The 248,842-nt window shown below is 35.2% G+C and overlaps 6 protein-coding genes across 16 annotated transcripts; 2 read left to right on the top strand and 4 right to left on the bottom strand.

Annotated features, from left to right (window-relative positions):
- Positions 1-17,773: 17,773 nt before the first annotated feature.
- Positions 17,774-41,763, bottom strand: Socs36E (Suppressor of cytokine signaling at 36E). Of its 5 annotated transcripts, XR_012467113.1 has the most exons (6): positions 41,574-41,763; positions 30,261-30,592; positions 24,931-25,269; positions 21,354-21,691; positions 19,255-21,012; positions 17,774-19,129 (listed from the first exon to the last, which is right to left on the bottom strand). XR_012467113.1 is itself a non-coding variant. In XM_023169075.2 (5 exons), the coding sequence occupies exons 2-5, from the start codon at positions 30,587-30,589 to the stop codon at positions 20,534-20,536; spliced, it is 1,485 nt and encodes a 494-aa protein (XP_023024843.2). In that variant the 5' UTR covers positions 30,590-30,592; positions 41,574-41,763; the 3' UTR covers positions 17,774-20,533. The 5 variants fall into 5 exon arrangements, 4 of the variants coding, with proteins under 4 accessions (XP_023024843.2, XP_023024846.2, XP_023024845.2 ...); XM_023169075.2 differs by having other exon boundaries at positions 17,774-21,012; XM_023169078.2 differs by lacking the exon at positions 41,574-41,763 and adding an exon at positions 41,176-41,321 and having other exon boundaries at positions 17,774-21,012.
- Positions 41,764-44,850: 3,087 nt separating this feature from the next.
- LOC111512916 (calcineurin-binding protein cabin-1) lies at positions 44,851-116,206 on the top strand. Its single transcript, XM_074181560.1, is given in 25 exon segments — positions 44,851-45,073; positions 45,134-45,239; positions 45,242-45,366; positions 47,321-47,421; positions 48,311-48,520; positions 51,437-51,659; positions 51,711-51,983; positions 53,788-54,644; positions 62,354-62,905; positions 62,957-63,099; positions 66,934-67,103; positions 71,133-71,764; positions 78,978-79,170; positions 79,224-80,124; positions 86,040-86,326; positions 88,304-88,496; positions 94,655-94,848; positions 94,914-95,077; positions 101,572-101,806; positions 101,861-101,992; positions 103,833-104,349; positions 104,776-105,011; positions 108,132-108,297; positions 108,606-109,033; positions 115,558-116,206. Coding segments are annotated over 25 exon segments (7,629 nt in total). The 5' UTR covers positions 44,851-44,998; the 3' UTR covers positions 116,074-116,206.
- An 8,649-nt stretch (positions 116,207-124,855) lies between these two features.
- On the bottom strand, positions 124,856-149,316 carry Cap-G (Chromosome associated protein G). The gene is made up of 14 exons (XM_023167309.2): positions 149,118-149,316; positions 148,852-149,061; positions 147,794-147,931; positions 147,604-147,729; positions 146,260-146,397; positions 145,970-146,181; positions 144,936-145,130; positions 137,885-138,206; positions 134,638-135,045; positions 134,073-134,294; positions 131,551-131,668; positions 131,165-131,370; positions 125,549-125,716; positions 124,856-125,494 (listed from the first exon to the last, which is right to left on the bottom strand). The coding sequence occupies exons 1-14, from the start codon at positions 149,247-149,249 to the stop codon at positions 125,297-125,299; spliced, it is 2,793 nt and encodes a 930-aa protein (XP_023023077.2). The 5' UTR covers positions 149,250-149,316; the 3' UTR covers positions 124,856-125,296.
- Positions 149,317-151,625: 2,309 nt separating this feature from the next.
- Positions 151,626-166,646, top strand: LOC111511297 (uncharacterized). 4 transcript variants are annotated; one of them, XM_074181535.1, is made up of 3 exons: positions 151,626-151,804; positions 156,058-156,518; positions 159,965-166,646. In XM_074181535.1, the coding sequence occupies exon 3, from the start codon at positions 160,028-160,030 to the stop codon at positions 162,335-162,337; it is 2,310 nt and encodes a 769-aa protein (XP_074037636.1). In that variant the 5' UTR covers positions 151,626-151,804; positions 156,058-156,518; positions 159,965-160,027; the 3' UTR covers positions 162,338-166,646. The 4 variants fall into 4 exon arrangements, with proteins under 4 accessions (XP_074037636.1, XP_023023079.2, XP_074037637.1 ...); XM_023167311.2 differs by lacking the exon at positions 156,058-156,518 and adding an exon at positions 152,262-152,877; XM_074181536.1 differs by lacking the exon at positions 156,058-156,518 and having other exon boundaries at positions 159,969-166,646.
- A 5,366-nt stretch (positions 166,647-172,012) lies between these two features.
- Positions 172,013-247,335, bottom strand: LOC111511298 (cGMP-dependent protein kinase, isozyme 1). 4 transcript variants are annotated; one of them, XM_074181492.1, is made up of 13 exons: positions 247,149-247,335; positions 215,888-216,334; positions 206,834-207,172; positions 199,848-199,991; positions 193,295-193,500; positions 190,146-190,426; positions 188,425-188,594; positions 185,541-185,643; positions 182,700-182,939; positions 180,042-180,258; positions 177,081-177,476; positions 175,512-175,700; positions 172,013-172,312 (listed from the first exon to the last, which is right to left on the bottom strand). In XM_074181492.1, exons 2-13 carry the CDS (start codon positions 216,251-216,253, stop codon positions 172,150-172,152), a joined length of 2,814 nt encoding a protein of 937 aa, XP_074037593.1. In that variant the 5' UTR covers positions 216,254-216,334; positions 247,149-247,335; the 3' UTR covers positions 172,013-172,149. The 4 variants fall into 4 exon arrangements, with proteins under 4 accessions (XP_074037593.1, XP_074037606.1, XP_023023080.2 ...); XM_074181505.1 differs by having other exon boundaries at positions 247,206-247,335; XM_023167312.2 differs by lacking the exon at positions 247,149-247,335 and adding an exon at positions 228,735-228,909.
- LOC141487467 (uncharacterized) lies at positions 203,161-204,694 on the bottom strand. The gene is made up of 2 exons (XM_074186553.1): positions 204,643-204,694; positions 203,161-204,325 (listed from the first exon to the last, which is right to left on the bottom strand). Exons 1-2 carry the CDS (start codon positions 204,692-204,694, stop codon positions 203,646-203,648), a joined length of 732 nt encoding a protein of 243 aa, XP_074042654.1. The 3' UTR covers positions 203,161-203,645.
- Positions 247,336-248,842: the final 1,507 nt, after the last annotated feature.

Here is a 248,842-nt window from a genome sequence, read left to right as displayed (position 1 = left end):
AGATATAAGCAATTTTAGTTTTAAAAAAGTAGTGAAATTGATTTGTCCAAAGTCTTAACTTTCAAATTCTTCTTCTTGTTCTTGATCGTCTTGTTCTTGTTCGTCTTGTTCTTCTTCTTCTTGTTCTTCATTCATCTTCATGAGTTCATGTAAATTGCGTTAATAGCGATGTATCACATGTCGCCTCGTTGGAATCAAACGGATCCTCCACTGTTGGTATTTCAATATTAAAGCATTGGTAATATACCAATATATATATGGAGGAAGACAAGGTAATTATATTTGTTTTTTACTTTTGGTATTTTTAACGAAACATGCAAATCTATACTTATCTAAACAGGTAGTTTTTTTAGGGACTCCGTACATAGAAAGAAGAAAGCGAATGCCGTTAGTGATAATTTATTGTCAAGTTGAATTGCTATTTCAAAAAACTTCAGCATATTGAACTAAATTTGGTTTTTTAAACATTTTTAAAACTGTTATTCAACTGATTCTTATAGTTATAACTTATGTATATTTTATATTATGAGTGTAAGTTACAATAACCGATAGAAAAATATTTTAACATATATTACGACTACAGAGATGTATATACGTGGCGTACTGATGCATATTATGACGATTACAACTTTTACAACTTTTTGAATCATTATATCTCAAAAACAGTGGCTTGTAGGAAAAAATGTTGATACATTTTTTTTGTAGATAATTTTATGATCTACAAAAAGTATTTTTATTATAAAACTTACCGTTTTGCCGAAAATCGCGAAAAATTGGATTTTCTGACCAGTGACCTGAATAAAATGTTTTCCATTCAGGGGAAAGATGGGGAACTTTCAAATTTTATTTTCGATCATATTTTGAACTATCTTACTGATTTTTAACTTGGTGGGAATTCAGGTAGCATTGCTCTTATTTTTTGGTCTAATTTGACCGGACTATACTAACATCTAGACAGTACATATAGACATCGATGACACTACAACGTTTCATGGATTATTCTCACTGTTTTGGTTGGTTTCCGGGTTTTACCGTGATCTTTCTTTATAATTCCCAACGTTTCAACTGCAACTGCGGCAGTCATCTTCAGTGGCGAGGTTGAAATACTTTTTTTGACTATCAACAGTTTCAGTTGATATTATATAATTAGGTATTTCAAAAAAATAAATGGAAAAAATTAATTTATTTATAACAAATCGTTTTTTTTAAATAAACAAATAAAAAACGAAAAAAATTATTTTCTTTTATCTCAAAGAACAACACAATTTGTGATTTTTAGAAACAAAATGGTTCCTTAATTTTATTATTCAGTCGCAAAAAAACGATTGTTAATAATTAAACGCATTTTTAGCAACAAATACATTTTTTGAGGATTCGTTTTATCTCTAACAATCATAATTTCCATCAATAAATATATTACGAAAAAAATATTTTTTAGTAGCTTTCAACCGTCAGACATCGAAACAATCAAAATTCAAAAAAAAAATTATTTATTTTTTTAATTTTCAATCGTTAATAAAAAAGTGAAAAATCGAAATTTTCTAATTTTTGCAACAGCAATCTATTCATTAGCATATTGAGAATAACTTCACGAAGTGAAGAAAATTCTAGGGTTTTCGTTTGTTAATTATCAGGATTTTTATGTTAACTTTCAGTTTATTAAAAATTATTAATTAACAAATGCAGAATTTATGGAATAATTAGGATAAAAATTGTTTTAACCGCGGATTGTTGTTCATTGATGTATTCCAAAACTACATGAATTTTTTCATTCTTTCATTTTCGTATAGTCTGGGGAAAGCCAGACTACCCTTTTTCGGCTCTAGTTTCAGGGCTCTGTAAAAATTATAAATAATAGGGGTACAACTCCGAGAGTTGTACCCCTATTATTTATAATAGGGGTACAACAATAATAATATTATTTATAATATTTTTCGAGAAATTGAAAAAAAAATAAACCTCCATTTTTTTTACTGATTTTTGTAACTTTCTGTAATAAATTCATATTGAATGAACAGTTTATAGTGTAACTATTTTTCGGGATTGAAAGCCGTCGATTTTCGGAATTTCTTCCTGACGTTTTGCTGCCGTGAGTGGCTAAGTTCATATCTCTGAAGAAGCTAGACACTCGCATCAGCGAAACGTCAGGAAGAAACTTCAAAAATCCATTGCTTTCTCTATATATACAGAAATATAACATCTGAAATATGATTATTAATTAATGATTGAACCCTGATGATCATTGCAGAAGTGTCAAATAATAAATAAATGAAGCAAATCATCTAAAGGGTTGATGGACTGACACCTATCAGAAAATAACTACTCCACTGGCTCATACCAGGAAGAGCGTTGGATTATATCCGACAGGTGTCAGTGCAGGATTCTTCACTGAAGTTATTTCTGCGTATGCTGTTGGCGATACAACTGCGGTAATAAATTTTCAATTATTGGAACACACTTTCAGACCGGTTTCGGGCTGTTTGGCCACTCGTCAGTGCAAGATAATGTCTATCATCAACATAAAGTCGATGATTTCCGATAATTGAAAATCGAATTCCTTCAGAGTATCATTCCCCGAACTAGGCTGAAGCGAACAACAATAATCGTGTTTGTCATCGCTCCATCTGCCTGTGAACGAGGTAACCAACTGCATATCCGAAATTTGCCCAATTCCTCGTATAAGGAAAAACAATTTTTCACGTATAGTCTGTCCACTGACTGAAAAAGTAAATTAATGAATGTTCGTCGGGTTGTGAAAAAACTGATTTTTGTTAAATATCTGCAGAATTTTCTCAAGAGATGGATATTTCACTTAACTTGAACTGAAAATTCATAATTTTTCTATTGAATAATAACAATATTGGTAATGAAAAAACTGTTGATTTCTCAGCCAGTTTTTTTTTTCAAAGTACTTGTTAACCACAAATGAAGTATGTACATTTTACATAAGATGAATTTTAATTCAGTATATCTGCTGTTTCTTAAAAACTGTATCATATATTCAAATAAGTAGGAAATTTTGTACATTGAAACATATCATATAATCGAATTATATTCTGAAATTGTTGAAGCGATAGTTTTTTTCAGTTCATGTCCTTACCCTCAATGAATGCTATTATAAAACTGGTGATGCAAAAGTTCCCTAAACTTTTAATCTGAAAATCGCATCTCAAAAATTTGCAAGTCATTCCTCTGTTATTAATCAAATACAAAACAGTCATTACTGGGTGCTCCAACTACAAAAGTTCATGAATTTTCGACGATTTTCAACAAAAGGAGTACATTTGGTTGTGAATGGATGTAGAATGGAGATTGAATTCGTGGGAGCTTTGCAAATACAATGTTACATCGGAACTAATAAGCATATGAAGGCGAAAACACTAAAAGTATATGGGATCAATAGAAGACTCCACCAATATCGGAATAACTCTGACCGAAAGAAGTCAAATTGTTACATGGCCAAGTCATGGCAAGGTCATTGAAGTCGAAAAGAATACGCGACGTGCACCCGCTCCAAGTAAGTCGAGTGACTCTCGTGCTAGCTCTACGGTAGCGCGGTCTCATGTCAATGCATGATATATTTCAACAATGACATCCTCTAACGATAGAACTGATCGATACCTGATTAAAATCAATTGAAACGTATTAAAAAAAATTACTTCAACGTGAGATGTCCACTTGAAAGTTTACAAAACCGCGACACGTGTTTCGCTATACAATAGCCAAATGAGGATATGTTTGTTTGTGTTGAATGAAATGCTTTATTCAAATAGAATACAACCTAATATATACAACAATGATAGTAATGTTCACATTAATATACATATAAATACAATAATACAAAAAAGATCTACTTATATTTGTTAATAAGTAGTCTCACCTACGATAATTGAAAATACAAAAAAAATAATAAAAGATGAAAAATATCACACAATACCTTAATGATCCCTTAAATGGTCTAATAAATTTCTTTTGAACAGAATAAGACTGTTAGAAGACTTTACATTTACAGGTAGACTGTTATACTCAATAAATCCTTTGAACATTAATGTTTTAGTGTTGAATGTTTTTGTTTGATTATTTACATGCAAGTTATTTTTTATTCTAGTATTATACTGGTGGATTTGATTATCAAAAATTACAAATTTGTTAAAATATGAGGGTAGAAGGTTATGTAACATTTTGTAAATATAAATCATCGTTAAATATGTAAGCCTACTTTCTATAGATAACCATTCTAGAGAATTTAACATTAAAGATATATGAGTACTCCTGTCACATCTCAAAATAATCCTCATTGCGCGATTCTGTAATTTTTGTAGTGTTCTCATTTTATTCAAATCATTTGTGTATAGAAGAGTGGGACAATATTCAAAATGTGGTTGTATAATTGTCTTATATACAGTTATCCGTGACTGCATAGTTAAGTGTTGGGATACTCTTGTGAAAAAATATAATTTCTTCAAAATTTTTTTCTGTATGTAGGTGAAATGGTTATTCATTAATAGATGATTGTCTAACATGAATCCTAGATATTTGAATTCAGTGATGAGCTCAATTTTATCATTTTCTATTTTTATTTCAATTTGTTTCAAATCTAATTCTCCGTATTTAAACGGTGTAGTAAGTATTATAGCCTTTTTTTGTTTACATTTAGCTTCAATTTATTAGTTTTTAAAATATAAAGCAATATCATGCAATGCTTCATTCATTTTTCAATATCTTTATCACTGACCGATACTAGGGCATCATCAGCGAAATAATGTTTATATTCACATTCATTACATTTGCTGATATCATTCATGTAAATTAAGAATAGTAATGGCCCAAAAATACTTCCCTGCGGAACCTCGTGGTCTATGCTTATTGCTGTTGATACAAATTCATTGATTTTAGTTACCTGCTTCCTTTCTGTGAGGTAATCACTGATCCAATCAAGTACTTTTCCTTTAATACTATATTTTTTTAATAATTATTTCACGATTAACCGTTTCAAGCGCACGTTTAAGATCTAAAAATACTGCTACAGTATACATACCTTTACTAATTTTATCTTTCCATTCAGTAACTGTAAGCTGAAGTGCTGATTCGTATGAATGTCTGCCTCTAAAACCAGATTGGTTTGTGAATAGTACGTTTTTTCTATTGAAATAGTCCAACAGTTGTTGATATACTACTAATTCTAACAGTTTTTCAGCGCAAGGTAAAGTGTTAATTGGCCGATATTAATCACATTTTTTTGTGTTTGGAACTTTTTCGATAGGCGTAACTGTACTTGTTTTTAGATCATCTGGAAAACTACCATTTTGTAACGAGGTGTTGACAAAATGACACCACACATGTCCAATTACTTCAAAACTACTCTTTATAATTTTGCTCGATGATGCATCTACTTGTGATCCTTTGTTTGCTAAATTGAATACAATAACTTTCACATCTTGAAGAGTTAGTATTTTAAAATCACTGAAACCCTCTTCATCGATGTGACAGGTAAATCCAATATCTTCAATATCAGAAATAATGTCTGTAATACTATTTACAAAAAATGAATTGAAACAATTAGCCAATTCTTGTTTTTCTCTAATGATAACTTTCTGATTATTTTTTTCAAATTGAGCAAAATAGTTTCTTAACTGTTTTGGATTGATTAATTTTTCCACATTAAACGTGGGTTATGTTTGTTGCTGTCAATCTGATTAACATAATATTGACTTTTCATCACCTTTATAATATTTACGACAGCATTACGTTTATTTTTATAATTATGCCAGTTAATATCATTAGCACTTCTTTTAAATAACTTGTAAGCAAAATCTCTTTCTTTACTCAACCTTCTGATTTGACCATCATACCAAGGCAGATCTCTTTCATAGAAAGTAATTGTTTTTAAAGGTGCAATTTCATTTAAGATGTTTTCAAAAAATTTTCTTTAACTTTATCATAAATCTAATTCATATTTGTATTGTTAAGTGAAAAGTTACAATCTATTAAATTAAGATTAATGTTGAACAAATTTCTTTCTGTCAAGTTCCTGTTCCTGTTTGTTTCTGTAATTTATTTTTCCACTATGAAAATATTCAACATATATTAAAAGTTTAGGTTCATCCAAAACAGTTGCTACAGTGTTGTCTCAATTAGTTAACACATAATCAATTAAGGTCTTACTGTTATTAGTAAATCTTGTAAAGGTTGTTACCTTCTGGGATAAACCATATGTATTAAAAAGTTCTTTGGTTTTTTTGACATAAAATTCGTTAGATACAAAATTCACATTGAAATCACCGACTAATACCGTGCGAAGGTTTTTACAAAACATTTCTTCACAAATACTTTCCAGATGTTCCAAGAATGTAGCATGACTTGCACTTGGCGAGTGGAAAAAACTGCCTATCACCCACTTTATTCCACAATATGTAATTTTGATAAACTTACACAAATAATTGTTTCTGTGAATAAATGTTTTATGATGTACGAATTGGATTCCCTTTCGTATGTAAATAACAACGCCTCCAGTATGTCTAGAGACTGAATCACATCTAACAAATGTATAATTAATAATTTCCAGCTCAAAATCGTGGATATCAGTTGATGTTCTAGATTCACTAAGCAGAATTACTGCAGGATTGCAACAACAAACATCTGCTATTAATTGAGTTTTATTTGCTAATAAACTTTCAATATTTAAATATACTATGTCTGAATTATACTCTAGTTTAGTGCAGATCAGTTTTTTGATTTATTTTGTTCATTCAGTTGTTGACAATTTTGGGAATCCCATGTATATATTTTATACATTTCGAGTCGTCACCTGCATTAATAAGGGAGTTCAGTTTTACTTTCAATTGTTTGTAGTAATTCCTCTGCTTTATTGTTTGATCAGAGTATACTCTAACTGAGGGAACTTTATCAGTAATTTTATTACGGTATTTCAATACCTGTTTCTCAGTTTCGTTTGAATCTAGTTCATGAATTGTTCTTTGATAATTTGATTTATAGCCAGTCTTCAAGTATGCCCACTGACTATATTTGGAATGTTTCTATGTAGGTATATGTGTACAAATCTGTTGAATAGTAATTTTTTCATCTTGTTGACTGTTAATGTGTCTACCACATCATGGTTTTTATTTGTGACGTATCCTATATCATGCTGAAAGGATTGAATAAAAATTATTATTTTTATCAAGAGAAACTTTATCGACTTTGATATATTGCTCCGTTCAAGAGTTTAAAGGAGGGGGGTCTATTTATGTATGCACTATTCCACCATATTTTCAGAAATGATCACTGGACCATTACCTACAACCCTTTTTTTATCTGAACCTCAAATATTTCACTTGTATCTTTACACGGTAGCAAAAAGTATCTCGCATAATATATTCCTATTGAATATTTCAAGCACGAAAAAGCTATAACGGAAACCCGAGCCATAAATTTCCAAACAATACAATCCAAAAAGCATAAAGGCCTATGTAATTATTGTAATGAAATGAACGAGCTTGATCGTGTGATCGCCGTTATCCTTTATCATGAAATTCATATTTCATGTTCTTATGTCACCCTAAATTCGGGTATTCTTCTACATTATGGAGTATTGTACAGGGGTTTCCGTGAACCACACCACTCCAAAGCCTCGTCCAACATAATCCCATTTCCTGCCAGTATGTAAAGGGGACTAGGTGCTGGAGTGAGCCAGAGCACCAAATGCTTATAATCCAGTCAAAATAGGCATTTCAATTCGTAATAACTCACACAAGCTGAAAATTGGTGCAAATCTTGAAAACACTGTTATAAAAGAAATATCAAAAGCCTCCACTGATACTAGAAAGAAATGGGAAAGTCAGTCGGTCATAAAGTGGCAACGGAAAAGCTCACTTTCATCTTGATGTATTATCTTCAGCTAAACCCCCACTCTTTTTAATTATTCAAGTAACATTTCATTGTGAGATTTATACTGGTTTATAGAACCACAACACGTATTTTACTATACAATAGCTTTTTCAAGCGTAAAACAACTTGTTTCACTACTCAATAGCTTCCTTAGGCGTGAAACATCGTGTTTCACAATACGATAGCTTAATCGGGCGTGAAACAACGTGTTTCACTATACAATAGTTTTCTTGGGCGAGTTCATATGAACAACGTGTTTTAGTATAAAATAACACAGTATGAACAACGTGTGTCACTATACAATAAATTCCTCAACCGTATGCATACAGTATCAACAATGTGTTTCACTATACAACCGCTTCCTCGGGTATAAAAAACGTGTTTCTTTATACACTAGTTTCCTTAGTCGAGTTTATATAGTATAAACAACGTATTTCACCATACAATAACTTCCTCAGTCCAGTATGAATAACGTGTTTCACTATACAGTATCTTCCTCGTGCGTAAAAAATGTATTTCAATATACAGTAGTTTCATTAGGTGAGTTCATACAGTATGGACAAAGTGTTTCACTATACAATAACTTCCTCAGGTGTATTCAAACAGTATGGACAGCGTGTTTCACTATACAATAGCGTGTTCATACAGCAGTAATAACGTGTTTCACTTTACAATAACTTTCTCATGTGTTTTCTTATTAGTCAGTAGGCTATGCTTGAAGACTGGCAGTAAACAAATCTAAAGAAATGAACTTTGAACGTTCAAGCGAAGAGCGTTGGATTATATCCGATAGGCGTTAGTGCAGGAATCTTTACAGAAAATTTCTTGCATGTGCAATTGGCAATACAACTGAAGGTCGACGAAATTTTCTGTGAAGATTCCTGCACAGACGCCTGTCGGATATAACCCAACGCCCTTCGTGGTATTAGCCAGGGAAGTAGTTGTTTTCTTATAGGCGTCAGTCCATTCAACCTACTCTGTAGGTTGAATGGACTGACTGATTGGCTTGAACGTTCAAAGTTAATTCCTTTAGATTTCTCAGGTGTATTCAAACATTATGAACAGCGTGTTTCACTATACAATAGTGTGTTCATACAGCAGGAATAACGTGTTTCACTTCACAATAACTTTCTCAGGCGTATTCATACAGTGTAAACAGCGTATGTCACTAAACAATAGCTTCCTCAGGCGTGTTCATACAGTATGAACAACGTGTTTCACTATGCAATAACGTTCTCAGGTGTATTCAAATAGTAAGAACAGTTTGTTTCACTATACAATAGTGAGTTTATACAGCAGGGACGACGTGTTTCACTATATAATAACTTTCTCATTCAGTATGAATAGCATGTTTCACTAAACAATAGCTTCCTCAGGCGTGTTCATACAGTGTGAACAACGTGTTTCACTATACAATACTATACATACAGTATGAATAACGTGTTTCACTATACAATAATTTCATCAGGTGTATTCAAACAGTATGAACAGCGTGTTTCACTATGCAATAGTGAGTTTATACAGCAGGGACAACGTGTTTCACTATATAATAACTTTCTCAGGCGTATTCATACAGTATAAACAGTTTGTTTCACTAAACAATAGTTTCCTCAGGCGTGTTCATACAGTATGAACAAAGTGTTTCACTATACAATGACTTTCTCAGGAGAGTTCATACCTTATGAATAACGTGTTTCACTATACAATAACTTTCTAAGGCACATTCAAAGAGTATGAACAGCTTTCTCAGGCGTGGTCATACAGTTTGATCGTGTTTCACTATAAAGTAGCAGACCTGTTTATACAGTATGAACAACGTTTTCCACTATACAACAGCTTCCTTAAGCGTGTTCTTACATTATGAACGCATTTCGTTATATTAAAGCTTCTTTTGTTGTTTCACTATACATTAGCTGCCTTCGTCATGTTCATATAGTATGAATAACGTGTTTCTCTATGTAATAGCTTCCTCATGCGTATTTATACAGTGTTTACGGTTCACCTTATCATATTATTTTTGAAATCATTATTATTTTTTGTTTTATTACCTTTCCAAAATGCAAAGGTTGAGTGAGGAAGTTTTCACTTTTATTTTTTAGGTATCATTTTTTTTCCTGTAACTAAACGGGATTCTTTCACCGCGCAAATGCAGTTGGGGAAAACTCAGACATGCGCGGGAGAAGAATACGGCCATTTTTCGCTCAGCAATAAAAATCCGGACTCCGCTTTTCAAAGTATTTTTTCCGCATTTTTGTGATCAGTCTATTCGCTATATGTGTAAAAATCGAAACTCTAGAGTGTTGTGTAATTGGGAGTGATCTTCCTGGTCCTTTGATCATCTATTCTTATTATTCTTATATTTGAATAAACCAGCGCCTAACGAATAAAGATTTCACATACAGTAGAATAATTGCAATAGCTTCAATAGCTGAAATAGCGTATTGATACAATATGAATACGCCTGAGGAAGCTATTATACGGTAAAACACGTGTTGCGGTTTTATAAACTGTTTAGAGAAAACCTCGCAATAAAATATTATTTAAATACGTTATGGATTTTCATGCAGTATCGGTCACTTACATGAAATACCTCTGATATATTTCTGGTTACTGCTTTGATTTCTCGTAGGTACCCTATCTTAACGTTATCCCTTTTCCGTTTTTTCTTTTAGAGTTATCGATTCTTACATTCCTTTGCAAGAGGTACCTACTTGTATTTTACACAGCATAAAAGAAGATTGTCAAATATTTCATTAAATTTTCGTCCGAACCGGACATTTCCTAAATTCCTCTCCAAACTTCTGAGACACCTTTCATTAAGCGATACAAAACGCAATTTTCAATATCAGCATTTCCGTCGCTCTCCAAAATTCCTCTCGCAATAATTATTCTTCACCGCTAAAATATCTAATTAGGCACTACAAAGGATCCGTGATTAAATCTCTTCAGCTTGTAAGACCCGACCGAGTTGAATAGAGTCGAATTAGTTGGATTTTACCAACTGTAGGGTCAGGAAAACGAAGGAAACTTTATTACCTATTTTGTAGCGGCTTTGGAATTATTCAATTTGAATTTCAAATTCTGCGGTCGTGTGTCCAAATATTCAATTTCATCGAAATGTTGATTATTTGGTGGATGCGTGCTCTGTCGGTTGTGAAGAAAATCTACGATTTTTGCCTGGACTGGTTCGGGTCTGTTTTGTGTATTCATGAGACGAATTTACCGTACGAGGGATGTAGGAAAAATACTGTATAGTCACTGGATCTTCACACATTCTTCAGTTGGTGTATCCATGTTAACACCCTGCGTTAACATATCTATTTTGAATTTATTAGTATTTCAGATAGATATTACTTGTGATACATTGTTTGGAACCTTGGGTGAAGAAAACTTTTAGGGAGTGTACAGAGTGGGCCAAATTGGACACTTAAAGAGAAACTACTATTTTCAAACTGGATAGATGAAAACTGATGGCTATAGAATCTGGTGTACCACAGGGTTCTGAGTTAGGCCCTATTATATTTCTGCTATAGATGAATGACACCTCTATGATTAATATATCTGGTAGTTTCACTCTATTCGCGGATGATACTACAATATTGTGAAAATAAAAAAAACTCAGTGGAGCTAAATTAAATAATATCATCCAACTTGAAGAAGGTGAAGAGCTGGTGCGATGCAAATTTACTGTCTCTCAATGCACTCAAAACGAATATGATATCATTCAAATGTTCGCTTGATGAAATTTCAATAGACGCTGCCATATTACAAAATAAATTAAACACAAAATTTCTCGGTGTATTCATTGATACTAGGCTTAAACAACTCAAGAGTAAGATCTCCTCCGGATGATATGCAGTTAGAGTGGTTTCAAATGAGTTGGGTTTCCATATCGCAAAGACCGTTTACCATGCACTTATTGAATCTCGACTATGTTATGGAATACCTTTTTGGGGAGCATGCAAATCATCCCTTCTCTCTTCTGTATTGATATTACAGAAGAGGGCACTAAGATGTCTCTGTAAAATCAAACGCAAGGAATCGTTCAAGAACTTGTTCACTGCCAATAAAATTGCAACAGTCATCGCACTTTTTATCTTAGAGACGGTTTGCCTTATTTATAAACATAAATTGAAGTTTTACTTTACTTCTACTCCTTATGCTACTCGTAATAGCATCCCATCCCAACTTCGAATTTAATCAAGGATTCCATATAGGTACTATAATGGTGGTAAGTTGTTCAACCATTTACCATTAGAAATGAGATATGCAAATCTAAGCAACATTCATTTCAAAAAGGCGGTGAAGAACCTACTTGTTGATAGACCCTATTATAGTTTGAGAGAGTATTTTAGCGAATCTTTTTAACAATATATTAGCAATTTATTCTTTGTACTATCACCTTATACACGGTGGTATTTCATCTATACTTTTTTAAAACTTCTTCTATATTCACATTTATACATTTTTGGAACTTTTTTATATCTACATTTATACTTTATCAGTACTTTTTCTATATTAACATTGTATTTCTTTGACTTTGTCAATAAGATGCAATTCTTCGGACAATAAAGTGAATTTTGATTTGATTTGATTTCTGAGTGTCAAACTTTATGACAAATTTGATGGTGGAAATCGCATATCGATATCTATCATCGTTTTCGAAAATCTTTTTCGGAGAAAGTTTCTGTAATTTCTTTCCAGTCAAAATTTTCTTGTTTATTGAAAATATTTCCAAAGATCCCAAATTTTCTTCCCAAATCCGACACATTCAAGCTCCTTTTCCAATTTCCTTTCAAGCTTTTCATCGACTGCTTTTTCAAATGCATTCTTTATTTCCTAAAATACTTTTTCAAATTCTTCCTGCCTTTCACACAATTGAGAAGATTTCAATTCTTCAAACGATTGAAGTTACATTGACCTGTCTCTTTGTAACTTTTCCATTTTCATTCTTCCTCTCGTGTCTTGTTATTGTATAACTTCTTGAACTGCTAGAATTACGATTTCCTCATATACATGTCATTTTTTAGCTAATCCTGCCAATACTGTCCCGGAAACGGTAAGACCAACAGACCAAAAGTTTCCTATTTTGGGAAACTAGAATAATCTCTTTTCAGACCGAGAATATCAGTAGTTGTTTTTCAAATCGTCGTCGACAACTGAAATTTTTTAATTTCTTTTCCTGCCTCCATTTTGAATGATATAAGAAAGGCACAGGAACTTTCATTACTGTTCTACATTTGTTATAACCTGATACAAAGCATAGACACGTGTTTCGAGAATTTTGACCCTCATCGATATGGTGCAGCCAAGTCCAAGGATAGACAACACTTGGTAGCCAAAAAAAGTACAAATGCATGGAGCCATCAGCAGTAGCCAGCCGCACATTTGTGCTTTCGGTTAGTAGATCTTGTATTTACAAGGATACTACTAAAACAACCACGGAGGCAGCTATAGCTACCGGGTCCAGAAAATCATACAAATATGAAGAATATCGAGTTTCTTGATTTAAATCCAACAGATGATTTTTGAGGACATAGCACTCAAAAAAGGCAAACTATAACATTAGACCCATCATCAGTATGATGCAGCAAAGTTCAAGGATAGGCAACATCCAGTTCGTATCTTTGCTTTAAACGTCTTTAAATTAACTTCTCTAAACGACATATCTATTATCAATAAAAAAGTGCAAAAGGGCTTCATTGTTGCTTTCAATCCATCAAGATATCGGGCAAAGTACCGCAAGATTCAAAAGGTAGTGAATCATAAAGGAGGACATTCACTTATGTTTAAGCCATTTACGAGTATTAACTCATTTCCATTTTAGGCCACAATTTGTTTTTTACAATATATTTTTGAGTTTCACACTAATCGTTGATTTATATTTTTTACTGTTTTTAACGAAATGAATGTTATTTATACTACTTATAATTGTTAAATTGTTTTAAACCATCAAAGCAACATCAGAAAATTCTATAGATGTATATTATAACACCTGTGCCATCTTACGGCCAATAGAAACACTTTTCTAGATTGCAGGTGATGGAATGAATTTCTATTAATATTGTATTTGCGAAAAGAATATAAAGTGCATGGAAGTAAATCCTTAGACAATGATAGAAGCTCATAAGTATCTTTTTATATAATATACAAAGAAAGTAAGTGAGATTTTAATGTATCCTGAAATTTCTAGTACCTACCCTGACCACAAGAGAGGGATGGCAGATCGATCTGTACGATGTACGGTATTTAATGTGGTTCTTCTGGTACATTAGTACTACTATTGAAAGTTCGATGCAGTTCTAGTACTGAATATTGAACCAATTTCAAGTTTATTTGAAAATGGTTTAATAAACCGAAACCGGTCGTAACAAATAAAAAAACTTTGTAGTAATTATTTTTTTCATCTTATATTCAATATGAATTTCTACAAATTAAATAGGTCATCAATGAAACAATTCTATTACTATTTTCAATTTTATGCCTCTGCAAGATGACGTTTCTATTCATCGGTCCTTACATATATACTGAAGAATACCGAAAACAGCAAATTATCACTCCACCGAGCTGCAGACCCTGAGACTGGTCAAAAATTCCATCTCAGAGCTGAACAACAGGAAGACAGTCCATCTCGTCCTCCTGGATATTTCGAAAGCCTTCGACCGAGTCTGGCACTAAGGCCTGCTACACAAAACGCTCGATTTCAATCTGCCTCGGGGTCTGGTCCGGTGGATTAGGTGGATTAGTCAACGGATGTGTCAGATACTGCTCAGGTGTTGATTTTTATTCGCGGAGTAGATAAAAGCTATGAAGTGTATGAAGAACTTCTTGATATTGATAGTATTTACGGCACGACAACTGGGGCAGATATTTTTAAGGGAGTTGAAAATGCCATTAATAAAAAGAACCTTCGATGGAGAAATTTGAAATCTATAACAACTGATGGAGGCAAAAATATGTATGGTAAAAATAAAGGAGTAGTTGCACTTATGTCAAAGGCTGTAGAAGATGATGGTGGTTCAAAACCATTAGTCTTACATTGTATCATTCATCAACAGTCCCTGTGCGAAAAATGTTTGGATATGTCTGAAGTTCTAAAACCAGTCATATCAGTTGTTAACTTCATCAGATCCACTGCGCTGAATCACCGACAATTCCGCGAGTTTATTCAACAGATTGGAGAAAATTATTTACCATATCATATTGCCTATGCTGGCTTAGTTGCGGAAAAGTCCTTAAGCGCTTTTTTGAACTTCGAGCAGAGATCGAAATTTTTTTAAATAAGAAGCAGCGCCCTTTTGCCGATTTAGAAAATAGTGAATGGATGTGGAAGTTACCCTTCTATGTCGATTTGACAAATCATATGAACGAACTGAATTTGAGATTGCAAGGAGAAAATCAGCTTCTCACTGATTTATACACCAATATCAAATCCTTCAGGCAGAAAATAATACTATTTCAATCGCAATTACGTAAAAAATGTTTCACACATTTTGAATCATGTGAAATATTCAGCCACACTACAGAGACTGAATTTCCCGTCAATTTTGCAATCGAAACTTTGAGTGCTTTGAAGATAAATTTTGATACTCGTTTTTCTGATTTTGATGTCATTGCGAATGAAATTAAGCTTTTTCAAAATCCTTTTGATTCTGACATTGAAACCTTGGCTCCGGAAGTCCAAATGGAAATTATTGATTTACGGTGCAGTGATATGCTTAAGAACAAATATCAAAATTCATCTTTGTTGGAATTTTATAAGGATCTTCCACTGGAACAATTTGATAATTTGCATAAATTTGCTCGTGGGTTGTGTTCTGTTTTTAGTACTACTTACTTGTATGAGAAAACGTTTTCCAAGATGAAGTACACAAAGAATGTTTACAGATCTCAATTAACCGATGAGCATCTTGAATCTCTTTTGATAATTGGTACAAGTAAAATTGATCCACAACTACAAAGTATTGTCGGTGGAAAATCACAATTACATAAATCTCATTAGTGTTTTTGTTTTACTGTGATTCATTTCAATTATTTGTTAGTTATCAATATGCTTAAACTTAGATACTTAAGTTAAGTTTTTTTTGTAATCATTTCTGTCGTTAAGTTTCACCTTGCAAGTAAATAAAACCGAGTAATTATCATTGTGTTTTCTTCTTCAACTTATCACAGCAATAGTAACAACAATTAGGTAATCATTGGCTGTCGCGGGCAAGATTGATGACACTGGCGGGCCGGATTTGGCCCGCGGGCCGTAGTTTGGAGATCCCCGCTCTAGAACAACAAGACGAATGGAGGGAACGTACGGAAATTCAGTACCACTTGGAACCAAACGCTAAAAAGTGACCATGACGCAAGATGAGACGTCATTCAAGAATAGATGGGCATGAACAGTTAAAAAGAACAGGTTTTCGAGAAGAACTGGAAAAGTTCTTCAAATTTGACTCTTCAGTGCCATCTCTAACCAATAGTGATCGGCATTATCAAATTATTTTGATAATCGAATTGTTTGCATAATCGAATTGATATTCGAATTATAAATCCCTCGCAATGCGCAGTAGAATCACTCAATTGACATCGATAATAGAGTAGTTGTTCACTGCGAATGTACCTTAATAATAATAATAATAATATTTATTCGTTCTTAACGATCATAACATGATGACATAGAACAAGTCAATAATAAAAATAAAAAATAAATATGATAGATAAAATAAAATAAAATCTAAATACATAGATAGAAAACCCCGTTGATTGAAACAGTCGATTATATGATTGAAACCGTAGGTACATCAAAATTAAATATAATTATGAACTGAGCCACATTTGATAATTGTGTTGGCATTCTAATCAACCCATGAAGGCATTAACCAATTATACATTACATAGGATCTTTCAAATACTCATCAACAGAGTAATAGACTTTGTCAATTAAAAGTTGTTTCACATACTGTTTGAATTCTCTCTGCGACATTTCTCTAACATGAGGTGACAATTTATTAAATAATTTGATACCCATATAAAAAGGACTTGATTCGGTCCTGGCCAGTCTGTGAATTGGTATTTCCAATAAAGTTGAATTTCTTGTACTGTATTTGTTTCTATTCAATGGAGCAAACAATTGTCTGTCTGATTTTACAAACATCAGTATCTGGTAAATATAAATGCAAGGTAAAGTTAAAATTTTTAGGATTTTGAATAGTTCTTTACAGCTTGTGCGTCTACTTACTCTTTGAATATTTCTGACAGCTCTCTTTTGTAAATAAACACCCTTTGCGCTTCACTAGATAAACCCCAAGCTGATATGCTATATGAGATTAAAGAGTGAACATGTGCATGATAAAACATAAGTAATACAGATTTGTCCACAATTTTATTAAGTTGATACAGGCAATAGCACATTGGTGATATTTTTTTGCACATTTCATGAATGTGATGATTCCACTTACAATCTTCTGAGAGGTTAAGTCCCAAGAATTTAACTGATGTTACTTGTTTTAACGAACCATTTGATGCTTTTAAAAGTAAGCTGTGATCATACCCTTTTGGTGCATAACTAAATCTTACAAAAGAGGATTTTTTATCATTGCATTGCATATTAGATTAAACTGTGATTTTTACTGTAAACTAAGAACAATGTTTTATTTCATTTTTATATATTGAGAATTCATTGTTTATTTTGTTCATTGAGTTCTCTTTGAATTTTGGAATAATGTGTCATTCCATCAGTTTTTCAGATAAATCAGGGCCGATAGTCCTCTCTCACGAACAACCCTCAGAAATCGATCGAGCTAAGGCAAAAAATTACTTCCTTTTAAAAATATAAAGTACTTCAAACCCACTTGACATTGAACTTGATCCTCTCTCAACTCATAAAAACACCAACTACACATAAAATCAAGTCTATATTTTGGTAATTCCAAATATGTACAACACTAAATGAAATTACAATCCTTCGAAAAATATCAAAGTACACTGATGGATAACATAAAACAACTGAAAACCTCTATAAATATCATAATCTATTCATTATATAAGTAATACTTAAAGCTTCAATATTAACAGTAATTCTGAATATGTACATTTGAATATATACACTTTTATTCATCGCCCAATAATTTAAACCAACTACAAAAATTACAATAGCCAACAAATTTTAAATTTTCGCTACAACAAATCTGGATAATTTGGCACCCAACGATCCAAGCCAAAAAGTACAGCAGCAACAGAGGATCACTGAAACCATTTCGCAAGTCAACCGTTCAACAAAAACAGCGAAAAGCGCCAGTCACGCACAAAACGTGTACGGAAGCTTCAGCTTAGGCCTCGCGTCGGACAAGGCAACATTTCCATCCCTTTGAAAAGAACCAGGCACATTGACTAAACACATAATACTGATTAAAGCTAAACGCTTTCATTCTCCATAACAAAACTACTTCAACGATTAAAATGCTCCTAATCCTTAAAGGAATTCAACACAAAAAAAGTGTTGACAAGGCACAGAAATAATCATTTCATTTCGAGTTTACTTTAGTCGTTTGATTTATATTCTAATTCTAGAAAGATGTAACAAATTCAAGAGTTGCTTCTTAGATTCGAATTCGAATTTTCGAAAATGCAGAAAAAGGTAATGACAAAATTTTTCAATTGCTTTTGGATGTAAAATTAAAGAAATACGTGCATTTCGGAAGTTTTTCTCAATACTTGCATAAGAATTCAATTCAGTCAATAAAAACGATTATTATTATTATTTCCCTTCGTATATGGCTGCCTACCCAAAAATCCAATCTTTCACGAAAATCTTGTTCATAATTTTTTTTAAACCAAGGGATAAATGAATATTCATTCTATTCTTTAACAATAAACATATTATCAATCAATCTAATCAAAAGTTTATATTGTCAATTATTCAACCAAAACAGTTGACAGTTTGAACTGTTAGTTCTCTATAATCATTAATTAACTATCATACTTCAAACTCTTGATTTTCTGTCAATTTAGTTTATAGTGTCAATCATTATCAGTAACAGCCACAATTGACACTTTTAACCGTAGTAGTTATAATTGAACGTTAGTGTTCTATAATTGACAGTTCAAACTTTGATTATCTACCATAGTTCAAACTCTTGATTACCAACTAATTATCTACTATCTCGTACTTCAAACTCTTGATTACCTATCGATTAACCACAATCAATATTACTGGAGTTTTTTCCCAACACCAAATCGTTATTTTAAACACCTCGACACGTGTTTCGATCACCAAGTGATCTTCATTAAAACGGCCGTTTTAATCTTCCTCTTTGAAGATGATCACTTGGTGATCGAAACACGTGTCGAGGTGTTAAAAATAACTCATTTCTACACCAAAGGTTCCAAACAGTGCATCATAAACCACAATCAAGTTTATATGGTCGATTATTCGACCAAAACTGACAGTAACAGCCACAATCGACAGTTTTAATCAACACATAAACTGTCGATTATTTAGTGTTAATACTGGGAACTTATAGTTATAGAAAACTTTTAAACTGTTTCATATAATCGACAGATCAAGCTTCAATTATGGCTGAATAATTGACAGTTCATATTGTTAAAAATGGGTAATCGACACATTCAACTGTCAATTATAATCAAGTGTTTGAACTACAACAGGTAGTACATAGATATTCAGCAGTTGAAAAATACATAGATATTCAGAAGTTTGAACTTTCAATTATGTTTGAATAATTGATAATTTGAACTGTTGTTCATTAATACGGGATCTGACTGTAAAACAGGCGATAGTATGATAATACAGAATTGTATCATATTTCGTAATTCATATTGTGTTGCAAAAACTATCGATTCATCATCATTTCTTTTGATTCTCAATATTGAATTTGTTACAGTTGTATTATTAACCTTGAGAAAACTGAAAAGTGAATTGTTAAAATAGTAACTAACACTCTGATTGATTGAAATATCCGAATAAAAAATGCACTAGGGCCCTAAGAATTTTTTAAACTGAATCAATGAAAAACCACTCTTCACAAATCAATGGGAAAAATGTTCAAGACATTTCCGAGACCCTGATTTGCCGTTTAAAGCTAAGAGAATCTTAGCAACTGTGACGTATACAGAGAAATTATACTGCCATCTTGAACAAACTAAAAATAAAGTCCATAACCTTTAAGTTTGAGTACTGTAGCTCACTAATGCCAATAAAATGTACCAAAACGTACATTGTGATATGTAATGAAAGAAAACAAATGTAAACAATTCCTGATAATTCCTAGAAAAATCATAACAAATGCTTACACAGCTCCGCAAGTATCTTGCCGAAAAAATCGCAACAAACTTAACTGAAAAAAGAGATGACACCCTCAGACCTCAACAAATCCCCGAGGATTTGACATGTTTATGATTCTTGAGCGAAATTCAATGACAGATTTCCAACACGAAGTTTGGATGATGACAAAACTAGCGCCAGATGTGTGCTTGAACTATTGAACCGATGTGTTGGTCACGAAGAGGGTCTCACTTGAATAGTCTACTTTCGAAAAACAAATCAATAACCACAGTGTAGAACTCTAATCGGTAACAAAACCCATCCAAGCTAACTCAAATAAACCAAATCGAACGTCCTCCGACGATAACTGATAAATCAAGTAGACATATTTCTGAGTTCCAACCACTGGACATCATCGTCGAAGCGCTCCACCCTCACCTTTTGCCTATAGTGGTATTCTTTGAGGTAGGTCTTCAACGTTTTCGGCAGCTGCAAGTGATTTATATTGTCATACGTCAGTCTGCTGACGATGGAGGCACGTGCCAAGTGCTGAAGCGAAAAGGTGAATTTTCTATGCAATGGCCACGTCAATAAAGGTTCAAAAAACATGCAGCTGCTCGGATCCTTGTAATGTTCGATGAGACCGTAGACCGTGTCGGAAGTGTAGACACCCGGGTCGTGCGAATCGAAGCTGAATTTGTGGTTCCACTGTTCTATCCTGGCATGCAACGATCTGCCATATTTTCGGAACGAGACGCTGAACAGAAATTCCTCTTGGGCGGAATCACGCAAAAGGAACGTTCCCTCGGGTTTTCCGTCCAGCAGCCTCTCTGCTTCGTAGCGATCCATTTTACCTGCAAAAGAAATAAATGATATATGCGAACTGAGGATTATGGCAAATGGTAGATATGGAGGAGCACTGGTGACGTTAACCTTAAATAAGGCACTATTTCGAGTCTTATTCAAGTTAACTAGTGTCAGGTGTGGGATTCAACAAATCATTATGCTGGAGTCAGGTGGAGTATTGAGATCAGATTATCAAACTGGTGTCAAGTGTGGGGTCAAATTACTGAATCGTTGTCAAGTGTCGGACCAACTAATCAAAATGGTGTCAGGTGTGGGGTCACATTAACAATCGTAACGAATACAGTTGTGAGCAATGACATGGAGAAACGTCAAATGCAGTTCTACTCACCCCAGTAAAAACTACAATTCGTGATAGTCAACAGATCGGGTACCAAACAGTGAATGAAGTCGACCTGAGTGTGACATCCGGCGACGGTATCCAAAGGGCACGACTTGAGCGTCACGTGATTCTGAAAGAGGGCTCGCAGAGACTCGACGCTGAGGTCGGGAGGACAGACGAGCTGTAGTCGCCGTGGCGCTTGAGAATCGGCTTCGTCCGACGAGGAGCACAGCAGCTGGACTCTACGAATCGATCGAAAGTTGGCGGGCGCTTCTACGCCCTGCTCAATCTCTCGGGCGCGGGCTAGCCTAGCCGCCTCCTCGCAGTCTTCGTGAGGGGGCCGCATCCTGAAAAAAAAGATCGTTGAAACTATCGATAGATATTATAGAAAGAAGTGTCATTGAAAACAATGATGCTCCGAAGATGGGCTGAAAAGTTAGTAGGCTAACACACAGATGGCGGTACTGTACTGAATCCATATGATGTTTAGTTAACGCTAGCTTTCAAAAGACACGTGTACAAATTTCACAGCTGTCGGACTATTTGTTTGTCGGATAGAACATTTTGAGTGAAGCAACTTTTGTTAGTTTGAAGAAAATGGATGAAAAGGAATTTCGTGGGTTAATAAAGCATTGCTTTTTGGCGAAATACAATCTATTGAAGCCAAGGCTTGACTTGATAAACATTATTCGGACTCGAATCAACCGTTGAGAAGTGATTTGCGGAGTTTAAACAAGGTGAAATGAGCACCGAGAATGATGCACACAGTGGACGCCCCAAAGAGGCTGTTACCAACGAAAACATAAAAAAAACTCCACGAAATAATTTTGGATGAGCGCAAAGTGGGGTTGATCGAGATAGCTGAGGCTCTAAAGATATGAAAGGAACGTATTTGGACATATCGTACATGAATATTTGGGTATGAGAAAGCCCTGTTCAAAGTGGGTGCCGCGCGTGCTCACAATCGACCAAAAAAAATTTGATGATTCTGAGCAGTGTTTGAAGCTGTTGCCCAAAAAAACTAAAATTGATACGTCGATATGTAACATCTGAGTGGACTGTACGTGATGAACTGACTCCAAAGCGTGCAAAGACGCAATGAAAAGGGAAAAAACCATCAACAGCAACGACTAAGCTTGAATAACGAAATCGCGAAAACAAAATCGCGAAAAAAACGGACCCATTTGAAATCATCAATATGATGCACTGTATTACAAATCAATGAAAACGATGGCAAAATTGCTTGAATTAGGCTTTGAATTGCTTCCACATCCATCGTATTCTCCAGATCTAGCCCCCAGCGACTTTTTCCTGCTTTCTGAATTCAAGAGAATGCTGTCTGGAAAGAAATTTAGCGCCGATTTGAAAAATTATTTGAACCACAGAAAGCTATATTTTTGAAAAATTGGAGATGCCTATGAAAACTGCAACAAAGTAATCCAATGAAAGTCAACTGTTTGGTGAATGCGTCAATATGTGTAAGTTTCCAATAAATGCATTCGATTACTTATGGTCATCCCTAAAAGAAACAATCTCAGGTGTACCGCAGGGAAGTATTTTAGGACCCTTGATGTTTTCAGTGTTTATTTTTGATTACCCCACTTTCTTATCACATTGTCAAGTACATCTATACGCAGATGATATACAGTTATATTTGTCTTTTCATAACACTGATACAGAAAGTTGCGTGGCCAATATAAACACAGATTTGCACAAAACATTCCTTATCTCGGAGAATCATAGACTGAAAAATCAATCCAAATAAAACTTTGGCCTTATGCATAGGGTCTCAAAGACAAATAGTAGAAACTCAATGGGTAGATGGTGCTAAAAATCTTGGTGTAACCATACATAGCTCTTTTTCTTAGAAATAGAAAGATTTACTTGAAATACATATCCTAATATACATAAATATTATACAAATATCAGTTATTAAACATAATTGCAAAAAAACTGAAATATATAAGACCCTATATAATAGAATATATTGGGTAAAACATAGCAGTAGTAGATGATGAAGAGATTAATAGAAAGAAGAATGATGAACAACTCAATTGGAATAGTATTGTGCCCGTAGATATTGAGATAAGGAGCGTTTGAAGAGTTGAAGGGTGTTACTTTGTTCAATTTCATTAGGAAGCTTGTTATAGTCCAAGAGTCCTCTGTGAAAAATTGAATTCATTGTTTTTGCAAGGTTAGTTCGTGGGACAACCAAGTCATCTCTTCCTCTTGTATCGTATTTGTGTATCTGATGGTTATATGTAATAAACTCATTGAAGTAATGTGGTGCTTTTCCAGTGAGTATTTTGAATATGAATATCATAGAAAAATATTGTAATCTATATTTTACTGTCATCCAATTCAGAATATTAATCATTGATAATATAGGAGTATATTTATGGCATTTTAATAACAAGCGCATTCCTCTGTTTTGTAATTTTTGTAGAGTAGAGATAGAATTACCGTCTAGTAATGATATCAAAGTAACACAGTAATCAAAGTGTGGTAGGAATATTGTTTTATAAACAGTCAAATTAGATTGGAATGTTCTAGTGAAGAAAAACAATTTTTTAGAAATTTTATAACACATATACTGGAAGTGTTTTTTTAAGTTCAAAGTGTTATCAACGATGAAGCCTAGGTATTTGAATTCTTTCACATTTTCTATAGTTTCGCAGTAGATCTCAATATTAATGGAGTTGGTATCGATTAAGTTATATTTATATTGTGTTGTCAATATCATAGCTTTCGTTTTAGTGGTATTCAGTTTGAGTTTGTTTATGTTCAACAACTTCGCCACGTTTTCAAGAGTCAAATTAATTTTGCGTACAGCATTATGAACATGTGACAAACATTTTCAAAGTATCATTCTTTAAACTCAAATCGCTATATAAATTTAAGTATCAGTTATCAGAAGAAATAAAACTCAGGTTAGTTAAAACACTTATTTATCCCCATATCGAGTATTGTTGTTCGGTGTATTACAATTTTTGCCGCAATATAACAAGCAGAAGTTACAACGTATACAAAATGCTTGCATCCGATTCGTATGCTGTATACCATATGGTGAACATGTCACACTAAAAATTAAGGAGCTGAATGTGAGGTACAGAGAACAATATTTGATACAAATTTTTTGTTCAAGTTGCTTCAAACTAAAACACCTAATTATTTATATATTTCATTAAGCAGGCATTCTGACATACATATGGTCAATTTGAGAATTAACTCATCCAACATACCTAGGCACCGTACTTCCAAATATCAAGGATGCTTTTCTTATATAGCCCCTTCTTATCTGAATGAAATTTTGCCCCTTTTAAATCATAATATTCATCAATTTAAGAAAGAAATAAAATCACAGATGCTTACTGCTCAGTGCCAATTAAAAAAAATTAAAATTCAATATGGTAGTGCAATGAAATTGTTAAGTTTACCAAAATAATGTTGAGAATATCAAGAGTTTTTGCGAGGGGTGGAAGATTAGCCTTTGGCTAACCCTTTTCCTTCTATGTATAAATGCATTATAAACGATATTATTTTTATTATTATTATTATTATGGAAATACTACACTCTCATACTCACCACTGCATATCGAGAAAGGGGGCGCTAACGATGATGTTCGGGATAGAACTGGTAGCAGGCGCCGTACCATAAATACCTCTGACACCATTCACTTCGCTTACGACCCTAGCCGAATCTTCCCTCCTGCTTTCTCTCGAGTCCTCGCCACTTCCCTCGGCCAGATTCGATTCGGAGCCGACTTTGCTCAGAGGAGACGCGGCCGCCCCGTCTTCTTGAGAAGCTCCATCTGTCATTAATTGAGACGAACTGCTTTCTGCGGTGCGTTTATAACAGGTACATCGGCAACAACTTTGGTTTTCCTGTGGGTAGGATTGTTTCGGCTCCTTTCTGCAGCTGAGCCTGATTGATAATAAAAAAAGTCAAAAGGGGAATTCCGATATGGTAAATAAAGATATATCATTGCAATTGAACTACTAGGTTAGAAGTTATGAAGCTTTGAATATTAGTAGAAATTTAAAAAAGGAAATATTGCAATGTATTTTGTGTAAGAAATAAAGTCATTATTCAAATAATAATAATAATAAACGTCTTTATTGTATTAAATGACTTATGATATACAAATGAAATGAAAGTGTTGGCGAAGTCTAGCTCAGAGCTATTCTACTCAACCAACAGGAGTTTGAACCCCGATTTGAAAAAGAAAGTTCACAAGTTAGGTAAACGATAATTTTAGTAAATGGCTGTACTTAGTGGATTACAAAAATAATTGAGTGGCGCAGTAAACATAAATAAGTTATACAGGTTAATCACCATCACATATACATTAATGAAAACTTACTAGCCTGAATAATTGCAGTCAATTAAAAGGTAAAATGTAAATTATCAGAATTTGCTATATTACATCATTGTGTGAGTAATAAATAGTTCTTCAATTTATATTTGAATTTATTTATGTTATATAACTTGAATTGGTCAGGAAGAAGATTGTACATTCGAATGGAGTTAAAAATAAAAGATCGTTGAAATATCGCAGTTTTGTGCTGGGGCATGGTCAGGGCAGATCTGTTTCTGACATTTTTTGAATGTATTCTATAACGTGGAATGAATTTATGCAATAGAGCTGGTGGGTTGGACTTGTTTAGGAGTCCATGTGTGAATGAACCCAAGTGGAGTTGCCGTCTATTCTCCATGTTCAGCCAGTTGCACTCTTTGAGTTTATGGGAGATGGAGTCATATTTTCGTATTCCATAAATTAGTCTGCAACAACTATTCTGCACTTTTTGTATCCGATTACTATCATCTTTAGTTAAACAGGGACCATAAATGAAATCGCAATAGTTGAAATGACTCAAAACTAGACACTCACACAAGGTTCTTTTCATTTTAATACTTAAAACGTGTCGATTACTATATAGATCAGTTTGAGGGATAAAAACGCTTTACTGACGAGATTACTTATATGTTGAGAGAAACGTAAGTCTGTATCCATAACTAAACCAAGATTCCTAGCGGAATCACTAGCTTTGAGTATATTATTATCAATTTTCAGTGTCATATTATTTTTTAACAGAATTTTATTATATCTGTTTCCAAAATATAGTACTTTAGATTTGTCAGGATTGATCTTTAAGTTGTGCTCATTGGATATTTCTTTTATTTTATTCAATTCATTGTTTATAATATCTTCAGTGATATCTAGATTTTCGGTACGAAAACTGATATCTACCTGTGTATCATCAGCAAAAGCCTGCACTTTACAATTATGAATATTCTTTAGAATATCAGCTGTGTAAATAATGAAAAGAAGAGGTCCCAATATAGACCCTTGGGGGACTCCCGAAAGTATGTCAAGCGTAGATGAATATGATCCATTATTCGATATTTTTTGAGAACGCCTTAAAAAGTAATTCCATATAAGAAATACTGAAGATTCATCAAAGCCATAAAATCTTAATTTAGCACAAAGCAGCTCATGATTAATAGTATCGAATGCTTTGGAAAAATCAAGCAGTATCAAAGTGCTAGATAAGCCTTGATCACATGCAGTTAATATATCAGTAGTTACGGTCGCTAGAGATATTTCATTATTTCTACCCGGTCTGAAGCCACATGAATAAATAGAAAACACGCGTGTATTTTTCATTCTTTCGAATAATTGATAAAGTAAAGGTGATCGGGTGAAAATTTTTCGGTCTTTCATTAGTCAATTGGGGTGACTTTGTCCTCTGGGGTAGCTTTACCCAGTTTTGAAAAAACTGAAAGGTCGTTTGAGGCGCTGAAGTCAATGAAACATACCTCATCAATGACAACGAGATATTCTATACTTTATAGGTCGTTTCAAATAAGTGCTATCACCAATTAACTGTTTTATTTGTAACGTGTGAAATACATGAAAATTTGAGCTCTTCAAAATTACATATACACAGCTTCTACGAAAACAAGGTGACTTTCATCACTTATTATTATTATTAGTAAATGTAATGAAGAATTTAATCCACTTGCAATTTCGTTCCTGCACCCAACCTGTTGATTGTTATTTCACACGAAAATTGAGGTCACTTTGACCACCTTTTAATTCAAGTGTTACATTGTAATTTTAGTTTTTTCACTTTCTCATCCTTCAGGTAGAGAAAGCATTGAAATCACCAAAAAATACGACTTATTTTGTCCACAATACTCATAATTAATTATCACTAAGAATTCAATTACCTTCAGTAATAATGAATAATCAATAATAATAGGAAAATTACTTAAAATTATTAGCTCCCGATCAACAATCCTTAGAAAACAGTGATACTTAAATTTTGACAACTGAAAGGCCCCCTGTGTGAAAAATTGGACCACCAGATGGCGCTAATGGCACGTTTTTCATTGGGATTATTGTAATTGTTGAAATAATAATATTTCAATACTGAGACTTGAGAAGTTTGTTCAAAAAATGAAATGTTGATTTTTTGCAAAAAAAAAATATTTATTTATTCTTCAATTTCTATTTTGTCCCATTCAAAGTACTCCCTCTCAGATATAATACACTTGTGCCAGGGCTTTTTCCAATTCTCGAAGTAGTCCTGAAGTGCACTTTTTGGTATATCCTTCAGCTCTCTCAGCGATTCGATTTTTAGAAAAATTGTCACAACTCGACTAAAGAATATAGTACAAACAAACGAATATCCAATTTATCTTTTCCAGAATAAAAATAAAAGTGTACTAAACATATTGTAAATATCGATCCATTCACCAGAAAATTTACAGAGTATGATGACAATTTCCAAATCAACGTTTAAAGAAGACGGATTTGATAAACTTGCTGAATCTATTGATTGAATTGATTCTGCACAGATAATTCACAAATGGAGCACATTTTTTGTATATATTCTACATACAGAGTGGTCCAACGAAAAGTATGCACCTTGCTTTTCTCCTTTTTTTGTAACTTAACGCTCGGACAGGTCAATTTTGCTTTTGAGAGGGACACATTTTAGATGTATTTTTCTACCTGTGCCTTCAACCCCCTAGCGAGGGTGAGTAACAACCCTAAAATTTCAAATGGAAAGTGGGGTCGAGTGATATAGCATTTGAAAGGGCACAAAATTATCTTTCCAATGATACCTAATTTGTTGTATTTCACTCAAACATGTAGATATTATGAAGAAAAACAACTACAACCCAGTACTTTGAAATGTGTAATAGACTTATTAGAATCCTACTTCAGCAAGTGCTGAAAATGTGACCCATTTGCTTCCATACAATAATACAGATGTTGTATGGAAGCAAATCTATTCCTAACACTGCACTCTGCTGTAATTCGTTAGCGAAGATCTTCTATGGACTCGGGCTGCGTAGCAAAACATTTATTTTTCAAGTGTCCCCAAAGGAAAACGTCTAAAGGCGATAAATCAGGTGACCTGGCAGGCCATTCGATGGGGCCTCTCCTTCCAATCCACCGTCCAGGAAACCGGTCATCTAAAAACTCTCTTACCGGAGCAACATCATAATCATCATCATTATGATTTTGGTCATTTTCAATCATTTCTGTTATGAGAGGATCAATTGTATCTTCAAGCATGTTCAGGTAGACCTCACCAGTTAAATTCCCAAGAATAAAAAGTGGCCCTACGATATGACTACCTAATATGCCACACCAGACATTGATTTCTTGAGGGTACTGGGTATGGACCTCTCGGAATAAGTGTGGGTTACTGTCATCCCAGTAACGGCAATTATGCCTATTCACAGCTCCATTCAAAAAAAATGTACTCTTATCGGAAAAGTACGTGTTGAATGATAGGTGCGGATCATCAATTAGTAGCTGGCTCAGTTGTATACAAAATTGCAGCCTTCTATCAGGATCATCTTCATTGAGTTCCTATACTAATTTAATTCTGTACGGATGAAATTTAAAGGCTTTTAATATCCGTATTATGGACGAACGGGAGACACCTGAGGCTGCAGCAAGCCGACGGGTACTTTGAGTATGATCCAATTCAACATGTCCCAAAACAGCGACTTCCACTGCTTCATTTTTGATCGGTTTCCGTAGCTGGTGTTTCACATTACAGACAGATCCGGTATCGACAAACTTTTGGACTAACTTGGCAACGTACGAATCATTCACATTTTTCCCGGGATGACTGTTATTAAAGAGGCGAGCAGTAAGTCTAGCGCAACTATTATGTTGATAATAAAGTTTAATAATTTCAACTCGTTCAGAAATGGAATAAACCATTTTTACAGTGAAGTTGAAATAATTTTAAAAGCAACCGAACTGAATCAATGAACGTTTGCCTAAATTCTTTTTGTACACTTATCTGCTGTTGTTATTTGAACCAAAAAACGCAAGAGAGAAATGTAGTAGTGATAAAAATGCCGTTTTCCCCGCATTTTCATTAACACCAAAAATATCGAGTGAATGTTCTTGCTTTTTTTATAACTATTCAAGTAAATACAACAAATTAGGTATCATTGGAAAGAGAATTTTGTGCCCTTTCAAATGATATATCACTCGACCCCACTTTCCATTTAAAATTTCAGGGTTGTTACTCACCCTCGCTAGGGGGTTGAAGGCACAGGTAGAAAAATACATCTAAAATGTGTCCCTCTCAAAAGCAAAATTGACCTGTCCGAGCATTTTTGCGTTAAGTTACAAAAAAAGGAGAAAAGCAAGGTACATACTTTTCGTTGGACCACTCGATATAGAAAAATTATATAATTGAAGAAAACTTGTAGAGTGAGTGGTACAGTACCTGATAATAAAAAAGTACCACAGGGTTCAGTTGTGAGACCGCTTGTATTTCTAATGTATTCTTTAATATACCCTACACACACAGTTTTTGATTATCACCGAGGTCAGTATTTTTCGAAACTGCGTCCAGGAGTTTGACGGTACTTACCTAATTGCCCATTTTGGAGACTTTTTCATCTGCTCGCCATTAGACGAGGAACAAGGTTGTGACTGGACAGCCTTTTTGGTGCGTTTCGTCGAAAACGACAAAGGCTTATCGCGGCATAAGCTGAACAAGCTCAACCTGCTCTTTTTCTCTTTCGAAGGAGCAGGCGCTTGAGGCGACTGAGAGGAACTGGAACAGGCTTCCGAGGGCTCTACGTTCTGGGTATCTTCGCAGATGCATGCGTTCGGAGAATCGGGGTTTGCCATATTTTGGAACAGACCATTGGTTATGAAGCGAATGAATTCATGTAGTTTACATTTCATGTCATGCATAAGCTGTAAAACAAGAAAAAAATTGGTCATTCAGAATAGAGGATGAAGGTGAAGACATTTTTTTTACAAAGAGTTAGAACTAGAAAGTTAAGTGTGTGTCAAGAATTTTATTGAAACATCAGAATTACATTAATGAGTCGGTATACAGCACCACGGCAATTAATAATATGCCATTCAAGCGTTGCCTTGAAGAGATGAGAAGTTTTCTCAAACACTTAAATGAAAAATATAATGTTCTCAAACCATTACGGGGTTATCAAAACACTGCCCCTTATTTGATGAAAATTTTCACATCATAAATTTTATTTAGCGCGTTTCGCTACATGGCAACTCCATCAGTCGACTGGTATATCAAACTATTCTACAGTCTTTTATATGACTGTAGGTAATAACAAAACTTCATTATACGATTTATTATTAATATTCATTTTTATTCTGCTTTACTTGTGATGCACTGTTTGGAACCTTTGGTGTAGTAATGAATATTACTGGAGTCGTCTATGGAGTGGTTTTGTTGCAAAACATGATGGGCGACTGTTGATTCGTCTAATCTTCCATATTTTAGGTGTGATGAGTGTTCGCCAAAGTGGTATCAGTTGTTCAATGCATCTCACTATTTTGTCGGGTACCGCAAGGCATCTGAGCAAATGCAAGATGAGCTCATGCGAAATTGTATCAAATGCCTTACGGTAATCGATCCAGGCCATAGAGAGGTTACGCTTATATTGTATCGAGTCCTGCGTTACACATCTATTGATGAGCAGGTTCTCTTTACATCCAGCGACTCCTCTCTTCGACCCTCTCTGCTCATATATCCGTTCGAACACTCGGTCAACTGCGGTGAGTATTCGTGTGTATAAGATGCTTGTAAACAACTTATAACACGAATTCAATATGTTATCGGTCTGTAATTCTTGGGAATCGACAAATCTCCGCTTTTGGGGATAAGAACGGTCCGCCCCTCGACAAACCAATCCGGAATCGGCTGCTCTCCATCGAGCCATGAGTTGAAAACTCTGGCCAGATGGTGGTGGGTACTTGGTAGTTTTTTCCACCAATAAGTGTTCAGCCCATCTGGGCCTGGAGCAGCAAAGTTCTTGGAACCCATAAAGGCTCTTCGAACGGGGTTATCGGGTTGCGCAGTTCATTGAGCTCAGGATGTCGAAGCTCTGTGTTGAAAGCTTCGAACTGCACTAGGGCTGGAGTGTATAAGTCGAGTGGCTGCTGGTGTTCATAGATATCCTTCCAGAAGGATTCCACCTGATCAGCGGTCGGCGGATTATCCACAACACGTGGAGGCTCTTGGAATAAGCGAGAAGGTTTCTCGCGGAACCTAAGGTTTTCCACGATACTTCTCGCTCACCTCACTAGTGACTTCTTAGCAGCCACTAGCATTTGTATCCTATCAAGGCAATGCTGTTTGGTGGTCAGCAGCACGCCTTGACTTAAAGTGTGATGGATACGTCGCAGATTGGCGGCTATTCGCCGCCACATTGGATACATTGGATACGCGACGCGTGTTGTCTCGCTGACCTGATCTTAGCCTCCATCTTGTTTACACGCCGTTCAATCTTCCGAACCGCAAGGCCGGGATTTCGTCCTTCCGATTGGGGAAGCGGTTAGGCGACGCTATACATGGCGGTGTTGATGTCAGTAGTTCCCTAGTGCGACTCTGTACAAGCAGCCTTGTCTGGGAGATCATATGCACTATGCATGATATTTTGGAGCAATTCATTGCTTGGCTGGACAGAGTATAAGGATTGAAATGAAACGGGTGACAAATATGAGGTAAACTGTATTCTCTAGTCACTTCCTTCTTATATATTAATCGTAATTGGATCACTAATTGTGTTAACACTAAAAAACAAATATTGAATGAACGGTGAACGAATTCGTGTTTGCCAGATTATTGAAATGACGTCAATTTCCACCAACGTCAGTGTAAATATTTTCTATCAGAAATCAAATAAGTCTAATGACTGTTTCAGGGAGAGAAACATATGTATTAAGAGAATGAATATTTCGAAACATTCACTTCTCCTACATTCCTACACAAAGAAGCTCGTAAGTATTTTCATGCCGTTATTAATTTTTTCATCTGCACTGGCCTACATCACCTTTCATTAGATCTGTTTTTGTTTTTAGATAAACACATCATAGTCGCTATAGCGACGCATTAACCGGCAATTGACCCAAAACAAGCAATACATCGCATAAGGAAACTATTCGACAGAATAATTTGCATACATTAACTAGGCACAACACTTCAAATAATCTACAGGAAAAAAATATTGCTACTGACCGATCCGGCATTATATATTCACAACACGAATTCAATCAAATCGAATAAACCAAAACAAAAAGTGTCTTCTATTAATAAAATGAAATACGTACCCAGCCAAAAAGCGAATCAACTCCAATCTTCAATCTTCCTGAAGAAGAATTGAAAGATGGAACACATCATTATTAGATTATTATTCATAACAAACTCTCAACAAGAATGGACAAGTGTCTAACAGCGTTGCCTACGCTAGCGGGAAAACAGAAGTTCTACGGATTTGATTGCAACCCGATCCGTCTCGATTTTTCATTTTCTATTAATATATCCTGATAAAAACTTGAGTCAACAATGTTTGTTTTAGTATTGAGAGAACCTACACTTGTTTTATGCAATGATTCAAAGATAACTTCTGACCAGAATGAGAAATGAATTACGTTAGTTATGCACTCGAAATAAATATGCCTTCATCACCGAAAAGGATTTTTATAGTAGAGCAAATTCAACGATAAAACACGATAATTAGAAAATTAAAAAGTTCACGTTCGAAGGTGTTAATTTAGCTTTCAACCGGAGAGAGTCGGGTTATTGAAAGAGAAGACATTTGCAAGAAAATATTGAATAGGCAGGCTAACCTCTATCAGAAACCATGTTATGAACATTGATTAGTATCTAATTATTTCATGAGTTTTAATTCAAATAGCAATTTGTGTATCAACCGAAAAGTGGTGGTCAGAGGAACGTAATGGTGAGGGTTTTAAGGCGGAGAATGAAAAAATACCTATTTATGATATGAGTGTTAAAAGAAAGGTTTTATTTCGTGAGTGAAACAGTTTCTTGAACAAAATAAAACTTAATAACACAAACATCATACAAAGTTTTTTGTACAACTGTCCTGTTTTCATAATAAAATAGATTAATTAATAGAACACATTTTGACATCTCTTGTCAGTTAACTATACACATCGGAAAAGTCTAGGGATATTTTTAAAAACGGCAATCATTTTTTTTAGATCACTTTAGGGAAAAAAAGTTGACGGGTGATCATTAAACGAATGTAACTTACAACAAAATTTATTAAATGGTCAAAAATACTGAGTGTGCGAATAAGCAAAACTAAAAAAATATGGCTCTTCTTTGGAACCCCGAAAAAAAATCATAATACAAAAAAATGGGGAATCAGTAGAAAGTATGGCCTCCACTCTGGTTTATTACGGCCCTACATCTATCGTGCATCGACAAAATGAGATTGGCAATGTCTTGTTGAGGTACATTAGCCCATTCAGCGATTAAAAGCTCTCTCAACTGAAACGTTGTGTGAATGTTCCCCATATCCGGAGTAATTCTTCGTTGAAGCATGTCCCACACATGCTCGATGGGATTCAGGTCCGGTGATTGTGCTGGCCATGGCAATACATCAACTTCTTCGTTGGTGAGCCAGTCAGTCACTAGACGCGCGACATGTGGACGAGCATTATCGTGCATTAGGTGGAAGTTTTCACCAACAGCACCAGCAAACGGACAGACGATAGGTAGAAAAATGGTGTCGAGGTACGGTCGAGCTGTGAGGGAGCGATTTGGAAAAACGAGATCGGTTCTGCCCCCGATCATGATTCCGCCCCATAGCATTACTGTACCACCTCTGTGTGTGTGGACTTCCTGGACGTGTCTCAAACGTTCATTATTTCCAGGTCGTCTCCACAGTCTTACTCGACGAGAATCTGGATGAAATCCAAATCTGGATTCGTCTGTAAACAAAACTGTGGCCCAATCATTTGCATCCCAATTTTGATGTTCTTGACACAACTCTAATCTTCTACCGCGATTGCCTCTCGACAAAGGTGGACATCTAAGTGGCCTTTTGTTGTGGAGATCTGCTTCATGCAGTCGATTTCTGACAGTATCACGACCAATGGTTACCTGGTGCGTCTGCTGCAACACGTTAACCAACTCAGGTGCTGTGATTGTCGGTTGTCTTCTTGCGGTTAAGACCAAAAATCGGTCATGAACTTCAGTTGTAGCGCGTTCTCGCCCTGGATGTTGTTCGGCTGGACTGCCAGTTTCACGGAAACGCCGCCACAATCGACTGATAACACTTTGGGAGACCCCCAAACGAAGAGCTACATCATTTTGTCGCATGCCACCTTGAAGAAGCCCTACAGCTCTATTCATCTCAGCCAATAAGTAAGTGATGGCGTTCCATGTTAAAGCACAATATTTCCAGTTTAATTGCTAAGCAAGAACTGCATAGAATATACAAACTCGAAACTTTCAGATTATTCATTTTAGCCGAAAACCTACAGTTTGTAAAAAACTTGATAAAAGATTAGTTACCGTTTTTGCAGGCTTCGTTCAACCCATAGAAATCTACAGGGTGGTCGAGTGTACCAATTTAATCGAAATTAAACGACCTCATACATTTATTTTTATGATATTTAGTATGTTATAAAAATATCCCTAGACTTTTCCGATGTGTGTATTTTCATGTTATCGCATTTGCTGTAAAGTGGCCGTGTCAGGTGACGCCGAATCACCTGTTATAAACTCAAAAATATCGAAGGAAGTTTCAGCGAAACAGTCTTCTTAGCCTATCTAAAAGAGAAATCAAAAATATGGAACTCGTCAACTTTGTGGAGCAATGATAAAGTCGTGTCCGTTCGTAAAAAATGGTGTTAGTGCAAGCAAATATTTCAAGGTGATAGCATTCTTGAAGCAGAAAAATGAAAGTTATAGGTCCAAAAAATCAAGAACTCTTACAAGTCAAGAGGTTTATAAATGAGGCGCCAGATGAAAAATATCTGATGATAAAAGTTGCTACTATTTTCGGAATATATGGAGCCCTCCGGCGTGAAAAGCGGTGCCATTTATTAATAGAAGACATTAAATTAATGGATGAATCATTGATTGCTCAAATTCCAAATACAAAAACGAAAATAGGTTGTTCTTTTTACATTGTTGGAAAAACATTCGACTATTTTAATCAATACGTTGCAGTACGTCCTTCTGTTATCAATCATCAACGTTTTTTTTCTGAAATACTCAAATTATAAGTGCAGTGCCAAACTAGTTGGTATAAACACGTTTGGAAAAATTACCTCCACCATTGCTGACTTTCTGAACTTCCAGGAACCAAAGGAATATATAGGTCACTGTTTCAGAAGGTTTTCTGCTTCTTTGCTAGCCGAATCAGGAGCAAATATAACGGATATTAAGAAGCACGGAGAAAGGAAGTCTACAACAGTAGCTGAGGGTTACATCGATCAATCTATGTCTTATAAAAAGGCTATTGCTGAAATAATAATCCCAACAGCTAGCTCCAGCATTACAGCAATAAATGTTAATGCCCATGAAATTGTCAACTCAGATAGTTCAATTATATTACAAGGCTCTTCAACATCGCAAGGTTTTAATAACAGCAGTTGTTCTGATTGTAGTTTTCATATTAATGTTCTTAAATGAATAGTTCAGACAAGCCTATGAAATTTACATCAAAAAACGGAATGTACACAGATGAAAGTGACAGCCAAATTAGAGTTTGGCGATATCAACATCAAAAATGTTTATAAAAACTAGAAACAGGTGAATCCCTAAAACAAGTACACTCAACTAAATTTTTAGTTATAAATTCATCGGGAACCTTCCATAAATGTATATCTCCGTTATTTAGAATGTAGGAGTACAAATTTTTGAATATGACAAGTTTATGAGGTTGATCATATTAAACCGATCAAGATATTTCCAGACATTTTTTTTAATATGGCGCAGTGAGTAGGAAACAAAAGTAAAATCAGATCCATAAGCAACTTACTTCCTTACAAATCGATTATTAGGTCTGTTATAAATTGTAATAAATATAGTTTAAAAAAACTAAAGAAGACGTTTTTAAAAAACATCGAACTAAAATGTAAAAAATATTTTTTTTAAATAAGCCTAAAATAATAACGATCAAATAAAGCGTGGGCGCTTTTTTCGCAATAATACTAGTATTTTCGATCGTTATTGTATTAGACTTATTTAAAAAAAATATTTTTACTTTTTAGGTTGATGTTCTTTAAAAGCGTGTTTTTTAATTTCTTTAAACTATATTTATTTTTTACTTTTTAGTTTCATATGCTATAAAAGCGTGTTTTTTAGTGTTTCAAACTATATTTATTTTTCAAATCAATTTTTTGATTTGATATGTAATGTCAAGTACCTTAATATATTTCGATTTTTTTAAATATTTGAGTAACTGAATTTTTTAGGTGTACATTTTACGATAACATTTTCACTGTTGAAATCCATATTCTGGTTTGCTTTCAAATAATCGAATTAGATTTTAAAATGTATCTTTCGTTTCGTTCAAAACTTTTTTCTGTACTAAATCACGGGTAAATGAAAATATTTAAATATCTTAATATTTCATCTATAGTACAAAATTTTGCTAACACTTATAATTCTTAAAATTCATTTTTTATTTTGATTTTCTTTTGAACAACCTATCAAGGAGTTTACGTATAGCGCCATCTGCCCGCGAATAGATCAAGAAATATTAAGGAGGTTACGTACAGCGCCATCTGCCCGCGAATTGATCAAGAAATATCAAGAAGGTTACAGACAGCGCCATCTGTCCGCGAATAGATCAAGAACTATCAAGGTTGTTACGTTCAGCGCCATCTGCCCGCGAATAGATCAAGCAATAATAATATCGATAATTCTGTCAATATAGATCCCAATATCACAATTTGAAACAAAAGTTTAAACTCATATCAACTGATTAAGAAATGCAATATTCAGACTTATTGGATACGATCTGAAGATGCAGTCAATGAAATAATCTGACCGAATGAAATGTACATGACCCAAATAATGTAAATAGATAACAGATGCAAGAATCAGACGAAACTTACAAATAAATCCACGAAGAAAAAATAGTTTCATGCAGCAAACATGCGAGACCTTGAGGCCATTACAGTATCGTGATTAATAATTAATCAAATTGAACACATCATCAACACAGATATTGAGCAACACCACTTCTCATAGTATTCCTATCCGTGACGATAAGATACTTGTTTTTCATGAATGGCCTGACGTCAGCCTTTAGCCAGACCGACAGGTACCACTCAATGAATGGATGTGGCAACAGTGTAGATAAGATAACACTAGGGGAGATGGGAGTATTTAATTATGTGAAAGTTTAATCTCACTAGAATATTTGTGGAGAAAAAGAAATTTTGATGCGCGTTTTTCAGATCCCCAGTTCATGTTTCCATTCAAAACATCTTCATTATTACCTTTAATTTACAACCAAAATTCAATTATAGAGCTGTTGAAGTTTTTTATCGTACATAACAGAATCTCAATAAATTCTCATAAATAATAATCATAAATTGAAATGGGTAAGAGTGAAAATAGCAGTGAAAAAACCATACCAATAGAAATATCCATTAATTACCTCATAAATTTGCTAAAAAAATAGTAATACTGAAAATTCTCGAAGCACGTCAACTGTCAATTCCAAAATGACATTTTTTCACTCACATTTCGAATAAAATGTTCAAACTGAGCTACTTTTGCTTTACGACAACAGTGGAGATAACCATCCTTATAATTAATATCAAAACTGATTCGGTCTTGCAGAAAAAACCATTCGGTGGCTTTCATATACGATCAAATACGATTATTAATTTGATCAGTATTTTTTAATTATTCCTCATCAAATATACCAACCTCATCCAATTATCATTAAATTGATATTAGCTGAAATATTTATTTCATTATAAACATCCCCAATATTACGTGGTTTTACGTAAGTCCAAACAAAAATTCATCTATGCTCATTTACGTATATTTTATTTAAATAACCTTTTTTTTAACACACTTTTATAGCTTCACCTATATGTATGTATGTATTTGTTTGTTTGTTTGCTTGCTTGTAATTCTCAAGCTCGGGATCTGTAATTGACAGAGTTACCGACAGTATTGCTTGATCTATTCGCGGGCAGATGGCGTAACCTCCTTGAAATAATTCGAAGTCACTTTACATGTATTTCTTCATTTGAAAAAACTTTTTTTTATTAACATGTGCGCCTGCTGCCTTATTTGTAACCCTTCTTTGCGCACCTGCTGCCTTGGACTTGGTAGCTGATTTTCAGGCTCCCTCTCCGGAATCGGAAAATATCAATGGTCATTTTTCTAAACAATATACGGCTGATTGATCCCAAAGTTTAGATAAAATAAATATAGGTTAAAAAGACTAAAAACGCGCTTTCATAGCATACGAAACTAAAAAATGGAAAATAAATATAGTTTAAAAAACTAAAAAAAAACGCTTTAAAAGAACATCGAACTAAAGTTAAAAATATTTTTTTTAATAAGTTCAAAACAATAACGAACGAAAAATACTTGTATTATTGTGAAAAAAGCGTGGGCGCTTTGTGCCATATTTTTTGCATATCAAGCGCCCTTGGCTTTTTTCACAATAACAGTATTTTTCGTTAGTTTTAAGCTTATTTAAAAAAAATATTTTTAACTTTTTAGTTCGAGGTTCTTTAAAAGCGTGTTTTTTAGTTTTTTGAACTATATTCATTTTTATGAACGTACCCCAATCACTGTTAAATATCTTCATAATAATATCAACCTAGCCACTGTTGCAAGTTACAAACTATAACAGCTCCAAGTCTGAACCTTGAGGTATACCAAAACCTACTTTGACTTTCAATTCAAATAAAAGATAATTGTCAAATGAAACTTATGCAACTTGATAGGTAAGAATTTTGCATACACTATGTCAAATATAATGGTTACACAGTTAATCTATCGTAAGTACTGAAGATACAACGTTTTAGTAAGATAAACCCCGAAGTGGTCGACCTACAGTAATCCAAGACGAGGATTTGAGGACCCTGGTGGAGACCGAACCATCACAAACGGTAAGTGGGATGGTGAAAGAACTGGGAGTAAGCTCCCATGCGGTTTTTAATGGTTTTAAAAGTTTTGGAAAGTTCAAAAAGCCCGAAAACTGGGTGACCCACGATCTGAACGATCGACAGCAATTGTCACGTTTTGAGGTCTGTTTTTCTTTGCTTTTGCGCTAGCAAAATAGTCCTTTTGATGATCGGATCGTTACGCTCTACGACATCAGAAGACGTTCAGGACAGTGGGTGGACACCAATGAACCACGCAGGCACTTCCCAAAGGTGGAAACCCACCAAATAAAAGACCATGGTTACTGTATGGTGACCAACGGCTAATGTGATCTACTATAATGATCTGCAACCGGGTCAAACCATCACAGAAGAGTCCTTTGATGGGGAATTAGACGAAATGTACAAAAAATCGCACTGGTTAACAAAAAGAGGTCCGATCCCGTTCCTGTTCCAATGGCCTTCGTCGACTCTATCGAATCCTGAGTACCAATGTTTCGCTGTTTCAAATGGACGAAACAAGGTCCTCAGCATCCGATTGTGAAATAAAATATCATTTCACGAGTTTATATTAAAAGAAGTGAGTTCCTGAAGCTACTGATCTTGAGAAAGTTTTGACTCTAGACCAAAAAATGTAGATATGTCTATTCATAAGTCTATTCATAACCAATTTTCAAGGAGAAGCCCTAATCCAGAAAAACGAGCATTTAACTAAACTTTGGGAGGTCAGTAAATAGTGGATTAACCCACATCGGAACATTTTTTTACGTAAATAGATGAGCCGAACACGATTGAAAAGATGCGATATCTTTTCGTTCAGAAATGATGGCCCATCAAAGTTTTTTTCACAAAAAAACGATAAGAATACACATGATTTCATTCTCGACGTCCCTTTCAAAGTTTTTCACCTTGATTCATATTGTTTCCCGCATAAATTCACCTTTTTCCATAATAGAATAATAATATGAGTTTATTCATGACATTTTATAATATTTACATAGAGAGATAATAAACAAACTTCTAAATAAATTAACCTTGAAAAGTGAAACATGTGCCAAGGAAAGTCTAAAAAATCTTTATAAATACAATTTTACAACGTATTTACTAAGGGTGAATCAAAAAGCAAATAATGATAGTGAAGAAAAATAAAATGAATACATAATATGTGCTTGAATAACGATATATATATATATATATATATATATATATATATATATATATATATATATATATATATATTATATATATATATATTTATATATATATATATATATATATATATATATTTTCTGGTTTAAGACATATTTGAGATTAATTTACTGGAAAACTGCTCCGGCATAAAATGTATATTTAATAAAAAAAGTTGAATTTCTGAAAAAACCAATATTTTCTCTACTCACCCCTACTGTTATGACTAATGAAATGTTTGTCTTCACAGTGCTCTGTGGTCACTTAGGATATTTCAAAGTGCAATTTCTCTCGACACGTCAATATCGAATGCAAATCATCAATACCTTATTAAATTATACAGTTAATACAGTTAGCTCTGTCGGAATGTCAAGTGAAATGCGCTCATCAAAATCAGACCCCGAGACGATCAGCCATCTTGTGAAAACCGCGATATCCATTCTTTCCGCAAATTATGAGAACTTTATCCAAAGAGTACCGAGCCGACTTCAGAAAATACTTCAATAAAGTTTTGATTAAAAGATACATGCGGGGAAAATAAAAATCAAAGCATTCCGTTTGGATGGGTTGGGCTCGGATGAAAGATTCATACATATGTTCGACGACTTACCTGAAGAAAACTCAACTATTTGATGTTGAATCTATCGCAGATGTAGCAACAGATGAAACTATTCAATATGCCAATCGGGTTCTGTAGTTTATAAACAAATTAATTTATTTATGATTGGAATGACAGCTTTATTTTGACACACGACCACACATTTTTCTGCTCTTTGCGCACGCACTAGGTGACACTACTGACAGTTGCATGTTGACACTGACAGTCATCCTTTCACCGTTCACAGTGTGTTCCAAAGATCGGCATGTAAATAGGTCGGAAGTTGTCAGAAATATAGGGAAGAATTTCTACGGATGATTTGAAATCACTTGATAAAGCTACTGTGCTAGGGAAACATGTGATATATTTTTCAAATAATTTTTATTGTTGTTTTTATTTTTATCGTTGTTTTTTCTCATATAAAAATTGACAAGTTTGTGGAGATCAAATCATGAGGTGTAGTTTTTGAAATCCCAAAGATGTGTTAGAAATCTATTTTTCCTTGTTTTCTATTTCCCACATCCTGCCAATGGCGCGGTGATCTATCTTAGAGAAACTGTCACTTTCAAAATTCAATTTCCTAAAAAAGTGAAAATATCTCCACTAATTATCAAAATATTCTTTCAGGAAACTTTATACAGTATTATTCCATGCCCAGGTTGACAAAGTATTGAATTTGTAGGGGTAAGGAGTGGACTATTTTCTAAACCTATCGAAAGCTGGTCACTTATCTCTATAAGATGTTCATTTTGTCGCTTATTCAAAGTTGGGACTCCATTTAGACTTTCACAATATCCGCATTCCTCATGGAAGAAAAGATTCTTCAGAAAAAAGTTTCCCAACTCAAATTATCGCCATGAGGAATTGTAGTCACGAACATTCAAATATACGTTGTTACATATGTATTTTGTAATATACTTGTGCAGAAATGCAAGTTATTGAGAACTAGCAGAAAAAAAAAATGATACTCAAAATTCTTGAATGAACCTTCAAATTCATTTATGTAATGAAAACTTCACCGATCATGATATATTTTACTCAGAGTTCATGATATACTGTGAATGTTTGTGTGTATGATGTATTCGTATTAGCAGTTACCTTATATTCCACTTACCAGAGGAAAGTAGTTGAAAATGCTTGAAAAAATATTATTGAACGAGCGAGAAAAGTGGCCATTTTTCTGAAAATTGAGTTGTTCAAAAAAAGATATAACCCTTGTTATTTGAACCTATGACGCTGGCGTGTCAGTCTCGAGACTATGCTTCTACTCCACGGTGACCACCCCACAAATTCTAATGATATAAAGCTATTTGAGTACTTTTGTTTTATTATCTGGAGAGGAATTTCCTAAAAATACAAAATGTTCACATTTGTCGCAAGTTACTCCGTTTATAAATTTATAAATGATAATATGTCATCTCGTGTGAATGTTTTCGCCTTTCGGATTCGCGTTTCAAAAGGGGGAAAACACGCCAATGGTCGCTTGGCAGTGTTCGGAAAATTTAGCGGTTGGATCTAGCAGCCAACTTCACATTGGTATCACAGTATTGTGCAACGATTAACAACGATTATGGGCATACAGGATTGCTTTCTCACATATATCGCCATGTTAAACAAGCGCCGAACAGATGTGACGTAACACTGGTGACACTTTTAGTAGTTGCTATAAGACTGTGTGTTATTTTAACATTTTTTGACTATTATTTTCGGACAGTATTACATTGTTTTTGTTTATTTTGATTAAATTTTTATTCAACTATACCAATTAGGTTTCTGAAACATTGAGTTTGTTATTGTGAAAGTCGATTTTTTATTTGTGCTTTTGGACATTTTTTAAACTGGTGTAACGAGTAGAGGCCATATAAGACTATGTTATTTTCTTCCGTCTTGAGGTTTGTTTTTTGCCATTGCGGAACTTTTTTTTATTTTTGAACATTTTTGAATGAAATTAAGGTAAAAATTGGAAATATTCACATTTTTGTAAATAATAGCAATAATTGTCTAACTATTAAATAACCTTGTAATTTTTAGCTAAAATGCCTGGTCGTATTTGTGCAGTGTCAACTTGCAAAAGCAATCAGTTGTCCTTAAAGAAAAGTGGTGTTACTGATGTAATATTGCTTTTCCTATTGCTAAGGATATGGTTTCCAGAACTTTGCAAAAAGAATGGATTCGTCGCTGCAAAAGAGGGGATGAATTCACTCTCAAAAATGGATTTTCACAAATTAAATTAACGCAGACACGATTTTAGAGCAGACAATAGGATCAAATTGCAGTAGCTCATTTTCATCTAGTAGTTCTGATATTTCTACTAACATTCCTTCAACGTCGAATACAAATATTCCAGAAATAACAGAGGACTCTTTAAAATATATTGCTGGATATTTTGCTAAAAAGCATAAAAAATGATCTAACTGATTTGGGTGATTATACTTATAAAATAAAAGCAGAAGATCATAATTATAATATACCTTCTTGGGTCCAGCAACTTTCATTGGGAGGTCTTATTAAACCCACAGATAATTAGAAAAAATTGAAAAGTGGAACAAGCTTTTCGAAAAACATCATTTAAATGGATTTGGAAAAGGGCCAGGAGTTGTAAAAACTCTTTCAAAAAGAGTTGCGAATATTATTTTTGAATTTTGCAATCAGAATGAAATATAATAACTTGAAGGCCGACGAAAATTAAAGTAATACATTAGTCCTTTAAATTTATTTTTCTACATTCATGCAAAAAAAAATATATGAAATATATTTAGTGGATAAAGTAGTTCCTTTTTGCTCTAATGTAGTATTATAATATATTTGATTGTAGATTTATCAATTTCATCATTTATGGAACAAAGTTTGAGTCAAATTATTCTATCTGAATTTCTCATTTTCTTGATAAAAAATAAAAACCGTATCATGTATTTTCTGTCAGTTGAATAAAAAAAGTTGTTACACCTATAAACAATTTATTACTTATATATTTTTGATTATCAAGCATTTATTATCAAAGATGGAACAAAAAGTTATGAACTGATGAAACTTCTTACTTTTAAAAAGGGCAAAAAAGCTCGCCCTATCATCAACAAAAGAAAACTTTTTACTTAGTAATAATCCATTTATATTATGTATTCAATCCTATATGAAAATAATATTCTAATAAGGAATTTACATGAAATTTGTTTATTTTAATTTAAAGTGCAGTACCGAATCAATCCAGTCACTACTGTTACGTCACGAGATCACGTGACGTATCTAACAAAATCGCAAAAGTAAGCAATCCTGTATGTCCATAATCGTTGAGTATTGTGTTGGTATCTTTGCCGAGGTTTTTGAGGTTAAAATCAAAATAAAAATAAACAAATATGTAGAATGTACAGTACAATATCGAATGTTTCTAGTAATATGCATAGCTGTATTTTGAAATAGACCCAATAAATAGTACTAACATGTTGAAAATTCGTGCGCTGAACCGAGAGGCTTCCTCAGATGAGGATATTCCAGCAATAAGAAGAGAAGCTCAGGTATTTTATGAACTCCTTTCCTGTTTTTTGAACATTGAAAAATATATTGCTCATTTTCAGGAAGAAATAGCTCTCGAACTCTACAACAAAGCTCTACGGATTCAAAGGGAAAACAATTTTTCTGAATCAGAATCCATTCTGGTCAAACTCATTGAGGAAAATATACCCCTCTTGAAAATAATGGAGGATTACCCAAATCGATGTCGAATTTTAAATATTCTTGTTACGTTAACCTAGGAAATATCTGTTTGAAACTGGATAAAGCGAGTGAGGCTTTAGAGAGATTTTTGACAGTAGGTTTACCTTTTTTATAAGCCTGTCTAACGTTTTATACTTTTGGTAGAAAAAAAAACAGTTCTTGGCTTTGTACTACTCATCTTTATACAAAAAAAAGTGTGTTGTAATCTTCAACAGTTTCAATAGACGCTGGAGGTATTGGAAACAATTGTTTTCAGTATAAAATTTTAAGAAGTACACCTTAAGTGTGCCAGATTTTCATGTGAGGGAAATTTTATATCAATGCTCTTTCACTTATCATGTTGTAAAGTTTTCCTGAGAATGATATCTGTTTCAATTCCAGAAAGAAATAATGGTTGAACAATCTGCATGAAAAACGTGATTTTCGTATAATTCAATGCGAGATTCGATATTCATTTTGAAGTAGATGTTTCAAAAGGGTTTTTTTTCTGTTTATTCCAATGTTTGTGTGAAAGTAGTTGTTTCTAGAGGGTTTATTCTTTCAGTTTATATTTGAAAAATACTTTTTTGCATGATCTACATATCTATATTGGAAGTTTTGCTTTGAAGTCAAGCGGTTCATTCTATTCATTTGATCGACTGCTATAATAATATTAATAATGATAATAATAAAAGATACTTTAAAAACCAATTGACATTTTCAAACCATCATTCTATATTTGTCCAGATATATCTTTACTTTGTATTCAAGCTATTTCATCGTGATTTGTACTTTATATTTATGTATATATTATATATATAATTATATATATTATATATATATATATATATATATATATATATATATATATATATATATATATATATTAATGCAGTCAAGCTGCTGGAAAATAATTCCATGAAAATCAAAAGATGAATAGATTAGTACTTTTTGATCATTCCCATATTGATTTCAATTTAAGAGCCACCGGTATACAGCTGTTTCAGCCTATTGGGCATCGTCAGTACCGGGCAGGCGGTCCTCGATTGAAGACAAAATGAGAAAAAACCACCATTGGTCAAACCACCAACACTGACATAAAAATTTGGCAAGTTGACTTGGGTGTCACACCAATAGGTGGTTCCACTTATGTTTCGCTTGCGTTTACGCAGCTATTTTTATCAAGTACTTTCTTGGTTTTTTCTCATTTTGTCTTCAATCGAGGACCGCCTGCCGGTACTGACGATGCCCAATAGGCTGAAACAGCTGTATACCGGTGGCTCTTAAATTGAAATCAATATGGGAATGATCAAAAAGTACTAATCTATTCATCTTTCGATTTTCATGGAATTATTTTCCAGCAGCTTGACTGCATTAACCTTTCTCGATATCATATCATTTCTAGAAACATGTGGATTCGTTTTCCGATGACATTTCAGGTTAGCTTCCCAAATTTCTGCCACCGCAGTTGTCGGTTGATTGGTCAAACCACCAACACTGACATAAAAACTTGGCAAGTTGACTTGGGTGTCACACCAATAGGTGGTTCCACTTATGTTTCGCTTGCGTTTACGCAGCTATTTTTATCAAGTACTTTCTTGGTTTTTTCTCATTTTGTCTTCAATCGAGGACCGCCTGCCCGGTACTGACGATGCCCAATAGGCTGAAACAGCTGTATACCGGTGGCTCTTAAATTGAAATCAATATGGGAATGATCAAAAAGTACTAATCTATTTATATATATATATATATATATATATATATATATATATATATATATATATATATATATATATATATATATATATATATATTATATATATATATATATATTATAAGGCATATTATTATTATTACTATTATATGTACATCCTGTAATCTGAGGAATAGTGTTTCTGACTTTAAGGTACATTTGTATCAAGTCAGTAACAATCATTTTTGAGCATTTGAAATTTTTTCTATATATTTTTTTAACAGTTTAAAAATGTCAGTCACTAGATTTTACAATGTTTAGCTTTGACACAGTTATCCTATCTTTATAGTTTATAGCATGTTTAATGATATTTCAGGCTTCCGAGTTGGATTCCACCGATGTTACCTTATGGTATAAAATTGGAAATTTATCTCTGAAAGTAAATGAATTTCGGCAATCGGCTTATGCTTTCTCAAAGGTAAATTTTTTTTCTGCTGACGTTTTATAATAATGACTTCGCATAACGACATTCGTTCATCAATGATATCGGAGCTGAGATTGATGTCAATTTCCTTTTTTATGCAGATGACTTGAAACTCTTTCACAATATAACATGTTCTAATGATTGCGAACGTCTCGCCCTGAATTTAAATAGTGTTGCTACATGGTGTCAGAAGAATAATCTATCTCTCAACATATCCAAATGTAATGTCTTACTCGAATCTGATGTTACACAACTACGTCATAAACAATCAAGTTCTGGAGCGTCCTGACACACTCACTGATCTAGGTGTTACTTTTGAATCATTCCTCTCTTTCAATAAACATATTGACACTATTCTGACAGCTGCTTATCACATGTATGGATTCAAAGTTGGAAATACATTCCAGAAGTGAAACTATTGAAATAGGAAACATAGTTGTGGTAATAGAAGAAAATGCATTAATAAATGACTGGTTACTGGGTCGCGTAACTGAAATGTTACCTGGCAGAGACCAGTCACTAAACTGTGTAATTTGCCTACTGGGTGAAGACTTGACTTCTTCATGGGGTGGAGGATGTTGAAGACACTGTATATAAGTTTGATATTTTGTTTTGACAGATTAGTCACTTGTTTTAGGACAATTCAATATTGAGAATTTACTGTAAGTCAAGTTGAATAAAAGTTGCATTTAAAACAGTATTAACCAGGTTTATTAAACCAAAAAGTTTTAACAGAATAATTAATTGAAACTCATATAGTACTGAGGGGCAAGGAAAGTTGGTCATATTCAAAGTCATATTTATCAATCACCACCAAAATATTTATCAAGTTGTAGTCATTTGACATGTATTATTTTTAATATTGAACCCTTTCATATTTTCAGGGCTAGAATGTAGCGAATCCCATTGGCCATGCATGGACAAACTGATTTCTATACTGTTCGCCATCAAAGACACTATTGCGTGTCTAGTGTACATCGGAAAAGCATTGATGCTTGACCCAGATTACACGAAGGGTTTGGTGTTGAGGAGACAGATTTATCGTGATAATCCTGCAGCAAAAGAATATTACCAATTGTACAATCCAGATTAGTAAGATTTGTGATTATTCAAAATTAGATTTTATACAGTGTGGTGCATTAAGTTTGCAGCAAATGAGAAATGTTTTTATTGATTGCACAATCGTAATTTGAATTTAATCAAAAGTTAGGATGCTATGAAAATTGAAACTTTCTATGTTTTTACACCACTTGTATTTGTAACTAGCGTTACTGCAGTTTCGTCCTATAAGGACATTTTCAAACTTACACATTAAGTTTAATGTATAAGGACATTTTCAAACGTATACATTGAGTTTAATGTATAAGTTTGAAACTTATGCATTGAGTTTAATGTATAAGTTTGAAAATGTCCTGAAGTTTAATGTATAAGTTTGAAAATGTCCTTATGCATGTATAAGTTTAATGTATAAGTTTGAACATGTCGTATGATTTTTATCACTTTTATTTGTAACTAACTTTACTGTAGTTTCGTCCTATAAGGACATTTTCAAACTTATACATTATATTTAATGTATACGGACATTTTCCAACGTATACATTAAGTATATATATATATATATATATATATATATATATATATATATACTTATATATAAGTATATATATATATATATATATATATATATATATATATATACTTATATATAAGTATATATATATATATATATATATATATATATATATATATATATATATATATATATATATATATATATATATATATATATATATAAAATCTAGAAAGGTTAATGCAGTCAAGCTACTGGAAAATAATTCCATAAAAATCAAAAAATGAATAGATAAGTACTCCTTGATCATTCCCATATTGATTTCAACGTAAGAGCCACGGTATACAGCTGTTTCAGCCTATTGGGCATCGTCAGTACCGGGTATATCATTTCTAGAAACATGTGGATTCGTTTTCCGATGGCATTTCAGGTTAGCTTCCCAAATTTCTGCTACCGCAGTTGTCGGTTGATTGGTCAAACCACCAACACTGACATAAAAACTTGGCAAGTTGACAACCAGACATCACCAGAAGATGGCAAATGAGACTTTGCCGAAACGTTGTGAAAATAATCCTTATGGGGAGAAAATACACAGAACACGGAGCGAAACCCGAGAAAACAGCTCATCATACTTTATCCGTGAGAATCTTCGAGTTAACATATATATATATATATATATATATATATATATATATATATATATATATATATATATTGTGTTTTTAATTAATATTGTTAATTTATTTGGTACCTACTATAATTACTACGATTATTATTCCGTTTTCATAAGGCCCACCTAATGACTTCAACGATTAGGTAAATTACGATATTGCAAAGTTTCAATGAAATAAATAAAAAATGTGTATGAATATTTTAACTAATTGTACTAAGAATTTTTCTTTCATTCTTAACCCTCTCAAAAATTAATAAGCACGCCCCCGATTTGCTGTCAACTGGGCTTACTTCTACTCTCAATCATTATTGGTTTTAGTATAGTAGAAATTCTAATAATTATTATTCATAAAAATCGAATGAGGCGATAGTAAAAGAAGAACTGACCTAAGAATTAATAAAAAAAAACTGTTAGTGTATAGTGACAACCTTCTAACAAATATGCTTTCAGTGTTTATTTAAAATTATACAGTTGCTTCTAAGCCTTTACATATTCAGGAAGATTATTATAAATTTTTGTATTCTTTATTCTGGCCCAGAATAAGTCACTTTTTTAATTTCGCAATTGGCATATGGAACTGGTTAATGATTCTCGTATCTAGTGTTGAATACTTGTATTTAATGTAAAATTTGACTATATTTTCAAACACAAATACACACATTTCAAACATTTAGACTGTTGCTAGAGTTGAAATGGTAAATTTTATAAAATACTGTCTACAAGAATTTTTCAGGAGATATTTGACGTGCATCGTACAATGTACTTTTGCAACGAATACCTTCTGTGCTTAAGTTAACCCTCCCCAGAAACAAACATCGTACCTAATTCTAGAGTCTACATGAGCATAATAGATACTAAATAGAGCTCAAGTCAATACCTATCTTAAATTAATAGAGGTGATTTCGAATTAGGGTGAAATGCCACAAAAACCTAGGCATCGGTTTTCTCCAAGAAGATAAATGTCTCTGAACCGGATATAATAACGTCAGGACAGACAACTTCGTTTTCTGCTTCGATAATTTTGTTGGGGGGGTTAAAATAGACACCCATATGTTTTGTTGGAGTTTATTCATCCCAAGCATTTCCATAGAAAATTAGAATACAAATTTCACACTTTGATTCATAGTGTTTCCATATGCACATCGTCATAAATAATGAACATGCCTTTATGGGAGCAATTTGCAAAATTTATCAATGCTGTTGAATATTATTGCAAAAAGATGAAATTAAAGAGAACACCGCAGCTGATTAACTGTAATCGAGAGATATCTGAAGCACCAAACTTCTTCATCATGGTATGTGCATTGACTGCTTGAGACGAGGGTTACAGCTACCGGGCTGAGTCATGGTCGGTGGGAGAAATCGTATATGCGTAAAGTTTGGGTTGTAAAATTGCATATCTTTATGCAATTCACTTTTAAACTCCATTACTAACTAATACGGTCCTGAATTTGGATGTTTACGGCTCGAATAATCTAACAGACTGACATCAGATTTCTACACATCTACTGCACATCTTGAGAGAGGGACTTCTCAGCAGTTATATTTCTCAAAATAAATGTACTTCATTATTAAACAAATCTGTTTTTTTTTTATCTGTTTGACCTGAATCCATTCTAAGTGCCGATCGGCAGTTGTAGAACATGCATTTATTTTTGGCGGCATTCAAATTTCGATTGTGCATATAATACAAATATTTCCCGTGTATTACATACTTCCGTATAAGGTAGCTATTTGGTTTTCATATTTTTTTTCAATTTTATAGCACATGGGAACCACCACTTGATGTTACCATTGATGAGGAGGATGAAAAAGCCCATTTACAAGAAGCTCAAGTTCTGTGCGACCGTGTCACAGAAATTGAAAAATCTCTGGGTCCTAAACCTCTACAAACCATTCCCCTTCCCAAACCATTGACTGACTATACCTGGCTGTCTTTAGCAAATACAGTTATAGACCTTCATCAGTACATAACGAACAACGACATGGTGAGCTATTCATTATTGTAGTAGTTCAGAGAGTTCAATTTTTGTTTCCAGAGTCACTTCACTTTCATTGATATGAATCGCTGCATGAGTCAGACGGTTGAAGAACATTCTTGTTTCAAAATACCTCAGCACGATGCAGAACTTGAACCTGCAACTGTAGATGAGAAGTTGTCTGAAGAAATACCTTCAGAAAGTGCTGAAGTTGTGAATGGAGAGGAAAAGATGGACACTGCAGAACCTCAGCTTGGAAGGAGATTTTCTCAAACTAGTGAGACCAACATTGAGGGCCAAGAAAATACTCCTGTTCAGACTGATAATGATGAGGTAAGGACAGTCAATAAAAGTTGTCAATAATTGCATTCGCTGCAGTTGAGGTCTTCGTTATACACCCCTATTTTGTTCAGTTGTGCTTTCAATGGACAGTATCCAGTGTTATTTTTCAGATTTCCACACGGACGTTCTCCTTATAAAGGTTTTTCCATTGTGTTTCCTGATAGGTTTTCCCAGTACTCTCCATGTTTCTTACAAACCCGCTTTCTGATCTAGTTCGGTTTACATATCTTTCTGTACGTGTTGGTTTCTTGTATATTCTGTGTACAAGTAGGCGAATATCTCTTGGGTTTATTTGGATTGTTTAGTTCAGTCGCTCGGGGGCGGCATCCGGCTCCTGGGCCGTATCAATGTGTCTCAGAAAGAAGTGCATGCCTAGACAAGCCAGAGACTGTTAGTCAGGTACCTATTTAGCTCTAGTGAAAAACTTAATCATAGGCAGTAACGCCATCTCTTAGCAATAAGCGGAAATACCTTTTTATTTTTGTTGAGAACAATAGAATCTTCCACGCGCTTCAAGTCTAGACTAGAATAGATAGATAGATATCCTTTATTAGTTCTTTGTAATAAACACCTTTTCAGGTGTAGAACATGTCAATTACAGTAAACATTACAGAAGTAGCAGAAAATCATGAGGCCATATTATTAATATTGATTAAGAATATAAATGGCCACAGATGTATCAATAACAAGGTTCTCACAGTCAATACACTTAATGTAATATTATTATACAGGGCTTTTCATGATGCGCGTTAATTAGCCGTTTCTGACAAACTATTTAACGGTATATATATCATTGGAATCTTCCTTATCGATATAAAAGGAGTGCGTCGGCGCGATGTGAGTCTGTTGAGTCGAGTAATCGAAGCGATAAACACTTGACTGATTTGAATATAAAGTTACAGGGTAAAAGACTGATTGTCACTCAAATGTATTCAAGCCTTCGAAACGAAGTTGAGGCTGTGGGAAAATCAGGTAAATAATCAAACTTTGGATCATTTTATTCATTCAAAATCATTTGGCACACACAAAAAAAAATTAGATCAATATTCTCAACTTCTGCAAAATCTGATCACGAAATTCAACTATCATTTTGAAGACTTCCACAAAATGAATGAAATGGAATTCCCAATTATCAATAATCCATTCAATTTTGAAGCTTCACAAGCACCAGTTGATTTGCAAATGTAGTTGATAGATCTCCAATCGGACAATAGTTTGAAAAAAAATTTAAAGAGGTTAACGCTCTCACATTTTATACAAAATATTTCAGGAGTTTGAGTTACTACCCAAAATTGAAAAAGCACGCATTCTGTGCATATTCGATACTTCCTATTTACGTGAGCAAATGTTTTCTGAAGAAATAAGAACAAATATCGCACAATATTTAAGAATGAACATCTGCAATCAATTCTCAAAGTAATTACAACGAATGTGATACCTGACATCAATGAGCTTGCCAAAAACCAAAGAAGTCGGGTATCTGGATCCTCGAGCCCAAAATAATCAACCTCTTTTATAAATTTGATATGATTTTTAACAACTGTATATCATATATACTGTATTATTGAATAAATAAAATGTTATAATAATTCAGTAATTTTTTTTATTTGAATCTGGCCTTTTGCAAAATTGAATTTGACACCTCTAGTTTAGTTGCTCCCCATAAATCTTTCTTATCACCAAGTAATTTTTAAATTTGTATTTATACAAATTCTACAGTTTATAAAACTAATTTCAGCAACAGCAACAGCAGTATTGAGCATTTTCATCAAGTATTCACAATTTATTTTTCTAGGAACAGAATATGGACCAAGACAACGAAGACCCAGATGATAATAATGAATCGAAAGAAAAAGGCAAGCAAAGAGGTTCGAAACGCAAACGCGATCCTCTCTCCGATCTGCAAACCTGGAGTTGGTACACCAAACGAAAACTCTCCAAGAAGGCGAAAGACAAGGATTTCACAGTGGAAGGCGCGCTCGAGAGGATCATCCCCAAGAACTTGCTCCCCTACCGAATAGATCCAGAAAAATTCAACAACGCGGAAGACTCCATGGACACGATGGATTTATATAACATGTACATGGAGAACCACGACGTCAACTACCTTTCACCGATACATTCACCTAAATCTGTTAATTACGAAGCCTACTTTGGCACGGATAGAGAAAGAGACGACGTGCAGGAGTTCTGGACGAAGAAACGCGAGTATTGCGATGCCATCGTCCTCATAAAGGACCTCGTGTTCAGATTGTCCAAACTCTGGAATTACAAATGGCCCAAAGAGCTCATTCCTCTTTACATAAAAGCCTTCGGTATGTTTCGCGAGCACTGCGATCAACCCCAAGTCTTCTGTACGGATCTGCCGTTCGAGGATTTGCGAAACGACGCCTTGGCGACCATTTTGTTCGGAGAACTGTCCAATTTCAGCTCGGACGACAATGGGGGCATTCACCCCACGGCGGTCGGTTACTTGCAGTTGATCAGCGGTTGGGAGGAAGACTGGAAAGAAGAGTATCCGATGTTCTTCAATCGCGTATTCTGGCTGCGATCGCATTTGTTTCGGAAGGAAAATAGCGTCGATTTGGCGATCAGGTCTCTTGAGGTTATACAAGAGATGGTGGCTGAGGAGGAGGCGAAATACGGCGAAAGGTAAGATGGGGGAAAGTTTTGGGTCCCGTGTTGGGCGCCTTTGACATCAAAAAATATTTCAAACTTAACTCTTAAACATTGAAATTTAGTTATTTTCCTCTTGAAACCACATGTCGTTGGTATGCAGATAATCCAATTTAGGCCAAAAGAAGTTGGTAATTATCGACCTATAGTGCTCGTCGTTGACAGTGATGGCCTGGCCAACGTCGTTCTCAAAGAAATATGGACTGATGGCATAAAAACACTTTTGTCTATATACCACTGGTAAATTTTATTTATACAACCGTTTTCGGGTTTGACCCCATTATCAAGTATAAAACTGAAATCTGAATTTAGAAATATCGATTTTATTAGAATTTTCAGGTATGCTGCAAGGACAGGTATTTGAGAGACAAGATGCCAACTTAAATACCACCCTGAAAATTCTAGAGGTTGTTCAACTCATAAATTCAAGAGAGGAGACCTACATAAATCAAGTTGCTCGTTTAGGGGTATATGTTTCTGGTTTTTAATTGATTTGTTAATTTCCATGGCCTCCAACAGATTCATTTTTCTCCCTTTATTACATATATGTAGGATTTTGAGGTTACAGAGAGTTATATAGAGAGAGTTGATTTTTTTAGTAGCAAAGAACTTTGGACAATTGATGTTTACATTTGAAGGTTCATTATTTAGGAATGTCATTACTATTTTCACTATTCACGTTTTATGAGTACTTAACAAACAGTTCAGAAATTTCTAGGCCACCTTCTACCGAGTTATCACGCAGAAACACCTACTTTGGTAAACTGCAACTCGCACTTTTTCCATTAATGAATTTCCAAAAATACCCTGAGTTAATTCGCAAGTTATTTTCGAAAGAACATCCATAGAAATGTAAACTTGAAAGAGCCAAGGATAAACGAGGTTTTACTTTTTACCGTGTGATTTCTAGCACGGGACGATAAGCACGATAATCAATTTTCTGGCAGTAGGGTTCGAACCACCTTTCCACATAGCTGTCGATTGATTCAAATCAACGTTTGTTTGAAGGTGATTGACAATGTTTCGTGATAAACTTCACTAGTCCGGACAATAAACCTGAAATGAAATGATAGTGAAATAACCTACAAGTGAAAATATAATAATTGAATAAATAAAAATTAAAGGAATGAAAAAAGACAATAATAAAAAAAAATAAAAGGTGTAGAGATTCCAAGTCACGTTAGTTCACGACGTTTCGATTGTTGGTATCTACAATCGTCTTCGGGTGATGACTGGACTGATTCCTCCGAGAGATGACTATTTTATAGTTCGTTGAAATACTTTCACTTTCTCTACTTTCCATTTTTCGCTTCACTGATTCCGTGAGAGATGACCGTTTTGGCGGGAGTTGGTCATTTTTCGTTTGATAATGGGTTTCCATATGTTTCGTATATCTACGCTGGCCTGGCTGAATACGTTGTTGGACAATATGTATGCGGCTTCCTTAAATTTTCTCCTGAACCAATGTTCCTCTCTGTGCAAGATCTCAGCTTGGGACCACTCGATGTTGTGTTGATGGGTCCAAACATGGTCTGCTATTCCTGATTTGCTGGTTTCTCCTCGCTGTGTGTGCTTCTTGTGCTCGGCAATGCGAACATTCAATGGCCTCTTAGTTACACCAATATAGGATTTCCCGCACTCACAGGGTATCCGGTAAATGCAATTCTTGGAATCGCAGTCCGCGTTTGGGGGCCTGGTTTTCGTGAGGCTGCTACGGATAGTGTTACCGGATCTGAAACAGGTTCTAATGTTGTACTTGGAACCAATTCATCTTATCCTCTCCGATAATCCTCTGATGTAGGGAAGTGCAAGCACTGGTTGTGACGGCTTCTCTTCCTTGCGAGGCTCCTGCTGTCTTTTAGCCAAAGTCTTTTCTACCATCGCTTTGGAGTATCCATTCTGCTGAAGATCATTTTTGATGATGTCTAGTTCCTTCTCGAGACCTTCCTTTGTATTACAGAGCCCAAAAGCACGGTCTAATAGAGTCTTGATGATTCCTCTTTTTGTCGATTGATGGTGGTTGGATTCGTGGTTCAGATACTGTCCCGTATGAGTGGGTTTTCGGTATACAAATGTTTCCCACTTAGTGTCGGCCCTCTTCACCAAAACGTCTAAGAATGGCAATTTATTGTGGATTTCCTTCTCCATTGTGTTGTTTCAGGGATTTCAAATCATTTTATATAGTAGATAATGGAAGTCCGGACTAGTGAAATTGATTCAAATCAATTCAAAATATACTTCATTGTGTGAAGAATGAATTCTTATTGACAAAGCCTTATGCGAAATATACATAACATATTAATGAAATCACAAAAGTAAAATCACTAAAAGTAAATAATAACATTAACTGAAGAGGGACATGTAAATAACAATAACCTAATACAAACGTTCAGGATATAAGAACATGGTCAATAAAAAATAAATCAATTTAAACTGAATTCAATAAAATACCGTAGATATTACTGTTAGTCATAATCAATTAAAATTATCGTCGTAGAATTCTGCTAAGCTATAATAAGGTCTCGCAGAAAGCAAGTCTTTCACCTCTTTCTCAAGAGCTCTAAGGTCATTTATGGTTCATATAGCTTGGGGAAGGTGATTGAACATTAAGTATCTTACATGTTTGTTGAATTTTAAATTATTGTCAACAATTCAAATGCACGGCTGGAATCTGGCAACGATAGGGCACTACTTTTGTTTTTGACAAGGTCAAGCTCAAGAGATTTGACTCAAACCAGTCTTTTACTATCGTGATGTCATTCTCAATAACTTTATACAACGTATGGTTGCTAGGAGTTTGCCATAAATTTGTGGTATCATCAGCAAATAAAGTAAATTTTTCTTGGATGTCAATAGACGATAGATCATTGATGTAAATTGAGAATAAAAGTGGGCCCAGTACCGAACCATGTGGGACGCCGGAAGTAATTTCGCCTTCATTTGAGGATGAAGTGGTTTTGACCGATCTGCTAAGTATGACTCAAACCACTCAAGACTTATTCCAGTTATACTGTATCTAATAAGTTTCCGTAAAAGATTTTTATGATTCACGCAATCAAATGATTTGAGTATATCACAGAAGACCGCAGTCATTTATGTTGGAATAAACATTGTAAAGAAATGAAAATATGGTATCTGAAGTGTTTTTTTGCTTTTGGAAACCAAACTGGCAATCACTTATTATTTTGTTTTCATTCAGGAAGCAAAGGAGTCATGTTTTAACTAATTTTTCTATCAATTTAGCCATTGCAGAGATTAGAGTAATTGGACGAAGCTAGTCATTTTAGGGGGTTTGCCTAGGAAAGTGGGCATACCCAGCTGTAAATTTGTATACATTTTGTATTTTGGCATCATGAAAGTATTCTCAAAATTCACATATGATTCGACGGCCGCAACTTAAAACATTGGGGGTCAAAAGTAAAAAAAACCGACTTTTTGCACTTTTTTTGCTAATATCTCGTTTCCAATGGGTTTTATGCTAATTGTAATTTTATCAATATTGTAGAGAATTAAATTCTCTACAACTTTTGTTTCAAACATTTTTTCATACGTTGAATCGTTTTTGGGATAGAGGGCAGCGCGAGCGCAGATTAAATATTATTTGGAATCAACTGGTTGTCCCGATCGAAATCAGCTCATTGCCCGTGTAGTTATAAATTTGTATATTGCATTATAATTTAAATCTAATCTATAGTAATTATTCTTCAATAAATAAAAATTAATAGAAAAGAAATAAAATTTGAAATAATATTTTTATTAAAAAGTCTCATTTGATACATTTGTGAATGTCAAAACTAAAAAAAAAAACAGATAAAATAATTGAAAGAATAATGAGTTTTAATTTCAATTTTCTTCTTTTTCATTGTCATCTTCACCCAGATTCGTTTCCAATTCTTCCATGATTTCTGGATCAAAGGACCTATGTTCGTTAACATCGGTCTAATATGGTACAGCATTGACACAAGATTGCCCATTACACTGGCCACAAGCTAAAGAGCATTGCAACCCCGCTTTCCTGCATCCACATCTTGAACGACAACCACTTTTGCAGTTACAGAATATCGAATGTTCTCAAAAACGTTTTTTTCCTTTTTTAAAGAGCGCAGAAGTCGTATCACAGCCACTTAAAGCGTGAAGGTACAAAATGTTTATTTTTGGAACTTGAATATTTGTCAAAACATCTTGAACCACAACCACTTTTGCAGTTACAGAATATCGTATTGAGTAACTCATCTGGAGCAAGTGGTAAAATGGTCATGATAGGTTCTAGCAATCCGTTACGCATTGTCCAACCATTCCTGGGATTACAAATCATGTCCTAACCAAGTTTCAACTTGGTAATAAACACGATTAAAATGTTGGTGAGCTGCTCCACTTGTTGGTGGGATATTGGATAACTGCACAGGTTTATTGAGATTTGTTAGCTTGACATATTGTGCATAACGAAGATGATCGATAGTATCTACAGACTTTGGAGCATTATAAACAGCTAATAAAGTTTGCAATCCACTATCAAATAATCTTTGAACCGGGCAGTTTTCTTCTCCAAATGCTGCGGCGAGTTCATCCAATTTAGATAGTTTCTCGAATGTTCTTGAAAACGTTTTTTTTTCTTTTTTTAAAGAGCGCAGAAGTCGTATCACAGCCGCTTAAAGCGTGAAGGAACAAAATTTTAAACAAGATTTACTAAATTATTTTCTACTTGAAATTCAATTACCGTAAAAGAGAATACAATTAAAATGTAATTAAAGTATATCCCTTAATGACTTTTTGAAATACAGGAATAAATTGCATTATTGAATTCATAGATCGGTTCATCAATGAAAAAAATATCTAAATATAATGTATTTGTAAATAAAAAATGGAAATTATTTATTAAGTAATAATCTATAAACCTTAAATGAGCTGATTTCGATCGGGACAACCAGTTGATTTCAAATAATATTTAATCTGCGCTCGCGCTGCCCTCTATCTCAAAAACGATTCAACGTATGAAAAAATGTTTGAAACAAAAGTTGTTGAGAATTTAATTCTCTACAATATTGATATGATTACAATTAGCATAAATTCCATTGGAAACGAGATATTGGCAAAAAACGTGGAAAAAGTCGGTTTTTTTGACTTTTGACCCCCAATTTTTGAAGTTGCAGCCGTCGAATCATAATAATATGTGAATTTTGAGATTGCTTTTATGATGCTAAAATACAAAGTTCATTCAAATTTACAGCTGGGTATGTCAGCTTTCCGAAATACTGGCCTAAATCGACCTAAAATAACTGGACAATTCTTCAAAAAAACTGGAAAGATTCCTTCTCTAAATTAATCATTTATTAGACCAACTAATACTACATGGATCAATAAGTCCCGAGACTAACCCAGAGATTGCGCTCTTAGTAAACCAGTAACCACGTCTTTCTAGAGTACTAACCTTTGCTTGAAACGTGTCGAAATTTTAAGTCGATCGGACCAGAAACAGCTGAGTTATCGAGGTTAGAGTAAAGTCGTTTTGTAGTTTGTTTAAAAAATGGAAAAAACCGAGTTTCGTGTTCTGATAAAACATTGTTTTTTAATGGGTAAAAACACCGTGCAAGCGAAAGAATGGATTGAAAAATGTTACCCGGACTCTTGTCCATCAAAAGCAACGATTTGTCGGTGGTTTGCCGAGTTTAAACGTGGTCGTACCGACACAAATGACGCAGAACGCTCGGGTAGACCTGTGGAAGCTGTTACACCGGAAAATGTGAGTGAAGTGACAAAAATTGTAATGAAAGATCGTAAAGTGAAGCTCCGTGAGATTGCTGAGATGACACAGATATCATATGGAAGTGTATTTACTATCCTTCATGAAAAATTGAGCATGAAAAAGGTTTTTTCTAAGTGGGTGCCGCGATTGCTTTCGATGGAACAAAAACAGCAACGAGTCGATGATTCAGAAAGCTGTTTATCGCTATTTACTCACAACAAAAAAGATTTCTTGCGTCGTTACGTGACCATGGACGAAACATGGATACATCACTACACTCCAGAGTCAAAGCGGCAGTCATCTGAGTGGCGCACAGCTGGCGAAAGCCGTCCGAAACGTCCGAAAACGCAGTAGTCAGCTGGCAAAGTGATGGCGTCAGTTTTTTGGGATGCGCATGGCGTGATTTTCATTGACTACCTCGAAAAAGGTAAATCGATCAACAGTGATTATTATATTGACTTACTGGTACGTTTGAAGGAGGAAATCGCAAAAAAACGACCGCACATGCAGAGAAAAAAAATCCTTTTTCACCAAGACAATGCACCTTGCCACAGGTCGATGAAAACAATGGCAAAATTAAACGAATTGGGCTTTGATCTGCTTCCCCACCCCCCATACTCACCAGATTTAGCCCCCAGTGACTACTGGCTCTTTGCTGATCTTAAAAAAATGCTCCAGGAATAAAGATTTGGCTCAAATGAGGAGGTCATCGCTGAAACTGAAACTTATTTTGAAGCGAAAGATACATTTTTTTATAAACATGGTATTGAAAAATTGGAAAAGCGTTGGAACCATTGTATCACCCTAAAAGGAGATTATGTTGATGAATAAAAAAAATTTTGTAAAAAAAATGTTGTTTTCATTGTTAGTCTCGGGACTTATTGATCCATGTGTTATATAGAATATGTGTATTTCAGAACATGTTCAAACACATCTCCACTGACGATTAAATTAACTCATTAATTTATGGGTTTATTATTTTCAGTTCGTGTTTCAGCGTTAATAAAACTATTGTTTGAAGAGAAGTTTCATTCGATGGTTGAGGAGTATTTTAATAATTATCTTCTCATTATCTGTGACTAATTGAGAAACATCAAACGAAATCTGTTTTACAAAAATGAGTGATGAACAAGGAAACCATGTCAATTTCCGTTTGAAACAGTTTATCTCGAAAACGGTTCAAAATAGAAATAGTACTATCTGAACAAAGTTAATCTAAAATTGGATGCAGAGCTCAAAAATGTTGAAATATACAGGGTGTTCCATTTGAAAAAATTGAGTTCCACTCATTTTTTCATGAGATCAAAGTATCTGCATTTTTTGAAGTCCCTGTATGAGGCTAATGAAAATATGACTCTGAGTGAAGATCCTCATAGTATCACTCCACTCCATTTCAAATTTGATCGTTTTAGTGCAAGAGAGTTCAAGATTATCAGCATTTATAAAAGTTCATGTTTGGTAAAAAAAATATCGAAATTAATTTATATCTTCTAAACGGTAATAGATAGGTATAGGGAAATAGTATATGAATTTGTTGACAAAGTGATAATGAATCATAATATGATATTATATACGGGGTGTTCCATTTGAAAAATCAAAGAAGCCGCTACTTTATAGTAGAAGCGACAACGCCGCTTCGTCTAAAATATTTTAGCCGTGTAGGTCATATTGATTTATGCATACTGTGAAATTTTCAGGTTGATCCGGCTAATTAACGGCTAATTAACGTTCAGGATGAAACACCCTGTGTAAATCTAAAATGAATATATGATTTATAAAATAAATAATTCTGCAATGATTTTTTGAAGTCACAGAATCTATCCAGTGACATTAAAACGATTCTCAATTTTAGTTTCATAATGAAATTTTAGATTTGTTTCCAACACATACATAAAATGGTGTGTATGCTTTCACGGCCGATGTTTCCGGTGTATTATTTCAGGTACATGCTGAGCCTTCCGAATTGCCTGAAGTACGGCCTGATAACCAACGAGATCACCCAGAAAATCCTCAAACACCTCGACACGATCAAATCCCTGGCCACCGTTGAAGGCCTCTTCAGCGCTGAAAAGTACACCCAAGTCGCCGACATACTCAAGGTCACCTTCAACGACTCTGGCGTCCATCCGCAGGTGGGAAGGATGGGGCGTCCAGCTCAACTGGGGTTGTTGATGCACTCCCTGTGGTTCACCGACATGTCGCAGTGCTTCGTGTGGACGGAGGAGTGCCTGAACGAGGCCTTTGACCAGTACGTAAAGGTCAGCAAGGACCACGACAAGTGGGAGAAGATCATCGAGAAGTGTCTGGCTATCCTTCACGAAATCATCAAACAAGAAACCGTCGGCGTTATAGATTTGTTGGAGGAGAAGAAACGTGGCAGGCTGGTGGAAACTTTGGCGAAGATCGTTTCGAAGCAGTTGAATACCGAAGGCGTGGCTAAGATCCCGCTGGATTGTGTCACTCCGTGGATTTTGCTGCATTACATACTGCAGAGGTAAACGTCAGAATATTCCTCTTATCTCTGTTTTATTTTGGTTTTCATCAGGGAGGAGCATAGGCAGTATGCCAGTAGAAGAATGACCCTGGTCAAACGTGATAAAGCTGAGGCTCTCTGTGAAAATCTACAGGTAGCGGATAAAGATCTACCACCGTCGATAGATATATTGTTTTCAGCTCATGAATTCTTAGGTAAGTTTCTAATATTTTATCGTCAAGTCTATGTGAGCAATGCTGCATTCATTTTTGTAGCGATGACTTTCAGTAGTTCTAGCTAAGTACATGTAAGATCAGTGTAATAATAATAATAATAATAATAATATTTATTCACCATTTTTGATACACTTGGGTATATATGGTAAGTCAGTTGTACTACAGGCTAGTAAAGATAAAAAGAGTTGGAGATTGAACACAGAATCACCTCTAAATATACACATATATACACATACATATATACACACATATACAAGTAAGCATAGATGCCCTCAAATTAACTAAACATTTTACATCATTCACATAATTTAATCTAAATAAAATTTCGTCCACTGTGAATTTGATTGTTTGTGAGATTGTCAATTAAAAAATCTTGGTAACTGTAATAGCTTCTTTCTAAAAGCATAGTTTTAACATAATCATGGAATACCTTGTCACTTGTGATTTTTTTAACTTCATTTGGCAGCTTATTGAAGCACGTAATGGCATTATACTGAGGGGATTTTTTATAGCTTGTCATGAGATGCTGAGGGATTTTTAGAAGATCACCGTTTCTTGTATTATGACTGTGATCTGAAGCAGTCTTATCATATAATTTATTGTTTTGCCTAACAAATGAAATACATTTAAAAATGAAGATGGAAGGGGCTGTCAATATTTTTTTGTCTATAAAGACTGGCCGGCAGCTATCCCGAAAATCCATATTGAAGATTAGCCTTATGATGCTCTTTTGTGCTATGAAGACTCTGGAAAAATCCCTTGCTCTGCCCCAAGCCATAATATTAAGACTTATATGAGGGTAGGCCATGGCATAATATATGCTGAGTAAGGCAGTTTCATCCAAACAGGATTTCAGCTGTTTTATGGCATAATATGCTCTATTTAACTTAGCACATATATAGTCCACCTGCCTTTCCCAATTTAGATTGGCGTCTAGGAACGTCCCTAAAAATTTCATTTCTTCAGAAGTTTTAATGTCATAACTAGAGTGTCGACCAATTGGAATATTTCTTCTGAAGTGAAAGTTAACACTGATCGATTTAGAAGTATTTAGAATGAGCTTATTTCTTTGGCACCAGGTACTGAACTGATCAATAATATGTTCAGATTTGCTGATGAGTTGCTCAGCATTATTGCCTGCTATGGTTATCGTTGTATCATCAGCAAACATTGTGACGTAGCCTCCCTTTATATGTTGAGGAAGATCATTAACATAGAGAAGAAACAGTAGAGGTCCTAGAACAGAGCCCTGTGGCACCCCGAGTTTTACCGTCTTTGACTCAGATGTAACTCCATTGCAGATCTCAACCATTTCTCTGTTTGTCATATAGGATTGTATCCAATTTATTATATTTCGTGGAAACCCGAACAATGACAGTTTTTTTATGAGAAATTCCGCGCATACTGTATCAAACGCTTTTGATAGATCGAAAAATAGTGAGATCACATAATTTTTTTTATCAATCTCTGTGTAAATATAATTCAGAAGATGATAGGAAGCTGTTTCTGTAGATTTATTTTTCCTGAAACCATGCTGAGACATACATAACAGCCTATTTGATTCCAAATGATCCATAACCCTACGTGCTACAACTTTTTCAAATAATTTAGATATCGAGCATAACAAAGATATTTGCCTATAGTTGTCCCTTTCTGCGGGGTTTCCTTTTTTATATACAGGTATAACGAGTGATTTTTTCAGAACTTCTGGAAAGTATCCTTGTATAAGTGATTGATTCATTAAGTATGTTAAAGGAACGACAATAGATGGTAATATTTTCTTAATTGTTATAATTGATAGTTCATCAAAGCCTGCCGTTTTTTTGTTTTTCATTTCTGATAGGATATTCGATATCTCATATTCCGTAACCGGATAAGATTGGAACGGTTCAATAATGGTAATATTTTCAGTAACAGTACAGGGTAGAGATAAGTTTTGCCCGAAGTGATTTGATATGGAATTTTCAGCTGCATTTGAGAAATATTCAGCAAATATTTCAGTTACTTCCTCTGAGTCAATGAAAATAATTTGTTCAATTCAGGCAAAGTAGTGTTGTTGGATTCTATAGACAAAATTTAGGTATTTCATTCAGGATCTATAAGAATTTGCGAAATAATCACCCTTAAAATATGCAACTTTATCTAATGTAACCATATTTGAATCTCTTATGGTTTCCGAGATCCCCAGACACCCTTATTTATTTATTTACGGCAATGCCTATTTTTTACAAAATAATTAACAAGTTCACACATATGTATTTAACAGTAATCTAAGCTGGGTTTAAGGAAAAAATATATAAAATAAAATGAAATAAAAATCTCAAAAATAAGTTGATGAATTACAATCTTCTCACAGTCTTTTTAAATGTTTCCAAAGAAAAAATTAAAAAATTCTAATTCTACATTGTATGTATTTGCAAGTCTCAAAATGCTATCTACAGATTCATTCCGGCCATAGTTGGTACGAGAATTTGCTATATTTTTTGATTTTCATAACTGTATATTATTAAATAATGCATAAATTCATAGTTTCGGTAAATATTTTGTGATCTTTCGACTTTGTATACTTATTTTAGATATAGAACTTATTTCCAAACATGATTTTTCGTGAACATTTTACTTCATGTGCAGAATTTTTCATTAATTAAAACGTTAATGGGTTCATATACACTTTCATAATTAAATTGATTATCATAGGCTTCGTAAATTTTATAATTTGCCAATGTTGATTATTTCTATTGTTCCAATTGGTCAATCAAAATAAAGCGGGAATAGGCCCGTGACGTCACCGGCCTACCACATTCGATTTTTAATAATTAATTACGGGAAAACTACGGTACTCAGAGAGCTGAAACAAGGTGCACTGTTTTTCAATTTGAAATTTCTATCAAGTGAGCTATAAACCAAAAATCATGAAACAAGCCCATTCATTTGCAGATCTAAGAATGAAACCTAACATGTTTAGTGCTTTAGAAGTAATATTTGCAATATGGGGTTTAAATCACAATTTTGGGTCGAGAGTGATTCCTAAATCTCTGATTGTGTTTGTTGTTTTCAGTTCTGATTGATTGATTTTATATGGCCAGTTAATGGGATTTTTGTTTCAGAAAAAAGTAAATTTTTGACATTTATCTATATTTAATTGCAGTAGATTTATATCACACCAGTGAACAAAGTTAGATGAATCGTACTGTAATAATTCTGTATCAGTTGAATCAGGAATAACTTTAAACATCTTCAGGTCATCAGCAAACAAAAGAAATTCACTATAAAGAATAACATCTCTCAAGTCATTTACAAATAGGTTGAAAAGAAGTGGCTCTAAATGAGAGCCCCGTAGTACACCCGATGAAACTGTGATTGAAGAAGATACTGAGTTACCATATTTTACAAATTGTACTCTGCAGGCTAGATACTTTTCAGTCCATTTCAGAATGTTTTCTTGAATACCCAAAGCATTTAGTTTATGCAACAACAAATTGTGGCTTATTCGGCCAAATGCCTTTGAAAAATCTGTGTAAATAGAATCCACCTGGTGTCTATTTTCGAAGGCATTTATTATACAGTGTTGATAAATGAACAGATTTGTGCTGGTAGATCTACCACGACTGAATCCATGTTGTTAATAATTATATGTCTACAATCCCATGTTAGCTTTTTTGTAATTAGGCTGTCTAACAATTTGAGTAATTCTGATTGATTACAGACCGCTCGATAATTTCTTATGTCATTATGTGATCCACTTTTATAAATAGGTTTCAAAAAACTGTTTTTCTTGGGCACACATTTTCTTTCTATAATTGACTTTTTCAGGATCGAAAGGATGGTGTCTCACCAATCAAGGAGAACTACTCCACTTCATTCTAGATACCGTTCTCGACAGAATTGATACTCCTATATTCGAACGTCTCAGAAACAAAATTGATATTCACATAGAGCAAGCAATGTTCTGTTTGTATCAACACCCAAGCAAAAAGAATAAAGTAAGTATATATCATTATAAATTATCTCTGTGCAATTCACCTCAAAATAAATGTCTATCCTTCACATTCTTGAGCTATATTCTTTGACCACGTATAAATATATGACTTACGGATGACGTCGAAGTTTAGAGAGATTCGACGATAGCTGACAAACGTACCAGACACGAGAAAGGAATAGCTCAAGTTCCACTAAGTTACAGGCTCTGGGGCTGGTAGAAAACACCATCGCGGAACTGAACCAAAGCAAAAAGTCCATGTCGTTTTATTAGACATCTCGAAGGCCTTCGACCGTGTATGGCACGAAGTCCTTCTGCATAAACTAATTGCGTTCGACCTGCCTCGGGGCCTGATCCGGTGGATTGGGTCTTTCCTGAAAGACAGAACATTTCAGGTTAGTGTAGAGGACTCTCTGTCTGACAACAGAGAGATCCTCGCTGGAGTGCCACAGGGAGCCGTGCTCTCCCCTGCGCTGTACTCACTTTACACCAGTGTCCTTCCGAGGTCTGAGCGTGTAAAGATATCTCTGTACGCCGATGAGACGGCTCTCGTCTCATCTTCCATGGGTCGGGAGCTCGGTGTCGTCTACATGCAACGTGCATTGGACGACCTCGAGCGCTGGTATCTCGAATGGAAGATCCGAGTGAACCCGGACAAAACTCAGGCGAAAACCATGGGAAGACTGAAATCGTCTCCGGCCAGAAAAGTGAGGATCTCTGGAAGGGAGATCAACTGGCAAGAGCGGGTAAAGTACATCGGCCTTATAATAGACCGCAGGCTCACCTGGAACCCGTACATCACAACCTTGAAGGCAAAGATCGAGGGTAGGACCAAAAGTCTGTACCCTCTGATCAACAGACGTTCTAAATTAACCCTAAAGAACAAGATTATGATCTATTAAACGATGTTCGAGCATGTCATTGAGCCAATTGCAGAGATTTGCAGGTGCCTTCCATTAAGCAGTCCATTCAGTCGAGGAATCGGCAAGTCTTTGATTGCGCAGAAACCCACGATAATCCGTTAGTTAGGGAAGCTATGGATTATGCTCTAGACGACCCCTCCCGATATAGAAGGCCCAGATACTCTGTCGAGTGAGGTCCTCATGTCCCCCATTAAAAGATGAACAATATCTTCATCCAAACACCCCAGCCAGGTAGGACTCCACGTGAAGGGGTACTGAGGTCTGAGGACATTAATGTCGCCATCCCATAAATCAATCTTGGCTCGTTTGTCTCTCTGACCAACATCAGTCGAAAGGGTAAGAGAGCCAGGCTTCAACCTGTTTAAGCCAAGATGGCACGAACAATAGCCCAAGTGGTAAATACCACAAAGGGTCGGAAACGTGGAAAGTAGCTTCGGATAGATGGTCCAAGTGGTGAATACAACAAAGGATCGGAAAACATGAGAGCCGCGGAGAGAAATTTCGGGCAGATGATCCAAGTGGTGAATGTCACAAAGGATCGGAAACGTAAGAACCGCTCGGTCGGTCGGCACAGACTGCAGTTGGTTTGGTTACCTTCTCTTCCTATGAATCCAGTCCTGGAGATGCCCTACCACATACGTCCCTTACCTTCAGCTCTGTCGAGGTGGTGTATGCTATCGCTATATCATCGCGGGTGGTATGGATAACGTCCGGGATTGTCAGAAATTATCCAGGAGGTCCACGTGAGTGTCCACGTGAATACTCGCTTATGATTGGTCCGCACTTTTACTGAATCGTTGTGATTGGTCCTCACTATTACCTTGTTGACAGGTATGCTGCAGCCAATCTCAGATGTATTCTAGTACATTTCTTGCCTTCTTGAACACTGGATACCATGTTATGTTGTCCCGTATACCGGGTCAACATATTTTATCACGAGGTATGTTTCTACTAGGACATTTTCTGCAATTGCGGATTTCTTCAGTTGCATGAGGCGGCATTTACGCTTGTGTTCTTGTATCCTAATGTTGATGCGTTTGGACCAATCATAACGACCCAGCTAAAGCTCGAACAAATCAGGATTGAGTATTTGCGCAGACACCCTACTATCGCTCCCACCGCCGTCCCCACTACTGGCCTCGCTGCTCGAGCTCCACCATCACCCCACTACCCTCTTAAAGTATAAATACGAGCTATCACGTAGCTCGCCAGTCGTTCGTTGATGAAACTTCGAGATACAACGACAGCTATGTTATCATTTGAGCGACCTGCATATCGTATACATGTAATGGTGTGCATAAACCTTGGCGGCAGGAGGCACACGATCCGGTCGGTCTAACAAAGTCACGTTTCTAGGTGAGCGTCAACCCGCTAACATTGCGGGGGCGTTCCCCACCGCCTCCTTTCAGCGGGGGCGTGAGCGCGCGCTTGTCAAAAGTAGAAGTTAATATGCTACTCTGGCCTTCAGCTAGAGCAGATGTTCTCAAACTTATTTTGCCTACCGCACACTTCGAGAATTAATTATTTTCTAGCGCCCCACATAATTTTTTGTCTATATCTTGAGAATCACAATTGCAGTCATTATTTTAATAATTAAAATATGTGTGTCATGTGAAAGTAAGACTTTCTGATGAGGGTAATGTAAAACATCATTTTGTAATATTAGGAAAACTTTTATTCATGTTATTAAAACAAACATTTCAATTTGAATTTTAAGTCATTTAATGTGAAGGATAAATTTAATGATTTATCAGGCTTGAATTTACTCGAAAACAGCCGTAAGTCACCGCGTTCGGTAATCTGCAACCGATATCTCTTTTTAGTTAGCAACGCTGCCACAGCACTAAATTCACACAAATACGATGACGGGAATGCTATCAAAAATCGTTGAACGATGGACCACAATCCAGGGTACAATTGCGGGATTGGCTTTTGTAGCCAAAATTCTTGGTATCCACTTTTGAATTTTATTTTTATTTCCTCGTTCGTTATCAGTTCTATGAGTTCTTCTTCCAGCTGGGGCGATCCTGTTGTGTTGACTTTTGAAATAGGATACAACACCCAGTCCGGTATTTCCAATTTTAAAATGTCCTGGAATCGTTCTGCAAAATCACTGTTGTTGGCAGTAAACAAGCAAGTCGTCGTTGTTGAAGGATACTGCTGTCAAATTAGGGAAATTGCGAAACTCACGTCTGCCGATAATATTCTTGTATAAGAGCAATTTGGTTACGAAAGTAGCAAGTACTTTTTTGTTTCAACCAAATTCAAGTCGTCACCTTGAAGTTGAAGATTGACTTCATTAAATAATTTATACAGGTCTGTCAAGTACGCAATATCATTCTTTGAATTGATGAGGTTGTCGTGCAATTCTTTGTTTTCCAAGAACTCTATTACAGAGTCAAATAAATTGTAAAATCTAGTCAGACAGTTACCCCTTGATAACCAACGCACCTCTATGTGAAATAGCAATCGGTTGAAATCTTCATTATTAGCAACACAAAGCTGATTAAATAATCTGTCATTTAAAGAGCTGTTTCGGATTTTATTGACTGCTTTGATGATATATTGCAGTGATTGAGAGAGGCGCTCACTCAAATTTTTCGCAACCAAATGTTGCCTATGAATGACGCAATTTACAGTGAGCACATCTGGAATTTTTATTTTTTAAGTACGCTATGAAGCCTTTGTGACGTCCTGTCATAGCCGGAGCGCCATCCGTAGCAGCTGATATAATGTTCTTTAGTGGAATTTCTCATCACATCACAAATATATGGTTTCTTTTTTTGTGTCCGTCTCTAAATTTCTGGCAAATAAATGTTGATTTTAATAACTGTCATCCTGGCAGTAAACGCACATTCCACTGATGATGTCTGCCGCAGTAGTAGACAAAATGTTTGGTACTGCATATTCCATTCGACCACGGCTTACTAGTCCGAATTTTGTTCTTTTCAATCTTCAACCGTTTTGTCTTTCTGTTTTACTTTTAAAAGAAGAGGATGCAATATAAAAGTATGTGTTTTATCATGTATTTTATTGAGAAGCATATGTAGTCTTTCATTGCCTCAACACTTGTTATATACAACACAGCTTTACTAATTGAACTCTTGAAGATTTCCAGGCATTTAGCAGACCACAACGTGGATCCTCTTCCGCTTTCCTGGGAACGATCTTTCCAACTATTCGAGTTCTATGGGCCCGACTGCTTGCCAGAGTTCAATTCCTACAAAAGCGCGTCAATTTCTGCGGACTTGGAACAGCTATTCAAGCGAATCATCGCCCTAGTTCCGCCCCATTGCGCTCCGGCACAGCACTTGCCCAAAATAATGGACTTCGTCCACGGAAAAACCGACAAATTTCCTGAAGCTATAGATTTTCCGAATAAAGTTCGCTCTATCTATTACCTCATCGGCGACTTCTACTTCAAGCAAAGGGAGTTCATCAAGTGCATCAAATACTTTCAACTAGATCTGTGCATCAACCCTTTGCGTCTCGATTCTTGGGGGTGTCTCGGACTGAGCTATGCTTCGCAGCTGGATACAAAATTGAATCATTGCGAGAAGTTCAAGAGCGAGACAGAATTCTTAGACAAGGCGAAGTATGCATCGATTTGCTTCCAGAAGGCTTTGGAAATCAGCCCGGATCAAATTATGCTGTGGATCGAATGCGGAACATTCCAGTACACGGTTCATTCTTATTGTTCCAGGGTGCTGAAGTTCGAATCGGAGAATTTGAGCATGGAGAAGTAAGTTTTACTTTTGATGTGTAACCAACATATTTTCTGGTGGCAAGGGAAATAGGTAACTCAAGATAATATTCTGTAGTTGCCTCGAAATGTTCTACTTTGTGTAGAGATAGAGTTAGCTGCTTATAACCAAAAATGCACATATATCGAAGACAACAACCTTTTGATGGAGTATCAATCAGGTTTTAGATCGCAACACTCATGTGAAACTGCTCTTCAACTCACCCTGTCTAAATGGAGACTGTCAATTGATGACAATAAATATGTAGTAGCAGTATTTTTGGCTTTCAAAAGAGCGTTAGAAACTATAGATATATCGCACCTTGAAAACAAAAGTGGCATTATACTAAAATGAGCAATATTGAGTTACAACATTTAGATTCCTTGAAAGAAAGCGCTTTTATTGCATAAACGACATTTTATCTTAGTTTGAATTCTTTTCCCTAGAGGCCACCAGTGTCAGTTTGAACTTTTGCGTAAATGACGAAGAAGTCATTCGTAAGGTGACACTATCCAGTTGAAGACAAGCATTCGGAGTGGATACACGCTACCGCGAGTAAAAAAGTGGCATTTTATGTATAGTGTTGTTTTAAGTGCAATTCAAACTGATATTTTTGCTGAAATAATAACTACAAAAAATGGCATTTTAAGTATAGTGTCGCTTATTTAGTTAAAGTAATATTGAAAGAAATTTTCTGATGAACAAAAATAGCTATTTGTATAACAAGGGAGGAAAGTGTTACTTTTCCTCCCGAGAATGAAGTTTACTGCCCGACGCGTAGCGGAGGGCAGTAATCATTCAAGGGAGGAAAATTCACTTTACCCCAATGTTATACATATGATTTTTCCGCCTCCCTCAAATTTTTAAATGATATATGAAACTACCAAAAAATAATTTATTTATGAAACTTACAAACAAAATTTATTAAAGAACTAACACTGAGAAGTGGGTACAGTATAACTCATAGGGACGGTATTTACATACTTGCATCCCACATATTTTTAATTTCTGCTAGAGTAATTATTTATAATAATAATAATCTTTATTTGAAATAGGTAATCCTAATCTACATTCACAAAGTATAATCTTATATATAGTAATTAGCAGCTCCTTCGATAGTATTAATATATTTGTTTTGTTTTAAATTTAAACGTACACACTAGGTATTTACATTTCGAGTTATATTTTCCATTGTTTTGCTAAAAGAAAACCATTCAAGTATAGCCAAATACCATAATAATCATATACAATCCTACATATGAACCAATAAGAATGCTATCCCAATATACACTTATAGCCCGAAAGAAAATACATATATTGATACCATTCACGTACAGCCAGATACCACAATAATCATATACAAACATACATATGAAACCAATAAGTTATGCTATCCCACTACCCACTATACACTCATATCCCGTAAGAAGATACATATATTAATACTCATATTGATACTAAAAATTATTAATCCTGATAGATATACAATACAACGATTTTACTTTTGCTGTAAATGGTTTATCATTTTTATTTCAAACTGTTGCAGAGTTTCTGATTTCTTTATATCATCTGGCAAACTGTTGTAAGCAATGAATCCCTTGAACACCAAAGTTTTAATATTGTAAGCATTTGTTTGCCTAGTCACATGTAAGTTATGTTTACTTCTCGTATCATGCTGGTGAACTTGCGTATTTATAGTTATATATTTGTGAAAATATGATGGAAGAAGATTATGCAACATTTTGAAGATATAACTCATAGTTAAATAAATAAGTCTATTTTCTATTGACAGCCATTGTAATGTTCCCAACATCAATGATATTGGTGTATATCTGTTTCATTCTCATTGCACGATTTTGAAGTTTTTGTAGTGATCTCATTTTATTGAGGTCAAAACCATACAATAAGGTCGGGCAATATTCGAAGTGAGGTTTGATAATTGTATTATATACGGTAATTCTTGAGCTCATACTCAAATGCTGAGATACCCTCGAAAAAAATATAGTTTTTTGAGTATTTTTTTCTGAATATAATTGAAATGACCATTCAACTTTAAGTGGTTGTCAAGCATAAACCCTAAATATTTAAACTCTTGAACTAATTCAATTGTATTATTTTCTATTTTGATGTGAATTTCATTTATATCAAATTGTCTGTATTTAAATGGTGTGGCAATTATCATCCCTTTGTTTTGTCTACATTCAGTTTCAATTTATTCATTTTCAGGTATTCTGTTATTCTATTTAAAGAATTATTCATCTTTTGTACGGCATTATTCAAATCTTTATCAGTTACTGATATTAACGTGTCATCTGCGAACAAGTGTATATAGTCACATTCATTGTAATGCTTTATGTCATTTATGTATAGAAGAAACAATAGCGGACCCAAAATGCTTCCTTGTGAAACTCCATGTTGCACTTCCAATGGAGCTGACAATGAATTACCAACTTTTGTTTGTTGTTGTCTACCTGTTAAATAGTTGTTAATCCATTCAAGTACTTTTCCCCTTATGCCGTAGAGTTTCAGTTTTTTTAGGAGTATATTATGGTTAATGGTTTCAAATGCTCGCCTCAAATCCACTTGCATAAACGTGCAGTTATTTGAATACCACTAGAACTGAGAGCTGGATCCAACGCAGTTTTTGTGATATTTTCACTAACTATATTATTATACAGCTGGTATCCCTCGGAAATACTCGTACTTGGCTGATTACAATCAGTTTCATTAACTTTAGTGACTTCCATAATTAGGTTCGAAATTTTTTGCTTTTTTGCAAGAGATTGCTGCACATATCCTTCAGCGATATTTGTAGACTTCCAACCTCCGTGTTGCTTTAAAGTAAGAATGTCTCCTCCAGAATTTGCAAGTAAACTTGCCGAGGTTCTTCTGAAACTATGCCCGGTATAATTTATGGCATTAGGCAGTTTTAAAAATTCTGCAATTTTTTTAGGAATTTTAGCTATAGTATTTTTCCCAACCATTTGGTTGATACATTTTCCTGCTCTATAGCAGACAAACAAACGTGTCTGATCTATTTTAGGGCGTAACAATATATATTTTCTATAAATATCAATATAATTAGGGCCATTCCCCAGTGAAGCATTGATTACAAACGTTCTCTGAATATTTGTTTTAGAATTTGGTATATTTACTATTAATATTGAACCTTTATCTTCAATATCTGTAGTGGCCATTTTAAGGAGCTCGTCACACCTGCATGCTCCTGAAATTCCGAAAATGAGGAGAACCTACAAAACAAAGAAAAATAATTAAAAAAAAAGAAAAAAAACTGTCGACGCTGGAATTCGAACCAAAAACTACAAGGCCGTCATGAATAATGAGCGTGCACCAACTCACTGCGCTACTGAGCTTAATAAACTACTTTTGCGGAATCATAAACATAGCATAAAGCTTTAGCTCTATTATAATATATTTAACTTTTATTTTTTAAATATATTTACTTCTCGAAAATATCTTACATTCATTAATAAATAATTATTATCGAGGGCTTCTAATAAAAATTTATTTAGTTCCTCTCTTGAGAAGGTTTTTGCTTTATTAGGTTTATATCCTTGGTTTTGCCTTTTCAAGAAAGCAATTAGTTTTGGGTATTTAATATCCATATTTTCTTTTATTTGAAGCATGGTACGTAGCATCGAATACTTGGACCACAATGTAAAGGCTTTTAGTGTATTTGCTAATATCGAAAAATATCCCAACATAACATTTTCTGAGTAAATACCAATATGCTTTTCTTCGGCCCATCGCTTGAAATGTAAATATTGTTTTTCGTATTTATCTTTAGATTTTTGGGGCAATAAAGATTGTACCGTTACATTAACTTGTTCCAAAATATTCGATGGTGTATTATTTATATCTTAAAAATCGCTTGAATCACTCATTTTTATAATATTCTTGATATTTTACAGATATACCTATTATGTATGGTGAATCACACTTTGAAACTGTCAAACGACCATATCATGCTATAAAATTTGTCATAAATTCGAAAACCGGATGGATATATGAATCTAACAAATTATCGATGAAAAAATCGTTAAATTAAAATACCTACTGATTTATACCATATTGCAAAATACAGGTTGTTCTATAAATAAACGGTAAACTTTATATTTATATAATAGAATATAGTTTAGGTTGTCAATGCCGTATAAATTATTTCATTGTTATATTATCAATGATTAATATTCTGAATTGGATGACAGTAAAAGATAGATTACAATATTTTTCTATGATATTCATATTCAAAATACTCACTGGAAAAGCACCACATTACTTCAATGAGTTTATTACATATAACCATCAGATACTCAAATACTATACAAGAGGAAGAGATGACTTGGTTGTCCCACGAACTAACCAAGCAAAAACAATGAATTCTATTTTTCACAGAAGATTCTTGGACTATAACAAGCTTCCTAATGAAATTAAACAAAGTAACACCCTTCAAATCTTCAAAAGCTCCTTATCTGAATATCTACGGGCACAATACTATTCCAATTGAGTTGTTCATCATTCTTCTCTCTATTAATCTCTTCATCATCTACTACTGCTATGTTTTACCCAATTTATTCCATTATATATGGTCTTATATATTTCAGTTTTTTTTGTAATTCTGTTTGATAACTGATATATTTGTTTAATATTTATGTACAGGGTGATTCAAAAGTACTTTGACAAACTTCAGGAGGTGATTCCTCACAATATTCTAATATGAATTGTCCAAATAAATAAATGTCTGGAAACGCTTCGTTTCCAAGATACAGGATGTTGAAGTTTTATTTTTATTTTCGTTTTTTTCAAATATCTTTTGAAATACTGAGCTTAATTAAACGAAACTTGGTAATAGGAGGTTTTTGATGTGTCGAATTCGAACCTGATGTTTTTATTGCTCTTACTAGTAGGGGGCACCACCTACACGTCTTTTTCTTTTTTAAAGATTCATCAGTTTTTTGGGCGTACTTCTAGCACATTTTTCAGTAAAAAAATCGATTCCTCTATCATATCTACGTAAATAAGCTACCCTTGTTACTAGTCGCTGTAAGCAACCGTTTTCTAAATATTTGGACTTGAAAACTTCAAGTCGATTATTTGATAATCGATGCATGTTGAAGTTATTCCGAATATTTTGCTTTTTTCACAAGAATGCTTTGGAAATAAATTTGACTTTTGTGAGTAGTTTTGGTAATTACATATTTTGTGACAGTTAGACATTTTGTTGAAGTTTCCATAAGTAGAAGTAGAAAACACTTATTTTGAAAAAATGGATTATTTAAACAATAATGCTCATTTAGCCGATATTCATTTTGTTTATGGCCTTACGGATGGCAATGCGCGCGAAGCAAGACGTATTTACCAGGAGCGATTTCCTAATCGAGTACTGCCTTCAGCTCCAACATTTGGCAGAAACAGATAGCTTCAAGAGGGCAGCTGATATTATTGGAAAACCACGAGCAGTCTGAACCCCAGAATTGGAAGAAGCAGTTTTGAACGCTCTCGAGGAGAATCCAGAAACAAGCACAAGAGTAATTGCTGGAGCTGTCAATTCTACTCATTCCACAGTTTGGAGAATTATCCACGATCAACAGTTTTATCCATACCATATTTAAAGGGTACAAGCTCTTTTGCCACAAGACTTTCCTCAACGCATTACTATGTGTCAATGGTTTTGAGAAAATTGGCTGGAAATCCTCAATATTTAAGATATGTACTTTTCACGGACGAGGCAAACTTCTCCCGAAATGCTATCACAAACTTTCATAACAACCATGTTTGGGCTCTCGAAAATCCGCACACAGTTAGTGAAAGGCATTATCAGTATCAATTTTCTGTAAATGTATGGGCGGCAATAATTGATAACTACTTGATAGGTCCTTTCTTCCGCTCCGACTGAATGGCGCAACTTACAGACACTTTTTAGAAAATGAATTTCCGGGACTACTTCAGAATGTACCATTAGAAATTCGTATCCGCATGTGGTTTATGCATGATGGGGCTCTGGCCCATTTTAGCGTTGTAGCCAGGAAATTCCTTAACACAGTCTATCCAAATTGATGGATCGGTAGGGGTGTAGAAGAACCTAACCAGGCGTGGGCACCAAGGTCCCCAGATCTAAACCCGATAGATTTTTATTTTTGGGGACATTTGAAGTCACTAGTTTATAAGACTCCAGAAGTGAACGAGGAAGATCTAAGAAACTGAATAGTAGACGCCTGTGAAACAATAAGAAACACACCAATAATCTTTGAGCAGGTACGAGATTCAATGACTAGACGACTGACTGCCTGTATCTTCGCTGAAGGTGGACACTTCCAACAATTTATTTGAATACAATTTAGTTTCGTTTATTTTAGTTTATTCTACATATTCAAAATTTCCTGAAATAAAATGTTGACACTTCTTGCAAATTGTATTAAAACAAATACTGATTATGCACCCTTGATACAAAAATAACTATTTCGCTCAAGGATGTCATAAAGGAACGTACCCAACAGTAATGACCTCTTTAAACGAGTAAAACGTCAAATTCATTTCCAAAGCATTCTTGTGAAAAAAGCAAAATATTTGGAATAACTTCAACATGCATCGATTATCAAATAATCGACTTGAAGTTTTCAAGTCCAAATATTTAGAAAACGGTTGCTTACAGCGACTAGTAACAAGGGTAGCTTATTTACGTAGATATGATAGAGGAATCGATTTTTTTACTGAAAAATGTGCTAGAAGTACGCCCAAAAAACTGATGAATCTTTAAAAAAGAAAAAGACGTGTAGGTGGCGCCCCCTACGAGTAAGAGCAATAAGAACATCAGGTTCGAATTCGACACCTCAAAAACCTCCTATTACCAAGTTTCGTTTAATTAAGTTCAGTATTTCAAAAGATATTTGAAAAAAAACGAAAATAAAAATAAAACTTCAACATCCTGTATCTTGGAAACGAAGCGTTTCCGGACATTTATTTATTTGAACAATTCATATTAGAATATTGTGAGGAATCACCTCCTGAAGTTTGTCAAAGTACTTTTGAATCACCCTGTATATTAGGATATCTATAAAAAAAAATAAAAATGAAAAAATAAATAAAATGAAAATAAATCTATTTCTATAGAGATTAGGTTTTTGTGGAAAAATCGTGAAGCCTCCCATTTTTGTGGACTGTCATATCACAATCACCTGCTTTAACTTATAGGTTTGAATTTCTCGAGAGCCAGAAAAACAGCTATCTAGACAGCTCTGGTAATAGTTTCGAAAAAGCTATTTCCTTGTACGAAATGAAGGAATCCAATGAAGCCGATGAGAGATGGCTGCAGTATTACATACTCGGTAAAATCGCCGAGAAAAAACAAAAAGAACCAGCGGAATACTTACAGTTATACATGACAGTAAGTGTAGTCTTAGAAGTTCGAAGAATTTGCTTCAATAAACTATTTTCCAGGCCAGTACCCTTCTGGACGAAAACAAGGCGGAGTACCCCGACAAAATCTACTACAACAACCCCCAGCACTTGGCTGTCGAAGCATTGGAACTCCATTACCGAATCAACGCGTCGGTTCTCAAATATCTCGAACTGCATGAAGGAAAAGATATACCGAACACTCTGGGAACCTTCTTCAAGAAATGTTTGAACTCTTCGAAATTCTCCAGGAAGCCAAAACCTTCCGCCCAAAAACCAGAAACAGAATCACCTATTAAAACAGTGGAGAAAGTCACCCCGGAACCCCCCGTTAAGACTACCGAAAGTAGCGCAAGCTTGAGCTTTCAAGAACAGTTCCTCAACTCTCTCAGTAAGCTAGAAGAGAGTGATAAAGCATCTCCTGCTGATAAGAGCGAGAAAAAAGAGGATGCCGAGAAAAATAAAAACGAGGAGAAAGTTTTACCAAGTGAAACATCTGAGAAGGGGGATATTGTTCCACCCCGTGAGGTTGAGTTGGACAGTAAAGTTTCTTCTGGCAATCCAGGAAGCACTCCTACACCGAACCTTTGCCTCAAACCTGAAGCCGAGCCAGTTTTGAAAGTAGATCCATCTTCTAACCCTTCGGAGAAGAACGTTGAAGTAGTAGAAGAATCCAAAAAAGATGAGAACAAGACCGAAACTTTAGAGATCCCAGACGAGGATGTTATAATGATATCAGACTCCGAGGAAGAGGAGAAAAAAAATGAGGAGGAAAGTGAAAAGACTGAAGAAGAGGGTAGTGAGAAAGCAAAGGGACAGTCGAATGAAATGGCCATGGAAGTAGAAAACGAAAAGGCCGTGGAAGAAATCCTGGAAAAACCGGAAGAGATTAGAGAAAAAAACATGGGAGAGAAGAACGAGAGTGTTGCTGCTGATGTATCAGGTAATGTAATTTGAAGTTGAAATTATTTATTTAATCTAAAGCAAATGGAACTTCAAACGTTCAAGCCAGTCTCTATATACCTACACAGTAGGTTCAATGGACTGACGCCTATCAGAAAACAACTACTCCCCTGGCTAATACCACGAAGGGCGTTGGATTATATCAGACAGGCGTCAGTGCAGGAATCTTCACAGAAAATGTCCTGCATATGCAATTGGCAATACAAGAGGAAGAGGAAGAGGAATGAAATACTCTGAAAGAATTCCGATTTTCAATTGTGGAATATCATTGACTTTAGGTCGATGATGGTCACTATCTTGCACTGATGAGTGGCTAATAAGCCCGAAACCGGTCTGCAAGTGTGCCCGTTCCATAATTGAAGGTCGACTCTTTCAGTTGTATTGCCAATTGCATATGCAGGACATTTTCTGTGAAGATTCCTGCACTGACGCCTGTCTGATATAATCCAACGCCCTTCGTGGTATTAGCCAGGGGAGTAGTTGTTTTCTGATAGGCGTCAGTCCATTGAACCTACTGTGTAGGTATATAGAGACTGGCTTGAACGTTTGAAGTTCCATTTGCTTTAGATTTGTTTATTGCCAGTCTTCAAGCATAGCCCATTGATTAATAAGAAAATTATTTATTTATTTATTTCATACACTATTCTACAGGATGAACCCAATTACAGAATTGGGAGTAACAGTGGCATTTACAAATATGTTATGTACTTACATAATATAATTTGTGAATCTATATAAAAAAAAACAGAACTGTCAGTTAGCTAAGAACTGTCTTTTGATTTGTATAATCTGGCAGTTGAATATATCTAGGACATGACTAACAGAATTAGAGGTATCGCACATTGTATAAATTGGAGATTTTTTCATTATATTTGTATGCAGAGTGTTGAGATAAAATCTAACACTATTCCTAGATGACCGTCTAGGAACCCAAAAATTCAACATAAGTAACAGTTGAGAGCAGGTGATGATATTGTTTATGACCTTGAATAAAAAAATAAATGAATAATATTTACGCCTTACCTCGAGACTACAAAAATTGTGAGTTTCAAGCAATTCACAATAGTGTGTTCCTACAGTAGGATACGTGCCTTCAAGTTTAAAAGACATATATTGTAGGAAGCGCCTCTGTAGGGCTTCTAGTTGATTTATATGAACCTGATAGTAGGGACTCCACACGACAGATGCCTATTCCAGTCTAGATCGAACAAAAGTGAAATAAAGTAATTTCAATGTTGAAGCTTTTTTGAAGTCTTTTGTATTTCTAACTAAGAATCCATACATGCGATAAGCTGCTGTTACAGTAGTGTCAGTATGTTTATTGAAAGAGAGGGATGAATCAAAAGTAACACCTAGATCAGTGAGTGTGTCAGGACACTCCAGAACTTGATTGTTTATGACGTAGTTGTGTGAATTCAGGTTGTTTTTAGTGAGTAAGACATTACATTACATTTGGATATGTTGAGAGATAGATTATTCTTTCGAGACCAAGTAGCAAGGCGATTTAAATTCAGGGCGGGACGTTCGCAATCATTAGAACATGTTATATTGTAATAGAGTTTCAAGTCATCTGCGTATAAAAGGAAATTGACATCAATCTCAGCTCCGATATCATTAATCAACATATTGAATAGTAGGGGTCTTAGATTTGATCCTTGTGGTACACCAGATGTGGCTATATATTCGATAGACTTGAGGCCATTGAGTTGGACGTACTGCTTACGGTTGTAAAAATACGATTTGAGGAGGGTGATTAAGTCATTGGATAACCCAAAAGTTGAAAGCTTGTTGAGCGGGATACTATGGTCAAGTCTGTCGTACGCAAATCAGTGTAGATGACATCAATCTGAGACTGACAATCAATACCCTCTGCAATGCATTGAGTGATTGTTACAAGATTCGTGGTGGTTGAACATCCTTTCATGAAACCATGTTGATTGGGGGCATATGAAAGAGATTGGTCTGTAATTTTGTATCTCACTTTTATCTACTTGTTTGAAAATTGGGCAGACTTTCGACATTTTCCATATCGATGGTACAGTTGATATTTTCAGGAATATATTAATTAGAGTTATTAGTGGTTCAGCCAGAGCTGAGGCACAATCTTTAATGATAAATGCTGGAATATGATCAGGTCCCACAGTAAATTCAGGCTTTAATTTTTTTTTGGTATGATAAACATCTTCAATACTAAAGTTTTTGATTGCCAAGCTGGGAATATCACTACTGTTGTTCGCATAGTCACTTAATGTTGACACTATATAAGAACCACTGAAGAAATCTGCAAAACCATCAAGAATATCTGAGGGATTATCGAGTAGCTTGCCTTCATGTAACATTTTATCTCCGGTTCCATTCTTATGTTTTGACTTGCTAATGATTGACCAAAACTTATTAGGGTTATGGATAATCTCGCTCTCAGTTTTCTGAATGAATTTTTTATAAGCTATTCTAATGGCTGCTTTGATTTCTGTCCGAAGACGTTTGAATTCGTGAAAAGTGTGAATGTCGCCGTTTCTTTTGTATTTACACCAAAATTTTGTTTTAGTTCGAGTTTTCTTTATCAATGCGCCATCAAAGTAGGCTGGATAATTATTTTTAGATTTTATCGAGAATTTTGGCACGCAGCGATCAAATACACTGTATAATTTTTCATAAAAGTGAAGACAGACATCATCTGTATTGCGAAACGCATTTAGAAACGTCCAATCGAGATTGAGGATCAGCTCATACATGAGCGGAAAGTTAGCTTTTTTAAAATTGTATGGTTCTTGGAAACATGATGCAAATTTATTCTTTGAGTTCGTTTTGAAGTTCAGTTCGCAATGTTATTTCCAAAGCAGGATGATGACCGTCCTCTTTTACTAATGGATCTATGATACCAATTAAAAATGCTTTGGCAATATTCTGAAATAGAAAGAACAAAAATATAGAGATGTTTTTTCTTTATCGTGTAATGAAGTATCAACGACTGTGAATGTTCAAAATTTGAAGGCTACGTAAATTCGATTATCGATTTTCTTATTTTTTATGTTGGTATATTGCCATGCGTCCCAAGGTAAGAGCCCAAGAGAGCCGAGACCAAAAAAAGTGTGCGTCGTGATAACTTAAACCAGTGGTCGCCAACCTCTTCAATGTGTTGAGCTACTTTGTTAATTTTGGAATAAACAGCGAGCTACCCACAGGGAAGCCACGGAACGCAACGTAAATGAAATAATCCACGGTTAATTTATCATTATGTGTATTTATTTTTCTATTTAACTGGTAATACATAATACATAGGTACTAATAATAAACTAATAACAAAATAACTAATATTACTAGTACGTACTTGTTCATAGCTACATTCCTACCTATCAAACGAAGGTGTTTGAAAAATAAACACAAACTTTTATCCAGCCACAACGGCATGTCACGTATGATTAAAAATAGTTAATAATAACAACAAAAAAGTAACGCACTATCATGAACATAAACATTGAAAAATAAAAAACACGTTCAATGAGAAGGCTGACACTCAGACTCATCGATAATTTTTTTAATGTTTGCAGTATAATTTGATGCAGCCATTCGAATACAATTATCCAAATGTTCATCTGTAAGTCGATTGTGATATTTGTTCTTAATAAACTTCATATTGGAAAAAGAAGATTCACACAAATAGGTTGAACTGAATAATGCTTTCACTTTCAAGGCAACACGGCATAGAACTGAATATTTGTCTTTACTTACAATAGGCCAGATACATTCAGTACTTGAGACTAACGATTTTAAGGCTAAATCATTTTGAAACTCAATGACTTCCATTTCTGTTGCAGCGATGTCTTCGCCAAAGTTCTGCATATCCCAAGTTGCAAACTGTTGGATATCAATTTCCATAAAGGGTGACACAACAAACTGCGCTACTAAAGCCATTTCATTGAAATCCCTTAAACGATTTTTGAAGTTATTCTTCAGGGTAGAAATTATTTCTACATGATATTTGTTGTCATAGGGTTCTAATGGATTTTGAGATATTTTTTCTGAAAGAATAGGAAGATGCTTGGCATCGCTGTTAATTAGGTTTTGTTCGCAAAACTCCAACTTATTGATAAATGCTTTTATATCAGAAATCATTTCCGCTAGTTCTTTGTCTCTCCCCTGAAGCTGCAAATTAAGTTCGTTTCATTTCTCTGTAATGTCCACGAGAAAACCAAAATCTCTAAGCCAGATTGAATTTTCTAGTTCCGGAGTTGGTTCATCGCGTTGTTTGAAAAATTGAACTATGCCAGATATGACATCATTAAAACGTTTCAGCACCCGTCCTCTACTTAACCATCGGACTTCAGAGTGAAGGAGAAGGTCCCCGTATTGACAGTCAACTTCATCGGCCAAGGTTCTGAATAATCTTCTTTGTAACGCTTGAGCTCTAATCTTGTTCACAATTTTTACCACCAGTTTCATAACGTTGTTTAGTTTCAGGAAATTTCCACATAATGCTTGCTGATGGATAATGCAGTGGTAACAGAGAAATTGCGGAAAAGTTTCATCTTTACGACATAACGCCACCAGACCCTTATCACAACCCACCATAGCTGGAGCGCCATCGGTTGTCAAGCCTACCATTTTCGATATTGGAATTTTCTCGGAAGAAATAATATTTTTTTAAATGAGAAAACAACTCATGTCCAGTAGTGTGTCCTTTCAGTGGAATGAACTTCAAAAGATCTTCTTTAATCATAAAATCACTAAAAACCATCCTGACGAACACGGCCATCTGGGCAGTGTCAACGACATCTGTTGATTCATCCAGTTGAAGTGAAAAGTAAACACAGTTATCTAAGTCAGTTCTTAACTGTAAAAAAATATCAAATCTCATTAATTCTACACGTCTCTTCACTGTATTAGCAGAAAGTTGCATAGATTTTATAGCTGAAACTATCTCGTCTTTATTTCTAAAGTTGGCAAATAACGAATCAGCAGCTTCTAAAAACGCCTGTTTTATCGTTTCCTTTTTTTGTGCAATTATCTGGGACACACGGTACGATGCTTCAGTTGCAGTCTTATTTTTGTCGACTGTTCTTGAAAATATTGATTATTGTCCAATTAACTGCTTTTTTAACTGTTTCAGTTTCTCCTTTCTGGCGGCAGAATGTAGTGGGAATGATTTTTCAAAATTAGAATGTACAGTTTTATGATGTCTCTCAATATTTCCTTTTTTAGCAACAGAGACCGAAGTATTACATAACAAACACACAACTGCTTGCCATAATATTATTTTTGTTGTTCTCTACTAACCCAACCGCTGGACGTTGGTTACGCGTTCAGTTTTAAACTAAGCGCAATGTCGCCGCGCCGTGCGTATTTATCCCGTTCAAAGCAATCCAGATCGTTCTCGAACACTAACGCGCTGGTCCGGCTGGTCGGTTCTGGCCGATTCTAGCTTGATGGCGTCAGCGGCAGATCATCGCTCACCGCAACGTTGCCGCTATTTATGTTTAATATTATGACAATTAGATTTTTTTGTGGAATTTTCGGAAGCTTCTCTGATTTTTGCAGTTTGTATTTTTTAAATTAAAATCGTTGTGAGAGCTACCAGAATTGCCTCCGCGAGCTACCGGTAGCTCGCGATCGACCGGTTGGCGACCACTGACTTAAACTAATCTTAGTTGAACTATTTAATATTGAAATTGTTCAACTTGAGAAAAGCTCAGGTTATTTCTTGAATTTTATATGTATTAATATGATAATGTAATTCACCTCATTCTTTCAACAAACCTCGTATATCCTGTAAGTAATTGAAATTAATATTACGGAAGCCTAGAAAATGTGAATCCAGAAATAGATAGAGCAACTCTATTTTTTTTTCGCCAAGAAATGGACGGACTGATTGAAAAACTACCCTTTCACTTACAGATAATCATGATGAAACCATTATCGTAGACGAGATCAAAGACATGCAACAAATGTTTGATGAAATGATGGAAAAGACTATGAAGGAAACTGAAGAAGAAAGAAACGGGATGGATTCCGATATGAGTGGAGCGGATAGAGTTGAAGAAGTCGTCGTATCAAAAGATGAGAAGGAAGCTGAGGAAAGTAAAGTTGTGAGTAAGATGGAGGTGGATGCGAAAGAAGAAAACGTCGGGAAGCCGAAGAAGATAAAGCCGAGCGATAGTGAGACTGATGGAGACAATGCAAGGGTAAGTTCAGCGAAAATTGTTGAAGAAGGTATGAAATTTTTATTTAAACGAACTACTATTAAATTAATATGCAAAATCAATGTTGAAGGCATCATTTTATTTTGTGTCATCCACCTCACAGGTTTCTTAATATTTTACTTCATATATTGCCCTATGCATTAAATTTTTCTAGTATACAGTGCATTTCTGTAATGTTTCCTCCCCTTTTATTTTTTGAAAAAATCGCTTGAATTTTTTCTTCCAATGGACGAGAATTGACCATTTTAGAGATTGTTGACGTGGTACCTTTCTACAAGTAAAACCGAAAACTTAATGAGAATATTCTAACTGAACAATGATGTTCATTGTCGTACTGACATTTTTTGTCGTTTTTATAAACAAAAAATAACTTAACAAACCTTATCGAGTTGTTGGAATTGCCATAAAGGAATATTTCTAGAAATATCGATGTTAATGTGTTTGTCTTCAGGGAATTTTAAATGTTCCACCATTTTGTAGTAGGTGACGATATTGACTTCATATTCTAGGGTTGAGAAGTATTCGTCAGGAGCTTCAAAATTATATGTCACAAGATCTCCCTTTTCATTCAATTTTTTTCCCATCTTGAAAGTTTCATCTGTCAACTTTACTTCAAAATAAAGTATTCATGCATTAATTTCATTATCCCAAATTTCAATTTTTTGACCCGTTCAAAAAATAAAAGGGAGGGGGACATTGAAGAAATGCACTGTATTTTCACATTGAACCTTCATTTGGGGGCATTTTTCGTAAATATATCCTTCTTGCTATATATATAGATGTTGGAGCGAGAGATATATACAATTTGCTATAGGTAACTACAAAAACTCATAAATCGAATTATCATTGTAAAATTCATTTATTTTGATCTCAATTGTTTTATATTTTTATTTGCTCAGTCTATAGTATTCAAGTTTTTCCAGAAGTGTGATGATATAAATACAAGAAAGGTCAGAGTTCTGAATTGCAATGAGCTATTTTAGAATTAGTCCAATTAATAACAAAAATAAATAAACAAATATGATTATGTAAATCAATAATATAAATCGTTTTTAAATGCTATTTGGAATTTTTCTGTGTTGGAAAATTATTTACTGTCATTTGGTGACTCATTATATGCAATTAATCCTTCATAAAATATGTATAGATTTTCTGGAAAATGCAGATTTGAGATTTTTTTGTTTGACAGATTGAGCTGTTTTGTTTAATGATCACGTAAATTTCTTCTTTCTGTGTATTCCATGGTGGATTGTTTTTTATTTATCATCATGGACTGTTATTTTTATTTTTATTGTGAAAATTGTGTATACCATCAGAAGTTACCTGTAAATTCATAATAGTGATAAATTGACATTTCATAATATACATTTATTTTATTTATTCCCAAGAAACTGCAATGGTTTACACAGAGAATCATTTATACAACACATTCATATATAAATATATAATTTCAAAGGAAGCTATTTCAGAATTAGTCCAATTAATAAAAAAAAAAACAAATATGATTATGTAAATCAATAAAATAAATAGTTTTTTAATGCTATTTTGAATTTTTCTGTGTTGGAAAATTTATTAACGTCATTTGGTGATACATTACATGCAATTAATCTTTCATAAAATATAGATTTTCTGGAAAATGCAGATTTGAAATTTTTTTTGTCAACAGATTGAGCTGTATTGTTGAATGATCAAGTAAATTTCTTTGTTCTGTGTATTCCATGGTGGAATGTTTTTTATTTTCCATCATGGACTGTTATTTTTATTTTTATCGTGAAAACTGTGTATACCATCAGAAGTTACTTGTAAATTCATGATAATGATAACTTTTTACTGGTGGAAAAATATAAAATAGGCAAAAGAAACATCAAAGATAATTACCACAACCAACAATTTAAAAAAATGTGGTTTCTTCAAAAGGTCTGTTATGCACGTTATTCTCTTTTATTTGAAATTTTGCAGACCTCGGTAGATGATTCTAGCAGCGGTTCCAGCTCTTCTTCTAGTTCCAGCGACAGTTCTGATTCAGACAGTGATGACGATGACGATGATGAGGAAGAGAGTAGTTCAAGTTCATCGACGTCTTCTTCAGAGCGTTCCAACGAATTCATGTCGGACTGTGACATAACTCACTTGATTGACAGATGTGTAAGTGGTAAGTAAACGCGTTCACAAAAACCGAGGTGACCAACTGGTGATTTCTTATTCCCCTGTGATTTAAGTAAATAAGCTACACTACATACTACTATCTAGTGTTTTATAAGTCTACTTTAAACTGTTATATCTCAGTAAATACTTATTTTATTTAATATAAATAAGCGCCTTTTGAATCAGTGCACTCTTAATTCCAAAATAGGGTGCTCCGGATTCGATAAAGTCGACGAAGGCCGTTTTTGTCTGGTCCTGATTGGCGAAGGTTCTACTGGTGAGGAAGTTATCAAACTGCTTGAAAAGGTGGTTGTAGGTTGGTGAGAGGTCTGGGAAGAATGGTGGTTGAGGCAGAACTCTGCCCTCAATTCGTTTAATTTTCGAACGGTGATTTGTGAACGTAAGGTCGGGCTTTGTGGTGGAGTAGGATCGGACCTCTTTTGTTGATTACTGCCGGATGCTGCTGACGCAATTTTCGGTACATTCTGTCAATTTTCTCACAATAGGACTTTGCTGTGTTGGTTTGGCCAGTTGCAGAAAGTTATAGTGAATCACACCAGCCCCATGTGACCCATTGTACATCCTCCCAAGGAGTTGTCCTCCTAGGTCATCGTCCATCCTGTCCTTTCCAGGAAGGTGGACAGGAGACATCTCCTTTATATTGGCAGGTGTAGGCCAAGACTCGCCGAACAAACACTCTCTTTGGCAACCTTGAGGTGTCTCGCGGTGGCCTCCGCGAAGCTTTTGGAAGGTGCAGCGACATTACTGTCGTTGCGCGGCTTCTTCAACCTTCTTGGGGTTCCCTTCGTGGAGGTGCACAAGTGAGGGAGCTTTCCTGCAGGTTCAGCAGGTTCCGCTGTCTTTATTCAAGGCGAAGCTCTTGGCGCCCGCCGCAGAAAGTGGCGCCCGATTCCCCAAGGGGATCGTCCGTAACCGCATATCATCTTGCGGCCATTCAGCTGTCGGCACAATTCCTTACACGTTAGCTTGGGTAGGCTGGTCCACCGTGGCATCTTTCTCAAATGCTTTTGGGGAGTTTTAGTTCCCCTCACCCTACTTATTTCTGCCACAGACCAGGAGTCCGGCGACCCCGTCCGTAAGACCACATTGGCTTCCCGGGGAGGGCCTCCAGTCCCCTGGACGTCCCCCATCCGTCACCTGGGGACGCGTCCGATAAGTAGCCCAACCCACGGGCTTCATGATCTTTCCAATAGGTTTTGAACCAACAAAAACCGCATGAGAGCTGACGCCCAGTCATCAGAGTCCTCAAATAATCGTTCTGGATTACTGTAGGTCGACCACTCATCTTCCAGGCTGAAATCTCTGGAACAAAATTTCACAAACCAACGTCAAACAGTACGTTCGGCAGCGCTTTGGTGGAAAAAAAAATTAACACCATCAATGTAAAGTATATACCACGACACAGTAGAATAAATATTTATTGAGATAAGGAGCTACAAAAACACATGACATTGAAACGAATAAGACTTTTGAACAACCTAATACTTCCCTATTTTCTCCGATGAAAGATTTCTGCTTATCATTTTCTGTTTTTTTTTTCTGCCTCATCTACCCATGACAAACATAGAATTTCTCTTGAGTACATCATCTTTTGACACCGTTATTTTTGTCATTATTTTTTTGTCTAAAACAAGCACTTTTTCCAAAAACCAAAACTGCAATACACTTCTCGACGCGCCATTCAACAACCAAGTTAACGTCGTCTGGAAATGAAGAAAACTCAATTTCCAACTTTAAAGATGGTCTTCATTTATATCTAGCAGATTACACTTTCACTTTCCGACTCACATCAATGATTTTGTGCAAAAATATCCGAAATCGGATATGAGTTGCGTGTTCTTCGAAACGAGTTTTAATGTCTCGCTTTGTGTGACCGATATATTTCATATGAGGAAACTTTCACGTTCAACTTTTCAAAATACTATCTAATCTGTTAGTTGTAAGTCGAAGATTCTCCCTCAATTTACGTTTTCTAAATAACTCATCTACTGTATTTTAAAAAAACCTGTTGCTCTCAGATATATCTCTGATAACATATACAAGAGTGGTATTATTTCTATAGACATCAAATTCTACACTAAGATATCCTAAAATGGTTGTCTGTCTGCTTCATTGTTTTCAATTTCATATATGAACTCAATATTCAGGGAACTGCTGTTGAAAGTTGAAACAAAATCTTGCACCTTCGGTTTCTTTGTGTCAAAAATTGCCAATACATCGTCAACATTTCGGATACAAATTTTCTTCAAATTCAAATTCGCCATGAACTGAATTATAAGAAAAACACTTTTCTCTATTCCGTTTGTATTCCAAAGATTCGTAATGGAATCGAATCAGATAACATCCACGGGATTCCTACACAATACTATTAATGGTCTACACTTCTTTGTATAAAGTTAATTTTTGAAATCGATTGCTTCATTCCTTTATTTGGTAGATTCCCACATTTTTTGTATCAATATTGAGAAGTAGAAGGCCAAAAACTTTCCCAAAAATTAATCTCTCCTAAAAATATGCCCTTTCAATTTTAAGTTTTTTGGTATTCTTTATTGTGCTAAATTGTGCTTAATTGTGCTAAATTTTCGTTACACTGTGATTTACGGTGGTAGTCTTTCATTAGTGAAGTAACTCATTTGTTTTACTAAATTTTACATCAATGTTGTAAATCATGCCCTGAAGAAAATATCGCCGGCCGCCACTGGTAGACGTAAACCAATTGTGACGTAGGTACGATGTACGCGAATGTACGATGTTCGCTGCCGTTCTAGATGTAGCGAGAATTCCGAGGAATGTTCCGGTGCCTTCGATTTCCAAATATAAGCGCCATCCACTCCAACATCGAGACAGTCAAGTGGAAGTTACAGTGCGGTACGCGAAGCGACCCACGTAAAGCGTAAACCCACGGGGGAAAATATAACATTAATATACATTTATAACGTGAATTATATGCAAGTCCATTCGTAAATACGTAACTCAGTTTACTGATGAACACGTTATGTGTTTAAGTATATTCTGCATCTATTATTGTTCTGTACATTCACCTACTTGTCTTTTTTTATAGATCGGTGCTCTTACTTACAAATTTTAAAAAAAAATCATCAAAAGAGTGTTGCTCTTATCTAGAAACCCATAACCCGTTTCCAGCTTTTACAGTAGCTTGGCTGTAACAAAAAACTCTTTGAAACTTCAAGTTTGAATGTTTAAAAAATCTGTTTCTGTTTAAATCTGTTTTTCCGTTAACCAGCTGTCGTAACCCTACGAACGACAACCCTCAGAAGTCGAAACTTGTGCGATATAAGGATTAACGAGGTCTTACCTTTTAACGTGTGATTCCTAAGATGAGTTGGACGATAGCAAGTGAAAATCGATCGTTCAGACTAGGGCTTGAACCATCGACCAACACGGCGGTCAATTCGAGTGAGTGAACAAAGCACCCACGTCGAACTGACCGGCTACCGACCGACCGAGAGACTATTGAAAATCAGGAGAATACATCAAATAATACTATCGATGGTTGTTGAAAAGTGAAAGTGTACCCTGTTAGTCATAAATAGAAACCATTTTTCGTGTTAGGAAGTGTTTTTTCATCTCGTGAAGACGCCAACTTGGTTGGTGAAATACTCGTCGAGAAGAGTTTTGCTGTTCTGGTATTTGGGAAAAGTGCTTATTTTGGATTGATTCTACGCTAGAGGTTCCAGTTTTATCTAATTTTGTATTGATCTCTAGTGCAGTTTGTTGAAGTAGATAATGTATTGTCTTCATCAGTCAACGTAAAGGATACACATAACCCAAGGACCGTTATATAACATAGGATAGCTGGATGACTACAGATTTTCGCCAGTCGAGTAGCGCTCGGTGACGTCACCGCGGACCGATCTCAAAGCGTTCTCCATTACACATATGGAGCGAATATTACATTTTATATTTTTTGTTTTACTTTTGGGACATTTTTCGTTCATTCAATCAATACAAATTGAGAAATTGATGTAGTAAAGTTTTTAAAAGAAAGTACAAACTTTATTCACGAAAATAGAACAAAAACTACATTAGGAAAGAACAATTAAATAAAATTCTTAATGGGTGCTTACTTTAACATACGTTCTTTGTTATTGAAAAATAAATTGTAATAAAGAAGTTAACTACATTTACATACCTATTACTATGTAATGATTATTTTTAAACATTAAAAATATAAATAATAATTTTAAGAATTATTACATAATAGTTTTTTTCATTTTTTTAGCTAATTTCCGTTTCACGTCAGAATTTGGGGTACTGCAAATCTTGCGTTTACCTGCCCTTTTTAACTGACTGTCTAAAAACTGTTTTGTGTTTAAATAATTTATACGAATAACAGTCCTCAGTTTATAGAAGAGTTTGATTATATCAAAAGGTAAACTTTCTCTTTTTTTAATTTTTACAGATAATTTTTTGACAACCATTGGCTCTCTCCTTAGTTTGTTGTTGCCATGGTAAATTTCAAAGTGCTTGTTCCACTGTTTAATTTTATTTAAAAATTCACTTGAGGGTTTAATAAGACCCCCAAATGAAAGCTGCTGTACCCATGATGTTATATTGGGAGAAAAATCAGATTTAATCTTATAAGTAAAATCACCTAGTTGTGGATGAGTCGTTTTAAATTTCTTTGCTGTAAAACCAGCAATATACTCAAAAGCATCATCTGTAGTTTCTGGTGATTTTGTATCGGAAGTTCCTGAAATATCAGATGTTGCAAACGAACTTCCACTGTTACTACTTTGAGTTACTGTGCCATTAGAGGTGTTATTACATGCGTCTTCTTGAGGTAACTCGACAAAAACCTTAGCTTGTTCCAAAACTCTAGCGACCATATACTCCTCAGGAACCGTTTCTTGTGTGTTTACCTTGAAAACAAAAGTTAACATGCACATTGAAGCAATAAAAAATAAAATGTTTTTTATTACCCGAGCCTCTAAAATACCAGGATTTTTTCCTAAGATAATCATCCTTATTCTTTTCATGGCTTCTAATGGTGACGGGTGTTCATTTGGGCCTCGGCACCGTAGTTGGGAAAAAAAATTTCAAGGCAATCCTGATTGAGTTTGTGAGTACAGATGTAATGTACATCTTTACATTCGGCTGTGATCTCCCGGTACAGTAACTTTAAAGATTCAATGGACATTATCATCCCTTTCCGAAATGTTTGTAAACATTGTTTTCCTTCGGCTCTCATGTCAAGTAGCATAGTTTTAACTTTATCTAAATGGTGTTCTTGTTCATTTAAATAAATTCCATAAGGAGCTTTCAAACGATTGGGATCAGGTGGTGTTTTTACATGACTGTTGAAAATATCAAACCAAGAATTAACATCGTTTATAAACATGCCAAGGTCTTCAGCAAGTTTTTTGTCGGGGCCAGGTTTGTATCGTAACAGAGCCTGTGCTGTATTGCGGGACAATAATTCGGCTGCTAGTCTTACGTTTTGTCGTTTACTTTTTTCGTTTCTCAGGTCTCTTTCGTAATCATTGCTAGTAAAATGAACGGAACAAATTTGACTGGTATCAGGATTCCATTTATCCGCTCTTTTGCAGCGTCTTATCCATTCTTTTCGTACAGTACCCGATACGAAATCATTTGCTTTAGGAAAGTTGTGGTAAACAATGTCTTTTCCGGTAAGTTTTGTGGACACACGGCAGTTGTTACAACCAAAATAGCGCTACGACGTCCTGGCATGTTTATTGTAAAAAAATTCTTTCATTTACTAGATGCACGAAGAAGTATAAACACAAAAACCGTCACTTAACAACGTGTCGCATCGCGTTCACAGTCACACACCGCGATATTCCAACGGCTACGGGTCCGCGGTGATGTCATGAAGTAGTGGGGACTCGGTTCACACACGACAACGTTGCTGGTATAGTGATCTGGCTATCCTATGTTATATAACGGTCCTTGCACATAACCTAAGACTTGTACAATACATCACCTGATCAACTCACAACAAAAAAGAAATATCACTCATTAAGTGTGAATTTATTTTTTGTGAGTCTATTCTCACATTCTCCTTCTAGTAAAATTTTTGAATAACATAGTCCCATCGTGATAAACACTTGACGCAACTAATATGGTTTATGGTCTTTATATTTATTGTCATAAAAATTGTAGGTTTGGAAATATGTGTAAGCAGGTTATCCCAAAATTACAAAGCCCTCTACAGATTGGCACACCTCTATTTCAATTACAAATCCAAAAAAGATATGATCAAGTGCAGACAGCTATTACTTGGAGAGTACAAATGTAAGGACGGTACGATCGTGGCTGGGCTGTTCAGCGATAGAAAACCCACCAACTTTTTCAATGTGAGTCTCATCAGTCAGATCATGTGCAAAGTTTGTTTCCTTCATGCTTTCATCTCTAACCTTAGGGTATTCTGAGGATCCCGTCTACCGAAATCGACAGACCAGGTTCCTTGTCAGCTCACATGAGTCGATGTATATCTCTGCTCATGCAAATCCTTAGAACCACCACCGACAATAAGACGTTGATAGATTTGAGTATACAACTCAGGAAAACTCCTGAACCGGATAAGTAAGTAAAGTAGTAATGCTAACTAATATAGTAGATAAGTTATTCAGGAAACGTAAATTAAGGGGTACATGATTAGTTTAAAAAAAATATGTGGGGTACCGCAAGGATCAATACTTGGGCCTGTTTTGTTTCCTATATATTTCAGTTCTTCGGCTACGGGAAATTTATTTGCTACATTACAAATGTTTGCTGATGACAACACTTCAATTTACAATGGAAATAGTGAACAAGAAATTGAAATGAATATTTCAAAAGACCTTGATCGTATATCTTCATGGCTTCAATGCCATGAAATGTCACTGAATTTTCAGAAATCTTCGTATACAGGCTGATTCACGGTGGATGGCACATTAGACGTTTCTGGTGAACCAGACAACGGATCACTTTGAAAATTTAATGGAGGGCATATTCGGACATTCTCTAGCCAACTAAAATATTTTCGACAATGCGGTGTTGCCGCTTCTATTAGAAAGCAGTAGCAACTTTGATTTTTCAAATGGAACACTCTGTATATAATATTATTTTTGGAATCTCCAACAATTGCCCGACAACTTTTCTTGATATTTCCCTATACCTATGGGTGATACTTAGACACTTCCCACACGTCAGCCTAATCTCCGTTACTTCAATACAGGGTGGTAAAAAAATACAGTTTTTTCGTTTGCTTGAAAAAGTTGCTGAAATTTGATTATTTTAAATGGAACACCCTGTATTTTATTGAAAATTCGGAAAGCTGCTGAAATTTGATTTCTTTCTATGTATATCATACCTATACCTAACTAGTCAAGTTTCGGACTTATGAACATTTATTTGTGAAAATGTCCCTTCAGAATGGTATTTCCATTCGGTATTTGGTAAGCAGGCCATGATTACTATTTGACAGTAGCGTTGTGACATTCTCCTAATAATATCGACATTTTCGTCACTTCAGAAGTTGCAAATACCTTCAAAACGATGGAACAAAACTATTCAAACGAAGTTCTTATGAATTTGTTCATTATTTTTGGACAGTGTGTCAAAATTATCAGCAGAACATGTAGAAAGTTCAATGAAATGTATCCGAATCTACCGCCAATGAACCTCAAGAAATTTATACGAATTCAGAACAATTTCAATATGTTTGGATAAACTTTAAAAAAGCACCAAGAAACTTGAAATTGGAAATATTGATATGAATAATTATAAAAAAGTAAAACAATCATGTGGAATATTTCAAAATATGTTCGAATCGCTGGTCGTTCACTTCCAAGCACTTTAAAATGCGGGTGTTGACTGCTTTCGTGGTGGCAGATCTGATTTCATTGGGATCCAAATCTTCAAATGTTTGGGCAATCCTTTCTAACAATTCATCTCTCGAACGCACGGGTATTTTGTAAACTTTTTCTTTAAACATTACCCACAAATAAAAATCTAATGGATTAAGATCGGGTGATCTTGCTGGCCAATTCCATGGTCCCAAGCGCCTCATCCACCGATCGTCAAATAGTCTATCCAGTTCTGCGCTCACTTCTCTTGTGCAATGTGCAGGAGCTCCGTCTAGTTGGTACCAACAGTTTCGATAATCTTCGAGTGGCAGATTATCCACGAAACTGTCTACAGTATTCTCCAAAATATTCAGGTAGCTTCTGGATGACTCCTCGTATATCACGTACCTCAATTTGTTGTCCATCAACATGCAGAAGACATTAAAACTAAATTTTTCTTGAAATCCGGCTTCTTTTGTGACGTGAGGATTTTCACTGGACCAATAATGACGATTTTTTCTATTGAAAATCCCTTCTCTCGAAAATTTCGATTCATCAGTCCAAATAATTTTATTTAAAAAAAGTGGATCTTCTTGAATGCGTGTCAACAACATTTCACAAAATTCTACTCTCTGTTGAGGATCTTGAGGCTTCATTGCTTGAATTTTGGTGAATTTATAATCATGCATTTTATGTCTTCGAAAGATTCTTTGAACCGATGAATATTTTATACTCAAATCTTCTTCAGCACTTCTTATCGATGACTCGGGAAATGCGTGAAAATATGCTAAGACATTAATCTGGTTGTCTTCGAAAGTTACGGGTCGAGGCAAGTTTCTTGGTGCTTTTAAAGTTGATCCAAATGCATTGAAATTGTTCTGAATTCGTATAAATTTCTTGAGGTTCATTGGCGGTAGATTCGGATACATTTCATTGAACTTTCTACATGTTCTGCTGATAATTTTGTCACACTGTCCAAAAATAATAAACAAATTCATAAGAACTTCGTTTGAATAGTTTTGTTCCATCGTTTTGAAGGTATTTGCAACTTCTGAAGTGACGAAAATGTCGATATTATTAGGAGAATGTCACAACGCTACTGTCAAATAGTAATCATGACCTGCTTACCAAATACCGAATGGAAATACCATTCTGAAGGGACATTTTCACAAATAAATGTTCATAAGTCCGAAACTTGACTAGTTAGGTATAGGTATGATATACATAGAAAGAAAGCAAATTTCAGCAGCTTTCCGAATTTTCAATAATATACAGGGTGTTCCATTTAAAATAATCAAATTTCAGCAACTTTTTCAAGCAAACGAAAAAACTGTATTTTTTTACCACCCTGTATTGAAGTAACGGAGATTAGGCTGACGTGTGGGAAGTGTCCAAGTATCACCTAACTCCAAACCAAATTTCGATATCATAGTACTTCTTAACTAAAAGATATCGGCATTTTTAGAAGTCATGATTTTCGAAGAAAAAAATTGAAATTAATTTTTATTTCGAAAACGGTAACAGATAGGTATAGGGAAATATCAAGCGGCAACACCGCATTGTCGAAAATATTTTAGTTGACTAGAGAATGTCCGAATATGCCCTCCATTAAATTTTCAAAGTGATCCGTTGTCTGGTTCACCAGAAACGTCTAATGTGCCATCCACCGTGAATCAGCCTGTATGTTCATATCGGAAAGGTGTATGTCAATTGATTCCAAAGATTCAATTAAATTCCATAATGAAAATAATAAATACTCTCCTAGTGTTAAATTTCTTAGTCTCATTCTAGATGATATTTTATCATGGAGACCACACAAAAAGAAGAAAAATAGCTTCCATAATTGGATTTTTATTCAATATAAGAGATTTTGTACTATTAAAATACCTTAAATTGATTTATTTTTCATTAGTATATTCCAAAATTCCATATCTAATATCAGTATGGGGAGCAACAAATTCCTTATTGAAACCAAATCAAAAACTTCGAAACAAAATTATAATATGTATATTCAAGGTAAACCACGAGTAGCCTACGGTCAACTTGTAAGAACCAAAACATCCAAAAACCAATAGACCGGTTTCGGATTATTAGCTCCTTGTTAGTATCGGAAGAGTCATTTCATACGGAGTGAACCGTTCAGAATATCTCGAACATACCTGCACGTCGTCTTGATTTCAGACAGGTTGAAGCCCAGCTCCCTTACTTTTTTGGCTGATTTTTGTCGAAGAAGGATAAATGAGTTCATGATTGAGGGGATATCGGCGGTATGAAGTCCTCAGACATCAGTACCGCCCTTCACGGGGTACCCCTACCTGGCTGGGGTGGGATGGATGAAAAAACTATTCGTCCTTTAACGGGGAACATGAGGGCCTCATTCGACAGTGTCGGGGCCTTCTATATCGGGAGGAGTCGTCTACAGCATAATCTATAGCTTCCCTAACTAATGGATTTTCGTGAGTTTCCGCGCTATCAAAAACTCGCCGATTCCTCGACTGAATGGACTGCCGAATGGAAGGTAGCTGCAAATCTTTGCGAATGGCTTCATTCCGCACGAACCAAGGAGCATTCACAATCATCCTCATTAACTTATTTTGCAATATCTCCAGAATGGAGATATTATACATCGCCGCTTGTCCCCAGACGCCTGAAAAGTATACATGATGACAGGCTTGAACATCGTATTGTAGATGGTAATTTTGTTCTTTAAACTTATTTTTATTTTTTGTTGATCAGAGGGTACAAATTAGCTATCCGAAACTCGATCTTTGATTTAACGAACATAATGTGCGGGTTCCAAGTAAGCCTACGGTTTAGAAGGCCGAGATACTTTACCCGTGCTTGCCAGTCAATCTCCCTTCCAGAGATTCTCACTTTTCTGGCCGGAGAAGATAGCAATCTTCCCATGGTTATCGCCTGAGTCTTATTAGGGTTCACTCGGATCTTCCAATCGAGGTACCAGCGCTCGAGGTCGTTCAATGCACGTTGCATATAGACGACGCCGAGCTCCCGACCCATGGAAGACGAGAGGAGAGCCGTGTCATCAGCGTATAGGGTTATCTTCACACGCTAAGACCTCGGAAGGTCACTGGTGTGAAGTGAGTACAGCGCAGGGGAGAGCACGACCTCGTGTGGCACTCCAGCGAGTAGAGGGCTCTCTGTCTGACAACAGAGAGCCCTCTACTCTAACCTGGAATGTTCTGTCTTTCAGGAAAGAACCCATCCACCGGATCAGGCCCCGAGGCAGGTCGAACGCGATTTATTTGTGCAGAAGGCCTTCGTGCAATACACGGTCGAAGGCCTTCGAGATGTCTAACAGTACAATGTGTCCTTTTTTATAGGTTGTTCACGTTAAGAAGAGAATGACGTCACAAGATGACATGTTACGGCGTTGCCAACATGTGCACTATTTCGAACTTTCAAATTTGTTTGTACCGTTGATATGTTTTATTGCTATCATTATTAGTTCTGAAATACTATTTTGAAAATCATCAGACATATTAGATACGTATTTGAAAAATAAAAATAAAAAACACATTGCAAACAGAAATTTTCGAGACAACACCAACACAGAACGACATGAAACCATCATCAACACGAAAAAACTACTTTTCGAGCCCTGAATAAGAATTTAATTAAATTCGAAACGTCAGCAAGAATACAATTGTTTTTTTCAAGAAAAAATTGATCCTGTTACCCAACCAACCCCCTTTTTTTCAGAAAAATTATTGGATCACTAAACTAGTTAACTGGTTACCAGTTTCATTGCTGTTGAACGCATTTCAGTGGGGATTTTAACGTTGTTATGTTGGATATACAAAATTACCAAAAATGACGTCATTCTCTTCCTAACGTGAACATCCTATATTATTATTCAACTGGTGGATGGTGTTTTCGACCAGCCTTACAGCCTGTAACTCAGTGGAGTGTTCTCTCCTGAAGCCAAATTGTTCATCAGGCAGAACATTTCGCTCCTCAACTTCTTCGTTGAGTCTTTGGAGAACGACTCTTTCAGCCAGCTTAGCCGCCGACGAGAGTAGACTGATTGGGATAGTTCTGTGGCAACAGCAGGTTCTGACCCTGTTTTGGGATCATGATGACGATCGCATGCTTCCACCTTCTGGGGAAGTGTCTGAGGGCCAACGAACTGTTCATAATGTTCAAGAGATGCTCAACTCAGTTGTCCGGGAGCCTCATCAATAACTTGTTGGTTATTGAGTCGACCGGAGCCTTCTTGGCCTTTGCGGCCCTGATGTAACCCTTCAGTTCTTCCACAGAAGCTGGACGGATGTTATCATCGTCATCTTCCCTGAGGATACGGTGAACCCGATCTTCCAACAGCATATCGCGGTCGATGTCGTCGTCAACATTGAGTTGAAACTGACGTTCCATCATATTTGCAAAGGCTAACACTTTGTCGGCGGGGGAGTAGCACACTCCGCGCTCTCCGCTCGATTCGCTCAACTGCCGCGATCTCGAACATACGACGTAATCCATCTTGATTTTATTCAGGTTGAAGCCCGGCTCCCTTCCCCTTTGAACTGATGTTTGCCAGAAAGACAAACGGGTCATGACTGATGTTTGATGGTGGCATGAAAGTCCTCAGACATCCATACCGCCTTCGCGGTATACCCCTGGCTGGGGTGAGATGGATGAAGATATTATTCATCTGTTAACGGAGGACATAGGGGCCTCATTCGACAGAGTGTCGGGGCCTTCTATATCGGGAGGGGTCGTCTACAGCGTAATCTATAGCTTCCCTGACTGAATCTCGAACATACAAAATTTAATACAACTAGTTATTAGCTCTATCTGCAGTTGATTCAGTAGGATGTACCGCTGCGCCATCTGTCCATAAAGTCCGGAAGCAACGCCACAAACACTTACTCTGGGATGGGAGTCAGAATGATGAACATATTCCAGAGAGGTGATTATGATATGCTCAAGTACATGTAAAAACACCTCACCCTTGTCTCTTATGTGTACCTACGATTTTGTAGGTACGTGTGGCAGATACCCGACGAAAAAACAACAACTAACCCAGCTAATGCCGCGCAAAAAGCTGAAGTAAAACCATCGGGCACCTGTGCAACGTGTTCTATTTAGAAAATTCGTTGATTCCCTTCCAGGTCATTATTATTATAAACATGTATGTTTCTTGGATGTTTATTGAAAAACAAAAATAACAGTTGTGATTAGTGATCAAGCTATATAATGTAAATAGAGGATATCATCTGATCTTCATTTCAGAATTTACATCAAAGATTCGGAACGAATGGCATTTTCAGAGCAAGCCATCATGATGTGTTCTCAAAGTTTGAGAAGCCAAATGAAAAACATCGGCACAATGACGAATCCGCAAATAGCCAAAATCCTTCAAGAGATTTTCCGGGTATACCAAAGGCTGCAGAAACATATCCCTGTCAAAGAAAGTCAGTTTGCCAGCATGATTGTCGAAGTTTATAAGAAATTCATCAAGGAAAAGGTACGTAACGTAGATGATTCTCTTTGAAATATTTTTTGTATTTTTTTTCACCAGATTCCTGATAATGTTAACGTGTTAGACTTGGCTACAAAGTTTTGCCTTCAAAATCGGCAGGCTGAGAAACAGAAACTTCAACCGACTCAAAAGGGAGCTCTTCTAATGCCAAGAGGATCTGGAATGACGAATGTAAGTAACAATTCCTTCAAAGGTTTTCGCAAATGCTTTACATTTGGGAAATCAAAGGAAATACAGGAAAAGGCAAGGATTAAATATGACTTAGAATGTCAAACCTGATCCTGTAAAATTGTAGAATACCTTGAAGCGGGAATAACACAGAACCTTGCGGCATTCCACTTTCAAACACTCTCCCTTTACTTGAGGTTCCATTTGTATCAACGTATTGAATTCTAGTTGTTTTTCGATAATGTTGTATCAACACCAGGTAAACCAATTTTCACCTGTATGCCAAAAGTTATGTATCAAAGTTCTTTGTCAAAATGTACAATATCTCATTCATTTGTGGGAAATATGTTGAACCAGGAAGCAATATTAGCATTAACAACTAAAGTTGAGAATTCCTCAAATGAGAACAGTCAATATTTGTGTATATTTGTTGACTTATCAAAAGTTTTCAACACCAAAAACTATGATATCAGTTTAGTCACTAGAAAACATCGGTGTAAGAGGTATTCACTCAAAATTTCACTTGTGAAAGCAATGTCGAACATTGAGTGTTGATATGATAAGTGGTGAGAAACTAATTGGTTATGGAGTACCTCAGGGTACAGAACTAGGTCACTTACTATTCGAATAAAAAATCCACAACCTGAGAGAATATATTTATCACGTGCATAAAACAATCTTACAAACTCCTTTCACACGAATGTCAGACACTTTACTGTTTCATTCATGACAAAACATGGAGTGTTTTTCTCTATCTAACAACTTCCAAGATGTACAACAATATTCAGGAAGAATTTAAACATACAACTAGCAAAGTAATCAAGAAGTGCTCGAAGCATTTTATATAAGAAAATTCGTGGTAAGTGTTGTGCTCTCAGACACTTGAAAAACAATTTTAGGCATCCCATATAAAACAATTCGAAGCTTCGATAGCGCTTTCGATAGCAGACTGTGCTATTATCTTCATGGCATTACTCAAACTGAACGTTTTATCTTCTTTTTTGTTCTTTTATATGATTAGAACGCCTTAGTGCAGGTATTTGTCCTCTCCTTTCATCTGAATGTCTGTTTAAATTTGCTGTTCATTTTCTGTGCTATGAAAAAGAAGAAGACAAAAACTTAAACGGAGTGAACAGCTTACTATGCTCGGACTCCAACAAATTTTATATCGGCCAAACCAAGAAAAAACTTATCCAAAGGTACGACGAGCACATACGTCTATGTAGCAAAAACTCCTGGTGCAATATGCCACGGTAATCGAAGAAAAAAGTGAGCAAAACAATGATGTTTGGTTCTCCTGGGCCGATTGGACTTTGGTTCATGTCATACCCACATACCCATGATTCGTTACCAGTTATGACCCTCTTAAGCAAGTCTGGATCGCCGTTAACCTCATTCAACAATTCCTGAGCGATGCTCATGCGACGGTTTTTATGGTCAAAATTCAGCAATTTAAGAACGACCTTCTCTTCCACACGCTTCATGTCCAAAAGAAAAATAAGAATAACTGGGGTAACTGTCCATTTTTTAAGCGACTATAGGGTGCCACTAATACAAATGTCAAAATAATATGGTTCCTGTGAGAAATTATTCTTGCCACCACAAAAGGAATTAAAAAAATCCATTTCACAGGAAAGAGTCAAATGTGTTGGCAGAATTGGTACTTGATTCTTGTAAATACTTTCCAGAGACTACATGTTAAAACTTCGATTGTTATAACAACGAGTGTGATATTCCCGTGTAAACCTTGTCAATTATCATTATTATTGATATGTATTATACATAGCTCAGTTAAGTGACACTGTTCCTAACTAGCCATCTAATCAAACAATTTTTCATCTAGTCCCCAACACTACCATCACCATCGAACATCACGACTCCTCCCGCCCTACCGCTTAAGAGACCCGGAGCGAGCAGGCCTCGCGGTCGCCCTCCCCTTCCCAAGACGCCCGGGCAGCCTCGCCAGCCCAGAGGTAAGAATCTCTCTTCTACGATGCCAAAAATGTACTCCTGGCAAAAGTCCCTCTTCGATCAAAGCTATACCTACGAATACCTCAAGCATTACCAGGAAGAGCTCATCAAGCAGTACAGCCAGAATCTCAGCGTTCCTCAGCTGACGCAGCTCAGCCAGATATTGACGCAAGGTCAGCTGACCAATCCCGTTACGGCGCAGGCGATTACCAGCCAGTTTCTCGCCCAATCGGGACTGCTGAACCCTAGCAATTTGGTGAAGCAGATGAATTCGGTCAGGTCGGTCGGTCAAACTCAAGCGACACAGCTCATGGACAGTCCGAGTCAGCTGAACCCGAGCGCTAAGAAGAAGACGAGCGTCGATCAAAGTCTGGCCGGTTTGACGGCAGGTGAGTAGAATGAATGCACATGCTAGCGTGAATTGTTTTTGTGGTGGGGGGTCGCAGAAGTCTCTTAATCACTCTACTCATTTAGAATTCTTGTTTACGTTCTTTGAGAGTATAGTGCTTCTTTGTAAAGTAGGATACTAGATACTAGTGAGACAGTTATTTCAAATAGACGTCATCTTACAAATAGAAGGAATAGCTTTGGATAATCTACACATTTCCAGAGTTTTCATTCGTATTGAGAATATACTCAACCTTTGCACCTGATTTTGGTGGTGCGGAAGCTACATTAACATCCTACTAATATACTTTCAATCCCCCACAAATGAGTCATGTACAATTTTTGCTATCTGTTTCATTATACCATCCTTTAAAATATTCACAGCATGTATTCATATTCGAATCATTTTTATTCTTTTGTTCCTGTAGATCAGCTGAAACTCTTGAGCAGTCTGATGCCAACATCGTCCAAGCAATCAGCATTGTCCAATAAAATTACTTCTCCGCATACCACGACTTCACCTTCTGGGATAATTTCAAGCAAATCGAAACTGAAACAGAGCTCAACGAGCTCAACTAAATCAGTCGTTACGGATCCTGGAAAAGGTAAACAGAGTATCGCTACAACTGCTGCAAAGAGTGTGCCTGGCATGCAGGTCTTCAAGGTAGGTATAATTTTTTGAAATAATAATAATAACGTTTATTTGACCTTGGTTTATCAAAGTGCCTGACTTTCGCTTTCCTCAGGGCTGAAGTTGGAAACTGAGGGGTTCGTCATGGCTTGCCAGGATGTTGTCTTCAACACCTCAGTCTACCACAGTCGCGTGATGGGTAAAGAGGTTCCTGACATAAGGTGCAGGGCCTGCCGCGAGGCGTCCGAGACTCTGATGCACTTGCTATCAGCATGTCCAGCATATGCGGTCTCGGCGTATATCCATCGACATAACGTGGTCCTAAGAGTGCTATATTACCATCTACGGCACAATTACGATATTGACGAGACACCGGTGTTGCCCTACGCGTCGGGAGATATTGAATCTGTTGTGGGAATGGAAAAGTGCCGAATTTATTGGAACTATTCCTTCCCCACTCTCAGGCTCATACAAGCTAATAAACCTGATGTAATCCTTCTCGACCACCAGAGCAAGACAATATTTGTCGTGGAGTTTTCAGCTCCAGGTGAGACGGATATCGTCCGAAAAGAGGAGGAAAAACGGATAAAATATCGAGATTTTCTCTTCGAACTCCGCAGACTCTATCCAGATCACTCTGTCAAGATGGTCGTTCTGATTATTGGAGTCCTTGGTGGAATGATGTCTTCTCTACTCTCGAATCTTAAAATCATACCGGCTTGCCGAACTAAGGCAGAAATATTAGCCGGACAGATGCAGAAGGCTGTCATTCTTGGCTCACTGCGCTTGCTCAGGGCACATGATTCTCGGATCCAATCATCACTTACCCAAAGGTGTGGGGAGTGGTCGTTGGTTGATAATGCTGGCGCGCCCTCCCGAATGTATCAGGGGAAAGGGCCTGACCAGCGCATACTTCGGTAAATAATAATAATATCATTAATAACGTTTATTTGACAAATAACAGGTCAGCCAAACGTTGGCAAATATACTCACGAGTGCTAGAAACTCCATAGTAGTTTCTAAGCACTGTTTGTGAGAGAACATATCAAATACATATATGAGGGTTGCCTTTTATATTTCGGGATTAGAAAGAATATAGGGTGGAAAGAATATAGTAACAAAAATATCAAAAAACAAGCATATTATAGTATAACATAAAAATGATAATAACAAATGGAAGTATCAACAAGAAAAGATATTTACTTACATTGTATATACATTAATTAATTAATACAGTTATAATAAGATTCCTGTTAAAATAGAAACACAGTTTATTTAAAAAAGTTGAAATAAAAAGTATAGTAGTAAGTTAAAATCATAAAAGATGAGTCAAATGTATAAAAAATAACTGCTATTATATTACTACACTATTTAAAATATATATTACAAGGTGCATTGCTCAATTATTTTTTGGTATTAATTACATTTTTAACAGTAGTTCCGTTTGCCAATACATACATTTTTAACGATAGTTTAAACTTTTTCAAAGATTCCAGAGTTGAAATACACACATCGGAAAAGTCTAGGGATATTTTTTAAAATGGCAATAATTTTTTTTTAGATCGCTTCAGGAAAAAAAAAGTTGACGGGTGATTATTAAACGAATGTAACTTACAACAAAATTTATTAAATGGTAAAAAATACTGAGTGCACATATAAGCAAAACTAAAAAAAATATGGCTCTTCTTTGGCACCCCGAAAAAAAATAATAATACAAAAAAAATTGGAATCAGTACAAAGTATGGCCTCCACGCTGGTTTATTACGGCCCTACATCTATCGTGCATCGACAAAATGAGATTGTCAATGTCTTGTTGAGGTACATTTTCCCCTTCAGCGATTAAAAGCTCTCTCAATTGAAACGTTGTGTGAATGTTCCCCATATGCGGAGTAATTCTTCGTTGAAGCATGTCCCACACATGCTCGATGGGATTCAGGTCCGGTGATTGTGCTGGCCATGGCAATACATCAACTCCTTCGTTGGTGAACCAGTCAGTCACTAGACGCGCGACATGTGGACGAGCATTATCGTGCATTAGGTGGAAGTTTTCACCAACAGCACCAGCAAACGGACGGACGATAGGTAGAAGAATGGTGTCGAGGTACTGTCGAGCTGTGAGGGAGCGATTTGGAAAAACGAGATCGGTTCTGCCGCCGATCATGATTCCGCCCCATAGCATTATTGTACCACCTCTGTATGTGTGGACTTCCTGGACGTATCTCAAACGTTCATTATTTCCAGGTCGTCTCCACAGTCTTACTCGACGAGAATCTGGATGAAATCCAAATCTGGATTCGTCTGTAAACAAAACTGTGGCCCAATCATTTGCATCCCAGTTTTGATGTTCTTGACACCACTCTAATCTTCTACCACGATTGCCTCTCGACAAAGGTGGACATCTAAGTGGCCTTCTGTTGTGGACATCTGCTTCATGTAGTCGATTTCTGACAGGATCACGACCAATGGTTACCTGGTGCGTCTACTGCAACACGTTAACCAACTCAGGTGCTGTGATTGTCGGTTGTCTCCTTGCGGTTAAGACCAAAAATCGGTCTTGAACTGCAGTTGTAGCGCGTCCTCGCCCTGGATGTTGTTCGGCTGGACTGCCAGTTGCACGGAAACGCCGCCACAATCGACTGATAACACTTTGGGAGACCCCCAAACGAAGAGCTACATCATTTTGTGGCATGCCACCTTGAAGAAGCCCTACAGCTCTATTCATCTCAGCCAATGGTAAGTGATGGCGTTCCATGTTAAAGCACAATATTTCCAGTTTAATTGCTGAGCAAGAACTGCATAGAATGTACTAACTCGACACTTTCAGATTATTCATTTTAGCCGAAAACCTACAGTTTGTAAAAAACTTGATAAAAGATTAGTTACAGTTTTTGCAGGCTTCGTTCAAACCATAGAAATCTACAGGGTGGTCGAGTGTACCAATTTAATCGAAATTGAACGACTTCATGCATTTATTTTTATGATATTTAGTATGTTATAAAAATATCCCTAGACTTTTCTGATGTGTGTATTTTCTGGTAATGAATTTTCAATAACTGGTCCCAGATAAGTTAGACTTCTGTCAAAAAGTTCGCAGTGTGGTTTCTCTGATGAGTGATAGAAATGTTTTGATTTTGTGTTTTTTTTTATTCGCAGGAGCCAACTGTTACAAAGACTTCGAATTCCGCTGAAGAAAAAGCTGCCAAGGATTTGATGAAAAATAGACCTAGTATTTCCATCACTCCCGTATCCGTGGGTTTGAACCCTCCCCCGAGCATATCTCCCGTTTTCATGAGACCTTCTCCCACTACGAGCCCATCTGGTAAGTTCAGAATAATGGATCGGTTAAATAATACAAGAAAAGTCTTACCTCTTTGAAAATTCAATGAAAATTGCAGATTGGCTGCATATTCCTATTTTGAACGTGCAGATTCCCTCTTATTTCATGTTTGATCAAACATTTCAAGATTTTCCAATATCATTAACTTTCTTGTTGTTCTTCTCACAAGAGGGGCTTGTTTATATCGTGAAAACGAAGAAATGTATGCCTTAAAATCTTCAGATTTTTAAAGAAGTGAAATCACTATTTGACCGAGCTACAAGGAATAATCCTGACTTGATGCTTTTCAGGTGGTAAAACCCTCCAAGAAAAATTGGCGGACAAAAAGAAGGAGCAGCTGAACAAAGAAAAGTTGGACCAGAAAATGGAGCAGCTGAAGCAGATGAAGTCCGCGGTAGAAAAAGAAAAACGCCCTTCCGAAGCTACGATAAAAAACTTCAACATTCCCAGTTTGCCTTCGTCTCTGAGTCTGTCTCAGTCTTCAGTGCCCACGACGTCGGTTGCTAAAACTAGCCCAGTCGTCTTAGATTCGACTGCTGTGCCAAGAACAATGTCCAACGGTTCTTCCAAATACCCTTCGGATCTGGGTTTGTCGTCGTCTATCGCTTCCCAGATGAAGATGGATATCTCGCTACCGCCATCTATAAAAGTATCGAAAACTACAGTGCCCATGCCTACACCCATGTTTTCTGCGGATTCGGGAATTTCCATTAGCCAGGTAGGTTATCCTGAGAAACTGCGACAGGGAATAACCAGTGTTGTGCAACATTTTGTACATTTTAACAATGGAAGTTTTTTCATTGGAAAACAAGAATGATATAATCTCCCTAATTTAATTTACTAACGAACGATTTGAGTAAGTAAAGACGCCATCTATGAGATCGGCCGAGAACTCGATCCTCGAAAATCAAAGAAAAACAAGGCTCTCCAAGTTGTCAGACGCAAAACCAACCTTAATCCTAGTAAATCATCTTTAATAATTTTTGGAAAAGCCAAAGATCGTGAAAGAGCCATAGATAATATCGATTTGTATATTGATGGACATTCTGGCGAATTCACTTCATATAGAGTACTACCTCAGATTTGTTCAAGTCAATACTTTCAATCAAAGGTCTTACGTTACTCTGAAACATCTGTATTCAAACAGATAGTATCTTAGTAGGTCTCTCAAAATTACCCTTTCAGACGTACTGATTCTATCTATGTTTAATTATTGCGATGTCGTCTATGGCTCTTGTATCGATTCCATAACTTCTGCAAGAATTCAGAAGTACAGAACGCCTGCATTAGACTAATATTCAGCTTGAATTACTGAGATCATGTGACACCTTCAATCAGTCAATTAAATTGGTTAAAAATGTTGAACAGAAGAGAATTGCATTTTGCCTGTTTCATTCACAAACTGATAAAAAAATAAAAACTCACTTATTTGGTAAATAAACTCCTTCTCAGACATCATATACATTCAAGAAACCTTAGATTTAACAATAATTTTGACATTCCGAATCATAACAGCACTATCTATGAACGACCCTTCACGTATCATGCTGTACCAATGTGTAATTCATTCAGTGAATCTTTGAAAAATTCATCACTATCGCTATTCAAAAGTAAACTTAAAACTGAAACTGCCATTTATTTTTTGTAACGTTTCTTATTTTCAAACGTGGTCGAGTGGAAACTCCGCCACGTGAAATGAAGACCATTTATCATTATTATTATTTATCATATCGATTTGATAAAAAATACTTTCTTGAATATCACAACAATCTATGATATGCATACAATAAACAATATTTGAGCCAACAAGAATAACAAAAAATGTGAAATAAGATGTGAGAATTGTGATAAAAAGGATGTTGGTCAAACTAAACGGACTATAATAGCTCGCTTTAAAGAACATGTTTCACATATTCGGTTTCGTAGACCAGAGACGTCTAGTGTCGCTCAACATGCCTTAGAGAACGACCATAGAATGAGTGAGGAGTGTTCAAAATTGTTGAGATTGGTACGTGAAAAAAGGTTTTTAGATGCCTTCAAAAGTTTAGAAATTGAAGTTTGTGGGATGAGATCTATGAACAGTAACAAAGGTCTCATATCAAACAGTCCATAGTTTATTTTTTTATGCAATAATTACAAGCGAATATTAGTGGTTAGGTTCTTTTTGTTTCATTTTCTTTATCGCTTGTCTTGAATAATTTTTTTTTATAGTTTTGATACATAATGTGTTGCAAATGAGTACTCATGTGAAATAACAATAAAAAAGGTGTTACTGTTTTGACCCACGATTATTTTATCGTGAGTTCTGACTTCTTCAATAATATCTTGTTTACATCTCCCATTTTCTAATCACTTAATAATAAAACAAACAACAATAACCAACTACAAATACTATAAACAATAATAACAGTAGCGAATAAACTAAACACAATATCAATTTCCGACCGTTAATTATAACTAATCCGATGCCTCGGTACCGTCGAATCCTTCGATACTACAGCACTGAACGCGATTGAAGGTCCCCGGTAACTCGTGCGGATCACGTGGTAAGAAAGCCTACTGGTTGTATTCTACTGTGACATAACTTCAAGATAATACTCATTATTGACCGTAAGACCATCTAGCAAGAACTCCTGGTGCACTACGCCACTGTAATCGAAGAAAACTTAGAAGTTTAATACCTCTCAACAACAAACTAAAGAGCTGAAACTATGAACATATGTTCGAGACGAGTGTACTAACAAAAAAATCCCTAATCGAATCTGTAGAGCCCGCGAAATTTGCACATTGACCTTATTTTTTTAACAATCCACTTAGTTCCTGATCTTAAGTAAAATATCAATAAGGGGCGATACTTTTCCAAATAATTTCAAGATGTTCTGTCCTAGGAATTCAATTTAATTGGTGTAACTTACTGAATCACCATCAATTGGTACAACTGTTTAATAATCTTTCAGAAATATTCATATGATTTTTTGAAATTCAGGGGTTAACTTAAGTTGTAGTAGCCATCTTGTGAGATGATGGATGTTGCGTTTTGAATGTTTATCCTAAAAACGTATGTGTCTCAATTAACAACAAAACACGTGTAGGGTACTTAATTTCATATATTGTAAGTATGAAGTGGACCCTAAATGATGATTACTTTTTTAATTGATAGCCTCTGAAACCAACGCCACCTCCAAGAAAACCGCACATTTGGAATCCATCGTTTTAGAAAATAGACTATTTGTGATACGTGTAAGTTCAGGAAGTAGACAGTGACAATGCATTTAGATGATTCGAAAGTAGATTTTTTTGAAAGCTACTTTGCATGAGTAATTATTATAGAAAATTATTTGCTAATTATAATGCGTTTGGTTAGAATAGTTTCATGACGCTTGTTTTTACAGAGAATGCTGTAGGGAGTTGATTCTCCATGATATTCCTATATTCCCAACAAAATTGATTGCTACTCTTATGATACTGAATATAGTTTGTGTTCTCAGTTCTTTAAATAACTTCTGAATAACTCTTCAGAAATATTTGAGCACTTCATTCCACAACACACACTGACTTCATTTCACAATATCTGTGATGGTCATGTAAAATTGCATTTCAGAAAAATTTACATAGCAGTATATTTTCTTAAACTTGCAAAACCATTTTATAACTTGGACTAGATCTTTTGGATGAAATTTCAATCTTGTTTGACCGCAAGCCCCTACAAAATTTTTCGTAAGTCATGATACTTCTCAAAAATAAATATTTAATAATTTGCCAAAAGTTCTTTTGTGTGTGCACGTACGGCTGAAGGTATATGCAACTTATTTATAGGAAATGCCGGAAACTTGGAGTAATTTTATATTCATTTTTACTTTTCGAAATCATTATTTCAAGCTAAGAAATACTTGGTCGAGACAACAGGTTTCAAAAATTGACTGCTGTAAATTTAGAAAATTAGGTATCATTTACTGAGTTGCGCAGTTGGAAATTAGCATTATCCTGATCCTAACATTAGTTACAGTTCAGTTTTTGAACGGTACACAAACTAAAGTAAAACCAATAATGATTGAGAGTAAAGCGCGTTGTCATATCCAAATTTTACGTTATCAGTTTATAGCAGAATCAAAATATAGTAAGCAGTAGAGTTGTAGGTTGTGGCAAATTATAAATAATACACATTACTAGTACGATTAAAAGGTATTATTTATGACAAAAATCAGTAATGAGCTTGTAATGAGTAATACTTATACATTTCCTGATTACTGATCAGTTAAAATTCATTATTTTCTGTATAGTGTTAGATATTTATTACAACTAGTGGCAACGCTGTACGCAACGATATTTCTATCTTTGTCACTTTACCGTAACTTCCATCTCATCGTTGCAGTCCTCACTAATGTACTTGCAGCCATGAGCGTATCATTGGTTTGTAAATTATACAGCGTGAATTGTACGTTTTACAGTTAAGTTAGTCAGCAATCGACGTGTTGTGATAACAATTGGTGAAAATAATAGTGCTAATAAGTGTTTAAGCGTTACATAATTATATTTCTACACCGTTCTCAAACTACTCAAAAAATAGGAGACATGGTCGGGCCTTCCACGTCAAAAAAGGTAAAACGGTCGGAGTCTCGGTCAGTAAGAGAGAAACAAATTATACTGCGAGTATTTCACTGTCTTGAAAGAGATCATCAGCCACCAAAAGATGACTTTGTGCATATGTGCTGTAATTCTACGTGTGTACCTCCCAATTACCAACTGGACATTTCTACATCATTAAGTTCCACAATTACAAAAGATAAATTAGTTGATATGTGCTCTGATTATACCGGTGTACCAAAATCATCGATTTACAAAATACTAAGACAAGCAGAAATTCATGGGGACGTACAAACGCCAAAAACTAGTAGCGCACGAAAAAAATCACAGTTTATGAAGAAGCCAAAACCAGTATACGCAGAGCTATTCACAGTTTCTTTTTCAGAAATGAGCTGCCCACACTACAAACAGTTCTGGAGGCACTTATTCTGGAGGCACTTATCTGAATTGGTCCCAAAAATGGGTAAAGAAACTTTTAGGAAACTTGTACACGAAATGAAATTTACGTACGGAAAAGTTGACAGGAAAAGCATTCTCATTGAACGTCAAGAAATAATAGCATGGAGAAGAAACTATCTAAGAAAAATTGACGAATTTCGGAAGCTTAAAAAAAATTGTACTTCATGGACGAGACATGGTTAACCAAGGACATACGGTCAAAAAAGTATGGCAGGATGGTAATATAACAAGTGCACGACAAGCCTTTATTGAAGGTTTGTCAGTTGGGTTAAAACAGCCACCTGGAAAAGGTAGTCGTCTGATAGTTACGCATATAGGAAGCGACAGTGGATTTTTACCAAATGGTGAATTAATATTTAAATCTAAGAAAACAGGCGACTATCATGAAGAGATGAATGCGGAGGTGTTTGAAAAATGGTTTGAAGGCATCATTCAACTTGTGGAACCTGGGTCTGTCATCGTCATGGACAATGCCCCATACCATAGTCGACATTTGGAACCATTACCGAAACAATCATGGAAAAAAGCAGCAATTTAAGAATGGTTAATTAATAAGAACATCCAATACAACAAAGATAGTTTAAAGGCAGAACTATTTCAGCTAACAAAATTACTCACAGACAAATATAAAAAATTCGCAGTGGATGAAATGGCGTTAAGTCGTGGAATTACAGTTTTAAGGTTACCACCATACCACTGCGAATTGAACCCAATAGAATTAATTTGGGCGCAAGTAAAAGGATATGTGGCACGAGAAAACAGAAAATTTAAATTAGTGGACGTGCAACATCACCTACAAAAAGCTATTCGAACTGTTTCTGCAGAAGACTGGAAGAAATGCATGCAACATGTTTTAAAAGAGGGGCAAAAAATGTGGGACGTAGACAACCGTATTGAACACAATATTGAACCAATCATAATTCACTTTGATGATAGAGGTAGCAACAGTGACGAATCTGAGGTTGAAGATTAGACGAAAATTTGTACATTTACATTTATATTATATTCTATTATCTAAAATTTGTAATTTGTATTTTCTAGTACCCCTGACGATGAGTTTAAGTTACTCGAAAGCTTGAGAATAGTTATAAAGAGTTCACTTATCAATTGCTGCAACCCAATAGTGAAAAAAAGTTATATATATATATATATATATATATATATATATATATATATATATATATATATATATATATATATATATATATATATATATATATATATATTGTGTTTTTTATTAATATTGTTAATTTATTTGGTACCTACTATAATTACCACGATTATTACTCCGTTTTCATAAGGCCCACCTAATGACTACAACGATTAGGTAAATTACGATATTGCAAAGTTTTAATGAAATAAATAAAAAATGTGTATGAATATTTTAACTAATTGTACTAAGAATTTTTCTTTCATTCTTAACCCTCTCAAAAATTAATAAGCACGCCACCGATTTGCTGTCAACTGGGCTTACTTCTACTCTCAATCATTATTGGTTTTAGTAAACAAACTGTAAGTTCTGTGGTATTTAATTTTGAATAGGGCGCATGCGCGAACTGATTGCGTCAGCTATACGAGCATAGCGAAATATGAAGCAATGTAGGGGAATTTTGGTTCATGGGTAGCGACTTTATAGTTCATCCAGTTGGCAACACTGGACCGCTGGTGTGACTTGCAGAAGCGAGGTGTGCAATGTTTGGTTAGCAGAGATGCCAGTCATGATTAGTATCTAAGTTTATGGAAGCCTTACAAGAACTTTTGGCAAATTACTAACTCCCCTCTCCACTTGAGTTATTGCTTTTTTTGTCCACCTGACTGACTAAATAAGGCTGGAATTCATTTTCTACTTCAGGACTACGAAAATCATACATTATTGGAGGCATCAATGAGCCCCTAAAAATTTCGCATGTGTTCTATTACAGACTTTCAGTTTTCATTATCCGAAGTAAATTTGGTTGTATAAAAAATATGCAATAAAATCATTTTTGGAGCAGGTAAATCTAATGTAGTTGTAAAGAACCATCCTCAAAATTAGTTGTGAGATCCAATTATTTTTCCACCATTAAAATTCCTTTTCTTTAACATTTCTCCCTGTTTGGAGTCTATCTAGTATTCAAAATGAATTTGGAGTAGCAAATGCACGTTTTAGATTCACTTCAAGTATTTCAAATGATTCTTTTTTTATTGGCCTTTTTTCAGGTTCCCGCCAACAGCATTTCCAAATCGAAAGCAAAATCAATCTCACCGAAAAGTGTCGGTACTGAAAGTACGATAAAATTTTCTCTAACGCCATCTGTAGACATATCTCCAGTGAAATATAAATCCGAAAACTCATCTTCTGTAATGGCGAAAACAAAACACAAAGAAAAACGTCACTTGGAAAAATCACCTGCTGCTAAAAGTACAAAACATCCTGAAAAGTCTCATAAAGAAAGTAGGCATAGGGATCAGACAGGAAGTACACGAGTTGAAGGAACGAAGACTGACCAGCATTTGAAAAGAGTGGACACCTCGAAATCGGAAGAAACTAAACACAGTTCGTCATCGAAAAGTTCGCGAGTTGATAGTTTGAAACCAATGTCCAACAAAGTTATAAAAACTTTAAAATTTCCAATAGAAAACAATAATGAATCTGCCGTTACTGCAATGGTCAAAAAACCAGATCCACCACAAAGGAAACAGTCTTCTGATGACGATGTTATTTGCATCGATTAGTGATTTTGGGTGATAAAGTTTATTTATTTTTATTATTATTAAGAGTATTCTCATTTTATTTTCTGTTGCCTCACTTGTGGCGATCGGTCTACAGATGAAATGTTTGATAAAATAAAAAACTTTGATTACTCACCTGTTTTATTCAGTTAGTGCACAAGGAAATCAAAATTTATGATAAATCATCTACAAAATGAAAAACTTTTCCGAATTGACATGAAGCGGAATAACTGAATATACTTCATTCAATATACACTGCATTTCTTTAACGTCCTCCCCCACTTTTATTTTTTGAACGGGTCGACTCAAAAAATTGAAATTTAGGTTATTGAAATTAATGCATGAATACTTTGTTTGAAGTAAAATTGATAGATGAAATTTTCAAGATGGCGACTGGGCGCCATCTGGGAAAAATTCAAATGGAAAGAAGGGTCTTGTGACACATCATTTTGAAGCTCCTGACGAATACTTCACAACCCTAGAATATGGAGTCAATATATTCACCAACTACAAAATGATAGAACATTTGATACAGAAAAACTCTATTGTGAAACTAATCTGCTTGATATAAGAAGTTTGTATGCACACCAGTGTCTTATGGATATACTCAAATAATATCAATTATTCTAAGGCAAATACAAAGTACACCAGAAATGTACATAGTTTATCCATTGATATACCCCTTTACAAAAAAGTCATACCCAACGTTCAGTCTACTATTTCGCTCCAAAACTGTATAACATACGTATTCCAAAAACACTTTATTGTGAGATCAAACAAATCGCGATTAATAACGGTTATAAGGTAGATATTGTAAGCTCCATTCTTTCCAAAAAACGACAAAAGCAAGCCATGGATCTGGTCTACCCATATTCAAGATGCGATAACGTTAGTTATAAGACATTGACATATGTGGGGGAACCAAACAGAAATATTGCCCGTTTTTTGAAGAAAGAAGGCGTAAACGTAGCTTATAGAACGAATAATAACCTAAGTAAATTTATTAAAAACAAAGAACAAACTTTGGTGTCGGATAGATCAGGAGTATATAAACTGACTTGTGGCTCTTGTCCAAAACTGTATATTGGCCAAACAGGAAGAACATTTTTCCAACGAATTAAAGAACATAGGAGTAGTTTTGTAAATAGAAAAGACCAATTCCACATTTGCAAACCATCTTTTAGCAGAAGGACATGAGTTCAATCATGAGTACGAGGTGTTACATTTAGAAGAGAAGAGTTTGAAACTTAATCTTGTAGAATGTTTAGAAATCAATAGATTCAGGAATTCGGGTAATTTACTGAATGATCAATTAGAACTCAATAACTCTCCGTTACTGAATATATTTTTTCAAATGTGAAAATGGAACATAAGTGCAGGTAATTTAATTCGTTAGAAACTCAGGTAAAATATCAGCTACTTAAAATTCAGGTACTTCGTTTACAGGTACTTTGATTTCAGGTACTCCATAAACTATATATATATTTAGTATTGAATGTGTAGAATTAGTTGAAAGACACGCCAGATGAAGCCATTGTATGGCGAAACACGTGTTGCGTTTTTGTAAAACAATTTAGTGAAAATCTCACAATAAAGTGTTTTTGGAATACGTTAGTTATGGATTTTCATCAAGTATCGGCCGATTCCATCATGCTTCCCCTTGAAATAAAGATAAATACCACATTTTTAAAGTATAAAAAAAATACAAAAGAATTCATAATTGTAAATAATACCCGTATAAACAGTTTATTCAAACATACCCAATAACCCAGAAATATCACTCAGTACATTTTCTAATCTTCCAATGTGTCTTTCAGTGTATGTGTACCTATTGCCAATATTATATAAACCTAGATGTATAGATAATTATAGGTACTTATTCTCATAAAATATACCAGCTTCCTCTGTCTATTCACTAATACAACTGCAACTGTTATTTAATCTTTTATTACTTTTGTGCCTGATATATTTTTAAAGTACTTCCATGGGGACACAAACGGAAGCACATTACAAGCCACCTGCGCTTAGGCTGCTTTCCTCAAACTCCTAGTGGGCCCAACCATAATATTAATAAATTGTATATTAACATATTCCAAATAAATTGAATTGAAATTGAATTGAATTGAATTTCCTGAAAACGACAAAAAATGTTAGTACGACAATGAACATCATTGTTCAGTTAGAATATTCTCATTTAGTTTTCGGTTTAACTAGCAGAAAGGTACCACGTCATCAATCTCTAAAATGGTCAATTCTCGTCGATGGGAAGAAAAAGTTGAAGCGATTTTTATTTACGGTGCCACGCGTAACTTTCACGAGACCGAAATGATTTTCAATGAACGTTTTCCGAATCGTCGTATCTGTAGAAAATATTTGAGGGAACTTGTATCCAAATTCATCATCCGTCCATTCCGGAAGAAGAGCAAGTGCAAATAATTGGTGAGATGGTAGTAAATCCTGAACAGTCTACTTATTCTGTCGCGGATGTTTGTGAGGTGTCTCCTTCTATTGTGTGGAGACTTTTGAAGAGGAATAGGTATCATCCCTACAAAATTAAAATGGTACACCAATTAACTGAAGATGACCCTGATCGAAGAACTGAATTCTGCGAAATCATGACGGAAACCATTGCAAGGCATCCTACCTTCACAATATTTGTTTTAGTGACGAATGTAAGTTTTTTAAACGGCAATGTTCACAGACAAAATTGCCGTTATTGGAGTGACACCAACCCTCACGTTTTCCGGGAAACACATACCCAATATCCAGAAAAAATCAACGTTTGGGCAGGAATATTAGTAAACCATATTGTAGGACCTCTATTTATTGATCAAAATTCAACAGGGTAACTGTATTTGAATATGCTGGAAACTACTGTTGACCCTCTCATCACTGAAATCGTCGAAGCGAATTCTAATGAATTCTATATGGATATTGTATTCCAACAAGATGGAGCACCACCACATTACTCCAGACATGTAAGAAACTATTTGGGTACTACTTTTTCCGGACGTTGGATTGGCCGTCGAGGTCCTACAGAATGGCCAGTCCGCTAGCCAGATTTGACACCTTTGGGCTTTTTTTTATGGGGCTAGTTGAAGCAAAAGGTGTACGACACTGAACCTGCTTCAGTATTGAATATCCGGCAGAGAATAATAAATATTTGTAGAGATATTGACGTTCCTGTGTTCGAAAATGTTCGGCGTGAAATATCGGATAGATTGTTCATATGTCAAGAAGTTCAAGGCAACCATTTCGAGCATCTTCTGAACTGACCTCAAGCTTATTACCTCATATTATGTAGTTGAATGTCAATGTATTTAGGCAATTATCAAAAGTTCCGCCATTTTGTAGTAGTTGAAGATATTGACATTATATTCTAGGGTTGTGAAGCATTTGTCAGGAGCTTCAAAAAGATGTGTTACAAGACCCCCTTTCCATTAATTTTTTTTCCAGATGGCGCCCAGTCGCCATCTTGAAAGTTTCATCTATCAATTTCACTTCAAAATAAAGTATTCATGCATTAATTTCATTATCCCAAATTTCAATTTTTTGAGTTGACTCCTTCAAAAAATAAAAGGGGGGGCCTTAAAGAAATGCACTGTATGGGGTAGGTTCAGAGAGTTTTCGAGTCAGCGGAAACTCATGATAACCCATTAGTTAGGGAAGCTGTAGGTTACACTATAGACGACCTCACTCGATTCAGAAGGCTCCGTCGCTCGTTTGAGTGAAGGCCCCACGACTTCTGTTGAAATGAACAGTTGGTTCATCAAATACCCCAGTCAAGAAGGGATACACAAGGCCAGAGCGGCATAGAGGTCATTACCTTTATGTCGCCACCAAAACACCTTAAGTTATGAACCATTCGTCCTCCTGACGAATCTCAGTTGAAAGGGTAAGGGAAAAAATTTCCAACCTTATGAAAATGAAGATGACTATGATACTAGTCTCCCTGTATACATCTCAGAAATAATATGGAAAGAAAAGAGAATAGAAACTTTATATGTTTTTGCCACTTTTATTTGTAACTAAAGCAGAAGTTACAGATTTGCACCTATCCGATCACAAAGCACAATCGGTTGAATATCACTAGTAAATTCATTTTCTACAAAAACAATGAAAATAAGCCATTATTTAAAAATTTTCTTTCTGCAGAAAATTGGGTTGCTTTAGATGAAATAACAGATTCCAATGAGCGCATTGAAACGTTTCTGAATATTTTTCAATATTACCACGAAATGAGCTTTTCGTTAATCAAGGTGAAGGGTGATAATTACCGGAGAAATAAAGAAGCTATAGTCGATGTTAGCAGTATAAAAGCCAAGACAGAAATTACCTAAACCATTTAATAGAGTTGAAATTACCAAATGATGAAGAATTACACAACACAACAAAGTTTTTGTTTCGGGGTTGAAATTAGATGATTTTAATGTATTTCCACGTGTTAAAACCGAAAGTGACCATAAAAATTATATATTAGCTCTTGTTTTCAAGATATAGTATCATTATATTATATATATATATATATATATATATATATATATATATATATATATGTATATTGAGTTTTCAACAAATGAAATATTTCATCACCAACAGTTGGTACACATGTTTGTTTACATAACACCCCTCTCATCAGCTGTTCTTAAGTAGTAAACATAACCTATGTGAGTTTGTCAATTGTACGCACGTGGTTGCTATTGAAATTATCGTGTGAAGTTGATTTTTAAATTAATTTAAGTGCTGATCTGAAATGCCTCGAAAGTGTGTGAATTCTGTCGATAGCTTTTGCTATATATGTGGTGAAATAACATTTAAGGCTCAGAAACGTAAAATGACACCTATCGTTAAGACAGCCTATGAACATTATTTTGGTGTGAAAGTTGGGGACCAAGATAAATCATGGGCTCCTCATATATGTTGTAATTCTTGTTCCGTCATATTGCGAGAGTGGCTGAAAAATAAAAACCGGGCAATGGCTTTTGCAGTACCTATGGTTTGGCGTGAGCCTACCAATCATACAGACGACTGTTATTTCTGCTTAACTCCTCCCATTAAGCAAGGTTTATCTATGAAGAAAAGAGGAACGGTTAAATACCCTAATCTCCCATCTGCTCTTCGGCCTGTACCACACTCAGACAATTTGCCAGTCCCTTCTCCACCCCAAAACTATGAAATTTTAGAGGAAGGTGATGAAGACTGTTTAGAAGGAGCAACCCATCCTTCTACATCCTATGACCCTGATTTTGAGGTAAGCGATAGGTCTAGTGATCCGCACAGAATTAGTCAAGCAGAGTTGAGTGACCTTATAAGAGATCTTCGCTTGTCTAAGGAAAAGGCTGAGCTGTTAGGGTCAAGACTACAACAGTGGAATCTTCTAAAACATGATGTGAAAATATCTCAGTACAGACAGACCAACTTGGATGCAACATGTCCTTAAAAATTCATTTTCTTCACTCTCATCTTAATTTCTTCCCACAAAACTGTGGAGCTGTGAGTGACGAACGTGGAGAAAGATTCCATCAAGACATTGCCTTAATGGAACAGAGATATCAGGGCCGTTGGAATGAAGCAATGCTTGCAGACTACTGCTGGTCTGTGTATAGGGATGCTCCAGAAGTGTTTTATAAAAGACAAGCTAAACGACAGCGATCTTACAATGAATCGGATGGACTTAATTGAAATTTGGTGGTACAAACTTCTTTTATTTGTCAAAACACTAAGAATAATGTTTTTTTTTTATTAATTTTGTACTTAAAATATTCTAAAAGAAACATAACAATATTGTTTTATGTACTTTCACTTTTCACGTATAGTATAACTACTCTTTAAGATTAAGAACTGTGTATCTCAAAAACCAGAGCTAATAAAAATTTTTCATTGTTATTTTCGTTTTTATCACCCCAAAATTAGTAGAAATTGACTAATTTAGTGTAGGAAACATTCAAAAAATATTTTTTTGTTGGTAACAGGTAACAAATTTTAGTATATAAGGATTAACCAGACCAGACTAGACTAGGTATCAATTTTCTTCTCCTGAGGATGCTAACTTTGTTGGCGAAACGCGCGTCAAGTGATTACAAACTGAGTAGAGAAAAGTATCTTCTGTATAATTCAGTGTTCAAATAAAAGTATTGGTCTTGAAATATTTTTTTTTCGTTCGTGTAATTCAATGTTTATTAGAAAGTAGCTGTTTCAGGAGGACTTTCTTCCAGTTTGTGTCTGAAAGTTACTTCTTTGCATGATCAAGACATCCATGTATAGAGTTACTTATTTTCAAATTATTACTTCCTTCCTTTCTTTGGAAGACTCCCACCTCTTTTTTTGTATCAAGACGGAGTAGTAGAAAGCCAAAAACTTTCTTTCCCAATGAGTGATGTTTTAAAAACAGACTAATCGTTACTACAAATAAGACACTTTGTATTGAATTTGCATATTCGCCTCGGAGTCTACATAACTTCACTTTCAATTTTCTGAAGGGCACGTCCAAGCATTACCTTTAAAAAACTGAGCGATATTATTGGTGGCTTCATCAAGATATGACAGTGACCTGTAACGGACACTATCGTCACTTGAAGTTGGGTAGATCTGGTCTATGGCTTGTTTTCGAGGTTATTTTAAAAGAATTGAGTCGATAATATCTAACTTGTAACTGTTTTTGACAGCAATTTGTTTGATGAAATCAGATCCCCCTGAAAATCACTTCACGACAGTGGAATATTCAATGGTCTGCAAAAATATGCCTTCGATGCTTCACAGATAACATTTGATTTAGTTTTAATGTAGCAAATACTCATTTGACTATTTCAGAATTAATGATTCCCATAACGCAAAAATTGCACCATATGCCTGAGGGATACAGTTCTGTCTATCCAAATACAAGATAGAGTAAAACAAAACAAAACAAAACCGAAGCGTGATGTTCACGTGATCGCCCAGTGTCAGATGGAAAGGGCAGCGTTCATTGGTGAATTCGCCTTCTTGGTACGAGTTCGGTACGTTATAGTATATTGTTTAAAATTGTTTTCCAAGATGTCCAGTACAGACACTGCTGATGACACTGTGAGCTATCCTCTGAGTCCAGCCAGGAAACGATCCAGAAAAAGACATTTGAGTGTTGAGATTAAATAAGTGATTTTAAATGTGTTCAAGAAAGAGATGGAAGAAATTGAGACATCGACTGTCGACGAAGTCGTATCGAAAGTTTTCGATAAAATTGGAGTGTGTTGCGCTTCAATTTACAATGTTTTACGGGAATATAAACAAAATCATACATTTTCCAAACCGAATACAAATCAGAATCGTCAAACCATTATACAATCAATAGATGATGCTGATAAACATGCAATCAGAAGGAAAGTGCATGAGTACTTTTTCAGAAATGAAATACCCGCGATAGACAAAGTACCTACTCACAGAAATAAATGAAGATGTTTCATTGCCAAGTAAAATTAAATATTATAGGGAACAACAGAGAACAATTTATTATATGGATGAAATCTGGGTTAATGCTGGTCATACTACCCCTAAAGTATGGGTCGATGAAACTGTGACCTCATCTAGAAGGGCCTTTCTAGATGGACTATCCACCGGATTAACAAATCCATCAGGTAAACTTGTATTTATATTAAGACCTGCCTCAATCTCAATATATAAAAAGTAACCCTCGTATTTGTTTTATTTACTTACATACCTCTTCATAATTTCAGGTAAAGGAAAACGGCTTATTATTTGTCACATCGGCAATGAGAATGGGTTTGTTGCTGAAGGGCTGTGGTGTTTCGAGTCGAAGAAAACTGGAGATTATCACGAAGAAATGAACGGTGAATCTTTCGAACAGTGGTTTTCCAAAGTTCTACCCCATCTGGAGGATAATGCTGTGATTGTAATGGAAAATGCACCTTATCATTCGCGACGGTTAGAGAAGATTCCGACAACGTCTTCAAAGAATGTTGAAATCCAAAATTGGCTGCGATCAAAGAATATTAGCTTTGAAGACTCAATGCTAAGAGTACAGCTACTAAAAATTGTCAAGGAGCGCAAGCTTGAATACCAAAAATATATAGTCGATGAGATGGCAGCAGGCCAAAACAAAATTGTCCTTTGCCTGCCTTCATACCACTGCGAGCTCAATCCCATCGAGTTTATATGGGCAGATGTGAAGAATTTTGTAGCTCAGCATAATACCACGTTCAAATTTGCAGACCTCAAAGTACTTTTTGATGAGGCTTTGAAAAGAGTTACAGCGGAGAAATGGGAGAAGTGTGTTCGGCATGTGATATCTGAAGTCGAGACAAAGATGTGGAAGCTTGATAACATAATAGAGGCACAAATCGAGCCACTGATAATTCAGATTGGTGAAGATGACATTACTGATGAAGAGACAAATTCATCCAGTTGAATAATTTTGATTAATATTCCTTTTGATTTTACATAAAATAAAAATTATCAATAAAGAAATAATTACGTATCTTTTCATATAATGCTTGAGTGCGCAGTGAAAAATCCAATGAAAATCTTTTTATATTACACATATTATCTGTATTTTTCCCGTTAAACTGCAAAACTTGTGCATTTCACTCGTTATTATAAAAAAGTTTTCCTAAGTATGATATAGCATTTGCGATCAACAAGATGTTGGTTCTGAATACGGCCCTGGCCAATTCTTGGGATTTTCAATATCACGTGCGTAGGGTATGTCAATGTTTACATCCACTCTCTCTTGGATTTGAATTTGCTTTAGTACTGTGAAAAATGTGAAAATAGTGGACTGTTGAAATATACATAACTGAAAAAATATATTTATTCCATATGTACTCTTTTGGTAAACAAAATTATTTATTCCTTACATTCTTCACCTCTTATTTGATGAAATTAATATACTATAAATGTCTATTTACAATATAAACATTCTTTAGAATCTGGTTCATAACATTTTTAAAATACTACTATATATAAATTTCGTGTAAGCTGTCTCTCATAAAATTTTGCTTCAATTTATTTTTTTCAATATGAATTCTCAACCTACAATCTATTTGGCATTGAGAGAAAGTCTTAAACTCTGGTATTTAAAACGTTCACTTTACAGTAACTTAATAATCTTTGTCATCTCGAAATAGACTGTAGAAGGAGATTCAAAACTATAGTAACATTTTTATTTTCAATAACAAGAAAGAATTTGCAGTTATGACTTATACAAAAATTCATGTTTTCACTTATCACCTAATCAGTTGCTTTCATCCTCTTCTTTTATCATATCTGGTATTTTTCTTCTGGTAGTCTCCATCGTACGCTCATCCATCACTTCTGTTGAATCTTTGCCCTCAAGATCATTGTCCAGAGTATCACAAATCTCCGTATTCATTTTATTGAGTTTTGTTACAAATTTAATCACGTTATTCACGACGCTACGCTCCTGACAATTCTGAAAAATAATTTTATTACATCTGTCATGCTACTCGTTTGCAAAAACTCTTACATCTCTGATTTCGTCGCACTGGCTTAGCAATTCGTCGATTGTGATTTTGTTTTCTGGCAGGTCCAACATGAGGAGCATTTTGGAAAAAGTTGTATTCATTTTACTCCTGGATTTATTTATTATCTCATTACAGATGGACGTAGCAAGATTTGAGTGAATATGTACAGCCTAAAAAGATACAGGGAAATGCTTCAGGAAAGTTTATCGTAAAATGTGTATCACATCAATGAAATGAAATATATTGTTTTTTATTTTTTTTGGGGGAAAAAGCCTTTTGAGTTTCTCTTTCTCCTTCTTCCAACATAGCCCAGTCGAATCGACTCAGAAAGGGGTTAGCAACGCAAAAATTTCTACTAGCAATTTTCTTTCAGAATTTTCTTGTAGAAACTAAGAAGAGCTTGTTTTATCAAAATAGAATATCTGACACCGACAACTTGAATAAAACATGTTGGACCATAGTCAAAAAGTTAACAAAAAAAGGTAATTTTCCGAATAATATTTTTCTTTCCGTTGACGGTGGAGAGCCTATAAAGAATGGCGAAACAGTGGCAAATCTATTCAACAATTTTTTTAAACAAGTGCCATACGATGTAATAAACAACATTCCACAAACAAAAAAATATGATTTTGATACAGGTAATTGTGTTGATATTAATCTAATAATGAATCTCTATACATTCACAAATGTCGAATTGTACGAATTACTGATATCTCGTATGAAAAATTCAAAATCTTCTGGTTTTGATGAAATGCCAGCTTTCATTGTTAAAACTGTGTTACATCACAGTTTAACAGCAGCTAAGACTGTTTATTTTGGGGAGTATGTAGTGGTTATCTACTTCAAAATATTTTAGTTTTGCAAAAACGAGCCAAGAGATATATGTGCAAATCAAAACGTACAGACTCTTGTAGATATTACTCTTCAACACTCATGGAATTCTAACAGTGATTTCTATCTTTATAATGTGCAGTAAAGAATAAATTATTGACTTTTCATTGATATTGTTTTTTAATTATGCTTATGTATCAAGCTATTTCGCAAAAAATAGAAATAAAGTGAAATATTTATCTGTTTTTAAAAACTGTATCAACTTTCCATCATTTGTGGCATAATTTTTTTTGGTGTTTTAAATTTTTGCGAAATAAGTTGTATTTAGAATTGCAATTGTATCAGGATCCTTTTTCATGGAACCCATTCTAAGCAGAGAGGTTGCTAGTGCGATATCCAATCTGAAAAACTCTAAGTCGTTGGATGCGTACGAACTGAATAGTAAAATTGTCAAGGAAACAGCCTCATATATAATTGAACCACTTACAGTACTCTTCAACGCTTGTATTGAAAAGGGTGTATTTCCAAGTGAATTCAAAGTGACAAGAGTTGTCCCAATTTTTAAGAAAGGCGGTGATGATGAAATTGAAAACCACCGACCAATATCTATCGTTCCAATTTTTGGAAAATTGTTTGAAATCATCCTTAAAAATAGGCTTTATGAATATTTTCTGAAGTACAAGTTATTTAACCCAAATCAATTCGGATTTAGGAAATCATCCTCCACCATCAACGCAGTCAAAAAAGTAGTCGAAAATATAATAACTTGTTTTGAAAAAGGAGAACACACTATTGCTGCCTTATGTGATCTCACAAAAGCATTTGACTGTGTCTCCCATTCCATTTTATTAAAAAAACTAGAAGACTATGGCATAAGAGGAACCCCTTTATCTCTTTTTTCATCATATCTGACTAACAGATATCAATATGTATCACTTGACTCAAATAATGTATCTGATTTAGAACCAGTTACATGTGGAGTTCCTCAAGGTTCGGTTATGGGCCCTCTCTTGTTCATAATATATGTAAATGATCTCTTCTCCTACATGTCACCTCACAATTGTTTTGCTTTCGCCGATGATACCACTCTCACGACATCTGGGAAAATTGAGTCTAATTTGGTGCGCGATATAAATCAAATTCAAATGAAAGCTGACATATGGTTCAGAAAAAATAATCTCATGTTGAACGAAAACAAAACTCAACATATCATTTTTACATCTAACACCGCTTTGTTGGAAGGGCACAGTGTTAAACTTCTAGGTATACATCTCGATGATACGTTGAACTGGTTGGAGCACACTGAACAACTTAGCACTAAACTGTCCAAATACACCTTTCTTCTTCGGAAATTAAAAAATTTGATTTCTCAACAGGCGATACTGTCGGCGTACTACGCTTTTTTTCATTCTCATTTATCTTACGGGACAATTCTGTGGGGGAATAGCAGCAACGCGAATAGGATATTTATCTTGCAAAAAAAAGCGGTGAGGATCATATCTGGGGCTGGTTACTCAGACTCCTGTAAACCTCTTTTTTTATCGTTGCGAATAATGACGGTACCTTCTATTTATTTATATCAACTTTTGATAGACATTCATAAAAATAAATTAACACAGAATAGAAATTGTGATTTCCATGATTATAACACGAGAGGATGTGAATTATTAAGGCCAAGTAGATTCAGACTACAAAAATCGAAGAGGAATTCAATTGATGTTAACCTCTACAATATTTTACCTCCCCATGTCAAAGAACTAAATCAGTACATGTTCAAAATATATATAAAAGATCTCTTGATAACAAATTGTGTATACTCTACTGATGAGTATGTAGCTGTCCTATCCAATGCAACACGAACCATTGGCTAGTAATTAAAGCTGACATGTTCTAAAAAATTTGTTACTTGTGTGATGTAACTAGGCGTTTTATATTGATAACTTTATATTTTTTATATTGATAACTTTATATTTTTTATTCCACTTTGTGCATTTGACTTATCTTATTTGTATTACTATTGTACATCTAAAAGATTAATAAATTTATCTATCTATCTATCTATCCAATTGGTAATAAAAATGCTTTGGAAAGATAAGTTAGGCATAAAGCACTGACTTTGTTGAGGTTTGGCTAAATTTGAGAAATCGGCAAATGTCAAATTTACGAAAAACTTTAAAAAAACTAAATTTGTACTAGAGAGCTAAAAATTGGTATATTGGTAAAAAATGAAAAAACAATCATCTTTTCTCTTTACCGATTTTCGAAATTTCGAGCAATAACTGCTTTTCTGAACATTTTTTGGAAAAAATGTCAAATTGGACAGGGAAGAAAAATTACTTGATCGGTCATATGCATGTCATTTGGCATCATTTTTAAAGCACAACCTAATGGAGATATCAAAAGTTGCTTGAAGAGATGAACAAAAAAAATCCCATTTGATGCGGACTTTATGTGTGACACTGTATATACATGGAAGTGTTAAAATTTGCATTTTGATGAACAATGGTTTGGCATGTTCCCTTGGTCCAGCCTTAGCCATAGTTCTAACAATTTTTTTTTGATTTATTAATAACGGATGGCACGCTGAGCTTGTGCCCCATAATAAAATCCCATACACTAAGTGGCAGTGAACCATACCATAATATACAGTTTTCAGCACTTCAATTGATACTATTTCTCTGAGATTTCTAAATAAAAATTGACTTCTGGACAGCTTTTTTTGCAATTCCTGAATGTGTTCTTTCCAGTTCAGGTTGGAATCTATGTGAAATCCTAGTATTTTGACTGATGAATCATTTGCTGTATTTTTCGAGAAAGTTATTTCTTTATTTTGGGAAAGAAAGTTTTTGGCTTTTTACTACTCCATCTAATACAAAAAAATGGATGAGAGAATCTTCCAAAGAAAGGAAGGATTAATCAATTTGAAAATAAGTAACTCTATATATGTTTTTATTCAAAGATAAAATATTTGCGTTGAAGTAAGCTTCACCTCGTGACAGTGTCTCACTTGACATTCTATCGATCTCTTCTAAATTCCTGCTTCTGATTGAAAAACTTGAGTCACCTGCGTACATAAATACATCTGCGATGTCTAAGAAGGTTGGCAGATCATTCATCTAGATTATAAACAACAGTGGCCCCAGGACTGAACCCTGAGGTACACCATGTTTGATTTGTATGGTCCTGGAGGTCACATTATTGTAGGATATGTATTGTTGTCTGTCCGTAATGAATGTTTCAATGAGTCGAAGAGCTGGTCCGCGTATCCCGTATTTATGGAGCTTTTCTACTAGGATGCCATGTGAGACACTGTCGAAGGCTTTCGACAAGTCGCATAGGATTGCATGTGTATGTTCTCCTACGTCTAGATTTTTTGCTATTGAGTGAACTATCTCAGTACCAGCTTGTGAAGTTGATCTCAGCGATCGAAATCAGTATTGGTGGTCATCGAGATGTTTTCCGTTTTCCAAAAAGCTCGTTAACCGAACTTTTTATTAAAACAACGATAAAAATGAAATGAAAACAACAATAAAAATTATATTTTACTTTTTTTATCTTTTTATATATTTTTAATGGTGAGTCTTTGTATTCCAAAGCTCTGAATGTGATATCTTAAATCTACTTTGTATGTTTCTTTTTACTAGGCTTGACTATTCCAATTCAATATTTTGTCTCTTGGGAAATACATTATTATTATAGAATTCTTTGGGGGGGGGGGAGTTACAGGAAGTCTAAATTTGAGTTCCCGGAGTACCAGACCCGTTGCTCATCCACCATCTACAATTTAAGAGTTGACTTTTGTTTATCGAATTACTTGTTCATTCTCAATTTTACACGAAAAACAGTTATTACAAAAGTTGTTTAAAATGGAATTTCCTACAATTTTGTTTCTCATTAATTTTTCTGTAGGATCGTAATTTTTTGATTTATACCCCTAGAAAGTAGGTTGTAAAATCTTATCCTTATATTAACACATTCCATTTCAATTTTACTTGAAAAATTGTGATGATCAAAATTGTATAAAATAAAATTTTCCACAATTTTGGTCTATATAAATTTTTTCGTAGGATCGATATTTTTCAATTTATACGTGAGAAAAGGAGGAGGTGAAATCTAATCATTGTATTATCACGCTTATTTTCAATTTTATTAGAAAAATTATGGTAAACAGAGTCGTATAAAATAAAATTTCCTACAATTTTGGTCTCAATAAATTTTTTTGTAGTATCGATATTTTTCAATGTATATGTGAGAAAAAGAGGGGGTGAAATCTTATCATTGTATTATCACGTTTAATTTCAATTTCACAAAAAATTGTGATGAACAAAGTTATATAAAATCAAATTTATAACAATTTTGGTCCTTATCAATTTTTTCATAGGATCAATTTTTTTCAATTTATACCCGAGAAAAGAAGGGGGTAAAATCTTATCATTGTATTATCACGTTTAGTTTCAGTTTTACTAGAAAAATTATGGTGAACAGAGTTGTATGAAGAAAATTCCTATAATTTAGGTCTTTATAATTTTTTTTTCGTAGTATTGATAGTTTTCAATTTATACCAGTGAAAAGAAGTGGGTAAAACCTTATCATTGTATTATCACGTTCATTTTCAATTTTACTAGAAAAATTGTGATAAACAAAGTTGTATGAAAATAATTCCTACAATTTTGGTCGCTATCATTTTTTTTGTAGTATTGATATTTTTCAATTTATAACAGTGAAAAGGAGGGGGTGAAATCTTATAAAATTCCTTACAATTTATAGAAGATTGTAGAAACACTTACATCTGGTGAAGTTTTGCAAAGCGCTATCATAAACTTTGCGATATTTTCAACGTTTATGTCAGCCAATGGCGATATTCTTGGAGCTGCGAATATAGATTTCACCGTCATCAACACTGCTTCTATTAGTTGTTCAGTAATTTCTGTCATGAGGGGCACCTTTTCCAAAACACAGCCGATAATCTGCTTAAGTCTGTTTGCTTCGCCATCTAAAAGAAATAATAATATTATCATGGGCTCCGTCCCCCCCCTACACATAAAAGTTTATTCTCTTTATATAGTTAGAGATATTTTTCAGAGTACATTAATAGATAATTCCAGTAGGTAGCCGGTTGGGCTAGAATAGATGGTATAGATAGACCAGCTAGAATAGATAGAAATTTACATACCTGTAGCAGGATTGCACCACTTCAGAACAAGTCTGCAGATCAGAGAAGGTGATAGGATTCTTCCGCTCAGGATAAGCTGACACAAACCCAGGCAAGCCTTTTCTTGAATCTCGTATTGCTTGAAAGAAAAAGCATTCACCTACATCATACAGGTAGCAAAATACATTAATAATATTACTAATGAATTCATTATTGTCGAACCCAAATGGATATTGGCGTCAGATCATAAATATAAAAAATACAAAATAGAATATATGAAGACACAAAAAGTTTGGATAAGTCAAATGAATGATGTCACACATGTCATTAATGAAAAAATATATAAACAATAATAATGGTTCACAGTATAAACATAGATCGGACACATACAACAGGTACTTAACTACATATAGAAAATAATAAACACCTACATGTACACCTACATATACATAAAAGTCAATCAAACGTTAACAAAGGTGAAAGAAATGCAATGAAAGCAATAATCATCACAACAGTGATGATTAACAGGAAAAAGCAGCCACTAACAGTTTCTCGAGGGGTATTGTAGAAGACATAATAAGGAAGAAGAAATTTAGGTTAAGAATGAACGAAATCTCGACTTTCAAAAAGGACAAAAATCAAGATAAATACATCTCAGTTCCATACCACCAATACACGAAGAACTTTGGAAAGATTTTCAAGGAACTAGGTATGAAGGTGGTTTTTAAAACAAGTCATACACTACAGAGCCTTTTGGGAAGTCCAAAAGACAAAGTCGAGAATTCGAGAAAGTCTGGAATTTACGAAATTGAATGTAAGGACTGCGATGCAGAATATTATGGACAGACAAAAAGATCTAACGAAGTGAGATATTAGGAACACAAAGCACACTTTAAATATGGAAGACCTGAAAAATCAGCAGTCGCCCATCATATTTTGCAACAAAACCATTCCATAGACTTCAGTTCATTAAGATTAGTTAGACAAGTTAACAACAACAGGCAACTAGATGCCTATGAGAGTGTAGAAATAAGTAAACATAATAATATTATGAATAATGATAACGGATCAATACCAAATAGCATACTATATAGCTTGTTAAAATAATAGCGTTGGGTTTACTGATTACTACATAAGGACACATTGTAAAAATAAATTTAGATAAGCAATATTTTGAAATGAGTTTTTTATATAGCTGAAAATTGTTTTATATACAGCTATAACATTTGAACAGATATTGTAAAATAATAGATAAGGCAAAATTGTAAAATTATTTTAGAGTGGTATATCTGTATGGTTTACCTGTAGGGTATATCTATATAGTATAAATAGCTTTAGCTTCGCATTAGTTTCTAGTTTATTCGTCCTCTTGAAGATGATCACTTGGTGATCGAAACACGTTTGAGGTGTTAAAAATAACGATTTGGTGTTGGGAAAAAACTCCACTGATATGCATTACTACACCAAAGGTTCCAAACAGTGCATCATAAGTACATTATATGCCAGTGATTCCACACACCACATCACACATACAACCTACCACATAATATACACCATACAAAACTACAACCCACACATACATACCAAAGTCAACTCACACACACAAGTCAACTCACACACACAAGTCAACTCACACATATAACTCAACTCGCACACACAACTCAAACAGACACAACTCAACCCACACACGTCACACACAACTCACAAGTCACACACACATCACTCTCAACACACAACTCACACACACATCACTCTCAACACACAACTCACACACGTCACACACAACTCAACTCACACACACACACGCTACACACAACTCAACTCACACACGCCACACACAACTTACTGTCAACACACAACTCACACGCACATACAACTCAACTCACACATGCCACACACAACTCATACACACCACGCACAACTCATGCACACCACACACAACTCAATTCTCACACACACTACACACAACTCAACTCAATTCTCACACACAACTCATACACACCACACACAACTCAACTCATACACACCACACACAACTCAACTCACACACACACGCTACACACAACTGAACTCACACACACACACGCTACACAAAACACAACTCACACACACATACAACTCAACTCACACATGCCACACACAACTCATACACACCACGCACAACTCATGCACATTACACACAACTTAATTCTCACACACACTACACACAACTCAACTCAATTCTCACACACAACTCAACTCACACACGCCACACACAACTCAATTAGCACACAATTAATTAGCATCATCTGGCGATCATGACTAATAAAGAAGTTTCAGTCATATCCTGATGATGTTAACTTTCAAAACGCCCGCCAAAAGACAACATTTGTGTTTTGGGTGAGGGAAAAATGTTTGTGATAGAAGAATGATGTAAACAAATTCAGAGTTCCAGCAACACTTGAAATTGGAAATGAAAATAATGAAATAATAGACTCCTACGGACCTATTTGTCATATTGAGTACTGACAATACTTAAATACCTTCTAGTCTACCATATTTACCTCATCGTCCATCAAATCCACGAGGCCCTGCAAAACATCCGATAAGGAAGTCCCCCCAGCAAAAATAGCCTGCTGTCGTTCTTGCATACTCTCGGATAAATCTTCGTTTTCCGGAGCTGCCATCAACTGCGATCCGTAAATCCTCAACAGATCTACCACAGCGCCTATACATACTAGCAGGGTTTGGGTATCGCATTCATCTCCATTTTGATAGGCGAATATCTAAATTGAAATATGAAAGATTCAGAACGGCTATGAAAAAAAAAACCTGTTCAATAAGGAAGAAGGATGCTTCACTGAGATATTATCTCTGCCGCGAAACATAGACAGGTAAATAATATGAACAAGCACTATACAAAAGTTAAAGAGCTTGTTTTTTATATGTAGATAGTACGGTCAAACTGGACGGACAAACAAACAAACAACATAATTTTTCAAAAATTAAACTTTTTTTTGTTGTTGATCATTATCTCCAAAACTATCAGGAGGCCATCTCCTCGAATAAAAACGTTGGGGTCTGCCTTGAGGACAGACCCCAACTGAAGGTATAAAAATTGTATCTCACCGGCGTAGAGAAAAGATGAATTCCATTCCTAGACGTCGGTTTGTCGATGATACAACACAAAGCGTAACACCGTAGAGCCTTCACCCTGACACTGTCGTTGTCACTCATCAGTAACTCCTGGATGAAATCCTCCTTCAGAGCTTTCATTGAAGAAGTGAGATGGATCACTTTTGGACACAGCAGCATTGCAGAGGCAATGTCCAAGCACTTTATCGTCGTCAACAAGTCGGTTCTCTTTTGCACTTGACGTTGTTGCTGGGCTACTTCGACATTCTTCAAGTCTGTTAACTCAGCGGTTATTTGGGTCATCTCGTTCTTTATACGTTCCGCCTCAACAAATTTTTGTTCTCTGATAGCTTTATCTAAATCTTCTTTCAAGAGATTCAATTTCACAGTGAGTTGAGAAATCTGAGAAAAATTAAAAAAAAACTTAAAAAATTTCAGATAGTTCATGTATTTATGTACAGATTCTTATTTCATGATTTCAAACGAAGAAAAAAATAAATTTCAACATCTACAGTGTCACCGATAAAGTCCGCATCAAATGGGAAACTTTTTTATTTATCGTTTTATGTGAAATTTGATTTTGGCAGTAGATTTTGCTTAAGAAATGATGTCAAATGGCGTCTACAAAATAGGTCACGTGATTTCCTCAACCTGTCAAAATTGACATTTAAAAAAAGAAACATCGAAAAATGACATTATTCTTCAAAATATCCAAAAATATCAAAGGATAAAAACATTTTCTTTTGTAATTTTATACCCACACACCAAGTTTCAAACCCATAATGAGTATTTTATATTTTCACTATTTTTCCGCATTTCTGCTTTTTCTACTTATCAAAATTCAAGCACACCTGTACTAAATCATTTATTTTAACTAAACTCGTCACCGAATTTTTTTTTTGTAATATAATAATATTTTAAGAGCCTCTTTGATGTTAAAAACAAATTTTGAAAAATAAAAGTTGTCAAACTTGATGCAAAGTTCATCTAGTTTCAACGGGGCTTTCCAAACTATACAGTACTTGAGTTTTTTAATGAGCAAATGGCCTCACAATATGAATTAGAACAAAACGGAACATTAGGAAACAATATCTTAGAGTGTTTATTGTTTTTTTAACAAAAAATACAGTGGAATTTAATCTTAATTAAAAGGAACTGAAAATAAACATGTACCTATACCTAATAGCAAAAAAACATGAAAAAAGACTCACGACATTAAATACACTACATTTCTGTATGTCTTCCATCGCGTTCTATGCAGATAATTGTCCTTCTTGATACATCTTTTATTGAGTTGCTGATACTCACAGGGTTCATGTTTAAAATAGAGTTTCTAATAACAGTTTCTAGGTGATTCACGTCACGAAAAGGTCTTTGTTTATAAACGATTTGTTTTAAGTAACCCCACAAGAAAAAATCTAGTGGGGTTAAATCTGGCGACCTAGGCGGCCATATTTGCTCCATATTTCGCCCAATAACTTTGCCCCTAAACATTTCTAATAGTTTCTCTTTGACTTGTCTTGAACTATGAATAGGAGCCCCGTCACATTGATACCACAGACTGTGTCTTATTTCAACCAGCATATTGTCCACTATATCACTGATCTCAGTATTTAGAAATTGCAAATAATCCTGAGAAGTTGAATTGTGTCTAAAAAAGAATGGTCCCATTACCTGATTATTTAAAACACCGCACCACACATTTGTTTTAAATGAATATTGGTCCCGACATTCTATCACAAAATGAGGATTTTCCTGAGCCCACCACCTACAATTCTGGGAACTGACTACGCCGTTCGATGTGAAGGTAGCTTCGTCGGTCCATAGGATTTTGTAAGGAAATTTTCTGTTTAATTCTACTTCTCCTTGGTATCAGAGAGAGAAATCTAGTCGAACATCGAAATCTCTTTCCTTTAAGGTATTTATAAATTTGGGTTTGTAGGGTTTGAATTTATTTTTATGTAAAATTGCTCTTACGCTTTCTCTTTTAACGCCAGTTCTATCTACAATATTGGTAATACTTGATTTTCCCTGTTCGATAACATCCAGGCAGACAGCCAACTGAACCTCATCATTATTGCGTGATGGATTATGACGTTTTTTAAAAGTATTTTCAACTGAACCAGTCAGTTTAAATTTTTTTAAAATCCTACTTACAGTGGATTGCTGTACATGTCTACCAGGATGTCTTGCGTTAAAAATATCAGCCACTTGATCTTTTTCATTTGTCATATTCAAAATTCAAAAAAATGGCAATTAGACGACTTCATCAAGAGATTGTTGATTAAACTTCTGAATAGTTGTTACATGTCTGTTTTTTTGAATATGAACTTAATGTACTACTTGACAAATGAAAATGCACACCTTTATTTAATATGAAGTAATAACTTGACTCTAGGGTTTGTTTGCACGTTGATGTAACATTTGGGACTTTGTTACAATTCTGTAATGTAATTGACATAGTTACGTTTTTGTTTTATAATTTAATTATTCATTAGTGTAGAATGTCTTTAAGCTTATTTTTGTCTTTTTAATATTTTTTCTTTTTTTTATGTTCCATTTGGTATTTTATTAATAGTTCGTGGTGTATAGGACCGATAAAAAAATGAATAGGTTTATTTATTTTTAAGCAATTATAATAGTTATATTAAGGATTTTACTTGTTGGGTTCATAATTGAACTCTAATGCTTGACTGGTTTCAACAATTGAAACTTTCTTGATGTACCATTTGGGATTTTATAATAATTCTGTAGTGTACTTGACCAATAAATAAAAATAAATAAAAAATAAATCAAAAATAAAAAAATAAATAAATTATACCAAAAACTCATGGTGCAATACCAAATTACATCAAAGAGAATGAATCCTTTCATTCTTATCAAAATAAATGAAAGGATGGTTAATAACAACTGATTTACATTTTTTTCACAATTTGATAAATCAATAATTCATTTAAAAAAATTACATGTATTAATGTCTTTTTGTGTCTGAAATAATGTATTTTATTGAATTATTTATCCTTACAATAAGTTCAATTTCATGAGATTTTCGTTCAATTATTGCAAATTAATATCATTGTGGAAATAGGTTTTTATATTTAATCATGAATAAATTTATTATTACTATATTATTATTTGATTAACCAATGGCTTATTCTCTAAAATAAATAAGCACCTTTAATAAAAAAAAAACAAATTATGGGACCCTTATAAAAGAAAGAAAAAAAAATAGGAAACTAACCTTGTAGGTCTTCTCCTGTTCAGCTTCCTGGCATTTTTCTGATTCCATCGGGTACAAAATTTCTGATATGATCTCACTAACAAACTGTGTCCTCTTCTCGAAGTTTGGAATTGAACATTCCAATGTGCTAACAATAACTTCAATCGTATCAGACATTAACACTGCGTTTTCTAAAATGTTGGTCACCAGAGTATTCAGGCATTTTCTATTCGTAACCTCAGCGAAATCAAAAGTCTTTGTTATAAGAAACAGCTGTTTCAAGATGAATTGGTGTTCTAAGAATTCATAAGCTGTTACCTCTTTGGGATTATTGGTGTAATACCTGAAAATAGTTATTTAACAAAATATATAAACGAGATATGTTCAAATTTCGCGGCTACGTACATTAAATTAACGATATTTTTGTTTCAAACATATATTTACTTTCGGCTTTTCAGCATGCTTACTTTGTTGGTGAGAGGCATAAGAGTTAAAAGTGTTTTTGAACCGATCTCGTACAGTGTGGAAGTAAAAAATCTCCCCTTCTCTTTTGAAAGGTACAAGGTGTCAAGGTCGGACAAAATTTTTATAAAAAGATATCATTTCAAGTATTCGTTGATAAGAGAGACAATAGTGTTGCACCACCCGTCGCCAAGAGGGCGCTTCAATTATTTTTTCAAATAGAAAAAAGGGGTGTAAATACAGGGTGTTCCTTAATGATATGCAAATATTCAAAGGAGTAAATTTATATGAAAAAATAATAATCGAAAAATGTTCTGTTACGAAAATATGACGCTTCATGAAAAAAAAACGGAAATTAAGCAATAAAAGTTGGTATTTTAAAAAATTTTCAACTTCAACAGAGGCGTGGCTACGGAAATTAATTTCGATATTTTTATTGAATTCTATCTTACTTCAGTTCAATAATTTCTCAGACAAAACAAGAGTATTTGTTTTTTACTCAAAAACAACATATTTCAAGAAAAAACTCAAGAGGACTTCTTTGGGGCCGTTCATTGAACACGTGATGTTTTATTAGTATTTTTAACCCCCTCTTCCCATCTGTAATATGTGATGAGGATTAAGACTAACCCCCCCGCCCCACCCAAAATCACGTGTATTTTTAGTACCTACAAAAAGTCTTGAAATTTTTAGAATATTGTCTTTAAATACAGGTATAAAGTATAATCTTATTTTATTAAGGACTATGTCAAAAATGTCTCGATCGATGGGTTGCAGGATGTTTTTGACTGGCATAAATAGCGACTCACTGAAATTTGCAAAAGACGAATTTAATCAGCCCCATAACGTTTTTCATCAATACCTGTTTTGCAGAAGGTGTTTTTCCAGAGATTCTTAAACTCTCCAAAGTTATACCGATTTTTAAAAAGGGTAACAAAAATAATATCAGTAATTACCGACCCATCTCCCTAGTTCCTATTCTATCAAAATTGCTTGAATTGTCTTATAAAATCAGACTGATCAACTATTTAGAGAGAAAAAATGTACTGAACCCTAAACAACATGGATTTCGTGAGGGAAAGTCTACTATAACTGCACTTGTAGATATGATTATTCACATCACAGATGAATTTGAGAAAGGAAATGTGACACTAGCATCTTTTTTGGACCTTTCCAAAGCTTTTGATTGTGTGTCACATGAAATTCTTTTAATGACATTGGAAAGTTATGGTGTCAGAGGAAATGCTTTTTCATTCATTCAGAGTTACCTTACAGGAAGATATCAGTGTACCTCCTCAAACGGAAAGGTATCATCCAAAAGGGAAATTATATGGGGGGTTCCCCAGGGTTCAATCTTAGGTCCCATACTATTTATTATTTATGTTAATGACATAACTCATTTCTTATCGTCAAAACATGTTGAATATGCTGATGATACCACATTACTAGTTTCAATGAGAAACTATGATCAGAATATTGAATCATACACCCTCAAAAGTGCTCAGGAATATTTCACGAATGTAAGATTGTGTCTAAATAATGATAAAACAAAAACGTTACTCTTTACTCTGAATTACAACTTAACCCTGGAAGACAATTTGCCGGTAAAATTCCTGGGACTAACATTAGATTGTAAGCTGACATGGGAGGCTCACATAACCAATCTGAGAAATAAATTAGCTACCTCCATCTATCTCTTAAGAAATAACAAAGATATTGTAAATGAAAGTGTTGTTCTCACAGCCTACCACGGTCTCTTTCACAGTACCATGTCCTACGGAATTCTCTTATGGGGTGGATCGGCACATGTTGATAAAATTCTCATAATGCAAAAAAGGGCAATAAGAGTAATAACAAATTCAAAACTTGATGAAAGTTGTCGTCCACTATTCAAAAAACTAGGTATATTGACTGTGACAATCAATTCATTTATGAATGCTTACTTTTTGCCAAGAAAAACATTTCCAGTTATACTGTTCAAAATAAATATAATACCAGATATAAATCCGTTATAGTGCCGTATTTTCGCTTATCCAAGAATCTCAACTATTTCAGATTTCTGTCTATTAAATATTACAATATGATACCAAACGAGTGGAAGGAACTAGTCCTAGTTAAATTTGCTAAAAGGGTAAAAAGTTTTCTTAAAGAAAATGTGTTTTATAAAAGTGAAGAGTTCATACATTTCTTTAATGGAACATGACTAAGTAACAGTAATGTATTATAACTACGTTCTCCTACTATTTTACATAGGTTATTTTATATATATATATATATATATATTATATATATATATATATATATATATATATATATATATATAACTTTATTTTACATTTTAAATAGCTTAAAATTTGTTTCTGCAAGTACAAAATTTTCCTTTTACTATTTTTTTGACGACTGTATACAATTTTTTTAATTGTCACACAAGAGAATAAACTCTACTCTACTCTAAAAATAATATTAAAGGAACAGTGTAATCATGAAAAAAAACATATTTTACTAATACATTAACATATCCCAACCACAAATAAGCCAGTCTTTCTTCAACACAAACAACTTCTTCTTTTGTAGTATATTTTTGTTTCACATTAGCCCAAAACGACTAGTTCAACATGTTTTCCAATCACCAACATGGATATCTGAAAAATAAGTCTATCGAAACAGCTCTGGTGTATGTTAACATTGAAATCATAGAATCAACGGAAAGTAGAGATCTAGCCTGCGGGATTTTTCTAGATTTATCCAAGGCCTTCGATTGTATAGATCACAATATTTTGCTTTGCAAACTTTTCAAATACGGTATACGAGGTAATACAACTGATTCAACTCATATCTTAAAATAGAAAGCAGATAGTACAACTCAACCAGAAAAACAAAACAGTGAGATCAAAAGCCTTGACTACATCGATAGGTGTCCCTCAGGGAAGTATTCTGGGCCCAATACTATTCATTATTTTTATCAATGACATCAGCGAGGCTACAAAAAATGTAAAGTCTGCTCGCCTTATCAACTATGCTGATGACACCAATTTCCTGCTAACTGGTGACACATTACCAGATATAATCAAGAATGGACGTGACGTAATCAAACAATGCATAGAATATTTTCTTGAGAACAAGTTAATTCTAAATGAAGGAAAAACTGACTGCCTCATATTTAAAACCAACAACAGTTTAGAAAAGCCACATCACGTAACACTTGATAGTGAAAAACTTATTTGCAATACTTCAGTAAAGTTTCTGGGAATCAGCATTGATGATACTTTGAACTGGACAATTCAGATAGATAATATCTACAGTAGATTGGCTTCAGTAATATATGGGTTAAGAGAACTTAAAAAATATGTATCAGCTAAAAATTATTTTAGGAACAACTACAGAGATACATCGTCATAAATGCGAAAATAGGAAACTAATCTATCTAGTAGGTCGCTATTAGCGATAGTGACTATTAATTGGTATGACGCTGTCAGTTTGTGAATTTTCGAAATTGAATTAATACTAATTGTGTGTTGTTGTTCTGTTCTTGATTTGTTACTTTATTAATTCACTTCTATTATTATTATTATTGTTATTAAAATGCCGTACACAAATGAGGAAATGGCTGATATGCATTACGTTTACGGTCTGTCGCAGGGGAATGGGTTAGAAGCTTGTAGAAGATATGCTGTAATTTATCCTCAATGGCAACATCCTTCACATAGAATATTTGCTCGACTTCATCATCGATTACGAGAATATGGTTCATTCGACAAAAGACCGCAGGATTGTGGCTGCCATCGAGAAGTACGAACACCCCAGCTTGAGGAAGCAGTACTTAATTTGACTGAAGAACAACCTACTACCACTACTAGAAAGATTGATTTCCAGCTAAATGTTGATCATATGACGATATTTCGAATTTAAAAGGAACAACTCTTATACCCTTACCATCTGCAACTAGTACAGGCACTGTTACCGCGAGACTTTCCCAACCGTCTTGAATTTTGCAATTGGATGCTGGAAATGATTAGAAGAAATTGTGACTTTCTGAAGAAGATAGAATTCACGGACGAATGTAGTTTTTCTCGGGACAAGATTATTAATTTTCATAATTACCACATATGGGCTGATGAAAACCCTCACGCTATTATCGAAACTAACCATCAAGAACAGTTTTCTCTTAACGTGTGGCTCGGAGTTATTAGAGATGATTTAATTGGGCCTCATTTTCTACCTCCTCGATTAAATGGTTAGGCATACGTTCAATTTCTAAGAGAAGTGCATCCAGTACTGCTGGAGGAAGTTCCTTTGGGCGGTAGAAGGGATATGTTTTTTATGCATGATGGAGCTCCCGCCCATTTGAGTCGAGTAGCACGTCAGCATTTAAGTGAAACATATGCCAATCAGTGCATAGGTCGAGGAGGACCATCTGCCCGCTCGATCCCGGATCTCAATCCTCTCGATTTCTCTATTTAGAGCCATTTACAGCATTTGGTTTATCGTACTCCTGTTCGCGATGTAGAGGACTTAAGAAACCGCATCATCGATGCGTGCAGGGTAATCAGAGACTCGAGGAATATTTGAGCGAATACGTGGCACAATGCGCCGATGTCTAGACGCATGTGTAATGTCTGAAGGTAGACATATTGAACATTTACTATGATTTCTACATGTTGTGTGTTTTGTTATTAATAAATTAGTTTTGTTTATTACCCTTCAATCGTTTAATGCAGGTACTAACTACAAAATAACAATAAATCCAGTTCGCATTTATGACAATGTGTCTTTGTAGTTGATCGTAAGATAATTTTTTGCTGCGAACTGGTTCATTTTGGGCAAAAAACCCAAGAGACATTTTTTGTTTAGAATGAAACAGGCTATTGGAAATAAATTTTTAAATGTTGAACAAATAATAAGACAAAAAGTTACATTGGAAATAAATTTTAGGGGTTGCGTTTTCCACCCCTTACAACCATAGGGTAAACCAAAAAAATGACTGGCTAAGTGTCTTTTTGGTAGTACAAAACGTCAGGTTAATTTCAATATTGTAACTTTTTCAGTGCTTATGAAAAAACTGTTATAAAAATTTTATGTACCCCCTTTAAGGGGCTGTATCTTAACAAGGAATGCTCCAATGAAGTTTCTTTATATGAAAGATCCAATTTTTTTTTCGATGAGGAATCACCTCTCTAAATGTTTTACACTTATTCAGTTACACCCTGTATATCTTTGAAACAATGAAATTTCTAACTGCTCACCCAAATCTTTTCGAGAATGGGATACGCAAAATCATTTTTATGAAACAAGACATAATGAAATTCTATAACAGAATCTCCCAAAATATATGTAACATTGAGGTTGTAGGCAGGTTTCTGAGGTCTTTGAAAGAATTCCTTCTTGATCAGGAGCCCTACAGTATTCAGGAACTTTTTCAAAATGTGTAAAAATGCATGAGTTCCATTGGAATCAAATTTCTTTAGTCAAAAAATTTTAGTCAGTGTATGATGCATCTAAAATAGTGTAATGAATTTTAGTTTTTTATTAGCATTTACTACTATATATTTATTTTTTTAGGTTCCTTGTGTGATTTTTGACAGTCCATATTTCCTGAAGTGTATGTAGATTTAAGATTTTGTATTTTGTTGACGTACTTTTACAGACGTTTTCTGCCACTGTGTTCATGTAGGACTACAAATACTCTGTGAAGTAAATAAAGATATCTATCTATCTAATTCTTTCTGAGCCACAATAGTTTTTTTTTATTCTCTGCAAATAGATCTTTATTCAGATCACCTAGTTTAGACATTGTTTTAATGTAGAACGAACGTGATACACCCCCTTTGTGATATTTCGTGGTTTTTGCTAAACCCCCCTCTTCCCCTTTCAAGACTCACGTGAATAATGTACAGTCCCTTCATCCCAAATTGTACGAGCTCAAAAATGAATTTTATTTGAAAAATTCCATAGACATAAAATTTTCTCCTTTAAAAATATCGAATTCACAATTTTCTTACCCACGCCACTGGTGAAGTTGAAAATTATGTTTTATTGAAAAATATAAACTTACCACTAATTATATACAATATATAGTAATGAATAACTTCAATTTTTTTTAAACTTCAACACATAGTATTTTTGTAGCAGAACATTTTTGAAGCATAGTTTATACAGCAACCTTAAATAAAGATATTCGCATATCATTATGAAACAACACCTTGTGTATCACAATTGTTTACAAACGAAATCAAAGCACAGTGCCGTATCTGGCAGCTCCAATAATTTTGCTATGAGAAAATAAATATTTCCAAATAAAATCTTGAAATATTTACCAACTTCATACACCGTAGTTTCTGATAAACACCAGTATGGTATTAGCCAGAGAAGTAGTTGTTTTCCGGCAGGCATATACCAGAATCTACGGTGTGTGTAGTTGGGAGAGATGAATATTTCTAAATTTTATTTAGAAATATCAATTTTCTGATACGTACTGTATCTCTCTTCGATAGAGTCTTCAGAAATGGTTTGAACACCAATAATTTTGCTGACAAGTTGTAATTGCCGAAGGAATTTTGGTCAGTCATATTAGTCTCATACAGAAACAGAGAATTTAGTTTTTTTCACTCACCGTTTAATATAATTGCAGAAATAAATCAATTCTGGTATAGCTTCATCTAATTCTACGTCAAACTCTTCGTTTTGGCTTAAATATTGCACATAGATTCTCCAGTAACTGACAGTTTCCCAATCTAGATTATCTAAGGGTATTAACTTCTTATCATCCAGTCCCAGCATTCCAGTTAATTCCTTCAGTGGCCTGTCTCTGAAATTCAAAAAAAAATAACAAAACTCGAAAATTAATAGTCCCCAAAAACATTTTTCAAACCAGTTCATCAACAGGTGTGAAATGACTGGTCTATAACTGTGGTATGAGAAATTTTAGTGGTTCTGTGGTTCTAACGATATAGCAATTTATTTATATATATATATATATATATATATATATATATATATATTTTATATATATATATTATAAATATATAAGGAATAAGTATTATACTTGAATAAGTACTAAAGCTCATGGCTTCACATTTTAGTCAAGTCTTATAAGGTTGGAATTTTATCTTGTTAACTTGTATTTTTTTTTTTTGTAAATCTAATTTATCTACAAGCATTTTTTAAAAACTATATTGACAAATCTTACCCTCTATTTTAGAAATTGTATTGACATATCTAAAAACTGTGTGTTTCTTGAGACTAATAAAAATTATTATTATTATTATTATTCTGATCACTCCCATATTGATTTCAAATTAAGAGCCACTGGTAGACAGCTGTTTCAGCCTGTTGGGCATCACCAGTACTGGACAGGCCTTCCCAGATTGAAGACAAAATGTCAATAACCAAGAAAAGTACTTAATGAAAATAACTGCGTAAACGCAAGCGAGACATAAGTGGAACCACCTATTGGTGAGACCCCCAAGTGGAAGCTATCACAAATTTCTGCTACCGCAGTTGTCGATTGATTGGTCAAACCACCAACACTGACATAAAGACTTGGGTGTCACACCAATGTATAAGAAAGGCTGTAAAAAATATTTCAACATATAAAACTGTTTAATTTCTCAAAAGTATCCACAAATCATTGGAAAAATAACTTACTTGAAAATTATTCCCAAAACACACTCGAAAAGACTAGTTGTATTTTCGATATCCTCTTCGGTAGTGTCTAATCTCATAGACTTCATGAACTTGAGTATATCATTGTCATAATACTGTAACCAAGCCTTCACTAATATTGAAGTGACAAATTCCCTCACTTTCTCCGACTGATCAGAAAATCCGCAATGTAGAATGATTCGCCTTTCCGAAATCTAAAACATTCGAAAAAAATTATGCTGAAACAGACAAGTACTCTTGCACTTTTGTTCTATTCAATTGTTATAACTAACCTTCAGGGCTCCTGTGAGTTCTGAAAGTCTTTTGAATGCCGATAACCTGACATTTGGATCAACATCTCTTGTCCTGTTGATAATGTGACGAATAACGTTTGACCTAATTGCTATTTTTTCAACACACAGTAAACGAACCTGAAAAAATATATTCAATTCATTTATTACGGTAGAAATTCATCAAAGTTAGATTAGAAGGAAAGAAAATCCATTTTTTGTAATAAAAAATGCAAGCTAACAAGTAAGATTACGAAGTAAAAATGTCATTTTCTGTAATGAAATGAAAATGGAAACAAACAATGAATGAAGGAAATTATAAATAAAACTCACCAAAGATAGATTACATAGAAAAAAAAGGCAATCAAGTTTCATTTCGAAAAAAAATTGAAATTTTTTGTAATGAAATGAAACAAAAAAGGAAACGAATATTGAATGAGTGAAGTTATAAAAAAATCTCACCTAGTTAGGTTACAAAGAAAAAATTGGCATTTTTTGTCATAAACATGGAAACAAACAATAAATGAAATTATAAAAGAAACACCAAAGTTAGATTAGGAAGAAAAAATTGGCATTTTTTAAATAAAAAATGAATGCAAACAAGTAAGTTTACCAAGAAAAAATGGCATTTTTGTAATAAAAAATGGAAGTAAACAATGGATGAATGAAATTTTAAGAGAAACCTATGAAAGTTAGATTACGAAGATATTTGGCATTTTTGTAATGAAATTATAAAAAACTCACCAAATATAGATTACAGAAGAAATGTAATTTTTTCAATAAAAAATATGAAAGCAAACAATGAATGAATGGAGTTATGAAAGAAAAACCAAAGTTAGATTACCAAAATTCCTAGATCGAAGCAAAACTTGTTTGCTTCCATTTTAATTACAGGAATCGCAAATTTTTTCTTTGTAATCTAACTTAGGTGAGTCTTTTATAACTTCATTCATCCTTTCTTTGTGATCCAACTTAGGTGAGTTTCTTTCATTACTTGATTAATTCATTGTGAGTTTCTTTTTTCATTTCATTACAGAAAATGCAAATTTTTTCTTTGTGATCTAACTTTCATTTCACTGAAAATATAGGAAAAACTGTCTCATATTTACTGCTGTTAGTCAAATTAGTGAACTGGTCTTTTACATCAGGAATATTTCATTAATTTTTATTGATAGCAGTAATAAAGATAATGATAACAACAATAACAACAATAATAATAATAATGATTATACTTTTTTTTCTACAATTGACATATGAGAATATAAACCAAGGTGAGAACACTTCAAATCTGTGCAACCTATTCACAATTCAATTTTCTTAGTAATTTCCACAAAAAGCAATACATACCTTTGCAAAAATATCGGAATTCATTAAGTGTGTAAACTGGGTAATAATTTGATCATCTGGATTGGAAGGATCCTGTATACGATGTAAGGATATCACTGCTTGTTGTCTTATAGCGCTCTTTGGGTCCTAAATTGAAAATTTTCAGTACTGTGCCGAGTCATTCAAGCAGTTAAAACTTCAAACCTCTCACCTGTAATCTTATCAACAAGTTTTCCTCAAGATTATCGCACAATTCTTGGCTAACTTCTACCCCGATGAGATTATCTAAAATTTTGTTTATCAATTGGCAAGCTCTGAGTCGTACGATATCTTTGTTTGATCCAGAACACTAAAAATGATGAAATGGATGAAACATTTTTGGAAAAACTCACTTGCGGGAAATGAATAAACTTTCAAAAGAGTATGCTAAGTCAGAACAGTAATCCAATTAAAATAAACGGTGTATTACAAAATTACAATTTATTTTCCAACATTTTATGCTCTGTAATTCTTTGGGAAGAAGTTCTTTCTATTTGGCCAATATAAAGTTTTGGGCAAGAGAAACAAGTCAACTTATATACTCCTGATCTATCCGGCACTGAAGTTTTGTCTTTATTGTTTTTGATAAATTTGCTTAAATTATCATTTGTTCTGTGAGCCGCATCCTTAGACACCTCAGAAACATTGAAAATGAAAATAATGTGAATCATGTCATAAATACCTTTGTTCTGACAGTCAGGAAAATAATGATTAAATTCACTTTTTAAGTTTTTCAAATGACTGGTAATATTAACAATTAACTTACATGATGCGAGGAGTTGAACTTTTGTCAAAGTAAAAGTATGGGTTATGAATGCTTCCATTTGTTAACATTGTGAGAACTTTCTTGAATGGTGAATAGTTTAAGGGAGTTTGGTACATGAAATCACCCACAAAAATTCAGTGAAGATTCAATATGTTTGGTGAGGCTCTGCCTTCTGCCATTACTTTTTTATGAAAGCTATAACCTTTGGTGTCATCACAGGTTGATGTAGAACGTATCAGCAAATTGTAAAGCATTCATGTTCAAGCAACAATTAGCAATACTCAAAAGAATGTTCCTTCAATAATTATAAATAAGCTACCAACTGTACTCAGTTTAAGTCAACCAATGATGATACCAAAAGTCAATCGAGAATGCCTCTGGTGTACAAGTTTTTGTTAAAATATATTCTATGTAGGCAGCCTCATAAATATGATTCAACATAATTTGGTTTATAATTAACTTACTATCAATAAAAATGAAATGATTTCAGTCAGTAAAGGGTGCTCAACATAATCCTCTGTTTCATCTTCGCATTTCACCTGTTTAGGCTTCAATAAAAAACAAAATTTACCGAAAAAAATTATCAGTTTTTCAATAAACTTGCCACCCTTTTCTATAGTTAACATAACTGTCAGGATTTCTTTCATATCGCTGAAAAATTCTTCGTGGTTTGACTGAAAAAATGTTTGTTTACTTTTCATGTTGGTTCAAATAAATGTTAATCTCTTACTTCTTCATATAAATTCCTCAGGAGGATGGAATTTTTGTGGTGAACTGCAGCAGTGCGTTGAGAACTACTGAAAAGGTCAATCATGTCTTTTTTGGTACCATTTTTCATGATTGTATTCTTTGAAAAACACATAGCCCTGTAGAAAAATAACCGTTACTTAACCAAATTCAAATTTTAAAGTGTCAGTCGTCAGTTGTTTGTTTTGATGTGAATGTAGGCTCAAACCAATGCACATCTACCTCAGAGACATCTACTCATTGTATTATGACGAAAGGTTAGTTCAGTTAGTATACAGTATACAAAGTTTGAGTTTGAAAAATTGACATTTGAGAAAATTTTCAAGTCGAGTAGAATCAGTAAAAATATTTTCTGAAATATTCTCAGCCGAATGCATATGCATCGATATACACAAGAATATGGATAGATTTCCAACCAACTCCCAATTTCACAGGCATAATACTCGTGGGGCTAATCTTTTGAGACCTCACTGGTTCAGTTTACAGAAATCCTCTGAGAAATCACTTGATGTCAAGTTGATTGGTGAGAGACACTTTCGTGCCTCTCACCCCTCACAACTAACTAAACATTCCAAACAGCTGAAACTGTGGACAAATGTTCGAGACGAGTGTACTAACATAAAAAAATTGCTAATCGAATGTACGCGGTCCACATTTTTTTGTATGAAGATAGATAAAGTGAGAGCCAAAACGGTGTTTTTCCCAAAAATAATCTCTGCAAAGAAATACCCCTACGTAGCCCGTAGCCGTAACTAATTTCTATGTTGTTTTACCACTTTTATTTGCAACTAATGTTATTGCAGTTTCGTCCTATAACGACATTTTCAAACAATTACAATGAAGTGAAAATAAATCATAATGTTACCTCGTATATATCTACTGAAGGTAATAATAGAGGTCCTTAACTTAATTGAGTACCTGAAATTTGTTTACTTGTGACAATGTGGATACACTAATTTGAAAACTGGTGAGTAAACTGGATCGATTTGATCATTTAGCAGATTACCTACATCCGCAATGCTTATGCTAATGAATTTCTAAAGATTCCAAATGATTGAGTTTCCAACCCTTGCTTGCATAGTGCAAAATTTCCGTATCGTTTAGATTCGAGAACTTATAGTTGCATTCCAAAGAATGGTTTGAAAACATCGAATTATTTTTACCTAGTCTGAAGGACTTTTCATGTTCAGCATACCGTTTAGAGAAATTTTGATCACACTGTCCCATATAAATACTATTACACAACGGACATTTGAGCTTTTAAACTCCAGATTTCTCACTCTTGTCCACTTTACCTTTGGAATTAAAAAAGAAATTATATAGATAACCTAGCAGGTGACCTGAATGCCGCTTCCACATTGTTTTTTCTGAAAAATCCGGCAATTGCCTCTGTTCATTCGCCAAAATATGTTAGAGTTACAAATTTTACGATTTCTGGTTGTTTGATCTGAGGGTATATTGATCTGTAAGTAAATTTGAGGCTTTTTTTTCTGACTAACTTCAGGATTGTGTCTGCATTGAAACCATAATTCTGTTATATCTGTTTAATTATTTTAATTTTCCTACCTAGATTGTTAGCAGATAAAGGTAGGTAGCGATAATGCTCTGTGCAACATTGAATTGTAGGATGCTAATTTATGTCTGTCAGGATGGAAATAACCACTTAAGATTGTAATGTCTGTATAGCTCGGGTTTCTATATAGGTACATTGAACTTGAATTTATTCTGATTATGTGTAATGGTCGGGCCTGCGAAATTATTCCGTTTATTGAGATCATTCATAAATGCCATGAATTAGTTCAGCTGTCGAGTAGTACCTCTGAAACAGGAGGGAATATCTTGCAAAAAATGTATATGCAATACGTAAAAAATTTAAAATCCACTTTTTGCTAAAATTTTCAATCACATAATTTGTTATTCAGTACCTATTCTCATTGTATAAAAAATAGTTTGATCTGGAATAACTATATTTAGAAATTGTGCTAGAATTTGTTACCTGCATCGATTCTGCATGTAACTTTCTACAATTGTATCACATTGTGAAATTTGACGACAATTATTATCAATTTTTGCAAAGTTACGCCACTGCAACTACCTTGGCAAACAATTTGCAAGTCGCGATTCGCCTTCGCCCAGTGTTTGCTTCAGCGTTGCCAGATGTAGATATATTTATCTAGTTTTGAAGAATTTGATCATAACTTGAGGAAATCATGATTTTCTGTTCTCATTATGAAAAATTCACAAAAAATTTGAAGTCAGCAAAGACCAGCCTTCAAATATAATATTTAGTTGAAATCTTTATTCAACCACATCATGCAAACCGCAGACATAGTAAAATTGTGGAGCATTTTTTCTATCATGACAAATAATCTACCATGACTAGAGTCGATTGTATTATTGTCGATGATCAAAATTCCACATCAATTATTTCAAAGAATAAAAAAATACATGCGTCTTCCGTAAATATCATCTGGCAACACGGGTTTGGTCATAAACAGTTAACAAACTAATCGCCGGCTTTATTGCATCAGAAAACAGAATAACAGAATACAGATAAGTTATAAGTTGGCGATCTTCGGTGAATGAGTTTCAGTAGAAAACTGTTAAGTGTGAATTGTCTTCATGAGAAAATCCTAAAAAAAACTTCGCAATTATCAATTTACTTGACAGGTAAAACTCTTTCATTCATTTTGTCATCAGTGAAACAGAAAAATTATAAGTATTAGTTGTGAACTCATAGGTGAAATATTGTTATTCGATAAGCATCGAGGTCGTCAGTAAATTTGGAGTCACATATACTAAAAAAATCTGTGCTTGTCCGTACGACAGAGGCGCACCCAATATTGTTTTTAAGTCACTTGGTTTTCTACAATATGTAAACAATATTGGTTGATTTTGAGTATTGTGGAAAATGTTTTTTCTAAAGAAATTAGTTATGGCTCATTGAATACTTTTTGTTTGATTATTTGCAATTTCGCTAATTCAATCATCAGTTATTATTATACAAATATATAAAGTGATGAACATGAGATTATAAACATAAACATGAGATTATAAAACAACAACAAAAATTAATTGGCGCTCCGGGGCGACTTCATTGATTTTAGTGGCGCATTTGCTTTTTCAGCTGCAGGAAAACCCGGAAAAACCTGCAGCACCACATCATCTGGAGATCTTGATCTGCCAAAGTCATCTCTTAAAACAAAATGTAGGGTATCTCCAGAGGCTCCAACAAATTCAATACATCGCCAGAACACTTCGTGACACGACTATCATCAAACCTAAACCACTCCGTTTCGTCTTTGACAAAGGCGTAATAATGTCCAGATTCAACGTCACAACCACAGTGAACAATGACTGCATGAAGATTATAATAGTGGTCTGCTAGATTGAAGTGTTCATTGATTTGGAACCTTCGTAAGAGTTTGGTGCTTCCGTCAGAGGTTGAGTCATGTTTGAAGATCATCAGTGTTATTATTGGATTGACTGGTGTCTCAGTCAGTGAGATGATTTAACAATAAGCTTTGCTCATTACTGGAAAAGCATGATTATTATCTTCGAGATGAAGTTGTGTAGTATCCAGAACTGAGTTAATTTTGGCAACTCAAAACAAGCTACGATTTTCTAAAATATATAAAAAAATTGCAAAAATTGGTGTATTTTATATGCGACGAAAAGTAGCATCAAATGTTCATTTTCTGTTAATCTGGATATGAAGCAAAAAATCGTTCAAGAATTCTTCAGTAAGTAATACACCTCACATTCGACTTTTGATAATTATGAGTGTAATGTAATTTCGAATTATACACAATTAAACCATCACGTCTCAAATACATCTCTGAGGTGATTTCGAATTATTTAAATATTAACTTGCCCTCGTAATTCAATTTTGAAATGTTGCATTTGAGCTACTGACAAATCTACGACGTCGGAAGATAGTTACATTTTTTCAACAATCTGGCAAACACGCATTTGATAATTCGTAGTTCTTCTGATCCATGCTGCGTATTATTCAATATTTGTTCAGTTTCTATTTTGTCCCCTCCAAATTAGTGTCCCTCAGATATAATATACTTATGCCAACTTTTTTTTAATCCTCGAAGCAATCCTGATATGCCATCTTTGGCATATCCTTGAGCTCTCCCAAGGATTCGTTTCATATCTCCTCAATCGTCGCAAAACGCCATCCTTTCATGGGTTTCTCAATCTTGGGAATAGAAAAAAGTCGCAGGGGGTCAAATCTGGTGAACAAAATGGCTGAGGCAACCGCCACACACACAGACACTCTTGTTTGAAAGTGGTTGACAATATTTAATGGTGAATTTCATTAGTTGGGACTTCCACTTTCGAGACGAGCACCAACATATAAAATTAAAGAAATCGCTAATCGAATGTACGTAGCCTTCGTAATTTGAAAATTCACCTTATTTTTTGAACAAACCTCGTAGTTTGTCTAATTTTTTATCGTCATCAAGTATCTTTATGCAATTCCAATTCCGTTTTGGAATGCACTAAATGTATACTCTTGGAAAAATATGAAGTCTAGAATTTTCTTCGTGAAAAGGTACAATATTTGAATTGAAGGTAACAGGCTCAACTGAAGGGATGCATGCAGAAGGTCCTGAATATTATAACAAGATGGACCGAAGAGGTGGGCTTAACATAAGCCCATCTAAATCGACCATAGGACCAAGAGGACTAAAACGGAGGATCTCGGACCTCTGCAACTTCGAGGTGAAGAAATACAAGTGTCGGGGGAGGTTAAAAATCTGGGAGTAATTCTAGATTCCAAACTGACCTGAAACCAACACTTGGACAGGATACAGAGGAAAGCGGAGGTAGCACTGATGCTCGCCAGACGCACCTATGGAAAAACATGGGAGCTGAAACCAGACATGGTATATTGGCTATACACGATGGTGGTTAAACCCATGATAACATACGCATCTCTGGTCTGGTGGCCAAAGATGAAGCAGGCGACCGCTATCAACAAATTAGGCAAGGTGCAAAGACTTGCATGTTTGGGAATGATGGAAGCAATGAGAACTACCACAATAGCTGCATTGGAGACACTCCTGAATCTACCTCCTTTACACTTTGTGATAACGGGGGAGGCCAGGATGGGCCAATTCAGACTGGAAAACTCACCGAACTACAAAAGATCGGACTGAACAGAAATTTCGGAATTAGTGGAGAAGCACATATGTGAATATGACACCGAAGTACACCTTTAACACAAACTTCACGGCCAAAATCATAAGCCGTGAAGAGTGGAAGACCATTAGTCATCCCGAAAACATGCTTGGAAAAAACACCTGGTACACAGATGGATTGACGACCAAACATGGAACGGGAGCTGAAATAGGTATACCCAGTTATCCGCTAGGACTATACATATCCGTCTTTCAGGCGGAAGTGTATTATGCTATCTTGCAGTATGCAAGGTTTATTAAATTGAGACCTCAAAGAAATGAGCGGATCAATATTTTAACAGACAGCAAGAGCGCACTAGGGGATCAGGAACAGGAACAAATTAACTTTGTACTGAGTGACGCGGATCATCAACTTCATATATAGGTCCTGAACCAGCTCTGGGGGTAGCAAAATCATTGGTACGAAACCAGATTAGGACATGGACCAATAAGAAGCACATATAGTACTGGACAAAAGTACCTGGCAACAAACACAGTAGAACCTAGAACCTCCATTAGGGAACCGTCCGAGAAAAAGACCGAAGAACTACTTCAATAAGTAGGGGTCGGCTCAGAATAATTACAGGGTTTCTAACCGGTCATTGTCCGCTTAGAGGACACCTGAATAAAATGGGGCTGTACAACGGAGACCTCAGCTGCAGATTATGCAACGAAGGGATAGAAACAGCTCTACACATCTTATGCGAATGTGAGGCACTGAATCACAGGAGGCAGGCAATATATGGACGTACGAAATTACGTCCAGAAGAATATGACGAACATCCAACACGGAACTAGTACAGGAAACGAGACTGATGGAATGGGTGTCATGGGAAGATGGGAGAATGAAAGCAATAAGCCCAAGAGGCTGCGGTATTTTCTGGAGACTTGGACTAAATGGACAAGTCAGACAACTCCCAAGGTACCAAAAAAAAGGCTCAACTAATAATGCTGCTACAAGATATTCAATATGCCTGTACAAATCTTCAAACTGTCCATCAAACTATACCTATAATCCAGTCATTTAAGCTTAAATTAGGTAAGAATCTCGGAATTCGAGATACCCAGCTGTAAGTCTGTAAATACTTTTATATTGACACCCTAAAAGTTGTCTCAAAACCTACATATGGTAGGGTGTAAGCAACTATTAAATTTCAAGGTCAAAGGCACAAAAATCGGTTTTTTGCGCTTTTTTTGGAAATATCTCATTTCCTAGGGTTTTTGCTATTTGTATTTATTATCAATATTGTAGAATACAAAATTCTCTACAAATTTTGTTTAAAAAAATTTTTTATACGGTGAACCGTTTTCGAGATAGAGGGCGGAGAGCGCGCGGTCACAGCATCACTTCAGGTCAACCGGTGCCTCCGGTCGAAAACGCGCCATATATAGTTGATGAACTATCGATGAATCAATAATTTTTAAAAAATTCTGAACAAATTGGATTATTTTCTCACCTATATCAACTCATTGAAATTATACTTACGGAAACTATTTTCCATGTTAGATCGGATATGATCAAACGGAATCTATTAGTAAATCGTTACGTCACACAAGTCTGTGCCAAAAAAATGAAAAGATATTGATCGAACATGATAATTCAAATCCGGTTCGAAGGACCAATTAACGATGTGAAATTTTGATGGTATTTAAATCATTTGAGCGGACCTTATGGTTGAATCAGATAACTAGTACTGTGGTACCACTGACAGAAACGTATGTTTATTTTAGATACTAAATTTCAAATTTGTTTGCTTCCGATGAATCTGAAGATTCTGGATGAGTTCATTTTTGGTTCTGCTTCAAATCTAGCCAACCATTGTTTCAAACTTTATACAGGGCGTTGAAACGAAAACTTGACCCCCATCTAAGTCAGAAATGGACGTGTAATCGAACATTTCAAAGAACACATCAATTTTCATTTCTAGGCATTCTCGAACAATTCTCTGTCGTAGGTCTTCTGTTTAATGTATTGATGGCCCATGATGTGGTCTGGGTGATTCGTATTATAATTCTTGCAGCAGCTTTAGCACATTCATTATTATTCAGTAGAATAAACCATGTTGGAACACAGTGAACAAGGATGACTGAATACTTATTCATGAAGAAGTGACAGTGGCCAACTATCTACTTACTTCAGTGGTGGCTGTGGTAGTGGATGGATGTGCTGATAACGTCCGCCCACAAAGAAGGTATAGTCGAAGTAACCGATATAGTAACCTTAAGGGTGGTTCCGAATTATTTGAAATTATGTGGAAAAAAATTGAGGACCGCAAAGTTGACTATCATAAGAACATGGAAGCTAATATTTTTGAGGAATGTTTTGAAAACACATTGATCCCAAATTTGAGTGCGAATACTGTAATAGCTCTTGACAAGGCTTCCTATCTTATTCGCAACAGCTCATCAAAGTACATAATAAAAATTCGAGGAAAGATGAAATACAAAATTTTTTAATGGATAACAATTTGTATTTTGAAGATAACTATACCAAAAACCAACTACTTGAAGTTTTACAGACAAAAACATTTGAAAAGTGTATGCCCTTGAGAGTATTGCTGAAAAGTATGGACACACCATATTGAGACTTCCCCCCTATTTTTGTGTTTTCAATCTCATCGAGTTGATTTGGGGAAAATTGAAACAAAGCATCAGGCGTAAAAATAATTTTCCAAAATTTGATAAGAAGGTAATAGAGCTAGTTAAAGAAGAAGTATCTAATATTACCGAAGAAGACTGGCAGACAAGGATTAAAAAAGTAATTTTAGTTGAAAAAGACTATATGGAGATTGGACACTTCCACATCAATGGTGGAAATAAATTCATTATTGATTTAAATGACGACAGTGATAGTGAAACGGAGAATATGGAAAAGAAAATATCTGAAGCTTTCCAAGAAAGTTAGTGAAGTTTTTTTGAAGCGATCGATTGTATATATATATATATATATATATATATATATATATATATATATATATATATATATATATATATATATATATATATATATATATATATAGTAGTATATTTCGATAAAGTTTATTATCATTATCAAGGACGAGCTACAAAAAATGTGATGCAATAATATAAATTTTGTTACAAAAAGGCTCAAACTTACTGTTGGTGAGGATGGCCGTGTCGAAAAGAATGTTACGTTTAAACAGTTGTAACATGTTGATAAAATAAAACAAGTTATCAGATTAAAACAAAGATTTGACTCCTCACTGATACAAGGAAGATTATTTAAATTTACATAATAAAATCGTTATGGTTTGAAATTATAATTATTATAGTGCACCCCTGGAGGGGTGGATTTCCGGGAAATCTTTGCAGGTACCGCCCCTCACCCCACACCAACAGGATTTCGCAGGGCTTCCTCCCGCTCACCGAACCTGGAGTTGCCTCCTTACATCTACTTAGTGTGGCTAACCAAGAGACAGGACCATCGGCAGCGTTCGACCGAACGTTTGTACAAGTTAACTAAGCTTTTCTTTCGCCAGAGAGTGCTCGCGTCGCACACCTGCCCCCGCCAACCATGCCAAATCAGTTGGGAATATGGTCCCGGAAGTGGCCGGTCGGGGTCCTAAGCTCGGATACTAGTAGCTCCGTCCAACCGGGGTCTGACACCTCAAGCGTCTGCCTAGGTGCCCTCCAAGACTAGACTCGGATACTAGAGCCCGGAAGGACCGCGAGCCCAGACACCTCGAACGCTCGGATCTGTACAGAAGCAGGCGAGGATCACGAAACAGCATAAGCCGTCCAGTGCCTCGGTATGGGGCTGCAATGCACCCATGAATGGATTACCGCATCCCCGTATCCCTTTACCCGCTAGTGGAGCCGCTGCCCCTAAGAGGCCAACGCCAGTTGGAGATGAGGCTCGCTAGCCTCCAGCCGCGAGCGGGCACTCACCTCCCTTCTAGAACTCATGTTAGGAAAGTTCCCTTTCCAACGTTTGATGAGTAACCGTCGAGGACTCTTTTAAGCATCCTCTACCACACATCATATGTCGAAGATGTCGCGCCCATTACCCGTATAGGTGCGGGATAGGGCGGTTCATCAACAACTTTTGAGTGTACGCCGTGTGGTCTGCACCGCATACCCTTACGTTACCCCGAGGGGCACTCATGTTAGGAAAGTTACCTTTCTAGCGTTGGATGAGTAACCGCCGAGGGCTCTTGCGAGACACCTCTCCCACACATCTAGCTTGAAACCGGCCAATGCCTGTTACCCGCAGATGCGGGATTGGGTGGTTGACAGATAACTTTACTGGGTGAGTGCCGTGTGGTCTGCACCGGGGGACTGTCAAACACCCATAAGAGAGAGACAGTGATCCCCCGCCACTCACCATATAGTTATTGTGATTCTTATATAATCAGAAATGATTATTGAATAACAAAATTAGTTAGCTCCTTAACTATTTTATTAAAGGGGAACTGATGGAAGGTAGGGGGTACTATATCTTTTATTTGAACTATACGCGGATCCCATGTGCTATCGTGGGACTCCGTTTTTTGTGTTGTGCTATTCCATTATGTTAATTAAGGAAATGTGAGTGTCATAAGAAAAATGATGAATAAAGGGCCCCCTTTATTCAGGCCGGGGTGGTTCGGATAACCACATAAAGGGGGCTGTATATGTGAAAAAAAAACCAAAAGGTCTCCCAAGCAGGAAGCGGCTCTATAAAAACCAAATTGTTTTTATTAATCAAGAATTGTTTTTATAATGAAAAAAAGAAATTGGAAAAGAATGGGTTGCAGCATTGCTTCGTGCAAGACCGCTGCGCCCCCGACCAAGCTCCTGTTAACTAACAGGAGGAACATTGGTCAAATGCTCCTGACGATAGGAAGCCACGACCATCCAAAATAGAGAGAGAGAGAGAGAGAACTATCTACTTTTTATTCTGCGACAACTAGATTCAAGAAAAACTTCCAGTGCAGAAAAAACAAACAGTGTCGTTCATTTCAAAACGTTTACTACTAATTAAATAAATTCTACAAATCTAGAAGACCTGCGACAGAGAATTGTTCGGGAATGCCGATTTCCGACTCCGGACATCTTCAATAAAGTGGACTGTATTATTGTATGGAACTAGATGGAGGTCATTTTGAACATTTTATCAACTGATTGTGTTACCATCAATATTACTTTTGTTGATTTCCTCAATTAAATGAGCGACAGCAAATTTTTTGTTTTTTATTAAATAAAACGTTCAGCATTTATTATCTCAATAACGAATGAACCATATTGGAAGCAAATAACAGAAGTAATATAATGGCAAAAAATCTTTCGAATGATGTATCACTCAACCCCCCATGCCATTGAAAAAAATAGGGGGGTAGTTGCTGACCGCAGAGGGCTGAAGCTTTGGGTATGATTTCCATAACACAATTAGTTCCCCTAGAAATACAAATTGACGTGTTCTTTGAAATTTTCGATTACACGTCCGTTTTTGACTTAGAGGGGCGATCAAGTTCACATTGGAACGCCCTGTATATTTCGATCCTAATCACCATTTTCGTCCTGGCAAATAATTAGCCAAACAATACAAAGCCATCTAGGTTAACAGTTTGCCATCTAGTTTATCAATAAGTTTTACCAAAGATTGATGTTAATTGATGACATTTGATTTTTTTTTCAGCTAGGCTATCAAAGGCCTCGATAAATTTTGTGACTGCCAGTTCATCACATTTTTGGTTCCATCATGGACAAAATCAAAACGATAGCATGCGTTGACACCAGTACTTCCACCAGAGGTGATGTAAAATATTATAGCAAAGTAAATTCTCTCATTAGAGATGCTTTCAAAATCATTACATGGAACTCCCGTGCAGAAGAAGTCAACAACAATGTTTTGGATGAATATCAAGCATGTGGTTATACTCTACCCCAAGCATTTTTGGAAATACTGAAGACATATGATTTCAAATATCAGCTTCTAGTAACAACAGACGGGCAAGTATGTGACCACGACATTGGTATATGCGAATCCATACTGCAGAGCAGTAATATACTGGACAACATTGAACACTTCAAGATATACTATATTGGAGAAGAAGTGCAAATGAATATGAAGTTGGATAATTTATTCACTTCTCCAAAGTTCAACAAGGAAATTTTCATCAATGAGAAAGTTAGTTGTACAGTCGACATCAACATAGATTTCGATAACGTTTGTGTTGAAGATATAATAGAAAAGAATGATTTCAAAGCTAGTATCATATCTCGTTTATCCAGATTTCCCGAAAAAAGATTAGAGCTTCGTTCTGAAGTGTGTAAACTGGCCAAAAGACTTTTGAACCAGCTGGTCGACAAAAATGTGTCCATAAAAGAATTTTTCGACAATAAAGACGTGGACGGGTGTATAACGTTTATTAAAAACAGTTCACCAAGCGATAAAAAAGTTCTACAACAAAAGATATCAGACATATTGAACTTGTTCAAGAATAATACCGATATATACACGTTGTCACACTTGTCTAATACTCGCACTTTGCACAAGGTGGACGTGTCAGTTCCTCTTGAAGGGGAGGATTTCGAAAATGATGAGGATATTGAAGAGGGTGACAATGCGATGTTTTGCGACATCATGTTCACCAAATGTACCCATTTGTGTCTCTTGATTAGAAATCCCAAAGAGAATATAATTCCAGATTTAATCAGCAAGCAAATATCCATCCATCCATTTTTGACTCTAAGTCATGAGGATATTATCAAGAAAATAGTTGATTTGGTGGAATACCAACAGATTGATCTGAGTAGTTACTCCCAGCTGGAAAATAAATTCATATCCCCATTCACGAGGCATCCTCTCAAAGGCGTCTACATATTCAACAGTGGAACTACTGACGATCTAAACTTCGAGCTCATCAAGAAAAACAATAACAGAGCTATCTCTGTTATTTTCGGCTCTGGTAACAAACTCCCCGGAAACAAAGATATTTGGAATGTCCTCTTCCTTTACATTCTTATGAAGCATCATCCCAAATGGAAGAACGAATCGGAAATCTTCAAGAGAGAGATAAGATATATATCGGAAAAAACAAAATCTTTCTTGAGTCTGAGCCCTCTGCTAGACCCTAATATAATAGATCAACTAAACGTTTGTCTCTGGTACGTTGTGAATGTATCCCATAAAATATTCCCAAACTCGTCCAAGAATATATTGAGAGAAATGGGGGCAAGTTCGCAGAGCTTCCTTGATTTTTATTCCGAAGTATTCGATACCGTTAATGAAGAAATATATACTGCAAATAAATCCTGGCTCGTCTGGAATTATATGGTGCAACAGAAGTCGGACAGAAAGAAGTTGAAGGGCGAAGTCCTGGCTCAATACCAGAATCATAAAGAAATCAATGGCTCGCTGGTGTTTTTTTCCGGTCCTTGTGAGAAGAGGTATGAGTCATTTTTGAATACTTTACCCGTTGAAAAAGTATTGGGGCTGTACAGTATTCTCTCTGTTCGTTCAGGGAAATTCGACGAAGTCTATGTTCCAGATACGCCTCCAAATGTCACAATTGTGAATATTCTTGATACACTCGAGAATTTTGAGACATCACAACACGTAGTCATATGTTTGAACACTTGCCAGCTTACTATAATTTGTCCAGTGACTGGAAAATATTGGAAGGAATGTGCAGGGAACTACAATGTAAAAAACGCTTCATATTTCAGAACTTTCAGGGACTATTCCATAAAAAAGAAAAAGTACCCCAGAGACGAGTACGATTTGATCACTTATCACAGTGACAAACATTATAATAGATGCTCAGAATTCTTGATTTATCCGTCTTATATACTAGAAGAATTTGGATTAGTTATGAGAAAATTCGAGAATGTCATGAAAATGTATCCCGTTGAAGAGTATCTGAAAATATCGAATGCGAACAACTCCGAAGTGGATCGTCTAGTCACTGAAAATTTATGTGACTTTGAGTCCTGTAATCATCTACGAAATGTACCGTGTAATATCCCACTTGGACATGGTCGAAACAAGGATTCATTTTCAAAGTGACATGAAAACAGTTGAAGGTTATACTAGTATTTCAAATGGCAGTTTTAGATCCATTTCCTGAATGAAAAAACTCAAATGACCTTTTATATTGGACTTCATGATAACAAACGAAACGAACGTTTGTTTGAAGGTGGTTGACAATGTTTCGTGGTGTATTTCATCAGTTCGGACTTCCATTGTCTAATATAATATAATTTGATTTGAAATCCCTGAATAAAATTGAAAAGATTAACCGAAAAAAACAATTTTATTAAACAAAAAACTGAAATTACAAAGAAATAACATACAAGCAACAACAAAAAAAGTTGAAATATTAATAAAAGCTGAAAATTTAAAAATATTAATAAAAAATGAAAAATAAAAGATTCCAAACCAAGTTACGTCACGACGTTTCGATTGTTAGTATCCACAATCGTCTTCGGGTGATAACTGGACTTATTCCTCCGAGATCTAACTATTTATAGGTCATTCGAGTGCTTTCACCTATCCCCTCTTTCCGCTTCATTGGTTTTAGCGGGAGATGACCGTTTGGCGGGAGTTGGTCGTTTTTCGCTTGATTAGAGGTTTCTATATGTCACGTATCTCTACGCCTGCTTGACTAAATACGTTGTTGGACAACATATACGCGGCTTCTTTGAATTTTCTCCTAAACCAGTGTTCCTTTTTGTGGATGATTTTAGCTTGACCCCACTTGATATTCATTTATTCATTTATCCTGAATATATACAGACAGAGTCCAATTACATATACACAGTACCTAAACTACACTAAACCTAACACATATATAGATAAAAAGATACAATTGACAATAAAATTATTATAAATATAAAATCCCTATAATGAAATATACAAAATCATTGCAAATAGGTGTTAAAAAATATAGGAAATAGAAACGGGCTAGTGTGTAAATTCATAATATATATGTCATATCTGTAAAAATAAAAGAAACATGTAACATTAATTCATTCTTATTGAATAGAGAATAACAGAGATCTGAGATTGGTTGGGGTAATGTTGATGAGTCCAAACATGCTCTGCTATTCCGGATTTGCTGGTTTCTCAAGACACGCCCGAGGAAGCCATTGTATGGTGAAACACGTGTTGCGTTTTTGTAATCAAGTAAGAAATTACAAAGAAATAACATACGAGCAACAACCAAAAAACAAAAATTTAAATATTAAAAAAAGCTGAAAATTTAAAAATATTATTAATAAAAAATGAAAAATAAAATTAAAAATTAATGGCTTCCTCGGGCGTGTCTCAAGACACGCCATTGTATGGCGAAACACGTGTTGCGTTTTTGTAAAACTATCTAGTGAAAATCACACAATAAAGTGTTTTTAGAATACGTTAATAAAATTGTTATTTTCGGTTAATATTTTTAATTTTTTTTCAGGGTTTTCAAATAAATTTATATTATATTAGACAGTGGAAGTCCGAACTGATGAAATGAACGAAACGAAAATATGAGATATCATGAAAAATCATGAAGCCAAATACTAATTTTTGGTAGCTAGCTATTTAGTCCAGTCATATTAGGGGTTTCACCTCCAAATTGAATAAAGTCAGCTATGCAGTTGTATAAACCTTCATTTTGACACCATGAAACATGCTTATTGTAGGGTGATCGATACTACCGATATCTCAGGTCAAACGTAAAAAATATCGACTTTTTCAAGTTATTGCAAATACAAATATTTCGTATCCTATGGGGTTTATGCTATTAGTATTCATTATAGAGGGCAAACATCGGGCAGTGTATCATCCGAGGTGAACCGGTAATCACGATTAAAAACATGTCTTATAAAGTCTATAAATTATTGATAAATATATAATTTTAATTTGCATTTTTTATCAACTATTACGTTACATTCAATTTTTTTTTAACAATTTAATATCTATTCATTTAATAACGCTTACCTACTCGTGGAACCAAAAGGTTTGTTCTGGTTCTAACATCGGAAACTGTTTGGAAACTGCGCAATACATGATCCGTACAAGCAAAAAATCTCAAACAGTCCGAAATATTCTCGGGAACTTTGTTGAACCAAAACACATTTTGAGGAGACCACTGTGCCACCTATCGTATATATGAAGAGATGAAGACGAGAAAGTACTGTTGATCATGTCCATTTTGTTATGTAGAATATCATTGTCTATCCTCAATCATCAAATATTTAAATAGAATAAATAAAAAACATCCCAGAAAATAGCCCAAACAAATGTTCACATGAATGCCCATGAGCAACGGGAATAGTTCTCAACAGTTCAGCCTCGAAAGCAAGAACGATTTGAGATGGATCAAGACAGTTTAGGATCATTTCGCAGTCGAAACCAGAACATGATTCATCAATCCGAACTGGAAGAACTGGAGACATACCAATGTCATTGAAGACGAGAACGAAAAGAAATTTGAAATTGCACAGCGAGTGGAAGACGATAAAGAAGAAGAAGAAAATTAAATTAAACCTTGTAGTTCTTATTATTCTTCTTCTTTAATTCTTTTTTAATTTCAACGTTCATGAATGTACGGAATGGTCTTTTTTTAATGAAAACATCAATCGAAAATTCATTTCTTTTCTTCTCTCTCTGACCTCTATTTCAAAAATGGTCCAAGATTAAAAAAAAATTAAACAAACGTTTTAGATAATTCAACCCTCTACAGTATTCATAATAAATACTTATAGCATAAACCCCATAGGAAACGAGATACTTGTATTTGCAATAATTGGGAAAAATTATCTGATTTAAGATATGAAAAAGGTGTAGAGAATTCAATCCTCTACAAATAGCATTAAACCCATCGGAAACGAGATATTTGAAAGACTATGCGAAAACATTGATTTTTTTCAACCTCTGACATCGGTAGTCGTAGTAACCTCAAGATAAGTAGGTTTTGAGACAAGTTGTAGGGTGTCAAAATGAAGATTTATATAAGTTTATGGCTGACTATTTCCAATTACGAGATCATCTCAGAGAAATGAATTAATTAATATAGTCATAAGTTGTTTTCAGGATAGATTTCAGGAATTCACATTGTAGAGGACTCTTTTCCTACTGTTGAAGTTTCGTTTTTGTAAACTTTTTTTGCTTATTGTTCATCATTGTTTTGTTTTTGCGCTGAATGATTCATCCATTTTAATTAACGAAATACTCATTATCATTCCTGACTTTTTTATACAATTATCTTTAAGCGTCTCAGAAAAATATTCAAAATCGGAGAGCCTGAAAATCATGAGATGGACCTGCGAGTACCCCAGGAATCGATTTTGGTTCCTTTTATTTTTAGGTTTTCATAAACGATTTATCTCACCATACTAGTTCAAATTCAGTAGTATTTATATGTGAAATCTGGGACATAAGCTTAGGTAATTTAATTCATTACAAGCTCAGGTAAAACTCAGGTACTTAAAATTTAGGTACTTAAAATTGTAAAATTAGGTATATTAAGCATTGAATATGTAGAATATAGTTAGTAAAGACAAGCCCGAAGAAGTCATTGTACGGCGAAACACGTGTCATACGTTTCAACGTGTGATTCCTAACACGGGTTGGATGATAGCAAGTGAAAATCGATCGTTCAGACTGGGACTTGAACCACCGATCAACACGGCAGTCAATTCAAGTGAGTGAACAAAGCATTTACGTCGAACCGCCTGGCTATTATCCAAAATATGAAATTTAAACACTGTATATATTTTTTCAAACGTATAATGTTATTCGAGCAACACGATGACATGTATCAGACAGGTTTACAGTGCCATAACTACCTCAACAAAATTCCTGAACACAGAGTATCATTTTACAAAGAGCTGGTCAAATAGAGGATGAAATTTTTCAATAATTTCAATAATCTGAGAGAACTGCGAAATTGTAACTCGTTCAAACCAAAACTCACTGAATATTCGCAGGAGAACTACCATTACACTACAATTAATTTGAACATAGAGAGAAAATAACTTTTTTTTTATTTTATTTTTGTTGCTATGACCGATTTCAGTCATAAACATAACAAATTAAAATTTTAGTTTGAATAGAAAAAAGTTAGTTTCTCTATCCTATATTTAAAGCATTTCCACAAAATAAAAAGGTCATCAATCGAACAAGATCAATTAATTTCTTATGAGAAATCTGGCTGCTTGTGTGTATGTATATAAATCAATGAATATTAGAATAATTTATGAAGATATATTTTTATATACAATAAAAATTATATGTCTACTGTGTCAATATTTTTCTTACGGTTTTTAATTATGATGTATCCTGTAGTATGTATATGATCTGAGACTATTGAATAAAGAAGAAATGAAACTTTCTATGTTTTTTACCACTTTTGTTTGTAACTAACGTTACTGCAGTTTAGTCCTATACGGACATTTTCAAACTTCTACAATAAACTAACAATGATTCATTACATTAGCCATTATATACCACCCCTGTAGGTAGGGGAGAGTGGGGTCAGTTGTAACGCGGGTCAATTGTAACACAGCTCAAAATGAATGCTTAAATAGATTCAAACATCCCGCCAACGCCACTGACCGATCCGTCAGTATGCTTCTACCTGCTACCGAGTTCACATCGTTGTTGCATCAGCCACTCATAAATGTCGAAATTTTATTTCGACAAAAATTGAATATTTAAAGTAAATTTGTGACTTCAACTTTAAGAGTGGACAAAACATTTAATCGGCGGTATTCGTAAAAGTTGAAACAAATTGAGGTTATGTTTGAAGAAGATTATATTATTTCGAGATTTTTACAATAATTGTGTAACAAGGCAAACGGGGGCAGTTGTAACGTGTTCTCGAACTTTAATTTTCATTTCAGAAACAATAAATATACCTCGATATAGAAAAAGACAAACCTCTAGGGGTCCAACAGATGACCAAATGAAAGCAGCTATGGTTTTAGTAAGTGATGAAGGTTTAAGTGTCAGGGAAGCTGCTGGGTCATTAAATATTTGCCATGTTACTCTGCATAGATATGCCAAAAAGATAAAACACGAAGGTATTGCTCCAATGATGGGTTATCATCCACATAATAAGGTGTTAAATGAAGAAGATGGAGCTGTATTTTGTGAATATATACGCAGAAGTGCGGATTTATATTTTGGTTTAACTCCTAGAGATATTCGATCACTTCTATACCAATTTGTTGTAAAGAAAAACTGCCGCAGTATTCCTTCTAAATGGCATGAAACCAAAATAGGTTCCAAAGACTGGTTTACCAATTTTATGAAAAAAAATCCCACATTATCAATAAGAGCGCCTGAAGCAACAAGCCATGCCAGGGCAATTAACTTTAACAAAGGAAATGTGGACAAATTTTTTGATAATTTGTCAAATGTTATGGACAAACACCAGTTCGAATCTCAAAACATATATAATGTTGATGAAACTGGGGTAACAACTGTGCAAAGGCCAAACAAGGTAGTTGCTATGAAAGGCTGCAAACAGGTTGGTTCTATAACATCAGGAGAGAGAGGAACGTTAATTACTGTTTGTATAGCCGTTAATGCACTGGGAAATTCAATTCCACCACTTTTCATTTTCCCAAAAAAGAAGTATAAATCTTTTTTGTTAAATAGCGCCCCACCAGTGGTTGGATGGATAATGAAACATTTTCATACTTCATTGAACATTTTTCTAAGTTTTCCAAACCTTCTAAAGATAATAAAGTTTTACTAGTTTTAAATAACCACGACTCTCATATTTACCTACCGACGATCGACTATTGCAGGGAAAACGGGATAGTGTTATTATCTTTCCTCCCGCATATTTCCCATAAACTTCAGCCATTAGATCGGAGCGTTTATGGGCCATTTAAGAGATACCTAAATACTGCTATGGATGCTTGGTTGAAAAATCATTCTGGACAAACGATGACCATATACGATCTGCCAGGAATTGTAGCAAAATCACTGCCATTAGCCACAACACCTAACAATATTCAAAGCGGATTTAGAGGATGTGGTATGTATCCATTCAACAGAAATGTTTTTGACGAATCCGAATTTGCTCCTTGTTCAGTAACTGATCGGCCTCTAAATAGTAACGTTTCAACCCAAGAAATGGAAGCAGTAGCTTCAACTTCAACAGCTGATATGGTTCTCACAACAAACATTTCAAAATCTGAACTGTGTAATATAGAATTGGCCATTTCCCAAGCAGGTAATAATCAGATCCTTGATAAACCGAACCTTGACCCGCACGTGGAAGCGTCCACTTCGAGGGATAGTCTGGCTCTTGATATGTCAGAAGTCGATGATGAACCCCTAGCTTCCACTTCAAAAGAAATTCAGGTGCTTAATACATCCAAGGATATATTGTTGGAAATTCGACCATATCCTAAAGCTAATTTTACCAAAAAAATCATTAAAGGTAGAAAAAAAAACGCAAATCAGCTATTTTAATAGAAACGCCAGAAAAACAAGCTCTAGAAGAAGAATTGGCTAAAAGAAATTAATCTAAGGCAAGTACAGTAAAGAGAAACTTATCCGGAAAAAGAAACAAAGACAAAGCAAACAAAAAGCAAATGGAAACTTCATCCTAGGACGAAGCTGACGCGTTTTGTCTCTACTGTCTGAAACCATACAGTCATGAAAATAACGGAGAAGTTTGGATTAAATGCATAGTTACTTTTTTACATACATTTAACCCACTGTTTTACCTGAATATATGTTTTTTTTTTGTATTCCTTATTGACATTTTCTATTGCGTTACAATTGTCCCTGAAGCTGTTACAACTGACCCCCTTATGGGTACAATTGTAACATTTGACACAAATACATAATAGACGTGTTAAATTCAAAAAGTGTTTGATTTCAGTTAAATACATATTTTAACCTTAATAAAGAATGCTTATTTTATCAGTAAAGCTTCGTTTGATCAAAATATAATATTCAATTTGCGAGCAAAATCGTACGTTGTCAAAATTGTTACAATTGACCCCACTCTCCCCTACTAATCTATGGCATTGAAAAGGAAATGAGATAACCTGGCTGTGGTCTGAATGCCATTTCCACATTGTTTTTTCTGAAGAAACCCGAAATTATCTCTGTTCTTTTTCCAAAATATGTTAGCGTTACACATTTCTTGATTTCTGGTTGTTTGACCTGAGGGTATATTAATCTGTAAGTGAATTTCCGGCTTTGTTTCCTGACTAACTTCTGGAAAGTATCTGCGTTGAAACCATTATCATGACCTATCTGTGTAATCAGATCAATTTCAATAGCTAGATTGTTAGCAGACAAAGTCAGTGAGAATGCTCTATGCAGGCTGCTAATTTATGACTGTCTGGATGGAAAGAATCGCTTGGGATTGTGATGTCTGTATAGCTAGGTTTTCCGAAAATATTGAACTCAAATTTATTCTGATTATGTGTAATGGTCAGGTCTAAAAAATTTATTTGTTTCTCTATCTCTGTTTCGAGTGTGAACTGAATGTTGCTATTGAGATTATTCATGAATGTCACAGATTGGTTCAGCTGTCGTGTAGTACCTCTGAAACAGGCGAGAATATCGTCTTATCTCTACCAAAAATGAATATGTTCTTTGCCCAGGTCGGAATTTACTATAGTGGTCTCCAAGTTATTCATAAATATGTCTGCTAAAAGTGGACTAAGGGGTGAGCCCATTGGTAAACTTGAATCCTGTTTTTAACATTTGTTGTTGAACTGTAGGTAGCTCTGATCGAGGTACACATCGAAAGCTGTTGAAACTTCAAAGGAAGTGATATGGTCTACTTTGGCTCGATCTAATATATCTAAAATGAGAGGCTTACACTCGTTGTAGGGTATGTTGGAAAACATACTCTTTACATCGAATGAAACTAAAATTAAATTATGTGGCGTGGTTTGGTTCCTTATGTTTTCTACTGAAGTCAGTGAATTTTTAATGCTGAAAGGTGGGACGGCATTGGTAATATTTTTGAACAACTTGTTAAGACGTATTCCTAGTTCTCTTACCGGACTATTTATATACGAAACTAACGGTCACACTCGAAACAGAGATAGAGAAACAGATAGCTTTCTTAGACCTGCCCATTACACATAATCAGAATAAATTTGAGTTCAATGTTTTCAGAAAACCTAGCTATACAACCATCACCATCCCAAGCGATTCTTTTCATCCAGACAGTCATAAATTAGCAGCCTACAATTCAATGTTGCACAGAGCATTCTCACTGCCTTTGTCTGCTAACAATCTAGCTAGGAAAATTGATATAATTACACAGATAGGCCATATTATGGTTTCAACGCAGATAATATCCAGAAGTTAGTCAGGAAACGAAGCCGGAAATTCACTTACAGATTGATATATCCTCAGGTCAAACAACCAGAAATCAAGAAATGGCTAACGCTAACATATTATGGAAAAAGAACCGAGATAATTGCGGGTTTCTTTAGAAAAAATTATGTGGATGTATTCTAACCACATGCCAGATTATCTCATTTCCTTTTCAATGCCAAAGATAAGGTGGATAATTTGGAGAAGTCTGGAGTTTATGAGCTTAAGTGTCCGGAGTGTAATAGTCTTTATGTGGGACAATGTGGCCGAAATTTCCAAAAACGGTATGCTGAACATGAAAGGTCCATCAGACTAGGAAAAAATGACGACGTTTTCAAACCATTTCTTGGCATTCGACCACAAGTTTCCGAATCCAAACGATACGGAAATTCTGCACTATGCAAGGAAAGGTTGCAAACTCAAGTATTTAGAATCCTTGGTAATTCACAAGCATAAACATTGCGGGTGCAACCTGTTAAATGATCAAATCGATTTAGTTTACTCGCCGGTTTTTAAATTGACAGATCCGCATTGTGAACTGTAAATTCAGGTACTCAATCAATCCAAGTACCTCTATTAGTACCTAGTGGGGCGGTATATAATTACAAATGTAATGAATCATTGTTAGATCATTGTATAAGTTAGATCATTGTATAAATGTCCGTATAGTTTGTATAAGTTTGAAAATGTCCGTATATAGGATGAAACTGCAGTCAAGTTAGTTACAAATAAAAGTGGTAAAACACATAGAACGTTTCATTTCTCTTTTCTTCATTATGATTTCCTACCACGTAGTAACGGCTCCGTCCATCAATTTATTGAAAGATGCAAGTACAGCTAGACAAGCCATGTACTACTTTAAATCCATCAATTTATTGAATAAAGATTACTATTATTATTAAAACCTTCTTTGTATGAGCCCCGTAACACAAGTCAACTTATTATGCTATTAGAGTGATATCAAATGAACTAGGGAACACTACAGCTAGTATGGCTTACTTTGCATTGATCGAATCTAATATTCGCTATGGTTACAGTTACAGAATACAATATTTGTGCTACAGAAGAGGTCTTTGAGATACCTTACAAAGTAGCCGAGAGATCACTGCAAGCCTCTATTCATCAGCCAAAATATTCCATAATATTATCACAGTTTGAAGAAGGCTCATAAAAACAAACAGAACTTCTGAAACAACCTGAAATACATTCATCTTTTGAATTTTACTCAATGTTCATACTTTTTGCTTTTGCTGCTGAATAAATTATCATTATTACATACATCGTCAAAATTCTTGGACCTCTCTCGTAAATTGTAAGACAAAATATAACGCCCTTATTGTTTCCTTCACACAAATTGTGAAGATAGTGACATATTATCATTCAAAGGTCTTCTCAACTTATTCGAGCATTTATTAACAAATTATGTTACATATGATCTTTGAAGTGTTCTAAACTTATATCACACACCCTATTTTATAGTGATAGCGGATGATAAACGAGTCCATATACTCTCAACACTGCGGCAGTCAAAAATTGATGTCCCAATCAGAGAATTCATCTGGGGGAATATCGTCGTCTTTTGCGAAAGTGTCAAAGTTGGAGGTATCACAGGGACCCCTCACCACCTGCTGTATTGGAGCTGGCAATGTTCTAGCTATTAATCCATCCCAGTCGAAGCCTTGGAACCACCTGAAATATAACAGCAAATGAATTTGATGGAAGGAAATAAGCATATTTCATTGGTCCACCGATAATTACAACAAGCTGTTGGTATTATATAGATAAAGAGGGATTTCTTGCGAATAACATCAGCGACAAAAGTGGAAAGACACATTATGAGAAGAAGATGAATATTTTATCTATTTGTCAACAAAAACAAAAATCTGTTTCACCGTGTTTCGCAGGAGGATTTTGTTTTTGTTTGAACGACAAAACTGAGTTGAACCTCAAAACGATGAACAACCACAGTGTGTCGCGTATTTCTGATATATACCGCTTTCGGTGGAATGAAATGTGCCAAGTCACTTAAACACTTCACGTGGAAGTATCTATAGGAGAGAGACAAATCTCCAACCTTTCGTCGATATTCTAGACTGTTAAGGTTACAAGTGATGTTCGCGTCTTCAATCAGGCGGATGGCTCTTTTCTGGATAGAATCTAGCAGCTTCAGGGTATGTTTAGGGGCGAAGCTCCATACAAGAGAACAATATTCCAAAGAAGATCTGATCTGAGCTTTATAAGCATGAAAAATTGCTGAGGTGTCTACAGTTTTCTGGTTCGGAACAGTGGTCGAAGCTTTTGAGAAGCAGCCTTTGCAATTCCAGCGACATGATTGTGCCAAGACATATTGCTATCCATTTAAAGCCCCAACAAACTTATAGAAGCAAAAAGCGGAATTGTCAGACCTGACATTATTATCTAGTTCGAAAACATTTATCTTTTTGGAGATAACCGATGATTGGGTTTTTGTGGCATTGAATAGAACCTGGTTAATTTCACCCCAATTCGAAATTACTTCTAGATCCTCATCAAGATATTCAACTTCCTGCTGCCTGTGAAGATATGCTTCCGCAGCCGATGTCCTGGAATCCAAATGTGATGACGAGACAAGTGTGCTGTCGTCAGCAAAGCAAAGCAAGAAAAATCTGAAATGTTTTTTGGCTGGGTCGGGAGTACAGCAAGGAACCAACCTAGGCCCATTGCTCTTTTTAATTTTCATTAATGACCTCCCGAAAAAAATGTCATCGGACTGTTTGCTATATGCTGACGATTTCAAAATGTTTAGAAACTTTACAGGCCTAAATGACTATTTAGAACTCCAAAATGCAAAGTTATGACGTTCAGCCGAAATTCCCAGCCGAGATTACACATCACTTTGTATATATAATGCAGAATACAGTTTTAGAAAGAGTTCAAGAAATACGTGACCTCGAGGTCCTTTTCCAAAGTGACCTGAAATTCAACCGGCATATTCAAAATATTACTAATGAAGCTAATAAAAGACTAGGTTTTTTAAAACGTACCACTTACGAATTCAAAAACATAAACAGTAAAAAATATTTGTTTAATACAATTATTCGAAGTAAACTAGAATATGCAAGTATTATATGGGAATCAAACCAAAAAAAAGCAAAGCAGATTCTAGAAACAATTCAAAATAAATGTTTGGAATATTTGTATTTTAAAAAATACCAAAAAATACCAATACCAATAACCAAATAGTTAAGGGCCAATTTCTGCCCTTAACTATAATTTTTAGACTAGGATAGTCGCAAAGTGCGTGACCTAAGCAAACTTATGCTTTTTTTGCATTCCAATTATTATTGTGTATTGTGACACTTAACCACATCTAGTGGCGAGTAGTGGTACTATGTACTATTTTTTTCAGCTACCCGTTAGGTGGCATTAGGCGTAATTAAATATTTTGAATTACCGCGTTGGTTCGAGAAAGTTCTGGTTCTAGCTAGTGTATTCCGATTACCTCGAGATGGCAGTAATAATTGCATATAAAAATGCCAGCGGCGCAACTGCGAGTTAGTCTGCGTAGGAAAAGCGAAGGAAGCGGAACTGTCTATTGTGTCTATTGTCTATTATGAAGTAACATTGTTTTTATGTGTGATTTGTTAGTATGGAAAAGAAGCGAAAAATCGACAGTGAACATTTCTAAATGCAAAGTTATGACGTTCAGCCGAAATAAGATTCCACATCACTTTGTATATATAATGCAGAATACAGTTTCAGAAAGAGTTCAAGAAATACGTGACCTCGAGGACCTTTTCCAAAGTGACCTGAAATTCAACCGGCATGTTCAAAATAATACTAATGAAGCTAATAAAAGACTAGGTTTTTTAAAACGTACCACTTACGAATTGAAAAACATAAACAGTAAAAACTATTTGTTTAATACAATTATTTGAAGTAAATAAATGAATTTGAATATGCAAGTATTATATGGGAATCAAACCAAAAAAAAAGCAAAGCAGATCCTAGAAACAATTCAAAATAAATGTTTGGAATATTTGTATTTCAAAAAATACGGACATTCGCCAGGTTTCATATCGTATGGACCGATCAGAGATCAATTTCACATAAAATTACTGGAAAACAGAAGAGCTATAAAGAGTATACTTTTCTTAGGAAAAATTTTTAATGGCCATGTAGATAGCATTTTTCTCACCGGTCAAATTTGATTTTATGTTTCGCTGCCAGGTATACGTCCGCGACAAACTACTTTTCATGTCAATTAATATAAATCCCCCGTTGACAGAATTTGCTCAGTGTATAATAAATACGCAAATATCATTAGGTTTGGTATCTTCGAGGTATCATATTCAAAACTCAAATCTAAAATAGTCTTTTAGTCTTTTTGTTGTTTCAAAACAGTACTTGTAGATGATAAGAAACATATAACTAGGCTCCGCCTGTTTGTTTCGAAATAAATAAATATACAATAGAAAGAGGGTTGGAGACAGTATGGATCTTTGGGGAACACCAGCAAAGATAGTGAAAGTGTTCGACAGATATCCATCGACAGCCACTTGCAGGGAATGTTCTTTCAGAAAGCTGGAGAGCCATATACAAGAATGATCCAACAAGCTATACCTAGCATCGAAGTTTGGTCAACAAACCCTCATACCACACACGGTCAAAGGCTCTTGACTCTCCATGTTCCTCGATTGCGTTATTCCAAATATGGATGACATAGATAGAGGGTAGCTTGTTGATCTTTGTTTCTGAAAGCCATATGCCATATTCATGATCACTCAAGATGTTGAAGCCTTCCAAATATTTTTGTTTCCAGGAAACAACATGTAGATAATGCAGATGAAATATTTTTGAGCAACAGAAAATTGTTTTATTCCAACAACAATAACTCGAGTGTACTTACTTGTGCTTTTTTATGTCTTGAGTTCCTCCTCTCTGACATCCCAGCCTCTCCGAAGGACAATCTCTACATAATTTCTTGATTAGGCTTTGGGCAGTCCTTCCAACGTTATTCTTGGCAAAATCGATCATGTCGATACCCTTCAATATCACAGTGTACGTTTTCATTGGATCTGGAGCAGTGAATGGAGGACTGAAACATAAGAGACACATAACAACAAGCAGTGCAGCAGAAATTTCAATTTTCGAGGATGTTCAAAATATGACCTTTGTCATTTTGTTAAGTTCTATGAATAGTGACAAAGGTTTTCAATAGATTTATAAAAAAAAGTAAGTATACAGGTCCACACCAACCTGATGAATACCCGAAAGCTTAGAAAGAATATAACAGGAAGCCAAAAACGACTTTCGACTAGTGTCCGACCAAAAGTTCGGTATCGGTAGAGTTTCGGCAAAAAAACGGGTTTCGGTTTCGGTGGCAAACCTGCTGAAACTACGACCGAAACCGAAAGTGCATTCGGGAGTTATCGCGATGTAATTACGTTGGACCTCAAGCAGTTGTGGTTCGTTGAAGCCCCTCCGTGTTGTGAGAACAGTTTACTGACAGCTTGGTTGTATTACCCTTGAATATGAAATAACACCCACAAATAAAGAACAGTTCGATTCTTACTATGTGTTGTTCTATTTAATAGACAGCAGGTAACAACGTGTTGTAACTGAAGTGAAAACTGAACTAACTACAATACATAAGTCATAGTATTTATATATGAGAATACTATGCGTAATAGTTGTCATCAAAGAACATTCTGGAACAAAATATTAGTAAGCAATGATGAATAACATGATGAATTATATCTGAGCACATTCATGCAGATAAAGTTTGGTTTAAAAGCATAGTCATCAATAAACAAAGATAATGTTCGGAATAAAAGAGGTGTCAGCATTTTCCGGGTTTTATCTCTGTGGATAGTCTAGGGAAAATTGGCATCTTAGTCCAGGGAATGTTGGCATCATAGTCCAGGGAAAGTGGGCAAAAATGTAATTATGTGACCGGCATGTAAAACGTCTTGAATTTCATACAAGCGACCAAGACATTTTGCCCCGTCAACGTGCCTAATCAAGTCGTGACTTACCCTTAAGTACCTATTGAGATATTAGGTAACAACTTGAAAAAGTAATTTTATGTTTAATATTTTTGAAAAACCATCAATAATATTCAAAAGAAGGATCTACACCTACTCAAATGAACACCTCACCTATTTTAAGTATTTTTAAGAAGCAATTAATATTTTTTCTTAAATAAGAGGTTGTTATGTTGATTTGTTGATTATCAATGAGTAAAAATGACGAAGACTGCATAACGTTGTGATTCAAAGATAAAAAAATAAAGACTGATTTATTGTAATAACTTTTTCTTTATGTTTCCCTCAAAACATAATCCTTGTAAGGAAGTTTCGGTTTCGGCCGGAACCGAGACCGTTGCCGGAATTCGGTTTCGGTTTCGGTGGTAAAAACCAGTTTCGGTCGGACACTATCTTTCTTATTTCTTTCAACTCATTTCACTAATACTCACTGTCCAGTCAAGAGCTCATGCATCAAAATTCCAAGAGCCCAAAAGTCTACCGACCTATCGTGCCCTTTATTCAAAATCGTTTCTGGTGCGACATATTCCGGTGTACCGCAAAACGTCCACGTTTTGCTACTGTAGCCGAGTCTCTTGGAGAAGCCGAAGTCCACGAGCTTCACGTATCCCTGAGCGTCCAACAACAGGTTCTCCGGCTTCAGATCTCTGTAAATGATCCCCCTGGAATGCAAGTAGTCGAAGGCCTCGATTACACACCCTGTTATGAACCTTGTCGTGTGATCGTCGAAGCAACCCCTGTCTCTGAGGATGGTCCAAACCTCTCCACCGAGGCAGGCCTCGAGGAGCATGTACACGTATTTGGAGTCACGGTATGTTCTGTATAACCTGAAAAATATTCATACATTTGTTACTTTAACACCGGCAAATACAAAATTTTAGATCTGTCTCTATTGAAACTGAAGAAAATTTAATTGTTTAAAAATTTAAATATTTAGGTGTATAGAATAGAATAGAATAGAATGGAATGGAATTGAATTGAATTGAATTGAATTGAATTGAATTGAATTGAATTGAATGGAATGGAATGGAATGGAATGGAATGGAATGGAATGGAATGGAATGGAATGGAATGGAATGGAATGGAATGGAATGGAATGGAATGGAATAGAATGGAATGGAATAGAAACTAATTCATCATTAAAAATTTCAGACATGTGATACATACAGATATAAAAATTTTATTGGACTAGTAAGTACAAAACATAATTGTCCAGTCATTTTAGGGGGTTTGCCTAGGAAAGTGGACATACCCAGCTGTAAATTTGTATCAACTTTGTATTTTGTCATCATAAAAGTATTCTCAAAATTCACATATGATTCGACGGCCGCAACTTCAAAAATTGGGGGTCAAAAGTCAAAAAAACCAACTTTTTGTACGTTTTTTGCCAATATCATGTTTCTAGTGGGTTTTATGCTAATTGTATTTATTATAGAGAATTAAATTCTCTACAACTTTTGTTTCAAATATTTTTTCATACGTTGAATCTTTTTTGAGATAGAGGGCAGTGCGAGCGTAGATTAAATATTATTTGAAATCAACTGGTTGTTCCGATCGAAATCAGCTCATTTGAGGTTTATAAATTATTACTTAATAAATAATTATGAATAATTTTCATTTTTTTAACAAACACATTATATTCAAATATTTTTCATTAATTATTTATTTTCAATTAAGTATCAATTTATTTAATAACGTTACCTGCCCGTGTAGTTATAAATTTGTAGAGGGAAAAATATATATTACATTATAATTTAAATCTAATCTATAGTAATTATTCTTTAATAAATAAAAATGAATAGGAAAGAAATAAAATTTTAAATAATATTTTTATTAAAAAATCTCGTTTGATACATTTGTGAATGTCAAAATTAAAAAAAACCGATAAACTAATTAAAAGAATAATGAGTTTTGATTTCAATTTTCTTTTTACTTCGTGGAGCCCTTTTGATATATATACTTCATACTATCCTGACATGAAAGTTCATAAAAATTTATTAATTTGTTAATTACGATTTTTTATAACTATTGCAAAATGAAATATCTAAAAATTGTTGATAAATTTTTTTTTCAATTGATATTCAGCTATGTCTGTTTTCACATTAAACAATGACAGTTATTAACATTATTGAATTGTTTTAAACAAATAGAGAAATTCAATATTTTTGAAAACATTTTTTTTGCTATTTTGTTGTCTAGAGATGATTATGATTAAATTTTTTTTTTTAATTTCCATTTTTTATTGTTTAAAACCGATTTTTTTATATTTCGATTGTTTAATTAATCAGTTGAAAAATAATTTTGCTTTTAAAAATCATAATTTACACTCTCAAATAGTTTAGCAAAAATATTTTTCATTAATTATTCAATTGTTTATTAGTTTAACAATTTGTTATAAACAAATATTGAAAAACGTTATATTTTTTTTCAAAACCCTATCGTTTTAAGAGTTATTTGAAATAAAGATATACTGGGTGTTTCCTGACTACGGTGATTCTTTAGGTCGTTTGGAGAAAAAAAGTTTTTATGAACATATGTCCGAAGTTGTTCGTTTCTGATATACAGGGCGTTGAAGATTAAAAAAAAAGGTATTCATAAAATATCATAAATATCCTTACACCGATTTGGATGAAATTTGCTACAATCATTTGAAGTGATAAGGCGCTTATTTAGCCCGAAATAGATTGAAACTATTGAGAAAAATGAATGCCCCTGACTTTTTTGTAGTTTTTTAATTTTTTCAGATTAGGTAACTAAAAATACAACTTTTTTGTCGCTTGTATTTTCTTCATATCACACTCGTTTTTGAGAAAAAAAAGTACTTCTTCAAATTATCCATGGACAACATGAAATAAAAACCAAAAGTAAGTAGGTAATACACAATTTCGATCTTGAAGTTAATGAGCAAACTTTTGTTTGATCTTCCTCTTGAAGATGATCATTTGGTAATCGAAACACGTGTCGAGGTGTTAAAATAACGGTTTGGTGTTGGAAAAAACTCCAGTAATGTCAATTCCAAACATTGCCAATAAGGTTACTGTCTTACCTAATATATAATAAGTTTTTTACTGTTAAAATTACAAGTCAATATAAAAGTGATCCTTTATTCGTTTTCAGGAGTTCATTTCATTTGATTTATTGTCAATAACGACATCCTCACACTATTCTCTACGTCTTCATATATGATTAATTACCTGTATGGAGAGTATTAGCTTGTGAATCGAAAATGACCTCATAGTACAGTTGAATCGACAATACTAGAAACAATATTTTGTAACTTGTAACAAACTTCCTCAAAATCTATCAATCAAATCAATACTCATGGAAAAATCATTTCCTACTTCTACTTCAACTCTTAAACACCCCTTCTTTAATGATTTATGATAACAAACCTGCAAATAAACGGACTTCTGCAATTCATCATGATATCTCGTTCACTGTAAATATGATCCTGTTGCTGGGTATCGACGATGTGTTGCTTTTTCAAACATTTCAAAGCGAAAGTCAACGATGGATCTTTGTTATACTGGACCAACTCCACTCTACCAAATCCTCCTAGTCCCAAAGTAGCTAGGACATCCAAATCATCCAGTTCAATGAAGTCATATTCTGAACAATAAAAGAGCATGATCTTCAAATCTGTATAACTTGTATACAGGGTGATTCAAAAGTACTTTGACAAACTTCAGGAGGTGATTCCTCACAATATTCTAATATGAATTGTCCAAATAAATAAATGTCCGGAAACGCTTCGTTTCCAAGATACAGGATGTTGAAGTTTTATTTTTATTTTCGTTTTTTTCAAATAACTTTTGAAATACTGAACCTAATTAAACGAAACTTGGTAATAGGAGGTTTTTGAGGTGTCGAATTCGAACCTGATGTTCTTATTGCTCTTACTCGTAGGGGGCGCCACCTACACGTCTTTTTCTTTTTTAAAGATTCATAACTTTTTTGGGCGTACTCCTAGCACATTCTTCAGTAAAAAAATCGATTCCTCTATCATATCTACGTAAATAAGCTACCCTTGTTACTAGTCGCTGTAAGCAACCGTTTTCTAAATATTTGGACTTGAAAACTTCAAGTCGATTATTTGATAATCGATGCATGTTGAAGTTATTACGAATATTTTGAATTTTTCACAAGAATGCTTTGGAAATAAATTTGACGTTGGTGAGTAGTTTTGGTAATTACATATTTTGTGACAGTTAGACGTTTTGTTGAAGTTTCCGTAAGTAGAAGTAGAAAACACTTATTTTGAAAAAATTGATTATTTAAACAATAATGCTCATTTAGCCGATAAGCATTTCGCGCGAAGCAAGACGTATTTACCAGGAGCGATTTCCTAATCGAGTACTGCCTTCAGCTCCAACATTTGCTAGTCTCCACCGTCGTTTGGCAGAAACAGGTAGCTTTAAGAGGGCAGCTGATATTATTGGAAGACCACGAGCAGTCCAGACCCCAGAATTGGAAGAAGCTGTTTTGAACGCTCTCGAAGAGAATCCAGAAACAAGCCCAAAAGTAATTGCTGAAGCTGTCAATTCTACTCAGTCCACAGTTTGAAGAATTATCCACGATCAACAGTTTTATCCATACCATATTCAAAGGGTACAAGCTCTTTTGCCACGAGACTTTCCCCAACGCATTACTATGTGTCAATGGTTTTTGAGAAAATTGGCTGGAAATCCTCAATATTTAAGATATGTACTCTTCACGGACGAGGCATACTTTTTCCGAAATGCTATCACAAACTTTCATAACAACCATATTTGGGCTCTCGAAAATCCGTACGCAGTTTGTGAAAGGCATTATCAGTATCAATTTTCTGTAAATGTATGGGCGACAATAAATGATAATTACTTGATAGGTCGTTTCTTTCTTCCGCTCCGACTGAATGGCGCAACTTACAGACACTTTTTAGAAAATGAATTGCCGGCACTACTTCAGAATGTACCATTAAAATTCGTATCCGCATGTGGTTTATGCATGATGGGGCTCCGGCCCATTTTAGCGTTGTAGCCAGGGAATTCCTTAACACAGTCTATCCAAATCGATGGATCGGTAGGGGCGTAGAAGAACCTAACCAGGCGTGGGCACCAAGGTCCCCAGATCTAAACCCGATAGATTTTTATTTTTGAGGACATTTGAAGTCACTAGTTTATAAGACTCCAGTAGTGAACGAGGAAGATCTAAGAAACCGAATAGTAGACGCCTGTGAAACAATAAGAAACACACCAATAATTTTTGAGTGGGTACGAGATTCAATGACTAGACGACTGACTGCCTGTATCTTCGCTGAAGGTGGACACTTCCAACAATTTATTTGAATACAATTTAGTTTCGTTTATTTTAGTTTATTCTACATATTCAAAATTTCCTTAAATAACATATTGCAAATATCTTGCAAATTTTATTGAACAAATACTGATTATGCACCCTTGATACAAAAATAACTATTTCGCTCAAGGATGTCATAAAGGAACGTACCCAACAGTAATGACCTCTTCAAACGAGTAAAACGTCAAATTCATTTCCAAAGCATTCTTGTGAAAAAAGCAAAATATTCGGAATAACTTCAACATGCATCGATTATCAAATAATCGATTTGAAGTTTTCAAGTCCAAATATTTAGAAAAACGGTTGCTTACAGCGCCTAGTAACAAGGGTAGCTTATTTACGTAGATATGATAGGGGAATCGATTTTTTTTACTGAAAAATGTGCTAGAAGTACGCCCAAAAAAGTAATGAATCTTAAAAAAGAAAAAGACGTGTAGGTGGCGCCCTCTAAGAGTAAGAGCAATAAGAACATCAGGTTCGAATTCGACACCTCAAAAACCTCCTATTACCAAGTTTCGTTTAATTAAGTTCAGCATTTCAAAAGTTATTTGAAAAAAACGAAAATAAAAATAAAACTCCAACATCCTATATCTTGGAAACGAAGCGTTTCCGGACATTTATTCATTTGGACAATTCATATTAGAATATCGTGAGGAATCACCTCCTGAAGTTTGTCAAAGTACTTTTGAATCACCCTGTATTTACGAACCAACCTTGTTGTTCCAGAGACGCGGAAGCCCTGTTCAATCTCTCCTCATCGCCGTAGTCTTTTTCTCGTATCTCACTAATATCTCCTATCAGCTGCTTGAAGGATTCCCTGTCTAGGGTCAGACATTCCACTCCGGGGTGCATGGCAATCACAGATGCAGTCCTGCAGTCTTCCTTCAAAAGTGCTTGCTCACCAAAATAGTCTCCTCGTTGGAGAACTCTGATCTCCTCTTCTTCCATGCGCCCTGAAAATGAAAAATTTGTTATAGATGTTACTGAGTCTCTATAAAAATGATTTTGTTCAAAAATTACTCATGTGTGAAACAAAAATATAAGATGTAGATCAAAAGCCCCAACATGTTCACATCAACACAATTCAAGTTGATAATTAATTGTCTTTTATTGTATTCGTGGACAAGTCAATGTTCGTTTGAAGGTGATTGACAATGTTTCGTGATGAATTTCACTAGTTCGGACTTCCATTGTCTATTATATAAAATGATTTGAAATCCCTGAAACAAGTAAAAAAGAATAATTAAAAAGAGAATAGTTGAAAATAACAATTATATTAAGCAACAATAAACCTGAAATGAAATGATAGTGAAATAACCTACAAGTAAAAATATAATAATTGAATAAATAAAAATTAAAGGAATGCAAAAAGAAAATAATAAAAAATAAAAAAGTGTAGAGATTCCAAGTCACGTTAGTTCACGACGTTTCGATTGTTGGTATCTACAATCGTCTTCTGGTGATGACTGGACTGATTCCTCCGAGAGATGACTATTTTATAGGTCGTTGAAATACTTTCACTTCCTCTACTTTCCATTTTCCGCTTCACTGATTCCGTGAGAGATGACCGATTTGGCGGGAGTTGGTCATTTTTCGTTTGATGATGGGTTTCCATATGTTTCGTATATCTACGCTATATCTACGCTATATCTACGCTGAATACGTTGTTGGACAACATGTATGCGGCTTCCTTAAATTTTCTCCTGAACCAATGTTCCTCTCTGTGCAAGATCTCAGCTTGGGACCACTCGATGTTGTGTTGATGGGTCCAAACATGGTCTGCTATTCCTGATTTGCTGGTTTCTCCTCGCTGTGTGTGCTTCTTGTGCTCGGCAATGCGAACCTTCAATGGCCTCTTAGTTTCACCAATATAGGATTTTCCGCACTCACAGGGTATCCGGTAAATGAAACCTCGAGTCTGGTTGAGATATGTTGACGACACCTTCATAATATGGAACCATGGGAATACTGAACTAGACGCCTTTCTGAAACACATCAACAGCGTGAGACCTTCCATCACTTTCACAATGGAGAAGGAAATCCACAATGAATTGCCATTCTTAGACGTTTTGGTGAAGAGGACCGACACTAAGTGGGAAACATCTGTATACCGAAAACCCACTCATACGGGACAGTATCTGAACCACGAATCCAACCACCATCAATCGACAAAAAGAGGAATCATCAAGACTCTATTAGACCGTGCTTTTGGGCTCTGTAATACAAAGGAAGGTCTCGAGAAGGAACTAGACATCATCAAAAATGATCTTCAGCGGAATGGATACTCCAAAGCGATGGTAGAAAAGACTTTGGCTAAAAGACAGCAGGAGCCTCGCAAGGAAGAGAAGCCGTCACAACCAGTGCTTGCACTTCCCTACATCAGAGGATTATCTGAGAGGATAAGAAGAATTGGTTCCATGTACAACATTAGAACCTGTTTCAGATCCGGTAACACTATCCGTAGCAGCCTCACGAAAACCAGGCCCCCAAACGCGGACTGCGATTCCAAGAATTGCATTTACCGGATACCCTGTGAGTGCGGAAAATCCTATATTGGTGAAACTAAGAGGCCATTGAAGGTTCGCATTTCCGAGCACAAGAAGCACACACAGCGAGGAGAAACCAGCAAATCAGGAATAGCAGACCATGTTTGGACCCATCAACACAACATCGAGTGGTCCCAAGCTGAGATCTTGCACAGAGAGGAACATTGGTTCAGGAGAAAATTTAAGGAAGCCGCATACATGTTGTCCAACAACGTATTCAGCCAGGCCAGCGTAGATATACGAAACATATGGAAACCCATCATCAAACGAAAAATGACCAACTCCCGCCAAATCGGTCATCTCTCACGGAATCAGTGAAGCGGAAAATGGAAAGTAGAGGAAGTGAAAGTATTTCAACGACCTATAAAATAGTCATCTCTCGGAGGAATCAGTCCAGTCATCACCAGAAGACGATTGTAGATACCAACAATCGAAACGTCGTGAACTAACGTGACTTGGAATCTCTACACTTTTTTATTTTTTATTATTTTCTTTTTGCATTCCTTTAATTTTTATTTATTCAATTATTATATTTTTACTTGTAGGTTATTTCACTATCATTTCATTTCAGGTTTATTGTTGCTTAATATAATTGTTATTTTCAACTATTCTCTTTTTAATTATTCTTTTTTACTTGTTTCAGGGATTTCAAATCATTTTATATAATAGACAATGGAAGTCCGAACTAGTGAAATTCAAGTCAATGTTCATTACTTTTTTTGAGTGTATGAATTTCCACGATCTGAAAAATAAACGAAGCTGAATCATTAGATAGTCTGTTGTGAGACAGGGGGGAGGAAAGGAGCAAACTGAAAAGTTCATTAATAAAAGTTACTGCGTACTGAAGATCCCCATATCAATGACTTTTTGGAAAAAAAACAAGAACATCAGTTGAATGATCAATTTCTATACTCACCTTCGTTTACATTATTGTATAGTTTTGAAAAAAGTATAAAATCTCCTTCAAAATTCCAATGAAGATAAATGAGAAATTTATTGAAAACTAACCTGGAGGTCTTTGAGTCACTTTGACAGATCCGCTGCTCATTATGAAGAATGTGTCTCCACTTGCCCCTTGTCTGATGATGTAGGTACCAGCGGGGTAGAATTCCTGAAAAAATCAAAGAAAGTAAATGCAAGATTGTGGTTGATGATAAAGAGATATTCAGCGAGAAATGTGCTGGAAAAATTATCTTTCACCTGTGCATTATATAAACACTTGTTTAAAATTCAATCAATAATTTTATACAGGGTGGATCAACAAGATTCCCTCGATCTAGTGCTCTTGAGAGAAACAATTTTCCGAATATTCGATCTTTGCATAGTTACCAACAGCGGCGGCTCGTCAGAGGAGGCAAGGGAGGCTTAGTCTCCCCATACAATTTGAGGCTATTCATCGCAATAAATTTAAAGATATTGACAAATAATTATGATTATTTTTTTCTACAAATGCTTGGGTATCATTACTCCACCATTAATTTTTAATATAATTACATAATATGCCCGAAAAAACACTATCACTCACCACGTAGTACGTACCACACTGTATCCTGCATCAACAAACCCCAAACGCACCGCCCATAAACGAATAACGAATAAACCATCAACCCGAAATGATAAATGCCATACGTTGCAAGGGAGCCAAGTCTCCGACCGTTTAAAAAAACACAAGCTCCGCGAGACCGATCCAATCAGAGATATACGTCTCGATTTGTAATTTTAGTTGCAGAAATTATAGCGTTAGAGGAGGCTAGCCTCCAGTTGGTTTCCGTTAGTGTACGACTGCGTTTGTTTTTTATTTACTTATTCGTACGGGATGCCGTGACGGACCGGGACTGAAAAATATTTCGGTAAATCGTTTATATTAGAAGAGAAAAGTATTATTTATTGACTGAAAAGAGTTCATTTATATTAAATAACTCAAGGACAACCTTTTTCCTTGTTTTTGTTTTTAATCGTCAGTTTTATACGTAAATTTTCGGCAGTACAGAATTTTTGTTTGCATTTATGCAAATATTACGTATTTTAAATTTCAAATATTACGTATTTTGGTTCAAATAGGTGCGGTACCCCAAAAAATTTTCGCGTCTCCGGCGGGTTTTTCTGTGTGTATATAGTCTTTATGACTTTGGCCTCCCCTGTTCTCCAATGTACGAGCCGTCACTGGTTGCCAAATAGAACTATCTTCTATAATTGTTTTTTCACCCATTAGGTGATTCATGTGAGCATAGCGAATCATACTTATATTTTTTCAATGGAACACCCAATATAAAAGTATACCTACCATTCATTTCCATATTTTTTTCAAATTTTCCATTCGCAACTTTTTGTTGTGGCGTTGCCGATTTGTTAAAAAAATTGTCTCATTTATTGGTCTGAAGAATGGAATTGATTGCTCAAGTACACTTGAAATTATGACAGGGGCATACGGTGATTTACTCTGAGGCAGAAAAATGTTTACAAGTGGTACAATTTTCATAGAAGGTCGAGAAGATGTAAATGACGACGCCCAGCACATCTACAACCGATGAAAATGTTGAAAAAGTGAAGAAAATTGTTATGGAGAATCGTCGAATCACTATTATTGAAGCTGCTGAAGATGACGGGATATCGTTTGGCAGCGAAGTTCGTTCCAAAACTGCTGAATTTTGACTCAGAAATTGTTGAATCACGTAAACGGTGGTCCAGATTAGCTTAAAAGGATCACAACTGGTGACGAATAATATGTTTATTGTTATGCCATCGATACCAGGAGAGCCAAGACCGAAAAAAGCAGTTTTAGCTCCAACTCTGCACCTATTATACGAACAAAATATTTGTCAAATTGAATTAACATGTAAGTATACAATATAAATATGCAATATATGCAAATGAAAACCCTATTTTAGAAAATACAATTAATGATGATCTGAAACTTTTTGAAAAATGGCCCAACCCAAATTTTCTTTCCATTAACTGAAATAAAACTGAATTTATTACGTTTCATCAAAAAAATAAGCAAGATATTCCAATGAAAATTTCTATAAAGAACACACAAATAAAACAACCTATGCAAATGAAGTACCTTGGCGTTCATGTTGACACTAAATTGAAATGGGATATACATATTGACAAACTTATTAAATCCAACATCATATTAATAAAAACTTCAGAAATTCATGATCATGATACAAGGCAACATAATCTGTTTCATCTCGATGCTGCAAGCTCTATAATGTACAAAAAAAGATTTGATCATGATTCTCTTTCTGCACTCAATAAATTGTCTGATCACATAAAAAACTGTGAATTTAAAAAAATTAATAAAGTAATTTATACTTCAGGAAAGAAATTAGGATAAATAACACATATTCTGTTTGTGAAAAACCAATTTCATTTCTTTGTTCACTGATTTCTCAGTTCAGATGTTATTATGATTTTCTTTTATATCTTACTTGTATTTCTGTACTAGTGTTGATTGAATTGATTAAATTTATTGATAAACTATTCGAAAATGAACGAAACTCATATGATTTTATCGAGCATATATCGTTTCCATAATTTAAAATGGAGCAATGATTACAGTGATCCTGACTAAACAGTCCTAAATATATGTCACCAAGTTTCTATACAGGGAGCGATTTTTCGAAGTCCAGTCTACAAAATAGGTTGTTTGGAATAACTTGGCAACGCCACATAAATTCAACTTATAAAATCCTTCAGAAAGCTTGAAGTATATTGAATCGAACGATGAACCTGTATACTGGGTGTTTTATAAAAAATGTATGGCGGAAGTTGAATGGTCATCAAATGACAATGTTTGCTTAACTTAAACAATCATTTTTATCCTCATTATTAATCGTGGAATGTTCTCTCGAGGGTTGCCATTTATTATTGAATGATAAAAACTTACTACTTCCAAGACATCAGCAATCTTAGCCAATACATCGTTGTTGAGATTCTGTAAAAGTGGTACGGACTTCAGGAAGTTAATATTGTCTTGCAGTCTTTGTAAACCAGTTCGCATCATTATCTGCTGGAACACTTTTCTGTCTAGTATCCATACTTTGACGTCAGTAACGGCTAAAATCAAAATTCACGTGTGAGTGTCGAAAAAATTCATATTAGGAAAGTGGGAACCTAGTTTTGAAGTTTTATCTATCACATTAGAAACTTTCAGTGTATTTGGGCCCTTATCTGTAAATTTTGTTAAGGAAATCGCCAGAAGGATGACTGAAGAAACTAAAGAAAAAAGATATACCACCTTTCTGATCCAAAAATTAGTTGAACTATACAGCGTGGTAATTCATCTTCTGTTTTTGGCACCATCCCAAAATCACATTCACTGGATGAAATTTTTCTTCCTCCCTTTGTTTTCAAATCATATTTATACACTAGTCACGATGGGAGATTATTCCTCATAAAACCTCTCCCATATTCCTTGTGATACTCCCCATAATTTCCCATCAGAAGATATAGAGTTGAAAACGCCTGCCATATCTGATTTAGTTTTAGACAGTTTAGCTTCGAATTCCTTATCCTACCGATCCAATGAAGGGGTGAATCATCGACTCCGTGATTATTCACAAGAAGACACCAGTGGCGAACGTAGTATCAACAGTTACAACATTAGATCAGTATGAAAGGTGCTTTAATCAAAGAGTTCGCAGAAGTTATCAAGGAATTGTGGTCAGAAGTTTCATCTGATAGAGTTATCAACACTGCCTACTTTAAAAGTCGGATTCAAAGATTTGCCCCTCGATGCATGGGATCTTACCATCAAGACGCCCAGGAATTCCTTCGATATCTTTTAGAAGGTTTACATGAGGACCTCAATGGAATTACTGAGAAACCTAAACCGATCTTAACGGAGATTGACGAAGAATTGAGCGACAGCGGAAAAGCGCAAGAGTCCTGGATGAGATATTTGAACATGAACAACTCTAAGATTGTAGACAATTTCGTTGATCAATTAAAATCTACTATGAAGTGCACATACTGTGGATTTTCACGGTCCTTTCTTGGATTTGTCTCTCCCTGAACCACAAAGAACTGGCCAATTGAGTTTGTCACAATGCTTGGATTTCTTTACAAAAGAGGAAACCGTGGATGAAGATGAGAAACCAATCTGTTGGTGCAAAGAAAGAAGGAAATGCATTTAAGTGATTCATTTAAAAATATTTTCTTCAACGGAAAGATTTGGAAGCAAATTGAATTTTGCCATTCAGTTTTCTTCAGAAGGATTAGATATGAGGAATTATGCAGCAGACAATGTGGCTCCTTGTCGTAACAATCTATATGCACTTTCGAATCACAGTGGGACTACTTACAACGGGCGTTACACATCATATTGCAGACACCCTTATAGTGGCACGTGACATGAATACAACGATTCACACGTGTCCCCAATATCACCAAAATCGCTTGTGAGTGAGGAGGAATATGCCCTCTTTTATGAACAGGAGGACACAAAGCAGCACTCTTTCAATTGACTAAACTCTGTTAATTGATTCGGTTTGTTAAGTTAAATTCTATACAGATCGGTAAGTTCCAGCGATTTATGTTTATAAGACTTTTGAAACCAAAGTAAAATTCTAGCGAAAATATTCGCTGTAATTTCATCAAGTACATTACCTCTTATGGAAGCAGTTCTGGTACAATTGTACAAGATAGCCAGCTCGCCAAATGCCTTCTTGGGTCCCATATGTCCCAGCACTTTTCCATCCTTGATGACCTCGAAGTCACCTTCTGCAGAAACGAATAGAGCTCCTCCCGCCTCCCCTTCTGTGATGACCAGTGACCCCGCGTTGAATTCCTTGGGGTACATCGAATCCACCATTTCTCGCACCTGGCTCGTATCCAAATTTTTGAGAAAGTCATTGTCCATTATGGCACCTTTGATTAATTGTTTGGACCTATAAATCAAGATTGGAATGAAAACGATAATAGACTGAGAACTGTTAGACAAATGTTATGTTCTTAGAAAAGGAGGTTCACTTTTGTGGGAGATCTGATGCTACTTTCCCGGCTAATACCACGCCGGACATTAACTTATATCCAACAGACATTTACGGAAGAAACTTCACAGACGTTAGTATCACAGATTTCTCCCGTTAATCCAGCAGCAGGACTATGGTAAAATTATTTGAGTAGATCACCTACAGACCGCTTTCGAAGTATTACCTCCCATCCAATCCCAACCGCAAAGTACTTGGGACTCGATTAATTTGAAAGCGGCTCAATTGAATGTTTTAAACTTTCGTCTGAGAGAAAGATTATTACCTAATAACGGCTCCATCTCGTTAACAAAGCCCCAATCGGGAAATAAATATCCCATGTACCAATACTCTTACAGATTTCAAACCATTCGAACGATCTTGTTTTTTCATCAGTCCTATTTTGCTCAGGTATTCTCTGAATGAGCAGTATAAATACGTGACAGTATGGTTTGTACCGGTTGAATGCTTGTCTTATTCTCAAAAACATGATTGAGATGAATTATCTGTCTCTTTGCTGCATTGCCAAATGTCTTCAAAATAGAGCACCAGTGAGAAATTCTCTGAGTATTGAGCATCCCTATGATTATTTTGAGCCGATTCCTGCTTATGGAAGCAGTTTTTCACATCTTTCATCGAACTGTCCTTTCAAAGAAGTTTTCTTTTGTGTGTTCACAAGTATTTTTTCAGTATTGTTTTTATTTTCTCTCGAGCAGATTCTGCCAAGCAAGCATGTTCTCTGGAAAACTGTTCTTCATCCACTCTTTACGGCTTGTGTTTAAGCAGGTGAATAGCAGGGTCATACTGATTGATAGATTTCATTGAAGTTTTCGAATTGAACATATGAAAACTTAAGTCAGTAAGGTATAAATATATAACTAAAATACAACAAAACATAACAAAATATTATCACAGGTTTATACATTCATGGGAGTACATTTTAGTATAACTAAATATTGAAAAAAAAGAGAAAAAAAAAAGATAAGTGTCACAGATATAAACGCATTTGTCTAAAATATATAGATATCAAAATATAATGAAAATATACTCTCGCATATATCATGTCTATATTTGTTTAGGATTATGAAAATTTTGATGGCTAATACTAATATCTATCCTTTTTCTGTTTTCTGGAATTGTCATGAAGTTGCCATAAAAAAATCTTGCATCGAATAGGATTCCATGTTACATAACAAATCGAAAACTAAAATTTTGAAAGTATGTCGTCTGTCTTCTTCTCTGATTGTCAGTGGTAAATGATTGTATAGTTTGATGGCCATATAGGGTGGACCTCTTTCTATATTTCTTAGTCTATGTTTAGGAAGAACGAGGTTCAAATTGTTCCTAGTATAGTACTCGTGAATGTTTTTATGAATAATGAATTTTTCTTTGTTGTCATAAACGAAAATAACACAAACATAAATATAGATCCCATATAAAGTAAGTAATTTATTACTTTTAAAAATTCCGCGACAGGAGTCTGTGAAGTTCATGTTAAGCATATTCGTTATTATAAATTTTTGCATAATGAAAATGCGTTCTGTTAGTGCTTCCACCCCAGAACATAACTCCGTGTTTGACGAAAGGATGTACGGTTTCATAGTATGCTGTTTTTAGTGCAACAGTATTCAAGTGACTTCTCAAAATTCTAATTGCATAACATTTGCTAGCCAGTTGCAATGCAGTTGCAGTTTGCAAGATGCTCAATATGTATGTCAAAGTTTAATTTGTCATCTAGATAGACCCCTAAAATGTTTGTACATGATGAAAAATTCAACCTTTCAGGGCCCATGTTCACATACTTTGGAATAATGATGGAAGTATTAACTGTTCTGAAAACTATACAATTAGTTTTGGCTGTATTCAAAAAAAGTTTATTTTGAATGAAATATGTTGAGGATGCAGAAACAACATTCAATACATCACTTTTCAAATTCATATGGCAGTCAAGAAGTATAAAATTGGAAGCATCAGCATAACTGACAAGTTTGGTGCTAGTATTTTTAAAAATTTCCAAAAAATCGTTTATATAAATGATAAACAACAAAGGACCTAGCACAATTCTTTGTGGAACACCTTTATGAATATCAGCTATGTCAGAGTAAAAAACTTCTGTTTGATATTTAATGCAAACTTTTTGTTTTCTGGTGCTAAAATACGATATCATGAGATCTAAAGCATTACTCCTGATACCATGGTGACACAACTTTTGTAATGAAACAGAATGGTCCACACAGTCAAAGGCATTACTCAAGTCCAGAAAAACACCACAAGCCATTGAGTCTTGTTTCAGTAAAGAATGAATTTCATCTATGAAATCAAACAATGCTGTTTCTGTATTTGAATTATTATACAGAGAGCTTGAACATCAACAATTGATGACGAGCCGGATCAATCAGGTTCAAAAGCAGTCAGTTTGAGCATCGCAGCAAAGTGTCACTTCGACCGTTGCCGCATAGACCTTCAGCATTAAATATCGCAGAATGGACATAACCTAGAAGTATGAATTTCCATTTCCTTGGACAAAAAAAGCAGAGGCCCAAGAACCAAATCCTGTAGTTCACCTAATTTCACAGTTATCTCATACTTTATCGAAATAATGTTTGAACAACTTTCGGAAATCGGATATCTACAGACCGATTTTTACAAACACCTGCTCTTGATTTTCACATTGCCCAATTTGTACGAATTCTGCATTAGTTGGTGAGTTCGCTGTTAAATATGTTGTTGTAGTAGTTAGAAATCAATAGCTTCAGAGAAAGCTACGCTTTCTCTTAAATATCTTACCTGAAATCCTTTTCATATTTCGTTATAGAAATGTTGTTGGCTTCTCCCGTGGCCTCGCTGGACTCTGCAGATACACCTTGCTTCTTGGAGGAACTGCTATTATTTGACTGCTGACTTTGAGGGGCCCTATTCGCCATAGCATGCTGTTTCTGGATACTAGATAATAGTTCCACATCTCTACTGGCATTTGTTTGCTGGAGAACGCTCTGGAAATAAAAAAATATTATAGAGTTTCGAGAGGTAGATAGGTTAAGTACTACTGAGAGGAAAATTCATTAATTACCAACTACTACCTGGTTTAACATTCAAATTTAGGACTATGTTATTGAGGAGTTCTGATTTACTTTAACTAGTCACTATACTTGAATTTTTGGCAAGTGAGTTTGACACGAATAGACATTAGGGTGTTTCAGAAGTTTAACTTCGTCAGCATGAAAATTAGGTGCTCGTGAATCGATAAAGTTGACGAAGGCCATTTCTGCCTGGTCCTGATTGGCGAAGATTCTACCGGTGAAACAAGAAAAACACTAAAATCTTCAATCAAGAATAAGCAATACCATCTTATAGCATCATCATGGAAAGGACATGAGTGTCTGGATTGACATAACTGAGAAAGAATCATTTTATTGTTTGAAAATCATTAGAAAAACAATTTGATGCAGTTGATTGGATGAAGAGGTCAAGTTTGGGTATAGAAGGATCAAAGATTTTCTGGAAAACTCCTTTAGAATAATGAGGAATTGAATGCTATGCAGATAGAGTATTCAATCTCATCAACTCCGTCCTCTTTTCTCTTTATTGTGATTTATAGTGATAAATTAGCAATAGTACTGTTCTACAAACCCACAAAATAGTAGCCACATTTTATTGCAGTTTCTACCATCAGTGGGAATGCTTCTTTGGACTCTCTCCATTCCTTGGTTTCTTTTTACTCGAAAGAATACATCCAAAATTATTTGGGTCAGCACCATACCCACATAAGAATCATTTAGGAAACGAATACGATTCTCATTTCGGGTAACTGAAAACACCCATCTTACTCTCATCTTCCTCATCAGCAGACAGTCTTTTGTTATTACAAAAGCTCATATCTTCAGAAGTTGTACGTACTCAGTGTAATCATTATGAATATCCATGATTTCTTATACATTTTCTGCAGCAGAATAGAGAGGACTGCCCATACAAGTGTTCTTCAATTTTCATTAGTATAGTTTTTTTTTGTACTTTGGGAGCTATCTGACTTGTCCATTTAGTCCAAGTCTCCATAAAACACTGCAGCCTCTTGGGCTTATTTCGTTTATTCCCCCATCTTCTCATGACACCCATTCCATCAGTCTCGTTCCCTGTACTAGTTTGTAGAGGTTCCGTGTTGGATGTTGGTCATATTCTTCTCGGCGTAATTTTGTACGTCCATATATTGCCTGCCTCCTGTGATTCAGTGCCTCACATTCGCATAAGATGTGTAGAGCTGTTTATGTCCCTTCGTTGCATAATTTGCAGCTGAGATCTCCGTTGTACAGCCCCATTTTATTCAGGTGTCCTCTAAGCGGACAATGGCCGGTTAGTAACCCTGTAATTATTTTGAGCCGATCCCTACTATATTGAAGTAGTTCTTCGGTTCTTTTCTCGGACGATTCCCTAATGAAGGTTCTACTGCATTTGTTGCCAGGTACTTCTGTCCAGTACTATGAGTGCTTCTTATTGGTCCATGTCCTAATCTGGTTTCGTACCAATGATTTTGGTACCCCCAGAGCTGGTTCAGGACCTATATACGAAGTTGATGATCCGCGTCTAGCGCTGAATGTCCTAGCACCCAGTACAAAGTTAATTTGTTTCTGTTTGCAAGTTAATGGCATTCCCAGACCAGTTTTGATGTCACCTTCGGGTCTGTCAGAGTCCCTAGTGTGCTCTTGCTGTCTGTAAAAATATTGTCAAGTGCACCCCAACAATATCAGTGAAATGAGATGGAGACTGAATAATATACAATGGTTCCCAACTCTTTCCTATCTCACAGTTAAGAAAGGATTCTCCTACTTTTTGGAATCTATTAAATGATGTTTTAAAATCTCCTGTCCAAAGAAAATTGTCAAAGCGAAAAAGTTAAATAATCGTTGGATAACCAATGATGTTGTCGAAGAGGCAAAATATTTGAGAGAAATGTTTCATGTCTTAACTAGTTTTCAAGTAATTGACTTGCTAAGCATGTCTAATTATAAAAATAGACTTAAAAAGCATAAAAAAACATTAGGCATAGTAAATTAGACTACTTTTCCGCAAAAATTAGTAATGCTACCAATAAAACTAGGGAAACGTGGAATATAATAAACAATCAGCTTGGCAAACGTGGGTTTTCCTGTGCTGAAAGTAACATCAACCTGAAACTTGAATCCAAAACCATTGGGAAGCCCTTAGAAGTAGCTGAAGCATTTGCTGAGCATTTTTCAAAAACCGCCGAATCTCTCATAAATAATCACTTTGGACTAAACTTATCACTGCCTTGCACTACAAGTACTAAGCTTAATATTCTCTATCCATACGAAGACAGTCCGATAACTAAACGTGAGATACATGATACCCTAAAATTAATGAAAAATAAAAAGTCATCAGGCGTTGATGATCTATCTATGAGTACTATTAAGAGCGTAATAGATGCTATAATCGACCCACTCACTTATTTTTTCAATCAATCATTCATCCAAGGATATTTTCCTGATGAATTCAAAATAGCTCTAATTTTACCGTTGTTTAAAAAAGGTAGTAGAGACGAAATAGATAACTACAGACAAATTTCTCTGCTTTGTGAACTTTCCAAACTATATGAGAAATTAGTGGCTAGCAGAATTATCAGTTATCTGGAACGTAATACCCTGCTATCAAACTGCCAACACGGTTTTAGGAAAAATAATTCTATTGAAACAGCTAGCTATTGTTTTCTCAATCATATTTATGAAAAACTTGATAAAAATGATTTTATTATCAGTGTGTTTTTTGACCTGTCAAAAGCATTTGACACGGTATTAACTAATTTTGTGTTGACCAAATTAAGTGTGCTTGGTTTGCCTAATAACATAGTACTATGGTTTAAGTCTTACTTGAGTGGTCGTAGCCTAATTGTAAAGCAAATAAATTCAATGTCTAATGAACGCGAGGTTAGATTGGGGGTTCCCCAAGGCTCTGTTCTTGGTCCCCTATTGTTTTTAATTTTTGTCAATGATCTGTCGGAATATATGAGTGATTGCTATTTAACTATGTTCGCTGACGACACCACCATTACAGTCGCTGGACCTACTACAAATGATTTGCTGACAAGAGTTAGACTGATTATAGACCAGTTCACAAGCTGGTGTGATCGTAATCGTCTAGTTCTGAATACCTCAAAGTCGATATCGATGAGATTTTATAATAGAAGTAGGGGTACCATAAGTGAATTAGCTCAGTGCGATAATATCAATATCAATGCAGCAAACGAAGTTAAATTTTTAGGAACAATTTTGGATGAAACATTAAGTTGGGATCAACACATCGAAAGTGTCTGTAAAAAACTAAATAAAGTATATTTTGCGATCAAGCAAATGAAAAACTGTGTTGACCAACAAGGTCTATTGGCAATCTATTTCGCTATGGCTTATTCCCATATTTCACTCAATATAATGTCTTGGGGTTCTGGTAGAGATTTTAATAGGATATTTGTAGCACAAAAACGTATTGTAAGATTGATTTTCAATATGGAATGCAACTATTATCGGCACCATCAATTTATCTGTTCAAATGTGTTAATTTTGCTAGAAAAAATCTGTCCACTTTTGCAACCAATTCATCATCCCACAATCATAACACGCGGCATGGTAGCTTATTGAGAATACCAGCCCACACCACATCTAAATTTAAAAACTCTTCCCAGTATAGTGCTATTACGTTTTATAATAAACTACCCAACTTTTTAAAAAACTCCAAATCAGACAATATTTTTTATAAAAGTACTAAGGAATTTTTTATTGAAAAATGTTTTTATAATGTACATAAGTATCTGGATGGCAACTTCAGCTGAGTTTTATTTTGTTTAGTATACTAACAAACTCTCATTGAGATTTTAAACTTTATATCTTACTTACTTGCTATATTTTAAATGTATATGTTTAGTATAAATATTACCTGTTGACATACCATATGTACATATTGTACCTCAGTGGCTAAATAAATTATTATTATTATTATTATTATTGATCCGCTCATTTCTTTGAGGTCTCAATTAAATAAGCCTTGCACACTGCAAGATAGCATACACTTCCGCCTGAAAGACGGATGTGTATAGTCCTAGTAGTAGTATAGTTAGTTTTTATTACTTGCTGATGAGCATGTCAGGCATGGATCATCATTACCATTAATGTGAAAAAACACATTGTTACCCGAAGACGATTGTGGATACTAACAATCGAAACGTCGAGAAGTAATTTGGTTTGGAATTTCTCACATTTTAATTTATATATCTTGTTTTTTATTTTTCAACTCGTGTTAATAGTTTTTTTTTTTAATTTTTTTGGTTGTTGCTTGTATGTTATTTCATTGTAATTTCAATTTTTTGCCTAGTAAAATTGTTATTTTTCAGTTTATCTTTTTTTAATTTTTTACAGATTCTTTCAGGGATTTCAAATCAATGACAATGGAAGTCCAACTGTATGTTATCAGAAAATAATGAATACTTTAATATCAGGAACCCTTTGAAAGTTATGTTGATCAATATATTTTTATTCCATACTTCCATTAAAATGTTTTGAATGTTCGCTAACTTGTGATTTACGATAAGATAGGGACTAATAAAAGAATTGTATTATTTGTATCTCGTATAACTATGATTTATGAGGTTAATAAATGCTTGCTAATAAATAGGCTGCTTTTCTCTTATATTCTCTGTAATTTATTATACGTTGAAAAATTGTATTTACCTAGTAATAATACTTAACAATCCCTTTTTAAACCTATGAAGACATTTTTGAATTTCAGACAAGTTTTCAAACTCCTGAAACACTGAATAAAATGAGGAAATTCTTTCATTGATGAGCAAACATTCGAAAAAACCTATGAAGTGCTTGCAAAAACAAAAAATTCTCCTCTTCAATAGGCAAACTCAAGGCAGTTCTTTGTTAATTTTTGATCCCTAAATGCGAAAATTGTAGTCAAAATTTCCTAACACGTAAGATTTTTGAGTTATGATATTTTTCACAAAAATTCAATGAACACCACATTCCAAATTTGCTTTTCCACTAAATTGAGGAAATTTTTCAAAATCTGGCAAGCCGTTCTGCTCCATAATGGTAACAAAAGACCCTGTATTCCTCTTGCACATGCGGTTGCCATGAAGGAAACACACGAAAGTATGTCACTTATTCTAAATACAATAAGTTATAATACGTATAAGTGGCAAATAGGTGGTGACCTAAAAGTCATAGGATTATCATTAGGTTTTTAGGGCGGATTTACGAAGTTTTGCTGATTTATTTGCCTTTGGAACAGTAGGGCAAAACAGAGCCATTATCAAGTAAAAGAATGGCTTCCGAGAGATAAATATATTCCTGGTCAAGCTAATTTGAAGAATATACCTCTTGTTAATCCCAAAAACGTTTTGGTACCTCCAATACACATTAAACTGGGGTTAATGAAAAATTTTGGAAAAGCATTAGACAAAGAAAGGTATATTTGTTGGACCATAAATTAGAAAACTATTAAGTGATCAACACTTTGATCAAAAATTGACTAATATTGAATCAGCTGCGTTGAGTTCTTTCAAAAGAATAGTTTCTGATTTTTTAGGGAACAAGAAAGTAGAAAATTACGAAACACATGTAGAAGAACTACTTGAAAATTAGTGCAGAGTGGGATGTCGCAGTGTCTCAAAATCCATCTCTTGCACTACCATTTGAATTTTTTTTGAGTGCTGTCAGTGACGAACAAGGAGAAAGGTTCCACCAAGACATACTGAAAATGGAACTTAGTTACCAAGACAGATGGGATGCAGCAATGATGGGGGATTCTTGTTGGTTCCTTATGAGGGAAAATGATGACACATATAAACGAAAGTCAACATTTGCAAAAAGGTTATGCACAAAAGTCTTCATTTGAATGGTTTTTCATGTGTATTGTAAACAAAGTCTGTTATCTTCAAAATAATTTTTCTCTTGTTTTGATATTATATTTTCCTATAATTTTGAAAATTTTTGTACAAAATAAAAATAACCATAACTCAAAATCTTCACGTGATGGAAAATTTTTGATGTTTTAGTCGCTATCAGGATGCTTTAAACTCTCATGTATAGCCATTATAATATTAGTCGCAATTTTTTTTCCTTATTTGTTGGCTAGTGTATTTTTCTTCGTGAGAAGTTTTCAATTTCTCTGGATGAAAAAGGTCCAAAAAGATGGAAAGCATTATTCCATCAAAAAATAATTCCCACGCACATTCTAAACGATATTACAAAATACTATATTCACAACCCTCGTATTATTAATTCGAAACTTTGTGGGTTAACATCAATCAGATCAGCATACACAACGTTACCTTGAGCTTGTGAACTTCCCTTTGTAATCTCAAGACCTGCGTCTCCTTGCTGCTCAATTGTTTCTTGGTGTCAAACAATTCTCTCTGAATGGTTTCATATCTCCCCTCGTTTTCCGCTATTTCATTTTTCAACTTGACGACTACCTAAGGAACAATAATATCATTGAATAATAGGTCTGAGGGAAAGTTCTCAAAATAGAAATGAGGTGAAATTAACTCGAATGCGTTTATAGTGTGATTTGTGGAAAGTTATTATACACAAAACATACACGTGTTCAAAAAATACTTCATTGTGAACGATTTTACAGAAACGCAACACGTGTTTTGCCATACAATGGCTCCTTCAGGCGTGTCTATACTGCAAAACACACAAGTTCTCTAAATTATAGTAGTAGCATAGTACTTTTAGTAATAACTTATTTCAATGTCCTTCAAATTCTTGATACTGATGATCCCTATATTACCTGAGATAGTTGAGTATACAGGGTGTATCTGAATAAGTGTAAAACATTTGAGGAGGTGATTCCTCATCGAAAAAAAGATAGGATCTTTCATATAAAGAAACTTCATTGGAGCATCCCTTGTTGAAATACAGCCCCTTAAGGGGGTACCTAAAATTTGTCTAACAATTTTTTTCACAAGCACTGAAAAAGTTACAATATTGAAATTAACCTGACGTTTTGTACTACCAAAAAGACACTTAGCCAGTCATTTATGTGGTTTACCCCATGATTGTGAGAGGTGGAAAACGCAACCCATAAAATTATTTCCAATGTAACTGTTTGTCTTTTTATTTGTTTACCATTTAAAAATGTATTTCCGATAGCCTGTTTCATTCTAAACAAAAAATGTCTCGTGTCTCTTGAGTTTTTTGCCCAAAATAAACCAGTTCGGAGCAAAAAATAATTTCACGAACAACTACAGAGATACATCGTCATAAATGCGAACTGGATTTATTGTTATTTTGTAGTTAGTACCTGCATTAAACGATTAAAGGGTAATAAACAAAACTAATTTATTAATAACAAAACACACAACATGTAAAAATTATAGTAAATGTTCAATATGTCTACCTTCAGACATTACACATGCATCTAGACGTAGGCGCATTGAGCCACGTATTCCCTCAAATATTCCTGAAGTATCTGTGATTACGCTGCACGCACCGATGATGCGGTTCTTAAGTCATCTACATCGCGAACAGGAGTACGATAAACCAAATGCTTTAAAAGGCCCCAAATAGAGAAATCGAGAGGATTGAGACCCGGGAATCGAGCGGGCCAGTTCTGTGGTCCTCCTCGACCTGTCCACTGATTTGCATATGTTTCAGTTGAATGCTGATGTGTTATTTGACTAAAATAGGCGGGAGCCCCATCATGCATAGAAAACATATCCCTTCTGACGCCCAAAGGAACTTTCTCCAGTAGTACTGGATGCACTTCTCTTAAAAATTGAACGTATGCGTAACCATTTTAATCGAGGAGGCAGAAAATGAGGCCCAATTAAATCATCCTCAATAACTTCGAGCCACACGTTAAGAGAAAACTGTTCTTGATGCTTAGTTTCGACAATAGCGTGAGGGTTTTCATCAGCCCATATGTGGTAATTATGAAAATTAATAATCTTGTCCCGTCTGTTAATTCTATCGTTTTTAAAAAGTCACAATTTCTACAAATAATTTCCAGCATCCAATTGCAAAATTCAAGACGGTTCGGAAAGTCTCGCGGTGACAGTGCCTGTACTCGTTGCAGATGGTAAGGGTATAAGAGTTGTTCCTTTAAAATTCGAAATACCATCATATGATCACTATTTAGCTGGAAAGCAATCTTTCTAGTACTAGTAGTAGGTTGTTCCTTAATCAAATTGAATACTGCTTCCTCAAGCTGTGGTGTTCGTACTTCTCGATGGCGACCACAATCCTGCGTTCTTTTGTCGAATGAACCATCTTCTCCTAATCGTTGATGAAGTCGAACAAATATTCTATGTGATGGATGCTATCGTTGAGGATACATTTCAGCATATCTTCTACAAGCTTTTAACCCATTCCCCTGCGACAGACCGTAAACGTAATGCATATCAGCCATTTCCTCATTTCTGTATGCAGTTTTAATAACAAGTGAATTATTAAAGTAACAAATTAAGAACAGAACAACAACATACAATTAGTATTAATTCAACTTCGAAAATTCACAAACTGACAGCGTCTTACCAATTTAATTGTCACTGTCGCTAATAGCGACCTACTAGATAAATTACTTTCGTATTTTCGCATTTATGACGATGTATCTCTGAAGTTGTTCCTAAAATAATTTTTTGCTGCAAACTAGTTTATTTTGGGCAAAAACCCAAGAGACATTTTTTGTTTAGAATGAAACAGGCTATCGGAAATAAATTTTTAAATGGTAAGCAAATAATAAGACAAAACTTTACATTGGAAATTATTATTAGGGGTTGCGTTTTCCACCCCTTACAACCATGGTGTAAACCAAATAAATTTCTGGCTGAGTGTCTTTTTGGTAGTACAAAACGTCAGGTCAATTTCAATATTGTAACTTCTTTAGTGCTTGTGAAAAAAATTGTCATACAAATTTTATGTACCTTCTTTAAGGGGCTGTATCTTAACAAGGGATGCTCCAATGAAATTCATTTATATGAAAGATCTTATCTTTTTTTCGATGAGGAATCACCTCCTTGAATGTTCTACACTTATTTAGTTACACCCTGTATGAAATCAATAGATGAGTACAGCAGTACTTTTAGTTGATCTCCTTTGATTTAGGAAGAGAGGAATTAATACATTTTCCGATCGATACATCGATGAAAGTAAATTCAACACGAAACTGGTCTATATAAAGAAGGATTTTCGATAAAAGGCGCACCAAGTACTGAAAGGATGAATATTAGACAGAGTAAGCCATGAGACTAGAAGAGACTGTGCCAAATTGGACACTTTTGAAGGGAAACTCCTGTTTTCAAACTAGATAGACGGAAACTGATGGCTTTTATGACAAATTTGATGATGGAAACCGCAAATTGTTTTTGTATTACAGCATGAATCAAATAGGAATGAGGAGTTGGAAGAAGTAGTCGTTTTAGGAGCTGTTGAAAATAAGTAATCCCAAAACGTCAACGCAAAATTTGAGAATATTATCAGGCCCACCAAGAACTAACGTTAGGAGGAATTTGAAAAAACAATTCAGAAAAGTTCATCAACTCAGACCAGGAGATTCTGAACGCTGCATGGCTTGTTGCCAGTGGTTCCTGGAAAGTTGTTAAATTATATTTGGACAGACAAAGCTTATGTGAGCAACCGCTTCAATTATTATACTTGGCCACAACAAAATCCTCATTCTAATGTGGAGCAGAGACGACAAGGGAGATTTGGATTTAGAGTGTGGGCAGATGTTTTCAGGGGTAGAATTATCGGCCCATTCATTTATAAAGTCACTCTGACATCTCAGAAGTATTAATAGATTTTAAGGCAAAATATTGAACCTCATGGTGATGATTTGCCACTGATGGAGTTCAGAAAAATACATTTACAACAAGACGAGGCTTTGCCTCATGACACTGCAGTTGTCACTAATTTTTGGCTGCAAATTTTGGTAATAACTGGATAGCCAACCAACCGTTAGCCCGCCAGGTCAACGGACCTAACAACTGTGGACTTGTATCTCTGGGGAAGGTTGAAAGATCTCATTTTTAAATTGCCGACTAATTCTAAATACGAATTGGAAGCAGCAGCCCATGATCTGATTCACTGCGATCTTTTCAGATCTATTCTGATGCTCCTTGTTGTTAGAGCTCATTGTCTAGCTTGATCTCTTTGATGAGACTCCATAGCCTTGACACAGACACCTTCATATAGCTGGCAGCCTCTGGTTTCTCTTCCCCGCAACTTGCGTGTCTCAGCCTTGCTATCGCTTCGCATTCACAGAGTACTTGCAGTGCGGTTTCTTCCTCTTCTTGACATAACCTGCATTGGGCTGATTCTGTCGTACCCATGTTGCTCATATGTTTCCTGACTCGGCTATGCTCCGTTAGTAGACCCACCAATACCCTTACAGCCTCACGGTTGTGGTTTAGAAGGTCTTCCGTGAATCTGGGCGATGGTTTCTTTATGAACTCTTTCGCCTGCCTCATTCCTGGGAGCTTATTCCACCAATATATCGATTCGGCTAGCATCCATGAATTTATACATGCTTTCGCTACCCCGCAGAAGGGTTCTGGGAAAATCATAGCCTTGGATGCGCCTTTACGGGCCAGAACATCGGCCTCCTCATTGCCCTTGTGACCCTCATGTCCGGGTACAAAAGCTAGAGTGACCCTATTTTGGGTACTGACCTCCTTGAGAGCGCTCAGATAGATTCCCACCAGTCTGGAAAAGACTTGAAATGAGCTGAGCGCGTTGAATGTTGCCTGGCTGTCGGAGAAAATGGCAATGGCTTTATTTGTGACCTTCTGGCTGTTTATTTCCCCTATACAGTGTTAGATGGCCGCTACTTCTGCCTGGAATACAAAAGGGGCAGTGATGCAAAGTTTTGATTTTCTCTCTTCTACTGTACTAATTAATTCGGCAAAAACCGTTCAGAAAAGATGTCGTCTGTTTGTAGGATAAGCTGGTAGACAATTCGAACACTTTCTCTGGAGAAATATATTCAATTGTTCGTTCTTTATCATTATTCTTAGTAGATTACCAAAGCCGGTTCTGTGACACCAGCCAATGAGAGCTTAGCAATTTGTCACATGACCAGTTTGTTCGGTTGGTTACGCTTTCGGCGTGACCGCCACATACTTGACCAACTACGCTTAGCGAAACTGATACATAGTACGGCGAACCAAGCCATACTGCGCGAAGCGCAGTTTGTCAAGTATGTGGCGGTTACGCTGATTGTGTAACCAACCGAATAAACTGGTAATGTGACAAATTGCTACGCGCTCATTGGCTGGTGTCACAGAACCGGCTTTGGTGATCTACTATTATTATTGTTTAAGTTTCATCTATTAGTAGTAACTATAGTATAAATTGTTATCAGTTTTATTGAAATTCTGCATTTTAATTACTGCTGTGGAAAGATTTCTCAGCATTCGGTAGCTACTACTGAACAATTTCTTTCTGTTTTATCGCCGCGTCCTCCAAAGCCTACTTGATCAAAGTGTGTGTTTCAAAGTCTAGATGAAGAACCAAAAGCTCTGTATTTATAGGATGACTCTAGCAAAACATCAAATGAGCCTAATTTTTGGAAAGGTAATTTTAAGCTCTGGTGAAATATGCAGGAATATACAGGGTGTCTCATTAAAACATAGTTTTCCATCAATAACTAGTGATGTCTCATTTGAAAAAATAAGTTTTCACACCATTAAATTCTACGTAAAAAAGTGTTCTGAAAATGTTTCCATAGAAACAAGGAATTTTTGACAGGAAAAAATTTACAGCAACTTTTCGAAAATGCACATTTTCGAAAAATATGCTGTAACTCAGAAACGATTATAGAAACCAATGTGCGGCTTTCACCATTGAGTTTGTTATTCAATTTAATCCTCAAGCACCCCATGGGTTGGGCTATCTATCGGGCGCATCCCCAGGTGGCGGGTAGGGGAACGGCCAGGGGATTGGGGGCCAATGTGGCCTTACGGACGGGATCGCCGGACTCCTGGTCAGTGGCAGAAATGAGTAGGGTGATGGGAACTGAAACTCCCCAAAAGCCACTGCGAAACATGGCCACCGTAGACAAGCCTACCCAAGCAATGAATCGTGTCGACAGCTGAATGGCTGCAGGGCGGATACGAACGATCCCCTTGGGGAACCAGGCGAAACCTCTGGTAATGATTGGCTCTGCCAGAGGTGACCAACTGTTCCCTTGCTACTTGTGGAAACACACATGAATACAATAAATTGAAAAAAAAACAACCAATTCCGAGGCTGGGCAGAAATGCTCACCTCAATCTATGGCGGTGGCTGGGGATGAACAGAAATGTCCACCCCAATCTACCGCTCAGAATGAGGCTGAACATAGCAGATCACCTCGTGACGCAACAAAAATGCCAAGGCGTAAGCGCATTTGCGGCGCCGAGGCCAAAAAACATAACAATATGCACTGACAGCAGACAAGCACTATTAGCTTTGAACAGACAACGTATAACCTCAGGGCTAGTACTAGAGTGTCACCAAGATTTAGCCAAAGCCTCGGTGGATAATAACATTATCCTCAGGTGGGTTAAAGGGCACGACATGAGTGAAAGTAATCGCATTGCCGACTCTTTAGCCAATGAAGTAGCTGGACTAAGAATTTTAGGTCCCAGTGGCACCTACGGTCTGATGACTTCGACAATTGCAGAACTAGCCAAATGCTCAATCCCTAAAAGGATGGAATCAGAGGATGTAATTTTGCCAGGACCAACTTGGGCGACCCTGGGAAGCTGGCGCCGAAGAAATATCTGGCGAAATATCTACGCTTAATAGTAGTGGGACTAGTGGGCCATAATATGGGGCTAGTGGACACACTTCTATGTAGGATGTGTGAACAGGAAGATGATACTCTCTACACCTGACGATATAAAGGAGATGTCTCTCAGTGACCTGTTCACCTTCCTGGAAAGGACAGGATGTACGATGAACTTGGAGGACAACTCTTCGGGAGGATGTACAATGAGTTACATGTGGCTTCAGTGCTGTGGGCTCACACTTACCCTCCCTATCCTACAGATAGAGACTCCTCAGGCACAGCCATCAGTTTTCATCTGCCTGGTTTGAAAACAGGAGTTTCCCTCCAAAAGTGGTCAATTTGCCCCACTCTGTACAAGAGAAGTCAATTCGATCTAAAAAAAAGCAACCAGAGAGAATCTAAAGAATTGGACCTGAGAACACCACTATTATTTCGTTTCATTCTTGAAACTGGGTTCAATCAGAAAAACTAGTGGAAAACAATGGCAAACTAACTCTGTTAGTATAGAACATTCATCCATTCACTGAAACTCAACCTTACCTGCTTCAGATATTCATAGTCCTCAGGCTCTATGGAACTCTTCCTCCTCGCCTCCCCTAAATTCTTGGAGTTCCTCTGAATCCTCTGGATGGTCGGCCCGTCGACGGAACTTCTAGAAGTTTTCCGCGGGGCCGTCAGCCCGTTACCCATCGAGTTAATGATGCCGAAGTCTTGAAGGAACTTTTGCGCCTCCTCTTCGTTTACCTGGTGGTGGTGGGACTCGTAGGAGAGGGCGGTGTACTTGTGGTACTCCAGCTTACTCTTCAGTTCCGGGTACAGGGTTAGAGATAATTTGTTCGGTGATGGACCGTACTTTTCGCAATCTGCGGGAAGTTCTACCTGCGGTAAATGGGAAATTATTGATTGGAGCACGATGAGGACAATTGCAATATCCTTTCAGACTTCGAATATATTGATGGCACACCCTTTTTTTGATGAAAGGTTTTATCATATAAAAAATGTTCGGTGGCAGTGCAGTTCAAACATATCAAATTCAGAACACACAAAAATGTTAATAGATATATCTCTCTTAAGAATTGGTCAGTTTTATCATATTTTTCAGGTTTATTCCTTTTCAAGTCGTAGCTGCTCATGATGTTGAGATCTCTTGAGAATAAATAGAGTACTACTCTTTTCGATTACCAAAACTAACATGGAAAGGACTACGAGGAAGGACCCGTAACAGATCCCTGAAGGAACCACTTGTTACTAGATCTTCAGTAAAATCTATTTGATGGAAAGTATTCAATCGGAAGCAACTGGATGTCAGTAACGATAAAATATCGTGATCTGGGATAGCCTGAAAGACATATGTGAATCGACAAAGTGAACACAATACAGTTCCTGTCCAATGTTTGGTTTACGACGATTCACCGGGTACACAACTCCTTGAAGCTTGGTGAATTTCCCAATCTCAGTTGGCCAACTCTTGCCTTTCCCTTGCCTTTGCCTTGCACTCGTTATTCTCGAACAAGGTAGTCTGCAAACTTTGTAAGATCATGTCGTTTACAACAAGCCAAAGATGCATATGTTATAATGATCACCATTATTTGATAACCATTGTATGAAGTCAATACATCATGTCTGGTTTCAGCCCTTATTTTTTTTTCGTGAGATGGTCTCTTTTTTCATTCGAGCTGAATGTTCTTCTGTGACGTCCTCAAACGCCTTACCTGAAATTCTTTTCATATTTAGTTATAGAAATGTTGTTAGCTTCTCTTGTGGCCCAGCTGGACTCCGCAGATACACCTTGCTTCTTGGAGGAACTGCTATTATGAAACTGTTGACTTTGTGGGGCTCTATTCGCCATAGCATGTTGTTTCTGGATACTAGACGATATGATATACAAGAGAATATGTCGTTTATGTAACCTTTCATCAACAAGCCAAAAATGCATATATTATAATGGGTTTGATCACCACTGTCTGAAGTCAATACATCATGTCTGGTTTTAGCCCTTATATTTTCATGGTATGGTTCCTTTTCTTAACTCAAGCTGAATGTTGGTTCTTCTGTGACTTCCTAATATTGAACGTCTTTCGAAATAATTGTATCTCTTCAGCATGTCTTCGAACCGGATATGCTAATGTCAGGTCAGACAATTCCCCTTTCTGCTTTGGTAAGTTTGTTGGGGGTTAAAATGGACCCAATTTGTCTTGGCACAATCATGTCTTTGGAATTGCAAAGGCTGCTTTTCAAAAGCTTGGAACACTGTTCCGAACCAGAAAACTGTACAGACCTCAGCAACTTTTGATGCTCTATAAAACTCGGATCAGACCTTCATGTATGGAGCTCTGCCCCAGAGATACCCTGAAGTTGCTGGGTTCCATTCAGAAAAAAGCCAACCACCTGATTGGAGACACTAACATCAAGTGCAATCTTGGTAGCCTGGAACATCGAAGAAACGTTGGAGATTTGTCTCTGTTCTATAGATACTTTCATGGGAGGTGTTCAAGTGACTTGGCACATTTGATTCCACCAAGAGGGGTACTTATCAGAAATACGCGACGGACTGTGGCTGCTCTTCCTTTTGAGGTTTAACTCAGTAGACCTTGAACTTCATTGTTTAAGAACTCTTTCATCTGGAAAACTGCGTTTATGTGTGATGAACTTCCTGAGAATGTTTTCCCAAATGTATTCAGTCTCCAGCGATTCAAATCCAAGGCGAATCTCTACTTTTGCACAGGCATCGCTCTGACAGCACCTTAAGGCTTTTCCTGTAGTGCTTGTGTTTTGTCCTTGAAAACAAAAGACGTTTCAGAGGTCCTCCTATCTTGGTACTCTTGAAAAATGCTACTCAGGCTCCTATTTTGAGCCCTTCTTTCTCAGCACATATTGTAATAGTATTCAAGGCTCCCTGCATGCGTCGTTTCACAATTATTTGCTCCAGACTAGCCCAGTATTTATCTCTATTATGGTCCAATAAATAATGAATCTTGTTCTTCACGAGGTTTCATAACAGTGTAGTTGAAGCTCTGTTATTGTGCCTAGATATTTATATACAGAGAAAGAGAGAGAGAAAGACCTTGTTGCCATGGCTTTTAATCATTTTTGGTCCTCTATAGTCTTCTGAAGTATTCATTCTACCCTCTTCAGGTAGGTCAGATTTTTGAATTGAAAGGGTAATATTTTTAGGAGTGACTAATTTTAGAGAAATAAAGTTTTTGCCTTTCTACCACCCCAAATTGATACATAAAACATATGAATCTTCCAAAGAAAGGAAGGAAGCAATCAATTTTAAAAGAAGTAACTTTTCACATAGATCTTTAAACTCTGTCTTGTTGCAGAATGGCAATGTTGGATGATCCATGGTTTCAACGATCTTTCTCTTCATAGTCGATGATGACTGGATGAAAAATCAAGAAAGTCAGTGGATTTCTGATATAAACAGATATTTCTCACTAAAAAAATATTTTATTTCATCACAATAAAATAAAAACAACAATAAAAATTAATTGGCGCTCCGGGGCGACTTCATTGATTCCAGTAGCGCATTTGCTTTTTCAGCTGCAGGAAACCCCGGAAAAACCTGCAGCACCACATCATCTGAAGATCTTGATCTAACAATGTCCTCTCTCTTATAAAACAAAATGTAGGGTGTCTCCAGAGGCTCCAATAAATTCAGTGCTCGCCAGAACACTTCGTGACACGACTATTGCCAAACTTAAACCAGTCCGTTTCTTCTTTGACCAAGGCGTATTAATGACCAAATTCAACGCCAGAACCACAGTGAACAATGACTGCATGAATATTATAACAGTGGTCTGCTAGAGTGAAATGTTCATCTATTTCGAACCTTCTGAAGAGTTTCTTGCTTCCGTTAGAGGTTGAGTCTTATTTGAAAATCATCAGTGTTATTATTAGATTGACTGGTGCCTCAGGTATACTTGTTTCCTTATAACAGTCAGTTAGTTTGCCGCATGTTTGACAATACAGTCGATCATCACCTGTTAAAAATTCCATTTTCAGATGATTTAACAATAAGCTTTGCACGGACTGGTTATTAGTCATATTAGGAAAAGCTAGATGAAGTTCCAGAAATTCACATAAGTTTTCGGTACTTCTTGAACATTTACCACAAAGTAAACAAAGTAAAAAGATTTACGAACACAAGATGAGATGGGCTGTACGGAATCATTCAGTCCAGAGCGGTCAGGAATTTGCTATTGTTTTGCTCACGAAGAGTATTCAACAAGAACCCCAAGAATTCGGAACAATCCTCTTTTTGTCCTAACGAGTATCTAGTGGACTTCAAAGACTCCAGGAAATCGGTTGGAGGAAAAGATGATACCTTCTTACGAAACTGCAGTTGCATGAACAGGTGTTTGAGTTTGATGAATAAGTAGGAAACATTTCCTTTCTCATTCATCATTAAAACTTCGTTCTTGAAATTCTTCGTCATGAACAACACTTGTAAAATGCCATTCATGTAGCCAGTGTTTCCTAAATTATCCAATCCAATTTTCTTCTCTAGATTTTCAGGACAACTATCTACTGATAGTTGCCCTGATTATTGATCTACTATAATAATAATCTACTGATTATTGATCCCTCCCACTTTCACGTTAGAGAATGTGAACTCATTTTAGAACTCCTTCTTCATTGAATATTACTGAAGATTTTTCCCAACACCAAACCGTTATTTTAGCACCTCGACACGTGTTTCGATCACCAAGTAATCACCTTCAAGAGGTGATTACTTCCAAAGACAGAAAATTAATTTACCTGCCGAAGGCATGGTCCCAGACACTGCCGAAAAATTGCTGGATTCATGTCTACAAAAACTGCACAACATTGAATGAATGTACGAGATAAGACAGTAGAAGTTTACTCTTCTGTGATATTTACTTCTCTGGAAATTTATCTTGAGCTCAAGTTTATTGTGTTTGTTATGCGACTTTACTGAATGCTATCACTGCGTTTTACTTTTGCTATCTGATCCAAGCAAAAGCGTAAAGATAGATCAAAGAATTTTGTTGAGTTTTCATGGGAACCTTTCAACAGCAAAGTTCTTTTTCTATCTTATGACTGGGATTGTCTACTTCACACTGTAATATCTCAATGAATACCCATTCAATTCAATCGACATAAGCGCGGTTCGAATCAGTGCCAACGTAACACATATCGATTAACACAGCTTGAAAATCACTTGCTCGGGATTCGATGGAGTCGAGGTAAGCCGTTTTTGCCTGATTCTGTTTGGCGAAGGTTCTAACAGTAAGAAAGTTCGCTTGAAAAGATGGTGGTCGGTTGGCCAGATATCTGGGAAGCATAGTGGTTGGGGCAGACCTTTCCAATACGTTTTGAACGCCCAGTCTTATTTTTCAGGGCTGTACTGTATAACAGTTTTCAGTAATTGAGAGATACAAAGCCTTGCATGAAAATGATAAAGATCATACAACTAACAATGATATCGAATGACATATAAACATTCCCGAGAAATATTTTTGCTTTGTTTATTCACGGATCCTGATTACAAAGATAATTTGTTATACACAGATTGATACCCGTGGACTTTTCCTCTGCAACATATTCTGCCTTTTGTTGATTTCTAGGAACATTTTAATTTTTTTGATATTTCCAAAGATACCGAGGATGATTTGTTTAGGCTCTAAATAGTTGGATGGAACTTCTGATCTTGATGAAGTACTTTTCATGGTACTCGAAAATTTGCCATTATGGTTAACGCTGGTGTTCTCCAAGAATCCGTATTGGATCCATTTCTTTTTCTAGTATACATCAACGATCTGTTGGGAAAAAAACGAAGAAATACAATATTTTGCTGATATCAGCACAATTGTCTCGTTTTAAAATTTTGATGCTCGAATAATTGAAGCTAAAGCATGTATTTGATGAACATAGTATCGAAAATATTAGTCACGAAATCATCACGTTTTCACAACTAAGTTATAAAACATATTTTCCTATGAAAGTAAATTGTTTTGTAGCAGTTTTAAAGCACTTTTCTGCGACGTTTTTTATGCTCCTTATAAAACTATTTTAAGCATATTTCTTAACTGCTTTCTGTAGCTTTGATGAAATTATTTTATTGTTTTTATTACCATATTGTCACTTCAATAAAGATTTCTCAACTATTTTATAGTATGATATATTTACTACAATTCCAAAATAATAAGATAACACAAATTATATAAAAGAAGAATTTGTTCATTCCAGTCTCGAATTACCTACACTGTAGATTAATGGACTGACACCTATCAGAAAACAACTACTCCCCTGGCTAATATCACGAAGGGCGTTAGATTATATCCGACAGGTGTCAGTACAGGATTCTTCACTGAGGTTATTCCTGCATATGCTGTTGGCGATACAACTGCCGCAATAGATTTTCAATCATTGGAACACACTTGCAGACCGGTTTCGGGCTGTTTGACCACTCGTCAGTGCAAGGTAGTGTATATAAACATGAAGTCGATGATTTCCGATAATTGAAAATCGAATTCTTTCAGAGTATCATTCTTTGAACTTGGCTGAGGCGAACGACAAAAAACATGGAGTAGTAGAAAGCCAAAAACTTTCTTTCCCAAAAAGTAATCACTCCTGAAAAATATAACCCCTTCAATTCACAAAAAACATGTTTTTCATCGCCCCATCTGCCTGTGAACGAGGTAATCAACCAGATATGTTGAATTTTCTTCTTTATACGAGGAATTGGACAAGATTCCAAACCAAGTTACTTCACGACGTTTCGATTGTTAGTATCCACAATCGTCTTCGGGTAATAACTGGACTTATTCCTCCGAGATCTGACTATAGGTCATTCGAGTGCTTTCACCCATCTCCTCTTCTCTCTCTCCTCTTCATCGGTTTTAGCGGATGCTGACCGTTTGGCGGGAGTTGGTTGTGCTCCGCTTGGTTAGCGTTTTCTATAAGTTGCGTATCTCTACGCTAGTTGGGGCTAAGCCAGTGATCTTCCTTGTGGAGGATTCCAGCTTGAGCCCACTTGATGTTATGTTGATGAGTCCAAACGTGCTCTCCTATTCCTGATTTGCTGGTTTCTCCTCGCTGTGTGTGTTTCTCATGCTCGGCAATGCGAACTTTCAATGGCCTCTTAATTTCACAGATGTATGATTCTCCGCACTCGCAGGGTATACGGTAAATGCAATTCTTGGTGGCCTTTGGTGGCCTTGTTTTCGTGAGGCTGCTACGGATAGTGTTCTTAGATCTGAAGCAGGTTCTGATGTTGTACTTGGACCCAATCCTTCTTATGCTTTCCTACAATCCTTTGATGTAGGAAAGGACAAGTACTGATTGTGACGGCTCCTTTTCCTTGTGGACATCTTGCTGTCTTCTAGTTAAAACTTGTTTGAAGTAACCTTTTCGTTAAAGGTCATTTTTGATGCCTAGTTCTTTTTGGAGACCTTCCTTCGTATTATAGAACCCGAAAGCACGGTCTAGTAGAGTCTTGATGATTCCTCTTTTAGTCGATTGATGGTGGTTGGATTCCTGATTCAGATACTGTCTTGTGTTTGATTTTTTGGTCGTTGTTTGTATTTTATTTAATTGAAATTTCAGTTTTTTTGCTTAATATATTTATTATTTTTTAGCTTATCTCTTTTAATTTTTTTACAGATTCTTTTCGGTATTTTAAATCAATTTATATCATATTAGACAATGGGAGTCCAAACTGATGAAATGCAATGTCGTGTAATATTGGTCATTTGAAAAAACTGAAAAAAGGTGGTACGTTTAGATGAAGACCCACGAAAAACCTAGTGCTTGCTAAAAACAGAAAAAGGTTAATAATGATTAAAATCCGTCGATTTAAGTGAATCACCATGTATATATACCCTCAAAAAACTAGCTCAAAAATCCTATCTTCATACAAGCAATTTTGAATGAATCTATATCTTTAAAAGTAGTCGGAATCTGCCGCAATACCACCACTTCTAGAACTAAGTGTTTCTTAATAGTTTCATAGGGGTAACATAGTAGGTAAAATACGTTAAAATGCTTGCTATTGGTATCAAATTATTTTATAGAACGACGCTATTTTGAAATGATAGCAATCCGAAATACTGACATTATTATTAATAAATGAGTGGCGATCTTAAATTTTGCTAACAATAGGCTATATATTTATTTCATCAGTTCGGAATTCCATTGTCTAATATAATATAGATTGATTTGAAATCCCTGAAAAAATAAAAGATTAACCGAAAATAACAATTTTATTTAAACAAAAAACTGAAATCACAATATTTTTTGATTTTCAGCTTTTAATAATATTTAAATTTTTCATTTTCTGGTTGTAGCTTGTATGTTATTTTTTGTAATTTCAGTTTTTTGTTTTAATAAAATTGTTATTTTCGGTTGATCTTTTATAAATCTCTATCGATCCATAAGTTTTCCCATATTTTAGTTATTCATTTTAAATGATTTTCTCCAACAGAAAGATTTAGAGGCAAGTTAAATGTTGCCATCGAATTTCCTCTAGATGGATTAGATATAAACAATTAAGCAGCAGATAATGTGACTCCTTGTCGCTATAATCTATATGCACTTTCGAATCACAGTGGGTCTACCTACAGCGGACATTATACAGCAATCTGCAAACATCCTTATAATGGCACATGGCACGAATATAATGATTCACAAGAGTCACCAATTTCACCAAAATCGCTTGTGAGTGGAGATGCATACATCCTCTTTTATGAAAAGGAGGAAACGAGTTCGCGCCTTTGAGCGTTTTGTAAAGTTATTTTTGAACTGTTCATTTTAATGTTATGTATTATCTAGTTGATTTTTCTATTCTTCAAAATAAATCTTTTATTTTTTTCAGGGATTTGAAATCAATTTATATTATATTAGACAATGGAAGTCCGAACTGATGAAAAAATACACCACGAAACATTGTCAACCACCTTCAAACAGGCTATATATTTGTCAAATAAAATTTAATTCGTCGTAAAAATACCAACCTTTTCAGCACAAACAACGTCTTTAACATTTTTATAAGCACAAAAGTGAAATTTTCAAAATGGCTTCAACCTTTCTATTTCTTAGTTTCTAGTTGCTGACATATCTATTATATTTCTCTAGTGTTCAATAAAAAATAACTTTTTGCGCTTTCAAGAAAACATGTTGATCACTTTTTTATTTTATTTCTTCGTTATCGTTTTTGACTCCATTATATTTTATAACGCTTACTTGGAACTACTTAAAAACCCTTATAAAATTGTATTTCATTTATTTTATAAGTATCTTTACGAAACTCATTTCTAAAAGTAATAGAAACATTTTATAGTAACTGCCGAAATTTTTATAAAACTGTTATGTAATGTTGGTGAAAGGCTTTACAAAATATTAATAAAGACTATAATGTTTTATAAAATGGTGCCAATTTCCTACCAACAGCTGTTCTATAAACATTTCAGGGAGAAATACAGTTTTCTAATTTTTTTCTCCGAAACATTTTCGCAACTATTATAAAATATGAAATTGCGAGTTGAGTACCAAGTTGCAAAACTATCAACTTAATAAAATGAACCAATAAGTTGAAAAATTGAATACAGAAAACCAAAATCAACATACCGGAATCGGAAAGTTGACCTCCGGATGGTTCAGATACACATTCGTCTTCACTACATCCGTCCCCTTGGGCACTTTGGGGCAGAGACACACCTGCGGACTCCTGTGATGATTGATGTCTGGATTGGAGAACCTCTTCGTAGGCAAGTGACCAAAACCAGACCTCTCCGGAGGGGAAGGCTTTCTGGTCAACCTCGACCCATCGGAGGTAGAATGGTGGAACTGCGCTGGTTTGTCGTTCACGTCGTAACTGCAGCCACATTTTGCGTAAAGACTGCCACACGTGTGAGATTTTTTGAACACGCCGCGCGATCTGGATTTATCCGCGGGGGGCGGCGATTGGGGGGACTTGGACGTGTGCACTAGCATCGTGAGGATGGAGACTGCTGGAGGGGTACGCTCGTATGATAGCTGCCCATTGGAGGAGAGGAAGCTCTCGAGCTAACCTATCTGTAAGAGAATTTTAAATATACAGGGTGTTTTTCAATAGAATGATAATATACACGGTGGAACATAATTTTAAGTATACAGGGTGTTTTTCAATAGAATGATAATATACACGGTGGAACATAATTTCAAATATAAAAAACTAGTTGCAAAAAAAGTGTTGCAAAAAACTAGTTATTTGCACCAAATTTGGTACCGGGGGTTTATTGTTGACATGTTGACATTATAATTTCGAATTAATTTTCATGTAACATCTAGAGGTAAACTTTCGGCATTTTTCATGAAAAAACCTTACTCCTACACCCTTCACTGATGTCACTATCTCTATACTTTCATCTTCAATTTTTATATTTATGTTTTTTGCATTTATTTGATTATATTTCATTTTTTGTTTCATTCCATTGTTTTTCAGATATTTTTCTACTTTCTCTAGAACCTTATTCATTCTGCCAACAGTTTCTTTTAAATTTACTCTAGTACAGGTCAATAAGGTATAATCTGCAAATAAGTTGATGAACTCACAGTTTGTAAATAATTGTATATCATTCAGATACAGACCAAGCGCACTACCTTGTGGTACTCCTGTGTGATTTCTTATATATGATGAGAAATAATAGTTTACACGTACTCTCTGTTTCCTATTTGATGAATAATTACTTTAGCCCTAGGAGCTAAGTAATATGCATCGATATAGAAAATTGTGAATATCTCGTTAACGATCTCTTCAAGTTTTGTTGAGGAAGTGTCCCTTTTTTACTTGGAAAAGAATCAAAAGTTTACTGTCAAAAAAGTCAGGGCAATTTGAAATAAATAATGACATATTACGCAGTGCCCTCAAGATATTACACGGAAACTAATAAAAAAATTATGATTTTCTACGTCAAAAAAAAGGTACAAAATTTCATGGAAATGACTTATTTTTTGCAAAAGTTATTTTTGAAATTATCGTAGGAATACGTCACTTGAATATTTTAACTTACTTATGTTACACCCTGTATAGGAAGGTTACTTTCGGGTCTATTGAAAAAACTGTATGACAAATGAAAATTTTTTGTGTGTACTTAAAGAATGCATCTGTTTTTCATCATCTTTATCATGATGAACTGCATCATAATGACGTTTCTTTCGGGTCGGTAATTCCCAATTTTCAGCGTTATATAAAATGGAAGTACATACAAAATTTAATGGAAATTTTGAGTATGGTCAAGAGCGTTATATCAAAATCATCGAAAACATTTTTTTTCGTGATTATTTTATTGGATATACTTATATTAAGCAACTAATTTGTTATAAGTTTTAAATTTACATAAACACCCCGATAATTTTTAAACTAAAAACCTCAGATTATGTTAATTTCTTGTAGCTTTTTTTCAAAGCCCTCAAAAAAGATTCCCGTTGGAAAAATTGAAATATTTTGATTTTCCACTTTGTTATTGACAATCAAAGACGTTCAAAAGTGAAAAGTTCAATTGAAGCAATGAAATTTTTTTTATATTAAAATTTATTCGTATTCTCATTATTTAGAGTTACATAAAAAGATTTTTCATAACTTTTACCTCTATATGTTTGAAGATATTTGAAATTATTTTGGGGGAAATTTGATCAGTGATGAATATTATGATTTTTAAAAACAAAATCGTTTTTTAAGAGAATTTTTGTATTGCTCAAAAAACGCATTTGTTGATTAACAATTTTTTTGCCATTGAATATGAATAATAAAGAGAGATTTTTTAAAATCATAATTTCTATTTCTCTTTGATATTCTGATAAAAAAAACTTTTTTCTTTTATTTTTCTTCATTTATTTAATTTTTTTCAATTCAGTTCAATTTTATTTTCAATTCGATATAACAAGATACTACATGAACAAACATTATTATAACAGTTATCCTTTATTATCCCAAGGGTTCTCCTTAGCACTCGAGGCGCTTGTTTTATGCATTCCCTTGGACTAATTTAGGATTTTCATTAAGTAAATAAAATTAATGGTAATTATATTAAACAAATACAGATATCAAAGAAAATATACATTCTATCTATTTGAATTCTTGTAGGATATGATAAAATTCACTAAATGAATAATTCTTCTTGCTTTGGGATTGTTTTTTTGAAATTTCACTTTATTTTCTCTTCCTTGTTTCGCCTTCTCTAATTTATGATTCATGATATGGTTCATTTTTTTTTCTCTACTCTTACATTTCACTTTTCGGAGCGGTTGATGTGGCAAGGATCCATATCTTTATTCATATTCATGTGGTTCGTTCATATAAACTCATATACATACACAAATTACACACGCACAGACATATAATATGTCAATCTGGACCTGCACCTCTTATAGGCTATAAATGGCCATTTGGAAAAACCCCTTGACATTACAACAAGGTATTGAAAAAATAATGATAAGAGTGCCAAATATTTACCTACTAGCACTTGGTGCACAATTTTAGGATTGTATGAGCCTGCAGCTGTCGCCTTTTTAAATCTGTATCGATGATTGTATTATTTTATTGAAATGACGATCAAACTGCAGACCCTCAAGCCGTGGAATTTTCAACCTAAGTTCCATTAAAAGCTTATGTAATGAAATTTCAATACTAAGTTATTACTGGCGACGTAACAGATTTGTTATTTCAAATCATATACAACATTGAATGATTAAAATAAATAATAAACTTTTTACTTTTGACCTGACTCAATTTTGTACGTCTATGTAAGAGCCACTTGAAAATGATTTATCACTCCACCGGTTAAGGAAATGGACTGATATGTCAAATTATGTGATATGTTATCACCATTTTTTCCGATCAATAATCAACAGATTCGATCATGATTATACGATGAACTACTGTGTCAATAAGGAAAATTTGCAAATTGAAATATTTCTCAGTCGAGACTGGCCTGAATTCCTTTAGAGAAAAGTGTATTTCTGTCTCGTGAATATCATAAATAATTCTAAAGAAATATGTTTACTCCAGTTCGGCTCAAAACAAGCGAACAATATATTTGTACGAATTTGAAAGGTCAATTAGATGTGCCCGATATCAATTTGTAAGACGTCCCATTGTACGTTTGAGTGAATATTGAATTTTGAACAATTCTTTCGTTCCAGTCTGACTTGTAGGTTATCTGTTTGCGCATTGATAATGATCGTGTCACGAAGTTGGCGGGTGATTCCACTTCTAATACATGTTTCCAGTTATGTCGATCGATGATGGATTCTATGGAAATGAGCAACATTTGGAAAAAAATCAGACAATTCCCAGTTTCTGAAAATTGTGTGAATACTTTTCAAGTTTTATCGAAATTGAAGACTCTACTCCACAGTTCATTACTGAAAATTCATGATTAATAAAGAAATGAAAAACGAAAATAAAAATAAAAAGTTGAGAGATTCCAAGACACGTTAGTCCTAAAAGAGGAATCATCAAGACTCTATTAGACCGTACTTTCGGGCTCTGTAACACGAAGGAAGGTCTCGAGAAGGAACTAGACATCATCAAAAATGATCTTCAACGGAATGGCTACTCCAAAGCGATGGTACAAAAGACCTTGGCTAAAAAACAGCGGGAGCTTCGCCAGGAAGAGAAACTGTCCCAACCAGTGCTTACACTTCCCTACATCAGAGGATTATCGGAGAGGATAAGAAGAATTGGTTCCAAGTACAACATCAGAACCTGTTTCAGAACCGGTAACACTATCCGTAGCAGCCTCACGAAAACCAGGCCACCAAACGCGGACTGCGATTCCAAGAATTGTATTTACCGGATACCCTGTGAGTGCGGAAAATCCTATATTGGTGAAACTAAGAGGCCATTGACTGTTCGCATTGCCAAGCCCAAGAAACACACACAGCGAGGGGAAACCAGCAAATCAAGAATAGCAGACCATGTTTGGACAATGCAATGATCAAGGGTATAATTGAAGCAATTATAGATCCTCTGACATTTTTATTCAACTCGTGTATACAAAAAGGGTGTTTTCCAGACATGTTTAAATGTACAAAGGTATCGCCTCTTTTAAAAAAAGGAGACAGGTCTCTGGTTGATAACTATAGACCAATATCAATCATTCCCGTTTTGGGAAAAATCTTTGAAATTATTTTGAAGAACAGCTCATGAACTTTTTTATCGATAACAAATTATTTAGTGAAGATCAATACGGATTCAGAGTGGGTAGATCAACAACAGATGCAATTCGAAAAACTGTGAGTCTGGTTATCGAGGGTCTTGAGAGAGGTGAGCACGTTATATTAACCATGTGTGATCTCTCTAAAGCATTCGACTGCGTTTCGCACGATGTTCTGTTCAAAAAGTTGGACTTTTATGGAGTGAGGGGGGTACCACTCAGTTCATTTCAGTCGTACTTATGTAACAGAACCCAATCTGTGTGTGTGTGAATGGAAACATGTCTGACAATAAAACTATCAAGAATGGTGTACCGCAGGGATCCGTTCTGGACCATTGCTATTCTTGATATATTTCAATGAATTCAGTCATTTTATGTCACAAGTATTAAGGCATCACAATATTAAAAGTTTCATAAAAAATAGAATAAATAAAAAAACACATAGTTACTTTTATTATAGAACAAAGTATTGAAAGAAAAATTGTTTATAATTTTTTTTAATAAACAATTGAAAAAAAAAATAAAAAAGAAGTTTTTTCAAAACCTTAAAGAACCATAGAATTTATGATTAAAAAAAACGGTTCCATAATTTTAATATTCAGTTGCAAAAAAACCATTGTTTTTAGCAACAAAGAAATTTTTTTGAGAAACCATTTTTATTCTAAAAATCATGATTTTTTCAATTAACATAATGCAAAAAAAAATTTTCGAATTGCTTGTAAACAATGTATTTGTTTATAATAAATTCATTAACAATAGCTGTAAAAAATAAAAAAAAAATATTATCAATTAGTTTTTAGCCATGAGACATTGAAACAATAAAAAATGAGGAAAAAAAATTTTGTAATGTATTTTTTATAAAATTATAATTTTCAATTGTCAATAAAAATAGAAAATAACAATTTTTTTATTTTGACAACGGTAATCTATTTTTTTGCCTATTAAGGATAACTTCACGAAAGGAAAAAATGCCAGGGTTTTAGTTTAATAATTATAGGAATTTTTATATTAACTTTCAATTCAGAAAAAGTTATTAATTAACAAATTTATAATTAACGTTAAAATTGGAATAAACATTTTTTGACTACGGATTATTGTTTATTGATGTATCCCAACATTACATGAATTTTTTCATTCCTTAATATTTACATTTAATATGTTTAAATACTTTTTTTTTGTTTTTATGTCAGAGTGACGAAAGGCGCGCGGAAGCCAGACTACCCGCTTTTGGCTCTATTTTCAGGGCTCTGTAAAAATTATAAATGATTGAGATGCAGTTTCGGGAGTCGGGACTTTTTTTACGCAAATTCATTGATCTTTTCAAATCTTTCTTCAAATTTCCAAAATTTTGAAAACTTTCCGAGATATTAAGAAGAAACTAAAGCCCCATTTTTTTCACTTAATTTTTTATAACTTTTGTAATTTCTATCGCCGCGTTTTCGGACCTTTCCTTAAACTTCCTAGGCAAAAATACGAATCGAATGACATCTTGGTCGTAAGTTTTGGATAGGGCTGAAAAATGTTACAAAAAAAGTACATGTGAACTAGACTAAATCACTGAAAATGGCGATGATACTACCAAACTACTAGGACTCACTCTTGATCGGAATTGTACACACATTGATGAACTGAGTAAGAAGCTGTTCAAGAGTATATTTGATTTTCGACAGCTAGAGTATTGTCTCTTGACGCCCTGAGAAAATCATATTTTGCTTTGTTCCACTCACATATGACTTATGGAATAGTTTTGTGGGGTAATTCCTCTAACTCCATTAATATCATCAGACTTCAGAAAAAAGCAGTCAGAATATTGATGAATGCCAATGCAAACCGCTTTAAAAAATGAGTATACTACCACTACCATCGCTGTTCATATATGTATAGTCAATAACTTGAAATCCATAAAAATAAATCAGTCTATTCGCAACATCAGGATATTCATCATCATGCTACAAGAAATGCAGGTATGTTCATACAGCCTCGATACGAACTCACAAGGTCTATTAAAAATTCATGGAATCAATGAAGTCGCCCCGAGCACCAATTAATTTTTGTTTTTATTTTATTTTTATCGTTGTTTTAATAAAATTTTATTCATTAAAAAAAATTCATTGAATATCAATCTCTACAATCATCAATCAATCAATTCCTAATTCAAAGTGCTTGGTGGAATCAAATGTGCCAAGTCACTTGAACATCTCCAGTGAAAATACCTATAGAACAGAGACAAATCTCCATCCTTTCTCCTATGTTCCAGACTATGAAGGTTGATATTCGCGTCTCCAATCAGGCGGAGGGCTCTTTTCTGGATGGAATCCAACAGTTTCAGCGTATGATTCGGGGCGAAGCTCCATACATGAGAACAATACTCCAAAAAAGGTCTGATATGAGCTTTATTAAGCATCAAAAGTTGTTGAGGTAAGCAGGCAAGCTTTTGGTGAGCAGCCTTTGCAATTCCACTGACATGATTGTGCCAAGACATATCAGTGTCCATTTTACAACAAACTCATCGAAGCAGAAAACTGACATCATTATATCCGGTTCGGAAACATTTATCTTTTTGGAGAAAATCGATGCCTGGATTTTTGTGGCATTGAATTGAACTAAGTTAATTTTTTAAATCACGGATAGCAAAGTGACTGGTACTTAGTTATTTGGAAGAAGGAAGGAAAAACTCCTTTCTTGTAAGACTGTTTGAAAAGTCTGCAATTTGGAAACACAATAATTTTTGTACCAGTTTTTTAGGCTGGTATTCCTGATGTTTCATTTTACAGAAAACGCTTTTTCATAACCAAAACCACTTTTTGTTTGTTGGTATAAAATATCATCAAACTCAATAACGTTCGTCTTTTATAATTGATTGCTATGGCGATAATCCCTATTTTCAGCAGAGTGTGTGTATATGTGGATGTATTTATCAGCATGCTGAATATTATTGTTTTTCTCGATAAAAATAGATAGTTGGTTCAGTCACTTCAGCATGTCCTGAAAAACAATCATAATTGAAAAGATAGTACGTTTTTTTCGATATTGATATTATTTCAGGCGATATGTTCGAACATTTGAGATGATACTTCATGCCATATATATATACAGTACGTCCCAGAAGTATGAAAATTCAATGGAATGAAATTTCTATAATAGCTGAAATGGTGTTGTGATATTCGTATAGAAGGAACCTTTTGTTAGATTTCCGCATGAGGAAAGATATGACGGCATCAAATCATTGCTATCAAAAGTTCTTGAGAAAAGAGTATACTAACCGTAGTGAATCTGATGAAATAGATATTTATGATATGAGTGTTGAAAGTAAAAAAATGAAACTTACTTTTAACACAAATATCATACAAAGTTTTTTGTACAATTGTCCTGTTCTCATAATATATAAATTTAATATTTCTATAAAAACACACTTTGACATCTCTTGTTAGTTAACTATTTTCATGTTATCGTATTTGCTGTGAAATGGCCGTGTCAGGTGACGCCGAATCACCTGGTTACCAACAAACAGTATTGTTTACAGCTCACGCGTTTTATTTAAAGTCACATTTATAGTTCTTGCTGGTGTTACAGTCTTGCATAATGAAGAACAATGCTGAGGAATTGTGTGTCCCTGACGATATTGAAGAGGCTGCAAAAAAGCTTCATTTGAATTGTTAGCAAAAAAAAATCGACTCAGTAGTACGACATTGCGTATTCTAATTTTCTTAGTTGGTGTAGACTTGCAAACGTCAAAGGAAATTTCAGCGAAACCCTCTTCTTAGCCTATCTAGAAGAGAAATCAAACAAATGGAACTCGTCAACTTTGTGGGGCAAGTTTTCAATGATAAAGTCAAGTCCACTCGTTAATAATAGTATCCTTAAAGCGGAAAAATGAAAGTTATAGGTCCAAAAAATCAAAAACTCTTACGTTTGAAAAAGTTCAGAGGTTTATAAATGAGGCGCCAGATGAAAAATATTTGGTGATAAATGATATATGGAGCCTGCCTGCGTGAAGAGCTGTGTCATTTATTAATAGAAGACATTAAATTAATGGACAAATCATTGGTTGTTCAAACTTCAAATACAAAAACGACAATAGGTAGTTCTTTTTGCATTGTTGGAACCACCACCCTAGCCAAAAGAGAGGAGTCATCTCAACTCTAACGGAACGGGCTCGGAGAATATGTGAACCAGAACATCTGGAGAGGGAACTGAAATACCTTGAAGGGACCTTGAGATCGAATGGATAGAGTGTCTCCGAGATCAGAAAAGCCATGAAACCGAAGAGCACCACGGTTCAAAAAGCAAAAAAGTATCAGATCGTTGCACGTGCATATTTACCGTTTATCCCTAGGGTCACGGACAGAATTGGAAAACTATTGGATAAACACGACATCGAAACAGTTTTCAAACCCACGAGGAAGATACAACAAAGCCTCACGCCGACTAAAGACAAGGGAGAACCATTATCAGCAGCAGGGTCTACTACCGCATAGCGTGCACTTGTGGGAAGGCATATATCGGAATCACCAAACGTACATGGAAACAAGACTGAAAGGACATAAGACGAACTGCAGACTAGGCCAAACGGACAAGTCAGCTGTGGCAGAACACGCACTGTGTGGGGAGATAACAGAATTTTGTTTGAAAACACAGAACTAATTGCCCCCAACCAGGGATATCACAGCCGACTGGTACGGGAGGCAATAGAGATCCATAAAAACACGGAGAATTGTAACAGAAAAGAAGAAGCGGTGAACCTCAATCGAATATGGAACCCCATTTTAAGGAATTCGAGAATAATGAACAGAATGACGACAGGCGGCAAAATTGTTGATGTTCCAGGTTCAAGTACAGGTACAAGTGCAGATACAAATACAACTGATTACCTGACAAGGCATAAATACGCTTTACGAAGCCTTCCCTGATTTGTCGAATTCGACAAATCAGGGAAGCTATCGAAAAGCAAGGCCTCATCAACAAAAGAGATGACTCACTAAACATCCCAAGGATTTGGAAAACAATAATTAAAAACAACCACCAAAGACAACCACAAATTGATAATGAACCATCGCAGGTAGGAGAACCGCCAGAAGCCATTAACAACCCTCAGGTAGAAAAACAGGTAGGAGAACCGCCAAAAGCCATCAACAACCCTCAGGTGAAAAAACAGGTAACAAATCCATACAACTTACGCAAGCGAAACCATATAAAAACACCACAAGAAGAACCTAACATCAGTTACACCTCTCGAAGCGAAGCAGTAACTCGTCTTGATAATGCCATTTGAGATGATGGCGAAACGTCGACTATCGAATAGTACACAACGGATGAACACCCGGAAAAACAACACATCATATATATATATATATATATATATATATATATATACATAAACAAACTTTCCTTTTTTTCTTTCTTCTTCCCTTCTCGTCAAGCCCTAATATATTTAATTTTTATATATTTGGGGCATTGGTGGAAGAGCAGAAACGTGTTACGGTTGTCAGAATGCAAGAGCGTATTTATAAGATAAAAGTAAATTTGACTGATGATTAGTAATTGGCACTAATCACTTTCTTAAAGAGAAAAAAAATGGCATAGAAATTAAAAGAAAAGTAATGTATTGAATTCATATATTTATGCACAGCATCCACCCTGTATAATATTTAAAACAATTCAGTTTCAGTTTTTTAGTGCCTAAAGACAATCAGTATAATTCGACCTTGATAGGGAGAAAAAAAAAGGAAAGGAGAAAAAGGGTTATTTTCTCTTGGGAGAGATGATTTTGGTTATCTTCTCTGGAGCAAGTATTTTGAGCTCATAACATTCTGGATTTGAAGAAACCAAAATATTCAATACCGGAATAACTCACCCACAGCATTGGGGATTTTTATCAAGCCACACAATAACTACAGCCTTCTTATTACCACCTCAAGTCGATATGTTGAACTATATCCTGGAGTATCTCTCGCAAGGCTAGACCACTACACCCCTTATATCTCTAATTACGGTCTTCCGAGGAGCAAGTTATCTGCATGGGAAAGATCACTGTCTGAGGGGTTGAACCGTGCTGCTGGAGACTACCTTTCCATATCCCACGCATGTAAGGTATTTCCTCTGTATGTATTACACCCTCCCGCACGACCTCGAATCAACATTGCGGCACAAATTGGTAATTGTAAAATAAACCAAGCATTTACCACCCCTTAAGTTTAATCATAAGTTGCTTACATCTATATATGTGAACCCAAAAGTATACTTCTGGGCCATAAATCTGTAATCACCATTAGCTTGGCGTCTTTAAAGAAACAATACACTTATCCTCCAAGTGGACTAATATTTACCCATCATCCCTCTCCGCTGAGTTCCGGCAGCCCATAATTCAGTTCCAATGTAACCCGTTTCAATCAACGACTACGGATGTTACAAATGAATGCAAATTCGAGATCTGAGCCAAAAGCCATTTGCACATCGAATACAAAGTGTATTTTGTTCTCTGTGTTGTACATTTTTTGGTTTTCTTGTTATTTTTGATGGGCAATGAATTTATTATTATCAATATTATTAAAAAAGAGGAACCAGGTTGGACAAGAAGTCACACTTTTTCTATATCCTAATTTCAGTTTGTGTCCTCATTCAATATTGAGGGAAGAGTGTTGATGCAGTTCAAGTAAGAATGATAATATTAATTTCTCCAAATATGTACCTGCACAAAGAAGGATGCTGCAAGCAGCATCAAAAACAGTGTGTGTCACCTCTGTTTGGAAAATGATGAAACAGTAGAGCACATAATATTCGCCTGCCTTGCTAGGGACCGAATCACGTTTTTAGAGTTCGGCAGAGCCGTACTGATTACATAATAATAGGTCTTTATTCCTAAAATGATACAATAAATAAATGTGACAATTTACTGAAACGGGAAAGGCTGAAGATCAGTTGGTTGCATCAAAAGATGCAACCTCTGTTTTTCATCTTAGGCCAAAGAAAAAAAACAAACTATATATACATATATACACATGTACACACATTACATATACACATATATGTACACATATATACACATCCATATATATAATGCAAAAAAACGGAAAAAAATCAAAAGAAAAAATAACAAAGATAAATATTCAAAAACTAATTACAAATTGTTGAGTGAAAGTACTAAATATATAATTGACACAATAGTATATTAGACATAATTATAAACGGTTAGAAAAAAGAAAAAAGAAGGTAGTGATGTTACGAACCACCATTCTTATTGACAATGGGTGTACATTAAATTTCGTTAAAATATTTCCGTTTCAATGCTCTTTTGAATTTTTTCAAAGACATCAGTTTAAATTCATCAGAGATTGAGTTGTACACTTGGGCGATCTGGTATGAAAAAGATTTTTTAAATAATTCTGTACGGTGTATAGGGGGTGTTAGTCTTCCCCTGTAACGAATGTTGATATTGTGAACATCTGAACGGTATGACAATTTCTTGTATAAATATTTGGGAGCTTTTTCAATAATAATTTCATGATATAGACAAGCAGCATGTAATGATTGCCGTTTTGCCATATTGAGCCAGTTGGTATCTTTGAGTTTATGTGATATATGTTGGCCACGTTTGATGCTGTGTATTAGACGTAGACAATTCATTTTCATAATGCATGGCCCATAGACTGTGCTTCCAAATTTAAATCTGGATAATACAAGAGATTCACAGAGTATGGTTTCTACTTTTTTGTTGAGACATTGTCTGTTGGTATAAATTTGTTTGATGTTCATATAGGCAATACTGATGCATTTATTGATGTGATGTTTGAATTTCAAGTTTGAATCAAGAATGAAACCTAAATTTTTTGCATGTTCAGTCGGTGCAACCACATCCTTGTCTACAGTTAATTGAAAGCCATTCAGTTTTCTCTTAGCCCCAAAGACCAAAACTGAACTTTTACTAGCATTGAATTGAAGACAATGCTGCGCAGAGGTAGAAATCAATGAGGCTACGTCTTCATTTAGTATCAGCATTGCAGTATTCATGTCCGATGGGTGTAATGAAGGATGTAATTGTATATCATCAGCGTATAGGTTGATTTTGGAGTATTTGACTACGTTCATCTGACCTGAAAGACCACTCACCATACAAACTAATCGGCTTCGTTAAGGAGCTGAGTTTATTTGGTCGAGTATGAATAGGTGTGAGCCACAATAAACCCTTGCGGGTTGCGGTGGAGGGTCGAATAGACCCACTCACTTTGGACCTAACCTAACCTAACCTGCAATTATTCAGGGTTACAAAATTATAATACCTTCGTCAAGTTTGCTCCACTAAATAGATATACAACCCTTCCAAACCATCTCTATGCCACACTTCGCAAATCATGCATATTTCAAAATTATTGCAGTTTGAACACACAAACTCTTTGCACAACTAATTGTTGATTTGATTGAATTGACCTTCAGTGGCGTGTGTCAATTGAGAGCCCGATGCTCTATCACTAACATCAAAATGACTTGTTCAAATAAAACGTTTACTTAAAAATAGACTGGGTTTTGTTGAATATGATAAGGATGTATAATCAACATGCTGCATTCGATTGCTAGGTCTTGCGAAACATATTTGAGTAGGATTTCAGTTGGAGTGAGCAGTGCCGGTTGAAAGGGGGCTTGCTTACTTCAAATTGACTTACTGATATAGTAACGTTTTTACACGAAAGTATAGTCGAAGTAACCTTTATAGTGAATACTTAAAGCTATCGGCATCTCAAAGGCAAAAAAAAACAATACAGAGAAATAATGCCGCTGCGAACTAGTCCACATGGACTGAAGAATTGACGGTTCATATTGGATAATTTTTACTAACCAAGTTTTATGATGATTGGCTGAAGAGTCATAAAATTTAATTTGAAGTCATGTTACGGTGACGGTTAGAATGTGGCGATAAGTATCGCCGTTGTGTCGTCAATGTTCAGGAACGGATCGCCATTTGAGTGTTGAAATTCGATATTGGTTCAGTTATGATTACTTAAAATTTTTGTTATCTGTTTAAAATGTGGCGTCCTTTGGACAAGTACTAATAGTAATAACAATGTGTGATAACAATGCAGACGTTTTTCTGTATAGTGATTCCAATAGCGATAGTGAACAATGCTGCAAATATATATATATATATATATATATATATATATATATATATATATATATATATATATATATACATCGGAAAAGTCTAGGGATATTTTTAAAAATGGCAATAATTTTTTTTAGATCGCTTTAGGGAAAAAAAGTTGACGGGTGATTATTAAACGAATGTAACTTACAACAAAATTTATTAAATGGTCAAAAATACTGAGTGCGCATATAAGCAAAACTAAGAAATAATATGGCTCTTCTTTGGCACCCCGAAAAAAAATCATAATACAAAAAAAATTGGAATCAGTACAAAGTATGGCCTCCACGCTGGTTTATTACGGCCCTACATCTATCGTGCATCGACAAAATGAGATTGTCAATGTCTTGTTGAGGTACATTTGCCATTCAGCGATTAAAAGCTCTCTCAATTGAAACGTTGTGTGAATGTTCCCCATATGTGGAGTAATTCTTCGTTGAAGTATGTCTCATACATGCTCGATGGGATTCAGGTCCGGTGATTGTGCTGGCCATGGCAATATATCAACTCCTTCGTTGGTGAGCCAGTCAGTCACTAGATGCGCGATATGTGGACGAGCATTATCGTGCATTAGGTGGAAGTTTCCACCAACAGCACCAGCAAACGGACGGACGATAGGTAGAAGAATGGTGTCGAGGTACTGTCGAGCTGTGAGGGAGCGATTTGGAAAAACGAGATCGGTTCTGCCGCCGATCATGATTCCGCCCCATAGCATTACTGTACCACCTCTGTATGTGTGGACTTCCTGGACGTGTCTCAAACGTTCATTATTTCCAGGTCGTCTCCACAGTCTTACTCGACGAGAATCTGGATGAAATCCAAATCTGGATTCGTCTGTAAACAAAACTGTGGCCCAATCATTTGCATTCCAGTTTTGATGTTCTTGACACCACTCTAATCTTCTACCGCGATTGCCTCTCGACAAAGGTGGACATCTAAGTGGCCTTCTGTTGTGGAGATCTGCTTCATGCAGTCGATATCTGACAGTATCACGACCAATGGTTACCTGGTGCGTCTGCTGCAACACGTTAACCAACTCAGGTGCTGTGATTGTCGGTTGTCTTCTTGCTGTTAAGACCAAAAATCGGTCTTGAACTGCAGTTGTAGCGCGTCCTCGCCCTGGATGTTGTTCGGCTGGACTGCCAGTTTCACGGAAACGCCGCCACAATCGACTGATAACACTTTGGGAGACCTCCAAACGAAGAGCTACATCATTTTGTCGCATGCCACCTTGAAGAAGCCCTACAGCTCTATTCATCTCAGCCAATGGTAAGTGATGGCGTTCCATGTTAAAGCACAATATTTCCAGTTTAATTACTGAGCAAGAACTGCATAGAATGTACAAACTCGACACTTTCAGATTATTCATTTTAGCCGAAAACCTACAGTTTGTAAAAAACTTGATAAAAGATTAGTTACCGTTTTTGCAGGCTTTGTTCAACCCATAGAAATCTACAGGGTGGTCGAGTGTACCAATTTAATCGAAATTAAACGACCTCATGCATTTATTTTTATGATATTCAGTATGTTATAAAAATATCCCTAGACTTTTCCGATGTGTGTATATATATATGTTAAATCTGAAGTTCTCACGGATAGGACTAAATTGAAATTGAAATTAAAGATAATATCACATACACGGATCAAATACCCGATAAAACCACTTCAGCATATATACAGGGTCCTGCAACAGTGGCGCGGTGTTCCATATCTCTATATAGGAAGCAGATAGGAATCTAATTTTCTATAATATTACCTTATTGCTCGAGCTCGACAAAATAAAAATATTGGCGGTCACACAGGGTGTTCGATTTTTTCTGGGCGGATCCCAACTGTGTCTTTTTAAATGGCAACCTATATTTTTTATCGCTTTTTCGGTTTCTTCATAGAAAATAAAATAAACTTTATGTATATCTGCACTTCGAAAATATTGATGGTTTTCGAGATATCTAGCATGACAGGTTTTTTTTTCCAATATTCGTCACTCAGAATATTTGAAATTATAAAGTGGTGCCAAGTCCAGTTGAAATTTTTTTTTGGTCGAATATTCTACATTGGTAACTCTCTCAAACGATATATCTGAAATCGACCTGTGATATACAGGGTATGAAAAACCGCTTGCCAAATATTGTAAATGAAAATTTGCAAAATCTTCCTTATATTAAATGGAACACCATGTATATTATTGATCCATAAGAAGCGCCAACGAAACCTCTACAAATTTCATTAAGTATTCCCTATGGCTAAGTTCAATAGTTTTTCTTAAATGAGCATTTCTTTCGAAAAATGGTCATTTTTTCAAAGCGAAATCCATTTGACGACTGATAAGAATATACAAAAAATACCCTTTCCTTAAAATATCGCCCATTCCTAAAATTACCTGTTGCTAGATAAACAAGTTGCGAATTACACCACAAAATGGACGTTCTTGAATAGTTACAATAATTTCAAAAATCTCGGAATTTGTGCCATATTCTTTCGGTCTAAAACAACCTTTCAGCGAATGAAATATTTATTGGAAATCAAGTAGTCTGGCAAATGACAGAACAAAATATTTGGCTGCAAATGAATATTGAAATTTTTAGTCAATCGTGAAGTTGAACTGTCGGTATAATTTCATCAGAATGTTGTTATCAAAAAGTGATTTGATTGATATGATTTTCATATTAGGTGAATCAGACAGGAATTGTTTATTGGCAAGTAGAATTTATTCTCAACGGTATCCAGATAGAAGGCATCCAGATGAAAGATCTTTCCGAAAGGTCTTGGGACGATTCGTTGAAACTGGATCTATTAATTATTCCAAACATGAGCGCATCAAGCCAGCTACTAATGAAGATAATGAATTGCAAGTTCTTCTTGCTGTTGAAAAAGATCCTAGTAGGAGTCAACGACAAATTGGGGAAATAGTGGATATAAGTGAGAGATCAGTGCAACGAGTATTGAAGAAACATCGCTTGCATCCATACCACGCTCAGTTACATCAAGAACTACTGTATGCTGATTTCGAGAAAAGAGTGAGATTTTGCAATTGGGCCATGAACAAAATTCGTCGAAACGAATATTTTTTCAATAATATTTTATGGTCGGATGAATCGACATTCCATAAAAATGGATTTGTAAATCGACATAATTACCATTATTATGCGACAGAAAATCCTCACTTATTGAGACAGGTGGATTATCAACATAGGTGGTCGATAAATGTCTGGGGAGGCATCATTGGAGAATATGTAATTGGTCCATACTTTTTTGAGGGACATATGAATGGTGCAATGTATCTCAATTTCTTACGAAATGATTTACCAGGTTTGTTAGACGATATTCCTCTTGACCTCCGCAATAGAATGTGGTTACAACATGATGGTGCACCTGCTCACTATTCGGCAGAAGTGAGAGATCATCTAAATGAAGTATTTCCCAATAAATGGATAGGACGGAATGGGCCTGTACGGTGGCCCGCTAGATCACCAGATTTGACGAAACTAGATTTTTTCTTATGGGGATACATAAAAAATATGGTTTACGTTGAGCCACCAACTTCTCCCGAAAATATGCGACTTAGAATAACGAATGCTTTTCGCAGCATTACACCAGCTGTCTTGCGCAGGGTAGAACAGTCTTTCAAACATAGACTTCAGCTCTGCATTCAAGAAAATGGAAGACATGTTGAACATATTTTATAAAAGTTTCATTATCAACCTTAATTAAACTCTCCCTTTTGTAGTTTTGTAATTTGCCAGTTGACAAATTTGAATATCTAGAACTCAAGCTCTGAATGAATATAATAACATGAAAAAAATAGTTATCTATAATGTTTCTTTCTTTTAACTTGTTTGGTTTGATATTGCACGATTTATGAGTGAAATTCTGCATCCAATGAAAAAATAATTTTCCATTTAGCAAAAAGTGATAGGTACATACATTTATTTCGTTAAAAAATATTTGTTTGGACACCTTCTAATGTACAAAATTGAAACAAGATATCTTTCGTATATTTTTATCAGTCGTCAAATGGATTTCGCTTTGAAAAAATGACCATTTTTCGAAAGAAATGCTCATTTAAGAAAAACTATTGAACTTAGCCATAGGGAATACTTAATGAAATTTGTAGAGGTTTCGTTGGCGCTTCTTATGGATCAATAATATACAGGGTGATCCATTTCATCTAAGGAAGATTTTGCAAATTTTCATTTACAATATTTGGCAAGCGGTTTTTCATACCCTGTATATCACAGGTCGATTTCAGATATATCGTTTGAGAGAGTTACCAATGTAGAATATTCGACCAAAATAAAATTTCAACTGGACTTGGCACCACTTTATAATTTCAAATATTCTGAGTGACGAATATTGGAAAAAAAAACCTGTCATGCTAGATATCTCGAAAACCGTCAATATTTTCGAAGTGCAGATATACATAAAGTTTATTTTATTTTCTATGAAGAAACCGAAAAAGCGATAAAAAATATAGGTTGCCATTTAAAAAGACACAGTTGGGATCCGCCCAGAAAAAATCGAACACCCTGTGTGACCGCCAATATTTTTATTTTGTCGAGCTCGAGCAATAAGGTAATATTATAGAAAATTAGATTCCTATCTGCTTCCTATATAGAGATATGGAACACCGCGCCACTGTTGCAGGACCCTGTATATATATATATATATATATATACAGGTCAACAAATTTCTGAACACGTAACAGCACACCTTGATAATGACAAATGAGATTTTGTCGAAACGTCGGTGAAATTAGAGATAATATCACATACACGGATAAAATACCCGGAAAAACCAGTTCAGCATATTCCTATCCGTGAAAACTTCAGATTTCATATTCAATACCTTAACGGGGAGATGAGGTCAACTAAGAAGAAGAAGAACGCAGGTAAAACTCAACAACGTTTAAATAGTAGGTAGTAGAGGGTTTATGGACCATTCTATTTCTGAACACATAACGAATACCATTTTACCATTATAGTAAGAAGTGAGTTGAGCAAGGTCAACAAATTTCTGAACACGTAACAGCACACCTTGATAATGACAAATGAGATTTTGTCGAAACGTCGGTGAAATTAGAGATAATATCACATACACGGATAAAATACCCGGAAAAACCAGTTCAGCATATTCCTATCCGTGAAAACTTCAGATTTCATATATATATATATATATATATATATATATATATATATATATATATATATATATATATATATATATATATATATATATATATATATATATATATGTGACGCAATGTGATATGGGGTTACCAAAACCTTCAGATGATCATCTAATAAAATCATGAAAAAAAAAAATAAATGACTGTTACAAAAGCAATGAGATTCCTACAACTGAAATCATAAGGAAGAAATCGAATACTTCTGGCCATAACGTGAGCTGCTGCGATAAAACTCTTCAGAATTGGATAAAGAAACTAGGATTTAGATTTAAAATGATAAACAAACGTCAAGCAGTTATGGAAAGTAGAAGAATAACGAAATTGCGAAAAAAAATACTTAAAACAAATAACTAAATATGGACAAGAACAACGGCAAATTTTCTATTTGGACGAAACTTGATATGCCACTCACGACACAGTTACGAAAGGTTGGACTGACGGTTCGAAATGTATACGCCTAACATGCCTGCAAACAAAGGATCGCACCTAATCATTGTGCATTGCTGAGGAAGTGAAGGATGTGTTCCGAATTCTTTGAAATTATGTGGAAAAAAACTTGAGGACTGCAATTCCGATATTTAGTGTCAGATTTTTAGGGAAGAGTTGCTAGCAATATTGCCGGTGAAAGGTAACACACGAGGAGAAAATGTATTCAAGGTCATTGATGAATTTATTACTGGTGTCGCTTTCAACTGGTGGGGCCCCAGCAAAGATTGGCAAAGAAAAAGGTATAGTAAAGAGAATCAGGGCTAAAAACTCAGGTCTAATATCGTATCAGTGCATAATTTAGCAGGCAGCCCTTTCTGGAAAACATAGTGCTACACTGAAAGAAGTGATGGACAGCTTGGTCAAGTTGATTAATTTTATGAGATCTCATTCTGCTCTTCAGCATCGACATTTCAAGGAGTTTCTTTCTGACAGCGTATTCTGACTTACTGCAACACGACAAAATGTTCGTAGGCTAAGTGAAAGTCAAGTTATTGAAAGTTTCTGGGAAAAGGAAAATAATTTCGATAGAACTATTATTATTATAAATTTTAAACAACAATAATATTATAGAATATACAAATGGGTACAAAAAATTACTTATTGATCTAGGTATATGAGGTTGTCAAACATTTATAGCCTACATTTCAGTATGTCGTCCTCCACGTTCAATACAAATTATGGTCCTTCTACTGACATCTGTAACTGCATTTTTAATAAATCGGGGATTTATATTTGCATAGCACTCGCGAATGGTATTTTCCATATGTTGTATGTCAGTAAATGGTCTACTTCGGTACACTTTTTGTTTCAGGTAACCCCACAAGAAAAAGTCTAAAGGCGTCAAGTCGGGTGATCTAGGTGGCCAATAATGTTCCCAGTTATGTCCAATAACTTTGCCTCTGAACATTTGTTGGAGGGACTGTTTTACAGCAACCGTGTGATGTATTGGTGCGCCATCAAGCTGATACCATAGGTCGTATTTAATATATTTAATGGCATATTATCTAAAACGTCACTAATCTCATTATTGAAAAGGTTGAGATAACCGACGAATGATAAATTTTCCCTAGAGAAAAATGGCCCAATTATTTGGTCGTTAAGTATCCCACACCATACATTAGTTTTAAAGGAATACTGATCACCACATTCAACTGTGAAATTGGGATTTTCTTGGGCTCACCATCGGCAATTTTGAGAACCATTTGAAGAGAATGTGCCTCATCTGTCCATAAAATTTTATACGGAAACCTTACATTCTTTTCTCTCTTCTTGAAACCAGAATGAAAACCCCAAACGGATATCAAAATCTCGTTCTTTTAATGTGCTAATAAATTTTGGCTTGTAAGGCCAAAATTTATTCTTTAATAAAATTTTTCTAACACTTTCTTTCTTGTAATCGATATTTTTTATAATATAGGTTATGCTCGTTTGCCCGTGTTCAATAACTTTTAAACAAATGTTAAGTTGGGCCTCCTCATCATATTTACTTGGAGTGTGCTTTTTCTTAAATTGATTTGCTATGGATCCTGTTTCTCTGAATTTCGACATTATCCTGGATACCGTTCATTAAAAATGTTAGCTACTTGCCGGTATGGTGTATTCTCACCACCTATTAAAACTATTTCTATTCTTTCCTGAAGAGACAACATTATTGCAACAATAACTGTTAAAAATTTGACAAGTAAATCAACAACTTGACACTATCATAGCATGCATTTTGTATGTCAAGACCTACTTAAAAATTTTATTCAACGTGATTGAGCATCCTTACCGCCCTAGTCAGTGTTTATAATTAATCTGTAAATACTGAATTTTAAAAATTTAATGTAATTTCAACTCTTGTAATTTTATTAATACTTATTGCAGTTTTTGAGTTGTGTCTGCTCTTTCAAAATTGAAGGTACTGACGATTGTTTAAGAAAATAGCCAAGTGAATGAAACTTTGCACCAGTCATGTTAAAATTTTTATAGCACATCTTTAATTTCTCTCTAAAAATGTCCGTATGAGTAAAAATTTATCAAAAAAGTTAAACTCCATGATGAGTTTGTTATGTATACATGAATTGATGACAATTAACCGAACTTGTTTTCTAAAATAAAGGGATATCGTTAACTTTATCCTAGTTGCATAAAATTTGGCTTATGGATATAAAATTTCCGTAGACACAACTTTTTAAAGTAACTTTTTGTTAAATTCGATCTAGAAATGCACTTTTTCATTTTATTTAAAAAAAAAGTTGAATTTGACAAACACTGCCGAAGTTGAACTTCATTGGAACTTTTCGAAAAAAAAGTCTCCCATATGGTGCGCACTTTAATGGTGACACTGTATAAGGTACCTCTATTTCCGTTTGAAACAAAATGGGAATGGAGGAGCGGACTCCAATTTAGGGGATCGAAGGTTTCACAATGATTTGTGGTTCAAAACTCGTCGCACTAACAAACAATCCTGCCGGTTTTTTGAAATATCACGGTTTTTTTTTCCAGACAGATACGCCTTGCATACATTACCGATCAATTACCGTTGAAGATGCGTCATGAATAAGTTTTTCCTTGTGGAAATGTGGGAAATCACCAAATTAACCGCAGCATAATAATTTCATTTTCTTTATCATCAGTCAGCATGAATATTGAATAAATTCAAGGTTTGTATGGGTTTTCGAGTAATTGTTGTTTTTCTTTTTTACCACTTTTGAATGACAGTCGGAATATCCTCATATGATACTACAAGATTTATTTCCTGCTTTTTTTAGAATCAGCAGACAACATGTGTGTACGAGGTATGTTCAAAAAATAAGGTTAATGTTTAAATTTCGCGGGCTAGGTAAGTTCGATTTGCGATTTTTTTATTTTTCATGTTGGTATACTCGTTTCAAACTTATGTTCACAGTTTCCGCTGTTTATCATGTTTAGTTTGTTGGTGAGAGGCATGGAATTTAGAAGTGTTTTGCGTGTTTGGCGATTTTCTGCTATCGAAATAAATGAGTCAAGGAATTTGCATAAACTTTTGTGTTGAAAAGGAGTTGAGTGCTCAAAAACACTTGAAACTGTTGACAGGGGCATACGGTGATTGTACTCTAGGCCAGAAGAATGTTTACAAGTGGCACATCCTTTTCACAGAAGGTCGAGAAGATATGAATGACGACGCTTGCCCTGAACGCCCTAGCACATCAACATCCGATGGATGTTGACGAAAATTTCAGGCATGAAATGATAGCAGCGAAGTTCGTTTTAAAATTGCTGAATTTCGACCAAAAAAACCATCCCATGAACTTAGCTCAACAATTGTTGACTGACATCAATGGCGATGGAGATTTGCTTGAAAGGTGACGAATCATGGGTATATACCAATGTCCAATCGTCCCAAAGGAAGATACCAGGAGAGCTAAGACCCAAAAAGCACGTCGAGTTCGATTAAATATCAAAGTTTTGCTCACTGATCTTCCAATAAGGAGTATTATATTGAAGTTATACGACGATTGCGAGTGGCAATACGAAGAAAACGTCCGGTATTGTGGCATTTTCATCACTATAATGACCTGTTCATTCATTGCTTGCTCTACCTTTTTTGACAAAAAAGTTACCGTAATCATGCATCACCCACCTCATTCACCAGATTTGACCCCCTGCGACTGTTTCCTGTTTATTGCAATTGTTTTATATGGGATGCCTGAAATTCATTGTCAATTGTTCTAAGTGTCTGACAAAATAGAAATTGATGAATGAATAAATATTTTTTGAGAAAAATCAAAATTCACCTTACTTTCTTAACAGATCTCGTATTTAGGTTTGAATATTTTTTATATAATTGTCCCTCCGGTATAAATCGTTGTTCGGATGATACTACAAAGTTCAATAGAAATAAGTGTGCATTAAAATGAATATTTGTTTTTATTATCGGGCATAACACTCCCGAAAACTATTTTTGAATGGGTAGATGAGGTCACAAAAATCTATTATTGAACAAAAGTCTCTTTTCTTGAAGGAAATGAGAGTTTCTCTATGAATCCATATTCCAGTTCTGTAGAATTCTAAGTTAATTTTTCACATGCAAAATTATAAAATACAACTTACTGATAAAGAGCGCGTTTTGTTAAGTGAAATTTTTCATTGCAATTTTTCAAAAAATCTATTTTTGTACTTATTGTGCACCTAATACCTATTTTTCATCTGAATACATATACACAATTGAATTTTGATGACTATTGAACTTGTTCCATAATAATAACACTTTTCAAAGTATTACCTTCATGAAAGACGTGTTTCGCTACACAGTACCTTCCTCAGTCGTCACGCGTCTTTAGTTCAACTTAACAGTGTGTATAGAATTACTTATTATCATCAAGTGACGGCTTTCGACAGCTGGTCGTGCTGTCATCCTCTAGGCACTATTCTATCTGTCAGATAGATAGACAGATAGTCAGATAGAATAGTGCCTAGAGAATGACAGCATGACCAGCTGTCGAAAGCGCTCGCATATTATCGAGTCATGGAGTCATAGAGCTTCAAATCCTTTTTGTAACTTACATTAATAGTAAAATACTGAAAATAAAGGAAAAATTTCATTCGCTATCGTCCAACCCGTGTTAGGAATCACACGTTTAAAGGTAATACCTCGTTAGTCCTTAGCTCGCACATTGTTCGACTTCTGAGGGTTGTCTTTCGTAGGAGTGCGACAGCTGGTTAATGGAATAACAGATTTTAAACAGATTTATTTTAAACAGATTACCATAGCAGCGAAATAATGACTGACAGCTATTTGTTGACACTTTGATTTTTGCATCTTTGCATGGTTTTGGTTCGCAATTATCGCAATAAACTATGTGAAAAGCAGCAGCGATAGTGAGTTTCAAAATGTGCCTCACGAAATTTCCAATGCAGCAGCTGCTGCTATAGCACAATTATTGCCGGAAAAATCAAAAGTGCGGGTACAACAACGTTTATGATTTGTTCTAGAACTGTCAAATTATCTTTCTTGTGGAGCATGTATGTCAAAAAGTTCCATTTTAGGGAACATAGTCGCGTCGCGTCTACTGTAAGACGACAGGGGTGATGTGCGGGGGTAGAGGGGCGGTCTAAGCAATGAAGCGCCATCGCCGAGAACGCGGACAGATGCGTGAGGGCAGACGTCGTTGATAGTTGTGTTTGTTTTGCGAATTTCTTTATAGGTAACATAATTCGATTCTCGAAGCTATTCATCACTCAGTGCAGTTGGATTATTTTTTCAGTTACTGTATTTTGAAAGTAAAAATATAAATAACTAGCCGTTGCCCGTTCTTATATTGACGTACAGCTGATGCTACTGAAAGTAGAATCTTAAAATATGCAGGTAGGTTCCTTGTACAGCATAAATGAGCATTGAGAAAGGAAATCAGGAATTTCCACCCGCAAGGGGGGAAATTAGGGGTTCAAAAATTGTATTGAATTTCCTCAGTTTTGAAGTTGGAAACCTGAAGTTTTGAGTTGATGAAAAAATATTGTAGGTATTTGTTTAAAATGGTCTGTCATGAAACTTAATGTGACAAATCAAATTCTACGCAGGTAAAAACGCGGTACCCATTATATAAAACTTCCCACATAAAAATAATGATAAGACCTCGTAATCCCATACATGCCACACAAAAAAACTGCTAACGTTCGGTAACTATTTACTTTTTATGTCATTTGAATTGACTTCGTATATACTGAACCTATCTTCTGTCTGAATTTCTATATTTATCACAAACAAAAATAAAATGTTTGAAATTTTATTCTACAGAGAAATATAATGAATAAATGTATCTCATTGATTTGATGTTCTACACGGTTGCCGCAAAAATAGTGTGAACTTCCGAAAACAGTTTTTTGGACTCGCCGCCAATGGCTCGTCCTAAAATTTTGTCAAATCTCAAAAAAAATAAGTTTTTTCCGGACTTGCTACGTAAATTACTATTGTGACTGACATTCCTATAAAGAAGTTCACTTTTATCATCCAACTCAAACAGTTATCATCTTGGTTTCAAATTTACTTTCCAAGCTGACGATACTGAAAGGCTAATAAAAGGAAAGTTTATCCTGATTTTTTGAAAAATTCGCATTTTTCGAATTTGAGAATGAAATATGGAACATTCGGAGAAATTGTGTTTTGTATAGCTCGTACACACAAAACGCTATTTTTTTTTCAATCATACTCAGTTTTAGAAGTGACTTGGTAGAGTACAAAAATAATAGAAACAGTTCTAATCGACTTCAAGGAAGTCGTATCTGTCGACGTAAATATAGTCGGCCGTGTATTTTTTATTATGAAGTTTCTTATCATTTACAGTCACATAAATAAAGGTGGCGAACCTATAAACCAATTGGAATAAAAATATTTCGCAAAGCAATCTAATGCAGATTACTCTAGAGATTACTCTGGCTGACACTGGAAGTCACAGCATTTTGGAAATGACCTCTGATATTATGCCTCCAACTGTCAACTATGAACTGTCTTATACATTACTTTTTCCGAGTAGAGAGGATTGGAGCCCCCGAGAGAAGGAAATATCAAGAGCAGGTAGTTGTTGGTTCATGATGGATCAAAACTTCGGGCTCTGGTGCAGGTGTTTTCAGTTGCAGACCCAGGACAAATATATCAACCTGCCTAGGGAACTATGCGATTGTATTTCAAGCGGCGTTGGAAGGTCTTGGCTCCTACCGAGCAACGTGTTAGTTGATAGCAAATTGCTAAAAACGACTCTCCTCGATAGGAAGACTTAACAAATTGTCTCTAGTCTGGATTTCTGGCTTTACTGGCCTGGGAGGCAATGATGCTGTTGCTTCCCTTGCAAAGGAAGGTGCTGCAAGTAGCTTCATCGGACCAGAACCAAACAATATCGAATAATTCTCACTTATTCTATGGTCGTTCTCTATGGCATGTTGAGCGAGACTAGATTTCTTCGGTCTATGAAAACGAACATGCGAAACATGTTTCTTGTAGCGAGATAATATAGTCCGTTTGGTTTGACCAACATATTTTTTACCACACCTACATACGGAATTTCAGCCCTCGAAAATATAGCGGTACAGTGATGAAAAGGTAAATAATTTCTGAACGCACCTTTTTCTCCGCAACTGGTGCCCCAGTTGAAATAATTTTAATATGTGAACGCTCCCCAGTTGGAATATCTGCAAATCCCCTCCTAGTGCTCATCTAAAAGCTAAGGACCACCTTCCAAGGACTTATCAGTACGAAGAAACATTGATGAATGCCTGTTAGGTGAGTGACTTTCGCATTCATAAATGAAGGCGTCCTCCTTGGGTCTGTTCCAGGATCGATTTTGGTTCTGTTAATAGCATTTCCTTCACTGTCAGATTCGTTGAAACATTGAAGGGAGTGCCACAAGGATCTATCCTTGGGCCCTTGCTTTTTATCCGTCCGTGAAAAAATGCAATATACATCACTATGCAGACGACACGCAGTTATATTTCTCTTTTTCGCCAGGCGAGTCTATATCTGCTCTGTCGCATATTAATAACGATCTCCAAGCCATCTTTGACATTTCTACTGCCCATAAGCTCAAGCTCAATTCAGACAAATCCGCAATAATGATGTTCGGAACTAAGAAGAACAGAGAGCTCACCAACTCTACCTTTCAAGTTCGCATCGAAAACGATATAGGTACTTCCCTCCGTGGACGAGATAAAAAATTTAGGATTGTGGTTTGATCTGGATCTCCGCTTTACTAAACATGTCAGCTATCTGAACCAATCTTCTTATAACGTTCTCAGACAACTTTTTCCTAATCGTGATTTGCTCAACACAAACTTAAAACTCAGACTATGCGAGTCTCTGATTATGTCAAAAATTTTCTATTGCGACAGTATTTATGGACCTGCTTTGAAACAATCGGATGCTCTCCGACTACAGCGTATTCAGAATAGCTGTCTACGTTTCTCGTTTGGTATTCGGAAATATGACCATATATCCCCAGCAATGCAAGAATCAGGATGGTTAAATGTTGGGAAACTTAGAACTCTACACCTTCTTACCAACACACATAAAGTTTTGATAACTCGACAACCTGATTACTTACTGAAGAAGCTTAAAACATTCTCTACGATTAATAGCTTTACTACAAGGAACAGTTCAGTTCTAGTCATCCCCAAACACAAATCTTCCATCTTCACCCGCTGCTTCTCGTATAATGCACCCAAATATTATAATCAACTACCCTGCGAATTTCGATCATACACCATCGTAAACTTTAATAAAAAAAGACTGAAGACTTATTTATCTCATTAGCCTCTTGCCCGTTCCCGACCTTGGCATTTCTAAAATGAATTTTCTAAAGTAAAGCAATAACTAAAATTTTTTTATATTGTTAACTCGACTTGGGTTCATATTATTTATCTATAGTTTCTCCCAGGTTGAGTTGAAAAACAGCCTTGGCTGGTACTCCGCCTATTCACCATATACTGGAAGTTTTTTTTTCTTTGTTTTTGTTATTGTTCCTGTATTCTGTTTTATTTTATTTTTGTCTATTCCATTTGTATTTTTATGGTGAATAAAGACGTATTATTATTATTATTATTAGTAGGTTCAAATAAACTTGAGGATTATTTGAATCAAGGTTGTACACCTGTAGGTTGATGTCCTACTGTTAGGTTAAGTTAGGTCCAAAGTGAGTGGGTCTATTCGACCCTCCACCGCAACCCACAAGGGTTTATTGTGGCGCACACCTATTCACATTCGAGCAAATAAACTCAGCTTCTTAACGAAGCCGATGAGTTTGTATGGTGAGTGGTCTTTCAGGTCAGATGGTAAGAGTACAGCTCTGCCGAACTCTAAAACCTGATTCAATCCCCAGCGGGGCAGGCACAAAGTATGTGCTTTGCTGTTTCATCATTTTCCACATAGAGGCGACACACACTGTCTTCCGACAGTCCGAGTCTCTGCATATGATGATTCAGACGACAGTGACCTATAAGGAGGCCTGTTAGACATTGTGGTTCATCCCTACTGTAGTCCAACCACTGTTTAGTATGAAGCTTCGAAGTGTGAATAAACGCCTTGGAGTTGGCCAATTCTGGAAGATTTTGCCAACCAGGTGTTCAATCTTTGTTTAGCAAAGCCTAAAGCGATGCCAATGACAGGTTATGATCCGATGAAGGTGCTTGCAGTACCCACCTCTGCAAGGGAACCAGCAGAATCATCGCCTTCCAGGCCAGAATGACCAGGAATCCAGACCAAAGATCATCTGTTGAGTGTTCCTATCGGGGAGAGTTGTTTTTGGCAATCTGCTACCAATTTAGACGTTGCTCGGTAGGAGCCAAGAGCATTCAACGCCTTTGGCTGTCCGAGAATATTTTTATTGACTTGTGTACGAGGTTGTATTATTTCAATCTCTCCGCACATAATTCAATAGCGTAAATTTCCGCTTGAAATACAGTCGCATAGGTTCCTAGACAGTTTAATGTCTCTGTCCTGGGTCTGCGACAGAAAACACCTGCACCAGAACCGGAAGGTGTTTTTGATCCATCTGTGAAGCAACAATTATCTACTCTTAATATTTCCTTTACCCGGAGGATTCAGTTTTCTCTACTCGGGAACAGCACTTTATAAGGCAGTTCGTAGTTGAAAGTTGGAGGCATAAATTCAGAGGTCATTTCCAGAATGCTGTGACTTTCAGTGTCAACAGTTATTTAGGTACTTTATTAATGAATGAACAGGTGAAAAAATTGAATAACAAACAAATCTTTAATTAATAACAAATTATATCAAAATATAGCTCTCATGAACTCCTAAAACTTTTGTATGAAACATTTTTGTGTATCTCCTTCAACAAACCAGATATTGCCTGTCACATAAAATGTGGGACACCCGGTATATAACTTTTCTATATAAATATCAAGGATTTTTTAATTTTAGTATTTTATAGTAAAAAGTAAGAGCGTGAAATTTGCGTCTGTTATACATACTCAACTATCCCACGTCCTTCAGCTTATGGGAAATTCTGTCTCTCCTCCTAATGTAATACATCATTCGAGGACAACAATTTTGAACTTTTTGGATTCAACGTATGTCACTACAATCTATACATGAACGTTACACAATGTCACAGTGATTGTAATGGGAAAATATCATAGTATCGCTCAACATTTTCTTCAATTCCAAACTCAAATACAATCTCTGCTGATATACCAACTTCAACGACGTTGAAGGCCTTTCGAAGGCCTTTCGAAGTTTTTCCGTAACATGTGCTTTGAAACGTAATTTAAAATCTGTGAGTAAACCTTGCAGCTGTCTCTGAAAGTCAACATATCAGTCCCTAAGATTATCTGCATTTCACTCAAAGCTTCATATTTCTGAGTATTGCTACCAAATAATACAGCAGACGATTTATTAGAATTTATAGATAAAAGATGATCATGAGAAAGATCAAGGAGGATTTCTAAATCACGATTGATTTTTATAGTAGCTTCCCTCATATTTTTCATTTCAAATGCACAATAAATTTGCGTGTCATTAGCAAACATGTGGTAATTGCAATATGTTAGATAATTATGAAAATTGGAGGTATACAATGTATATAAAAGTGATCCCAATACACTACCTTGTGGAACCCCTTGGTGAACCACTATGCTATTCGATTTTTGTTTTCTATTTTAACGTACTGAGTTCGGTTTGATAGATGTGATTATCAAAAATTCATCAGATCAACTTCGTTTGGTACCCTCATTATCAAATAGGATTGTTTGGCCAGATTCATATATATCCCTATAGTCATAGGGTTAATTTAGTAATTTTCTGATGATGCTAACTTGGTTAGCGGAACGCACGTTAAAAGACAATTATTTTGGTATGGAAAGAGTTTTCAATAGATGCAGAATGCAGTGTCAATCAACAGTCTGTTGCACTCTGCATTAAATTGATTTGTGCAGATGGCAATGTGCACAAGTCTATATGCAGTCCATCTAGAAGGATCTCCATGTCCGCTGATGGTGTGGTACTGATGACATCACTGATGTCCAGGAGTGTCTGTCTCTGTAAGCCAAAGAGCTTCGCTTGGGCCATTTTCTGTAAAGCCTTCGACACCAGGCGATTGCACCATAAGTGGTCATTGGTCTAAAAATCATCACAATAATCCAATGGATTTCTTTGGGACCTAAACCCCAAGTTTTACCACGAATCCTTCGATATGTCCATAGGGACAGTCTGGCTTTGTGTATAACTTCTTACAAGTGAGCATCTTTAGTGAGTTTTTTACCAACGACAATGCCAAGCCTTTTCACATCTGTTCCAAATGGAATGACCACACCATTGAGGGAAAGTGGCGTTGGATCGTCCAATTTTCTCCTCCTGGTGAAGGGGATTATCACAGTTTTGTTGGGATTGACATGTGCTTCCTCAGGCACCAACTGTGAACAACGTCCATCGTGCTCTGGAGGATATCACAAGCTACCTTTTCCCACGCAGACCTTGCCAATATGACAAGTTCATCTGCACAAGCTTGTAGATCTATTTTTCTTCTGTTGAGGTGATCAAGCAGGCTGTCTATCAGGAGCGATCACAGAAGGGAAAATATCGAGGGCAACCTCTAGTGACCCTGAACCTAATCCTGCTGTAGTTTTGATAGGTATTCTTCACTTCAACACTATTGGATTTCATAAGCATCAGATGCAAAACCTCGGATATACAATTCAAATGAGAATTTTTAATGAGCTTCCAAAATAAGTGAGTTGATTTGGATTTTAAAAACGTTTCTGAAGTCTTACTCAATCAATAATAATGAATTATTTGCTCGTTGGTAATATTTATAGTTGACTATTCCTATACTTAATTGACGTTTTTGAGAAAAAGAATGTATTATTATTATTATAATCTCTTATCTCTTGATTATAAATTCCAAAGAACGTTACCTTCGCATACCACTCGAACATGGGAACCACAAATCTGTCAAAAATAAACCAACTCACACTTGCGAGCAATACCTAATCCAGTTCAATTGAGGCACATTGAAAGACGCGTTCGTACTAAAAAATCAGCACTAGCTCCGTTCGCCACCAGCCATTTAGTATGGTGTTAATTTGACTAACTCGATTCCATCTGAATCAGCGTTTCCCGCTGGCCTTGGTATACCCATTATATGTCCCACTATAATCATTGTAATCTTATCAACGGTTCAAAATACTCAGATACGTAAAAATGTTTACTTATCTTCTTGACTTCGTCTATTACTATCGAAAGGGCAGATTAACTTGTCTGAGAATCTCTGATAAACCTGTCGTTATTAATAATAATAAAAATAATAATAATAATAATTTGTTAGTTATTTAGATTATGTCTAGCGTAATATAGAACATGTCAGTATAGTACAGTATTAGTTCGAAAAAATATGTATAAGATAAATTAATATTAAAAACATTTTACACAAATTGAAGTCAGTATCATTAATACAGGGTGTAACTGAATAAGCGTAAAACATTTAAGGAGGTAATCCTCATCCAAGAAAAGATAGAATCTTTCATATAAAGAAACTTCATTGGAGCATCCGTTGTTAAGATACAGCCCCTTAAATTGAGTACATAAAATTTGTATGACAATTTTTTCACAAGCACTGAAGAAGTTACAATATTGAAATTGACCTGACGTTTTGTACTACCAAAAAGACACTTAGCCAGTAATTTATTTGGTTTACCCCATGGTTGTAAGGGGTGGAAAACACAACCCCTAAAATTTATTTCCAATGTAACTTTTTGTCTTATCATTTGTTTACCATTTAAAAATTTATTTCCGATAGCCTGTTTCATTGTAAACAAAAAATGTCTGTTGGGTTTTTGCCCAAAATAAACCAGTTCGCAGCAAAAAAACATTTTACGAACAACTACAGAGATACATCGTCATTAATGCGAACTGGATTTATTGTTATTGAGAGAATAAATGGAAATTAAACTGAACCTAGGCCTCTAAAAATCGCATTTAATTCGGCTGAGAAGGCGAATGATATAATATACAATAACAAAAATATAAAATCCATAGATAAATTCAAAAACATATTCATTACCTTTGACAAAACTCCGTACCAAATGAAACAGTATCAAGATATGAAGAAACAGTTAACTGACCGCATGTTGGTTGGTTTCACCTCAGCTAGAAATCCCCATTGAGATATGCAACCTCCTGCTGCCGGTTAAGATGTGCATCCGTAGCTGATGTCCTGGAATGCAAATGGAATAACGAGACAAGTGTGCCGTCGTCAGTAAACCAATATATATTGGATTCTTTGTTTTCTCCAATAAGTCGTTGATATGAGGTGGGATCAATTCAATAGCGTAAATTTCCGCTTGAACTATAGTCGCATAGGTTTCTAATCAGGTTGATATCTCTATCCAGGGTCTGTGACTAACCAGTACCAGAACCGATCCATTTTGATCCATCTGTGAATCAACAGCTATCTATTCTTAATATTTCCTTCTCCCAGAGGATCTAGTCCTCTACTCGGGAACAGTACTTTATAAGGCAGTTCGTAGTTGACAGTTGAAGGCATGAAGTCAGAGGTCATTTCCAGAATGCTGTGACTTCCAGTGTCAACCAACAGTCTGTGGCACTCGGC

This window comes from Leptinotarsa decemlineata, unplaced genomic scaffold (assembly GCF_025532065.1).
Source record: "Leptinotarsa decemlineata unplaced genomic scaffold, Ldec_3_MD MMD2_P_RNA_scaffold_2, whole genome shotgun sequence".
NCBI classification, from domain to species: Eukaryota; Metazoa; Arthropoda; class Insecta; order Coleoptera; family Chrysomelidae; genus Leptinotarsa; species Leptinotarsa decemlineata.
This window is presented reverse-complemented; position numbering and strand designations above follow the sequence as displayed.

What these genes read in the sequence shown, in the direction of transcription:
- Cap-G (XM_023167309.2), bottom strand. Translation starts at nt 149,249, where the DNA reads ATGTGTTTTTCAAAGAATACAATCATGAAAAATGGTACCAAAAAAGAC. An exon ending in ATTCCGATATTTTTGCAAAG is followed by an intron (nt 146,398 to 147,603) that starts GTATGTATTGCT and finishes ATATTTTTTCAG; the next exon opens with GTTCGTTTACTGTGTGTTGA. An exon ending in TTCATCTTTTCTCTACGCCG is followed by an intron (nt 134,295 to 134,637) that starts GTGAGATACAAT and finishes ATTTCAATTTAG; the next exon opens with ATATTCGCCTATCAAAATGG.
- LOC141487467 (XM_074186553.1), bottom strand. Translation starts at nt 204,694, where the DNA reads ATGGCTTGGTTCGCCGTACTATGTATCAGTTTCGCTAAGCGTAGTTGG. An exon ending in CGCTAAGCGTAGTTGGTCAA is followed by an intron (nt 204,326 to 204,642) that starts GTATGTGGCGGT and finishes AACACTGTATAG; the next exon opens with GGGAAATAAACAGCCAGAAG.
- LOC111511297 (XM_074181536.1), top strand. Translation starts at nt 160,028, where the DNA reads ATGGACAAAATCAAAACGATAGCATGCGTTGACACCAGTACTTCCACC.
- LOC111511298 (XM_074181492.1), bottom strand. Translation starts at nt 216,253, where the DNA reads ATGCTAGTGCACACGTCCAAGTCCCCCCAATCGCCGCCCCCCGCGGAT. An exon ending in CATGAGCTCTTGACTGGACA is followed by an intron (nt 175,701 to 177,080) that starts GTGAGTATTAGT and finishes CTTATGTTTCAG; the next exon opens with TCCTCCATTCACTGCTCCAG. An exon ending in CAAGACATAAAAAAGCACAA is followed by an intron (nt 172,313 to 175,511) that starts GTAAGTACACTC and finishes GTTATATTTCAG; the next exon opens with GTGGTTCCAAGGCTTCGACT.
- Socs36E (XM_023169075.2), bottom strand. Translation starts at nt 30,589, where the DNA reads ATGCATGACATGAAATGTAAACTACATGAATTCATTCGCTTCATAACC. An exon ending in TCTCCAAAATGGGCAATTAG is followed by an intron (nt 25,270 to 30,260) that starts GTAAGTACCGTC and finishes ATTATCAATCAG; the next exon opens with GCTCAGCTGCAGAAAGGAGC. An exon ending in GAATTGTAGTTTTTACTGGG is followed by an intron (nt 21,013 to 21,353) that starts GTGAGTAGAACT and finishes TTTCTTTTGCAG; the next exon opens with GTAAAATGGATCGCTACGAA.